At 46.2% G+C, this 287,375-nt stretch overlaps 8 protein-coding genes and 1 pseudogene across 10 annotated transcripts; 2 read left to right on the top strand and 7 right to left on the bottom strand.

Moving 5' to 3' along the window:
- Nucleotides 1–5,918: 5,918 nt before the first annotated feature.
- On the bottom strand, nucleotides 5,919–20,240 carry LOC309574612 (annotated as a pseudogene). The gene is made up of 4 exons: nucleotides 19,314–20,240; nucleotides 7,055–8,077; nucleotides 6,898–6,989; nucleotides 5,919–6,101 (listed from the first exon to the last, which is right to left on the bottom strand). The product of its transcript is annotated as an uncharacterized misc_RNA (transcript).
- Nucleotides 20,241–24,723: 4,483 nt separating this feature from the next.
- Nucleotides 24,724–25,662, bottom strand: LOC309574290 (olfactory receptor 5G3-like; the record flags this gene model as incomplete). Its single annotated transcript, XM_082283805.1, has 1 exon — nucleotides 24,724–25,662. One exon carries the CDS (start codon nucleotides 25,660–25,662, stop codon nucleotides 24,724–24,726), a length of 939 nt encoding a protein of 312 aa, XP_082139931.1.
- Nucleotides 25,663–45,136: 19,474 nt separating this feature from the next.
- Nucleotides 45,137–155,033, bottom strand: ABTB2 (ankyrin repeat and BTB domain containing 2; the record flags this gene model as incomplete). The annotated part of the gene is made up of 17 exons (XM_082283795.1): nucleotides 45,137–45,334; nucleotides 46,645–46,758; nucleotides 47,163–47,231; nucleotides 48,858–48,948; nucleotides 49,370–49,472; nucleotides 49,631–49,736; nucleotides 50,106–50,284; nucleotides 50,981–51,207; nucleotides 52,197–52,332; nucleotides 52,999–53,095; nucleotides 54,542–54,643; nucleotides 55,090–55,179; nucleotides 58,236–58,401; nucleotides 59,658–59,810; nucleotides 79,705–79,915; nucleotides 82,501–82,647; nucleotides 154,172–155,033. 17 exons carry the CDS (start codon nucleotides 155,031–155,033, stop codon nucleotides 45,137–45,139), a joined length of 3,051 nt encoding a protein of 1,016 aa, XP_082139921.1.
- Nucleotides 155,034–172,847: 17,814 nt separating this feature from the next.
- Nucleotides 172,848–186,766, top strand: CAT (catalase). The gene is made up of 13 exons (XM_082283797.1): nucleotides 172,848–173,121; nucleotides 176,743–176,914; nucleotides 177,798–177,908; nucleotides 179,265–179,395; nucleotides 180,016–180,120; nucleotides 180,455–180,580; nucleotides 181,003–181,194; nucleotides 181,916–182,068; nucleotides 182,185–182,323; nucleotides 183,462–183,592; nucleotides 183,894–184,001; nucleotides 184,557–184,643; nucleotides 185,066–186,766. Exons 1-13 carry the CDS (start codon nucleotides 173,056–173,058, stop codon nucleotides 185,129–185,131), a joined length of 1,587 nt encoding a protein of 528 aa, XP_082139923.1. The 5' UTR covers nucleotides 172,848–173,055; the 3' UTR covers nucleotides 185,132–186,766.
- Nucleotides 186,767–191,728: 4,962 nt separating this feature from the next.
- On the bottom strand, nucleotides 191,729–199,497 carry LOC309574287 (acyl-CoA (8-3)-desaturase-like; the record flags this gene model as incomplete). The annotated part of the gene is made up of 12 exons (XM_082283802.1): nucleotides 191,729–191,780; nucleotides 192,062–192,187; nucleotides 192,864–192,943; nucleotides 193,208–193,304; nucleotides 193,945–194,042; nucleotides 194,328–194,404; nucleotides 195,088–195,148; nucleotides 195,997–196,125; nucleotides 196,282–196,383; nucleotides 196,764–196,961; nucleotides 197,679–197,789; nucleotides 199,252–199,497. 12 exons carry the CDS (start codon nucleotides 199,495–199,497, stop codon nucleotides 191,729–191,731), a joined length of 1,377 nt encoding a protein of 458 aa, XP_082139928.1.
- Nucleotides 199,498–220,123: 20,626 nt separating this feature from the next.
- LOC309574288 (acyl-CoA (8-3)-desaturase-like) lies at nucleotides 220,124–228,938 on the bottom strand (the record flags this gene model as incomplete). The annotated part of the gene is made up of 12 exons (XM_082283803.1): nucleotides 220,124–220,175; nucleotides 220,505–220,630; nucleotides 220,740–220,819; nucleotides 221,492–221,588; nucleotides 221,886–221,983; nucleotides 222,416–222,492; nucleotides 222,843–222,900; nucleotides 224,050–224,178; nucleotides 224,342–224,443; nucleotides 225,396–225,593; nucleotides 226,006–226,116; nucleotides 228,720–228,938. The coding sequence occupies 12 exons, from the start codon at nucleotides 228,936–228,938 to the stop codon at nucleotides 220,124–220,126; spliced, it is 1,347 nt and encodes a 448-aa protein (XP_082139929.1).
- An 8,980-nt stretch (nucleotides 228,939–237,918) lies between these two features.
- Nucleotides 237,919–245,395, bottom strand: LOC309574285 (acyl-CoA (8-3)-desaturase-like; the record flags this gene model as incomplete). Its single annotated transcript, XM_082283799.1, has 12 exons — nucleotides 237,919–238,089; nucleotides 238,300–238,425; nucleotides 238,809–238,888; nucleotides 239,093–239,189; nucleotides 239,498–239,595; nucleotides 240,082–240,158; nucleotides 240,271–240,331; nucleotides 241,499–241,627; nucleotides 241,759–241,860; nucleotides 242,625–242,822; nucleotides 243,096–243,206; nucleotides 245,198–245,395. The coding sequence occupies 12 exons, from the start codon at nucleotides 245,393–245,395 to the stop codon at nucleotides 238,038–238,040; spliced, it is 1,329 nt and encodes a 442-aa protein (XP_082139925.1). The 3' UTR covers nucleotides 237,919–238,037.
- A 7,744-nt stretch (nucleotides 245,396–253,139) lies between these two features.
- LOC309574284 (acyl-CoA 6-desaturase-like) lies at nucleotides 253,140–264,681 on the top strand (the record flags this gene model as incomplete). The annotated part of the gene is made up of 12 exons (XM_082283798.1): nucleotides 253,140–253,346; nucleotides 256,872–256,982; nucleotides 257,948–258,145; nucleotides 258,259–258,360; nucleotides 258,855–258,980; nucleotides 260,176–260,236; nucleotides 260,568–260,644; nucleotides 260,810–260,907; nucleotides 261,487–261,583; nucleotides 262,493–262,572; nucleotides 263,616–263,741; nucleotides 264,599–264,681. The coding sequence occupies 12 exons, from the start codon at nucleotides 253,140–253,142 to the stop codon at nucleotides 264,648–264,650; spliced, it is 1,335 nt and encodes a 444-aa protein (XP_082139924.1). The 3' UTR covers nucleotides 264,651–264,681.
- A 10,235-nt stretch (nucleotides 264,682–274,916) lies between these two features.
- On the bottom strand, nucleotides 274,917–287,010 carry RAB3IL1 (RAB3A interacting protein like 1). Of its 2 annotated transcripts, XM_082283801.1 has the most exons (11): nucleotides 286,885–287,010; nucleotides 284,096–284,330; nucleotides 283,812–283,907; nucleotides 282,306–282,383; nucleotides 281,503–281,718; nucleotides 279,665–279,793; nucleotides 279,464–279,576; nucleotides 279,131–279,154; nucleotides 277,721–277,820; nucleotides 277,064–277,130; nucleotides 274,917–276,709 (listed from the first exon to the last, which is right to left on the bottom strand). In XM_082283801.1, the coding sequence occupies exons 1-11, from the start codon at nucleotides 286,893–286,895 to the stop codon at nucleotides 276,627–276,629; spliced, it is 1,152 nt and encodes a 383-aa protein (XP_082139927.1). In that variant the 5' UTR covers nucleotides 286,896–287,010; the 3' UTR covers nucleotides 274,917–276,626. The 2 variants fall into 2 exon arrangements, with proteins under 2 accessions (XP_082139927.1, XP_082139926.1); XM_082283800.1 differs by having other exon boundaries at nucleotides 274,917–277,130.
- Between the last annotated feature and the right edge of the window lie 365 nt (nucleotides 287,011–287,375).

Below are 287,375 nucleotides of genomic sequence, written 5' to 3'. Positions count from 1 at the left end.
CCCGCCGGGGGAGCCCGGCCCGGCCGCAGCCTCACCAAGCTCTGAGGGAGCAAATGGCGGCGGGGGCGATTTCGGGGGCTTAAATCACCTCGGCCCCGCCCTGCGCAGCCGCCCTGGGACCCCGCGCACCTGTGCGGACCCCGCCCCGCGCACCTGAGCCGGGCCCGGCCCCGCCCCTGAAGCCGCCCCCGGCCCCGCCCGGCCCCGCCCGGGACCGCCCCAGAGCCCCGGCCCCGCCCGGCCCCGGGGCCCGCCCTGCCCGGCACGGGGGCGGCTCCATCGCTCGGGGCCCCGCCCCTCTCTCCCGGGCCGGGCCCGCCCCGCGCACCGGGGCCGCACCGGGGCCGCTCCCGGGACCGGGGCTCCGGGTCGTGCCGGCGGCCGCTGCGGGTCCCGGGCGGTGCCGCCTCTCCCCCGGCGGGATCGGGGCTGGGATCGGCATCGGCAGGAGCCGCTCCGGGACGGGCGCTGGGGCCGAGCCCGGCGCTGCCGCTCCTGCTCCGGCCGGCTCTCCGCGGGGAGCCGGGGCTGTGCCGGCGCCCGGGCAGCCCCGGGATCCCGAGCCGGGCCCGACGCGCCGGGCCGGGCTCCGCTCTCAGCCCTGAGCCCCTCCCGGAGCCCGCCTTGGGCCCCACGACGCGGCCCCGGGCTCTGCCGCCAGCCCCGGATGCGGCGCTGAGTCGCTGCTCCCGAGCTCTGCGTGGGGCCGGCGAGCCCGGCTTCGGGCTGTGCCTGAGGCAGGACTCGGAGCCCAGAGACACACACTCGCCCTGGCCCGAAGAGCCCGCTTTGAGCACCAAAACACGGCACTTGGCCTTTAATTCAGGGCCAGCAAAACTCAGCACTCCAGTTTCTCTTTGTGAGCCCAAACACACAGGACTCGCTCTCTTCCTCAAGCCCTGAGAACAGGATTTAGTCACTGTTTCTGAGTCCCAGCTCTGGCCATACCAGCCTGCTCTCAGGACTCCACAGTGCAGGATTTAGTCTCTGCTTTTAAGCTCTGCGCCTGCTTTTGAGCCCCCAAAACGCAGCACTGGGTCTCTTTTTGTGAGCCCAAAACCGCTCCTGTCCCTCGGGTTCGGAGCCCCCAGAAGTGCCTGGGGCCACGGCTGGACCCCAGCTGGGCACCAGCAGCTGCTCCCTCACCCCCCGTGGGATGGGGAAGAGACCAGAGACAAAATTCCAGCTCAGAACAGTTTAATAATGGAAACCAAGACAAATGCAATCATTTGAGAGTAATGACAACACATAGTAACAGTGAGAGCAACAAGAACATTGATAACAACAATAATGAACAGGAGAGAAGCCCCTCCACACCCCACCTTTAACATTATGAATCCAAAATTTAACCCAGAGCACCACAACCTCCCAGTGCAGGGGATTTCCATAGTCCTGCTGTGATCCATCTGGGACCAATTCCCTTGTCACAGCCCATGTCCTGCAGAAAAATGGGAAAGATTGGGTATTAGGAGGGAATTCTTCCCTGTGGGGGTCATGAAGCCCTGGCACAGAGATTTTGTGGCTGCCCTATCCCTGGAAGTGTCCAAGGCCAGGTTGGATGGGGCCTGGAGCAGCCTGGTCTAGTGGAAGGTGTCCCTGCCCATAGCAGGGGGTGAAATGAGATGATCCAGAAAGTTCCTTCCCACATAAATCATTCCAGGATTCCATAATGATTCTACGATCTCTCCCTGCATTTATTTTGCATTGTTTCCTCCCAAATGTAGACAAATTTTTAAAGGAATCATTTAAAATTATTTCAGGAATAAAAAGAAGAGCATCAAACACACAAGAATCACTCCCACATCCATCAGATCATTAATAACTGGGAGCCTATTCCCTCATCTCTGTCCTTGTTTTGCTTTCCTGGAAATCCTCACCATCCCACAGTTTCTCAGAGAGGTATGGGCTTACTGGAAGGTTTGCTCTGTCAGAGAGCCAGGAGGGTTTACAGCACTTGTTTCTCTCCATCTTTAACCAGGTTATGCCCAGAATGGTGGTGTGGGAGAAGTCTGGAATTACTAGAAATGGATCAAGTTCATATTTTTTCCCCACCGTTTTCCAACTGTTTTGAAATTCCTGGAGTTACCCTCAAATGTGCCCTAGAAAACTACTATAAAAACATCAGAGGAATATCTTGAAAAGAGAAAACCACCTCCAGCAGGAGCCAGAATGATCCCATTTCTGTTCTTACCTGGTCCTGCCAGAGCTCCCAACAGCCATTCCCATTCCAAAACAAGAGCTATGGAAGGCATTCCTGCTGTCCGTGAGGGTGAGGCGGCAGTTCTGGATGTTCTTTGCTGTGGAATCAGACAACAAACAGAGTGTAAATGATCTTGGTGGTCCCTTCCAAGCCAAACCAGCCCTGATTCCATGCGTGGATCAGCACCTGTCCCAATTCCATTCCAGAAACCTCCTCCCACTAACCTTCCTCTTTTTGCTCCACATCAGGGATGTGCTGCCGAGTGCCACAGGCACAGGATGCCTCAGCATTCCCTGAGCTCTGAACTTGTGGCCTCAGAGCTCTGAAATGACCGCTCAGCCCCAATTCCAGTTGGGAATGTCTCAAATACCACCCCCTACCCCTCCTTGCTCCCCCTCACAGCCCACCACTGGCACAGCTCACATGGAACGTAACTGACTTACTGGGTCTGGAATTCCTGGCTCAAAAAGCAGGTGTTGGAATATCCTCTCCTGAGAATAGTCAGGACTGGAAGCCACAGGTCAAGGGCAGAGTCAGATGAAGGATCCTGAACTGGATTTCAGGGGATGCATCCACAGCCTGTGGCTGCAAAAACTCCAGAGCTGTTCCTTCCCCTTGGGACAGCCAGGGAAAACATCCCCAGCATGGATTTCTGACAGGAAAAACCTCCCAGCTCCAGGCTACTTGGCTCCTCCCAAATCCAGGCCAGCACTCCAACAGGCTCTAAGGAATAAAGAACAGGTAAGACCATCTCAGGCACTCACCACATTCCTCACTGGAACTGGGCTGTTGCCACATCTCTGTGATGGCTGGGAGCATCCCCATCTCCTCACTCTTCTGTTCTGGAGAAAGAGACAACACAGCCCTTAAACACCCAGTGTGCAATCCCAGCAATCCAGGGAAAACCACCTCACTTAGGGAAGAAACGTAATGCCCAGTTTTGGCCAAGACTGGATAAAACGATAAAGCAGGACTGGAAACATTTCCAGGCATGGAGCCTCCCAGCTCTCAGGCTTCTTCCCATGGAAACCCCAATCTTGCCTGGGACTGGGCTTAGGGAGAAAACCCCACCTGTTCCACCAGCCTGGCATGGAGGGTATTCCATGGACACCCCAGGAAGGTGTCCCTGACCGTGGCAGCAGTTTGGAACAGGATCTATACGGTTCCTTCCAATCCAGACTATTCCAAGAGTTGAAGGCTACTTAAACTCAATTTGAGCTACTTCTCAGTTCACAACTCCTTCCCAAGCCTCACCCTCTGGGCTGCCTTTCCCGCAGCTCGATGGGAAGGGAAGCAGTGGCTCCTCCCCCTGAACACACCCACTGCCAATTGCTGTGCCCTGCCCAAAACCACGGGATGGCACGAGGGGTTGATCCACGGTCCCGTCTGTTTTCCATAACCCAGCACTTCAGGGACTCCAGAGTCAGACAATCAGGATCAGTCCCAGGTTACAGGTACTGGCACAAACCAGCTGCAATTTCAGAGGCTTCCCTCCCAGTAGTTGGGAATTCAGTGCTGCCAAGAGCCCGGCAGTGATGATGGATTTATCTGCTCCTATGGATTAATCCCCAACACCCACTGCCAAGTGCTGCTGGAGCATCTCTCCAGGGAAAAAAGCTGTGCCCCGCCCAGAGGGTCTTTAGTGGGGTCCCTGCCAGTTTCCCATGATGGATGGGAAGCTGCTACAGGCTGGATCTCAAAAGAACTTAAGTAATTTACTGAAAGCTTCTAAAACAGAGACTTGTTTCCAAGTCTAAGGCAGCTCAAATCCAAGGGCTTGCCAGGATTCCTAATAAAGTGCTGCATAAATGTGTCTATGTACCAGAATCTTCCTTTAACCTGATTTCAGGGAACAGCTGCCTGGGATTTTAGTTTAAATTTACATCAGCCTGAGACAAATCAGACAGAAAAAAATATCCAGAAGCTCAAGGTTGACTAAACATGAAGTAAAACCAAAAAACAGCAGCTCAATTCCTGCATGGCCCAGACCTGACACTTCAGCTTCTGTGGGAAACAGACAGAAGTGCAGAACAAAGTTCAATCCTACCTTCAAGCAATTCCCAAGGAGCTGAGGACCCTCCAGTGAAATCCTGGTTTGGGACAAGGCTCTCCTGCTTGTGGCATTGGTGTGGGTGAGCACTGGTGCTCCAGCTGGGAGTGACAGTTCCTCGCAAGGCAACGTCTCCTACCTGGATCTGTGCCTTCCCCAGCCTTTGGTGGCCGCTGTCTCCATCCTCCCACACCTCCTCATCTTCCTCCTCAGCAGGCCTGGCTTCCTCATCCTGCAGAGCAAGCACAGGGACACTCAGCAGCCTGCTCATCCCAAACCTGGGCAGCAGGGATGGACTGCTGGGACCCCCTGGACAGTCACCCCTCTGCTGGGCACCATCCCTGCTCTGCAGCCCATTCCCGTTCCTGGCCTGGCATCTCCTTTGAACGGGATGTTAAACCACAACCACTTGCTCTGCTGGGTTTTGGGACATCAGAGACTCCCCCAAGGCAGTGGACAAAGCTCCTGTTCCCACACCCTCTGCCTCCCAAAGCCCTGCTAGGGCCAGGCAGAGCAAGGGAAACCCCTCAGTTCCTGCTGGAAATTTCCTCTTGTGCCCGTAAACCCAGGGAAATCGTGGCTGCCCCATCCCTGGACGTGTTCAAGGCCAGGCTGGTCACAGCTTGGAGCAGCCTGGACTAGTGGAAGGTGTCCCTGGACTGAACCCAGCAGTTCCTGGGTTTTCCTGTGGCTGCGCTTGTATTGCTCTGGCCTGAACATTTTGAACACCGGCGAGTTCCTGCCCAAATATCCAAAATCAGCATTTTCAGTCACATTCCATTTATTCCCCATTCCCATTGTTACTTCTGTGACATTCATCATTGCTGCATCAAGAGAAATGATCAGGAGTGGAAATTTAAGAAATAAAGGACAAAAAGGCTTTTGTGGCACATTTTTCTTGAGAAATCAATCCTATTTGGGGGGGGATATAAGTCACCAAAGAGGACTCCAATTTCAACGGGAGCAAGAGATAAAAAACACTTGGAGGGCCCATTGGATCTGACACAGCTGGGCAGGTCCAGAGAGAGACCTCGGCAGCTCCCGGCGTCTGGGGAATGAGGGTGGTGCAAGGACCAGCACAGGATCCGAGCCCACCACGGCTCATCCTGGGAGGCTCTACAGGAGCCAAATCCCAGGTAAGGGCATTTCCCAGGGCATCCTCCTTCAGGGACACGGGAGTGCCCTCCAGATCCCGACATCTCTGCACAGTTAAGGAAAACTCAGAACTCTCCAAAGCTGTGTTATCCCAAACTGTGTTCGCTTCTGAAAACCAGAACATAAGGAAAACACCTGGGAAGCAATGGGAAGGAAAGCTGCTGGAACAGCTCTGATTTCACACATGGTTTATATCATCCATTATACCCCGGCTGGGACTTCCCCTACCTCCACTGCTGACTGCCTCATTTTTACCTCAGAACACTCTTTCTCTGCCCTGCACATTAACCCAGATTTTACCCCAAAATGTTCATTTTGTCCCCTACAGAATCCGCCCCGGAGCGACGCCCCGGGCCTCGCACGGCCGAGGCAGCTCCGGTGCCCCGTGCCCGCAGCTCCCTCTCCGTCCCCGCCGCCCGCTCCGGGCTGTGCCCGCTCCCCGCTCCCCTCCGAGCCCGGAGCAGCCGCCCCGGGTACCCTCGGCCCGGCCGCGCCGCTCCCCGCGCTCCGCGCTCACCGCCACTGCCGCTCCCGGCACAGCGGCCGCCGTTCCTGCCGGGAGAGGCGCCGGGAGCAGCCCCGGCAGCCGGTCCCGCACGGCCCGTCCCGGTCGTGGTCCCGGTCCAGCTCCGTGTCCCGGTGCCGGTGCCGGCGAAGCCTGGGAAGCGCCGAGGGCGCTCGGAGCTGCAGTACCGGCTGTGCCCACAAGGCGGCAGCACGGAGCGCGTGGAGGCCAGCGCGCATGCGCAGCGTTTTGAGGGGTGCCAATAAACCCCGATTTCAATCCCAGATCCCAGATTTCGGGTGTTACAGCGACAGGAAAACTCCGAACACACAGGGCTGTTTCTATTTCCTTCACACAGATCATACTGTCTTACCTTTTCAAGCCCTTTGTTGTTTCATTTATATACACAAACGTTTTATTTGTATTTTCAAAACCTACAGATCCATATTCCATTTCTTGCAGCCTAAAATCCTGCCTATTACACAGCAGATAGGGGGGTTTATTTTTAAATCAATTTATATTTGAATTAATATTATTTCTCAACACATAGAAAATGATAATCTTTGCAGTTTTAAGTATTTTAGACACAAACCTCTCAAGAATTTTCAGGCATTTTTGGGCTATGATCTCCCTGGTTTTGGGGAACCCCACCTGACCCCCCTCATCTCTCACTCCCTCCACAGACATTGGGGTGCCCCAAATGACACCATCACCCCCTGGACTCCCCCATCTCCCTTTTTCCTCTCCCCCAGAGAAGGCACAAAATGAGTCCAAGTGCCCTGGCCAGCAGCTCGGTGCTTCCACAAAGCTCTTTCCACATGGACATCCCCCCAAAAAAGAGGGAAAAATCAAGGGAGGGCAGGGCAGCACCCCAAAGGGTTGGAGTCTCCCCAGCTCCTGTTCTACAGTACAGGGAGTGTCCCTGAGGATGATGCCTCATCTCCCACTTGGGCTCTGCTTTGCCACGTTCCCCCTCCATTCCTGCACTCCGGACAACGCCAGGAGATGTCTCATCCCTTCCCCGCGGTGCTGCTGCAGGGAGATCATGGTACCAATGGCTTGGAAGATGAGTCCAGACCCTGGAATCCCGAGGGTCTGACATCCAACCCCTCTTCTGGAGGGTCCAAAATCTAACACCCCTCACGGCAGCAGGGTCGTCCTCTCTTTTCAGCTAACCGGGAGCCATGGATGGACCAGGCAGTGAGGATCCTGCTTTTCGCTTTCCTCATGGCGTTCCTCAAGTCCGCGTTCCTGAGGCTGTAAACAAACGGGTTCAGCATGGGGACAGCGACGGAATACACCAGGGAGATGACCTTGTCCTGCTGCAAGGAGTGGCTGGAGACAGGGCGCAGGTACATGAGGATGGAGCTGCTGTAGTACAGAGTGACGGAGGCCAGGTGGGAGGCGCAGGTGGACAAGGCCTTGCGCCGCCCGGCCGCCGAGCGGATCCGCAGGACGGCAGCGAGGATGGATGAGTAGGACACAAGGATGAAGGCCACGGTGCTCAGCGTGTTGAACCCCACCACGACGGCCACCACGACCTCGCTGGCGTGGGTGTCAGAGCAGGACAGGGCCAGCAGCGGGGGCCCATCACAGAAGAAGTGGTCGATGGCCCAGGAGTGGCAGAATGGGGAGCGGAATATAGAAACCGTGTGGAGGGTGGAGCTGATCACTCCAGCCAGGTAGGCCCCAGCCAACATCCCAGTGCAAATCCTCTGGGACGTGAGCATGGAGTAGAGCAGGGGCCTGCAGATGGCCACGTAGCGGTCATAGGCCATGGCGGCCAGCACGTAGCACTCGGTGGTGGCCCAGGTGGCAAAGGAGAAGAGCTGGGTGACGCATCTTGCAAAGGAAATCACCTTCTTCTCTGCCAAAAAATCCCTCAGGCTCTGGGGGATGATGGTAGAGGAGTAGCAGATGTCCAGGAGGCACAAGTGGCTCAGGAAGAAGTACATGGGGGTGTGAAGGTGCAGATCCATACGGATCAATACAATGGCTCCCAGATTTCCTAGGAGAGTGACCACGTAGACGGCAAGGAACAGGACAAAAAACATCACCTGCAGGTCTGCCCGGGTGGTGAAGCCCAGGAGAATAAATTCAGATGCAAACGTCTCATTTTCTCCAACCATACCGAACATTTTATATATGCAGTTCAGCTGCCTTCTGCCTTTAGATTGAAAGGTTTCATGCAAATAAATCCATTGATAATGATAAGAATGTCAATTTTGGTCAAACAGTTACAAAGCCTTCAGTCAAGAAAAGGTAAATTCTCCTTGAAAGAGAAAAACCACAAGTTCCTGGCACCAGTATCCCTGTTCAGCCAACGTATTTGGAAGCAGGGGCACATTTAAGGCATTAAGAAGGGAAATATGATATCAAAATAATTCAGAAATAAGTTGCAAGGCTTCCTCCTAGTTTTCCTCAATCCACTTACATAGGGAATTCCATGGTTTTCCTGAAAATTGCTGGGAAAATAAAATTATTTCTCATCTTTTGACCATTCCCTACTCAGTCTGAGCACTTGAGGAATAAATACCCGCTCCCCATGTCCCAGGAAGAGATTTTCTAGGTGAAAGCATTGGAAAAAGGGACTTCCCTTAGTATATTTTTTCCTGGCTGTAGAAATAAGAGCTGGCATTTGCCTTACCTCACTTTGCTTTAGATGTGATGCTTAATTTGGAGGTAAAAGATAAATTCATCCTCCATCTTGCTGTTTACCAGGAAGAGATCAGCACCTTGTAAAATCCCACACTGTGACAGAATAAATAAACATGGTTTTTTCTCCTGGATATTCGTGGCTTGATGGAGTTACACCAGAGAGTAAACCAAGAGTAGGCACTGCTGGCTCCTGACAAAATGGATCTAAACCTGGAAATCCTCATTATTGCATGAGCCTTGGTTGAAGGGCTGAGTTTCACCCCCAGAACCCAACATCTCCATTCAGGTGTTCTGTGGTCTCCTGGAGTTATTAACGAGGACTTAGAGCTGCTTTTCATCACCCATGTGGAGATGCCCGACGCAGAGCCAGAGGTGTTAAAAATAAGGAAAACCAAACATTTTTGGGGCTGAATCTGCTGGCATCAGAGAATTTACCTCAATTTCATGCTTAACTAAAATCCAGCCTCGCTTTTCCTTACTCAACCAACCAACGTTACTTTGTGTGATGGATCGGAGACCTGGAATGGAAATAAATTCAATTAAAACCCATGGGTTATATTTTATTCCTGCTGAGAGGCAGGTGGTTGGTGTGGAATAACTAATGGAGTGCTCATCCTTGTCCTCCTGTGGTGAGGATCTCTGTTGTGGCACCCAATTTCCATAAAATCTTAGGGCACAGCAGTAGAAGAGCTTCCAACGAGCTGCCCTACGATTCACCGAGATCACCCCATCCAACCTGGCCTTAAACACTTCCAGGGATGGGGCAACCACAGCTTCTCTGGGAAACCACCTCACCACCCACCCAGGGAAGGATTTATTCCCAATATTCCATCTAAACCTACCTGAAGGTGGAGTTTTGCTCCTCTTTGCTCCCAGGTCCTGTTTAAGCAGTTTTTATACTTCCAGCTGCTCCCAGCTCCAGCTGGAGAGATACACCAGGGCTTCTCCCACGTAACACCTGTGTTTCCAGAGCTTTGCCCTGTGGAGGATTCACAGAGCCAAAACAAGTCAGGGAATAACATCTTACCCTCCAGGGAGCTGTCAGACCAAGCGAGGGGCAGCCAAGCCCTGAGGGGTCCTGGGATCCTCCGCTGCCAAGTCAAGATATGAAGATTTAAAAATTAGCGGCAGCAGAAGGTGTTATTTGAACAACAACAGTTCAAAAATATTGCCTTTAATTGTTTAATGCATCCTAAAAGTACCCCCAGGGGGAGTTTATGACAATATCTGTGCTGTGGAAGGGTTTGGGTCAGAAGGGACCTTATGGATCATCTCATTCCACCCCTGCCAGGGGCAGGGACACCTTCCGCCAGCCCAGGCTGCTCCAAGCCCTGTCCAGCCTGGCCTTGGACACTGCCAGGGATCCAGGGGCAGCCACAGCTTCTCTGGGAAATCCATTCCAGGGCCTCACCACCCCTTCAGGGAAGAATTTCTTCCTAATACCCCATCTAACCCCACCTGAAGGATTCAGACAACCTGAAGCATCAGCTGGAAATTATCCTAAGACAAAAATAAAGTGCAGTTTAAAGCATCATTTCCAAATGTTAGAACTTCAAACATCCAATGTTTTCAACAGGCTCGGGAGCTGATGCTTGGAAAACAAAATATCCAGGTGGGATCAGCCACATGATGCCATTGTTTTATTTATTGCCTATTTCTCAGTTTCCTGAGCAAGAACAAGGCACTTTGCTACCCAAGACTTATGGGAACATCAGGAAAAAAGGAGGGTTTATGTAAAATAAAAAGGAGATGATGTTCCCAGCAATGTCCAACAGATGGTGGTGACATACAGGAAAAGCTGATGGATATTTTTTAGCCTTTTTCCCCTTCCAGTTCTCCATTTCATACCTTAAAAGGAATTTTATGGCTCTTTAACATCCCTTGGGATTGACAATGGAGCACCATGGTGCACTGAAGGAGCAAAAATAAGTTGTTTGTGTGAAAACAGGAATTAATTTCATTCAGAAGCAGATGAAACACAACTTTTCACAAGGAAAGGGGTTTTTTTGACCAAAAAAAAAAAAAAAAAAAAAGCAGGTTGATTTGTCATCCTTGCCAGCACCAAGTTTTCACCCAGAATATGGAGAAATGAGGGAGATGCAATTTCTGTCAGGAGTTACTTCTTGACTAAAAAAGGGAACTTTAAAATAATAATCACTCTCAGTTTTTTTTATTTCAGGTTGTTCAGGTTTTTTTCTTGCCTTGTTTTGTTACTTTCCAGTCCCTTCTCCCCACTGCTGAAGTGCAAATCTCCAGATACAAACTCCCCTGATAATATTCCTGACTTTGTTTTTAACAAACCACCAGGGGCATAAAGTGGAAAACTAATTGTAGCTTTGTTGAAGGCTTTGAAAGGCAGAAATTGGGGGTGGAAAAAGGAAAGGACAAAGGTGACTGTTTCAATTGAGCCTGGAAATTTATCCTGCTTTCAAATAGGCAGTGATTTATTAATTAATTCACTGACTTGGCTTATGGGCAATATCTATCTTCAAACTGCATTAAAACTGAAAATTAATTCATTTAGATGTTGTCCTTCCATCTTTCCTAGGAAGGGCTTTTCATGGCTCCCTGATCCAGCCCAGAAATCATGGAAGTCTGGAATGTCTCATCATTCATCAACTTTATATGGGGGATCCTGAGACCTTTCATAGAATCCTGGAATGGTTTGGGATGGGAGGGACCTTAAGGATCATCCAGTTCCACCCTGCTGCCATGGGCAGGGACACCTTCCCCTAGACCAGGGTGCTCCAAGCCACATATCCATAAATATATATGGATATAAATGTATAACTTGCTATCCTAGGGCCAGAGATCTCCTAGATGTCTTTTCTGATCCAAAATTATAAATATATATTAAAATCCAATAGCAAATTTTATATATTTATATATAAAATGCAAAACATTCTTGGGTTAAATGTGTGCACCAACACCCACATGTTACTGGATTTTCTTCTCCCCCACAAACCTCCATGAATCCCACTTCATTCCCAGCTGAAAACAAGGTATGGGTGAGAGCCCTGGCATGAGGGAGGGGGAAAAAGAGACAGACAGAATTCCCTGACCCTGATAACACAACAAATCAGCATAAAAGGATTAAAGATAAAAATCCAATTCTTACCTCCCCAGAGGAGCATCGGGATCAGACAGTTCATTGAGGAACCCTTTCCATCAGCAAAACATCCTTTAATATAAATATTATTTAATGTATTTAAATTTATATTTATATTTATATATAACTTTACTTCAGGGTCAGTAGGTGGGTTTATTCCTGGTATCCATTGCAAACACCTTAGGGTGTCCTAAGTACCTGTGGATGGATCCCTGAAGCAACTGGCTGGGATTACAGGAGGTGAGGGCTGATCCAAGCCTCCAGGCAATGAATGAACCCAAAAGGCTTCCAGGCTACTCCTGGTTTAACACCAGGAGGTCTGTACAGGACCTACCCATCAGATCCAGAGTCCATTAAACTTTCTTATTCTGCTTCAGGTATTCCCAAGAATATCTCAGCCACCCACAAAGTACAGTTTGGATCCACAGATGGGATTTATCTATCAGCTATCAATAACATTAAGAACATCCTATGTTATCTGAGGCGGAATTAGAGGGATCAAGAGACTCCAGGTAGCCTAGAAGAGGCTGTGCCATGTCCAGAGGAGATCCATGCAGGGTCACATAGAATCCTGGAATGGTTTGGGTTGGAAGGGGCCTTAAAGATCATCCAAAAGCTGATGTTTTGGTTGGGTGTAGCTCTGCAAACAACAATATTTTAACATCAGTGTTGGAATTTGGTGAGTTTCTGCACCAAAATTTCGCCACCTATTCCCATTAGTCCCTGTTTTATTACCAATCTTCCAGGCACAACTTCAAACACCCCCTCTTTTCTCAAAATAATAAATAAAACCATGAAATCCGGTTATTTCCATGAGAAACTTCTGATACTTAAAAAAGAACAACCAAGAAGGTAAACCAACTTGTAAAAACAGTTAAATAATTATCAGGTAATTAAGTATAAACCTTTGAACAGTTTATCACTAAATCCTTCCTCTGCCTTTGTGCATGTTCCAAGAAAAATGGCAATTTTTGCTTTCATGGCCATTTCTGCTCCATTTCTTTGGCATTGCCCCAAATCAGACCTATTTTGTCTCTCTCCAGGACTGTATTACACCAAATCACCACTGACTTCCCCAAAAACCTGTTTTTCCACCTTCCATCCTGCTTTATAAATCAGAACCTAATTTATTCCAAGGCTCCTGATGTTCTCTGAGCCAAGACTCCAAACCACCAGGTGAGCTGGTCATGATGAGGCAGGTCCAAGGTTGACCTAAATGCTATGGGTTTTTATTCCTCAGTTATTTATTTTAATTATTAATCCAGTCTGTCAAACTGGTCTATTATGTATCATTCCTGCTGGATAAAATTCACATTGATAAACTTGTGCTTTACACCTTTATGAACTCCAGCAGGCTGAAGCATCCGAAAACGAAGTCAATCCCTGGTCAGGGTTGGATCTGTGATCAAGGCAAGGTGCATGTTAAAGGAATCCAGAGATGTGCACATGTTTGTGAAACTGGAAACCAGGACTTCTCCAGTATAACTCCAGAGGGGAACAACCTCTTTGGGCTGAGCTTAAATAGAGTTTGTAGGTCAAGGGTGTGGATGGAGCCCCCAGATGGGGTGATTAATGCAAATTAGTTCACTCTGAGACAACTAATCCCTGTCTGAAAGTGCTCAGAGCCACCTGAACATCCGGGCTGCAAGTACTTCAACGTGGATAATCCCATCCTTGAAGGAAAACTGGGCTGTCCCTCCACAGAGGGACATCAGCAGCTCCAGAGCCAGAGGTGCTTTGTGTGACACCTGGGGACCCTCTGACCAGCCGGTCATCGCTGGTGCTGTGTGTCCATGTGACGTGGTGGCTCATCCACAGGATGGATTTGAGATCCCTGAAGCACAATAAGTTTCAGGATTCCATTCTATCCTTTTTTTTTTTTTGCTCTTTTCTTTGTTTATTTGCTCTGCCATGAGGAGCCCTGAGGGTTTTATCCCAGGAGAGCAGAGGGAACATATTTACAGCCCTGTCACCCACAGGCTCAGCTGTCGGAGTCAGGGAAGGAGCCCATCCCTCTCCACATCAGCCTGGATGTTCTCTGATGCTTTTGGGATAAACCCTTGGCTCCCACCACTGCAGCGAGGGCACAGGAAGAGCTGTAAATCCAAGAGAAAGAAGTTGACTTCCTTCTTCATGTCCTCATATCCTCTTTTTTTGGGGGCTGTGTTGGAAAACAGCCTCCCAAAAGTAGGACTTTTTATAATAAATGGGAGTAATGGCTTGTGCAAATTGGTTTTTATTTTCCTTAGGCAGCTAAAGCAAGATAAATGGATTTATGGAAGTGTTAAGGATGAGTCTTATTTAGTTATAAAGAACTGTCAGCAGAATACAGTTGTTAACAAATCAGCCTTTGGAATTGGATTGTTTTAAAATCCATTCCCATTCCAAGTAAGTTTTATCTTAATTCCCATGGGTTTTGGATGTTTCAGCCTGCTGGAGCTCAGAAAGGTATAAAACATGATTTTATCCATGTGAACTTTATCCAGTGGGAATGATACAGTTTGATGGACTGGATTAATAATTAAAAGCCAAGGAAAAATGTTTTTAATGTGGTGTAATCTGGGATTTCACTGGCACTGGGACTTTCTCCCACTCCAGGTTTATGTTATCTCCAATGAGATTCCTCCGAGCTGTCGTTGGAAACAAATTTCTTTCAAACCGTAAGGGAATAACTATCTGATTCTTTTCTTCATTCTGAATTAATATGTGCCAGAGTAAATCCATCATTTTACACATCCAGGCATGGAAAAAGAAACTTGCCATTCGTGTTACTTCAAGCTCCGTGTACTTTCCCAAGCACCTCAGCTGATAAGTAAAAAACTATAGAATTTATGTTTGGAAAAGACATGGAAAATAGCAAAGTATAGCAATTTAAATGGTGATTGGTTGGAGTTAAACATGGCCCAAAAGCTAAACTCTGGGTTTTACCATTTTGATGTATTTCTTCCCTTTGCCTTAGCAGGTAGCACCCGGCCATGGGAGGAAACCACACGCAGCCCAAATTCATCCTCCTGGGAATTACAGACACTCCGTGGGCACAGGCCCCTCTTTTTGGGCTCTTTCTGTTGATTTACATCATCACTTTGGTGGGGAACGTGGGGTTGATGGTCTTGGTTTGGGTGGCTCCCAGCCTCCACACCCCCATGTACTTCTTCCTCGCCCATTTTTCCCTGGCCGACGTCTGCTATTCCACCATCATCTCCCCCAAAATGCTCACAGACCTGTTATTTGGGAATAAAACCATTTCCTGGGCCGGCTGCGTGACACAATTCCACCTCTTTGCTCTCTTTGCCACGGCCGAGTGTCACCTCCTGGCCACCATGGCCTACGACCGGCACGTGGCCATCTGCCACCCCCTGCTTTACGTCACAGTCGTGTCCCCTCGGGCCTGCTGGCAGCTGGTGGCCTGGTCCTACTTCGTGGCCTCCCTCAGTGCCCTCATCTACACCAGCTGCACATTTGGGGGCTCCTTCTGTGGGCCCCGCCAGGTCGACCACTTCTTCTGCGACGCCAGCCCTGTGCTGAGGCTGGTGTGCTCCGACACCCGCGGCAGCGAGGCCGCCATCTTCGCCCTGGCCACCGCCAACGGGCTGGGCACCAGCCTGGTCATCCTGTTCTGCTACGGCCGCATCTTCCACACCATCCTGGGCATGCGCTTGGCACCCAGCAGGGCCAGAGCCTTCCACACCTGCGCCTCCCACTTGGTGTCTGTGTCCGTGTTCTATGGGGCTCTGTTCTTCATGTACCTGCAGCCGGCGTCCCGGCACGGCAGCCGGGACAAGGTGGCCTCTGTCTTCTACACCGTGGTCAGCCCCATGCTCAACCCTTTCATCTACAGCCTGAGGAACAAGGAGGTGAAGGCAGCGCTGGGGAAGTGCAGGAGGAGGATGTTAAACCACTGCTGGCATCAGAGAGGTGCAACTCATGGCATCAGGGAGTCCTGGAATGCTTTGGGTTGGAAGGGACATTAAAGATCATCATCTGGTCCTACACACCATGGCCAGGGACACCTTCCACTAGACCAGGCTGCTCGAAACCCCATCCAACCTGGCCTGGAACTTTTCCAGGGATGGGGCAGCCACAGCTTCTCTGGGAAACCTGTGCCAGGGCCTCACCACCCTCACAGGGAAGAATTTCTTCCCAGAATCCCATCTAAACCTAGTCTCAGCTTAAAGCCATTTCATGTTGTCCTGCCACTCCATGCCCTTGTGGAAGCAAACCATTCCTCTAAAGTAAGAGATGATCCATAAAAATAATCAGATTTTTCCCTGATGCTAACAATTTTATATAGATTCTTCCACAATTCCTCACAAAACTCAATTACAATATTTATCCTAGAGAAATAGACCTCACAGTCACATATTCCTTGGGAGGAAACCAGGAGTGGGAGCTTCAAACTTGAATTCCCTTTGCAGCCACCAGCCTGTCGAAAGAAATCACTCAGAATTATTCCAGGCTGTTATTCCAATTAAACCTCTCTTTCTCTCAGGAAGAACAAATCACAGTTTTACTGGTTTATAACTTATTTTGCACTGAGCAATATGTATTTTTCTTGCAAGATTATTGTCCTTATCCCTAAACTCCAATAAAATTTCTCATTACTACCTGTGAGTTATTCATTAGAGTTGAGCTTCTGGGGTGGGAGGGAGCATTTGGGAAGAGGAAGATTCTTTTTTAATTTGATTGGTAAAAAAATAAGATAAAAGGCTTAAGAAGTGCATTTTTGCCAGACTTAGAAGGATAAAAAACTGATGCAAGTCAGGATCTCAAGATACACCTTGGAATATCAAGGGGAATGCAAGCGTCCAAGTGCCAAAACACACCATGAAAACCTAACAAGTGTGTTTCACTCAAAATTTAAGCATGTGTCTGGTTTTCATAGGAGAAAGAATCCTTAACACCTGATCTATGGATCAGATGGGAGCTGTCTGGGTTTGGAAAAGGCCATAAAAAAGCCAAAAACAACAGTTCTCCAAATCATGGCTCAATAAAGAAGGTACAGGAATGGCCACAACACTGGGGGGAGAGCAGCAATCCTTCATCTTTTCCTGGCATGCACTTTTAATGGAAAAACCTCCTAATTTCTGCTCATCCCAGCGAATTCCAGAGGATATTTGTCATTTCTGAGGGCAAACTGAGTTGCAATCCTGCACCTTCCTTTCACAATAGGGGTGGTCTGGATAAGGTCAGCAGACACTTCCCCCTCTTCCTCCTCTTCTCCACACACCTGATTTTGGTTGTCCCTCACCCATTGACACCTTTGAGGGGTGGAATGAGCTCTGACTCCACAGGGAGATAGGCCTTGGCTGTGGCAGGGAAAGGTGGAAGCAGGAAAATTTTCTCTTTGGCATTGTGTTGTGTAGATGTTGTGTTCTGAGGAGTTCTATGAGAATTAAGTTCCATTTGAAAAGTGAATGGATGGTGAACAGTGTCCTCTTTCTCTGGAAAAAACCAGCAGGAGAAGAGGTGTTTTAGGTCTGGGGGAAAGTGGCTTCCACCTGGGAAAGGTGGATCTGGAGCTGGATGAAGAAGTTGGAATCGATATAAAAAGATGATAAAGGGCTTGGCAAGACAGAGACTTCTGATATCAAAGTTGGGTGGGAAGGGACTGTAAAGCTCATCCCATTCCAACCCCCTGCCATGGCAGGGACACCTTCCACTGGACCAAGCCCTGTCCAACCTGGCCTTCAACACTTCTAAGGATGGGGCAGCCACAGCTTCTCTGGGAAACCTGTGCCAGGGCCACACCACCTTCATAGGGAAGGATTTCTTTCCTATACCCAGTGTAAACCCACTCTCCTTCAGTTCAAGATTTTTCAGGTTTTAACGAAGAATTAAGAAAACCCACCAGCAGGTCTGATGCTCCAGAGTCCCACCATACAGGTGGTCACAGCTATTTCCACCACAAGTGATGCTGCTCCCATTCCCAGGGCAAGAAGAGATCCTTGGGGACCAACCACCCTTCAAGGAATCATCAGCTTAACAAGATCTTCTGGGCTTTGCCAAGAAAGTTTCCTAATCATCATCATGGAGGTCCTCAGAGGGCTTTTCAACAACAATTTTTGTCATTCTTCTTAACAAGCCATGAGAGACTAATTAATAAAGAAAAACAAGGAAGAAACTTTCTTCCTTGTTAAAGACAAAGTGAACTTCTCCAGCTGCTTTGTTTGCCAGATCCAGGCCCTGGAGTCAAAAAGCTGGAGGGTCAATGTGTTGCCATGGGATTGTGTTAAGGGACATTAAAGCTCATCCAGTGCCATCCCCTGCCATGGGCAGGGACACCTTCCACTATCCCAGCCTGCTCCAAGCCCCATCCAGCCTGGCCTTGGACACTCCCAGGGATCCAGGGGCAGCCCCAGCTTCTCTGGGCACCCTGTGCCAGGGCCTCCCCACCTTCACAGGGAACAATTTCTTCCCAATATCCCATCTAAATGTTCTGCCAGTGTAAAGCCATTCCTCCTTGTCCAGCCACCCCAGGCCCTTGCCCAGAGTCCCTCTGCAGCTCTCCTGGAGCCTCTTTAGGCACTGGAAGGGGCTCTCAGGGGTCACCTCTACAGACTGAGCTCAGACACAGGTTAGTGCTGAGTTAACAGCTGGACTCCATGATCTTAGAAGGCTTTTCCAACATGGCATTCTGTAACTGTTTCTACCCCATATCTGCTCCTGGTCAGCATTCCTGCCTCTCCTTCTGTGCTCAGTTTCACTGTACTTCCCACAGTTTGTTCATCCTTCCTCTGTGTCTCATGATTTATTTTAGAGGGGAAATCACACAATTGCCCAAAACTAAGCAAAACCTCTTTAATAATAAAGCCAAAATATGATCAAAATGCCAGGATAGGGAGCAGCGGTGGGTAATTCCACCAGAATCCATAGGAGCTGCCAGATGATGGCTCTCTGCTCCTTGAGCAAGCTTGGGCCTTGAGTTTGGTCACTGCCCACCCTGGGGTGGCACACAGGAAATTTCCCTTAGAAATGAATGACTGTGGAAGCAGCTCCTTCAGGAGGAGACTTGCACTGGTAAACAAACACCATTAGTTTCAGGAAATTAAATGGAAGTTTGAGGGTTTATGTCCCGCTTCTTTATATATATATAAAATTATGTGTATAAAGATATTAATATATAAATTTCTTTATGTATATAATTGTTTCTAAAATATCCTTATATATTTTTTCTTAAAATATATATAAATTTATCTCTTGAAATATATAACTGGCTTCTTGACATCACAGGGAAATAAAAAGAACACCAGTTCTTACAGTAAGAAGTAGAGATTCAAGGACTGGGAGACAGCTCAGGATTTGGAGAAGTGCTGCAACTGCTAATTGGGAAGAAGGGAGAACACTTTAGAAACTCTCCTGCTGCATTTTATTTTTACATTATCAGGGATGTGTCTAAAAACCCAGAGAGTCAGATACAGAGGGAGTCACAATTAGGTGTGTGAGAGAAAAGAGAAAAGTTTCTCTTTTTTTACATCCTAAAAGAAGGAAATGGTCGCAGCAGCTGTAGTCAGAACAGATGAAGAGTCCCTGGTCCTCAAGCTCTACAAGTGATCAAGAAGGGCTTAAATTCCTGAAATTCAAATAGTATCAGGCAGCAAAGACAAATAAAAAAGGAAATACTATTTCTCAGCAGAACCTTTCCTCCCTATCAGTCTCCAGAGCCCAGCCTTCACCTCCTGGTTCCTCAGGCTGTAGATGAAGGGGTTCAGCATGGGGGTGACCATGGTGTAGAACACCGAGGCCACCTTGTCCTGCACCCGGGAGCTCCTGGAGCTGCGCTGGGAGTACATGGCCATGAAGGATCCGTAGGAGAGCACCACGACAGCCAGGTGGGACGCGCAGGTGGAGAAGGCTTTTTGCTTCCCCGCGGCCGAGCGTGTGCCCAGGATGGCGGTCAGGATGAAGGCGTAGGAGAGCAGATGGCCAGGATGGTGGCAGCCAGGTTGAAGCCTGCCATGACAAACATCCCCAGCTCGTTAGGCGCGGGGTCCGTGCAGGAGAGAGCGAAGAGCGGGGGCCCCTCGCAGTAGAAGTGGTCGATGACATTGGGGCCACAGAAGCTCAGCCCAAGGGCCAGGCCCGTGTGGAGGGTGGCATTTGTGACCCCTGCCAGGCATCAGCTGGCCACCAGAAGCACACAGAGCCCTCGGGACATGGAGAGGGACTAGAGCAGGGGGCTGCAGATGGCCACGTAGCGGTCGTAGGCCATGGCAGCCAGGAGGTAGCACTCAGCGGTGGCAAAGGCCACGTAGAAATAGAACTGCGTGAGGCATGCGGCATGAGAAATGACCTTCTCCTCATCCAGGAGATCCCAGAGCAGCCTGGGAGTGATGCAGGAGGAATAACAGAGGTCCAGGAAGGACAGGCTGCTCAGGAAGAAGTACATGGGGGTGTGGAGCTGGGCAACCAGCCGGATCAACACCAGCAGCCCCACATTCCCCAGCAGGGTGATCACATAGATCACCAGGAAGACCACAAAGAGAACAACCTGGACATTGCCCTGTTGGGAGAATCCCAAGAGGACAAAGTGAGCACTGGAGGTTCCATTTCCTTTGGCTGCCATCCTAATGCAGGTGCTGTAAGAAAATGGAGATGCAGGGTCAGCACATTCCTGTTTTCTGCACAAACACGTTAAAAATGCCTTTATTTTTATCAGCAAACATAACCTGGAGACGCAGGAACTGTGGGATTTACTGTTTGGTTCAAAATACATTTTAGAGCAGCCAAAGTTCACTACTGAGTTTGTTTCTAATGGTTTTAGTCTGGTTTAGCCACTGACTTGGTTTGATAAATCACTTTGCACATTGGAAGGTTTATTCCACCTCCTGAACACATTAAGGGGGTTGTTACTCATCAGATTCAAAGCATTAACTACAGTAATTTATCCTGACTTTAGAAATCATTACTAATTTGAAAACCAAACTGAAAACAGTAAAAACCACCCAAAAAACAACCCCAAGCCTCATTGGTTTAGAAGATCCAAAGGAGACAAAGCACCAGTGACAGGTCAGGACATCTTTAAAAATTTTTTTTGAAGAGTCAGAACATATGAAAATAAAATAAAATTCTTCCCTCCTTCCTGTGAAACTCTGAAATTCAGGTTCAAACTGGAACTCAAAAAACTCTTTAAATATGGTGATGTTTGTGTCAGAAAGTGTGAAGTGGAGAAAGAAAAGGGTTTTAAAACCCTGGAGGCCCCAAAAATGTTGTGGTGCCATGAGGAACTGGGGGGAGTAAGATGCTGATATACAGTTCAAATAAATAGAAAGAAATATATGTAAATTGGAAAATAATCCAGGTAGTGCTGCTATGAAATGATTGATCTTCAGGGCCAGGTTGGACAGGGCTTGGAACAACATGGGCTAGCACAAGGTCTCCCTGCCCGTGGAACATCACTGGAGGATCCATAAGGTCCCTTCCAACCCAAACCATGGATTCTGTGATAAATTCCTGGGTTTCACCTCAGAGACCCTGAGCTTGGATGATTATTTGTCATGAGAACAGGCTCCCACCTCAGGCCCTCTCCTTGCAACAGAGCAACTCCTTGCAGCCTTATTTTGGGTAAAGCTCACCTGTTTGCTCACATCTTGGGCCCTTTTTGCTTGATCAGATTTTATCTCCTAGACCAAAATTTCCAGGGAGAAATAAACCCAGATTTTTTCCAATATTAGTGTGGAAGACAGGAATAATTTGCCCTCACAAAGAGCATCAAAACTTGACCAAAAACCCTGCTGTTTGTAATCCTCATTCACAGGAACACCAAGGGGTTTGTCACTGCCCGCCCCTGGAAGAGGAAATTTCCCTTGGGAATGGATGACTTTGGAAGCAGCTCCTTGAGGAGAAGACCTGCACTGGTAAATAAACATAATTAGTTAAATAAACTCAAATAGTTTCAGGAAATTAAACGGCAGCTTGAGAATTTATTTACCACTATATATATATATATATATATAACCATTTTAATATATTAAAAAAGTTAATATAGAGGTTTATATATATTTTTTATATGCAGCTATAGATATAATTAATAAATATAAATATTTTCCTAATACATATAATTTTCTATATTATATGTAATTATATATATTTAAATTTATCTCTCAGAATATAGAATTAATTTCCTGGCATCACAAGGAATTAAAAAGAACTGGTGTAAGAAATTGAGATTCAGGGATTGAGAGACAGCCCAGGGTTTGGAGAAGTGTTTCAATTGCTAATTGGCATGAAAGGAAAACTCTGCAGGAACTCTCCTGCTGCAATTTATTTTTACATTTTCTGGTGATGAGGATGAGCTGAATTTAAGACTTTTAGGTTCAGACAGACCCTTCAGTCAATTTGCCCAGAGTGAGCCTCCCAATTCTGCTGATATGAGGAATATTCATCCAAAATTTGAGTTAGGAATTAAGGTTCAGATGTGCTGGAGTAAATGTTTTGCCATCAGGAAGGACCTTCGTGATTTCCTGGAGTTATTTGTTTATTATATTCCATAAAAACCTTCATGGACAAGTTCCTGCTTCCACAAACACTTGGGAAGGATAATTTTCCCCATCCAGCAAAAAATTGTCTCAAAACCACTTAAAATTTCAGCCTCTCTGGTTAATAAGATACTCACAGGTCCTTGAGCTGAAGTCCACACGCTCCATCAGTCTGGCCAAAACCAGGAACTTTTCTGTTTCCATCCTCTAACGTGGCCGGAATATTTAAGTTTAGCCCCATCCCCACGCAACCAATTACCACAGGGTCTCTGAGGCACCTGAACACAAAATGAGCCTTCCCCAGAGCCCCTGGGAGCCATCCCGAGGTTCCTCCCTGGAGTTTTAGGGACGGGATCCCCACAGGACATCAGAATTGATGGCTGCAGAGCCTGAGTGATGCCATTTGTGAACACAACGTTGTCGGGAGGAAACACCAAAACAAGGATTTTTGCTAAAGGCTTGAATTTGAAAGATTTTAAAATTCTTCTCTAATTCTATATTTCTCTTCTCCCCTCCCCACCCCAAAGAAGCTGTTCCTCCAGATCTCAGTCAGAGGTTCATTGCAGGAAGTCACTTGAGTGGCTGTCTGTGCTTTTCTCCAGCTGCTGGTGGATGTCCTTGCACTCAGGAAGTATCGATGGCTCATCTCCATCTTAGTGGCCACCACAATGTCCACAGCTGCTCTCCAGCCTGTCCCAGTGTCTGGGACAATTATTCCCCCATGGGCAACACTCAGCATTTTCCCTTTTCCAAGTTTTTTTGGTTTCCATCTGCCCATTTTTGACCAGGAACGCTCATTTTGAAAAGCCATTTTGCAATGTGTGCTTCAAAATGGCTGCAGGAGACTCACCTGCAGTCATCTGCATTGGCCAGAGAATCCTGGAACGGCTGGGGCTGGAAGGGACATTAAAGCTCATCTCGTTCCATCCCATGCCACGGGCAGAGACACAGGATGACACATAAAGGGGGTTTGTCTCTCAGGAGCAACTATCAGTGCTGGATGTTCCATTTCTTTCCTCAAACCCTGCTGATGGTCCCAGCTCCTCTCATGGTCAGATGCTGTTCTCACAGAAGTTGGACACAGTTCACCCCCATTTACCCAATCCCCACTTCCAAAATGAGCCAAAACCTTTCGGTTTTGAGAGCAGCACCTCCAGCACAAAGCCACAACATGCAGAGTGACAATGCCATGGCCACAGACTCAGGGTTTAATTCACTAAGGGCTCATGTTCCTGTTTAAAGGTCAGGTGATGGTCAAGGCAAGACCAGATGGTCAAAAGTCACTGAATGGTTTCTCAAACTATAATTCAAATATTGCATATTTTTCAAATATTATTAAAAATATTCAATATTTTATTGCCAAACAATGGTTTTAAGGCCCTGGAGCAAGAAGAGTTGTTCTGGGGCTTATGTTTTAAATGTCCCAATGTTTTATTAAATTAATAATTATGGGGGGTTTATGTTTTAAATAAAACATTAAAAGAAAGATTAAAGATTAAAAATAGTCTTTAGTCATATTTAAAGAAAAAATGTACTGTCTTCTCTGCATCTAAATTAAACAACACATCCTGAGGGTGGCAGGGAGGATCAGAAGGGTGGGAGAACAGCAGGAGTAGCACAAGGAGGTCCCAGTTCATGGTCCTGATCACAGAATCATGGAATTGGTTAGGCGGGAAAAGTCCTCTAGGATCATCAAGTCCACCCATACCCACCTTTATTCCCTTACTCCCGTCTAGTCTCTGTTTCTAGGAGGCCTCTTCAGGCATCACCACCACTGCCCTGGGCAGCCTGATCCAGGGCTGCACAATCATTTCCATGGAGAAATTTTCCCTATATCCAACCTAAACCTCCCCTGGTGCAACTTGAGGACATTGTCTCCATATCTGTGGACATGTGAGTTGAGGACCTCTGGGGTTTCTTCCATGGGGGGGTCAGCACAGCTGATAAGAGAGGAACAGGAGCATGAATAGTTCAGGGGGATTGATCCAGGCAGCTGGATTAAATAATAACCAGGGAATTATCAGGAAGCTTTGGAAACAAAGGATTCAGCTGATTGGCCCTGAGTGCCTGTGAGTTGTATGTCATCAATAAATCAGCAATTTCCTTGATCCTGCCTTAATTTAATCCAACCAAGCAGCTTCTCCTCCATCCCAAGTTATTCTGTGTCTCTAGGAGAGCTCCATCACTCTGGATTTCACCATGGACCTGGCACAGGATGAGATAAAACACAAATTGGAGGGTTTGGGGTTTTTTCCACATATGCAGTGCTTGTGCACCAAAACATTTAACACCAAATATGTCACAGAATTCTGGAATGGTTTGGGTTGGAAGGGATCTCAAAGCTCATTCAGTTCCAATGCCCTGCTGTGGGCAGGGACACCTTTCATTAGACCAGGTTGCTCCAAGCCTCATCCAAACACCAAAACTGGAGTGAAATTGTTATTCTCAGCTGATACTGAACCAGCCAGCATATAATCTAAATCAAAGTGCAGAAGGCCCTGAAAATGTCCTGACATATTTCACAAAAATCCCAGGCTATCACCCACACCTCCAGTGTATCTGGCCACAAGGTTAAAACATCCAAGCTGATTTTCTTTTCCTGAGTCTCCTCCAAGCCTCCTTTACCACCTGGTTCCTCAGGCCGTAGATCAAGGGGTTCAGCATAGGGGTCACCACAGTGTAGAGCACAGCAGCCCACTTCTCTCCTCCCCTAGAGGTTTCTGACCTGGGAATTAAGTACATGAAAATCAGTGACCCATAGAAGGTGCTGACGGTGGTGAGGTGGGAGGCACAGGTGGAGAGGGCTTGGCGCTTGCCTCCGGTGGAGCTGGTGCTCAGGACGGTGGAGATGATGACCACGTAGGACACCAGAACCACCAGGATGCTGGAAACACCGAGCAAAGATGATGTCCTCATGATGTTGAGGCTGAGGGTGGTGTTGGAGGTGGAGAGCGAGATCAGCAGGGAAATGTCACAGAAGAACAGATCAATGGCGCTGGAGCCGCAGAAGAACAAGCTGGACATGCTGATGGTTTGTCCCACGCCGTTGATCAGCCCCAGGAGGTAGGACCCGGTCACCAGCCGGGAGCAGCGCTCCGGGGACATTACAAGGGGGTAGAGCAGGGGGTGGCAAACAGCCACGTATCGGTCATAAGCCATCACAACCAGCAGGACGCACTCGACCATCTCAAACAGGTCAAAAGTGAACACCTGAGCCATGCACCCGGCATAGGTGATTCCTTTCTTCCCCAACAAAACCCCAGCCAACATCCTGGGGGTGATGATGGTGGAAGTGCAGAGGTTCACAAAAGCCAGGTTGCCCAGGAAATAATACATGGGGGAGTGGAGCAGGGGACTGACTCTGATCAAGGCAATCATCCCAAGGTTCCCCAGGATGGTGACAAGGTAGGTGAGCAGGAACAGCAGGAACTGGGCAACCTGAGCTGCTGGTGCCTCAGTGAACCCTGCCAAGATGAACTCGGTTGCTTGGGAGCAATTGCTTCCTGCCATTCCTTCCATGCGTGTTCACTGAGTGACCTCCTTGCCGGAGATTTCTTCCAAGTGGAAAACCCTCTTTCCAGTGGGATCTGCTTGGAGACAATCCTACAAGATCTAAAGCAAGAGTTCAGGCATTGGTTGATGAGAAAGAGCTGGGGAGAAGTCACAGTACAGGCAGGGAGAAGATCTAGGTTACACAGCTCAGTAGCTTTACCTTGGCGCCGCCTTTAATCCCATGCGTGTGTCAGGTTGCGCGCTAGCTCAAAGAGAGCCCGGAGGTCCAGCTGCACTCCGACTGATTTACGGCGGCACATGAAAAAAGCAGAAAGGGGGAGCTCCTCACCCGAGGGAGCTGCCTCTGAGCAGGGTGTGAAGGCACGCAGGTGGAGGCAAAGAAGCAGAGAGAAGGGACTCCTCATATAAATTCCACACAGAAGGTTTACTCATGTGAAACGGATGAAGAGCCAAGGATCCGAGGGTTTCGAGGGATTTTATAGTGGGGATAGGAAAGGTGGAGATAAGGGATACAGCCAATAGGATATGGGATAGGAGGCAGAGTTGAGAGCAAGGGAACCAATGAGATTAACACATAGGAGGGATTTAGGGAAGGAACCAATGGGGTGTCAAGTAATGTGGAGCTTTCTAAAACTAATACATATTAACTTAAGGGAAATTAATATTAACAAACTTATACATAAAACAGGGCGGGGAAAACACAAACCAATCATATAAAAATATGTAAACTGCAGAACTGGGGGCTTGTGGGTTCTTACCCTAACTAAGAGTGGATTGCTAAACTTCAGTGCCTGACCACCACAGCTTGGTGTTGGTTGTATCCTCAGGAGTCAGGGTGGCTGCAGCCACCTGCACTGCCACATGTGTGTTCAGTTTGGGACTTTGAGATCATCCAACATACCCAAGCAAAGAGAAACCTGATAAAAGCTGTAAAAGCACAGAATTAATTATTCATCCTTGGGTTGGCATCTGCCAGCTGCCTGCTTTGTCTGTCTTCTCCATAGACTCCTGGAAGGGTTTGGATTGGAAGGGATCTTGAAGACCATCCCATTCCACCCCATGGGCAGGGACACTTTCCACTAGACGAGATTGTGGCCTTGAATGCTTCCAGAGAAGGGGCATGCAAAACTTCCTAAATATGAAGTCTCCCCTCCCTCCTGGATGCACTGGTTTGGCTGTAAAAGATTTTCCCAGCTCTTTACCCTGTTCCTGGAGTCTTCAAATAAAAACATGCAACACCCAAAGCTGAGCAATCTCCTCCTGAAAATATTTCTTTTGGGGAAAAAAAAGTAACTTAAAAAATCACCTTTTGGACACGCCTTATATCAGCAACGGTAAGATCCTTAAGTGTTCCTTACAGGAGAACTTCCAGTCCTCATCCAGGAGACCTTTGTGGTCAGTGAGGAGAAGACTTCAGAGCAAGTGCTCCAACGGGGGTGTCCTCACCACACACCGCTACAGATCACCTAGATTTGGTGCTAAGCCCAGAGTGTGATGAGCCCAGGAGCCTCCAGGTATGAGCTGAGATGAAAATCAAAGCTTTGCAAGAGAAAATGACAGGAGATGGGTAGCTCAGCATGCGCTGTCCTTGCTCATGGTTCTGCAGGATAATCCTCCACTACATCTCTGCACTCTGCCTGCTTCCCTCATGATGCTCTTCAAGGTGGATATTAAGGTGCTCTGCAGGTGAGTTTAAAAATATACCACCATCAGCAAAGATGTTTTTATGTAATTTGGGGATCTGGGGACTCTTGCAGCCCCAGGAGAGTGGCAAAGCCCAAAGAAGGTTGTTATCGCTTCTCTGAGCTTCTGAGTTTGGAAGTGATTACCCACAGGAGATGATCTCACCTTGAGTGAGCCACAGGGCTTTGGGGACTCCTCAGAGCAACCACAGAGCAAACCCCTAACTGTTGTGTCAAAGTTTTGAGCATTTCGGAGATTTTCAGCTCTACAAGTGCCATGGCTGGCATTATCACACCAGGGAGCTGACAGGGACCTTGCTGGTGGGCCACAATCCCATGGGAGCTGGTATCCATCAGCAGTTCCAGTCATCAGAGATGATGAATCACCTCTCTATTCATTCTAAATTCCTTATACTCAAACCACAGCTCACTTGTCTCATCCCTGGAAGTGTTCAAAATGAGATTGGAGCAACCTGGTCTAGTGGCAGGTGCCCCTGCCTATGCTAGGGGTGTAGAACAAGATGAGCTTTAAGGTCTTTTCCAAACCAAACCATTCCAGGATTCTATTAAGATTGGCTACAAGAATCCAGGAGAATCAGAGAATATGCTGAGTTGGAAGGGATCCACAAGGATCAAGTCCAACTCTCAGCACTGCACAGGACCATCCCCGAGAGTCACACCACGTGGCCCAGAGCATTGTTCAAATACCTCTTGAACTGTGTCTGGCTGGTGCTGTGCCCACTGTCCTGGGGATCCAGTTCCAGTGCCCAACAACCCTCTGGGTGAAGAATTTTTTCCTCATTATCCAACCTAAATCTCCCCTGACACAACTTCAGGCCATTCCCTTAGGTCCTGTCACTGGTCACCACAGAGAGGAGATCAGGGTCTGCGCTCCCTCTTCCCCTCAAGAGGAAGTTGTAACTGCCATGAGGTCTCCCCTCAGTCTCCTCCAGGCTCAACAGACCAAGTACCCTCAGCTGCTCCCCATACAGCTTTCCCTCAAGGTCCTTCACCATCTTCGTTGTCCTCTTTTGGACACTCTCTAATAGTTTCACGTCTTTCTTATGTTGTGGTGCCCAGAACTGCCCCCAGGACTAAAGGTCAGGCTGCTCCCATGGGTTGCCTTGTCACAAAGGAAATCAGGTTTGATAAGCAGGACCTTCCCCTCATGAAGCTGTGCTGGCTGTGACTGATGACTGCACTGATCTCCAAGTATTTTTCAATACCTCCCAGAATCACCTTCTCCATAACTTTCCCAGGCCCTGAAGTGAGACTGACAGGCCTGTAGATTCCAGGGTCCTCCTTCCTGCCCTTCTTGAAAATCGGAACAACTTCCAGTCAGCCGGAACCTCGCTGGATTCCCAAGACTGCTCAAAAAATTGAGAGAGGTTTTTCAATGACATCAGCAGCTCTTTGAGGATTCTTGGATGAATCCCATCAAGCCCCATGGATTTGTAGGGATTTGGATTTCCCACACAATTTCAAGCCTGTCTTTTTACTAGATGCTCAACCCACTGCCCCTTCAGCACAAGACAAAGATCCCACTTCTGTGCTAGATCCAAACAAAAATGGGACCAGCTGCCTTTTACTGGTGTGGGAAAGAAAATGCCCAGTTTACAGAAACAGACGGTGCAGAAAAATCAAAAAAGACCATACCTTTGGAATTGGCATTCCCCTGAGCAGGAATAGGGGTTGCAATGCCCCAGGCTCCAAGTCTGCTTCCCAACAGAAGCAAAGGTCCAAGCTGAAAGATGTCTGTGGATTTCAGGTTTCCTTTGCCTGTGATGGGAACAGCCACTGGACTGGGAACAGTTCCACCTGACATGCAGCAGATCCCAAATGGAACAATAAACCAACATTGATGTTTTCAAACTCTGAGTGACACCAACTTCAAAGCTTCCATCTCCCAGCCTTTGGGGCTCCCTAAAAATCAAATACTTTAGATAAGAACATGGGCAGTTAAACATGTCCTCGAGCAGACACACAGGCTGGTCCCGCAGCCCTGTGGCTCCATCAGACACTGATCACACCTGAAGTTTCCCTCTAGGATAACCAGGTACACTGGGTACATTTACATTCCACCTTGCACACCTCACCAGTTTCCACAGCACAGTCAGAAGGCATTTACTCAGCTGAATGGAGGCAGACAGTATGAGAGGTTTCTGCAGCTGTGAGGTTCAGGGAGTCAGACCAACCCACAGGTGTCCAAACACAGCCTGATGGGCTCCCACCGCAGCCTAGGCTGGGAAACAGATGGGGGAATCCTTTAACCTCTGCAGGGAGCAAGGTACAATTTTTGTTTTAACATTTCCTGGTTGGGCTGCAGTTACATCTGTCCTTTAGAGTGAGAGAAATATAGATGGAAATATGAAGCTGTAAAGCCAGGCTGTATGGAAAAATCAAATCTAGTCTGGTTAAGGTACGGTCTGCAGCCTCCCACTGGGCTGGAAACATCCCAATGCATTCGGGAAAGGAAGGGATGCAGAATTAAATGCTCCTTTGACACCACGGCATGTCAAAGCCCTTATCAGAGGCTGGAAAGAATTTACAGAACTTTGCAAGAGATTCTCCTTTTGTTTTTTGTTATTCCAAGCAATGCCAAGCAGAGAGATGGCCATGGACCAGGGGTGAACTGTGGATACAATATTGCTGCTAGCAAGAATTTCTCTTGCTTCTTTCCAGTCCTGTGAGATATTTTCTCTCTCACGGAAGATATTAGCAGAGTTCTATAAACTATGAACACCTGCAACCTTGCAGAGCTTTGTTTATGGTACAGTAGGAAAATATTTTGACAATGGATGTTTTAGGATTTTAGCCAATCACCCCAAGGGGTGGCTGATCCTTTCACCAATTCGACTATGAAGAAAAAAGTCTATAAAAGAGTTTGTAAAATAATTAAATAAAGGACTCTTGCTGCACAATGCCTGCCTGCTGGATCTATCTCTCTTCTCCTCCCTACCACTGCGGGATACCGTGATAGTGAACACCCTCATTGCTCCCACCCTCCAAACACTGAGGGAAGCCCCCTACCCAAGCAAGTGACATTATTTCCAGTACTGATCTTTCAAAGATTCATGTTCCAGGTGACATTCTGTGCTTCCAGCCTGGGATATCCCAACAGCCAGTGACATTCTGAGAAGTCCAGCAAAAGCCTGGATTCTCCCTGTGCTGCTCCATCCCCATGCCAACAACCCAAGCAGACTCCCCCTCTTCTAAACATGCTTTTGTCATGAATATTCCAACAGATCCATTAAAAAAGCAGGAACCAGTCCCACTAGAAAAACAGACTCCTCTTCCCCAACACATCAGATGTATTGCTTCATGGAGTTATGGAAAAAATAACACAGGTTTTTCTTAGAGAAACAGGGCAAAAACACTGAAAAGGCTGAATCATTTTTTAGATCTCTTATCTGCAAAATCATCTAAAAAAGTTACTTCTGGCCAGCACAGAGATCCATGGATTCACTGGCTTTTGCCTTCAAAAAACCAACTTCATGACCTAGGTTTCCATCACAATCTGGGAATATTGTGTTAACATTCTTGTATGACACCAGTACTTGATTCCCAGGTGTGGGCAGTGCATTGAAATCGGTGTTCCCTGGGCTAGAAATTACCCTTGAAAATGACAGGCCTGTTAAGGAAGACTCAGCTTTGTAATCTCTACAAATGCACCTTTTTCTTAGGAAAATTTCATTTCAATTGAATTTTGCCCTTCAGCTCAGAGGGCAGACTCTGCTAGAAATCTTTCTGGCAGATACGCTATTATTTAAAACAATAAAATACATTATATTGATCAGCTCAAACTTACACAGACAAGAAAAACTTGATTAGAAGTGTCTGCTTTGCCACCTTTACACCCAGGGTGGCGATGCCCAGTCTCTGGGTGGCTGGAGGCTGGCACTGGCTGTATGGGGACCATCCATCCCTGTGGCTGCAACAAATTATCTTTGTCACATGTTCCACTTGGGATTTATCTGTAAAACGTGTCTTCCTATTCAGATTCATTTCTAAGCTGTTAAGAAGATACTTCCTTGCCTTTGAACACGATGCCCTAGAGCTCAAACAGCCATTTAGAGAAGAAAACACACACGAGGCGGAGAAAAGCACCAAATCTTGGACTCAGTACACAAAGCTGCAAGGGCAAAACCATCGAATCTCACAACAGAACTGAGATGGGGGAAAAAAAGCTCCTGTTGGCCAGGAAATTAAACCTCCTTTACCCAAGTTAAGAAAAAAACCCTACCAAGAACATCAAAAACAAACAAAGAAACCAGCCTCAGCCTGTACTGAGTTGTGTTTGATGCTCATGAGCTTCCCAGACAGGAGATGTCTGAGGTGAGGTTTCACACACCATTTTCAAACCCTCTATCCCTGCAAGTTCCCTCCCACGCTGGCACCATTGCTGTGCCCGGGTTTAATTCCTGCTGGAGGCAGAGAGGCGCCGGGACCGAGGGATTACTGAAGGTTGGTGTCAGCACCCACAGACGCCCCCACACCCCCTCCCCAGGACAGCATCCCCTGGGCCCTGCCCCCGTCACCCACCACCAGTGGAGTCAGGTCGGGCTGGGCTGGGCTGAGCTCGGGTTACGCTCCTGACATCTGTCCCGGGCAGCAGCAGCAGCACAGCCCCACTGCCTGCCCCAGCTCTCAGCAGCTGAAGCAGCAGCCACCTCCAAAGGGCATTTCCCACTGCTGCTTTTAACCCTCTCCTTGCCCTCGCACACAGCTACATCTCACGTGTGGTCACTGGGCTAAAAGCTCCCGGCAGACAAGTCCAGAAAAGCCCCAAAAAAGCCCTCAGAGGAGCTCAAAGCAAAAGCAGAGCCCAGGCAGCAGAGGGAAGCCGGGACAGCTCCTGTGTTCCACCATCCTCGCTTCTGGCAGCCGAGTCACCGCCCTGCGCATCCCCAAGGGAACTCATCATCGCCCCTTCTTTGATACAGTCAGGCTTCAGATGCAGGGATCTGGGAATCCCAGGCACAGAAACCACGAAGCCAACCAGGGCTCAGTGCCTGTGAGCTACAGAGAAGGAAAATGCAAACGCTATGATGTTTTGGAACTCTAGACATCGTGAGGGTATCATCACAAACATCCTTTCACCACCACTTCCCCGAGCAGGAAATTCTTACATTCCCCAACGCTGACTTCCACAGGAGCTTTAACAAGTTATTTTAAAAGGGAGCCCGGGCGGGTACGCTCTGAGGGCTCAGGGGACACGGCGGGGCGCGCGACCCTCTCCTGTTCCCGCTCCTGAGGCCAAACAGAGGGATCGGCGGTGGGGGAAAACGAATTCTGATGAGTCTCCTAACATCCCTGATCCAATGCTGTGCTGTCACCTCGTCCTGGTTTAACCAGACGGGCCCGGCGCTCCCGGCCGCGGCTCTCCCGGGGTCGCTCTCGGACACGGCCCGGGCCCCGCCTCACGCACGCCCTGCGGCAGCGCCCCCTGGCGGCGGTCGGGGGGGGCTGCAGCCCCACTTGACGCTCCCGGGCGGGGCCCGCTGTCCAATCAGCGCTGCCGGCACCTCAGCGCATCGGCCAATCGCGAGCCGGGCGAGGGTTTATAAGGGCGGGAGGCTGCAGTGAGCCGGTGTTCAATGCTTTGTGTTTGGTGTGTGCTGATGCGTGGCTCCCCTGAGCTGTTTTAGGGGGGTGCAAATACGTTTTAATTCATTTATTTAAACTACATTGCAATTAAAATGATGTTTAAGTATGTGGTATGCTGGAGAGCAAGTGTTAGGTGGCCCCAGTTGAAGCTGTGTTGGGGCTGAGGGGCTGTTACTCTCTGGGTCTCCCAGGGTATGCCTCAGAATTCCAAAGTCTTTCTCTGTGAAGAGTTAGGAGGCAATGGGTGCTCTAATTTGGCTGTTTTCCTGATCCTTTTTGGGCTGAAATAGTGTGTTTTGGATGTTCTGTGTCTGTTTTTACTCTTGGTTGGGGTTTCCCCTGGTTCTGGTTGAGTGCAGAGGGTTTTGCTCTCTGCTGGGACAAATAATTGCTTTGGGAAACTCCTTTATAGATAAGAATTATATCAAGTCTTGGAGTTTTTATCATTAAGGCTGTGATGTGTACTCCTAGCATGGAATTGGGGTACACTGGGCAGGGAATGGGAAGCACAGAGTTTTTCCTACCTTAATTTCTCCAACCTGTAACTTCTTGTTGTGTTTGTGGTTCTGGCCGCAGTCAGTGTTTGGGACAGGAGCTGGGAAGCTCTGCTCCCTTCCCAGATGGTGTTGCTGCATCCCTGCTTGGGGCAGGGGGCAAGGGGGTGTTTTTGTTCATGTGGCTGTGTTCCGCATACCTTGACTGGCAAATGCTGCAGCTGTGGTTGGAATATTCCCGTGGAGATCCTGGGGACAGGTAACACTCCTTCCACTTGCAGGTGGATCTGTGCTGCATTCAGGGGCTCTGGTTTGCCCTGCATTCCCAGAGAGCATTTCCCAGTCACTGGTTGCTGCCCAAGGCAGAGGCAGTCAAAGGAGAAAAGATCCCAGAGAAGCCATGAAGTCTCCACTTGCTCCTTTTTCATGCCAAGTACCCTGGAGTGAGTGCAGTGACCCCTGAGGATGAAGAGAGGCTTGGGATGAGGCAAAGAGACTTGGAGAAACCATTTTCCAGAATGACACTTTAATATTTTTCAAATCCTGCACTGCCTAATGCATGACTCTGAAGTTCCTTGTAGCTGTTCTCTTCTGCTCTCTCATGCTTGGTTAAACATGACAAAGCCTCTCCAGGCCTGCTCTCCAAGGACACCCAGACTGTCCTAGGCCCAAAAAGTATAAACCAAAAGCCTTTGGGAGAGGGGCAAGCTGAGGGGAATTACATCATAGAACTGAAGCTTTAATTGGAGAATTAACCCTGCTATGCAAATGAACCAAACCTATAAAGGTGTGAAGAACTCGTGACCTGCTGTCCATCTTGGGGTCCATCTTGGCAGTGGCCTCTGGCTCCCCAGGGGTACCTTTGAAGGCCTTTCAAATAAATACCCACCTTTATTCCCTTACTCCTGTCTAGCCTCTGTTTTCAGGTGGCTGCTTCAGGCATCAAGTTTGTCTAATATTGGTGCTCTTGTCCACCTTGGTTGTGTTCCCTATTTTCAATGGGTGATGGACTTCTGGGGCACTGCATTCAAAGGCAGGCAAATACCTTCCAATCTATGGGATCATTTCTCCTAATTTTTTTCCATTTCGTTTTGTGTGCCAAAATTGGTTGTTTTCATGCTTTGTAGTTAAGGATGCCCAGGAACTGCATTGACCCTTCCACACAAAGGAGTCCAAGTGCACACTATTTAATTGGATTAGTTGTTGACTGAAGAATAAAATTAAATTAAATCTGTTGGTGTTTCTACTGGTACACTGGGAAAATTTGGGGGGGTGTGTGTGTGTATGTGGGGCTTTGGCCACACCTGTAGAGATGTAAAGAAGCACTTGGACTGCTCTGGATATGTAATGGTCAAGTACTAAGGCCTGAACAACAGGCCTTGAGACAAAGCTGAGCTCTTGATGAACCTTTCAACAAAATGTTCTATTTATATCCACTTCTTCATGAAATACACAAGATCATTAGTGTTAGGATTTAGGTATCTGCTCGTTAACAGAACAGATTGACCTTTCTGTATTTAGAAACTGGACAAGGCCATTTTGGGAGGTCCATGGTCAAAGGGAACTGCCTGGGTTGCTCCCTGAGCCCTGGCCAGGCTTTGGGAGGAAGCCAGGAGGAGGCTGACCCCAGATGCTCCCGCACTGGAAGTTGTGTGACTGCGGGAACTCACGCCTTCTGAACAACCAATCAATATGACTATGTAGAAGCTTCTTATTCTTATTGTTTAAAATACACTCCACTCACACATCTCACAGCTTTTACCTAATACCTTACCTGTACACTTTACTTACTTACACAGTTCACTTACTTACACATTTTACCTACTTATAACTTCCACATATCACACTACCTGTACACCTTACTTACTTAATACCTTTCTTATACATAATACTCTACTTATACATTTTACTTGCTTATCTTATACATGTTACTCTACCTACACATTTCACCTACTTATCCATAATACAGTACATATACATTTTGCAACTGCTCACACATTGTTCAATTGGTCCCTCTATCTTGTCCATGAGCTCTGCACGTACTTTTCAGAAAATAAGATTGGTTTTAATCCAGTGGGGCACAGTACTTTTTTATCTATTCCTTGCTGTCTTGGTATTTAGTTTTTCAGCTTCTTCTTTCCCAATTCAGCACAGTTTACCTTTCAGTCCTTGAATTCCTGAGGGCTCCAGATCCAGGCAAGCAAAGTCGAGATGATGACGGCAACAAAACCCATCCAGTGATCAGCAGCCAAGTTAGTCCAGGAAATCCAAACAACAAGACAGCAAGGGACAGGGAGCAGATATAAACCTACCCCACCTCTCTCCTGGAACCTTCAGACTGGAGCTGAAAACCCCTCTTGGGGCTGATGTGCTGCAGCTGAAGGTGGAAAGGCCAGGTGAAGCCGGTGAGGGTAATTCCAGCCTGGTCCCACTCTGAGGGCTGTAGTAAAAATAACTAAAGATGGTTTGGCTGGGTCACATTATCAAGGTTCAAATACTTTACAACAGTTGACTGAAGAATAGAATTAAATTAAATCTGTTGGTGTTTCTACTGGTACACTGGGAAAATTTGGTGTGCGTGTGTATGTGGGGCTTTGGCCACACCTGTAAAGAAGCGCTTGGACTGCTCTGGATATGTAATGGTCAAGTACTAAGGCCTGAACAACAGGCCCTGAGACAAAGCTGAGCTCTTGATGAACCTTTCAACAAAATGTTCTATTTATAGCCACTTCTTCATGAAATACACAAGATCATTAGTGTTAGGATTTAGGTATCTGCTCGTTAACAGAACAGATTGACCTTTCTGTATTTAGAAACTGGACAAGGCCATTTTGGGAGGTCCATGGTCAAAGGGAACTGCCTGGGTTGCTCCCTGAGCCCTGGCCAGGCTTGGGGAGGAAGCCAGGAGGAGGCTGACCCCAGATGCTCCCGCACTGGAAGTTGTGTGACCTTTTTTACTGCCCAGTGTCCAAGCTGGGCCCTGTCCCAGCACAGTCGGAAGCCTCTTTGCCTGCGGGTGGACGCACCCGTTGGAATTCCCAGTTCTGGGAGGGGCTCTCCAGTGCTTGGCTGTGACAGGGGCTCCCCAGCTGCTGTGAGGCTCTGGAGGATGGTGAAGTCTTGGGGGCAGCTGGTGCTGGATCTCAATCCCTGTAGACAAACTTTGGTAGCAATGATGAGGTGCATTGCTGAGCTTCTCCTTATGCTCTTTTGAGAGGCAAAGCAGAGACTTCTTGCCAAAGCTCTGCAAAGCAAAATGTCAACTGAATTAATTGGAAGCCTCAAAAAGAATTGTTCCTGTAATTAATGACATAATGAAAGTATGCAAAGAAATGGAGTAGATTTGGTGTAACTTTCAAAAGTAGTTCAGGGAGTACAAACTGTGCAAAATTGTATCAGTGAGATGAAAGAAATGAATTTATTGCCTTCAAATCACATCTTTTGTTCACATGGTTCACATGAGAGTTTCTAAGATGTAGCTGAGATCTGCTGTGACAATTTGTGGCTAAAACCACTGTGAGACACTGGACTATTAATGATGAATGCCTCCAAACAATGGCCCATTTGTGGAGAGCAAGGTAACTCTGCATGGTCCAGGCTGGCATTCCTGGAGGGAGCAGGAGAGGTTTTGGGTGTGGTCTGGCCAGTGTGCATAAGACAGAGAGGGGTGAACTATCACTGCCTAGAGGCTACAATGGGCTTGGTGGGAATAAGGGACAAATCCTACAAGGTGAGATGGCACCTATTCAGTAGTAGACAAATGGAAAATATGGGGGATAAATCTTGAGAAAGGCTTCTTGGTGGAAAATAAATATATCGAAGGAAGAATGAGGGAATCAGTAGTGGGCAGGCAGGGGAATTTTAGGGGGTAAAACTTGAAATAATCTAAAGGTTGAGAATGAATATTTTGATGTACAAATGAAGTAATAAGTTGTGGACAGTTAAGGAAAATTTTGGGGGTAAATCTTGAGGTAATCTCTAGGGAGAATGTGAACAGTGACATCAACTGAAGCAGTCACTGGGGGTAGGCAAGGAAATTTGGGGTGTAAAGCTTGGGAAGATCTGTAGGGCAGAGAATGAACATATTGAGGAAGCAATGAGGTGATCGGGAGTGGACCATCTAGGGAGATGAGGGGAAACCCTGAGATAATGTGTATGGTTATGTGATTTTGAGAAAAACTCTGATGTGATGTGCAGCAGACAGAATGAACATTTTGGGGCTAAGACAGACAGAACCTGTGCTTCCCCCCCCCCCCCCCATCCCTCCCGGACTGGAGAAGGGGGTCCGGAGGAGAGGGTGGGGACAGCAGTGGAGAAGTCCTCCCCCGGAGGGGACCCATCCCAACCCCCCACCCCCCCAGGACTCCCTCCTGAGACGGGGACCCACCCTGACCCCCAGCCCCGATCCCCCCGGAGAGTCCCCAGTGTGATGTGTGGAAAGCCGGAGCCCCGGCGCTGTTTTTGTACCGCACGGGGGACCCGCCGAGCGGGCCCGGCCCGTGTGGGGCTCCAGCGAGGGCAGGGGCGCCGGGCTCCGGCCCTCTGGGCTTTATTCTCCGGCGCCCCGAGCCCCGCGGCTGCGGGGGAAAGAGGGAAAGGGGAGAGTCAGGGAGGGATGAGGGGGGTAGGGAGAGGAGTCGGGGTGGGTTGGGGAGAACGAGGGGGGAAAGGATGATGGACAGAGGAGAGGTAGAGGGGGAAGAGAGGGGAGTCGGGTTGGGGAGCGGGGTACGGAGAGGGGAGAAAGGAGGGGTCGGGGATGCGCAGGGGAGCAGGGAGAGAGGGTGAGGGAGGCTGAGGAGCGGGGAGAGGGCAGGAGGGGAGCGAGGGAGAAAGAAGTTGGAGGGATAGGAAAAAGGGAGATAAGGGCAGGAGAAAGAGGGGGAAGAAACAGGATAGAGGGGGCCTCACCCGGGCCACGCCGCGGGCACCCGGCCCAGCGGCAGACCCCACCAAGCTCTCAGGGAGCAAATAGCGGCGGAGGCCATTTCCCCACGCACCAGAGCAGGCCCGCGCAGCCGCACCTGAGCCGGGCCCGGCCCCGCCCCTGAAGCCGCCCCCGGCCCCGCTCGGCCCCGCCCCAGAGCCCCGGCCCCGCCCGGCCCCGGGGCCCGCCCTGCCCGGCACGGGGGCGGCTCCATCGCTCGGGGCCCCGCCCCTCTCTCCCGGGCCGGACCCGCCCCGCGCACCGGGGCCGCACCGGGGCCGCTCCCGGGACCGGGGCTCCGGCTCCTGCCGGCGGCCGCTGCGGGTCCCGGGCGGTGCCGCCTCTCCCCCGGCGGGATCGGGGCTGGGATCGGCACCGGCAGGAGCCGCTCCGGGACGGGCGCTGGGGCCGAGCCCGGCGCTGCCGCTCCTGCTCCGGCCGGCTCTCCGCGGGGAGCCGGGGCTGTGCCGGCGCCCGGGCAGCCCCGGGATCCCGAGCCGGGCCCGACGCGCCGGGCCGGGCTCCGCTCTCAGCCCTGAGCCCCTCCCGGAGCCCGCCTTGGGCCCCACGACGCGGCCCCGGGCTCTGCCGCCAGCCCCGGACGCGGCGCTGAGTCGCTGCTCCCGAGCTCTGCGTGGGGCCGGCGAGCCCGGCTTCGGGCTGTGCCTGAGGCAGGACTCGGAGCCCAGAGACACACACTCGCCCTGGCCCGAAGAGCCCGCTTTGAGCACCAAAACACGGCACTTGGCCTTTAATTCGAGCCCCCCCCCCCCCCCCAGAATGCAGCACTTAAATCTCTCTTGGTGAAGCTCGAGCACTGGCTGACAGACCCTGGTTTCAAGACCCCCTAAACACAGGACTTGGTCTCTGCCTCAAGCCTCTACAATGCAGAACTTGGTTCTCTCTGTGATCCCAAATGCTGTCTGAGGGACCCTGGTTTCAAGCCCCTCAAACACGACTTAGTGTCTGTGCCTGAACTTGGCCATATGAGCCCGGTTTTGAGCCCCCAAAATGCAGCCCTTGGTCTCCGTTGCTGAGCCCAAACACACAGGACTTGGTCTCCCCTCAAGCCCTGAAAACGTAGGATTTAGTCACTGTTTCTGAGCCCCAGAATTGTCCCTATGAGCCTCATCAGGGATTTGCTGCCGAGTGCCCCGGGCAGGGGATGCCTCAGCATTCCCTGGGCTGCCTCAGCATTCCCTGGGCTGCCTCAGCATCCCCTGCGCTGCTGTTCCACGCCCATCCCGTGTCCAGCGCCGTTCCGGGCTGCAGTGCCGGGCTCTCCCCACGAGGCGGCAGCACCGGGAGCGAGCAGCCCCGGCCGGTCCCGCTGTCTCGGGGCAGCTGCGCCTTTAACCCGCCCTGAGCCGGCGGGGCCGTGAACACAGCGGGCACAAACCCCACTGCAGATTAACCCAGATTTTACCCCAAAATGTTCATTTTGTCCCCTACAGAATCCGCCCCGGAGCGACGCCTTGGGCCCCGCACGGCCGAGGCAGCTCCGGTGCCCCGTTCCCGGCCCCGCTGCTCCCCGGGCTCCGCCACGGCGCTCCTGAGTCTGGTCCCAGAAAAGAACCTCGGGCTTTATTTCTGAGCCCAAAGTCGCAGGACCGGCCCGTCCTCCTCCGGGGATCCCCAGTGTGATGTGTGGAAAGCCGGAGCCCCGGCGCTGTTGTTGTACTGCGCGGGGGACCCGCCGAGCGGGCCCGGCCCGTGTGGGGCTCCAGCGAGGGCAGGGGCGCCGGGCTCCGGCCCTCTGGGCTTTATTCTCCGGCGCCCCGAGCCCCGCGGCTGAGGGGGAAAGAGGCGAGGGAATAAGGAGGCGAGGGAGAAGGGAGGTGGGGGGGCAGGAAAGAGGGAATAAGGGCAGGAGGAAGGAGGGGTAGAGGGAGGTACAGGATGGGACCCCGAGGCCCCCGCGCCTCACGTGGGCCCCGCTGGGGGAGCCCGGCCCGGCCGCTGCCACCCGCCCCGGGCGCTGAACGGGCAAAAGGGGCCGCGGCCGATTCCCGGGGCCGATTCCCGGGGCTTAAATCCCCTCGGGCCCGCCCCGCGCACCTGAGCCGGGCCCGCCCCGCCCCTTTTGGGGCCGCTCGTCCCGGAATGAGCCGCGACCATCGCTTTGTCCTGGCTCGGCGTCGCCTGTCCGTGCCTGCAGGGCGATGGGAACTGCAGCGGGAAGTCTCCCATCCCCATGGATGCCCCTCTCCATACAAGCCCTCGCACTGACCCAGCGTGTTTTCCACCTCCTTTGTCCCAGATAGGGAAACACTGCAGCTCCTCTGGGCAAAGGAAAGGCTCTTGTGCTATTCCCATAAAGAGAACACCTGGAATTACTGCCCTGGGAGCCCAGTCCGGTCCTTCCAGTGACTGGGGGGCACCCAGAGGGTCTTTACACGAAATGAAAATGACATCCTGGTCCAGTGCATTGACAGCAGGATTGGACACTCCTGGCCAAGGTGACCAGTCCGTGGGAGTCGCACCGGTGACCATCCAAAGGGGATTTTAACTTGGAGACTTGCAGATTTCAGCGTGCAGAAGCTCCAGTTCTTTTTGGCACCTCTTGTTTAAATGTCTCCCCACTGGAAGAGGTCAATTAGTCTTTTTAATGACTGCCAGAGGCAGGGAAAAACAATCAGCGTTCCCTGAACGCCTCCATCACCTCCACGTCCACCTGCAAGGAGTGGCCGATGGGCAGGAGCCTGCCCAGAACAGGCTCAGAGATGGGGCTTTCAACCCAAACCATTCCATCATTCCATGATCTCTCCATGTATTAATTTTGCACTGTGTCCTCTCAAATTTAGATGATTTGTTAAAGGAAAAAAATTAAATTTATTCCAGGAATAAAAACGGGAGTTGTAAAACATACAAGAACCATTCCTATGTCCATCAAATCATTAGTTGGAAACCTATTCCCTCATCTCTGCCCTTGTTTTTCTTTCCTGGAAGACCTTATGATCCTACAGTTTCTAGCTGTATTTCTCCCCCCCCCCCCCCCCCCCCCCCCCGCAAAAAAGGGCTGGAAACATCCTGATGCATTAGGGAAAGGATTTTTTTGTTATTCCAAGGCATGACAAGCAGAGAGATGGCCATGGACTGGGGATGAACACCCTCACCATTCCCTCTCTCCAAACCCTGCGCAGATGGGGCTGGGAATGCCGGAAGGAGCCGGGTGTGCCACTCACTAATTGCAGAGCGCGCCTTTAATCCCAGGCTAAACCAAGCTCAGCCCGGTGAGCCTGTCCCAGCACGGGGCCAGGACAGTGCCCAGGTGCATCAGTCCCTGGGCTGTTCCGCACCCTCCAGGTCGGTATCTGGCCATTCCAGATCGCTGGTCCCGTTGCAGCAGGATCTCTCCCACCTCTCCCGTGCCCAGCATTTGCCCGCAGTGACGGTGTCCTGTGGCTAATCGGAGGCAAATGTGGCAGCCACGTCTGGCTGAGCAGCTCCCTGCAGGTGGCGGGGAGATGTGACCTACTTGTCACTGGAATCATCCTGCCTGCTCGGAGAGCCCTGAGCTCTTCTGACAGCTGGAGCCAGCTGACCCCTGCCACGTCCGGGGAGGAAGCAGAACCAGGGAAGCTGAGGCTGCTGTGAGCTGGAAGAGGTCTCACATCCCAGAGCAGCGTGAGGGAGAAGGGAGCTGTCTGGGAAGTACCGGATAAAGTGGAAGGAGGATGGTGTGCCCTTTCCATTTGGCCCTCGTGATACTCCCTTGTGAGTTTTTAACTTCCAGAGCTGGATTTTTGTTCGCCTGTGAACCTGGGAATCACAGGCCTGTCTTGGTGAGGGCCCTGGTGATTTCTGAGCAAGGCTTCGTGTGGGTGTGAGGGCTGTGGACGGAGAGAGCTGGAAAGGGACACGGGAAACCTTCTCCTGCCTGACCTAAGCACAGAGAGAGGACCACCGGGTGAAATCCTGTGCCTGGAACAGTGGGAATAGGGACAGCACTGAGATGACTCCAGCCCTGGGCTGTGTTGCTCCTTTATCCCTGCTCGGCTGGGAGTTTTCATCACTATCACAAGACACCTTTTTTCTGCCCTTCTTTTCTTGAGCAAATAATGCCAAGTGCAACATTCTGTGGATTAAAGGATCCCTCAGGCTCCAACGCTGCCCTTTGGAGAAGCAGATCCAGCTCTGGAGCCCTCTCCTCTGCCACAGGCAGTGTGACAGCAGCCTGCTGCCCCATTCCTCAGGGGAGTCTTCTGCCTTCTCCCTGCCCGTCTCCCCGGCTGTGTCGCCATGGCAGGTGCAGGAAGCAGTGTCTGGCTGCCTGGGCAGCATTTGGCGAGGGCAAAGGGCCTGTGACTGGTGCTGCTGCATTAGCCAGGGCCTGCCTGCTGTGCAAAGCCTTATTAGAGAGCAAAAAAAGGCTTTCTTTTAGGCTGGAAGTCATCGAGCCTGTTCAGGCAGATGTTTATTTCCTCTGATCCCTGGAATGATGTCATTATGGCCAGCAAAGTTTTGTGCTTTCCCAAAGCTGGGCAAACTGCTTTGGTACTTTCTCAGGGGCAGCACTCTATAAAACACAGGCACTGTGCAACTGGTTTCACAAGGAATTTCTGTTTAACCTACTTATTAAAGTGCTCCAAAGGGAATCCAAGGTGTTTGTATTCCATGATTCTTGAGAACGACTCACTGTTTATGCTGGCAGGTTCCCAAATAGAGAAAAAAAAAAAAGGATACTTCTGGGTCAAATTCTTGCTCTTAAACTTTTATACTTCTTACCTCGTAGATGAGTCCTGTGCTCTGACATCAATCCTCCCACAGAGCACCAACCAGAGCCTTTTTGACCTTTGGGATCCTGAGGTCACATGGAAGGGAAGGACCACCTGCTTTTTTGGTTTTTTTAATACCTCTGGCGTAAGAGTTGCTTTAACCCTCCCTGTTACTCCTGCTGCAGACAAGAATCCTGGAATCAGGGGTTTTTTTGGACACTACCATCTGCTGCTTTCTGATGGAAAGCAGGTAATCTTACTCCAGCTAGGGAAAAATGCAAGTGGAACTTTTTAACTTCACAAAAATGTCTGAGCCTAGGAAGGGGAAATGAATGCTTCTGTATCCCTAAAATTAGGTATATTTACACCAAAACCAATTTAAGATGCTTCAACTGCAACAGCCTTTTCCACATAAGTGTCTTTAAATCTTTTTTTTTTTCCTTACTGTTAGAGGAGCAGAATAAATAACAGCAGCTCTGTATTTTAAAATTACGTTGTTAATAAAATCCTGGTACATTTACATAAATGACAACATTAATGTACAATTAAACAAAGCCTTGTAATATTACAGCAACAAAAGAGGACCTACATATTTGTACAGATAGCCGGAGCAGCTACTTGAAAATACTTTCCAAAATAAAGCCTTCTGTGGCGTTTCTCAGTGATAATTTTGCCCCCCCGTATGGCTTTCTGGTAATAAATAGGGTTATTGGAGCTGGTGATGTTCAGCAGATGTGTACCTAAAGCACAAAGGGAGTGTGCCCTGACCAACCTGTCTGTCAGCTGACTGAAAATCCCTATCCACGCATGCAATTTACCTCTGTAAATCCTTCAGGAGCAAGGCCATGTCAAATTTTGATGGATTTGCTGGGAGATGCTGGTGGCTCCTTCTCCTTCCCTTTACCTAAACTGTGTCTGTGTTGTGCTTTGGAGCCTGGGCCCAGCTGAGCCTACTCCTTCCAGTGTGTTTAGGTACAATAGGAATAAATGGTTGGATTTCTAATAATGAATGAATAGTTCTCCACTGAAAACTTGGCTTCCTCTTGTTCACTCACCTACAACAAATGAAGTGTCCTGGCAAACGATTTTTTGGTGGGTGCTTAGCAAAGCTCAGTGGGAATAGCTGGAGGTCTTTCCTTAATCCCAACCAGCTCCAGAGAGAGAACAAACCACTGAGCTGGATGCTCTTTGGAGGCCTGGGGAGGCTTTTATTGCTCTTTATGCAGTGTTTTAGCCTAGTGCCAGCTCCTGCAACTACACCTGAGCCTTCTACAAAGTGTCTCTTGTGGCATCAGGTCTCACAGGTAATGTTCAGAAACAGGTTTTTAAGGTGAAAGTGACTGAAACTATCAGACCTTGACAGCAAAAAGGTAGACAGTCTTTTTCTTTCTCCTCAAAACAGATCTAGATTAACAACTGGCACAGTGAAACCGTATTTAAAAACAGGCAAACCCCCAACTCTCCCCTCCCGGCCCCAGCTCAGCTCTTTGTATTAGGCTTAAAGAGTGAGTAATTTCCGTGTTAGTTTCTACTCAGCTTTGAACATACAAAACCTCTCTCTCAAGGTGCAAACAGTTTTGGGGGAAGTTTCTGTTGGTCTGTTGCGATGTACAGACACTGGTACTACTGAGGGGAAGTACTTTGTGTGCAGACAGATGGCTCATGGGATGGGCTTTAGGATCAGCAAACTCCTTCTAGGCAGCCTTTTTACACGGAAAACATCTGTGTGGATGAACTTAAGCCCACGTATTAGTGCTGGGCTTAGTTAAATTGCCTCTTTCTCCACAGCCCTGCGCTCGTGGAAAGGGCAGTGCCAATCTCTGCGGTTCGCGTTCTCCCCCTGCATGCTCAGCTCGTGTTTGGGCCGTGGCAGTGTTGTTGTGTGACAGTGTTGTTCCTGTGACAGCAGCAGCAGCACAGAGAAGCCAGCTCCCCCTCCCTCAGCACCTGGGGGTGCTGGTTCCAGGGCACTTTCAGGAAGATCCAAGAAGGCAAACAGCCCCAGCAGCGCCTCCACCGCGGTTTGCCAGCGCCGGTCCTGCCTCACACCCTGGACGTGACATACACGGAGTGCAGGCGGCCAGCCAGGGCTGCCTGCAGGTCCCTCAGTGGGTCCAGGCCCTGCACTTTGCTGTTCCTGCCATAGATGAGCTGCTTGAACGAGTCCTGCTCCAGCAGGGAGCTCATGTGCTTGAGGAAGAAGCCCTCGCAGAAAGAGGCCAGTTCTGGTGCGTTGTGAATCTGCGGAAGACAGCAGGATCGTTAACCCCTTCTGTATGTCCCAGATCTACCTGACATCCCTGGGCCTCTCCTTCCTAATGCTTCTCCCCTTTTAGTATTTTCTAAGGCAGAAAAAAGACAGGAGTAACAGTGGAAAGGCACTGAAGGCAGGACTCTGATGTCTGATCATTTCTCCCGGTGCTTTTCGCAGGCACAGGTGTGAGCAGGGAGACATCCAGGCTTTTTTAATTCCTTCCCCTGCTGGCCTGCTGTCGGCAGGGCTGTTGGCCTGCACTCCAGTCCCTTCCCTTCCTGCAGCAGAGCAGCTGGCTGATGAGGTGGCCAAGGTACCTGTTTGGCTGAGCCACAGCACACAACACCACTGTGCTGGCAGATGGTGAGCACGGCTCAGGGCAATCAGGACATGGGTCACAGGATGGGAACCTCATCCCTACAACGAGGCGCTGAACGCAGGAGAACAGGGATGCTGCACTCCTGAACCACCATGAGGTGGTTTCTGGCTGGGATCTGGCTCCTTTTGCTTCAGGATTAGTGGGGGAAGGTCAGGAACGAGAGCAACAAAACTCAAGTTCAATATTAAGAAGCTCTGTGCACACACAGCCTCTTCCTGGGAACTCTGTGCAAATAATAATTTAAGGAAAAGTACATAAAGGCCAGTAGGGAATGCTGTTTCCCCTTTTTACCACTGCACACTGTTAAATTTATGTCTGAAAGAAACCAGTCTGACATGACAGAAACTGAAGAGCATCGGTGGGACACTACACACACAGTAAGAAGAAAACATTACCAGCCCTCTGTGCAGTTTTCTCCTTGTCTTTAAGGGATCTGATCCTGCAAAATGCCAGGAAGGGCAGAGTATTTCTCTGTGATTTAGGCTATTTGCTACAGAGGTGCGTATCTGTCACACAACAGAGTTTATGCTCATTTTGGAGCTAAAGAGAGTATTTCCTAGCAGCAGGGGTGCTAGGAAAAGGTTTATTCCATAGCTGCTATGCTGTGATCAATTGCCCCTGCTGCTCCCAGGATTTGAATCCCTTGGGATTTGCTGATGTTGATGTATCAGCCTGCTAAGACAGCTCTCCCCTACTCTGCAGGGATCCCCCATCCATTTCATCCATGATTGCTTCAGACAAGAAAACACACCAGGGCTGTGCAGGACTTTCCTGCCTGGAGCTGGGAATCATCTCATTCCTGTTGTGGCTGGGGGAGAGAGTTACCTGCAGAGAGGGGGCCCACCTGGGGTTTTTAGTTACCACCAGGAGCACACAGGCTGCTCAGTGGGATTCTTAAACCAGGGGGGTTGGATCTACCTTTGCATATTTATAGATGTTGACAGAGTTGTCCATGCTGATGGTCTGGGCACAGAGGATTTCACAGTGTCTCTGGAGGCCGTCCAGCTGGAACAGGCTGGCAGCCGACAGCAGCTATGGAGACAAGAGAGAGGCTATTTGAGATCATGAGGCTTGAAAGGCCTGGGGAAGGCAAACAGGACGGATGATTTCCTCTCTGAAGAGTCTCTGACTCCCTGTTTTAATGGCCATGTCCTCATGAAACAGCAAAAAGGCTGCTCCATGCTGAAGTGACAGACTGACACATCTCCCCTCTTAGCAAAAGCTCCTCCCACAAGCGTATTTGCACTCCTTTCCATCACCAAGACACAGAAACACCAAGCAGTGATGTTTTGAAACTTTTAAGTTCATTAATTTCCAAGTGCTAAGTATGCTCCTGGACTGAATGGGAGCTTGCTGTTAGCTCCTGGATTTTGCCTTTCAACTCTGTTTTATGCCCCAGCGCACTTGGCAAGACTTGGAAGAAAAAGCTCTCTCACCTCTAAGATATCAGTGGTGGGAATTTCCATGGATTCTGTCCCTCCATAGTATAAATACTGCATCAGCATCTGGAATGGGAAGAAGGCCAGGCATGGAGTTATCACTGCAGTCACAAGGGGCTGATGATGGCTGTGCTCCCCTTCCTGAGCAGACGGGAATCGTGTCCTGTGCCGGCTCTCACCTCCACTGGTGGCTCTTTTTTCTTCCCTAGCATGGCAAATCTGCTGCCTTCTAACAGTCCTTTCTCTCTTGGGCCCTGAAAAGGGCCCTTCTGGGGACTTTGGGCTCAGGGTGACAGCGTGTCTCTGAGCAACACCGCTGTCCTTGTCTCGGATCCAGGTTTGTGGAGCCTGGCAGGCCGGTCACGCGCGGAGCTGCCAGCGAGCCCAGCGTGTGTGTCCCGGGGACCTCCCAGCCACTTGCCTCCCTGCTGGGCTTCTAATCAGCTTCCAGCCCCCCACCAGGCCCGGAGGAAAAGGCATTAATTGTTTGCAGGGAGAGTGAGAGGCAGCTCCTGCTCTTTGATCCCACGTGCCCACCCCCAGCCCAAGCAGTGCTGCTGAGTCAGGGGAGGGAACGGATCTGGTGCTGGAGCAGAAGTGTCCTGGGTGCTGTGTGGGGCTTGCAAGCCCTGCTTGCCATTTCTAACAGGGCTGGGAACAAAACTAAGCTGCTGCTTGTAAGACTGCCTTTATTTGTATAACAGAATTACATGAGAGCAAAGCTGTTCCCAGCAGAGCCCTGAGCAGGACACACATCTCTGGTGGCTCAGCATCCTCCACCCCACCTGAGACTGCCTCTCCTTAACCAATCTGACTGCATTTACCATCAAATTGTGAAGTGGTTCACTGTTTCAGTTCTTTCTGATTTGTCTCTCTCTCTCTCCCCTGAAGCACAAATTTGTCTTTAGAAACCTTCTGATGTACACATGCTGTTAAGGAGGCTTCTTTCGATACTCAGTAACATTTTCTTCTGTTGTGGCTTGAGCTGCACAATTTGGCTGTCACCTCTCCAACACAAAACTTGTACAGCCCCTTACAAGCAGAACAAAGATGTTCTCATGGTCAACTTACTTCCCTCTAGTGAGATAAGAGTACTGCTGACCAACAGATCAGGTTTGTTTGCTTATAAAAAAGGAAAAAAGGAAAAGCCTCAACCCTTCAGTGAAACAGCGACACGACCTATACTGCACTTCACACCTCCCTGTTCCTCCTCTAAATATGGAAATGTCATAAAAGCAAAGCACAGTTCTCAGTTCTGAGCCTTTCTTGACAGGGACACCATTGGTTTCTGATCATCTGATTTTAATGAATATGAAGCCTGGCAATGCACCTGCTGTAAATAAGTTACTTTTTGCTTAGCAAAGCATGAAAACAGTGCCATAAAAAGCATGAAAATGATGTGTGTTAAAAGTATAACACTACTTCTCAGTAGAAGACTAGCTTCTCCTGCTTTATGGGGGAGTCAGCTGCCTAGTAAGAAAATAAGAATATAGACTGGAGGACTCTGTTTTAAGGCTGGAACTTTGGAAAAAGGGTATTTCAGAATACTCCTGAAATTCAGGTGTGTTGAAAGGAACTCCATCTCTACCTGTAATATTATCCACTTATGCTGTTACTCCTTGGGTTTGTCTTACCTTCCAAGTAGCTGAGAAGATGGAAAGGAATAAAGAAAAAGTGGACTAAGTCCCATACCTTGAAAATGTTGTATTTCATATCGCTGATTTCAACAGTCTTGCTGCCGTGGCCATCGTGCTCTGTTTTATTGGTCATTAGTGTCTTGAACCTGGAAATGGTTTTAACAGATTTAATTTAACTGTATTAGTGTGTCACACACACATCACAAACAGCAAGGGGAGAACAAAGACCCTTCCTTGTTCTTTGCGAGTTGAAAATTGAAACATTTCTTCCAATTTATGACGACTAGTTCGGGGACAATTTCACCTGTAAATTGCTTGGATCTGATCTAATCCCACCCTGTGACAGCTGGAAAACCCTGCTACTAGGCCAAGAATAGAGAAAGAAACTGCTAACTGCAAGTGCACCAGGCCAGTGTGGGATTCAAGGAGTGAGTGCAGCTCTCCCTGCAGACTCTGGGAGAAGGAATGGGAAGGCAGGGAATGGCTGGATGTGTACACTCCGACTACCACACATGATTTCAGGGATAACCATGGTTGGATTAAATATGTCCCTGGTTAGTGACTCACCTGTTAGATGCAGTAACCAGCAGGACTTTGTGTGCATAAAAGAGCTTTCCTTCCACTAAGAAAGTTACATCAGACATTTCCTTATTGTTCAGGAAGTGAGGATCTGTTGGGTAAGGGGACAAAAAAAAAAGGTGACCTTTTAGCACCCAAAAACTGTGCATGCTTTTCAGAAAAGAAATCCAAACAAACAAATTTAAAAAAAAAAACCCAAACAACCCAGAAGCAATCAAAAGCAGCTCACTGCTCGGGTGAGCACCTTACCCAGCCGAGCGGGCAGAGTCTTCCGGATTTCGGGAATGCTGGGAATGGGGCTGCTGCCGTAGCAGTGGGTGAAGATGGATGCGAGCTGCTGGTTGATGGAATCGTTCTGTGAGGAGGATGGAACAGGGATCAGCAACTCCACATCGAGCAGGTTCCAAATGCGCCGCGAGGGCTCGCTTGGGGCCTACGGCAGCCGCACCCCACGGGAGTAACCGCCCCACAGAGGGACAAGCTTTAATTTAAAGGAATTACAGTATCTGGGGAGTTATAAAGAGCTGTACAGCTTCCTCCAGGTGTGTGTGCTTGAGGACTGTTTTGGGGCTGTATATGAATTTAGATAAATGCTCCCAGGGCCATTTCCACGCCATAACTCCTCAGAGACTTTTCCTGGCCATTGCCTTCCTCCTGCTGAGCGCAACAACAAAAAAACCCCAGAACACTCAGCTCTGGCACAGTTAACAAAACTCTGACTTACTTTGCTGGTTTTGAGGATGTCAAACATGAGCTGCAGCCCCTCACTGACCAGCTCTTCGTTGTAATCCTCCTCTTTGATGGTGACAAACTCCCGCAGCAGGGTCTGCACCACGGAGTAGCGGGACTGGTAGAAGGTTGTCCTTAGCGACTCGATCCACACGTGGAGCTTCCAGGGCACTCCTGCAGCCACAGGAAAAAGGGACAGTGAAAGATGATTTCCTGAAGTGCCTGTGAGGACATTATCCTGCTCCTATTACTAACACTTGGCAGCACTGAAGCAGCTCTATCTACATCCTAAGAGCAGACAGATTTTTACCTTGATATTAAAGGTGACTGAACTGGGTCACTGACAGATTAAGTGACAAAGGATTGGTACCAGGATCATGAATTGGAAATTTCTGCTGATTGTTAAGGACCAAAGATTTCCTGTTTTGTCCTGAGCTTCAAGGTTAGTCAGAACCACTAAATAAAATTGAACTGGAGTTGTAAGAATGCATAACCCCACACAAATGTGGTGTGAGGTCTTTGCTCCTGGTTACGCACAAGCTTCAAAGCTTCTCTCTCCTACCTTGAGATCAAATTTGTTCTTTTACCTTAAACCATTGAATAAACACTGAATTTTAGGTGTCAGCATCTGACAGGGAGAGATGCCTCTTGCTCATGATACGTGGGAACAGAGGATCCAGCCAAGAGTGAGTGACATCCCAGAGCAGCAGGAATTTGAAAAAAACCCAACCTTGCGAGGAGCCTTAAACACTTCTAAAATTTAAATGAGACACCTTTGCAGTTGGGGTTATTGCTCCTCTGAGCGAGAGGGGCAGAAAAGGAAGACTTTTATGCCTTAGATGTGCACAATGCTCAGCAGCAAGGGCTCACCCAGTGCCCTGAGCTCCATGGTGATGTCCACGTAGCCGTGCTCGGCGCTGTAGTACATGGCCTCCTGCAGAGCCTTCATCCGGGTCTTGCACAGCCGCACCTGCCCCTCGCTGGAGCTGCCCTGGCTGGAGGTGTCACTCTCCACCCCCTCGGCCAGAATCTCCTCCAGGGACAGCACATCCCCCTTCACCTGCTGCGGCTGGGTCAGGAGCTTGCGCAGGACGTTCCTGGGCAGGGACCAGAGGTTTCACTCATTAATAAATGAAATATCAACGACTCAGACAGGACTGTGGGGATTTGGGGTCAGGGAGCCAGCTCAGTAAACAGTAACTTCCTTCCCAAAGACAGCTGGCACTGTGGAGCAGCACTGAAACTGCCTGTCCTTTTCCTACCTCACATCCTAGAAACTGGTGCCCCGGCAACAAGGGCAAAAACACGGCCTGTACTCCTCATATGGTGGGTTTGTTTGGGATTTCACACGGCAGTTGCAAGCAAGAGACTTTCTTGTTTGTGTCCGGCCGCTCTGGGGAGTTTGCATCACTGGTGTCCCTCAGCCAGCTGGGGACAGCTGCTCCACACATTCCCCAGCCCAGCAGGGCCACCCAGCGCTCGGCTGTGCTGCTGCATTGCCACCAGCTGGTGCTCTCCTTGCACCCACACCACCCCCTGGGGCTAAATCCAGCTTATTTAAGGTTGTAGGAGCACCCCATCCTATCCAACGGCAGAACAAGCCTTGAATCTCGCTAACTTTTTTCTGGGAACACAGAGATTTCTGGAGGAGCTTGCAAGTAATGTCTTATTTCTGAGATGGGGTTGGAGAGCCCCAGGCTGGCTGGTTTAATGATTCACCTCTTGACTGGCCATCCAAAAACCAGAGATGCAGGGAACCAGGACACTTCAACCTGATTAGATTCCACCCCAGAACATGAACCAAGATCTCATAACCCTGATCTCATAACCTACCCTTAGGTGGGACTTGGTCTGCTGATGTAGGGCCTAGAACCAGCTGACTCTCAGTGCTGCACAGCCAGACCAGCAAGTGTGAGTAAGAAGTAGCGAACAGAGATCTTTGCTCTTATTTGGTTGTTGTCAGGAGAGTCTTAACCCCGTCTGCTGAACTGCACACGCAGGGATTTGGGTCACAAAGTCCCACAGAACACACAGCAACACCTAGAGTGCAAAACAACCCCTGTCCTGAGCAGGAACAGAGCATTACCTGTGCCCATGTGCTGCCGAGTGGCTGAAGCAGTTCATGTCCTCGTGGAGTGACGATGACATCCCGTTGACTTCCAGCATGCTCAGGAGTGGATCAGCGCCCCTGCTGAGCAGCAAGCTGACCAGCTCGTAATTCCCTGAGGAAAAAGGACAGGAACATCAGGATGGTCCCCTCTTTGGAAGCATCAAACACAGGACTGGCAGCAGGCAGGACTCCCTTGCTCTGTTCCCATTGCATGGAGTAGGGAGTGGTGCAGGAGACCCAGCACTGGGTCTCACTGGGAGGGTAGGAAGCCTTTTTTTTATCCCTTCCATAAAGCTTGGAGCAGAGCAAGCCAGACATTCATATTCATAAATGCACAAAAAGAGTGCAGAAAGAAATTAAGGAGAAAAACTAAAACCACTTTGAGGTGAAAAGTGTTGACAAACAAGCCCAGCACACACTCATTCACAGAATGCTCAACTCCTGACAGCCCGCCAGGAGAAATGGAGAATTCTAACCTGCATTTAATAAACTAATAAACCAAATTTCTTCATATAACAGTTATTTTTCCCCAGGCTGAATGGAAACTTGTTCATTTTTCGCATCTGGGTGTTGCTTAGGTCCACAGACCTGCCTGGACTAGACAGGGGCTGGTTTATGTTCCTTGACAGAGCTTGGTGAAAGGAGTTGGTGCTGTCAGCTCTGCTGTGGGGGCTGTGGGGAGGAGGCAAGTGTGGGACAAGTTGGAAAACAGATACTCAGGGCCCATCAGGCTGGTGGCAGGAAGAGATGGAGCGTGCTGAGGCCACAGGGAGCTCACCTGCAGCCGAGGCCAGCTGGAGGGGGGTCTCGGCGTAGTTGTCCTCACCAGTGTTCACAGCAGAGCCCTCCACATGGGCACCAGCATCCAGGAGCAGCTGCAAGGGGCACAGGAAAGACAGGGAGTTGGGAAAAGAGCAATTCAGAAGGACAAAACAGCCAGGGCTGCATGCTAGAAAGGAGAACCGGTGGGTTCAGAATGAGGAGGGCACGCACACCAAGGGCCCATCTGGAGAGCACCACCTCCTTTTTTAATCTCCTTTATGGTCATGGCTGTGCAACTGCAATCTCCCAGCTCCAAAGGGCTCTGCAATCAGAGCAGGAAGTCCATCTTAGCTCCATGCTGTGCACAGGAAGCAGGGTTCCCCCCAGGGAATCAGCCCTGGAGGATTCACACCTCACGGAGCCTGTGTAAGGAGCTCTGGCAGCTGCAGGGATTCGTCACGCAGAACCTGCTTTCACTGAGCTGCTGTGAGGGAAAGAACCCCCTCCCAGGTGAAGGGGAGAGGGCTACAGGGTGATGGGGATGTTTTATGGCCAGGTGGGGCTGGCAGAAGGCTCTGGAGCACCCAGAGCAGTGCTGGCAGGGGCAGCCAGGGAGGATCAGCCCTGTGCGGGTGCATCCACCACGATATTCCATGCTTCCATGACTGTGGGCGCTGCAGTACACAACAGGAGCTTTGCTACACTTGGCTTCATCTCCTGGGAGAATCAAACTCATATCTTACACATAAATTAAGGCTGTCCAACCTACCTCTGGAATACCAAAGGCTGCCTGGGCAGTTTGCCAGGTGGGATCTAATCTTTATAATTATGTACAAATGTACACAAACAAAAGATCAGAGTGTGCAGCCTCCATTTGCTTACATCTTGTTTTTTTTTTTTCTTCTCCTTCCCTTTGAGCAGAAGGTAAATTAAATTCAACAGCAATTGATTATCTGCTGTGATCAGTTTTTCATTCCCCTGGAAGTCTGGGTAGCATTTCTGGGGCTCCACCCCATCCTGCTGCCCCCTGTGATAACTCCACAGAAAAGGGAGCAGGGAGGATGACACAGGCTCAAATCTCAAGTCAGCTTAAGTCTTGTTCATGCAATTCTCAAGGATTATAAAAGAAGTTACAGATAATTTTCTGCCATTAGAGCAGAAATCAGCACACGCTGGATTTTTGCACATGTGAATTTACAAACCAATTAACATCTACTGTCACAAAGCTCCTGATCAAGCAGCCAACCTGTAACCACTCCACGTGAAGCACTAGTTTATCTAAAACCAAAGAAATTATTGTGCAGCATTGTTTTGGAAGCAGTGAGCCTTGAACCAATACTGAAACCAAAGAAAAATATGGAAACGCGCTGTGTTTTGTTATCAAGGCCTTGCTAGGAATTATGTCACCAATTTTCCTTCTCCTTGTCTTAAACAACACACAGTTTTTTTCACTGGTTTTTAGGAGGCTCAGGAGCTCAGGAAGGCTGAGAGCAAGGGCTCACAGTGCTGTATTTCAGTCCCCCTGTGCCTCCTGGAAGGATTCCCGGCCGGAATCTCACCTGAACCACCGAGATGTGCCCGTGCAACACCGCGAAGGTGAGGGCAGTCCAGTGCCGGCTGTCGGGATGGACCGAGGGGTAGCGTGGAGAGGTACTGGGCACCTGGGAGAAGGGAAGCAGGCAAATTACCCTCTGCAGCCTCTCTGCCTTCATCCCCAGCCTTGTGCAGAACCAGCTTCTTCCTCTGTGACTGACAACCCCAGGGAAGGGGGACTTGGGCCACTTAGAGAACACTGCCACCACCACTCACTCTGCCCCGTCCCCCCTGGGACTTTTTAATGGGCTCACTGGTTTCTCCCTGTGGCAGCTCCTTCCCTCCCCCTCCCCGTGCCTATTAGACTTGCCAGTGCCAATCCTAATTGGAGCCACTGAGTGCTCCAAGAGGTTTTGAAGGTTTTCTCCCCCCTCCCAAATCCCTGAAGCGACAGTTTCTGAGAGAACTGCCTCACTTGAACCTTCCAGAACTGAAGCCTTCAGTTGCTAGGAGAGAATTCAGAGCTCCTCCTGTTAGTTTACAGCTGGATAATTATGGGCAGAGGGTTACTCACCGGTATATCTAAATTTGCTCCAGCATCTATAAGCATTTGGACCATGGCTTCATCTCCAGCAGCACAGGCGTACATGAGGGGGGTCATACCCTTCAGAAAGGAGAAGAAAAATAAAACCAAAGTTATCTTTCTATCCCTATCAACAGTGACACTGTCACGGACACAGTTTAAGCTTGAATCTTAACATACAAAGTGTGTAGGGACAGCACACATATGTTTATAAAGCATTTTTGATTTCTATGCAGAGTGGCACAACTGATACTGGAAAATGGCCTGGGAAAACCATCACTGGACAAGGCTGAAAGAACACAAAAAGGATCACTGAAAATCCCAGCCCTGTATTGTCCACAATTCTCGAGCTTTCCCAAGGCTGCCAACAAAGAAACGCCATTTCTTGGCTCATTTGTAGCCAAATGAACTGAAGGCAGAAAGCAACACAAAAATACAGAAGATGAATTTATTTGGCAACTTCTCCCCATTGCCAAAATCCGATTTGCCACAATATTTCAGCATTTCAATCCCATAAATCTCTCTCCCTCTACTTAACCAGCAAACCATGACAGCTCAGAGATGAGTTATGAGAAAAACGAGCCTTACTTATGGAGTTCATTCTCAAAGTAGCCAAGGACAGAAAGGAAATGGCCTGGTAAAAGCCATTCCTGCTCACATCCCAGCTTTCCTGCCCCCTCCCCTTAATTACTGCAGGCATTTGAATTTTTTGCAGGCAGCATCTCTGCTGCTCAGTGTGCAATAACGGAGCTTCATCCTTAATGGGGCCTGTAGTGTAAAATGGAATTACAGCTCTCACCCAGGAGACTGCTCCTGACTCTGCAAAGGTGTCTTTTCAAAGCAGCCACAACTCCAAAGCTTCCTGCTTTGGGGCAGCTCCATTTGTGACGATATTTCTGGGTGAGATTTTCTGTGGGGGAGGTATTTTGGCTTTTGTGGAGCTTGGGAGGTTCCACACTCATTATAGACACACAAACTGAGAATTCAAAACTCAGGTCTGCAGGCACAAGCCCCAGTCAGGGTTCTAAAACTGTAGGCTTGTATAGACTTACATTGTCCTTTTAAAAATTTTTAATGTTGGTTTTGCACTCCCTGCTTGCCCCTTGCAAAGAGAAGGAGGGATTTCCTAAAGAAGAGTTTCCCTAAACATCAAATCCCCTGAAACCAGGGTGCTGGCTGGTCCCCACCAGAACTGAATACAGGGACCTGCCCCAAACTCAGGTTTCTGAGTTCTGAGTTCTTTCCCACAAATCTCTATGCACACAGATGGAGAAGTGGGTCTGAACATCCTGGACATGCTCACACCCTGGGAGTAGTCAAAATCCAAACCTGGATCTAAAGCCATCACATTAAATTAGTCCAGCAGCTCTCTCATGCCTAGGTCAGTTTTCCCCAGTTTGGGCATCTGGCTTTGCCTTATTCTTTACCAAGAGGGGCAAAACAAGCTGGTGGCAAAGTTCAGCTTCGGTTTCCTATTCCAGCTATGGCAGAGTTCATTCCCAGAACTTGGATTTAACTCTGCCTGCGGTTGGCAGTGCCATGCAGGCACTTGCCTGGACACAAAGCTGAGTTGCTCCAGAGTCAAGTGGGGAATTTCCAAGCAACAATGTCTCCAGAGAGGCCCTGTCCTGCCCTTTTAGTTGGTGCCAAAACACTCTCTGAGGGGCAAAGATGACAGAGCTGCCCCGCTCACAGCAGGGCTGGCATGAGGATCACACCCACAGCATGAGACATCAGTCAGTGACAGTAGAAACTCCTCAAACTTCCTCAAGGAGCTGCCCACATGCTGACAAAAACCAGACAGCTCCCAGGTTGCTGGCTGGATGAGAGGTAGGGAACATCCTGCAGTGAGAAGTGACAATCCTGGCACCCGTGTCTGTGGTGTTGGGGCACAGCAGCTCACAAGGCAAACCACAAAATAATCTCTGAGAGAACGACAAGCCTCTCTGGGCTACAGGAACTGCAAAAGCCTATTTTAAAAATGTAACAGAGCAAGTGAGAAACCTTCATAATATAAACCTGCCACCTCAGTCACTTTACTGAAGTGAGTATCTATGATGCGATACCTGCCCCAGTGACCACAGAGAGCTCCTGGTACTGGATTTGTAAAGAAGGCAACTGAAGGCCCAGGTATGTCCAGGAGCAGTTTCTGCTCTTTGTGTACACTTTCAGACTTCCCTTAAAACTGCAGGAAGGTGGGAAGTGCCATGCAAGATGTGCCAGGTTCAGAGCTGGGTCTGAAATGCTACTGCAGCAAAACTCTGGCTGTGAGAAAACCATTCTACCTGAATGTAAACCCTTCCCAGTGCTCAATATCCTCTTCTTCCAGAGATGTGACAGCTCATTCTCCTCGCTGTGACAGCTACAACGAGTGTTTATTTAGGAGAGGTGGCTTTTTTTCTCCCCCTTTTTAAATTAAAAGCTAATTCCATGCATTGAATGATGCCCCAGAGGACAGACTCTGCTGTTACTTGATGGGACTGACAGCACAAGCAGAAGCAGCCAGAGACTCCCAGGACTACCAAATCCCTATGGCTCAGTGTAGCTGAGCAGGGAACAGTTAAAAATGGATAAACAGACACATCAGCATGATGGACTTGGAGCAAATCTAACACTGACTGACACCACGCCACTGGGGCGGGGTTCTCAGTGCTGCTTCTTCTATTCCAAACGGCTGGAAGCCCAAGAGACACGAAACAGTAACACCTTGTGGTCACTCCTCCCTGACCCAGCCTGGATTTGGGCTGCTGAGCCAGAGGGAAGAGTCACTGGGAAAGAAACCACTTCGCTTTGACATCCTCTCAGCACCTATCAGACTTTCCATTCACTGCCCCTGTGTTAACCTGCCTGCCATCAGTGCCTGGAGACAGCCCGTCCAAGGAACAGGCATTCCAGCTGATAAACAATCCACTCCAGGCTGTAATGGGAGTTTTTGGAGGGGTGGCATGAGAGTGGGCTGGGGAAGTATTGTTTTGTGTTTTAAGGGATGCATTTTCAGCCTAAAACACGAGCTAGAGCTAGAAAATCCTTGGAGAGGCAACAAACACGACCTCGGATTGATTTGCCACGTGGAAAGGAAGGAGCGAGCTGCTGATGCAGGGAATTTTGGGGTTGTGAGCATTTGTTCTGGGACACACCTGATCATCCATGGTGTTCACCCCGTCGGGGCCCAGTGCATCGATGGCTTGGTTGATCAGATCCGTCCTCCCGCAGTTCAGCATCCGGAAGCCCAGATCCTGCTGGAATTTCTCAGTAGCAGCTTTAGCATCCAGTCTCCGGAAGGAGCTGAAGCAGCACTCAGGTCTGTGAAAGACAAAAGAACTCCTGGATGGTGCCCATACCATAAAAAAAGATAAGGATCTTTAGTCTCTTCTGGGCAAAAAATATCGAAATTGTTAAAAAGTATGACATAAAAATCAAATTTAGGCAGGGAAAAACCCTCAATGCTTTTCCAGCAACTCAATTAAAGGAAGTGCTTTAACGTTTCTACAAGCTATTAAATCCTTATCCTTCAGATGACTATCAAGACAACCTTTCTGTCATCTGGAAGGAGCCCAGGGATTACTGTAAATCCTCTGGCTGTCTGCTCAGCCTCTTCTGAATCCCAGACCTGGAAGTGTGTCTCCTTCACTGAAGGATCACTCCCCAAGTGGAGGTTTCCTATCTCAGCTGGGCACTGGCAGGCTCAGCCCTTTGATGTTATTTTAGGGTGAATGCCTTCCCCTGTACCCGTCTGGTTCCCAGCACAGGCTCTTGAGCAAACTCTCAGTGAGTGAGATATCAGCCTGCCAAGTTCCTCTGATAAATGAGGTGCTTTCAGCACAGCCATCCTCCTCTGGAGAGCCTGGACAGCCTGCCAGAGGAGCAAACCACTCATCACCTCACGCAGAAGATTCAGGATGAATCTCATATAAAATCCAACAGCCAGGCTATCACAACCTTGTTCCAACCAGTATCATAATCTACAATAATGCACAGAATATGATGCAAATCTTTATATAATAGTAAGAAGAAAAAGAACAACTCTGTAAAAAAAAAAAGTGAAATAAAATTACTCCACTTGAAATCCAGTGAACCACCGAAAAGCAAAGGTTTTTAAAGGGATGGCACTTGTCTTTGCACATTGTTCCTATCCCACAGCAAGCCAGAAATCAATCAATCAATCAATCAATCAATGTCAAGATCTCCTTTCCCTCTGAATGTGCTGGATACAAAATGACTGCTTTAAAGGATCAAATAATGTGCTGTGGAACCAAGGGGTTTTTTTCATTAGTTTAAATCTTTCATTCAAGCTATCTTAAAAAGCAAAGAATAATCTTGCAATTAAGGCTGAGGCATCAAAAAACCCCAAACCCAAATACTTGCATTTCATATTTAACTTTCAGAAAGACAAAAATCTTTCTGCAGAGTTTGGCCACAGCTCCTTCATCTCTCGAAGTACCAGAAGGTTAAACGTGTATCACAGCACAGTGAGATCTGGCTTCTGGGAAACGCAGCAAAAGAAACGCTTCGAGAAGCTCCAAGGGCTGGAGGAACTTTCCAAAGCTTAGCCCACGTACTTGAGCTGGCGAGGCTCGCAGTCCAGCCCCGGCAGGAGCAGCCGGGCCGTCTGCCGGATGTCATCGCTGTCCACGGTCAGGCTGCGCCGGTGCTCCGCGTAGGTGATGGCCACCCGCATCCACTCCATCAGCGGCGGCAGCAGCATGAAGGGGCTGGGAACGAGGGGACAAATCCATTAGTGAACGCTGGCTGAGGCAGGAGGACACTTCGTGGCTGCCTGGGCGTGCAAGGGAGAGCCTGGCACGGAAAAATCCCCCCCTGAGGAGGGAATGTGGGCTGGAAGGTCACGGCAGCAGGAAGGAGCTGCTCAGCCTCGGTCACCTGAGCAGCTTTTGTAGTAACTATGTCTGTTGTTCTAAATAACCCAGAGGTACAGGATTATTTATTATTATTTTTATGCTCCTCCGCTAGGAACACTAAAAATATCCTTGAGTGTTTGCAACTTCAACCAAACCTTGTTAATTCAGTCCTGCCTCCATTCATCTTTCCATTACCACTATCCCCATGGCTTTTTGCATTTTGCCTTTCTTATGCAGAGCTCGGTTTTGCCCACCTGCCCCTCAGTTCTTCCCCCTGAAGCCTCCAGACCACAGAACTGGTGCAGTAGAGAGGTTTTGCTCAATAAAAAGGGTTGCAAGGCAATAAAGGAATATAAATAAGGTAATAACAGCAGCACCAGCTCGTGATTTAGCCCCCCTTACTCCTGTTGTAAGAATGAGCACAGCACCGAGATTACACATTAATGTACAGGTACCATAATACTCTCACACACAACATATCTCATCCACCCTCTCAATATACAACCAGACTGATCTATTTTGCTTGATTTTTCCCCGAGGATACCTGCCACCCCAGTGGAAGGCTTGGAAGTGCCAGCTGTAATGAAAACACCTCTCCCATTCCCAGTAATGACTTCATTAGCGTTGTGGAAAAATAAAAAAAAGCCTTTTCCGTTTAATCATTCAAAAGAAAGCAACTGAGGGGAGAAAGGATCAATTCCTTTACAAAGTTCAGAGAGAAAGAGATACATATGAGGGAATATGGACTGATTTGGGCATTAATGAAAACAGCTGAAGCCATTTCAAAGCTGTGCCTGTGTGCACACGTGCGAGGGCAGGAAGAGTGAGCCTCGCCAACCCCGTTAGAAACCATTTATCCAGACTGGGATTTGCAAGCAGAACTCCCTTTGTCACGACCCTGAACACCCTTCAGGCTGGAATAACTGCACTCTGTAAAAACATGTGCTGCTCCCATTTTCCCAGCTGCACCCCCAAACGCTGCCATTATCACTCTACAAACACACCCACTATTTTCCCCTCTTCTCCTTTTCTTCCGAGTTGTGAAGCAGCATCTACAAAACCAGAGGTGTTTTAAACACCGATCCATCCCGGATTGCCAGGGCAAGGGTGTTTTTAACAGGACATTGACTCTGTCCCGTTATCAGTTTACTTTTATGTCACAGAATCAGAATCTCAGGGTTGCTACAATCACCACTTTGAAAACCACCCAGCAGCTCATCCTTCCAAAGACTTTCTGAAAGGGATGGGATGAATCATTCCAGCTCAGCCAATTCAGAGCTGATTGACTTCCCCCTAAGGGAAGAGCAGGAATTGTCAACAGGCATTTGGGAGATGCCTTTCAGCAAATTCTCTGCTCCAGAGAATTTCAACTCTTATCCGGCCTGGAAAAGAGTAATTCACGCTTTTTAAATGCAGGTACTTAAGGGAGAAGCCAAAATTAATTATTTATTCTTCCTATGTACCCTGCAGAGCTTCTAGCATGGGATTCAAAGCTCCACAGTGGTGGTGAGGGCACACAGGTAGGCCAAGGAGGCTAAAAGCACCAAAATTAAAACCAGAACTAAATTAAATTTAGATTGGGAATGCTCAGGAGCACTGGAAAAGCTCATCTTACAAGCGATTCCATCTGCCACCTTTTGTGGTAAATAAAGATTTAGGCCACATCCCAGCTTCCCTGACACTGCCATGGTGGGAACACTGCTGGGCAGGGAACCATGTCCCTGATCAAACCCTGGTGACTGACTCAAGGCTCTGGGCAGCCAGAGCCTGTGGTCAGCCAGCAGCAAATGCCACGGAGTCTGCACCAGAAATAACACCTATCCTGAAGGGATTTCCACTCTGCAAAAATATCCACATGTGCCAGGGTTATAAACGGCTTCCACACAAGCAGACCTTGGATGTGGAAAACTTGCTTTGGGAGGAATGGCAAGGAGAAAGATTTTTTTTTTTTTTTCCTTTTCCCCCCTTCTGTTTCTTTTTTTAATCTCAGCAGGTTTTTCCAAAGGCTTTGGAAGTGACAGCTCAGACTGGTTCCCCTGTGTCCAAAGGGGAGCAGTCTTTGGAATGCAAACAACAGTGTCAGGAAGGCTGTTCTCATCCTGCTGTCCTGATTTTCCAAACCCCACCACTAGCAAATCGGATAAATTATTCATTATTCTATCAAGGGTCACTGTAATGGCTTCAACTACTATTTTGCTGAAACAACTTTGTTTCTCTGCAAAATTTCTAGCTCGAGGATGGGCTTTTTACTCATCCCCCCCTGCTTTTATCCAACGATTTCCTTTCTCCCAACCTGGCCACGCTCTGGGAACAGCTTTATCTTCCTTTGCTCACTGACACCCCACCAGATAAGCAGCATTATCCCAGGACTGAAGCAGAAAGAAGAGGTGCAGTTCAACTGAAACACCAACACTGGGTCACGCTGCGCTAAGAAAATAAATGAAATTATTCATTTCCTAGAAAATAAAACGCCGTTCTCATCCCTGTGGCCCTTAACCTGGGCATCCATCTGCCTCCAAGGAATCACTGATCATTTCACAGTCTGAGAAACACTGCAGGAGGGGAAGGGGAGAAACCTTCATGGAAAATTAACTGGGAGACGCTGCGAGCTAAAGAATTAATTTCTGTCTCCGCGCTCCTGCCTGTGCCATGTTCTGCACGCTGCCGCTTTCCTCTGGTCTTCCTGACATTTAGAAGTGTTTGGCAGCTCATTAAATTCCACACATGAAGTGATCCAGCCTTGGGAAGCTGTCATATTCCAGCAGCAGCTCGCTGGGGACACAGACCCTCAGTTTTCTCAGAAGAGCAATGCCACCATGGCTTTGCCCAGTTTTTTGCCATGAAGTTGTCTTGGAGTGATGCCACACTTAAACTGGGAATGTGCACAGGACTGGGAAGCAAAATGGGAACTGCTCCTCTTCTGTACGCCTTGTGAAGAGTCACTCTGGTGTCTGATACTGTCACGTGCTGTCAGTATTCCATCCATAAGTTCCCCAAAATTCTCTCCATCTGGAATTTGACAGCCACTCCATTCCCGAGGGGATCACACTGGAGCTGGGTGAGAGTGCTCTGAGAAAGAACAGACTTTATCACGGGCTTCCCCCCTCCTTTGAGCTAAACCATGTTGCTTTATTTAGACATATCTGAGGAAGCCAAGCAGAATTTACAGCAAGTTTTAGGATAACTCTTTCCTGGAAAAGGTACTTTCATTAGAACAGCTTTGGGCATGACTGGCATGTGGAATGCATGTGCAGCATCTCCAGGAGAAGCTGTGGGATCACAGACTTTCAGGGATACCCATCACAAAGAAATCATTCCCCCCAGTGGGCTCTTCTGAGGATTTCTAAGAGCACTGGGATCAGGATATTTTTGGCAGAGGGAAGTTAACTGTATGCAAAAAGGAGAGCACTCCAGAAGAGTTAGAAAATCACGTCATCCTTCCTCTGCATGGGGCACCTGCTAACTCAGGGGAAGGCAGTGGGGTTTCCCACAAAAACCAGCCATTCTATCCCATTCCTCCCTCTGCCTATGTCCCCAAGAGGATCCAGTGAGAAGACTGCTGGAAAATCACAGAGTCCTACAAGGGTTTGGGGTGGAAAAAGCCCATCTTGTTCCAACCCCCCTGCCATGGGCAGGGACACCTTCCACTAGCCCAGGTTGCTCAGAGCCCCTTCCAACCTGGAGGGAAAAAGGGAAAAGGAGGAACAAAACGTTTTCCCTGCTGACCCACCTCTTCTCTGCTGTTTTTCATTGCCTTCTGTTCTGCTACAGCAAAACAAAGAGGGAGCCAACAGTGACAGCAACAGCAAGAAAGAAAAACCTTGTTCTTCTAAACATGGCTCTCCTTCTTCTAAAGCAGGAAAGAAAATCCTGTCCTAATGGAAGCAGGTGGGATTGGCAAAATTCACCTCCCTCCTGGCAGCCTGAGTCACACAGGCAGAGTTTGCCATCCTGGCTGTCCCCAGGCTTTTTAAGTGGTCTGACTGAACTAAAACATGTGGAAATATCACAATATTTATGGTCAGAGTGGGGCAGCCCACGGTAACCCCCCATGTTTGACTTGCAGGAACTATAAAGAGGCTCCCACAGAGAAGAATCCCAAATCTTTAAAGATCAGTGTGAGGTTTTGTAAGGGACTAAAAAAGAAAAAGGAAAAGTTTTCAGTGCAGTGAGCTGATGTTTGAATTTATTGCTGGAACCAAACCCATTGGCTCAAAGTCACTGAGACCAAAAAGGAATCGGAGTGAAGTCTCATTACTTGGAGAAGGGAAAAGACTCTGAGGCAAGACAGAGTATCCAAAACTCAAACCGTGCCATGCTGATGTGGAAAACAGTGGCATATTTACAATTTGGATTCTCAAACACTAAAAGCCCTCTTCAAGCAGCAGGGAGAAAAATATCTCAGAGTACATAATTATACGTGAATAAAATAAAAACAAAGATGCTGATTTAGAGGAAACACAAAATTTTTGTTCCAAAATACAACCAGCTTCAGACAGGAGCTATTCCTCACAGATTCAAAAGTATTTTACAGAATTTCAAGATCTTCCCACATTTACAGCAGGGAAAAATAGGAACTACCACGCTGGGCCCTATTCAAGGATCATCTCAACATGTGCAACATCTTTCAAGGCAGACAGTCCAGATCCTCACAGAAAAGGAAGAAGAAATTTAATCACATCCAACTGACCCCAAAAAGTGTTCTTCTGCATTCCCTTAAAACAATGACTGGCTCACATCTCAGCAGATAAGAGTTCTCGAATTTTAGTGGATCGTTATCAAGTTACTAAGGCCTTGGCTTGGCTATGCCCTGAGTTTAAAGAGTTATCCTGCAGTCAGACACTAATGGAATGAAAGCCATCTGGATAATATTATATTTATTGGGATCCTTCCTCCACCGAATCTGCCTTCAGAGTTTCCTCTGCTTAGAGAATATAAAATGGTACAAGAGTAATTTAAATCTAGAACTGGCAGCTCTGATCCTTCTTACCACAGACAGAAATAACACCCTTTTCCATCCTTTGCAAACCACGCTTAAAAATAAGGTGCAGCATCAGACAGGTTTTACTTCATGTTACTCCAAAGCACAGGAAAAACTAAATTGGAGCCCACAAAAAAAAATGACATGAAGTAATCACTGGGAACTCACTATGAAACTTAAAAAGAGCTCTTAAGCCTATGGTTTATTTATTGTAATCACATTTTACAAACTACTTTACCAACAGGAAAAAGGTTCCATTTTCAGGCTGGAAACAAGCACTGGTGCTGCTCTGGAATGTGCCATGTGTCTCATTAGAAACACATATTTGTAACATCTGCAAAGCTGGGGCAGGAGGAAGGTTTCTAGAAAGGCAGAAAATGATGAAAACCAACTTTAAAGTGTATACAGTTGTTGACAAGAGGCAGATAAATATACATGATAGTTTATCTGTGACAGTATGGTCACAGTTATGGGATCAAGGATGTGACTGATTTCCATCTGTCCCCCCAGCCCCACACGGAGCTGTTAGGTCCCTGATGGACACGGAGGAAACACTGCTCCTGCTGCTGCTCCCAACTCCTCAGTGACCTAAAACTCTCTGTAAGGTGAAAACTACCACAAACAATTTGGGAGATGAACTATTCTTCCATGAGTCTGGACCTAATTGCACTCCTGACCTCAGTTAATATGGAGCGAATCCAGGGGAGGCCATGGAAATGCTCCGAGGTCTGGAACACCTCGGCTCTGGAGCCAGGCTGGGAGAGCTGGGATTGCTCAGCCTGGAGAAGAGAAGGATCCACACAGACCTTAGAGCCCCTTGCAGGGCCTAAAGGGGCTCCAGGAGAGCTGGAGAGGGACTGGGGACAAGGGCCTGGAGCGACAGAACAAGGGGGAATGGCTTCACACTGACAGAGGGCAGCGTTAGATGGAATATTGGGAAGGAATTCTTCCCTGTGGGGGTAGTGAGGCATTCTTGGAACAGATTCCCAGAGAAGCTGTGGCTGCCCCTGGATCCCTGGAAGTGCCCCAAGACCAGGTTGGACAGGACTTGGAGCAGCCTGGGAGAGTGGGAGGTGTCCGTGCCCATGGCAGTGTCACGGAACGAGATCATCTTTAAGGCCCCTTCTAACCCAAACCATTCCATTATCCTGATTCCATGATTCCAACAGTGGCTCTGGCCAGGCCATCTACACCAGATCCAAGCTTTTCCCAGCTCTTAAAAAAAAGGTGACTGCCCTGGTTTGCAAGCACAGAACACTTTCCAGACAAGATCCAAGCAGTCCAACATGTGGAGTCCTGGTACCCAGGAGCCACCCTGAGGAGACCGACCCAGAAAACCTTGCCATGCCCGACAATTCCAGCAGCAAAGGAAAACACTGGCACTTTTTGGAGCAGGACATGAGCACAATTTACATGCATGAAAGGAATGAGCCTGTAACAGCACGTTAGGTGATAGTCAGAGATAGACATGGGCACAGAGCCAGAGTGGGGTGTCTGCTATTCTTGGACCAGCCTTGATCCTGTGGGCAGAAAAACCAAGAGGTAACTCCTACGGTGCATTCCAGCAGCTACACTGGCAAACGAACAAAATTAAAACAAAACAAACAAAATCCCATGCTACCTGCAAGCAGATTTACCAGGGGTCAGCGTGGTTCTTCGCTACCCAGGGCCGAGACTCCTGCTTCCCCAATTTTTTTTTTGCCCATTACACATAATTCCCTACAGCAGGAGCAGGATTGAGATAGCAGCCCTTTGAGCTATGACTTCAATGTGATTTGCCAACGTGCACATGTTAAAAGCATATGCTGGCTCTGGAGCCAAAACCAATCTGCCAGATTCAATCGCTGAACTCGTTCTCAGGGCCCAGTTGTAAAATCCTGACAGGGAGCGTTGCCACGCTCATGAAAACTGCCCGGAGCTCCCGAGCTAAAAGCTGTGTGAGCAAAGAGCCAGGAGAGAAATCTTTTTCTAGAATACTGAGAGCTGTTCGATTAATTATAGCTGGAGAAGTTTGTTCAGTTAAACAAAGACAATTCTTACCGAGGCAAAGGGGTTTTCACAATAAACAGGGAAACGTTTCCCATTTACATCCCAGCACAAGCCAAAACCTAATTAGTGTTTCAAATAAGACATTTTAAAACACAGAATATTGGTATCTAGAGGCAAAACATTTCAAGGTTAGAAAGATGATGCTAAGATGATTCTTTCAGGACTAAGGAAAAGTTGATGAAACTCCTGTTTTCTTGTGACTTGACTGATGTCACACTCCTGTGAGCAGGGATGCCCTGTGTCTGTCAGTCACCCCGCTGCTGATGTCAGTGCTTTCTTCATGAAAACCCAAGGAATCTTTTGGCTTTTCACATTCCTGGAATCTGAGATGTTCCAGGAATTAATTTAGCATGAAGGCACTAAGAACACACCAAAGCATTCGGATTTGGAGCCCTCTTAGGCACAATAATGCAATGTGTGCTCTAAAATCAGGTACCCACTCCACCCAATAATGTCATTTAAGAGTCCATTTGCTTAAATAAAGGGCATTCAAAGCCCACAGGGTGTAGCATTTATGAATGAATGGACAGCACTCTTCTCTCTAACAGTGCCAGGTAAGACACAAAATCTGCCATTAATCAAAGTTCAGAAGGAGGAGTAACATCACTGCTGGATCAAATAGACATCAGTGTGGCATTTTTAAAGTTTCTTTAAATTATTATTTTGCAGGAGGACATCGCTCTGTCCTAATGGCAAACTGCTCAATGAACACATTTCCCCTAAATCTTCAAGCAGCTTCTGCTCTGCTCCTCAGTTCTTGTCTTAAAACACTGAAGAGCTGCTGTGCAGAATGAAGAGGAAGTTCCAGTGGTGAATTAATTTGTTTCTGCTTTTTACTGGAAAGCAGGAGGAGTTCCATGTTTGCATTTTGCCTTAAAAAACTGAATAAACAGTGCCACATAAGGGTACAGATACGAGAAATGCAAGCGAAAGTGTCCTGAATTCAAAGAAAACAATGGTTACAATGAAGTCCTTCTATGCCAGACTAGAAATCATCTCATTCTTCCATTTTGTGTTTAGGACTGCGAAACCTCCCAATTTCAAACTCTTTCTATGGTTCTATCCCTGGGATTTTTATGGTCCTATCAATGGGCACCACTGAACCTAAACAGCACTGGGAATGGCAGACCCAACAGCTTAACTCTGGGATCCTGGTAGGTGGATTTAATTGGCCAAGCTCAAATTCCTCCAGTTTTCAAATACCCTAAATTTAGAGCACGCATGCACTACATTTCAACACTTGGAGCTTCTCAGCAGATGCCACAAATTCCAGCTATTAAGTCTGCTTTCAGTGCCAGCAGTGCTGCTGAGCAGCCTCTTGCTTTGCCTGCTACAGGGTAGGAACTTCTACTGAATTTCAAATGAGAGCAATTAAAATACCTCGATGTATGGATGCAGGAGATCTTTCAGCAGGTCACAGTGTGGCCTAACCAAGAGCAATGCTGACAGGACACATGGAAAAAAAGCTCTTACCCTGGCACCCTCAGGACGATGTGGCCAAATACCAGCACCAACAGGAGGCCAGAGGCATAACCAATACCTTCCTACAAAGCAGCTTGTCAAATTAGCAAAGCTTTCTATCTATTTCTCATGGACTGTGAACTACAGAGTTGCAGATTTTATGCCCAGGTGGCAAATGACTGAGTAAGAGCGCAGCAGTGTTTGTTTACACCCCGACACCTGCAGCACAGGTAGATGAAAAAACCCAATTGTCACTCAAGTCTCCGCATCAAGTTATCTGTTACCCCATCTCTCTCTCCCTAAAAAGCCACACTCTAATAGTCTCATATTAACAGATGAGATAAACATTCTAATAGGGATAAGAGAATGAAGATTTCTTATGCTCAGATAAAACCTGTTCTTGCAACAGGCCCAACCTGGTTTGTGCTGACCATGGCTGAGGGTGCAGCACTGCGGTTCCTACAGGAACACGGAGGAATCTCAAGCTCCAGCTGCCCACCCAGATAATGACCAGCATGAAAAAACACTGATTTTTGCTTCTAATGCCAAATTATAATGATATTTTTTTTTTCTTTTCAGCCCCATTAAAATGCTGCCGCCAAAAAAGCAGATCTAAAAGCCCAGGAGTTTCAATGATTGATAAGATAAAAATGACAAAGCTAAACATGAATCTATTCTAACACCATAGCACTCAATTCGCATTGCACAATTATTCTTTTTCAGGTTTTTGAGGAAAATATCAGTGTTCTAAAATCTTCACCTGCTCGACACTTCAGTACCTGTTGCTCGAATAAACTGTTCTCCCAGCACCCAGTGCTCTGCATTCCAAACACCAAAAAAAGTCATCAATAAAATGTATGAGAGACATAGGACACACCTTTCTTCCCATGGTTTCTACCTCAAAAAAATCCTGAAGAAACATTTTTTGAGAAACAAACTGGTTTTCACGATATTTTCTTTGCAGCAGGTACCTCTGAGCCCTGACTGTGAGTGAAGATGTACAGAGCCAAAACTTTCCCACTACACTGGGGCAAACTGTGCTCTCAGATTAAGCCAGTTTGGCCACTTGTCTTTAGGTATCTTGAGTGTCTCAGCACAGACAGTTCAGGAGAACAAAAGTGGCCCCAAAGTGCATTAATTGCACTATTGTAACTTCTTGTACAAGGAAGAATGGGATGTCCAGATGGAAAGTCACTTAAGGCACATATGTTTCTGTGATGTTCCACTGCACCAACTCTTCAGAGAGATCCTTCCTCAAGAATTTTGGCAGCCCCAACAGGGAACTGAGCACTGGCTACCTGGCACAGTGCATAGCTGACAGAGGGAACTCTTAATCACTCAGTCTGGCTGCTGGGAGCAGGGTAATTACAAGCAGCTAAATTCTGAGCAGGTTATATTAGCCCTGCTATAATTTCATGCTAACATGTTCCCATTCCTCTCAACTATTCCTCTTAGACCACCTTCTGGAACTGCATCCCAGACAACTCATCCTTTCCCACTGAAAAGGTCCCCAGTCCTGCAGCACCTGTCTCATAAGAGCCCCCTGTTTGTCTGGAAGGATCTTTTCCATTTCTGAACGACGCCAAAGGGGTCAGGAATCCTTAACCAAATTCCTTCCAGAAGCAGAGAGTTTTCCAGCAAGCCTAGGAATAAAACCTTCCAGCTTCTGCATCCCCCTTCTGCTCTCTAGCCATTATGACAGACTTTCCAATCTTTCCCAGGAAGAGAGAACTGCAGGTACAAACTCTCCAGTGGAACTTGTTTGATTCCAGGCTGAAGTGCCCCTTCCAGCAGCATCACCAGCAAAGCACAGCCTGGTCCCTCCTCTCTCAGCAAACACGTTAGACCAGCACCCATGGGACCAACACCAGGTGCTTCAGCCCCAGAAGAATCTAAAACCAGGGCTGAATCAGCTCAGACATGCAGCTCATTTGAATAGGATTTGTCTTGCAGAGCAGAGGTGCTTTTTAAAACTCACAGTTCAGCAGCTGCTGTAAAAACTGTGTGATTAAAATAGTGCAGTTGAGCTCTGTAAGTGACCACGAGGTCAGGGCAGCACAGGGATGGGACAGGGAAGTGCCAACTGCCTCGAAAAAGGAAACCAAGCAGAGACACATCAACCTAGGATTACCCCAGGGAAAGCTTAGGTCTAATCTCCACGAGGTCAGAGAGAGAGAATGATTGTTGCCATTATCATAAATTATACCCAGAATTATTTACTCTACAGTGCAGCTTTGCTCTCAGCAATGTGTTACAAAGATGTCAGGAACAATAACAGCAAAACCCTCAACAACCCGCGAGCCCCGGCTGCTGCACAGCAAAGGCTCAGCATTGTATTTATTTAGCGTGGCCTTTGTTAAAGCACCGGCTCACTCCTTCCTCAGGAAACAGGCAAGTTCTGCAAGGGAAGGGCTGCAATTTAGTCCAATAGGAAACAATATTAACTTCAATTGGAAACAGCAATTACTGACAAAGGAGAAACTTGTTGGCTTGTTACCATCACCGTTCTTTGCAAGGTGCCCAGAACTTTTCATCCCCAGAATTACTGATTTTTCGTTGTATCAGTCACAAGAGCACTCTGCTGGTATCAGGAGCCTGTCCTTAAGGATCTGTGTCTAGGAAAGACAGAGACAGGAAAGACAGCAAACCTGCAAGAGTCAAGCACAGAGATGCAGACTCTCAGTCAGTCCTCTACTATTCCCATAGGCACTGTCTAAAAGGTGGGAAAAGGTGGAAAAAGAAGCCAGAGGACTTTGCCTTACTCATTCCTGTGTTTCTATAAGGCTTTAACAGCTTTGGTTTAGGCCTCCCTGGATTATTTGCCTTTCCATTTTAATGCTGGTTTGCTGCTCATCGTGAAGAGCAAACAACAAACAACTCACGGCCCAGGCTGCCCACAGGCACTGGAGATTCCTGGCTGCACCAGCCCAGAGACTCCAGGCAGCCAAGTTGCCAGGCTCCCACCTCCTTGCACCTTCTTTTTTATCTGAGCAGATGGAAAAACTCAAGAGCAGAAGCCAAGAACTCAACGTGGGCATCTCTGCAGCAGTTACAGTAATTACTGGAGCTGTAATTGCAGGGTGGTAGCACACACAAACTCACACACACACACACACACGGTGCCTGTTGGCTCTTCACTGCTGAACGAGACAGCCAGAGAGCACCTCTCCACTTTTCAAACTCTTTTACAAACAGGGACCAGCAGTGGCTTTGGTCAGTGATGGCCTTTCTGGGGATTCCCACCCAGCACTGGGGTAAAAATCACTGTAAGAGCAGAAAATGGTGTTTTTCAAACAAATGTTTTGTAACTGACAGGACAAAGACAGTCAGACACCTCACACTTCTCCAGGGAACAAGGTATTGATTTCTGTCAAGTGGGAAATCACCAGGTGGAGAGATGTTAAACAACTCTGAGGGCAAATACTGAAATCAGAACCACAGCACAGCACAGGTGGGGCTGGAAGGCAGTTTTGGAGATCATTCAGTCCAAACCCCCTGCTCAAAACCAGGGTCAGCTGAGCACACGAAATGGGTGGTTTTTCAGGTGTCCTGTCCCAGCTGTACCAGTGACATCTGAGACATCTCAAACCATGAAAAATCCAGCAGCAAGGTCTCAAGACAGCCCAAAACCCTGACTTTTTGCCCCACAGCTTCACACACAGCTTTTATCATCAAATTTTTTTGCTCTTTTGCACCTGTAATATTCCCCGTCTCCTTGCTAGTAGTCTGCTCTGTGCTGCTCCATTTCATACGCACTGAGATTCTTCTCCTCCTCACAATTTTGCAGAGAATTTATATAATCTGTGTTTGTACCACACCCCTGCCCCAAACCAGAAAGATCAGAAGATGCAGGGGGGGCTCCTCTGGAAGCACTACAATAACACTACAAATTGCTAACAGCCAGCAACGTGGAAGAAAGGCTGGTCTGCCCCAGGTGTGAGATATGTAGAGTTGGGAAAAAAAAAGTAAAATTGAGCAGTGTTTGTTTATACAAACAACATAAAAGAGAAGGGGGAAAGTATCTAATTGAGAGTGGAGAGCACTGCCAGCTTCAGCAGTTACACTTGGATGGATTTGATCCTCAGGGTTTGCAATTAATTCCCTTCACCACTGCCAAGGTCATCACTCGCACTGTAGTTCTGCAGTCTTTGAGCTAGAAAGAAATGAACAATCAAAAAAACAGTGATGAGACGTAAAAATACCTCAAGAGGTGATGCCAGGCACAGGCAGGAGTATTCCAGGAATGGAAGCATAACGGGTGTCTGTCACCTACTGACTTTAGCCAGACTTGTTCTAATTCCCTTCCCCTTAATATTCCATGAACACCTCATCCTGGCTCTCTCTTCAGCCTTCTGCTTAAAATACCAGGAGCACCTATGCTGGAGTGCCACTTCCATGGGCTCTGACTCTGTCAAAATGTAATTTTTTTGTTGTTTTGATCTAGAAGTTACTGCTGAATATGTGCTGAGATGTCCCATTAACAGCAGGAAGGTGAAAGCTGCTCATCATAAATGTGCTAAAGCTAGTGGCTCCTCTTTTTAGATGTTCTCAGAGCTCAAGATTGTGGAATATATTCCATATATTGCAACTATTTAGTGTGGGTTCAGCAAACAAATGATCCAGCCTAAGGCCAGGAACAGCACTGCCACTGAACAGTTAATTTCAGTCAATAGGTACATGTGGGTTGCAGCTTACTGGCCTCTGAAATAGAGCTGTTCATGCCCTCTCCTTGTGAATGAACACCTCAAAATCACAATTAATGCTGACATTAACTGGTGAAAGTCAGAAAAATGCAGGGCAACAGCCTCTCCCCCTGTGTTGGTCAAGGAAGTTGATCTTACCTGTTTATAACCTTTTTATTCTCCTAATAAATCCACCAGACTAAGCTTTCATGGATAGCAAATAGCTTTTTTTTCCCTTTTAAAAGGGGGGCACGTTTTTATGGGCCCTGTCTGCACAAGCAATGCCCTAATGGCACAGTTCAATGTAAGGCTTCCTTCTCTTTCCCCCTATTTAATCACTATATTCCTTTCCAAACAGCTCTGGGGGAAAAAGTAAAATCGATGGGCTGTGGCATGGGGATGGGGCTGGAATATGTGGACACATCTTTCTGTTGACTTCAGGGATACTCTGAGTGGATTTAAGTGCTGTTAAATTCTGCATGATCACAGCATTTTGCTCTCTCAAGGCAAATGACTGGATCAGGGTCTACTTTTATTACTCCTGTATACCTATTTTTGCGTGGTGAGGCAGCTGCAGACGGGATGGAAAGATACTCAGACCTCTCGGACAAGAGACCCCAGAACTTGTTTTACTGCAGACCTTTTCAAAGGAACTAAGTGTATCAAGTTCTGCTCCTGATACTGCATGGAAACAATAGGGTATGGCTGTAAAATAAAAGAATTCAGACATAAATACATTAAATTGGAATTAGGAAAGACTAGGCCACAGATAAATCTAAAAGACAGGCAATGATGTAGCTATTGCACTTAATAAAATTCCATAAACCTGCAGTTAAAAGGAACAGAGGGGAAAAAAGCCTCATGACAGATCAGTGAGAGTCTGGAAAGATCCATCTGGAGAAGAGATTTGTCCTGAAAAGCCTCAACCAGCTCTGAAAGCAGGGATTTCTCTCAGGGATATTGAGGATGCAGCTCAAGCAAACACAGGTCTCAGCAGCAGGCTCTGCAGGTTATTCCTGATTTTCCTTCCTTTCCTGCCAGCTGGATGCCCATGCTATGCCAAGCAGGACTTTTTGGAGACAATTCCCATTAGTAACTGGGCTGTTAACATTCTCTTTATTTTGAACTGGTATCTTTCCATAAATGTGATCCATGTGACCAAAGCACTCCTGTCTCAAGCAATTCCAGAATTTAGTTGTGCCAGGCATTTTCTGAACACAGGGGAAGAACCCAGTGAACCATGAGGGAAGGAGCTGGAGGCTCTAATTATTTCTAATGATGCACCTAGAAATCACCAAGTAAAAAGGAACAAAGTAAGATCAAAGCCATGCTTCTTCAAAACATGAAATTTAGGACATAGGATGAGGAGACCACTGGATGGTCACTGGGGATTCAGAAACAGCCATGGCACAGGGGCTCTTTATGCACTGACTACTGCAAATCAATCAATCAATCCACCAATCAATCCTGCTTGGGCAGGATTTTGACACTGTATCAGGAAGAATTAACTTCAACCCAACTCTGCTTTCTGTTCCAGACAAAGTTAAGCTTAGATTACACACAGGACAAAAACTACCAAGTGTTGCAGCCACTGATGATTTAAATAAATAGCTCAGATGTTGGCAGAAGAGAGCATTTGAGCAAATGGTGCTGAAAAGCAGCATGGAAGGGCTACAATCTTTCCTTCTGTAGCACTGATACATCTTCCTTCAGAATCAGATGCATTTTTCACCCTTTCCCAATAAATAACTTCTCAGAGCAGGCATTGCTGGGAATACTCCACAGGGAAAACCCAAATGGGCAGTTCAGCTCCTTCCTCTTCTGCCCAGCTAGCGTGGCACAGAGGAGTCCTTTTTTCCTGCCTGACCCTCCTGAAAAACCTGGTTTGCATGTTTATCCTTTGGCTCTGGATCATGAGGGGTAACAGATGGAATGGGAAGACTCCTGTTGGAAGCAGAAAATGAATTCAGGTCGCTTTTGAGCCTGGTAGGTAAGAGCAGCCACGGAGCTGAAAGCAAGATGAGCAGCAGCCTTCCTGAAGGATTTTCTGTGACAAGGGAGAAACTGAGTGAGCCCAGGTTTATTTACAAGCAGCAAATCTGGAGCCTGCACATGGCAAACAGAACGAAGCTTTCTCTCTTTCTTACGAGGTGGCCCCCGTAGTTGGCTTCTTGCAGTTTTCCAGCTGAAGAGCTGCGAGTTCCCTTTAAATTGGCAAGCCCCAAAACTTCACTGCTGGCAGCTGACAAATCCTCCATCAGCTCTGGAATTTCCCCGGCGTTTTGCTGGATTTTCACTGACAGGCTCAAGACGGGTACAGGCTGTGGGCTTCTGCTGATGTAAATTGTTTTATACTCCCTGATGTTTGGAATAAAATAATGCACCAGCCAACTCAGACAACATGTAAAAGTTGGCACTGCTGCAACGTGGACAGCTTGGAAAGGCCTGACACGGCTGGAACCATAGGCCCTGATGGACAAGCCTAGAACTAGCTCCAGAATGTTCTACAGACCAACAGGACCAACAACAGAGAAAAATTTAGAGGTTTTTTAACAGGGCAGCTAGAAGGGGAGGAAGCCCAGCCTACCCAAACCCACAGCTACACAAGGAAGCAGGATCGAACTTTTTTGCCTGTTCTTAGGTATTAGATCACGCTGACTTTCCAACAATAAATGCTGAAGGCACATGATAACCAAAGGGAGACAGGATGAGGGCAGTCAGTGGTGTCTATTCCCAGCTTAAAGGCTGGACCACTATCCTGGCCAAGTAATTAACCCAGGGCAGAGCAGTCCATTCAGCAGTAAAATGAGCCTAAATATTGACCTCGATTTGGGCTCTGTGGGAGCTGACAAATACTCCCCAAGATATGCATCACTGCCAGAGCATTCCTGCCTTGACACACCACTAAAAATAAAACAAAGGCTTTATATCCCACTTGGGGAAAAGTGAAAAAGGAGAAAGGAACTTCGTTTCCACCTTTGAATGGCTCTTCTCAAGTCACAGTATCCCAAACAACCCCAGCAAACAGCTCTGGGACATGAGCTCACGCTGCAGGAGTGCTCCCAAGCTCAGCCAGCCTGATGGAAGCAACGGGAGAAATCCCAGAGCAGGAACAGAGTGAAGAAAGCAGGAGTGCCACATGTCTGGTCCAAAAACACATCATCTGACCCCCAACATGGACTAGGATCTCAGAGAAAATAAAAGTATCTTATTGCCCAGCAGAGCCCTTTTTTGCAGCAGCACAGACAGAGCTCTGCTGACATGGAAAACCTCCGAGCCTCTGGGCACTCAGGTGTATCCTCACTGAGCTCGTGCTCACCTCAGGGTCTAATTCCTTCGCCAAAATATTGCACAAGTGGCACTCTGTGTTTGCAAAACGCTTGCTCAGGTGTCCTGTTTGACCCCAAACAGCAGATGGTTTATTGTCTGTGCAGCAAACAAGGTCATTCTGGGGTTCCAAGTGGGCCATGGCTCGGTTGCACAGCGAGCAGCTGCATTCACTTTGGAAATGTTGCATGTTTTGCCTGAGATATCCGAGTGCTTTCTAATTCTGCCTCTTCTCCTCCTCCTGCTTCAACGCCTTCACCTGAAGGTGCCAGAAGCAAACATCACCAAGCCACAAACTCTGTAGAGTTTCAGCCTATGGGATATCCCACACCATCCACATACTCCAGAGAGCTCTAGAGATGACTCCATCCCCCCACTGCTGCAGCACTCTCCAGCTTCCTCCCCTCAGGTCTTTTGCCAAGGTGTTCAGCGTGGATGAAAACCCACTCGTGTGGGTTGAAACTGGCTCTGTTCACTAGGGTGCCTCAAACCTGCAAGTGTGCCTGTCTGCTTTCATACCTTCTGCAGTTTGCTGCAGGGTAAGCTCAGAAGCTCAGCCAGGCTCTTAAAAGCCCTTCACGGCACGTGACAGCCTCCATTAGGGCATGGCTCCAGAACTGAATCCTAGGCTTGCCTTCATGCTGAAGGGAAGACCTCCCAGACCCCACGGTGCTATGGTTTTCACAGCAGTCTGCAGCACAGTGTGACACATGGGGAGCCAGAACGAACAGCAGATTGCCAGGCCTGTGGATGAACAACCGCAGCTCCTTCCACTGACTCTGTGTGGCTCATGGACCTTCCCAAAAATCAGATTTTTCCAAGTCTGCAGCTCTAACAGCCACCCCCTCCTCTCTTTGCTCCATTTCAGATCAATAGATTTACAGATTTAGGCAGGAGGGTGGGGACTGTGGCACGAGCAAAGGCAGAACAGGTCAGCGTTATTGTCCTTGCCTGTGACCGGGATTTTCCCAGCAGAAAGCGAGCTGGGACTGCAGTGCACGGAACACATCTATTCCAGAAAGCGAGCACACACACACACAAAAGAGCAGTGCCCAGTTTGCAGCTGATTTAGCACAGCTCAGGGAGGAATAAAAGAACGGGGCTGCACAGCCTTGCCAAGTCACATTAGGTGAATCAGTGCCCTCGTCTCTCACGCCACGAGTCCGGCGTCTCGCACCAGCCGCGGCTGCCTCTCCTCCTCAGCCAGGAGGAGCACCTCAGCCAGCAAAGCACCTCCTCTGCCAAGTGCTGCCAGCAGCACTCATCCCACTGCCCCTGCAAGACACATGCCCAGAGCTCGGGACAGTGAGGCACAGACAAACACATCCTGGAGCAACCCAAAGGCAGGGCTGGATGGGCAGTATTAATTTCATTTCCAGCTTCCATAAATTTTTCAAAGCCAGTTCTTTAAGTGCTCACGTTGTTTTTTTCTTTTTTTTTTTTTCCCCTTAATGTCAGTTTTTGCTCCATTTTAATATATCCTCTTTAATTTCCTTTACAGCTAAGTACTGGTCAGAAAAAAATGGCAGAAATTTCCCTTACCCCAGCTATTGTAGGATCTAGTGCGGATTTCAAAACAGAATAGAGCGGCAGCCTGCATTCCAAAAAAACTCCGGTGAACCATGTGAAGAGCATTGTTTGGGAGCAATTGGAGAGATAACTGCTCTCCTGATTTAACTCATTTATTATCCCCAGTGTATAAAACACGTAGCTGCAGTAACATCATTACACTGAGAGCACTGAAAAGAACACAAAATAGAAAGCCTAATCTACATTTCTGGTATGAGCTGTTCAGCAGCCTCAGCTGTGCCGCTGTGGGAACCAGTGGCACGACTTTACACAACCTGGCCTCAGGAAAACTCTTTTTTTTGCACAGTGTGCAAAATAAACAGCCTTGCACTAGGGTAGGGGTAACCTTGATTAAGGTTAGTGAGCCCAAATGACTGAGCTACCAGCAGCCATGGTCCTTTCTATTCCTATTTTATTCAAGTTAACTCCTTTTGATTCTTCATATGTGTACATCAGTTCCCTCTCTTTGGAGAGTTCTGCTCTTTTTGGAAAGATTTCAGGGGAGGATCAAACAGAAAGACAACCTTTTTTAATTTTGTAATTAATTATTTTTGTTATTTTATTATTGTACTACCATTTCATACCGATTTCAGAAGCTGGGGCTGAGTACAGTAGAGCCAAAGGTGGGAAGAAGAAACCATGTTATTTAGAAAGCTGCAGAGATGTTCTCCTTTCCCTCACCTGTCCAGCAAGCACTTTGCTTTTTTGTTTTGTGAGTATGGCCTCAACACACCAATGCACTGGGAAACCCCCCTACCAAGGGCTGCTTTTGGGAAAGGCCAGGATAGAGCCTTCCCTCACCCTGATGTCCAGCAGGCTAAAAAGACATCCAAAAAGCAAGCTAAAATGGATAACCAGAAACCAGAACTTCCCATTTAAGATTTCTGAAATAAACAGAAACTTGGATGTGCACTTGGAAAGTGGGGAAACAAGTCTGGAGTGGCCTGGATCTCCCTGCAGAAGGCAACTGGGGAGCAGCAGCTGCCTGACCTGTCCAGGAACTCAGCTCTGAGGGTTCCTCAGCTCTCCTGTGCCACCAGCCTGTCAGGCAGCCTGCCAAGGAGCTGGGCAGGAAGGAAACCAGGGAGGCTTCCAAGAGAAAAAACATCCCACTGGAAAATTTCTGACCGCTGTAATAATGGCCCTACTTTGAGAGTTGGTTATGGAGCTGGCAGAAGGCAGGAGACCCACTGCCTTCCCTGGTTACTTCCTGGCTTCCTACAGAAATCTCCTTCTACTCCAGACACACAGCATCAACTGAAGCAATCCTTAAGCAGGATGTCCATAAATCCCCTGAACCCTCCCCACAACGAACAGTGCTGCTCTTCCCCAGAACTCTGACAATTGTTAACTGGCGCCGTTCAGGAGGTAACATTTTCTTTGGGAAGGCCTTTCCTGCTTTAGGCAACCACACGTACTTTTGGCAAGGTCTCCAGACAAGCCCTGTTGGCAGCACGCAGCCTTATGCCTCGCTCGGAAAGATTGCACGAAAAAAACAGCTCACTTTCCAGCTCCAATTCCAAGGCTTCACAAACTTGGCAGGGCTGACAACCTAATCTGGCCTGGCTGCAGGAATAACTGATGCCTCATAGGTAGCATCCCACAAAACTGCCCTGGAAACCCAACCAAAGGAGCCCTTTCAGCCTGCTCCGGCCCCGCTCCCAGCTCACCGACCTACCGCTCATTGCTCAGCGTCATCCTCGGAGGGTCCAGGTTGGGATTCTCCATGGATTCCATCTGGGGACAGCGTAGGAAGTAGTAGAGGGTGTGGAGGGCGTCAGGGGACCAGGAGATGGGCTGCTGCTGCCGGGTCTGCCGGACAGGGCTCATGCCGGGCCGGATGGTGTTCAGGCACTGCATGTGGTGCATGGCTCGCGAGACCAAATCACCTGCACACACACACACACACACACACAGAGAGAGAGAAAATACAAAATCATCTCTTTACAGTGTTTTTAATCACACTTTTTGAACAAGTCAAAGCTCTCACAGCCCAGAGAAATGTTTGCTGTGTGCACAGAACCTCCTCCACGAAGGCAGAAGGGTGTCCTGTCCCTCAGGCTGCCACTCCACAGCACTTGCTTTCAAAGAGCAAGTTACCAGTTAGAAAATGCGAAATTAAACACTTCCCAGTTACCATGCGTTCTTTGCAGTGAGTTTGCTGGGTTACTGCTGGTTTTCTCCTCTTTCCACCCACAAACACCAAGTTTTTTTGCCAGCCTGCAAAAACTACTGATGTCTTTGTAAAATGTCCTCTGCCCAGCCTGGGAGCGACAGTTTCACAGGGCAAAGTCAGTAGCACCAACACTTCACTCTTATTTTTGTTAGGACGTTGCCCCCATTTCTTCCAACTGGGTCATGCTGTTCTACCCTGCTGCCCAGGAACCTGAGACAAATTAGGGACATTACATTCAAGACAGAAACCCCTTCTTTTAGGGGTCTGCTGCTCCCATTCTCACTCTAGCTGCAGGTTTCTCCAGAACGGCAAGACCCGACTCTTTTATTAAATAAAAAGCCAATCTTTATCATGCTGGCTGTCTCAAGCTGTGCCAGAAATTTGTCCTTTAGCACTGTAAGAAGCTCAGTCCAGGAGGTCTCTGGGCTTCTCAGTCCTCTTGGTCTTTGAACTCGAGCCAAGCTGCCTCTATGTCGGAGCAGGGTGGACCTGAGAAGGCCTGGAAGGAGGTGACCTGGATTACACGGTTGCACTCAGACTGTTAGGACTGCAGATTTTTAAAAAGTTCTCAGGGCAAGGACCCCAAAGCTGGTCTTTTTGCAATAAGCTTGCCTTAGGCACAACCCTGTTTATTCTCCTTGTGTTGTGGTGCATTACAAACTCCAAAAAAGCTTTAAAAGCTTCATCTCTGAGTAGTGTGACTACCAAGCAGTGAGCTGAATTATTACTATACTTAGCTAGGATCTGTTTTTTCCTTGGGAGAATCTCTGCTGCTTTATGCTTTACATTCCCCTCAAACCCTCACAGGAAACATTGCTCTATTGTGTCCAAAAGTTACAATACTGGGAAAGGATGGAACCGAAATAGTCGCCCCATCACAAAGCTGGCTCCTGGGAAAGCGCCCTGAGCTTAGCAGTGCCACGTATCTTTTAGCAACACCTCCCTCTGAAATTCTTGGGAAGTTATTATTTGTTCATTTATATCTAAAAGCAACACTGAATTTTCCAGCCAGAACCCCTGGGGTTCTACTGTTACACAGGAGAAAGCCCCATGAAGCTACTGTATGTCTAAGCATGACATTTTTTAGTGGTTCAGACCAACAGGGTATTAAAAATCTCAGTTTGCAGTCTAAAGCCGTGCCACTCCTTTGTTGTACAGCACATTCAGCTTTAAGGACCCACTTCAGAATAATAAAAAAATCCTTCTAACAACTCTGCCTTTCCACTTCAGTAGCTCCAGGATCCGCACGTTTTACGAGAGCATCACGGATCCTCCAGCGCTGGCTGGTGCTAACACAGAAGTCTGCACGGTTTACAGCAGAAATGCATCTGGAATTCAAATTTTCAGCTCAGAATAACGATCCTTCTCCTTTGCACACTCACTCTATTCTTCTGGCAACGGGCAGCAACGTCTTAAAAAAAAGCAGGCAACTGTATCAGGAGACCCATTCACTGGATGGACTGACCAAGCTGGCCAGGCAGGGACGGGGGAAGAGGGAGAGAGGAAGCTGTATTCAATCTCAGGCCCTCGCTACAAATGTTCTCTTGTGTTCCAGGATAAATAGAGGTGTGTTAAAGGAATTTGAAAACCTCAAATTAAGGCAGGTTGCAAAATAAATGGTGAAACCCACAAACTCCTTACTGGCCCTGGCATTCATTAGCATTCAGATGGTGCAGGCTGAGAAAGTGATGCCAGCAGAAACGGTGCAAAGGAAAAAGTAGACCAGGAAAACACAAATCATTTTTGTTTACTTTAAAGGGGCTTTGTGAGTACTCTAGGAATGGAACATTTCATTTGGTCAGCTTTTAAAAAAAAAAAAAGGGGGGGGGGGGGCAGTTTGAACAAATTTTTGTTACCAGAGTACTCTTAGATTTTTTTTCCTCTGCTTTTTAAGTAACCAAAAAGCTTTTCCTTGAATATCCTGGACATTTCCACTGCAGAAACACTAACAAAGAGACCCCTCTTTGCCATCTGAGGGAGGTCTGCTGTGCTCCACAAATGCACAGGAGAGCCTCCAGAGGCATCTTGTAAAGAGCATCCAACTTTAGTTGGCAGTAGCATCCCTACAAAACAAAAAAAGGCACATCTTACGCCTTTCCAGGTGAATTAGACACAAAGCAGACTAATGAGACCAGCTGATTTCCATAAACAGCACCACCAGAAAGTTAAATCTCACCCAACCTTAAACGCTGCTCACGCTGCCAACAGCGGCAGCACTCCTGCTGCCCTCAGCTGTGGAGGGATGGGCTCTCCTGCTCTGCTGGAAGAATCCTGGGGTTGATTACATCCCAAACTTACTCAGTTCCGAGATGCTCCCGACGCACGTGGCCAGCAGGGACTGCTCCAGGGTCCGGAGTTCCAGCTGGGCGTAGGCGTCGGCCCGTCCATCGCTGCACACCGAGCCGTCGTTGTAGGGGCTGAAGTAGGCAGGGAGGGACAGCACACCTGGGGCAGAGCACACAGCAGACCTCTTACAAATCAGCCCACACGTGTGGAAAAGCAAATCCCTCCAGGAGGGATGCAGAACTCGCGCCTTTCTCCGGGAATTTCGGAACAGTTCAAAGGGAATCAAACGGCGCTGTGAACACTGCTGGAATGGCTGAAACAGGCTCCAGGGAGTAAGGCTGGATGTTCCTACAGCGTTTAGGAGCTGGAAACAAATTGCAGTCGAGATAAAACTACATGAAAAGCTGTGGTGAAGCCTCTGCTCGTGTTTATACAACAACTGGCTCGCTGCTGAACAGCTGTATGCAGATGCCCAGATAGAAGGGCCTGATCTGGAGAGATGTGGAATATAGCCTGGAGTCCACCCCATCCCTGCAACCCTGCAAACAAAACCACGGGCTGTGCCAGCCCTTTGAACCTGCCAGGCAGTTTCAGGTGCTCAGGCTGTGGTCTCTGCATGCACACACCTCTGGATGCGCCAAGCGACGCCCAGGAGTTCTGAGGTTGCCTGTGTTTGCATCTCTGTAAATGACCCCTGTGTGTGATGGAGAGATTAGACAGGTAATTACACTGCACAGCTTTACCACACACATCTCCTCACCTTGCACGCAGCAGTGTGGATGCACAGCAACCGATTGCTCCGTGTGGCACAGAGAAAAGAGGGAATGTGGCCTCTGGAGCGGGTGTGAGGCAGGGAGCAGGGTGCACGTGACAGAGGCTGGGGTGGGACAGTGACCTGCCCTGTCCAGTGACACCCTAGGGTAGATCTGGTACCACTGCACCCACAGGGCAGGTGGACTCCAAAAAGCCACCTGCAGTCACTCAGCCAATGTTCCTGCCCCATTTTTAATTATAGATCCATCCCGCAATTCCAGCAGCACCTCCTGGCCCAAACTTTCCACGATTCCAGACAATGGCCACTCAGAGCAGCCACGACTGCCTGGGCTCTTAGCCTGCTGCATATCCTGTATTTCTGATTTTTAACTTTGATCCACAGCAATACAGTTCAGCTCGAACCCACGTTTCCTTCCACCCTCACCTCCCGACCCCGGGTCAGCCTGGGATGTGGAGATCCTTTACTCCTGTGGCAGTGACCTCCTGTCACAGAGGTGCTGTGCATTGTTGCCCAACAAAACCCTGCAGCTCATTGTGCAAGACCCTTTGTTTCTTTGTCTTGATGTTTTCTTTTGAGATTTTATGCCGGATTGATCTCTCCTACCCTTTTCACATCCTCTTTGCATCCTGCTTGGTGGTAAAGCCAAGGGCTGCATCAAAAACTTCCTGGACATGATGAGAATAAGAGAATGATTTATCCTGTTGTGCTTCTTCACTGTACATCACTGTTAGTTAATGGAGAACACTCTGCCAGTGCCCTCTTAACCTGAATAATTAGGAAGTTGAGGCTTTAAGAGCTACCAGAAGCCATGCATGCAAACGAGGAGAGCTTTGCTTTAAATACACTATACAGAGCCCAAGCCACTTCCTTTTCCATGCCAAAGCTATGAAAGGATGTTTTAGAGACATATGGATTGAATTTATGGCAGAGGGAGAATGAAAACAGCCTGATTTGTCAAAACTTTCAAATAGAGGCACATAATTCTACAGAGGCGAAAACAGAAACTGGCAGCTCCACTGCTGAGCCCGGCAGAGGGAAAGAAATGGGGCACATTTTCTCTGCCAGCCACTTTCAGTTGGTTCTGTTTTCTAACAAGGAATTAAAAATAAAAGGTTTGCAGAACGCTTTGGCTCGCAAAAGGCAACAACATTTTCTCAATTTTCCAGTTCACAGTTTGCCAGGTGGTGCAAGGAAAACAGGGAGGATTTATTTACCTTTGGAAAAATGACTCATCCAAGATTGCTGTGGGACAAGATTTATGCTGTCACCTGCCTTGGGTACAGCTGAGGAGCATCCTCTACGTACCAGAGAGGAATAAGGAATTTACCAAGACTTCGGCCACGTACCAAAGCCCAGTGATGCCACTGGGGATTTTCCCTGGGGTCGGAGATGGGGATGAATCAGGCTCTAATGAGGCAAGGATTCAAAGTCTGGAAGGTCTCCATAGGTACGAGCAAGGCTGGGAATGAGGACACACCTCCCAGCACTGATTCTGAGGCAGCAGGAAGCACAGTAGAAATGTACCCCACAACTATTCTATCTTGCAGCACCCTCATCAGGATTTCCTCTCTGATCCGCTTCCAGTAACTCCGTAGAGTTGGAAAAGCATCCTCTTTGCTCCTCAGATGAGAAAATCAGGCACAAGGACATCTGCAGTCCAGCTTTGCCCAGTGATAATTAGGAACAGGACCTAATCTTTAACAATAATTTTAAAATCCGTTTTTTTGGTAACAGACAACTGCCTTGTGCTGATTATTTATATCCCAAACTATGGGTCTTGCTCTCCTGCCTCCCAAATAATGGAATTTTCAGTCAAAAGCTGTTACAGTGGTATAAATCATGGGGAAGTTTCTGCCTGGCATTCACTTTCCTGCATTTTTGTATTAGTGGCAACGCTGCTTTTAATCATGACTAGCAAGATAAGCAAAACTGCAATAGAAATAAACTAACCCATGTCAAAACACCCTCTGTTTGATACTCACCCTTATTTCCTGGCTTTCCCAAAGTGTGTTTTCCCCACAAAACAACAATGTGAAACACCACATAATTACTGTGCAGGAATGAACCACTTGGGCAGGTTTTTTTAAATTAAGATTTTAAGAACAGGATCGAAGCCCAGGTGGAGTTAAGGAGGGACTATGAATTTGAGTGTGGCTTAGGACCTCAGGAGCAGGAGGAGCTCAGAAGTCATCTCTGGAATGGCCTGATTCTCGATTAAGGCACGGCTGGGTAACAATTTGTTCCTGATCTTTCCATAGCCTTTGAAACAGCAGCTGGAAATAAAGCCATGTTTATTCTACCCCAGTTAAATACGAAACCTGTTCACGAGCACTTGCTGCCAACGCTCTTAAAAGGCAGTCACGACTGGGTGAGTTCCAGTTAAGCAGTTCCTTAAACTCAAATTATTCTGCTTGCCTAAAGAGTTTGAAATTGTTGTCCGTAATCTGATGCTTTTTAATAGCAACTGAAAATGTTTCCAGTCTGAGCAAGATCCAGGGAAAAGTCTGTTCACACTCCTGGACATCTTTCTGCTTTAAGAGGTGCAGCAGTTCTGAGGAGAGCTTTGGCTGTAACGTGATGGCTCCCACGAGCGGGGCTGGGCAAAGCTCTTGTGTGGTTTCCAGCACATGCTGGAACACCCCTGCTCTGGAGACAGGCTGGGAGAGCTGGGAACGTTCAACCTGGAGAAGGGAAGGGTCCAGGGAGAACCTAGGGGCTCCAAGAGAGCTGGAGAGGGGCTTTGGACAAGGGTGTGGAATGACAGGACAAAGGGGAATGGCCTTAAACTGATGGAGGGTGGGTTTAGATGGGATACTGGGAAGGAATTCTTCCCTATGAGGGTGGTGAGACCTGGGCACAGTTTCCCAGAGAAGCTGTGGCTGCCTCATCCCTGGGAGTGTTCAAGGCCAGGTTGGACAGGTCTTGGAGCAACCTGGGATAGGGGAAGGTGCCCCTGCCCATGGCAGAGAGGTTGGAACTAAATGATCTTTAAGTCCCTTCCAAGCCAAACCATTCCATGATTCTGTGATTCCCCAAGCTGGATCCAGTTCCTCAAGCAGGACAATTCCTGCGAGGAATCCCAGGTCCATCTCTGAATGTCCTCATAATTCAGAGGCTGGCATCAAATTCTGCACTTTTGATCTCAAGATACAGGCGAATGCAGACCTTTCCCTGAATTTTGTCCTGAGACTTGAACATTTGATTTTCCAGCTACCCACGGCACCTTCACAGTCCACACCATTTGCATGCCACGTTCATGCAAAGGGACTTGCCATCGTTTTTACCTTGATGTAATGGTTTTCTCTGGGCTTTCTCCAGTCTGGACCCTTGATGTTGGCAGACAACTTCGTAGAGATTAACTCATCAGCCGTTTGATGGCTTTCAAACACTTATATGACGACTTAAGAGGTTAAGATGGGGCCACTCACAAGTGGCAAAGGGCCAAGGAGACTTGGCTGGAAAGCACTCAAATTCTGCTGTCTGGGATTCCTCATGGAAATTGCCCAGGGTACTGACTCCCTTATTCCAGAAATGCACTGGCTCTGTTCACAACAGATTAGGCAAAGAATCAGGAATAAAATTAGGACAGGGATATACATCATAAACTACTTTTTAAAAAAATATAAACCCCACTAAGTGTATGGGACAATATAATGTGTCATTTATACCTGAACACTTCTATAAAACAAATCAGAACAATAGGAAAAAAAGCACCTATTTGGCCAAACCAACCAGAAAGCCCTCGGAAAATTCGAAATCATCTCTGTACATTATAAATTATTCCTAAAAGCCCCATGTGTGAAACCAGGAGTGCTGTGAGTACGCTTGAAAAACGCATTAGGAAACCAAGCAGGCATCCCTGCACCAGTGTACTTTTGCAGTGTTTGGCTTGGGATAAATTCCACAAGAAACATTCCAGGGGGTGGGAACAACGGCTGATCCCTGTGAACTGACACGGTGGAAGGCCAAAGTTTTGAAGGCGGGCAGTGATGACCTGACTGGGCTGGAGTAGCCAAATCCCATCGATTCCAATGGAGCCGGGGGAAGCCTCGGCCAAGTGCAAGTGCAGGTCCCGCACTGGAACGCGGCCATGACATGGGGACGGCTGTCACCTTGCACAAAGTCCTGCAATTCTTCATGGCCAGGAGCGTTCAAGGCTCTCCTTGTTTTCTGTTCCCCGCTCTCCCACACCACACAATGCCCTGCAGCTCCCTCTTGCCAATCAGTTCCGAGTGTGGAGCGCCAGCAGGAATTAACGTGCCAGCTCCTGGAGCTCCTTTTCTCCTCGCTGACCTAGCGCTGCTAGGAAAGCTCGACCCTCCTTTATTTTATGAAATGAGATGGGATCATTTGGACAGAACATAAACAAACCCCTCCAAAAAACAGCAGCCAAAGTGTTCCTGATGGAACTCCCGCAAAATCTAAACACATCAGGCTCTGTAATCAACTGCAGCCATGCTATAGATGGGTGAGAGAGGCTTGTGATCAGGGAACAATGCACCTAATTGCTCACATATAGGAAAAGAGTGTGGCTTCTGCTAGAAAGCAGGCAGCCATCCCTCCTAGTTTGTCTCTGTCAGCAGTAAGAAAAATCAAACGCAGTTTCTTATATCTGCATCCACATTAAACATTAATTCTGTAATTGGAAACAGGAGCAGAAGCAGAGGAGGGAGGAGCTTCAAGTGGGGGAGATTTTTTAATTTTCTGCAAGTGCTACACTGGATCTCTCCATCGAAGAGCTGATGTCCCCTAAGGGGACACTTCTGGACACCTCAGAGTCACATAGCCCTCAAGCTTCATTTCTTCTTGCTTCATTTCTCATTCACTGATCTTACTGCTCCAAGAGACAATATCCTCTCCAAATTAACAAAATACAGTCTTCCTGGACTTCAGGAATGTTATAAGAGATGCGTTGCCTTCAAGTCTGGTCCTTCCTGTAGCTCAGTGTCAACAGGCAGCGCTTAACTGAAGTACCAAAATACCCCAGAAGAGAGTTATAAAGCACTCTCAAAAACCACTGCCCCTTTTTCCTGGGGTGCAGGTCACTGCAGCAACTGGAAGTCTAAAAAGCAGGGAAAAGCAGTGGAGCTTACAGCAACAGTGCCACTCCTTCTGCATGCACTGCCAGGGAAAGGGCAGGAGCTGATGGACAGTCACCACAAATGCCTCCTTACTCCGAGGAAATTCCCTGTGCCTGTCCTCATCCCACACATTTTGCCTCAATTCTCCTATGAAAATGGTGGAACTGGGCTGGAAGTTGGAGGGGAGCAGGTAGGAAGTATGTGTATTCCATCTGAATCCAGCCGTGATGTACGGGCTTGCAAAAGACTATAAATGCAGGAGAAGGGCCTCGGTTTAACACCAAGTCAGTATTTACTGAGTCATTAATCCCACTTCCATATCCCTGTGGTCTTCTGGACAACCACTAACCTGGCCTGGCCCCAAACACTTAATTGAACATGAGCACAAGGGAACATATCCTGGGCTTGCATTGTCATGACTGCCAAAAAACACAGCACAACGACTGTCCTCATTCCCATTTCCTAGATGGAGAAATGTGGCCAAAAGGAGGAGAAGCAACCACGAAACTCGTGCACCAGAACCAGCACTTTGCAAAACCCAAACCTCCCAGCTCAAATTCCCTGGGTGGAAGTGGCCAGCACAGAGCCATTGCTCCCAGTTCAGATTCCCTGTACGGAAGTGGCCAGCATGGAACCATTGCTCCCTGTTCCAAACTCCCAGTTCAGCGTTCCCAGGTCAAATTCCCTGTGTGGAAGGGGCCAGCACTGAGCCATTGCTCCCTGTTCCAAATTCCCAGTTCAAATTCCCTGTGTGGAAGGGGCCAGCATGGAGCCACTGCTCCCTGTTCCAAATTCCCAGTTCAACATTCCCAGTTCAAATTCCCTGTATGGAAGTGGCCAGCACAGAGCCATTGCCCCCACAACCCGGATCCAGGGATTGGAAATGAAGGGAATAACCACGTGGCTTTAAGTCTAGGTTTGCAGAACTATGCTTCCTCTTTTTATATATCCTAATAAAAGGCCTTTGGGGATATAATCTGTAAATACAAACTGTAAATGCTTCCTACTGTTATTACTTCCTACAAGTACTTCTGAAGAGGAGAGTGTGTGCTCATGTCAACAAGCACATCCCTAAAACTAGGCTAATCCTTTTGGAATTTTGCACATGTGGTTTTCCAGGTATTGGCTCTTCTGTGCAGGGTCCAAGGGCAGGCAAAGACCTGTAATATCAGTATTAAAAAATCCACCAACTATCAATAAATCCATGCTTCCAGGACTCTTGTTTTCAGGATCCAGTAAGGCACACTAAAGAGAAATCCCCATACTGGGTTATAAATATTAATTAAAAACCAAAGTTTTATGAGGAGTGGTATAAATAGATTATGAACACTGTGAAAGAAGTACAAAACCAGAATCCTGTGCCAAAAAATGACTGTGGTCCAAGAGGCTGAAGGCTTAGAATTCCCTGGTTGTGCAAACCCCGAGCAGTTGGATTGATCTCAGTGTCTCAGTCTGCTTATCTGGAAAAGGAGGATACTGCTTCATTCCTGGTAAGGGTGGTGTGACAGCAGCAGTGTTCTCGCTTAATTTCTCATCCTCAACTCACTCCTTCACGCTGCTCAGCATTTAGCAGTGTCCCCATTTCCCATACATGTCAATAGCACATTTTTTTGCCCCTTACCAACAGCCCTTTTTACATTTACAAAGCCCTTTTTACCTTCAACAAAGCTCCCCAAGACACAGCTACTTCTGAGATGAAAGGATAGCTATTGTGACAATATTTAATTGCACCTCACTGGAGCTGATGACATCAGAAGAGAAGCTTTACCCAACTGTGAGAGGGTTAAGGAAAACAAAATTATTTTAGCCCCATAGAGATTTGGATGTGGATACAAAGTTGGACAGTTATTCTGACAAACAGAGCAGAAATACCATAAGAAATTATAAAGAAACTATATATATATACACACACACATAGGGAAGCTAAAAAAATAAGCTTTGTTTTTTAAAGAGGGAGAGAGATATGACAGGTAAGCAGTGGTAACTCCAGAAACACAGAGTCCTTTAGTGGCACTGCTATAGGGGATCAGAAAGTTTAGGAAGAAGAGGGTTCTGTCTCCATTCCCTTGGAATTCTTCTTTGGAAGTTTCCAATTTAGGTGCTTTCACATTAAAACCAGCTTCATTTGGTGTAAGCAGTGGGACTGCAGCAACTGCAGGCACCAGCTCGAGCCCTCATACCCTCCACAATACCCTCTTCTAATCCACTCCTTATTGTTCACTGTCCTTCCTGTAATCTGGCCTTTGAATCATGCCCAGTTCCCCAGATGTGCTCTGAGTAAGCTCTTTGTACATCCCATAATGACCTCTCTTTACTTGCCTTCAATTCTTCTATTTATACATCCCATGATCTGTATGCTTGCCAAACAAAGAGGATAGTAAATTTATATCCTCTGTCACTCCCAGTTCCTTTTCTTAGGGAACGTCAAGATGGAGAATCTGACCGGGGCACTACTCCAGAATAATCCAGTGCAATCCCTTCTAAAATAATCCAGAGCAATTTTTTGGAAGAGATTATCCCTGCCCAGCACCTTCTTTATACAGGTGAGCCCTTGGCCTGATAAAATCTACCCTCCTTAGCCTCCCGTTTCTGTTCCAAACACGCCATTAAAACCAGATTTTAGAAACCATGGTCACTTAATAATAAACATCAAGACTACAATTACATCAGTTAGTGACCTAAAGTATCAGTGTCATGAGAGCTGATTATTCTCAGTTTATTTTTAAAAAGCCACGAGGCAATAGGAACTCAGCAGCAACCAACCTACCGCTCTCAAAGGAATTTTTTAGGCTGCTGTCAGCAACACCAGCGTGGGTTTTGTCAGGGTGAAATATGCATCTGCCACTCAATAGAAAATTGAAATTTTATCTAAGAGAAACACGGCACAGTGCTGAGACCGCGGAGCCTGGCCTCAGGAGGGCAAGGCTTGGAGGCTCACCAGGATGAGCACATTCCTGCGCTGCCTGCAGACGAAAATGAGTCAGGTTTTGTCACCGGCCAGCCAACACAAAACTCGGGGCGGGTGCATCCTGAGCGGCTCACGAGAAAGAGAGACAGCACTGCTGAAGATTTGATACCTGCAGCTTAATCTTCAGTATTATTTCAGCGCAGTGAATTGCTCCCAGCAGCATTTACGTGCGTGAGTAGCTCGTGAATCACGAGCTGTGTCATTCTTACCCAGCTCTGCCGCAGCCCAGCATTAGTGCGAGCTTTTGGGACAAGACAAACACTGAGCTCCCCCACCCCGATAACAATGTTTGCGTTTGACAAGCACCATCAGGCACGGCTTGCTCTCGAGGAGTATTTCGATAGCACTAAAGACCAGCAGCAATTCCAGCCCAGGACAGAAGCTCTGCCTCTCTTAATTTTCATTTCCTCAAACAAGCCCTTGGAAGCATGTGGCAGTTTGCCCCCTCAATACAGCAGACGAGTCTCTTACTAATGACAGTATTTTGCAACTTTCTGCTTCCTCACATCAAAGCATCCTGGAGATCTTGTCAACAATGACCAATTGTTTAGACACTCACAAGTGGAGCTGAGGAATTCCACTTACTCACCAACTGCTCAGCTTCACCCTCGGTCTTTCCAACACTTTAGCCCATTTCTCACATCGTGTGTGGTACTCAAGGACCATCTCATACCATCTGCATTCGTGCCTGGCTTCCTTCCACGACGTCTTGCTCAGGCTTCAGCACCTATTTCACTCCCTGGCTTCTGCATCTCAATTCCTCTTTCTTGTCCCCCATCACCTCTTCATTGTCACCACACTTGCACTCAGGGTTCAGCCTTTTTCGGTCACCAGCTCCAAACGAGAGCAGATCCAACATCTATTTTTGGATGTGCCCTTTAGGGGTGGCAACACTGTAAGAATTTGGCGATATTTGTAAAGCTGGCAGAGGAGAAAAAAACCAACAAAACAACCAACTGTACACGGCTCTGGCCTGTCTCTCTCACTGCGTAAGTGCCAAGTGCATTTCAAAGTCTAAGTCTCTTGGTTGTAGCCATTTATAGTTTGTATAAAAAGCCTAACTTGTACACTTCCATTAGAGCCCTAAATATAACTGCCCTGAGCAAGTATTCGCTGCTCAAACAGGACCTCTTTGAATTTTGTTTCCAAAAGAATGCTGCTGCCACTATATTATTTCTAGATATTTACATTAAGATCTGAATACTTGGTCAGGAAACCACTCCGATTAATGGATCCCTCAGCATTGTTTTTTACCTCTGAAGAAAACCTGTATTTTTATTTTAAAACAGCCGACTTTTTGCATAAGCATAAAAAGCAGCAGTTCTGAAGAACTGGCTCTGGTTCTTTGAAGAATTTGGAAACACTACCACATGTTCTGGGTTTTTAACACAGCATCTATGCAGGAATGAAAATTATAATCCCAATCTTGTATTTTTTTTTAAAAACACACTTTGATATCTCCATCAAACCCAGGCACCAGATCCATAATGGATTCAAGCATTCAGCCCAACTGATTTTGGCAGCATGCTGATGTCTCAGGGCTTTCCTGCAAGGGACTTTCCAGTTGCCCCATTTCATAGCACACAATTATTTTCCTGACACTTGGAACATCGTTATTTGTAGAGGTGAAATGGAGAGGGAAAAAAAAAATCATTTTTCATCATTTCAGGCAAAATGATGAAAAACCAGGGAAAATTGCCTCATGGCAGAAGCAAAATGAAAGAATTTTTTAGAGCAAGATCCTGTAATTGACAAAAAATTACACAGCTGGAAAAAACTTTCATTTTAATGAACAATCACAGCGTTACCTTTGTCTATGAAACTTCTGTAGTCATTAGGGTGCAAAATAAAATGCCTATTTTCTATTTTGTTGGTTCTGTGCTGCTTTACATCGTGATTTTCTCTCTGAGGGCAACGTGCAGCATCTCCACTGCTGGGAGGCAGAGATGCACAGCATGGAAGGACTTGAAAAGCAAAGGTCCCATCCCACACACATAATCCCATCCCGTAGAAGTAATCACTTTTTGGATCCAGCTGTTTGTCTGCAACTGCTACATCCCAGCAATATTAACAGCTTTGATTATTGTCAAGGGAAAAAAAAAAAAGGTCTTAGAAGGCTTTTAAAATTTGTCATGGAATGAAGCAAAAAGCAGAACCATGGCAGAGGCAGATTTGGGGAGGCTCATGTGTCTTAAGAATGCTTTTTTCTGTTCTTTTTACCAAATTATTGCAGTGACAGCTCAAATAAGAGACTGCTCTGTTAAAAAAGGACAAGCTGGTAAAGGCTAAAACTGGGCTGCCCTGCAGCTCCACCGAAGGGCGGGAACAGATTGGAATAGGAGATAGGGCACATCGCTAGGATCTCAAACAGAAACTTACTTGGAGTTCAAATTATACTTTAGAACTACCTTTTCCCCCCAAAAGTAATACAACAACTAACAGGGAAGGGAAAGGAGCACACAGAAGACTCAGAGAGGCTGGGAATATATACATGGAAGAAGGACGGTGGAAAAGGAACAGGAAAAAAACCAAACCTGAACATTCCCTGATGGAAGAAATCAGTGAAAGAATGGGAGAGCACACAGTCCAATAAATAAAAGCCAGTTCTACACCTTTACCTTGGAAATATTTTATTTTTCCTAAAAAATCTTGAGGAATGTGTAACACTCTCTATCCTTTAACCCCCAGTATCATTTGTCTCCCTTCCCCTCATCCCATTCCCTGAGAAGTGGCACAGCAAACAAAGGGGGATTGAGCAGAGCTTGGATGTGCCTTGGCTCAGCGCTGATGGAACTCGATACCCACTGTAGCTGTGTGGGCAAAGTCGCTCAGCTTCCAGTGCCCCTTCCCGGGCTAATTGCAAGATCACCATAACAAGATAAAAAGATAAATGATTCAATTTTTTAATACTGAGCTTTGAAACCTGAAGTTACATGTGTTTGATTTTTTTTTTTTTTGCTGTTTTATAGTTCTTCAGGGCAGAAGAATCAAACATTAAAATGTAGCAGTCTCCTCACTACCTATTTTCAAGATGATCTTCACCTTCCTGCCCTGTTCTTCCTAATAAATCACCGATTTACTGTTCGGGCCCTGCAGCCCCGACCATTGCTTCTTCATCTCAGTGGGAGCCAAATGATGATTGAGGTGCCAATATATTAGGCTGGCCTGATTCAAAGCAGAGTAAGGAACAAAGCATTTGTGCAGAGCAAAGATAAATGAATATAAATCAAGTGCTAAGCCATTTTCTGTGATGGATTAGCACCTTTCTTTGACCCAATAATGTCAAGGGGTCTCCAAGCTGACAGGAACTAATGTGGAAATCTGTGCTGTGTGAAGGCAGGAGGAATCCTGATCTCCAGCTGCACTGCTCCTCTGTCTGCAATTTGCTCTTGCTCAGGTGTGAGCAACCCATCTCCTCCATCTCCCCTTGGGAAATGTCACTACAGTGCCCACCAAAACTATCTCTAGAGTATAAAAGATTTCTTCCACTCTGAGTTTCTGCCTGTAACCCCATTTTTACCAGAAAACCAGTGGGTCGTAGACAGTGCCTAGCCAAGGACGGGATGGAAAAGCTTTCTCAGTAACTTACAGAGCAGTCTGAGCTGGAAAGGATCATCTCAAGGAATCATCTCATTCCAAACCCCTGCCACGGACACCTTCCACCAGCCCAGGTTGCTCCAAGCCCCATCCAACCTGGCCTGGAAAAATTCCAGGGATGGGGCAGCCACAGCTTCTCTGGGCACCCTGTGCCAGGGCCTGCCCACCCTTCCAGGGAACAATTCCTTCCCAATATCCCATCCAGCCCTGCCCTCTGGCAGTGGGAAGCCATTCCCTGTGTCCTGTCACTCCAAGCCCTTGTCCAAAGTCTCTCTCCATCCTTCTTGTAGCTCCCTTCAGGTACTCGAAAGCTGCATTAGGTCACCCCAAGCCTCCTCGCTGGTATCTGCTGATATTGCCAAAGTACAAAACTCCACAAAGGCAGCAGCAAAAAGCAGATGTTTGGCTCAAATCTGGCAACTGCAATTTCGCCAAAAACAGATGTGAGGGAAAAAAAAAATTAGTGCACACAGAGAAAACTTGAGTGGGAGTCGAGGCCAAACCTCTCAGTCCTGGCCGTGTGCAGTAGCTGGAGCTGTATTATATTCTATTAAATAGTGGTTAAAATGCACTGCGTCACCAACTGGTGGCAAAGCTGCAGGGTTTGAGAGCAGGAAACACATCCAAGTCCTGCAGCTACTGCAGCCTCCACCATTGGCCTTTTCCAGATGCAAAAGTTGAGTATGACTCGTCCAAAAGAAGAAAAGAGGATGTTTGTCCTGTGTTTGTACCATGAGCCTGGACACTCGGCTCTGTAAAAACAAGGGCTCTGTGCCTGGGCTGCTCTCCCAGCTCTCTCTGGATCTGGGTGCAGCCAGCCTGGGATGCTCAAATCCCACAGGTGAGTGGCACTCGTTTAACCTGCTGGAGACTGAGTCACCTCTCACCCTCTCCCCTGGAAAGATCATCGATATGATGTGCTCCAGGCTGGACTCCACCCTCCCGTCTCCACATCACACTGATAAGAGGCAGTACCTCAAAGAGATCCATGGCATTAAAAATGAGCTGAAGGTGCTCTCACTGCCACCTACATTGTTTGACATTTCCACTGAACTACATCTGAAGTGAGAGCAGCCCTGCTCCTCTTTGTCCCAAGTTTTGTGTTCCCAGCCTCTGCTCTTGTCAAAGCTGGAATATCCTCCCTCAGCAGGCTCAGCTTTGGTTACATCAATTCCCTGCCTCAGCATAAGCACTGTATAAACACATAAATGCAAGTGCAGGCATAAAAGGGGCAGTGGGGACGTGTTTGGGGGCAAAAAAGGATGGGTGAGACTGCAGCACCCCCGATTTAGTACAGCTTAAACCGCCACAAAATCACACCCTGCCAGTGCCACCACGTCTTGTAGAAATAACAGAAACTGCTGAAATGCTGAAAAAATCATAAATGAAGTAAAACCCCTTAAATTTAATATCTTCTGCTTTCAGAGAAAATAGCAAAAGACTTACTTTTAGAAGTCAATAGAAAACTTATCCACAGTTCTGGCATTCTGAAGCAAACGGAATTTGCCAAGTGCAAGAAGTTGTTTATAAGAAAAGAAACAGAGAACTGGAAGTGGTTCCAGAAAATTTATTATGACCCACCTGACTGTAGCCAAGAATATTACATCAGCCCAGATAGCCTGAGAACTGGAACAATATTGCTCTCAAATTAGCAAGTTGCTGGTACCACAGGCAGGGAGAAATGGTTTTGCAGGAGGTCTGGGTTCTCTCCCCAGCTCTGATGGGCAAGGCTGCTTCCAAACTCACTCCCTGTGACCAGAAACAAAGGATTTCTTCTCTTTATTCCTAAGGTTGGTCGGTTGGCTTTGCTGAGGGTGGGGAAGTGGTGTTTTTTTTTAAAACACCTTAAGATTCTTAGGGCAGGTGAGCATCTCTTAGTAACACTTTCAGAATTTGCTGTACTCAACATGAGCTTTCTTGGTTCCTGCTTAAAGAGGGATGACTACAAGGTAACTCCAACCCTAAAGCCACAGAGCCCCTGCTGCTGCTGCTGAGTTAGAATTAAGTACAGTGCCAGCAAGGCGAAGAATTCTTTGGTGCCACATTCAAAAAAGGAAAGCACAGCGCACGCAAAGAGGTCAGCTGACACTGAAGTAATAATTCAAAGATCATAATTAGAGAACACCTCTGCAATATTTAGACAATTTCACTCCAAAATAGAACACAGCACAGAGTAGCTACAACATGACAGCTCATCCAACAACCTTCTCTTCCTCTCCCACTGCAATCAAAGCCTGAGTGCTCCCCACTGCAGCTGCAGGGGGATTTCTCTCATTTAGCAGCACTGATAAATTGCCTATTTTATGAGAGTCTAAGAAGCCAAGACTCATAAACTCTCTGATGGAGCTGCCATGACATCATTAATTCTGAAGCACCATTATGGATGCCTTTTATCTTGAAGCATCTAAAAGAACTTTCTTACACATAAAACAAGGTAGTTCATCAGCAGTGCTTCCTGGAAAGGGCCTTTCTCTCCCTTCTCTTTCCCTCCCCTCACAGCAGAGCATTCTGAGGAAAAAGGGTCTGAAATGAGGTTCTGCTTCTGAACATTCAGTTCTTACAATGGTGAATCCTCTTAAACAGCTCCAGTAATCTCCTAGTAATCTCTCACCAGAGTTAACACTCTGGGGCAAAAATATAATCATCTTTAATTCTTTCGGGCTGGGGGAAGTTCCAGGACACAACCCTGAACCAAAAGCATTTAGTGCCTGAGCTAAAGTTTTCAGTACATCATCCCAGGATGGAAGAGGCTCCCTCCAAGTTATCAGCATATCCCAATCCCATACCTCCATGAATACCAAGAGAATCCCCAGGTGGAAAAATACCATTCAAGCACTGACTCGAGTAAGAACCACATTGCATCCAACCACAGAGAGCTCAGTTCTTAGAAGCATGGTCACATCAACCATAAGGCCCATGTCAGGTCTAAATCATACCACAGTTCATATTTTATATGTTTTTTTTAATCTATAAAACACATAAACCACATAAGCAAATAGCTAATGAAAAGCAGAGCGCAGGAAATTTTACAGGGCAAACAGAGGTCATCTGTTTTCAAAGAGGTTATGTTGTCATTTGTGTTTCTGCTGCCAAATGTCTTCTCCACGAATAAAAGAGCATTTGTTGCATCAGGTTTCATTCCCAATTTCACTTTCTGTATTTTGTATTGAAAGGAAATGCATTTTAGATACATCAGCATTTCCCTCCTTACCAAGCACTGAGGAGGACAATCAGGGGGAGTTGCGGGTTTTTTGTTTGTTTAGGGTTTTGTTTGTTTGTTTCTATCCACACCTGCCTGAAACCTGAGGTGTTGATTTCAAACTATCATGAAAGCTGTGAAGGAGCATTTGGGCCCACTACACAGACACACTATTTGTCAGAATTTGGTTCAGATTTAGGCTTCACTGAAGACATCATCACCACCACTCTCGCTCCAAACATGGTCAAAGAGCTGAGCTTTGGGTCTAACTGGAGCCTTTAGGAACTACGTTCATCTCTGCATTTCTTAGGTAGGAAGGAAAAGGGCTCTGAATTTCTTTTCATGTATCAGACTGAAAAAACAAACAGACAATTCCTCTTTTCTTCTGGGATGCAATGAATAGACCCAAACCACTCTGCAGAAACGCCGATTTATGGATTTCAATTGCCTTGGCCCTTCCTCCTTTTAAAGCAGTTTGAAGTTTCAAACAATACCTGGTACAAAGCAAAGATCCATATCACTGTCTTTGTTTTCCAGCAGGAGAAACAGAGGCACGGCCATCAAAGCCCTCAGTTCCCCAGGAAACACAGTACCCTGGAAGTCAGGAAAAAGGGTGGAAGAACAGAAGGGGTTATCAATAACTCTTTTCCTGTTGGCACATCTTTGGTGACCACGGGCCAGCTGGTGCCATGTCCAGGTGAAATCCATCTCCCCTTAGCAGATTTTTGCAATATCCTCCATGGTACCTGCCTGACAGCCTAAAAGCTCAAGGCATTTCCATATGGATATGGTTTACTCAGTGTCTTCAGCTGGAAGGGACAACAAAAATCCAAATCATTTCAATGCTAGAGTCTACTTCAGTACTGTTTTGGTTACCTTCTGGGCTTGTTTTGTTTATGTGCCCTTTTTCTCCTGAGGGATGGTGCCAACAAGACATGCATCTCTACAAAAAAACACCAATGGAAGAGTCCAGAAGGAACGGACACATTCATCCTGCCGCTCTCCTGCTCTCTCCCTTTGTTAAACAAGCATCCCTGTTTTGCTTCACTGCTCCTGTGCACCAGGCTAACGGCTTCCAAGATTTTTCCACAACACTATCCAAAGCCCCGTTCCAGCACAGCGTTCTGGACGGCTTTTTCCAGTGCACACACATATTCCCCCAGCTGACTTCTTTCATTTCCAAGTTATTGTACCATTAGAATGACAAGATGAGATTTATTGCATCGCAGACGTATCTTAAATAACCCAGAGAGGCGCTGACATTCCCAGCTCTGGATGGGGCCTGTGCAAACCCCTCTCTCCTGCTGGAAGGACAAGCTGAGATCAGATTGATGTGGAGGTTTTCAGCAGGGAATGATTAAAAACAAAAAGAAAACTGGGGGAGGGGAGATATTTTGAAAGAAAAACTTCTCTATTCTCAGAAGAGAAGGAAAACTGTTTTGAGGCAGCATAAAAAACCCTAAGCCTGTGCTGAAACAGAGCATGGAGTGGGAAAAGCCTTCGGAGGCTGGAAAGGCAACATCAGGTTTAGTACACAGCTCCCGGGACCCAGCAGCAGAAATACTGAATTTATTCCAGTCTGCCACTAAATCACATGACTGAGGCATTTCCCTCGGTTTTCTCATCTGTAAAACAGTTAACAACCCTGCTTCCCACAGCCCATGCCTCCGAGATGCTTGGAAAACGCTCCGAGATGCGGAGGAAGGAAGCGGCAGGGCAAGACAAAAGCTCTCAGTCTGCACAGGGGAAAAGCTCTAAGCTGAACACTAAATTCGTGGTCCACTGAGACGAAAGGCTGAGCTTTAGTCTGCTGCTTTATATAAAACATAATACTGGATAGCAGCCTCAAAAGCAAGGCAACTTCAGAATTCTGGGTTTCCTCCAAAGAACTCTTGGGGGGAAAAAAAAAACCTGACCAACACAGAGCAAGACAACTCTCAGTGAACACAGCCATGACCAAGTCAGCAGCTGCTTCAAGACAAGTATTAACCTGAAAAACAAGCACTTTCTTGTCTACAGCAAGGCAGGTGTTGCTGCAATTACAGATTTCTGGTATTTGCAACTAAATCATTAATTCTCCACCAGGGCAGAGCCGGGGAAGAGCCCAGAAGTTCTGTCCATATCCACCACAGGGGCTGTTTGTTGCCTCTGCATTTGTAGCAACATCTGTGTCCTGATAAAAATACAATTTTTTCACACTTCCAAACCAAATGAGGCAGCAAAGAAGCTGTTTTACAACAAATTATGAGATAAGGCTGAATCTATCTGTGCTCTCCCCTGCCTCTAAAAGCCTGAAGGGAGATGAAAGGCAAGCCGGGGCACGCCAGTGGGAGCAGGCAAATGACTTCGAGATCACCAGTCACACACACACACAAAATTCCCTTTATTGGCACTGTCTGACTAGAGAGGGAAGAAAAACCAAACCAATTAAAAAAAATAATTAAAAAGAAGTTCAATCTGTTGTGGTGAGACTAAAAGACACCCAGCTTCACCAGCCATCTTCACTCTGAGCTTCACACAAAGCTTCACTTTGTCTGAAACTTGGAGCCTTGCAGCAAGAGATGAGCACGAGGCTTGCTCTGTCACAAGGTAGAGCACAGAAGGGTGTTGTTCTCCTGGGATTATATCCCCCAGTTAGGACATTCTACTCCATGCCTGGGAACCGAGGAGTAACATGGGAATTTTTATTCAATATTCACAGTTTTGATCCTTGATGGGCAAGGCTCATTTCTGCAGCACAGCTTCTCTCTGAGCAAAGGCTTTCTCTGTTTCCCATTGACACGGAGGCCGCAGAGAGGACAGCTTGCCATAATTCTGCAGTGAGTAATGAACCCACACGGCTTCCATCCACAGCATGTGATCCATGGAACTTCCCAGAGGAGGAGAAGGCCTTTCCCTGCAGCCCAGCCTGGCTGGACTGGAGCAGCAGCTATTCCTAACCCACGTGCTCCAGCATCACCCTCCTGCACGGAACCAATCCATGCTGAAATGGCACTTACCGTCCTCAACTTTTACTCCTGGCTTCAGCTGTCATCTTTAAAAGGAAGTTATTTCTTTCCTTGCAGTTTTCCACATTCCCTGCCTGCTTCCGAGCAACTCCAGCTGGCATTAATAGCATTGCCCCATTGCCTGGGAGGACCTGCTGTTCCATCCCTTGCAGACAAGTTTGTGACAGGCAGAGCCAAAAAAAAAAGGGCTTATTTCATCATGTAAGAGACTGATTTTTACTTTAACGCCAGACCAATCCCTTCCAAAAATAAAAGGCAAGTAAATGGTCAGTTCAGCTTCTCTGCTGCCTTTCCCAAGGTCACGACCAAGGGCTGGCAGGCTCACAGCCAGGCTGTGAAAGGGATGAATTTCCCCTTCCTGATCTCTCAAAATGTGTAACATCTTGGCTCACCCTCGTGCCCCTTTAATCTCTTTGCTGCATTCATACATTCTCCTCACCAACTAGAATGCAATTGCTGCTCCACAGTCTATTGTTTTTTAATAAACATTCCTTCTTCATTTTATTATTTAATATCATCTGATCCTGCAACTCTGGAAGCCGAGTGATTTTGGAGTGCCCAGAAATCACATCCCAAACAAGACTGAAATAACTTTTTTATTATCATTACTCATTTGTTTTACAGCCTGTTATTGCAAGCAGCTTATCCTGCCACGTATGAAGTCTGGATAGATTAACAAATAAACCCAAAAAGCTTAGAAGAAAACAACAGAAGATCCAGGTGCTACCTGTAGCTCGTACTACTAGAAGTAAGGGTTGAGGAGGTTGCAATGAGGCAGCTCTTGCTGTCCTTTCTACACTTTCACCTTCACTGGAGTATTTTCTGCTTTGTGCTGGCCAAGGAAATCCAAATCATCTTCTCACACAGTATTTCACCAACTAAAGTGTGCGGGTTTGAAAGGTTCAGAACTGCCAAGGCAGAAACCAGAAGTTAAAAAGGTTGTTTGGCGATCTCTCTACATTTTCTGAAAAATAAACTGTATTAAGACAGTGGTTCCCTTCCAGTTTAAGGCAACAAAAGCCTAACTGGGAGTCTGCAATACCAAATTAAAGGGCTAAAATAAGGTATTATGGATAACAAAGAATTGGGGGAAAAACTTTCCCACCAAAAAAGCACTTGGTATCTTCGCCTCATGAGATCACGAACTGAAGCCTCATGGAAAGGGAAGGAAAAGGCTTATTCACACTCAGTTCTCTTTGGTTTTGTGTTTTACCAGTGACATTTCTCGGCACTTGTGCTCAGGGACAGAGCCTTGCAAACAATGCAGTGGTTTAAATGACTATACAGGGTTTCACTGGAAACAATAAACCCTAAAATTCCCATAAAAATGGGAATCCACACTGGGCCACCAGAGTTATCTGTGCTTCAGCACTATCCTGAAGCCTCTTATAAGATACCTGGATCCCCTCACAGGTCTCCAGTGGGACAGGGCACAGCACAACCAGCAATCAGCCATGGAAGTCGCTGTCCCCTTGGACAAGGAACACTGTCCACGTCCAGAGCACCTCCAGGAAGAGCATCCAGTCCAATCCCACCCTCAGGGCCACGGCTTCATTTGAAACGTGCCCTGATGAATCCCAGGTGGCTGACTGAAGATAAGGAGCAGGATCCCATCCTGACAGGGATACACAGGAGCTCAAACCCCAAGATAAGAGGCCTTCATGTTTCATTCCAGTGAGAAACCAGTGCACAGGAATGACTGAGGATAAAACTGTTCAAGCTTGGAGATGAGAAGAGCAGGGGCTGTGCAAATGAGCAGCCAGACATAAGTCACATCAGCACCAGCCTGGTGGCTTTTGAAGCTGGCACACATGGGTTGTGAAGAGAAGGATACAAGAAGGTACGGAACCTGCAGGAGGCTTGTATTAATAGCTAGCTTTGGGTTAGTAGTTGAGGGAGAGAGGGAACAGCACAGGGATAGAGTGTAATTGGATCCTGGCTTGGGGAAGAAAGACAAGGCTGTGCTCTGTATGTAAACACACATGGAGGAAAAGAGAAAGGAAAGCCAAAAAAACCTTGTCAGAGCTGACCACACTTGCTTTTTCCACAGCTGAGGTTTCCAGCCACCCTTTTTGACTACAAAAGAAACAAAATAAATACAAGCAGAGCAGAGGATTTCTGTGAGTGCTGTGGGTGTGGGAGCAGGACACCTATGACATAAGCTGGTGGCACAGCAGGGCTGTGAATCACAGGGTAATCAAAGGAGAAGTTCCTGCCCAAACAATGCACACAGTGTTGGGCTACAGGTTGTGTAGGCAGCAGCCCTGAGCTCAGGGATTGAGAGCTGGAAAAGGCCCCCCAAAAGACACTGAAAGGCAAAAAAAGTGAGAGAACCTGGGCTCTGGAACAGTCACACTTTATCTGCCTCCCAGGACAGAAGAACCTCAAATCTACAGAGAAAACTCTGGCTCTTACTTCACCCCACCATCCCTCTCTGTTGAAGACTTGCCTCAGAACTTTGTAATAACGAATTAAATAAAAAAGATTTACTCAGATGCTTTTAAACACCACCGATCTTATTTACTACATTAAACTGCTGAACACCCTGACTTAAAATTACCTGTTTTCCAGCTTTTTCACTAAGATAAAAAAGGCAGCAAGAACTCCTGAGTCGAGCAGGAGGTGCTGAGCCAGCCTGGAATCTGTCTCTGACCAGGATCTGAAAAGCTGGTACTCAGGAGAAAGACAAAGGCCTGAATGTCACCTAAAAATAACCCCACAATTCAGGGAACAGAAAAGTAGTAACACGACAAAATGCAAAGAATATGCAAGCTTACCCAGCAAATGCCAGAGCAGGAGACCAAAATAAATCACAGCTGAAGCAAATCTAGTGAAAACCACAGGCATAATAAAAAACAGACAGTAAAACACAGCATAGATGGATCACTAGCTCCGAGTTTTCTCTGGTAATGTTTCCAGTAAGGCCCAGAAAATAAATCTCATGGTGGAAATGATAAGAACTTCTGAGTTACAGAGCCCTTCTGAGTTACAAGACTGTACAGATGTACAGATGCATGAGACTGAGAAGGAAACAGCATCGTCCACGATTTCTACAAATCTGTGTGGTTGTAGTTTTCTCTGAAATAACATCTGTGCTCACCGAGGGAAGGTAGGAAGGAAATACGCTCCTTAAAAACACGCTCCACTTCTTTTTCCAAGCAAAACCAGGTACACACACTCCAGCTCTGTTAGCCCCCACTATAAGCCCAGTGTGATCACAGCCCCCCAGGGCCCTGGGCTCTCTTATTTAACATTCAACAGTCATGGGAGACCTACAGGAAAAGGCAGGTCCAGAAGGCTACAAAAGCAAACATATCCCAAATTATGCTCTTCACAGCAGCCCTGCCTTTCCCTACGAGAGGCTGTGGGACAAACTGGAGTTGGATCCATGGCACTGACCACACTTTGTCAGGACAAACACTGCCCAAGCTGAGGGACACACATCTGCCAGGGCTGTCAGGGAATGGGCAGGACCAATTTCTATTGAGAGCAGTCAGTCCTGCTGAACTGAAAAGCCGTAATTCCATAATTCTCTTTACGTGCAGCTCCCTTCTCTCCTTAGGCCATCTCCATCTACCTTTTTTTACTTTCTTCTTCTCCCATGGTTATCACAGCTGTTTAGCAGAGTTCATCTGGGACAGAAAGCTCTTTCAGACAGAAAATTCATTGTCTTGCATTGTGAGTCTTAATATATAGAAACAGTGCCCAGAGGTGAGCTTTGGATTTGGGAGAAGGCTTATGATGGGCTGGTTCTGCTTTGAGTGCGTAATAGCTCGTCATATAAACAGAATCACAGAATCATTAGGGTTGCAAAAGACCTCCACGATCATCAAACCAAATACCCCTGTGGCCACTAAACCATTTCATGAAGTGCCACCATCTACTCCTCCATTTCCCTTCTCCACTCTAACAGTGGAGCACACTGGACTATTAAACTCTGCTTAAACTGCAGAATTCAGGCAGAATAAATAAAATTTGTTCTGCCTAAACTATCCCAAATGGAACCATGGACATATTTAAGCAGCCCTAATAGTTGCCAGAGAGCCAAGGCTGAGGAGACTCCCACGTGCAACGAAGGTAGCAGAGATTTCTCCTTTGGATGCTGTGACACCAGGGACTCCCACAACTCATGTGCCAACAATCAGTGTGAGCAGGAGGAGACTCAGACACTGTTCTGGCAGATGAAAGGCTTTGCAAAAAAGCCCAGGCAAGAGCTGAGCTAGGCAGGCCACGCCAGTATCTGCAGACATGGTTATTAAAGCTCCAGCAGCCTCCAGATCTCTTACCTTAAAGAAACAACAGTGAGAGTGTGCCGGGCAATGTGGGAATTGTCACTGGCCAGACAAAACCTGGGTGAGTTAAGGTTGAAAGTGCAACCTTTCCTCTCAACACTGGGAGAGTCCCCCACCTCCCAGTTCAGCAACAGGATCCTTCATCCACTGGGCATTCAGCCAGCGCTACACTCCGAGGGCAGGTATTGCCAGGATAATACATCAGACTTGCTTTTGGTGGCCTGTGTTCATTGCTGCCCCACTTACACATCAAAACTTGGGAAAACCTTGGTGAAACCAAGTGAAGTTCCCAGTAAACCATCTGCTCATCCTGCAGAGACTGAGAGTCTGGGCTGGATTCGTGGGAGGAAACGGTGAGAGGCTTGCAAAGCCAGCCTTGCATAACCTCACTGACATCAAAGGCCTGCCAGGGGTTTAGATCAGATCAAAATTTGACTGTGCAGCATTTGCACTAGGACCAACCAAAACTCAGATATCCTCAGAGGCAATTCCTGATTCATGCTTACATTTTAACCAAGAACTTTTCTCTGCAATTCCAGTCTCTTTATTTTTTCTAAAGCAGACCAGTTTAAGATAAGATTACTCATATTTAGTAAATCACTTTATAGGTCTTCTAAAGCAACTGTTTAAAATACCTGAGCCCATGCAGGGAACACCAGAATATTGAACATCTGACATGTTCAATGAAGCGCTTCTATAGAGAATTAAGAATAGATAAGAAGGGTAAGAGGAAAGAGGATAAAGTGTAATCAGCAAGAGGGAGGAAAACCCAACCTACTGCTTGCTGGGTTTTTTGAGAGTCAAAAAACTGACCTGAATAAAACCACAAATACCTGTTCACTGTGTTACATTTTGCATCCTGAATAATACATACACCTCTCCTGTGTATTGAAAATAAAACTCACTGGAGCTGTCCTGGTTACTGTGCAGCTGGAGAGTGTCAGGATTAAATGACATCCTTAGGTTACAGCTGGGAAACATGCAGAGGTGTAACTTGTAAGGGAAATAGTTTTGTATTTTGGCTGTGGTCCCAATTCAAGAAGAGCATGGAGTGCATCTAGAGGATGTTTCACTGTCTGCAGAGGGAGAGAGAACCTAGCAGAGAGAGAGTCAACCTAACCCAAATATCCCAACAGCTCCCAACCTCTGGATTCTCAGGAGAGGCTGCATAAGGCAAGCACTGAAAAGAAATTTCCAGCATGTATGTAAAGCTAAAGACATATTATTGCAAAATAGAAATATATGTATTTTAGAGGAGCTGAGGTGACTGATACCCACAGGATTAAAAGTATAGTTTACTTGGGGTCACTTTTTGCACTGACAGGAGTTCAAAAATGCCTTTGTTCTTAGTCACCTAGCCAAGACAAATCTATTCAGATGGTACAGATACAAACAGCAACAAGGATTAATTACAACATAATTAATTAATGGTAACGTCTGGATGAAATGATAAACCAGTGGAAAGATTAAAAAAACCCTCTAAACTGTGATACAGATCCTTGGTAACCAGACCCATTTATTACCATTAGCACCCAGAGCCAGCATTACTGTTTCTCTCTCTGCCATATAAAGTTATAATTAATAATGCAGCACAGCCGTCGACACCTGAGATCGATTCCCAGTTCTGCTCTTCCAGGACCAGACTGTGTGACAGGAGAGAACTTTGGAGATACCTGATACTGCCTCAGCATCTGCTACCTTGGTGCAGTGTATGCTGGAACACAGCAATCCCCTCCCCAGGCACAGTACAGATGCAGGGAAAAAAAGTTGGGGAAAGAGTGTATTTCATTTAAAAAATGTAGCACTTCAGAGTTTATCACGTGTATTTTATGGGTAAAACCAGCAAGGCACAAGGAGCTCACAGGCTCCTGGCAAAGCCTTTGACTGTGTCCTGCTTTTAGCATGAGCCTCCTTTTTGGATTGCAAAGCTCCTGGAGTTTGTCAGACAAACGTGAGCAGGTCCTGCTGCACAGCACCGACAAGAGCCACTTTCTGCAGTGGGAGATCCAACTTTCACCTCAGACAGTCCCCAAAAGGAACAGTAATAAATGGGCTGCAAGATTAAACCAGCCCAAACTGATAATGCACTCCAGGTTTGTTTTGAACTGAGCTCACTCCTAAACGGTGTCCCCTCAACTAAGTGACTCAGGGGATTGGTTTGGAATCAGGGATGGTTTGAATTGCTACGTTCTGGATTTCATTATTCCCCTCTGGGCAAGTGGATGCATTTGAGAGCCTGAAACTTCATTTGGAGAAATCCTGCTATAGCTGGAAAAGCAGGAATCAAACCAACCAGGATGGGATACATACTCTGAGTCAGCATTCAAATTCCCTGCAGTAAATGTTCCTCTGCAGCATTTACTGAGCCTGGAAAGAACGAGAGGAAATAAAAAAGAGACAAGAGGCTCTCCTTACACTGCCAGCAGCACACAACCATGTGTGTGCTACAGGAAACAGTCTTGGGCTCTGCTTTTCAGAAAGTTTTTTGTCTGTGTGAAGCAGCTCACTGTATAATATCACAATTCTATTCCTGTTCCTGGTTTATTCTGTGCCTCACCTTCCTACCAGCTGGTGGCTGCAACTGCTGCTATCTCATCAGGTAGGGAGAGGAGAGTGTTTTGCCTTTTGACAGGAGACTTGTTGCTGCAAGTCTGATATATTTAACATTCTTTCTGCCTGGTTCATTTACTAACACACAATAATTAGCTTCCAGAAACAATTGGCGGGGCTCAAAGGACTCCTCCACCAGGATTTGTAACCAGAGTTTTGAGTCTGAGCAAACACAAAGGGAAGGAAAAAAAGAAAAAGAAAAAAGGCAGAGCACGCGTTCAAGACGAGACATGAAGTAAAGCCTCAGCCCAGCGCTGAACCCCAGGTGATAACAGTGAAGGAATGCACAGAAGCAGAAAGTCAAATCTGCAGCACCAGCAGACTCAAATGTGATTGCAATTATGGGGAAGATGTGCTTCTGCTCCTCACAGCTCTCCTTTCACTTGGCTCAGTCCCAGCAAGAGTCATAGAGGTTTTATGGGCAACTCATATTTGAGAGCAAAAATTAATGAAGATACTGACCACACACATTGCATACATTAAGTAATTTGATTTAAAGGGCAACCGGTAGTGCTTTTCTTTCTCCAGCTACCTGCCTAACCCAGAAATACTGAGGAGACAGCAATTAAATCACAACTTGTTGATCCTTAATGACTAAAAGGAAATAGATCTCTGTCATAGAATCACAGAATTCTAGAACAGTTTGGCTTGGAAGGAATCTTAAGTATCACCATAGTTCCATCCCCTGCCTTGGGCAGGGATACCCTCCACTACCCCAGGTTACTCAGAGACCAATCCAGCCTGCTCCTGAACCCTTCCAGGTATAGGGATGCCTGTCATTTAAAACACAGTGGGGAAAGCATCTGTTTTGGGAGGGGTGGACACAGAAAGAACATTCTCAAGCGCTCCAAGGCAGACGTGGGAAAATGAGGTGGTGAGACAACCCCCAGGTCATGATTTGTACAGTAAAAGGCCAAACTAAAACAAGCACTCTGATGGCTCACAGGCATCACCACTGGGGCAGGTCCAAAGGAGAGACTTTGAAAAGTTCAGGTAAGGACAGATGGTGCTCAGGTAGAGCTGTTAGTGCTGCTGGTGGAGTTTGACTTGAAAGACAAAAGTTACGATGATCCCGAGGTTCAAAGAACAGATTAAGAAGCAAGAGATCTTGGCCTTCCCCCCACCTCAGACATGGTTTCATCTTCCACTCCATCACTACTTGCTGAATTGTCAAAACTCCTTCCATACAGCACCTCACACTGAAAGCAGTAAATGGCTCTTGAGAAGCAAGAAATTCAGGATCTGGCTTTGTCTCTGGCACTTCATGTTTTCATTTGTGAAGTAGACGCAATAAACATCTCTGTTACTTCAAAGCGCTGAAGTGCTTTGAGCTCCTCCTCGCAGAGAAAACTGTAGGTACAGTTATGATCTGCTGTGTGATCACTTCGGGAACAGCACAAGCTCTGCTCTCCCAGATTTACAGCTCCTTTACAGACCATTCATTTCATTTTTCGTACTACAACCGAAGGAGCTGATGACTAACTTGCTGAATATAGAAATGCTACTGTACTCCTCGGAGTACTCCTTCCTGCATCACTTTCCCCACCCCCAGACATATGTTAGTAGTTAGAATCAGCTTGCTGAAGCTCCAAGTTTGACAGAGGAGGGGGGAAATGGGAATAAGAAGTTATTTCTGTTCAGAACAAAACAGGATACCTAGAAAGACTGCCCTTGTCTCTCTAGCTACTAACACACACACACTTCTTTCCTCTGTAGGAGATTTTTAGTTAAGACAAATGAACTTCTAAACACCTGAAGCAATAAATAGTTGAAGCGGCCCTCACTAGGTGTACCTGTCCCTGAATAAAAATAATGATTAAACAATGAAAGAACTCAGATTCTGGCAATGCACACACACTGTGCATTCATATGGATCAGAGGGAGTTATCCCTTAGAATATCCCAAACTGGAAGGGACCCACAGGGATCACTGAAGTCCAACTCCTGATGACAACATCAGCACAGTAACTATTGTAGTTTATCCTGCCTTCACTTGCTGCAGCAGGATCCTCACAGGAAGGCTGAGCCCCGTATCTGAAGCAGAGCAGCATTTCCTAGCGGAATTTCTGAGGAGGAATGGGGAGCAACACACAGAAATTAAATGGAAAGGGAGAATGCCAACAGCGTTTGCCAGTGTCCGAAAGACAACAAAATAAAGTTTTCTGCCTTCTGATTTCTCTCGTGCCAGACAGATGAAGAGGGCAGAAGGTAAGGGAGGAAGCAGAGGAAAGAGCCACTGACCACCCCAAGCCAAGGCCAGGGATGCAGAGAACCGAGGAGGCAAAGCAGAAGAAAGCGTGGTTGGCAGCCAACACAGAACCCAGGCAGGGAATTCCACCTGCGAGCTGCTCTTTCCAGTTGTCACCTCTGTGACAGAGTTAAAACCCCAGCGCTCCCAAGCAGCACAGAGCCCTGTACGTTTGCACACATCCCTCGGGAGCCATGAGCCGGTGGGCAGCGATGCCACAGCGGTGCCCACGGTGAGAGGGGCTCAAATCTCATGCCCTGCCTCAGCAGCACGTCTGGAGCACGAACCCGCGGCAGAGCTGGCACCCCGCCCAGGGAGCACTGACTCGGCCAATTCCATTAATGTTATCACCAAGGCACAACACACAACCAAGGGCACGGCCGAGGCACTCTCCATTATCCCGGCATTTCTCTTCGGAGCAGCGTCAGTGACAGGGTGCAGAGGCTGATGCACAGGCAGCAGGGAGCGGATAAGGGAAGCTGGAACAGCCTGGATAAGCCAGGCACTCCACTCCTGCTTCCAGAATTGGGCCTGGGAATAGAATTGTCACCTTAGCTTTAATTTGCACACCAGACTTTCTCTGAGGAAGCAGCAAGGCTGAAGTGAAGACCTGAACGAACCCAAAAATACTACAGGCTTTTCAAATTTTCAGTTTTATTATAACCAGAATTACATCAGTACTCTGGAAGCTTTGTCATGGCACGTGCACTTCTATTCTGAAAGAATAGAGCAAATGCACTTGGCTCCAGCTCACGTCTTTTCCCACATTCAGTGAAGTGCTTGGCAGCACTTAAAATGATAAAAATGCTGCTCTCCATGTTCCTGTGTTGGAGTTACCCAGCACAGGAACAGCAGGGAATTCTTGGAGTTTCAGCAACACTAAATCTCGCTGCTTTCATTCCACCGGGACTGCTTCCTAAAAACCCAGTCGTCTCCAAGTTAATGCCCCAAAACAGAAGTATCCTAGGAAAATAACTTGAAAAGGTTGAAATTCCACACCCACGTCTCCCTGGATTTTAGACCCTCCATCTGAGATGCCCCGAAGTTTCATGATGTAAATACAATGTCCTGCTAACCACAAATCATGACCACGATGTTAAGAGCTGCTCTGCCACGGCTGAGGCTAGGTCTGGCAGAAAGCTGTAGATAAGCCATGAAATGCTGACAGGGAAAGGGAATGGAACTGAAATTCCATTCCTGGCCTATTACAGGTTGGGAATAAAACCCTGGAAGGTTCATCAGCACAGGGAACAGAGCTTGGCAGATCTCATGTGCTTATCACAGATGGAAAAATAATTTTGTGTTGACCCTTGGGACTTCTTTTTCCCCAGAAATTTAACTGCTCTTAGTTAAACAGCTCGCTTCAGTATTTCCCATGCGATACGATTACAGCTTCAGAGCTGTCATTTCTCACATGTGGTTTCCAATGTACTGTTTTGTTTACAAAGGACAATTTGATCCAGCTCTCTGATCAAACCCAGTGTGTGGCAAGTTAAAAGCCGTGAGTGCTTAGGTTGACTTCTTCCTTACTCCACAGAACAGAGCTCAGGATTTGCCTGGTCTAAATAAAGTGCCCAGCGTGGTCTGATTTTAGGACTGCAGCTTATTTAGCTGGCAGAAATACTGATTTTATGCTGATGCTGTTTTCTAGAAAAAAGGCTTAGCTGACTGCTGAGCACTGCAGAGATGCTTGTGATAAGTCTAAACAAGTTAATCACTGGGAGTGCAGTAATTGCAATAGCACAGCACTAAATATGGGTTAATATACCCTGCTAGGACTCCAGGATAAATCTGCCTGCAAGGAACTCCAGGGCACCCCAGCTGTCCTTCCTCAAATATTCAGGTCAACTCTGCTGCGCGCTGCAGCACAGGAACACCTGGAATCCACGAGAAACAAAAATATTTAAGAAGGGGGAAAGATGTTTGGAATTAACTGGGGAGTTAACTGGAGGAGAAAACCTCCAGGAAAATTAGTTTTTCTCTGTAGTTTCTGAAGCTTCTCATAGCTTTTCTTACAATTCCAGATCAGAAGGACCACAGAAGCCTGGGACAGCATTTTTGGGTTTGTGAACTGCAGAGTCCATGCATGGAGAATGACTTAATGAGCTGTATTCCACCCTTGGGTACTCTGAGGCAGATAGGAACAGAAAAGGGAAGAATATCCAGGGTTGTGGCCCTTCAGGACTGACTTCTGAGTCAGTCTGGATCCCCATTACTCTACAGAATTTATGACAGATAGAAAAGCTCGTTTGTGAGCTCCTACAGCACCTCTCTGATTTGAGCTCCGGGGCACTACTGCTGTATCAATCGTCTCTCAAATTACAGTAATTGGAACAGACAAAACTCACTGGGTTTTATCTTTATCTCAGCTCAGGACTCTCTTGTGTTGAGGAGACTTTCATGCTTCCAACAGTGGGGCTTTCGGCGCTTTCCTGCAAGGCTGCTTGACAGAGCAACACATCCACTGTCAGGAAATCCTTTGGTATTCGACTTGAAGTTCCCTTTTGCATCCTCCTTCCTCTGCCAATTACCACTCCAGAGCGCACTAAGCAAATCCTTCACCATTTACATCTTCCAAATAGTATGGCATAATTAACTCCAGGGGAACAGCTTTCACCAAACTACCTGTATTTATCTCTTTTAATCTTGTGCTATTAATTTAACCCCTCCAGCCAGTCCCCGAGTTGTTTGGGTTGCTCTCCTGTGAGCTCCTGCCAATTTGTGAGCTTTTTTTCTGGTGACTCAAATGCATAAAGCTCACAGCAATGTGGTAGGTGTGGTCTGTGCTGAGCCACAGGCAGAGATCTCCACGGGTAAAGTCCATTCTGAACCATGAAGGAAGATGGCACATTAAAACACTTTGGAAGTGGAAGCTAATTCCCACATGTCTCTCTGAGAGGGGAAGTGTCTGACCTGTTCTACACATTAGAAACACCAAAACATTTTACCTCTGGCCACAAAGGGAGAGTCAGCGTGAAAACAGTGCTGAAATTCAGCATTTCACCATTAGTCTTTAGCTTTAGATCATTTCCATTGGTCCATAAAAGAAACTGAAGGAGCACCAGAGAAAAAGATTTCAGAAAGACATGACCTTAGTCCCAGTTGTCCTGTAATTCTGCTTCTGGAACTCTGGTCGTGCATTATTGTATTGGCTCTGCTACCCGAGTACCACTGTGCTCCCCAGAGTTCTGTTTTGATACTTGACTTGCCTCCCTCATTCTCATCCATCTGAAACTGGAGTCTGAACCTCCACCCCTCCGGAGCCCAATCCACTTCAGCTTTGAAGCCAAATGTCAAAATACAGAACATCAAAGAAGCACAAGCCCGAGAACACGCCACACCTCCTAAAAGCCACAAATGCCTCTCCAGAACTACAAGTCAGAGGTGCACATTTGTAAAGGGGACTGAACATAAAGCAGTTCAGTGCAGGATCCTTCTGTCTGGGGGTGAAAAAAGCTCTGTAACATTATGAAGTGTTGGCACCACTCAACTCGTGCTTCACACGTCTCAGCAGCGCTGTGTTGTCGTTGGTCCTGACAGACCGAGCCATGCCAAGTCCTCAGGGAGCGCTGCAAGGAAACTGCTGCATGCCTGGCTGGAGAAGGAGCAGCTGTAGACTGAGACCAGAGACTAAAGAGAACATGTTTCAGCTTGATTTTTGTTTTTTAAAGCCATTTCTACACCTTCTACAAGCAGCTTGTTTCCTTTGCGCTCTCACTCGCGCTCCGAGAACAGCTCTTTCTTGTGCCTGAGGTTTTTTTGTGCCACGACTACTTTTGTAATCTGTCTTTTTTCCAAAAAGTTTGGCAGAACTTTCTAAAAACAATACAAGTATCACTGTCTCACCATGTTAGCGGCAGCTGCAGATGATCCTGCATATATATATATATATCCTGCAAATATACCTTTGATCTACTAAATAGACAACCATATCTACATGCTTGATAAGTAATTTTATTCAAATTGAGGATTTGAATAACCTGAAGCAGTCCATAAGGCATGTGTGCACTTCACATCCCCTGCCTGTACAAATACGGGAGCTCACACAAGATTTAAGGCCTCCAAAGCCAGCACTTCTCCATTGATACTCCTTTCCAAAACTCTTCTGCAGGTGGAGAGACACCAAAATGTGGGACTCACACAGTGCTGACTCTGTTCTCTGAACAGTTTTGCACTGACTGTAGAAAAAGTCTGGACCCTTCTCCAGCACTACGCATAAAAAGCTGTAAGAAAATTTAAAAAAAAAGAAGAAAAAAAGGGAGGAGGTGCTTGAGAGATCCCACAAGAAAAGATCTCCCAGAAAGGCAGAATCTCCTGATGACACAGCATTTCCAACCCAGGCAAAACCGAGACACTTGTACAGACATGTAAATTAGAGCAGAAGAGATAAATATTTTCAATCCTGTTTCTTCCCAGGTAATCACCAGGCCTGTACCCGAACACGGAAGAACTTCTGAGGGGAGATTTCATTTCTCCTGGAACCTAACCTTTCCCTGGGGACTCTGCTCCACCAACTCGAATACAATACCTCTATTCATGAACCTCTCTAACGTGCTTTCCTTGAGGGGTCCATTCCCTGCTCAGCCCTTTCCTCCCATTCCCCCTCCTCTTCCCTCTACTGTCGCTCCGTGAGCCATGCTCCTTCCATCCTGCGATCCCTGCAGTACAGATTTGATGTGCTTGGCGTAGAGAGCCGATGTCTGTTTAGATTAAAACCATGTTGTAATTTCCAGGGAAAACATACAAAGCCACGGCCGAGCGCGACGGGAGAAAGCTATTCCCAGTTTTGGAAGCTGCAGGATGTCCCTCCTGGGAACAGCCCAGCCTCGTGTTTATTACTTTAACCAAAAAGAGGGGAAATGGCTGAGGTTTTGCTCGGCTTCCCGCTCCACACTTACAGAGGCCAGGGCTCACCCCCCCCAGCTACGCCAGGGTGAGCATTTAACACACGCTCTTCTTCCTCCTTAATGGTTCTTCCATCCTTTCAAATAACCCTCTCCACTCTGGCAAGCATGTGATTTATGGGAGCCCAGCAGAAAGGAATGGATTACAGAGCAAATGAATGAATCTAAACGAACCCAAGAGGGGAGATCGTATGATCAGCTGCATGGGACTCACTGTTTGGAATGGCACTTCTACTGCTTAGGTCTTTGTGCATGGTTACACTGAGGTTTCAAAGAGCCAGGATCCACACAGATACTGAATTGTTTAAAAAAACATGCCAAAACCATGGAATTTTTCAATGTGGATCTGTCCCCCCTGCCATCTTTCAGCAGTGTTGTCTCCATCTGAATTAGCTGCCATTGATGCAAAAACTTCTCTGTGGCAGCCTGTGGGAAACTTGGGGCAGAACAACTTTGGGAGCATTTCCCTCTCAAATACCCCTATGGCACCAGGCAATCCTAACAGGACACCTCTCTTGGAAAATATCCAGGCTTGTGAAGTTCTATTTGCTCAAATTTTGCCCTTTTAGTCATAATATCAGCTTGAACCCCCTGAGCTGGTTTGTACCCTAAGCATGGCCTGCAGAGGTTGGGATACCTGGAGACTCCAGCAGGAGCAGCAGGCCTTGCCCCAAATTTGCATTCCAGCACTAACTTTGATGAATGCCTTGCCTCTCCATCAGCCCAAAGAAGCTCTTTCAATATCATGGCCTATTAGGTTAGTGTCTCAGCAGTAAGAAAAATTCCAACACATGCATGTTCTCATCCTACTCTATTTTTCCCCCCCTGTAAACCTTTGAGGATTTTCCCTACAGCTTATGATGAAGCAAATCATCATTTACACACACACACACACAAAGCAAGTGGTTGGGTTGGATTTGCAAAATCTTATCCTGCATGTTCTGCTTTTATGTGATCGAAATCATAGATGGACTTGATTCAGGTCTAACTTTATTTACAAATTAAAGGTGGTTTTGCCAGAGAGTGGAATTGGGGGTGGTGGTTTAAATATAGTTTAATTTATGAACTATTTTTGAACACTGAATGCATATGGGAGAGAATGGAAATAAGTCTAACTATCAATTTACTTATTAAGCTAGGTATACAACTTCAAGCTTACTATCAAACTGTTTTTACAACATGAAAAACTGGTTGGTTTTGATTGAAAGTTTCTTCAGCTTTCATATTAAATGCAGGCAAATTTAAAATTTTAATTCATATTGACATCAAAATCTTTCTCTTTTAAATCCAAAAGAGAAAATGTTTTAAACTTTCCAAATTTTAATCCTCCTTATTAGGCCAATGCTCTGAATTTGATGCATACCCATTTTGAGCTAAAAATTAAATTGCACTTTTGGGGAATTAAATATTTGATTAATACTGCCTAGTGTTCCCTCAGTATTTATTTCTTCCCCTCTGCCAAAGAGGGAGCACCAGAGGGAATGAAGAGATTTAGCTAGAATTAGAATTAGTTTAAGGTTATTATTCTACATCTTTCAGCCTCTTTCTACATACAGGAGAACAAATATTGTGGAAACAGAAGTTGTTTTGTGTGTATAATTTGAGAACATATTTTGCAGAACGAGTGAGTGGGATATTATTCCATTTGGATAATGCCTAGAGACCCAAATTCATTAAATTGGTGGCTTTTTTATTAGTACTGCTAAGAGAAATGCTCTCTTTGAGCAATGCCTTATGTTCATCATCCCTAAATACTTCCCAAGACTCACCTTTTCACTCTAAAGTTCTTTTTACTTTAACCAGTCTTGTGAGATTCAGCATTTTGCTATCCATCAGATTTACTGTTCCAGCACTAAGATGACAAAACCTGCTTCTATTCTTGACTAAAATGATTGATTGAACCCTGCTCTGCACTTTATGCCATGTGGAAAAATAAGTGGCAAAGAGTATTTTTCCCCTTTCTCTCCCCACAAAGCCTGACATTTCATTTCATCCGAGCCTTTTATTGGTTCTCACATCTGGATTATATAAATTTAAAGCACAGTTTTCAATATCTGAGATGCTTAAGGTTACCATATTTGACAAATCCTATTCGCCAGGCTGTCAAATTAAATTAACATGGGCAATGGAGGGGGAACAAAGGAATAAAGAGGCTGAGTTTGATTCCCTTGTATTCGCAAAGTGAGACAAAATTAACCCCTCTGAAGGGGAGGCACCAGCCCTGATGGGCAAACCTGCCACAGTGGTAACAGGCAACGTGACAGAAAGCCAGGAATTATGTTGGCTAGCATCCCAGGGATCAAGAGGCCTTTTGTTGTGCCATCAACTGAAGTTTTCCAGCAAACACACCAGGTAGGATCCACCTCCAGTTCAGTTATAAACTCACCAGTTGGCCACAAAGACTAACTGATGCCAGGATTTTTACCATCCCAAGGGATGCTGTTCATATCACTCCTTTAAAGACTCTTCCTCTGCAGCTGCACACACAGAGTCTTTTTAATTTTGTGCTCTCCAGGGTGGGTTTTGGGGGGACACCACACTTCAGCCCCTGAATGCTGGGGGGGGGGGGGGGGCACTTACCAAGAGCCAAGAAAAAGGCACAAAAAGCTCAGAAAATCAGTAAGGATAGAAAGAAAAGTCAGGGCGCTGCTCTGCTTAATTCCTAACAGATGCTTAAATCCAGTATAGTGCTCCTCAGACTTACAGGTGACACTAACTCATAACAGCAATCCTGCCTGCTGGGACTTTTATCTGCTTTTATCCACTAGGAAAAAATCTTGGATCACAGGCTGCACCAAGATGACTCTTGAAGGTCTCTGCAGGAGGCAAGAGGGAGACTTCTCTCCTCAGAATTACCTGGGGACTCTGCAATTGCCGCTGCATTTCTGAGATAATCTCGAGTAGCCACATCCCAGAGCTGAAACCTGGAGGTCTCATCTTCACTCCGCTCTTCCCATTTTTGCCCCCCACTGGTTTCCTGCATCTCTCTCAGGTATGGATGCAGAGTCCACACACTCTTCACTCACTGCTATTACGGCATTTCTTCCTACTCTCTGCAAGTAATTTTGGGGCAAGCAACTGTTTCACTAATTTTTGAGCTCTATTCACCTAATTACCTTAAGTAACAACTTTGTATCTTACATATCTTTGTGTTCACTCTACATACATTCCCCATATCGAGCAGCCCCCTTACACTGAGCAGGGCTCACATTTTAGGAAATGAAGAAAGCCACATGGCTGTGTTATCATTGTTTTTGCCAGTGCCACGCTGCAGGGCAACGATGATTGCTCCTTCCAGCTTCCAATCTGGAATATGCTTTAGCTTATCTCAACTATCTGCTGACAGCAACCACGAATGTGATCATCTAAATGTACACATTGGTGCATTTAAATTTTTTTTTTTTTTTAAACCACCACTTTATGGCAAAACTGACAGGCAGTAAAAAAGCAGAGAAAACATACCAGCAGTGATGCTGTTCTGAGGCACAGTAAAGCAAGATGCATCTGTCATGAGATAAGGGATCACAAATGTAAATGTTTTTTGCATGTACACACATGCACAGATACATTTGACAGTGATCATGGCTGTCTGGAAGTCCTGAGAAGAACTGGCAGCTCTTCCCGTGATCAAAACCACCTCTCAGCAGAGCTCAGCTAACACTAGAGCCACTACTTGGGCATTTCTTGAGGTTTGTAATAGTGACACAAACGGATGAATCACACTTTCTGTCCTCTCAACTCATCAAGTTTCTGCTTTTACAAATTATCTCTCACACTCCCACTGCCCCCAGACTTGTGTACTACTCCCAGTCACCTGAAGCCTCCAAACCAATAAATCATTGAATCAGTTTAGACACCCATTTTCTCCCTAAGAAGATGACAAGGTTCAGGCAGCACATGACTGGGCCAGTGGTCCAAAACTGAGCAGGGCCAGCCAGGGGTGAAATCAGAGGCACAACCTGATCACGGGGACATGGCAGCTCCCAAGAGTTGTTCCATAACAAACATTTACCAAGGGCTTTTTATGAGCAAAAGGCCACACCCAAGGAAGAGACAAACACCAAAATAAGGCTGCAATAATCAACTTCTCTGTATTTGCAGGTATGTGGAAAGGAGCTGTGGAAAGGTAGAAAGAAATCAGTGAAGGAAGAGGCTTGAAGGAAGGAGAAGAGAACCTGAGCAAGTCTCAAGAACACAAAAGAGGATTTAGGGCAGGCCACTGAGGCCAGTTCAGTGGAAGAGCACTCAGTCTACACAAAGTAAATGTGTTGGGAGTTGTACTGGGGGAATCCACTGATGAAGGATCCCAGCTATGGAAAAGTGAGGTTGAAATGGAGGAGGAAGAGAAGAGGGGTACAGCTGTTTGGAGGAGGAGGACCTCAGAAACACAACAGGCACAACTGGAAAGCACTGGGAGCGAGCTCCTGTGTCAAAAAGAGGCTTTTGGACCGTGTTTCATTTGTGCTTCCTTAAATCCCAAACTCGAATTAGCAAAGGCAACATCTTGAGTCCAAGGAATCAGATCAGATATTCCTTTCCCCAATGGGAATCTGAAGTTACAGACTGACTTCAAAAAGAAGCAAGACCCTGCTTATTTCCTTATCGGCAGTTTCTGGAGTAGTTTCTTATCTCTGTAGGAGGGAGCGGCACTCTGAGCTCAGCAGCCCCTGCTCTCCCTGATACCACACTTCAGATGCCACAGCTGAAGGACCTGGCTGTCGAGTTCTGCTTTGCACCTGCCCAAACACCCTGCTTTGAACCTTTTCTAATCAGCTTTTGTGTCGAGAAACACTGCTCCAAACCTCACAGAGCCTGAGAGACCCCGGCCTACAGAGCTAAAGATGCAATAAAGCAGCAGGGAAGTCGTTCAGCATTTATTTCTCTAAAGGATTGATTCTATCCAAGAATCTGAGCCATGAACAGAAACCCTTCAAGCACCCACAGCTGATCGATGGATATCTGGGATTGTTGAGGCTGTAAAACTCCAGTGAATGAGGCAGATCACTCAGGCCAGATAGGATCAGAAGTTACTCCTACGCTCTGCTAGGATGGATAATGTTACACAAGGCTTCTTGGGAACATTAAACCCCAATATAATGCTCATTTATCTGCCCAGATCTGCAGTTCTTTGGGGGGGGGGGCATTACATTCACTTGGCAAAAGAGAATCTCCATCTCCACTACACCCAGAGGAACATAAAATAAGAATAGCAGCACGTGGCAACATTCGTCCTTGTTTAGAAGGAAAGATTTAAAGGATGAAATGGTCTAACAGACTCTTTATTCTAGAACAATTATTTTTTCATTAAAATCAGTTTTATCATAGAGCCCTCACAGAGGAAATCAAAAGCATTTAAAAGAGCAAAAGCACAGAAAGCAATATGAATATTCAACAAGGGACTGACCGACACAACAGAATTGTAAGTTTTGGAACTTTAGAATGCCAGCAACCTCAGCTGCTGGTCCTGGAAATTATTACATTTAAATTTGGGAAATGGTGGGGGGGGGGGGGTGGGGGTGGGAACCCCCACAACATCCAAAACCAAGAGCAACCTGCAGTCCTACCCCTGAGCATCAGTACAAAGCAGGATCACGTGCCACCACAGCTACTCCTGCACCTTCTCTTCCACACAGTTCTTGGTTCTACTGTCCCAGGATCAAAGGGAGAAGGCAAGATTCCTTCTTGGGTGGCTCCCAATCCCAAATGCTGCACATATGGCAAAGTACAGCAAATAAAAACCTGATCCCATCACCCTCGCTTTGGAATCAAAAGGTTTCTTTCCCAAATCTGCTTTTTGTGGTTTGCTCCAGTCTGAAGGAAAAACCAGGAAAATGCACATTCTGCAGGGGGGAAAAAAAAAAAAAAAAAAAAAAAGATTAAACCCTATTTGATAGGGATTGAACCAGGAGAAGGAAGGTCAAAAATGCAGGGGAACAATAGAAAATATTCCTGCTTTTGAAATGATCCACATACCAGCTCTTTATCCTACAATGCCCAGATGTCATGGAAGCTAAGTGCAACACCATCAGGCATTCCACATTTCTCCTGGACATTTATTATTTAGACATCCTTTCCCTTTTATGGCTTCCCAGGAAGGTCAAGACAAATTTTCTCTCATCACCTCCAAGGCCCAGGTTGGTAATGAAACACCTACCCAACAAAATAATTGCTGCATTATAGGCTGTAATGCTCCATTGGAATAGGGGAGCATGAAATAGCTCTATCCTTCAGGGAGCAGGGCTTCCACTCACTACACCAAGAGCTTTCACATTTCTCTCATTTTTTTCCTTCCTCTTCTGGAATATCATGAATTTCTGGCCAGAGGTTATGCTGAAAGAGATCAAAACAACTTTTCCACTTTCCATCCCTTTCATCGATCAGGCCTGCAAACTGCAAATTAAGAAATCTAGTAACTGTAAGGGAAAAGACACCTCAAGGAGAATGAACTGCATACAATAATCATATTTTCTGATTGTAAAACTCGGTACTAGTAAGCAATACCTCCAACAAAGGGCCAATCAGAATTACCCATCTGAATTTCCTGCTCTCTTCCCAGTGTCAAAGCACAGCCTCTGCTCTTGCTTCCAGTGTTGTGACACTAATTTCGATTTTCATTAAAAAGCCTGGAGTTCGGCCTTCAGATTTGCATTTGTTCCTTGCACATTAACAATGAACTATATTAACATGAAAAAGCAGCTTCAGAAAATGCACTTGTGAGCCACGAGAGGCTGTTTATTATTGTTATCCCTAATTCTGTACCTGAGCAAAAGCAGGTAAAGCACAAGGATTTGTACCACGGCCATAAGATATTTCTGCGTGCCTTATGCACCAAACTGGGATTGTACATTTTGATTTCCGGTGGTTGGCTCACATTTGATAGCACAATTTTGACTTTTTTTACCGATTTTTACCACAATATATGTGCTCAGGCCAGTTAAAATAAGTGCCTGGTAGGGGAAACTGTGAAGAGCTGGGAGGAGATGATTTACTGGGAAAGTTGTTCCATGCAAACTCCTGTTTGTGGGACACCTCACCACAGGCACAGCTGCAGGACTGGATTGTCCTTGCAATAAACAGGAAAATAAATGTTTAACACAGATGCAAGAACCAGCTACAAAGCAGAGTAACCTGATAAAGCTCTTCTTAGCAGCTACTGTAATAAAGAACCTTGATCTGCAGTGCACAAAGCAAAGTGAATTCCTGTAACAGTCCCCCTAAAAAATGTGCAAACACAGGCCCAGTGTGGCCTCACTCCTCTCAGTGATAAGAGCTTCCAAGGGCAGCTGCACCAGGGTGGGTTTGCTCACAGGTCTGGGATAGAACTTGTAGGGTTATTGCTCTCTTAAAAGCAGAAACTTAATTTATTTCTTCCACTTCCCCCTGCTGAGGGGTGGGAGAGTGACACAGAAGAGTTTTATGACAGCCCTATGTTAGTTACTATATAGTTCTTATAGTATTTATTCCCACCATAAACCTGGTCCAAGAAATCACAATTTCCACTGATTTAAGGTTTGGTTCTGCAGCACACATCCCACCAGGTTACCTGTAGGGACTAGTCCCAGGAATAAAGGATAATACCCTGCTTTATAAACACCTTGACTTCAAACAGAGTTACTCCTGACGGGTATCAGAGTGAACGGGAAGGGGATCAGAATGAGATGGGATCTTGCATAAAGCTTCTAAGAGAAAAGAAAGAAGTGTGTCCATCCACTCCCACGTGCAGCACTGATCAGGAAGATGAGATTAGCCCACAGGAGATGAAGGGATCAAGCATTTGTTTTCATGCTGGAAATTGCAGTTTCCTGCTGGTTAAGTCTGTCACCAACTCAAGAGCGAAGCACTCACCCAGAACTCTGACCTGGGCTGCAGCTTCCTCCTGCTTCTGACTCAAAGAAAGGTGTTCCAAGACTGGTTCCACACCCTCTGATAAGGCTGCAGGGAAGTTTCATGTTTATCTCATCCTTCTCTAGGAAATACCCACGATGTAACAGCTGCTCAGGACTGCAGGTGATACGTTGGCCCGGGGTGAGTCAGTGGTACCAAGGATGGGATATTTGCCTGTCAAATTCCACCCATTCCAGTGTTTCGACTTGCAGAGCTGTCACCACGCAGGGCAGCTCACATCCAACAGCACAGAAACCAGAGTCTCACCTGGAGCTGCCAAATGACGTTTTAAAAGATCCAAATTATTCCATAAACTACAGCTGGGTGGAATCACAATTTCATCACTGAGGTCCCATTATGCTTGCTGCTGTCAAAAAATGAAATCCTATTTTCTTTTTCCCTTAAGGAGCAGATTCTCAGCCTTGCAGAGTTTTGTGTCTCAGAATCCAATCCAATAGAAAAATTGCTCTCACAGTTTGGAAAGCCAGTTTTCCATTAAGTCAGCAAACTGCTCAGCTTGCCCCCACAGCCAGAGCTGCCAGAGCAAACACCAACAGAGGGAGCACATGGCTGGCCCAGGAAAACGGGATCTCATTTCACTGGCAGCCCAAACTTGGGCTGAACTCGGCGTAACACAGACCTGCACCCTGAAGTGTCTCTGACTGACTCACAGGATGCTGAAGGATCTCTGGACAACTACAAAAGTTGCTGTGCATGAGGCCTGTTCCTCTTCTCTGCCATTCGAGAAAATTAAAGGGATGTTAAGGATTTTGCTAGAACCATTTTCCTGTATAAGTGGTGACAGAGGCTGGCACAAAGCTCTGGATAAACAGAGGAACAAGAGACCCAGAGAGCAATTGTGAGACTTTCCTGATGAAACCTTGTCCACGTGCTATGGACTCAGTAAAAACAAGATTTACCAAATTACTAATTATTATTATTAGGGCTATGCAAGCTCTTAGCAGTTTTCAGTGCAAAGCCAAGGCTCCACAACAGTCAGGAGTTGCCACTCTATTATTGCAAACCTGGGGCTTTGTCCAATTCTCAAGCACAAGTGTTAAATGAGCAGAAAAATGTTCTTTAGAAGAAGAACAACAACAAAAAAGGCAAACAAACCATCCATCTTTCTATTCTTCACGGGTAAGGACAACAATTTAAACACTGCAGGCTAAAAATAGCAGAAAACAAACCTAACCAAAACTAAGGGGTTTTGTTTTGCTCTGTATTAAAAAAAAAAAAAAAAAAAATCAGGCTCCTAACTTTTGAATAGCCAGGCTAGGATTTTGGAATACTGAAGGTGCTGAAAGAATCAAGCCTTGATCCTGCAAGTAAGAACTCTTTGGCATTCCAGGACTATCACAGATACCAAACCAATATATATTGTATTTTCTGCCAGAAGAGTCCTCCTGAGTTAGTTGAAAGGCTTCAGTCATTTATATTAAGTTCCTTATTTAAATGCTCTTTTCTTCTGTCTCAATATCTTGAATATTAAAAGAATGCCAATTATAAGCATTAAAACTTTTGTACCATCATCTATTAATGTCTTATTTTTATTATTAATTTTGGTATTTGAATTTATGCCAGTTCTGAGGAGAAAATTTGGAATTCAGGAATTCCCATTGTAATTATCTCATTCCTGCCATGCAGGCCTTTACTTAACACTGTCCAGGAAACTCATCTGGTCAAAAAGAACCTGCCCAGCCTGAGTTAGGGGGTACTTTAAATTCAGGTTGGCCTCTTCAAAACTGAGCAAAAAGGTAAATCTGCTCAAGATGAACTCCCCAAGCAACACCAACAGCAGCAGAGTCTGAACCAGGGCACTTTCCAAGGGAAGAAGGAATCCCCAATGGCAGCAGATGCTCATTGTTCAGATGTATAATTCTGCTGCAGAATATTAAAGATCTTTTTCAAACTCAGTTTCTAAAGATAAAAAGATCTGGTAAGATTAGAAACAACCCAGTCAATCTGACAAGAGAGTCAGATTTGGGGTCTAATTCTAGAGGACAACATCCTTTAGCACACAGGCACGTTTTACACAGGCTTTTTAAATGGCTTTCACATTTATTTTGCCTCTCCATCACTGACAACACAATACAGAACTGCCTGAACTTAAAATATGCATTTCATTTCCACTACAATGGATTTATCTTTCCAGCAGATGTTGTGTGGAATATCCAGTGACTGCAAGATGTCTTGATCTAAAGTGAGGACTAAAATGTGCACCAATAAGCCCCTTTCTTCAGTGAGATTGGTTTTTTGCAAATCTAGCTCCCATCATTTGTGGGACAGCCTTAGAACTCCAGGCACCAAAAGGAAGTGTCCACATCACTGTATTCTAAAGAAATACTGATTAAAGAATGTTGTTTCTGATCTCTAGGCCAAGACTCCTCAGCAGATCAGGTTTCCTTATTTTGAGGAATGGCTTATTTGGAAATCTGGAGCAGTATTCCTCCTGGAAAATAATGCAGGCAGTTGTTTGAAAAGCAGAAGCTGACCTGGATTATCAATGTCAGGGCAAGAACTTCAGCTGCTTGATGGAATTTTTAGTAAGGAGGCCAGGGAAAGCGCAGAGCGTTTGTGACAATAATTGCACAAGAACTCCTCTGAACTGTTGTCTCCTTGGCTTTGCCTCAGAAGCGGAACATTTGGAAGGGGCATGGAGGTATTTGTGTAAGCAAAGCCCACAGTAATATGATCTCTTATTAACAGAATGTCTTACACTGACTTTTCCAAGGGTTTCGGTCAATCCTATATCCAAGGATTGTTATTTCACTCTCCATAATTTTTCTTCCGAACCCTCCAACCCATTTTCTTAACCAAGTGATGGTTATTTGACTTTTGTAACTCTTATTCTGATCTTCACTATGAAATAACATCCTGAAAATGTAGTGCCTGTTCCTCATGTATGTATATATATATGGAAATGAAAAACAACCTAAAGACTTCAGCAGTTTTCCTCCTCTTGCTAATTTTGTGATTTTCTGAGGGCTTTAATTGCTTTTGCTGGCAGTGACTTGATGCTTCTGTGATAACTTCTCTTTGTCCAATTGTTTGTTTGTTTAACAAGCCTCCTTCAACAGACTGCAAATGTCAAGAAATAAATCTTAAAAAAATGGTGAACTCTTGTTTTGCAAGTTCAAACCTACTTAAAGAAAAAAATGAGACTGAAATCAGCTACAACCATAGAGACCAGAATTAAATTAACTTCCATCAAAAATTTAACAACTGGATTTCAATTAAGCTCAGAGTTAATTGTTAACTGTCTTAACTCCTGACCCATCAAAGAGTTAAAAAAATAAAAAGGGAGGGAAAAAAATAAAAAAGGAGAGATCAGGCTTTGATGCCAGTCTAGAAGTTGCTGAGCTATTAATCAGTGGTTATCAGTTTGCCTTAGATGACTAAAACTCATTAATATAAACGAGAAGCCTGAAAGGATCGCATTAGTGTGTTATCAGTTTCATCATTTACAACCCTGGAACAGCTAGAAGAGTTAAGCTATCACACACTGCACTGAAGGATAATTTGGCATCATTAATTTTGTTCTGCCATTTGCCAAACCTAATTGGGAATGATAGGGGCTTGGAAATCTGAATTCATAGCTTTCACCTCCATCCCTTTATTTTTTCTCCCCAGAGTCCTGGCATTTAATGAATGAAAAAGCACCAAAACCATTCAAAGGTTTTAATAACTTGAATTTTGGTGAATAAATTTCACATTGCTTTTGATTTCAGAGATACATCCATCACAAAAGCACAGTGCTGTAGCAATTATTTCCAAATTTGTTCGTTCTTAAAGGGGCTTTTACACTTTTGGCACACAAGGAATGTGATGAAATGGAAGCACAGTTTCCTCCTTGTTAGTTAAAAAGTAAAGAAAATAATTTTTTGTGTATATGGCCACTGGTGAGCAAAATGCATTCCCCTCCTCAGCCTCACTCCCACTGCCTTTGAGCAAAAGCTTAGTATTTAGATAGTTTATGAATAAAATAATAAAAAGCAATGCATAAACATTAAATATGACTCATCAGATCCAACCTACCTCTGATTTCAGACTTGCAAACACTCGGGTCAGGGAGAGCAATTCTTAAGTAAACTCATGTGTGGAAAGTGCCTGCTCCTGGTCACTTTAATTCACCTAAAGGTGTAAGGGAAAGCTAAAAGAAGGAAGGTGTTCCCATGCCAGAAGTGGGTAAACGTGCTGGATCAGGATTATGGTTATTTACTTACACCTCAGATCTACATTCCACCTAAGCTGAATTAGCTCCACTGTAGCTGCATCCCTCGGATCCGAGAGGCTCTGCTCATTTCAAGGAATCGCTCCCAATGAGACAAGAACAAACCATACCTGTGCTTTCTAAAGAGATGTCACTCACTGCACAGAAGGAAAGCATTCATCTTTCACATTTTGGCACCTCCCAGATAATCCCTTTAGCCTTTGGGTTGATGCACTTTATAGAAATTCAAAATAACCATCCACCAGACTTATTTCATAGCGCAGCCTTTTATGAAGCTCTTCAAAGAGCATTCTTATTCCAAAGAGATAAGGGAGTTCTTTTGTCACATTGACAGAGAGACTTTATTATCCTTTAATGGAAACCTCATCATCTGTGGCAGTTTTGAACCTTAAGGAGGGTTGTGCTATTAAGACACAACAGACGTGCTACTTTTAACCATTAAAAGTTGTCATTCCAACAGTGGTTTCCACTTTTCTTGATATATTGTGATGTTATACAAGACATTTGCTCTTTTCTTGTATCACAAGAATGCCCAAATTACAGTTATCATCCCAAAACTCCTGGGGGTTTCTTTCCCTTTTTTTTTTTTTTAATAAATTGTTTTGAAAACAATTTTTAAAGACAAAGGATAAACAAGGGCTTCCCACAATTCTGGGTCCCTGAAACTCTGTACCATTAGCTCGCTTCACAAACTGAGAAATAACCTTCTGCAAGCCAATAAAGGATTAAGTTCATAAAAATATTTTTCAGAATATCTAAACTAAACCTCTTCTGGTACAATCTGAGGCCCTTTCCCCTTGTCCTGTCCCTTGTGTTCCCTGGGAGCAGAGCCCAACCTCGCTGCACCTTCCTGTCAGGGAGTTGTGGACAGCCAGAAGGTCCCCCCTGAGCCTCCTCTGCTCCAGGCTGAGCCCCCCCAGCCGCTCCAGACCCTTTCCCAGCTCCATTCCCTTCTCCGGACTCACTTCCAGCACCTCAATGTCCTTCTTGAATGGAGGGGCCCAGAACTGAGCACAGTATGGTTCCTTGTACACTGGCGTGGATTACTCCTCAGGTAAAGAAAGTTCCCGTTTTCTCAGTACTCACACAGAATGCAAGATGTTCAGGAGGAACAAATTCTTTCCCAGGAATTCACCAACACTGAAGCTTTGTTAACCACAACTCCTTGGATTTACATAATCCCAGAGTTTGAAAAACGTGAAAAAGCATCCACTGCCAGGCTGGTGTTTGTGAAAGCATCTCAGGGGAATCATTTTGCAACCTGCTGACGCTGTGTAAACACACGAGTCGTGGGGGAACCTTTTCAATAACTTGTGGCGCTTTTTTCACTCTGGCCAAGTAACGCAGCTCACACCAAACCACCCAGAGGGGTTAACAAACACCCCTTATTGTTCTGTTTGATACAAGCCCACGTTCAGTAAACAGCAGGTACAGGATGTTCCTTGGAGCATCAGGAACTACAGCAGTAGGAAAGAATAAAACCAGTAACACTCCCACAGCAGCAGTAAATTCATTTTGCTCATTCGGTTTAGAAGCAAGGACAAATTTCATGAAACTGAGATTCTGGAAGACTCACAAAGTATTTTATTTACATTAATATAGGTGGCTGAAGGGGAGCTGTTGCCAGACCTTCAGAGCACTTGCTGTTTGACAAGGAAAAGTTCAGCTTCATCTCCCACTGAGCTCCTGGGATGCCTCTGCTCAAAACCTGCATCTTTGCATGCAGCACATATTAGGGATGCCTTTCCAAGGATGAAATCACACCTCACCAAACCTGCTCTGAACCCAGTCATGCTTTACGACCACACATGCACTTCAAACCACAGTGCTACCACCGGGGGTTAATGAAGAGGCTGAGAGAAGAGTGCTAATTACCAGGCTCAGAACGGTATCCCCACCCATTATCATTTTACACAGCATAGCAATTCCTCATTTCTATCTCTTCCAACACTGGACACCACCTAGTTTCTTCAAGAATGAAAAAAATCAAGCTGGTCTAGTGGAAGGTGTCCCTGCTCACGGCAGGGGGTTGGGAACAAGATGGTCTTTAAGGCCTCTTCCAACCCAAACCATCACATGAATCTATGATGATTTTTTTTTTTTTTAATATTTTTCTTACCCCCCCCCCAACTTGCACAGTAGATTTAACAGAATCCAGACTTCTTGGCCCATGCTGCTTACAATTACTTCAGAGGGTCCAAGTCTTGCAGAAATGGAACAGGGAACATGAAATGTAGGATTAAACCCTGGCCATGCCATAGAAGCAAACAGGTTTTGACATTCAGGGGGCAAGTAGGGAGCATGCAGCAGAAAAATGCATCAATGTGGGAAACTGCAAAGCAAGAGCTTCCAAGAGAAGCAGACTCTGTTCCCAACACAGCCAAGCAAGTGGAGTAGTTTAGTACAGGCAAAGCCACCTAGGTTTGGGCTAGAACTCAAATTCAATCCAGAGATTAGATTTAAAACCCAAATTTCACTAGTGCATTCCTGAGGGGTGTCAGTGACTCCCACAGCTCCAGCAGCCTTGCCAAATCTATCAGCTCAGCATGGATTCAAAGTCAAGAGATGGCATTTCAGAATTGCTCACGTGGCGTCTCCAATTCTACTCTGATACCGTAAATATAAGTCTGTTTGGAGTATAAATCCATTCTGGAAATGTACCTGATGATAAAAGATGACAGCACCTATTTTAAATGCAATTATTATTTGAAAGGTGCTCGTTATTGCTAAATGATTCCTCTTTGATAGAGCTCAGTACCTGCAACACACACTGGTATTCCACTGGAATTCCACGCTCCCAGGAGTGAGCAGTTCCCTAAACTGCTAATTAATGTGATAACACGAGGGCTCCACTCAGATACACTGTAATTAAACTTAGAGTAGAGAAAGAACAAGCTCTGCCATCTGTATCTGTGCAGAGGGAAGCACTTGATTTGGACAGGGACGGGGATTTTTTCTGGTCTCTCTTTAGCCAAAGGGGAACCCTCTCACAGGGGATTGCTTGCTGAGAACTTGAACTCCATGTGTTTGTGCTGATGGTGGGTCAGTCCCTGGTGTGCTTCGTGGGAAGTCCATCAAGCTTTGTTTGCAAATTTTCTACATGTTTGTTAAAAGCATTTGTGCCACTGTTCCCCCCCTCTCCTCCGAGCAGTTCTGAATAATTGATGCGTTTTTACAAATTTTGTAATTAAAAGACCTCCCGGAGTTACTATAGTAACGGGGGCCTTTAGAAATCAATTCAATAAAACAAAAAAAAAAATGGGGCTGATTGGTTGGCTTTGATCTTCTCTCTTTGTTCATTGGCATTAAGAATATTCTGAAAGATCATCTTTTTTTTCCCCCCTCAACTGCAGAGTGGTTATATTCCAGGGCTTACAGTGTGTAAGCTTTACTATTCATCATCAAATCATGGCATGAATGGGGACAACTTTCTGGGTGCTGTTTTCTTTCTGGGACCAACCCTGACAAATGCGGAGTAACTCCATTTAGTCAGTTTTAAGGCAGCCTTACCAAATTTTTTACCACTGCTTATTTTGCACGGAAATCCACACGTGGAAGAACTCTCCACCACGATGTGCGTTTTAGTGGATATTCCTCCAAAAATACAACGCAGTTCAAGTTACAAGAACAGAACCCAGAGCTCATGAATTTCAAAGCGAGATCCAACTGAATGGTGCAGTTAACTCGCTTTAGTGCAAGTGTTCCGCTCAGTTTTACTTCCACCAGCACCTGACTCTTCAGGTTTCTGTTTCAGGAGTGTTTCCACTTTGAAAAATGACTTTAAAGCAATGATGAGCTCTTCTTTAACAGCTCTGCTCCTTCAGAGCCAGATCATTGTTCTTAGGGGCACAGATCAGGCCTTTTGCACTTTTCTCTTCTTACACTTCAACTTCTATCCAATGAAAAAAAAAATCCCACCAGAAATTTTCACTAGGGAAAACATCCAACTGGGAGACACCAATAAAAAGGCCACAACAGTCTGGATTCAGGGGCGTGAGGAGGATGAGATCCCATGTACCAAGCGCTCTCCTGCTGCACCTAAACACTGCTGCTGCTGCTTGCTTTGGGATCCCAACCCATCGACAGCACAAACACAGCGCGATGCAGCTGCCACCCACGTTGGAAGGGCAGGATTTGTACTCCAGAGCCTTTCCTGGGAAAGGACGAGCTCAGCTCTCAGAGCCAAGTCTGGCCTCTGTTGCAAGCAGCCACCTCCAACACGGTTCCAATTTGCAGTGATGAAAACGAAACTTCCCCCCCATAAGGGACAATTAGCGTTCATTAAGATATTTGTATTATTTACTGGGATCTGCTTGGAAAATACTTTCGTGAAACTACAAATCCAAATGTCAAAATCCTCTCCACACATCTGGAACGCTCTGCCAGGCTCTGGTGTCACCACTGTCCTGTGCTGGCATGGCCCCAACTCGGTCCTCACCCATCAGTCGTGGCCAAGCTCCGAACCAACACCATTCCAGGGAATCCCCACAGTCCCATTTTCCCAACTCTGCTGCTGTAACTCTACTGGAAACTCCCGTTTTCCTTGGAAGAACACTTGGGTGCCCAGGTAACCAGGCAGACTGGGGAGGAGGTGGAGAGATCCACACTCAAGTCCTGTCCTGCCTTGTGGCAGGAACACCAGAAGGTGTTAGACCAGCTCTGCAAGGCACACCAGAATGAATCCACCCCACAGCTTACGCAGAACCATCGAGACCAACACTTGAAAATTATTTTTCTCCAGAGGAAGAGACATTTTAGGACAAATTTAGCAACAAGGAAATTCAGCCGCTCATAAATCAGTAACATTTCCAGAGGTTTAACATGACTTATATAAAAGCTGTTCTTCAGAATGTCTCATTGAGGACTCAACCAGATAAATTTATGGTTACACATATTTATGGAATGAGCCTAAACTTCCATGCAGAACTTGATTTTTACCTTAAATAACCAAGTTTACTGAGTAACTAATTTCTACTGGTCTGAAGGGCAATTGTTTAAAACAGGTTTCTTTGTAGATAAGAGATAGGAGCCCAGATGCTCATTTCAGATACACAACTGGAGCTCAGATGAACACCAGATCCATTTGGTAAAGTCAGAGCCTGATCTGAAAGCAATAAATCACAACTTTTTGTTTTATATTTAAGTTATGCTAGTGAACTTACTCAGGCCTTTGGAATTTTTGTATTTGTAATTAAAAAAAGAAATAATATTCTTGGCTGATTAATGACAGAAGCTGCTTTTATCTGTGCTAAACCAGTTCTTATTTAATGTAACACTGAATTGTGCTGCAGTTCTAAGAGGAGCCATAAAAACAATGAGGATTGATTTTTTTTTTTGGTGAAGTTTTATAAAAGACAGTAATGAACTCTCTATACAGCTGCCATAAAGAAAAATGCAGTAGCAGATGCATCCCCCTTCACCTCCAGCATCTACCAGAGGGCTGTAAAAGAAATAAAAACTCTCTCCTCCTGGGAAGGACCAAATGGAAACAGACTGAGATTTCACTTTCAACATGGAAAGGAGTTCTGTAACCAAATCATGTGTGATGCACTGAGAGTTGGCTCAACCCAAGAAGGCAGCTCCCATTCTCAGCTTGGCTGCAGGAGCATCTCTCTCCAGCAAAATTCCCTGCAAAACCTCTAACCAGAATAATTCCTTGAAATGAACAGTCAACACTCCATGGCCTAAGCATGGCACAGAGTCTCAAGCAGACCACCCTTGGACAGCTTTTCAATATCCAAAGGAATTTCAGGAAGACAGAATCCCAAATCCTGGTCTGAGGATGGAATGGGATGCTGAAAATGCTTCGCTGTGTCGTGCCCCCGCTCCACTGTTTGTGGGCTGTAAATTCATGTGGTCCTGGGATGGCTCTGAGAACTCCTGAATTCTGCTGCAGCCTCACAGCACCTCCAGAACACCTCTGTTTCAATCCTTGATGAACTGGCAGAAGTCCTGAACTAACAGCACATCTGGCCATTAGGTAGCACCACAATGTCAACTCAGACCCAAGGATTCTTTCCAGTTTTGCCACTTTTTGGTGTCACTTTACACTAACCACTTCTGCATACATTTCATACTTTCTTTTTTGTTTTACACTTGCAGTAAGTATTTTCTGCCTTAATAAGCACAACAAAGCTTATTTAGTATTTGCAAAACGCCAGCAAGTACTTCATAAAAATTCCAAGTTATTTATTATAATAAATAAGTTTTTTAGGCTTATTTGTGTAAGGCTGGAGCCCTCACAGAGTTCTGTAAGCAGGGTGTGAGGTAGAAGCAGCACACAAATTCTCGTGCGTCACCTTCTCCACCTCTACGCTGCCTGCAGCACTTGGGGATCTGCACAAACACCCAGAGAACCCACACAGCTTTTGCATACAGCTGAAAGGGAAAAGAGGGGCTTTCCCCATGTGCCTGGAATGCCCTAATTCTGCTCAGCTGGAGAATACTTTAAAAAAGAATGATGACAGCCTCTGACGCAGCCAGCAAAGTCATCACCAATGCCATGCAAACCGAATCCAAAAATAAATGGCTGAGCTTCAGAGAGAGAGAAAGAGAAAGAGACCTTCCCATCATTTCCAACAAGGAAACCACCTTGGCTTATCAGAAAGCAGAAGCTGCTGGGCTGAGCCAGCGTTTGTCACCAGGCGGGTACATGGAGGTTGCTGCTGGGGAGCTGCACCAACACGTTCTGTAAGGAGCCTTCACAGTGCTCTGCTCTCCTACAATGTGGAAACACTACCCAAACGTGGCTGGCTGTAGAGAGGGCATTCCTTAGAGCCTTCCCTCGTGATACGCTGAATTTCCATCTGACACAGTGCCACAGCTGGGCCGAATGGAAATCCCCAGAGTTAACTGGCTACTTGTGTTTTCACTGCTCTTCTTCACGACTGTCCCAGCCAGGCAGGCTGGAGAGAAAACATCACATGAGCAAGCAGTTCAAAGCAGCTGTGCAATTTACTGCAAACATCAGTGATTTTTACTGCAGTAAGGTGTTGCTCTTAGTTTCACTGAAGGCTTGATGCTCATGGTATAAAGTCACTGCTAAAGACTCCCATCATCAACTGGTGCTGTGCCAAGTGCAACTTGTCCTCTGGAATCTTAAGCTCTACACTTTCACACAAGGGGAGCACAAAAACTCAAAACTTAAACCACCCAGGACACCTAGAATTCAATCCCAGCTTTAATACTGACTTGAAAGGTGGTCTTGGACAGTTAATTGAATTTTCAGTGTCACATCAATATACTGGGTATGGTGCTGTACTAACTGGCAGCAATATTCAACTTAAATAAAGTCAGGCCACCCTGAAAAAGAAAAAAGATACTCAAAGTACAAGAAAAATCTATCCCATACGTGCCTTTATTTTCATAAAGGGATCTGCTTTCCTTTTTCTCCCCAAAGGGATTAGTTTTCCTTTTCCCACAGAACAACCCCAGCGGTGAACGCAGATCCCATTTTTCAAACCTTGTCACGTTTATTCACCCACAATCTTCCATCCACTGCTACATTCCCTAGAAATAAAGTGGAACAACCTGGAGAGGTCTGCAAATATTTTGATTGCATCCAAATATTAACAACAGGCCAATCAGACAACGTAACAGCAGGAATAGTATTTGATCCCTCAGGAAAGCAGGGGACTCCCCAACCCCCCCCACTCACCTACATGCTCCTTATAAGATGCTACTACAGAACTAAGGACAGTGTGCTACTATTACAGTAAATGCCCTCAGTTGCTGGGTTCCCTACTGCTTGCTCAGAATAATTCTCATTCTTGGTCATCCTTCCCTTTTTTTGGGGGGTGAGGAGAATGAAGGAAGAATTCTGAGCAATTTGTTTTGCAATCTCCACCTCCTGCTTGGTTTCCAAACCACAGTAGTCACGCACGGCTCTTCCACAACCATATTTTTAAAAACTTACGCATCCATGTCTTCTTCACAACAGAAAATGACGTTTGCTTTAAGTGCATGAGGTGTTTTGTGGGCAGTAAGCATAAGTTTAAAAGCTGCTGTTAACAGACTGTTACTGGTACCAGCGAAACAGGTTTCTCACAATGCACTGCGATAGGCTTTCCTGTTGAAGCTGTTTAAAGCACACTACCCAGTTTCTTAGTTTTGTTATTTATGATAAAAATGTAAAGATGAAGCCCCTCAAAGTCAGAGCTAAACTACAGATTCATGAGCTGTTGTGATTAAGAGCAGCTGAGCTGCAAAGAAAAAAATGACAACAGAATGAAAGAGAGGAGTGCCAAACCAGATCAAAGAAGTGAGTGAAGAAGCCTGGAAAGACCTATTTAGCTCAGAATCTGAACAGCTTTTCAGACAAATAACAAGAGATCCCACTGCCTTCAGAACAGGCAGACCTTCATCCTAACACTGCATTTCTGCTCTGAGGGTATTTCACAGTTATCAGTATTCCCAAGAATGGGAGCAGGGGGATATTGGTGACACAGGACCTTTGAAACCAGCTGGGTGTACATCCACATTTGGGGAGCAATGCTCCTGTACCAGTTGTTCCCAGCTCTGACCCCAAATCTCTCCAGCTACTGACTTGTATTTGCAACTCAAATGCTTTAAACTCTTACTAATTTATTCTCAGATTAATTTATCCTGAGATAAAAGCTATAAGAGTACTTTTTTCTCCCCCTTTTGCAATACCAAACTCCAGTTCCACTGTCTCAGTGTCATCCCTTCATGACCTTCAATGGCCATGTTTTGGGGAAGGCTTTTTGATATTTCTGCTTGTAGGAAAGACACTGGACGCAACTACAGCAGGATCAGAAATGTGTAAGTACACGGTGTGCTGGATAAAACTTTACAAATTCCCTCCTAGGGGAAGGAAATGAACTAGCAGCAAGGCTCAGCTCTGCAATGAGAAATGTTTAATTAATAGGTTTCAGCACAATGCAGAGGTGGTTTCTCTGTAACCCTGGGACTGGGAGAAGCTCACTCCTGGTCTGGATTTACAAGCAGAGTACCTGTACAAAGCAGCAGCCCAAACATCCCACCAGCCAAACCCCAGGACACGAATGCCGAGTCACACAGGGAACTTGCATGGGGTTGTATTGCTTTATAAAAAGGGTTTTACTAGCACACGTTTCAGATGACTTGAGAGCTCAGTAGTGGCTTCCTGAATCATGTGGCTGGCTCAAACTCACACCAATAAAACTTTTACACCGGACCAAACTGCCACCTAGTATTTTAACATCACACATTATGCAGGGAAGCTGTTTTAGAGAGCTTTAAATGCTCTGTATTTGCTCGACTTCCTCGTGTCTCCAGTGATTCCGTAGCTGCCAGGAGCAAATGGCACCCAGCTGCGCACTTAGAGGCACAAACACAACATTTCTCAGGTCCCTTGAAGGGAGCTGGTTATTAAAACAAAGATGAGAAGCACTGACAGGCTCTGCCTGGTCAGAAAAAGCCCATTGCTCGACCTGTGTTTAATACAGGGCTTGCCTGTGACAGATGCACTGCCTGAACCTGATTTCAGGGATGCTCTCCTGAATTAGCAGAGCTGCATCAATCGGCAACACAGGCAAACCTGGCTCTGAGCCACCTCCAGCTTCTGAATCCTCGTGTGCTCGAGGAATCAAAGGGCTGGTCACATCCCCCGAGTGGAATGAATTAGTTCCTGACAAAAGATAACATTTTCCTGGAGAAGGCTGCTCCCTGAATAAGAGAGTGCTGAAAGGGGCTGCATTTCTGTAACCTGAGTGTGTGTTTAAGGGTCCCCTCTGGATAATCTGCATGTAAATGAGGCAACATTAGTTGCAAGTATCTCTGGAAACTTAAACTGGCTGCACATTCTGAAAGTTAAGTAAAAACAGAACCATGGGAGAGAACCCCTAATTACCACATAGCGAGGGGACTGATTAAAACCATCAGGGCAGGGATCCTGTGTTTCATTAAATAAATATACCAAGTTGAGCTTTATTGTTATTTTAGCTGATGAAGGAAAAATAAAGTCTACCTCTGCATGCATGAAATTACCTAAATTCAAAGTCACACTGGCAACAAGAGTAGGGCAGGATTTTTTTTTCCTCCCTAATGTCTGTATTTAAGTAGCTCACTACAGTTACTCAGATTAATCTGAAATGCTGAAGCACAGTTAACCTCTGCCATTTTTAGCATCTACACAGAGCCATTTCTTTGGATTTCACATGGCAGGGTGTAACTAATAAATGCAACATTAAAATACCATTTTAACTATGGGTTTTTTTCAACTAAAAGCAGGGAGGAATTACAGAGCATTTTGGGGTAGGGGACAACACCACCACCTCACTCATTCTCCAGCACACGGAGGGGTTTTTTGCTGCTTTCTGGCTACTGCATTAAGTATTCAAAACTGATTGCCAAGAGCTTGAGCAAACAGCCTCGGTGAGGTCATTTCTGGGTAGCAATTTCACAGGGGGGTTACTTCAATTAGAGCAAGACAGGCACAAATTTGTGCGTAGGGAGCAAGTTCCCTCTCGCTACTACCAAACCCAATTTAGTCCCACTGCTCCAGACAGGAGAACACCATTTCCTGGGATATACCAATATTTGCAGTCTATACCTCATTGGTCAGCTTTATCTCTGCTGACATTTCCAGAGTTTTTCATTATGTCAAAAAGAAGTCTCTACTCTTTTTCCATCCCTCTGAGGGAACCCTGCATCCAGGAATGGCACTGCTAATGGGATCCAGCCTCTTCAAAGAAAGGTTCAGTACAAGCTCAACATTTCCACGGGAGAGAAAGTTACAACTCTTATCAGTTATTTTTATTAATTACTTCAAAAGCTCAAGATTTAAGAGCTTTGTTCAAGAGCTGAACAAGTGAAGACAGAATAACTTTCAGTATCACAGTCTCCATTCCCCTCTCTCTCCCCCGAAGTTTATAAGCCTAGAAGCAAAATAAATGAAGTTGGAAGGAAAGCAGTGTGGCTACACTGAAACTTGCACAGTCACCAGCATTGCTATTTTAATTGGTATAAAATCCTCTTCAGCTGCTTTTATATTATTAGCCTGTAATTTTTGGTGGTGACGTTATGTTTTTCAAGGGTTATGTAAGACTAAAACATAATCCCGTACCTGTTTTCCTGGGCAGGCAGTGTTTAGAGCCACGATTTTCCAAAGAAATGCTGAACGAGCCTTTGGTTTGTGAAAGCTCCACAATGCAGTGGGAAAAGAAACCCAAACGTTTGCTTCTCACTTCTCCACTTGCATGGAGTGATTCAATTCTCCAGGTACATGGAGGCAGCCTTCATGTCAGTGACTGTGAATTTTAAAAGGGCAGCCAGTGATAAAGAACTGTAAGAGAGTCTGCTGTAACCTTCTTTCCCATCCTCTAAGCTTACAGTCATCAGGCAGGTTGTGCCTTCAGCTCTGGTCGGGGGACAGGAAAGGAAAGAAGAAAGAAAACAAGCACTGAAACCTGAGACCAGATCTCAGGCAGAAGCAGACTCACAGCCAAGGCTTCAAACCCTTGGTTTTGAAGGTGTCTGGACGGGAAAACAGCAATATTCTCACACACTGCAGTAGCTCTAACTCAGGTGAGTTTGTAAAAATCCACTGTATTCAACAGCCCCACAGAAAACTTTAAAGGGTTTTGTTGGTTTGATTTTGCTGGGTTTTGCTGGGGAGCTTTTTGGTGGCTTTTGGGTGCAGTGACTTTTTCATTTTTGTTTTGCTTTGGTTTTTTTAAACTTCAAGACTATTTTGGCCATACCAATGGGTACAAAGAAACTCAAGAAGCCCTGCTCATGGCAGCAAGCAGCTCAATCATGAAATGAAGTAATTTCCCTCTGGAAACTCCAAAAGGCTCTCTCAGCTTCGTGCTCCAGCAGAATGAAAATTCTACATTTGAAACTTCTCTTTTCCCCATACTTTTTCCTCACTGCTCATAAAGTCACAGCCTCAACCACATAATTCAGCAGCACTTTCCAGCCTGAAGGGCCTTTCTGCACTCAAGGTGAGGCAGAGATGAGAGCAGACCGCACAATACACAGAAATGATAAAGAGCAGAGAACAGGAGCTGATCCTGAGGTCCACATTGCTCAATCCCTTCATGAGCAGCCTCAGCAGGTTTGTGGGGAACACTCTGTTAGGCTCCCCACTTCAAGAGGAATGTGGATAAACTGCAGAGAGACCAGCAGATGGTCTCTGCCCGGAAATGGTGAGGGTGGGGGAGCTGGGCTTGTAGAGCCTGGCTTTGTGGACACTGAATACCAATTTAGAAAGCACCTACAACTCCCTGAAGGGGAGCTACAAAATGTATGGAGTCAGACTCTTCTCAGGAGCAGCACACGATGGGCACTGGCACAAACAGTGGCTTCGGAGCCTCATGCTGGACATCAGGAGAAACGTCTTCACTAAAAAAAGTGAGCAGGTTGCTCAGAGGCTGTGGGATCTACCACAGGGGTGCTTTCAAGATTTAGAGATGCAAAGCCATTGCTCAGCTGATCTAGTTCTGGCAGGAGCCCAACCAATAGTGGAACTGGACTAAACAACCTCCAGGAGCAAATCCTAACCAGCATTTCAGTGATTCTAAAGTGCAGTGCAGCTGAGATTTCCAGCTCCCTAAGTATTAATTTATATTCCTCCTCCCACCCTTTCCTGGGTCTAATTCATCAGCTCACAGTACTTTCACAATGAATCAATCAAAAATACTTGAAAAATCCCCCCAAAACCACAAATAAACTCCAAAACACATTGAACTGCTAAGTCCATGCAACTTCCCTCATGTTGAATATAACAGAGCATATCCATGACATTACTGGGGGGAAAAAAACCCTACAAGATATTTCTATTTGAAACACTTCACTCCTTTATTAAATGCTGCTTTTGTCTTAGCTTGTCAGAAGCTGAGGAAAAGAGAGGGGCAAAGGAAGCACATCATCCCCCACCCATAAAAATAAACCTAATATTCATTCAACCTTTTGAGCAGACCCAAACACCTCAGCAATACTTAAAGCCTTCAACACCACTGCCTCAATGCTGTTACCAAAGAGTGGCTGATGACTTGCATTAGGAAGTTGAGGCTGAAGAATAACGTGTCCCAAAGCAGCCAATTGGGGGGGGAATCAGTGAACAGCTGTGTGATTGCTGCACAACAGTTGTGGGAAAAGCAGTGCAGCAAGGTCAGGTTCTGATCCATTACATCACTGGGAATCAAGACAGGCTCTAATGCAGAAGGAAGCCATTAGGGATGTGAAAATAAGCTCAGAGTCCAGTCCACAATCTGCAGGACGGGCAGCAGAACACAGCTCATTAGCATAGGCACATGAATGCCATTATTCAAACAAAATTAATACTACGTTGCTCTTGGCCCCAGCTACTCACTGTGCCAAGCCATGCGTATTTTAAGAGGAGGCACAACTCAGACCCCAAGAGATCTCATTCTGGTTCACCTCATGCTTTACTAACCCTTATATCCAATTAAGGCTGCCGGTTTTATGAACTCCTATATATTAACGACCACACAAACCTGACTGTACCCTCCCAATAAAATGGAAATGCTGCTTGAGTACCCTCCTTAAAGGCTGAATGGAAGCTTGGTCCTGTGGTTATGATTCCATCTGGGCTTGCAGGAACAGACAATTGTATTATTACACAACTACAGAGCAGGTTTCTGACCAAATCTACTGATCCCTTCCTCTGTCTCAAAACTAGGCTTTAATGCTTGATCCATTTACTCCCAGTCCCCAAAACAACCCAACTCTGTAACAAGTTAACATGATTAGAGCGTAGTAAGCTCTTCTCATACCATTAGGACTACACAGGGGATATATAGGAAAGACATCCCCAAGGAACTCGGGGCTTTAACTACAGAATAAGTCCTGCTGCAAAATAAGCACTGGGATTTTTGAGGGGAGAGGAGATGCAGAAGCTGGTTAATGTATCTTCTCCCCCCTCCTCCCCCAAAGACTTTTAGGAGAATGAAAGCTTTTATGGTGGCAAAACTGAACAAAGGGAAGAAGCCACTATCCCAGGACAAAAATTTACACAAGATGAGAGTTCAGAGCAGTTCTTTGTGCAGGTATTTATACAGCCACCTGCTACTCCTAAAAATGACTAAAAGAAGAGCCAGTACTTCAACAGGAATCTGTTCTGGTTTTACTCCCCATTTTTACTATATTTGATGCTTTTAACCTGTAGATCTGAATATACAACATATGTCTTAGGATCCCTGGCATTTCAAAATGTACAAGAGATGCAATAAGGTTTTTTTAATAATAAATGAAGGTCAAGCTAACTGATTAATGGGTTCTTTAATGTGTTATGCTGATTTTGTTCCAAAATAAGCAGCTGCTTTATATGACCTGCCTCATTTCAACAGCAAATCACAAAAAAAGTAGAAGAAATCACTCCCACACGAGTCTCCTAAAGCTCGTGCTGTTCATCACAGAACAAGCCCAGAAAATAACCTGCTGTCCCTGAACAACAGAAAAGCGTCCTCAGATGAACCAGTCCCTCACAACAAATACTACACATTTTTCCAGCTACTCCCTGAGCAAACTCCCCAGTAACAGCTGAGAACAAAAAGCAAGGTTAGGAGAGCAGTGGATTATTAATGCAGATCCATATTCAGACCCAGAAGTCAAATTAGAATGTGTCTATCAAGCCCTAATTAAGATGAATCAAATACAACTTCTCTGTCGTCTTCTAGAAATCACTCTGGGTGACAAAGTCAGCTGAAGCCAGCCCATGCAAGCTCCATGAATATTTTAAAGCAAGAAATATTGTCTCTCCCCCCCCCCAACAACTAGCTCAAGGGACCTGACAACAAAAGATCTCGTACCTCTAAGCAAAATACAGATTGAAAATACAAGTGACAGTAGCTTCTCACCATTGTGGAGTATCAGAAAGAGCTGTAGCCCACAACAGATTGTTCCAATCAGCCTTACTCAACCACTCGAGCACTCCTTTGTTATGCACTCTCATCAGAGAAATACTTGGCAGCGTTCACATGTAAATCACCAGCAGCTTTTTGGATCACTTCTTTTAATGTAGAATCAGCTCAAACTTTTCAGAATTGGGATGTTTCACTAGAATGCTCTTTCAGGAATACAATGCGCCGCTGAGGGCTCAGGCAGATGGCTTGGCTGAGACAGTCTGCCATTTGAACGCTGTCTCCCATCAGATTTAAATAAAATCAAAAAGGAAAAGCAGCAAATCTTTCTTTTGACATTATATTGCACATAAAAAGGCAGCAGTTACTGGAAGATACAGGGTCATGAAATAAACTGCCCAGTCACCGATCCCAGGCCCAAGGTTAAACCCACCCCAAGTTATTTAATTTCTAAATGAGATTAATTGGTAGCTCCGGTCTCATTCTTGACAGATACATCACCAGCGCACCCAGCAATACTTGGCAGTGTAACACATAGACCTCACCTAACTCCTGTTCACAGTTCCATTCTTCCAAGCAGCTGGAGAGGGACCACATACACAAGCCAAACTGGAACAAACCACCCTCTTACATGACTCCCTTCAGTCAGAATTAAAAACCACAGATGGGCCTGGGAGAGCAAGTTTTAAAGCAGGTTTTTACCATGAGAGGTTTGCTGAGCTCCTGTTCTGTCTGTCCAGAATGCCGCCCAACCATGATGCTCAGTGTGGATTTGCTGTAAATTTTAGTTAAAGAGCATCTCCTTTGCAAAAATTAAATTAGGAACTGCTGGAGAAATTATCCTCTGCCCCCATCTGTCAAGGGAGCATAAGCTGACCAGTCCTATACTACTCCTCAGACACACTGGAAGCTTTGCAGACTGTGCAGTTCATTACACACAGATTATTGTGCTTATCTCTCACAGGCAGATAAGAAAACTCTTTTCTCTCCAAAGCAAATCACTCCAGTATTCCCTATTTTAACCTACAGCTCAAAGAAGATGCATTAATAACTCTGACCCTGTGATCTAGCCAGGGCTAGAAAGCAACCCAGCTCCACTAACCAACCACCACCTGCATCCCTGTCACTTCATGGGCCACAGCCACACTCTGTAGTGCACAGAACCCAGGCCTTGATCCCTGAAAATAGGACTAAACCCCCAAAATGAGTCTGTGGGGAGGGGAGGCAGGAGCTGCTCTTCTGCCTGATGTGCCCCAAGCTCCGTGTGGTTACTCCTTTCTCCTCTGTTTCACTCCCCTCTCAGCCCAGCATGACCAATTAAGCGAGGGCTGAATCAGGCCCCTCCTATATAAATGGATCATTTGAAATTATGCACGTTACTTTACGTGGAAAAAATTCGAGCTTTTAAAAAAATGAGGGTATAAAATATAAAAAGACATTTAAAGCGCGCGGGCGCGCGCACACAAGGCAGCTTTGCTTCGCCCTGCCTGGTGAGCAGAACAGATAGCCTGTTCTCTGAAAGTCCCTTTTAACTGCAAACCTTATACTGGCTGTGTGTATTTTGGACCCTTTCCCATCCTACCATGATTTCCTGTCTGAGTCTGCAGCCCATGGCAACAGCAGAAAATTGGAGTGTGGGCTTTGCAGATGGTGCAAGGCCAAATGCCCCGTGCCAGCTCGGTATCTTCTGCCACAACTTATGCATTATCTAAGTCTTGGCTGTGTGGCAAGAGTTACCTGCATGCTAATATATTACATTCATTTTCATTTATAAATTGTGCCTGCCTTAGGGGAGCTCTGGCCTGCTGCAGTGAACGTGAAAAACCACAATCACACAGCCCTGCATATACATCATCACAGCGTAACAGGAAAAATGCTCAGTGTTCCCAACTGCTGTGGAGGTACAAGAAAACTCACAGAGTTTTATCACTCCATTCCTGCAGGTCACAGGTCACCCCAACTGTCTGGAAAAAAAGCAAGACACCCCCTCCCCACATCTATGGATGTGCAGCACAGAGATCATACCAAAAAATAACCTACAGTGAAAGCTGCATTTCCACGTGTCTGCAGCAAAAACATGAGCCATGGAATTACACACACAGGGAAAAGGTGACAGAAACAATTCCAGGGTTGCTTTCTATGGAGAAATGTTGAGCATGACTCTTCCCTGAGTGGCTTCAGTAAGAGGCTCTGCATCCAGCACTGCCCTGAGAGACCGGAGCTGGAGGATGGACACACTTTTCCAAAGGAATAATGTTAACAAAATCACACCAGTCACCCACACTGCACTCACCAGCACAGCTACAGAACTACCTCAGGGCACAGATGCTTTAAATCCCCCCACCCAGGTTTTCCACAGAAAGAATGGTCACCAAAGTCAAAGCTTCTCCCACCTCCAGGTGTAAATCCCTTAAGTTTATTACAAAGTACTAAAACAAAACCACCTCCGACAAACACGTGGCCTCAATCCAAGCAATTCTGAACCCAGGCAACTGCTTCGGAAAGGATCCAGTCCTTTCTGAGAAGCAAAAATTGATCCATTATCTATTAAATCAAATGTAAATTATTCCTTTGGCTGCAGCAAGGTTAAATCGAGGTAAGCAGCACTTCCCACATAGACTCTGAGCTTCTTTCAGTAGCAGGTCATTGACAACAACTCTGACAAATCTCCTGATCTTACTTCAGATTCAAACAAAACTGATACTCATTCAAGCCACAATTTCAACACAGGCTGACAAAGCATAGCAGAAATTTTCATAACACTTCCTGGGGGGAAAAAATAAACTTTAAAAGCCTTTTTATATTGACAGTAGAATGAGATGGTTTATTAAAAACAACTATAAAAGATTATTGGTTGCTACCATTATAGTTTTTCACCTTCTTCCCTCCCTTCTAAGTTCAACTGTTCCTTCAGTGCAAATATCCAAAGACACGTTATAAAATTGATATAATAGCTTAAAAGTACCAGAAACCACGCTAAGATCATAATAAAACTGTATCAATTCAACTCTGGAGCAAATTTTAGGATCTCTAGACTAAACAAAGCCACCAGTGCAAGCTGAGCACAAAACCGGGTGGGGGGCTGGAATGAAGATAACATTCAAGCAAAGAGCAGAAATTCAATGTGTAATTAAACAGAACTTACATCCACCCCCACAGAGGAAATACATTTCATTCTATGTTATCTTTTACATTATTACAACAAGCATCCATCCCGAAGGTTTCGCTTAGGCCTGTGGTGTTATCTCAGGAAATTGCACAAAAACTAGAAAAAAGCAATAAAAAGGAACCTCACAACTATTTGTAAGAGGAATCAAAGATAAAGATGAGTGAACTGCTTAAAAGCAGCCCATAACCCCCGGTTTTTGCTTTCACCTGACCTGAGTCAGTGGTGCCTGGAGTACTGAGTAGTCAAATAAACAAACAAGAAACTGACTTCCATTAAATTCTAGTAAAACATCAAAAACCCAAACAGTTTGAAGAGAGAATATGAGGCAAAACTGGCCTAATTCCCTACTTTAGCTGTTTGGCAACATGCAACTCTTGTCCTTCAGCTCAAATAGTAGTGTGCTTTATTCACAAACAATAAAATGTAAATATTAGAAGAAAATCTATTCACTGTCATCTTGGAATTAAATCAGGAAAAAACCCAGAGCTACATAGGATCAAAAAACCACTAGATAATAATGCCTCTGCATGCTTGTCTTTTTAATGTATAAGTCCAGCATAAACACAGTTATATTTTCTGCTTTATTCTCCAGGTCCCGGGCAACAGACTCCAGATTGGGATAGAAATTAAAAGCAACAAGTATCCAGCATGGACTGTGATGTTATAAACACTGAAGAAGGGGACAAGCAGATTATGCCTTCTGTAGCGTTCCTTTCCTCTCATCCCCAAAATACCATAAACAACTTTTACTTTGATCTTGCATAGCCCCTCAGCAAATTTATCAGTTGTTATAAACCTACAGCCACAAACTGAAAAGTTGCTCTGAAATGTTTATTTGGCTTCAGTTCTTTGTCTCTATCCCAGGACTCTACCACAAACACTCTTCATCATCTCAAGCATTTTGGTGTCACTACACAAAAACTACAGGAGTTTGTTAAGCACATTTTCCTCTTTTTTTTTTTTGCTTATGTCAAGGCTTTTTAATTTTTGGACAGGGAGAGCCAAATGCAGCCTCGTGACAGATTGCTCTGGAATTCTGCTCAATTCAGACATGAAACAAGTCAAATACAACATGATGTGAACATCAGACAGGTTTTAAGAAAGACATGGTCCAGGTGTAATAATTAAACAACCAGAACAAGACCGACAAGTGCTCAGGTGTACAAGTGACCTCTGAGTGTCTGGGTCAAAGTCACACCAAGAGCACCAAGCAATCCCTGAGACCCGATTTAATGATGCTCCCAGGCTGCAGCCCAGCACCTCGGCTCTGCTGAGCAGCGATTTCAGAGAAATGCTTCACGTCAGATCACAGCAAAGACCAGCCCAAACCACCTCCCCACGGAGGGGCTCCTCAAACAGCATCAGCTGGACTAGGAATCACATCATTAAGGAGCAGGTTTTGAGCAGATGAGGAGGAGGAAGTTTACAATTCTAAGGGACTTTCATCTACAAGCACCACATAATGAGTAGGTTTTAACAGACGGGGATTTTATAGCTCAGAATTCCATTTAACTTTAATCCTTAGTGTCCCCTCCTGAAGAGAGCAGCAGTCACACCATCCCCTCTCCCCAGAAGTTACTTCCATGCCGTAAATTCTATCCCACACATCCCAAGCTCACAGAAGTGCAGTCACCACCCTGGCAAGGCTGCAGGCAGACACCTGGATTAGGGGTTGACAAAACCACCTCAGCCGTGCCCTGCCCACCGCTGGCCTCTCCTCGCTGCCTTGCCAAGCTCAACCAGGTCACCTGCTGTGTCCAAACCCTTCCCAAGGACCAGGCTGAGCTCCCAGATCCTGCCTGGCTCGCAACCCAAGGCCAAAGGCAAGTCTGGATGTGTTGGGGTGAAAGGAACAAACCTTTCCTCTTTCTATTGTTGCTTTCTTGGGGCAAGTCCTGCGATGCAAACAAGACAACTCCACTTCAAAGGCTCTCCTCACTCGTGGTTGAAAGGTGATCCTTCAGGTCCCTTCCAACCTGATATTCCATTAAAAAAAAAATCCACAACTTGGAACCCTTAAATTGATTCATGCTCTCAACAACATCCACCAGTTTTTTATATATATATAAAAAATTTTTTTCTAAATGTAACTGCCCTTCCATATGGAAGAGAATCAAGAGTTCTGTTGAAGTCTTTTGGCCCCAATTTGTAAATTAAAAAAGCATGAAGCCACCACTGTCCCAGATTTACTGTTGCCTCAGGCTTGTTTGGATTTAACCAAACGTCATGTTAGGCACTTAGGTTCAAAATACCACGTAAATCAAACCCCATTAAAACAAGAAGAGCACCAGAAATTATTGGTTTTATCCTTTTGTTCATCAGCCTGAATTCTCATAGCTCAGCATGAGCAAATGGACATTTCCTCCTGCTGTCTACTGGTGGAGCAAAACTTCATCAGGGAGAGAGGTTTCCCTTAATGTCCAGCTTGCAAAATCCTGAGCCTGAAACAATGGGAGATGTTTAGAAATAAGGACCACATACACTGACTTGAAAAGCTCAGCCCTGACCAAATGCAAAGTGAGAGCTCAGATGGAAATGGAGAATTATTTTCCTCTCTTTTCCAAACATTCAGGAGAATTGAGACAGCTGAATGATTTACTGGGCACTGTAGAGTATCCAGTGGGTTTATTGTGTTTACAAGCCTCTGTTTCTCTTCTGTTGAATTCTGCTGGCACAACGGACAAATTGCTCAAGAAGAAGTTAAATGTGAAATGCATTAGCCTTTAAGAAAGGACAACATGTTAATTTAGTGAAGATCACAGGATTAATACTATTTTTGGCCTTATTCCATCTTCTTGCATTGCTGTAAAATGAGTTTTTTAACAACTTACTTCTACTTCAACACCAAGATTTTGGGTTTAAGCTCCCAAGTGCAAGCAGGCACTTCTGAGCTTTGGCTCTCTGTGAAGCTAATGAATGTTTGAGTCCTCACCCATCCTCCTCTGCAACATGGTAATTGTTAATTAAGTGAATTTTATGGTCTATTGTAAGTAAGTGTTTCCAGTACTTTACGTATGTTTCCTGCAGCAGAGGACTTCATAAACGGAAGCATTTCCTTTGAGTTGTTGCAGACCCATCCATTACAAAACCAAGCTGGGGAAAGGGACAGAAAAATCAAACAGATGAAGAAAGCTCTAAATGGACCATTAACAGGAGTAATTGAATCCCGTGATGTACATCAGCAGAAATAAACTGTTACAACATGAAAACATTGCAAGAACATTACTACCCAAACAAGATTTTTCAGCATAAGAAAATGTTTCATCTCAACCCCATTATCACAGCAAAATTGATTCAAAATTCACCACTACCCTTTGTTACCACTGCAGTTAGTTTTGGAATGACCCCAAATTAGGGAGGATTAAGATGTCAAAACAGCCAAAATCTATATATATGACATCCATGCACTGGATGAGTGCTGATCTCAAGGAAGAGGAGGATATCCATAATCCTATAGATCAGGTGTGGAAGCTGATTGACAACCAGCAACTCTCCCTCAATCAGGTGAGTTCAAGTTTCAAGTCACATTAGAAATTAGATGAGGTACATGAGAAAAAAACCCACACCTTGGTGGCTCAGCTCAGCAAAATCAGCTGCAAGATCTCCAATTTAATTCCAGTTATTCCAATATCAGAAGACATGTACATCAAACACCCTATTTTATTACTAAAATATGAACACTCAGAGCTCATGCCTCATTTTCTGCTGACATGTACACACAAAACAACCTGTAAGAGCACCCCAAAATACTGCACTGGTGCTCGCTGCTAATCTTTGAGCTAAACCAGCCTCATTTTACACCTGGAAATCAATGAACCAAATGCCAAAGCCCTGTTGTAACTTAGGGATAAAATTTAGTCCTGGCCCCAACAGTATTTGCTCAGTTCAGACTTTTGCAGTACAAGAGATTTCAGCCTTGACACAACAGATCACAGAGTTTTCTCTCCAAGAGGTCCCTCCCCCACAGCCCAACTCCCCTGTTTCACAGAATTAAGTTGCCACCAACACAGATTCCACTAAAAATCCAAATATCACCAGCATTTGCTGCTGGTAGTTACAGACAGAGGGATTCCAGCACTTTCTCTTCAATCAATTTTACTGAAAGGACACAAATTTTGTTGCCCTGGGGCAATATCAGCAACGTGAAGGATTAAGACAGCATCATTACTTTTTACATTGATTATATTTCCTTTACTATAACTAAAAACTTTATACAGACACACAGAAAACTGACTGTAAATGGAAAAAAATAGGCATTTTAGCCTCACTTGCTCTACACTTTACCATAAGATGCACAATTAAGAACACATACATCTGCAGAGATGCACCTGGTGGTTTGTTTTCCATAGGAGAGGTGAGCATGTGTGTACAAGCATTTATATTCAAGCTTAAAGAATTTGTCCCTGTGGCTTTGTGGATAGAAATCCAAGCTCTTGGCTGTGTAGGAGTAGAAACACACAAGGTGGGCTGGGGGTCCAGAGGTGAATGAAGCCATCGCTGGAAGAGGATCATAGCTACAACCAGCTCATCCAACATGGAAATGTGTACACAAGTTACCAAATTCCCGCCCAGGAATCCCCAAAATTACCCCCAACTCCTGCTTCAGACAAGGTAACACAGAAGACAGAGTTATTTGATTTTTTTTTTCCCCCTGAAACAATTTGCAGGTCACCTGCTGTACCACCATAAGAGTCTTGTATTTCCCCTCAGTTTCATTTATTGATTGCCTTTGCAGCTCTTCCCCCCCCCCCCCAAAAAAGCCCCCCTTCCACCATGCAGTGCTTTCCTGAAGACTTGTGGAGCTGATAGCTTATTAAAATTGATGAGGCTCTTGATGAGCACACCCGTTTGTTCAGCTCAGATAACAAAAGGACACTCAGCTTATTGAAATGTCATTATTTTCTTCCCCCCCATGCTGCATTTCAATACAGTACTGTGACTGTGCAGAAATAAAAGTTATTTCAGAACATGTGATAGGTATAAAAAGGAATTTTCATCATGGCATAGCTCTAAAAAATCCTGTATGTTAAAACTGGCTGTAGTTCTCAACCTGTGTTAGTGCAGTGGAAAACACAGAAGAACACAGGGTTGGTGACAGTAAATGCTAAGCCCATGTTTGATAAGGTTTGTCAGTGTTTAGTGTCAGACAGAAGAAAATTCATGCCTTGTTTAATTTTTTAGAGTCCAAACCGCTCCCTCACACTGCGAGGAAAGGTTATACAGCTCAACCCTCTTCTAAAAAAAAATGCCTCAAAACACAAGTAGAATTATTTCAGATCCTATTTCTCCTCCTCCTCAGCTCAGCAAGCCACAAGACTCATTTGTGGGTTAGTTCATCCAGGGAGAACTTCAAGTGTTTGGGCTAAGAGGTACATGAAGAAACAGCATTATCAAGTTAAATTCCAACCCCTCCCCCTCTCCCTTATTTTTTTTTTTCCTTTGGCAAAACATCTGTCAACACTTCTATCTCCAGAGCACCAGGATGTGCTGATGCATTAAACAGCACAGCAGGTGGACTGGCAGACACAGGAGTGCCTGACCATAACCAGAGAGTTCAGTACAACCCAAGTGCTGTAATTAACAGGGCAATAATATCAAAATGTATTTGCAGTGCTGACAGCTCGGAGTCTTAAGAACCACACATCAAATAGAAGCAGATCAAGTAAAAGAATCACATTCCCAAGGTAAGTTTGGATTTCAACTCGTCTCTCCACAAATATTTTAAATTAATAGACTCTAATAATCCCAAATTAGCATGTCTCAAGACCCCTGTGAAACTACTGGGTGCACTCTCTACCACTGGACATCATACACCTCCATGTAATTAAAAACAGACAATAAAAACACGTATTCCAGTTTCCACTTGTTTTACCTTTCACTAGCTACACTGTTCAGCAGCTGCTCATCTTTTTTGCTGCCTGTACTTCATTTTCTGTCCAGCATTCCTCTATTTTAGCAACATCCTCCCTTAGATTCTGCCTAGAAAGACCTTATCCTTGGAGGCATTAACACACCCAGAGCCTGGCAGGACTCCTCAGGGCCATAGGCTCAGGTCATTCCTCCTCCTTCCAAGGCAGAGCCACCAAGTCCCAAGCACAAAGTCAGAACTCACACAGAGAGTGAGCAGAGAGTGGCTCACAGAAGCAGCAAAAAGGCTGATTAAAGAACAGCTTCACAGAAAGGATAAATAAACAAGCAAGCCACAGATTATCGTTTATTTAAAACTAATATTAGAATTCTCCCTTCAGCATTTACAGAGTTTCAAACTTCACCCTTCACACAGCAGGTGTTGATTAAAACACGTTTGTTGCTAATACACAACATTGCTCCTTCAGCCTCCAAAGCTTCAAGACCAGTGACTGGACCGTGCTCTTTGATGGGAGATTAGTCACTGAAGAAATACAGGTCTAAACCTCCGTCTCATGAGAATTTCGGAAGATTTATGTATTTACTTACTGTTTCTTTGACTCCAAAGCAGCAGGCTGTCCTGATCTAATAATGAAAATGGTATTCAATAGATCATAATGCCACAAATGTCCATTATGATAATCCCGTGCAATCTTCTGCATAGGACAGCGCCATGGATTTCATCCAGGGATTACAATGCTTGACTGGAGTTAGGACTGAACCTTTAAGTGCTTTTTATCTCTGACATGAAACTCAGGGCTATAAAACGAAACCCAACACACCACACACCCCCCCGCCCAAGTGTGCAATTTACGAGTGCTCCACTAAACGCTCCTACTAGAAGAGAAACAAAACTGACAGTAAAGCAACTTTCCCTGTTCCTTAAAACAGGAACAAATCCAGTTATTTTACTGCCAGATCTACTTCAGATTTAAATTAATGTAAAAGACAAGATCATTTGAAAGCACTGTGCGGAATGATGTGAATACTACTCATTTACAATTCCTACAGGGAGAAGAACAGAGAAGTTATTTCAAGCTTTTTTGCATCCATATAAAAACCATTTGTGGCCTTACAACTGCAAGAAAAGCCATTTAGAGGATTCACTGACTTGTGTCAGGTAAAACACTAGTGACAGACTGTCACAGGAAATCCCGGGATGCCTTCATGTGCGGTTTTATTCAATTTCCAGACTTAAAAAATGCATTCAATTATTGACAGAATTGATCTGAAAGGCAGGAACAACAAAAGAGGCAACAGAAGCCAATCCTTCTGTGGCCACTGACTGCTTGGCCTTCCACTGTGCAGGAGCGTTATCATAACTGACCATTTGGTGCTCTGAATATTTATAAGCATTTCCCTGCACACTCCCCCTTCTTCCCATTCAACACCAGCACCCATTCATTCACCGCAGTTTTTCCAAGGAGATTTCTCTCAAATAGATTAAAAAAAAAAAAAAACGAAAAACAACCAAACCTCAGTGAGGGTCCAACTCTTCACTTTACACACAGAACCTGTGTGGCAGAAGCACTGAGCAGAGAAGAGCTGAAATGTACATTTCGGTTCACGGAACTAAAGTATTTCACTCCAGGTGCCCTAAACAAGGAACAAGAGAGGGGAAACAAGTCCCCTTCTCGGAGCCAGCATAAAGAATGGCAAGTGTTTTGGCAGACACGGCATCCTCATACCTCCCTATTCACCCAAGAGCTTGTAGTTAGAAATGGACGTGTCTGTGTCTGACTTTTAAAGTTACAGCTATGCCCTGAACCAGTGCCAAGAGAACAGCCACAGGGCTCTTCACATTTATCTCACGAATGTTTAGTAATGCTGACCCGAAGGGGACACTCGCTGCAGTCACCTACTCGTGATCTGAATCACGGAATTGCTTGGGTACAGGGAAACTGCAGGAAATCAATGCACCCAGGGAGAAGGTGAGTCAGTGCATCTCTGACGAAGTGTTTCAAAGGGGTTTTCCCTCAAATGAAAACAGCTCCCTTACTTCTCTCGCTGTAAGATTCCCCTTTGAAAAGACCAAGCTCCTTGGTTTTACAGAGTTAAATCACAAACGTGTTAAGCATGGAATAGTCAAGCGTAACGGGGGCCAGCAAAAGCCATGAAATCGTGGGTGGCACACAACATACTTTTCTAAACTGGACGTTTCCCCGCATTCTCCATGGAAAAACACGGTATTCCTCAGTGTGTCAATGCAAAATAAACAGCACAGCTCCTTAACACAACTGTCACGGCTTAAGCTTTCCAAACTGCAGCAAGATGCCAACATTCCTCTATCCGCTCAAGTGTTCGGAAACTTTGCTTTCCAAACAAATGACAGCGGTAAGTACCTTAGCACTGTGTTATTCTCATCACCGAGGCACCGTCCTACACTCACACACAAGCTCTTGTTTATGGCAGGAAAGGACACCACAGGTTTCTGCTGAACTACAAGGGAGTCCGAGTAACATGAAGTTTAAACTTTTTGCTCATAAAGTGAATTTTACTGGGGCAAAAGGGGGGAAAAAAATGATGTTGTTTTCCCTCTCCAGGCTGTATGCGGTTACAGCATCTTTAAGATGAAACTGCAAGATATTCGCTGTAAGATAAATTCTGATTAAAAGAGATATAGTGGTACTTTCTGGACAGCAGCTTGTAAAGCACATTTCATCTTAGGGTTACAGAGAACATATCTGCACGCCAGTAAGAGGGAAAATGCTCAAAACAGCAGCTGGTGGAAAATCAGATGTTTGTAAGGACAACAAGGCTTGGTTTCCCACAGCCTTTTATAAGCCGGTACATCCTAGGAACGGAGCAGGATCATTCTTGCCTGGCAAGACCGTCGTGCCCGCTTTACGCACACACAAACCACGACCAAGATGCAATCCAGATGCAAAGAAAACCCAGCAAAACCCCAAGTCCACAGAGAGCGAGGATTTTACCGTAAAGCTTGCTGGGATGAAGGCAACAGACTGTAAAAGCTGGATCTTACCATTAGCGTTTTTCCCACAGATGAGGTGCTCGTAAGGTTGCAACACTCCCCAAAGTTCCGCATCGTTGTTGATAACCATCTCCAGGATTTCAGCCGAGATCTCCCCGCCACCATCGGGGCTCTGACTCGCCAAAACCCTAGCCTTAATCTCTTCCACCAGGTTCTCCATGCACGCCGTCAAGGAGATGGCCGCGTACTCGTGGATCCTCACCGAAATCCTCGTGTCCACCATCCACCTGAAAAACCTCCCCACCGAGAAGGTGAGGCCGCAGCGGGCCGATTTGCCTTTCCTCAGCCCATCCCCGGCGCTCATGCTGTACAGCGAGAGCGCCTTGACAGTGGCCAGGACGCAGCTCTCGGCCAGGGCCCAGCTCTGGATGAGTTTGATGGCGCTCTGCACCTCGAAGCGGGTGCACTTGGAGTGCATCACGCTGAGGCGCTGAGCCTCCCTGGACACCCTGATCAGGGCGCGCCGCAGCAGCTGCGAGAGCCGCCTGACAGCTTCCTGCGAAAAGCTCCTGCCGTGGCCGTCTGCCTTCCCTTTGCGCAGGATTCTGCCGATGTCTTCATCAGTCCAAGGGTATTCCTCGAGATCCGGCAGCTTAGGGCACTTGGAGAAGATATCTGCGACCTCGGGGTCTTCCGGCAGCACGGTGTTCACGGTGTCCCAGCTGTTATTCCTACTGTTCATGGAGCCCGAGTAGTACCACCAGTTGCCTCTGTGCTGAGAAGAGGTGAAGGCTTGCGAGTTGGACTTGGAAGAAGAGAGACTAAGGGACCTGCAGGAATCCCCTGCCCCATAACCAGAGTCCAAAGTTAAATCCTCCAGGGTCTTCAGAGTCGAGCTGTATATCCCAGCCATAGGAAAGACGGGTTAAGCCAAGCGGCAGGACAAGCGCGAAAGGTGAGGCTGGGGCAGATCCCTAGCGAGCCCCGAGCGGCGCGGGAGGATCGGCAGCGCAGCGGGCAGGAGCCCTCCCCGAGGGCCCGGCTACCTCCATCCCGGCGGGGAGCTGCGCTCAGCCATGTCCCGCTCGGGCCGGGCGGCGGCAGCGGAGGGCGCGGAGGCTCCGGCGGGGCGGGACGGGCGCTCGGCGGCGGCTCCGGCGCAACTTCCCCGCCGCGGCTCCGCCGCGCGCTCCGCACCGCCGCATGCAAATGAGGCGCGCGGCCAGCACCAATCGGCGACGGCGGCGGGGACGGCCCGGCCAATCACACGCGAGAGGGGCGGGGCGGGAGGCGGGGCGAGGGGGGCGCGGGGAGCGCACGGCCCGGGGCGCGGAGCCCGTGCGGAGCGGCGGGCGGGGGTCGGTGCTCGGAGCGGGGATGGTGCGGGCGGCCCCGGGGCCCGGAGCCCCTGACGGGAGCCTCTGTGGCACGGCGGGTGCCCCCCGAGCTCGGGCCGGGAGCCGCGCGCGGAGCGGGGGAGCCGGCGCGTCCCGCCGGGGTGCGCGGGCCGAGGGCGCCCCCGCGCGGCCGCAGCGGGGAGCGGCGGCGCAGAGCCGGGAGTATCGCTGCGTTTCGGGCTTCGGGTCCTCAAATCCTTATAATTTAACTTAGACCGGGCTTTGCACATCTTCCTACAAGACGCAGCCCTCGCAAAGATCCCAAACCAGCTGCTATTTACGGCCACCCGACCCAGGCACACACGGTAAAGCAGGAGAGAATGCGTGTCCTTGATAACGCTGCCACTGCGACAAAGTGCGTAAAAACCCTCGTGCTCAAAGGATCACATTTTTATCTGTTAGTTCACACGGATTCTGAATTCTGCTCTCTATTCCTGCCATATTCTCGCTGTTTGTAGGATACATGTGAAAGGGTACGAGTAGAAGCCTAAAGAGAGTAAATTCAAAACTTCTCACAAAGGCTATTTTCACATCGAAAGGTACTGTCAAGACAGATCTTACACGGTCCTTAACTACAGATTAAAAATCCAATATACATCTTTTCCACAGTAACGTTCCTCACAAGATACAGCTTCCAACTATTATCAGCTTCAATACCTGGATTTCCAGAGCTAAAGTCTAAAAGACAAACTATCTTTGCACCATGAGGACAAACCTTTCAGCAGGGCCTGTTGCAAAAGGACAAGGGGGAATGATTTTTAACTGACAGAGGGATGATTGAGATGATACAGGAAAGAGATTTCCTACTTCAAAACTACAATGCCTTACAGGACACCCTTTTGTCTTTTTGTACTGCAGTGTATACATTATTTAATGTTAATAAAAAAATGTGTCATAACTATTAGGTATGAATGAAATACTTGAAAAAAATAATCTATTTTACTTATGCACTTCTGCTCACATGATCAAGCAGCTTCTGTTTGTACTAAAAGACAAAATACTTAACAGGGTGTCCTAACTTCCCCTAGCTGAACCCCAAAACTGATTTTTTTTTTTTAACATAAGATCATCTTTTATCTTTCTTATATTGAAGCCCAACTATAATGCAGCTCTCAGCTTTTTCATAGCTTCTCCCCATGAAATAATGAACACAAAGCAAAAGTTGTCTAATAAAACCAGACCCAATTCTCTCAAAGTAATCCCAATTTATCTGGAAATCTTAACACCTCAGCACCTCATTTGTGCTCCACTGTCAGCTCAGAAACTGGTATTTTTACTACACAACTGATGCCTCACTCAGGTGTTATTTTACAGATCAAAGCTAACTCTGCTATTTTGGTGTGGTTTTTAGGCTACATTTTTAAGAGCTGACAATACAAAATTGACAGCAAGCATGGTAAATAGGTCCCTAAACGTGAGGCAAGGCATGACTGATTCAAAACACCCAGTTTTAAGTCTCATGTATTCAATCAATACACTTCTATATAAAAAAAATTATCATCTTCTTTCTTACATCTGTATTTAAACCCAAATCTTAGGGTGTCATGGACTACCGCAGGCCTCTTAAACAAGACTTCTAGTGGATGTCCATGTGGTGCCCATCCCTCAGTCCCCACATCTCTCCACTGCCTCCTCAAAACCAGGATATTCCTGTTAGATCCTCTAAGAACATGCACAGAAGACTTGTGTCTTCACAAGGATCACTGCAAGAATGGGAATGGGGCAGAAAAAGGCAACAGAGTTTGGCCTCTCTCACCAAAAAGCCTTCGTGCTTTGTTTGTGATGCCTCTTTGCAAAAGCTTTCTCTAAAACTCATCCTGTTCTATCTCCTAGGGCTCATTTCAATCACAAAAGCAAGGCTAAACTGACACTGAGAATTGCTACATAGTTGGCAAATAGGAACTTGACATTATTTGGGAAGAATGCAGCTGTGCAAGCACTCAAAACTGCTACAAACCGTTTCTGTTCCATCCCTTTATCACACTTCTCCCATGCTCCCACGCAGTTTGTTGTTCCTGCCATTCCATGTAATTTAACAACACCAATTCTCTGGTTTAACAAGCAGAGTCTGCTTTCCCACTTCCCTCAGACAGCGTTTTCCCACTTGCACTTGTAGTATTTCCTTGTACAAAAAAAACCTTCACCAGATAAATCCTTCTCTCCCTCTGCTGCAAAGGTATTACCAGGCTCTTCCACAGGGAAAAAAACAAAACAAAAGAACAAAAGCCACCTCCCCCCCCCCCCCAAGCACAGAAAGGATTTTCCTTACTCAAGATTTAAACCTCAAACCCCAAGACACTGGAAAAAAAAAATAAACAGTAACAACTTAACTTTCCTTGATTCATAAGGCACAGTAAGTATTTAGCCTTTTTTGTTTGCACATGTTTCAACTTGAGCCATCAGGAATCCCAAGTTATTGTCACACAATAAAAATCAACTTTCCACAGACAGATTTTTCTCATAATCACTTCTCCCTAAAAGTAGTGTTAACAAAGTAGAAAGCATCAGAAGACTTTTCAGGAACGTAAACAAAACAGATAAAACATGTAACAGTGGAAGTTCCACAATAAACAAAAACATGGCACTCTAGAAGCTCCATTTTCCTTCACGTAATGGGTTCAGATATGAGTTTTTCCAGCTCTGACAAACTCCAGAGTTTTAAAATTTGAAGTACACCAGAATCAATTAGAAATAAAAAGCCTTAGCATTCTCTGACACACAAATAGCAACTGGATAAATAGCAAACTATTTTAAAAAATAAACATTTGTCTTAAGGAACTACAGCAGTCAAATCAGATTTAAAATCTCCATAAACTTCCTCTGTACCAAAGACTCCCAACCAACACTTAAAAAATTGATCTGTTACTGTTCAAGCCACAAAGCTCAGTGAAATTCTAGAAAATACTATTCACACATGTGCTGTTGAGCAGTGTAAACATCCCCTACCTCTAGGTCCCATGTAAGCTTATTTAACTTACTTGAAGTAAAGAAGACTCAAGAATTTCCACCACGAAAACAAACAAAAAAAAATTAATAACATAACAAACCTTAGGAGAACCCTCAAAGAAGCTGCTTGATTGGTACAGCCAACCCCTCAAAGCAGTACCAAAAAGAGAGGAGTCCTTTCCAAACCGTACTTAAAGCAGTTGTGGGAGGGAGTGTTAATGAGCCCAAAGGCTCAACAGCTGGCTGGGCTGCCATGGATGCTGCTGGAAATTTCCTTCTCAAGTTGCTGTGAACAAGTGCTAATGGCATTTTCCTTATGTTTCATTACACTGCATTTTATCTGCAAGATTCAGAACTATTTTTGTTAATAAACAAAGATAGCTGCTGCCTGACACCTGCAAATCAGTGTGAGCCCAGACAGCAGGAGATGGGGGGGGGAGCAGGGATGAAGTGTGACTAGAGCAGGTGAATCACGTATCAAGTCTAAATTAAATGGGGGGGGGGGGAGGGGGAAGTGTTAAGAGAACTCATTTTGCTTATTTTCAAAGCATCACTGATGAAGGGATAATGTTCATCTGGTGTGTTTTCTGCCATCCAGCAAAATCCCCATCCAGCCCTCAATTTATTGTCTAACTGGAGCTGCTGGTCCAGTATTTGGAGTGACCAAATACTCCCCCGCTGACCTCACCACTGCCAGGTTCCTGTATCTTCCCAGCTGGAACGAAACTTTATTCAATGTGTAATAATTCAAATTCTTCCCCCATTCATTTTGTGCAAAATGGCCTTTGCCAAGGTTACAATACTTACCTTTCAGACTGTCTTGACTGGTAATTTAGGTAAATTTACTTGATGGCGCTAATTAAAATTTTAAAAGAGAACATAGAATCTCATGAATGCAGAATTGCAGGAATAATGCTGTCCCTTGTGTAAACTTTTCAGATGGTTACAAGTCCCTGAAATCAGAGAGCATGCTGAACAAATCTTCAGGCTGTTAATAATAAATGGACATCTCACCTTCTCCCCGCCTTGATTTTATCTGTGATTTAGCATAGCCTAAAACTACATTTTGCTATTAACAATTCCTATCAAGAGAAACATTCCTGCTTAACAAATCTTGCCTCATTTTTTTCTACTCTACTATTTAGTCTAATAAAAGACATTTCTTGTCCTTACACAACTTGCCTCACTCGTATCCTTAGGCTGTCAATTAAAACATAATTTCTATTTAAATAAGATCAGGAACTTAAATTTGCTTAGCATAAGAAATCAGCCCAGATCAGCTTTACTGTTATTTATAATGACAGATGAGGCAGAGCTCCTCAAAATTAATACTGTCAAGAAAGAAGGGGTCATGTCTATCATGACTAATAGTGACTGTTAAGCAAGACCATTTTAAAAACTCTAATTGCTGAAGATTTTATATTACAGCCTGCTTCTGACACACATTTTCAGGTATGAAAAGCATAAGAACCACTGAGAATCTATTAACAATATCTTTTCTACTTTCAAGAGCTGCCTTTTGTAGTAGATATAATTGGAGTGATAAGGAACTTGGAGTGAAATCTCTGCAGGTGTACGTCAGTTGCCCAAGATGAACAAATAAGTGGTTTTCTGCTGCTGCTGCTGTACAGACAACTTCTTCAGAGATCCTTCAGAGCAAACTGGTCAGGTACCAGTCAGGTACAAACTGGTCAGCATCACCTTTATCCTTGGGAAAGGGGTGGAACAAATAACCCCAGAAAGCATTAGGGACAAAAAGGTGATTTGGAATCACCGAGTTTGGATTGGAAGGGACCTTCCACTTACTTCCACCCCCTGCCACGGGCAGGGACACCTCCCACTAGACCAGGTTGCTCCAAGCCACATCCAACCTGGCCTTGAACTTTTCCAGGGATGGGGATTCCACATCATCTCTGGGCAACCTGTGCCTGTGTGTCAGCACCCTCACAGGGAAGAATTAACTCCCAATACTTGATGCAGCCCAGGATACCATTGTTTTTCTGGGCTGCAAGTGCACATCGTGGGGTCTTGTTGAGCTTCTCATCAACTAACATCCCCAAGTCTTTTCCAGGCTGCTCTCAATCCATTCTCCATTGATTTATGAAAGGGAAGTGATGCCTGACTAATGTCAGCCTTCCATGATGATATCAGGGGTATGAGGGAAGAGCAGGTGATATTATCTTCATTGCAGCAAGGCTTTTGACACTCGCTCCTGCGACATCCTCACTGACGAGCTGATCAATTTTTGTCTGGATAAGTGGCTCTTTTCAATCTAAGTGGAAAACAACTTTGGATAAAAAGCCCTGTCGGAAAACAAGTTGGACAGGAGCTGGGAATACATCCTTGTGGCAATGAAAGCCAGCAGCATCCCAGGAAAAGCATTGCCAGCAGATGGAGGAGGTGATCCTTCCCTCTGCTCAGCACTGATGAGACTCGGTTGGAGTCAGAGTCCAGCTCTGGGCCTTCCAGTGCAAGAGAGGTGTGGACAAACTAGAGTTAGTCCATCAAAGGGACACAAAGATGATTAAGGGACTGGAGTTTCTGTCATTTGAGAGGCTGAGAGGTCTGGGACTGTTCGTTCTGGAGAAGGTGGAACAGTATCTTTGTGTATAAATACCTGCTGAATGAAAAAGGAAAAAGACAGGTGGGCTCTGCTCAGTGGTGTCCAGGGAAAGAACAAGAAGCAGTAGGCCCAAACTGAAATACAAAATATTCAATTTAAACTTCAATGGCCCCACCTTTTACTGTGAGGGTGGTAAAACACTGGAACAGGTGAAACAGGTGAAAACCTGGAACAGGCTTCCCAGGGAGGCTGTGGAATCGCCATACTCAGAGATATTCAAAACCCAATCGGACACAATCCTGGACAAGCTGCTTTAGCTGACCCCGCTTTGGGGGTTGGATTAGATGATCTCCAGAGGTGCTTTCCAACCACCACAAGGATTCCATAAACCCTGCTCTTTCCACTGCAGAGGATACATAGAGGCACCATTTCCAACACAACTCCCCCTTTCCAAAGTCTGCCTACGTTTGGAATTCCTCCCCTCACTAACTTTCAGCATGGCTGCTGAATCCTCTGATCTTTAATTTAGTTTTCAATCTCTCTCAATTCAGCACACTCTGTACAGGTTAAGACATCTTTAAATCAAACACTTTCTAAGAATGAAAGTAGTACTGAAGATGCTTCCTACACTTTTTAGAGGCAGGAAATAGGCTCCCTCTCCAGCAGCTATAATGCATTTATTCCATGTTTGTTTTGAAAACATTCTGAAGTAGAAAAGCTAAACTAATCTTGGAAATAATCAATGATATTTTATCTAATTTAAAATATAGTGCTCAACAAGCATTGAACATTTATATCCTGAAAATCGGAGTGTATGGAGACAAGGGGTGACATAAAAATGTTTTTTTTTATTTTTAAGTGCACCAGACAACTGAGCAAGTGTTATAGTAGGCCTTATTTGGAAAAGTTATGGAACTACAAAGATTATGGAACTAGGTTGGATTATTTGCCCAATAAAATGATTGTGATGACAAAGGGTAGAGAAAACTGTCAGAATAAGAAAGATTGAATTAGATTAGATTAGATTAGATTAGACTAGAATGCCTTAAATTCCTGGGTAAAAACCTGGTACAATATCAGACCATCTCAAGCACTATCAGAAATCTTATCAGTGAGGGTTGGTGGGGGGAATCATATTTTACCTGGAATCGGATCAAATGAAGGGAATAAAAGAGTATTTACTTCATCACACAACAATATTCAAGACAAAAGGTTTACAGAAACTTACTGAGGCCTGTTCTCTCACTCCTCCTCTTCTCATTTCACTCCTGCTATTAATTACAATTTTACAGTGCCTGCATTTTCTTCCTTATGCAGGAATCAAACAACCAGAACATTCCAAGAGCCATCAGGTGTTACCAAATAGCTGCAGATAATGATGCTGTTCTTCAGCATTTAGCAGCTTCTAATTTGTAACATCCAGCTATAAAGTTACGGCAGGATATACTTCCCCAGTCACCCAGATCCTCAGCTCTGATCTAACACCCAGCCTGCCAAGTCTCTGTATGATTAACTACCAGTGTAAAATAACTCTCTGGAGGCACTTGAAATCTCAGATATCTGGTCACAGGATCCTCTGCTAGATCATGTCTGTGTGGAAACCTGCTGCAGTCCTGTGTGCCAAAACACACATGTTTGGAAGAAGTTCATGTCAAAATAGCACTTATTACTACTTATTACATTCACTGGCTGTAATATCAACCTGTCTCATGAGGCACTTGATAGAGCAAATTACGTGTATCGATTGCAACGGATATGTGTCATGTTTCCTGAAATAATGTTCATATCCTCAGCTCTCCCCTATTAGCCAGAGACACAGTATTGACAAGAACATTATCAAGAGTCAATCGGTGTGATTACAAAGCCAATGGAAAGAATAGCCCCAGAGAAAGAATTACAGCTAAATACTGTATTTTTCATAATCCTGAACAGTCAGGAAGTTGCCAAGAAACCAAATGAAGTATTACCCTCTAAGGGTGCTGTAAAGTGGATGTCCCAAAGCTTATCAGGCCGTGCTGAGATCAGTGCTTATTTACAATGGCAAACAGTGCTGAAAAGAATTGAAGACAAATTACAGAGGACATTCAAGGTCAAAACCCACGTCTGCTTTGCCTGGGATCATTCAGAACCTTAGGACAACAGCTGCAGTGTTTGTTGTGTACTGAAATACACCAGTGTAGCAACAGCTTCCTAGCTACTACTCCATCATAATCTACACCGGCTGTGCCTAAATTCTGCTTCCCTCTGGTCGTGCTTGAACCTTTATTTTCCCACGGAATCCCGAACTTGACAGGATCAGCAGCTTTGCCGTGTCACATAGCCCGCTGCCTCCCTCTTGAGGCCGCACTGCCGCAACAGCGCCGCATTCCAACTGCTCCAGGTTGTCCGTCAAACGTGTGGGAGCTCCAAAATTACCAAAATGAGGGATGCTCGGCGGGAAGATGAGGGAAGAGCCGTGTGAACAAGGGCTGTCTGGCGCTCCTCGTGGGATGGGGATGTGTGTGAGCTCTGAGGAGGCGCTGCCGACGTGGCCCAGGTGATCGTGTCCCCACGGTGTGACACCGTCACAAGCTCCTCGCCTCACCGAGGGACCAGCATGTGCAGCACCTCACTCACCTAACTGCTTGGAAGAGCTGCAGGATGCCCAGAGTAACATCCCGACCTTTCTATTTCTAAAACTCACAACAGAAATCTGCTTTCTTTCCTCATCCTTAGCCTGAAGCCTCTGGAAGGGGGAGCACGCCTTTCTCTTCACTGCCAAGACAGACTCAGCGCCGCTGCAGAGATTTTTCCACAAAGGGAAGCACAGTGTGGTAGTGAAACTTTGCCACTTTCTACCCTGCCCCAAGTGAGGAGCGAATAAAAATCCTTGAGGCTTCAGGTGCCTCACCTTGAATTGGAATATATTCTGTAAAGTTCAAATGTTTGTGGGAAAAAACTACAATGAATCAGTATTTCCAGCAACAAAATAATTACTAAAAAAAGCCAAACGTGTGAGAATAAGGGGGAAACCCATAACAAAACATCTTTAATTGCAGAATTCTCTTTTCACTAAGAACTTCTCACCTTTTACTTCATGACCCCTAATCTTCTTTTCTCTGATTTCTCTGGTAAACTCAAGAGTTTCTTCACCCTTTCTACTATACACCAGAAAACTTTGCTTACCTGCATGTAACCTACAAGAGAATGCTATAAAATTTTCAGTTTGAGGTATATTTCACATTGTTTAAATACCTCAGAACCAAGAGCATATAATTCTAATTTAGTTGCCTAAAATTAGGCTGAATTTTTTATAGAGTTATATCTAAAATTTGTAAGTCCTATGTGAAAATGTGATATAGCTCACCCAGCATGGTCATTAATATTTGCTTTTTTTAGAAAGAAAAACAAGCCAGAAACCCCAGTTTTGTACCACTAGTAGGCCACTAAAACATGAAAGTTTCAGATAGAGGAAAAATCTTTTTCTCTCAAAGAATCTGTAAAAAAGTTTCAAAGGAATCTTTTTATTCTATGTAATATTGTAACAGTATTCTAGTATTCAGTACTAAATTATATTACCCTTACTAAAAATTTTAGAAACCTTTTTCAGTGAGAAGATTTAATCTCCATATGTTGGGAGCAGGAATTTGTAGCTGGACATTTATTGCCAAATGAGTGTAGTAATTAAGGGAAACTTTCTGAGTGAACATGTTGGTCAGAAGGTACCTTCGATAATGCACTGGTCACACTTTTCCAGCATGCTCCTTCCCAGTTTTTATGTGAGTGAACAATCTTTTGCCATCTCACCCATCTTGTGAAGATGCAGAATGTGTATCCCGCCATGGTTTTCCTGTAGCAGAAGAGCAGGCAGACTTCCAACCTCAAAAAGTAAAATCCTGGGAAAAAAAACATTAGGGAAACTATCCCATCCTATGGTTTCAAATCTAATTTGAGCTCAGTACAGGCACACATTGTTAATTAGCACTGTTGGCTCAGGAACCACCTCGTCAACGTGCAGCCTGGATAAACATAACGCCATCCACCTCCTTGGATCCCTAATTCCAGTTATGACACAGGGCTGCTTGTTATCACATATCCCAGGAATATTTTTCCAACAAGGAGGCGGCTGACACAGGCCAATTTGTTATTGCCACTCAGGATGAAACACATGCTGGAAGCAATGGGGAGATAATGACCCACTCCCTTTCTGTCCCCCCCGCCTGTGTCATTGGGAAGGCATTCCCGGGACACCTCACCTATGGTGGAAGTGTCACAGTGCTCTGTAGTGTTCTGTGCATTGCACAGCCAGTAACCGATCCCCAAAATATATAGGAACAGTCTGGATGATTCAGAAAAAGGGGGCTGGTGCCAGGAGCCATCAGCACTCAATAAAACAGTGAGTCAGAAATGTATCAGAAGGTGGCAAAAGGATTAAATGAAACGAAGAATGGAGGGCGGATATTGTAGGATAAGTCACTACGGATCACAGCAAAACCTCCCCGTTCAAATATAGCAAAACAGAGGGGGATAGACCCAGGTCTGCCTCCAGGCCACAGGGGAATACTTAAAGTTAATTCTCAAGTACAGTGGGATAGGAAATATTGGTTGCAATCCCTGTGAGTGGTGGGGAGGAAAAGGAGGAAACCATCATTGTGGAAGAAGACAGTGAAAAGCCTCAGGAATCTGTCATGCAGGCAGAAAATCAAGATATCTCAGCCTTCCATATCTTGAAAACTATTTTCAGTTTCAGGAATGTGTATGGATAAAAACACCAAAAGGAAGAGGGATTAGCACATTGTGAAAACAAGTAAAGAACTTCCTTACCATACTAACAGCAAAAAAAAAAAAAGAACTTTCTCCAATAATATGATAACCAGAGGACTACTGAAAAGGAGTTGTTTTCACTCTGGGGAAATCAAAAGTAGTTGGTGGTCAAAACTAGGCCTAATTTCCATGCCTAATATGATGTAGCACTCTTTCTTGTGGCTGTAAAAATTTATCCAACATTTTTAGACTAGAAGTATTGAAAAAATGAAGCGCAAAAATGTGTATTCCTCTTCAAATTGTTTGGAAATCCCCCCTATAGGTCAAGACCCAATTGTACTGTTCAACCACTGCCCTCAATCCAAGGAAAATAGGAAATGCACATAACCAAAGCTGGGTAGGAATGCTGATAGATCCCCGTAGATCTGTGCAGGAGGGTTTAGTGTGTTTATAAGTTTGGTGGTTTGGAAGTTATGATCTGTATTTCATTTTTATCCCTACATCATAGGCTTCTTGGCAGTGCAAAGGGCTTGCAAACCTCTCGTAAATATCTTATAAATGTGCAGCCAGGGTGCAGGCAGCAATTAGGAGCTGGAAAGAAACATGTCAATTAACCTGGTAGCTTAGTGTCGATCTCCAGGGGGAAAAAAACCAAAACACACTAATAATTTGTTACATTTTCCATGATAGGTCAAAAGAATTATTTTAGCAACTTCTGTAAAGAAGATTAACATTTTAGAAACACAGCTCTTAAAACACATAAAAAGCTGGCAATCTTTAGGATGTCTAAAACTGAAGTCAATGTCTAACTAAATGCCGTAAAGACTTTGTAGTTATGGAATTATTCTGCCTTTTTTAAAGTGTATTTCAAGCTTGCATAATTCCAACTTACCTATTTGAGGCAATGAATCTTCTGTGAACAGAAAAATGAGGTCAAATGTACAGAAGAGAACTTTGGCTTAAAGAGCAGAAAAAAATTCTGCTGTTTGTTTTCCACACACCTACCTGTGGTCACAACAGCCAAGGGCTTGTCCAGGACTTTAATTGAGAAGCAGGTCCCTGGCAAGTGTGTACATGTTAAACAAAACAATGGCCATCTTTGCAACCCATAATGATATAGAACCAGGCAGTGTGAAAAATTGCTTTTAGGCAACAACAACTCACAAGCTGACAGCTGGGGCAAAGGGCACCAGCAAACTGCTGGCCAGATGGCAGGCACTGGGCTGGATCAATTAGTCCAGGCTGGAAGAGTTATTTTATATTTATGTAATATGCTACTAACCCCAGGGTTTTTTGTAGCCTTTCATGTTGTCAGAATGAAGATGGTTAAGCAGGTGGTTTGCTTTTTGCCACTCTCCCATCCTTAGATGTCTCCCATTATGATGGAAAATAGACTGAGAATGGCGGCTACTTCGAGTGAAAAAAAAAAGGCTAAAATATTCACATCAAAATACAAACAGATTTCAAAGGTACTGAAACTCCTATCAATTCCAGCAATAGTAATTAGTGTGCTGGTGTCCTAGGATTAATTATTCCCTGGGTTCTATTTGCCACCATCTCAAGGGACAAACCTCAATGGCTGTTACTGCTCTTAAACAGGGCTCCTCAAGAGACAGCTACATCCATCTTCTGCAATAAAGCAGATTTAAAAAACTCCTTTATTTCACAATCATTATCTTTAAAAAAATCAGTTATGTTTAGCATCTATTAATCAGCTAGAGACACTGGAAATGAATCAATTTAAATATTTTAAAGTGTGTGTGTATTTTGAGGACAAAAAAAAGTGAAAGAGAAAACATATTAAACTACATTTGGATTATGAACACCTAGAAAATGCTATTTTAATGGGATTTTGCAGGCTGTCCTTACACTGGGAATTTGCAGCAATTCCCTGGGAACCATTCCCTGGGAACCTGAGCCATCCAGTCAGCAGAGTGGATTATTACACATGTGGTGGAGTGCTTGCTGATGCTCTGGCACACAAACACCATGTGTGCCTGCCACCGTTGTGGCGTGCACGGTGAGGGCCGTGGATGCCCCTCTGCTTGCAGGGCGTCCCATCTTTCCCAACTCACTGAAACAGAGAGGGATCCACGCAGCCTTTCTCAGGACACCCAAACACCATCGGCTGCCTGACTCAAATCTCTCAGTTGTGCCTTGGGGAGTGGATCAAGTGTGGAGAATTTCTACCTCCTTGCCTATTGGTTTCAAAGACAGTGACATTTCCTCTCTTAGCACCTCACAAATCTGTTCGTTTGCCTCTCCTTGTTTCCCAGCATCCATATTTGCTGTGGTTACCACAAATCCATCTGGTTTGTTGCCATTCCACTGGCTGCTGTGTTTGTTGTTTTTTCCCTGTAAGCTGCCTATGATGATATTTTATTTTCCAGTCAGCACCATATTCACAAGGAAATTCAGAAATGACCGCTGTAAAGAGCAAATTTTAACATTGTTTCCGTACCAAAACTAACTGAAATTTGAGGTATGAGCCATGCTGAAATCCATCATCACCAGTGTTAATGAATTTTATCAATAATCTCCATGTGTCAGCCTAGAGCCCAACTGATGCATTTAGATACACACGTATCTCCAAAATTTTCAAAGGCATGTATCTGACTTTTCCTGGCAATAAGAGCCCGATTCTCCAGTCCTGCTGGGCAAACAACATTTTTAATTGCCTTTAATTTCCTGCAAATTCAAGCTCAGTTTGTTTAGGATTCCCTTCTTTCTGTGGAATTGGAACCCATGAAATGACACCTATTGTATCAAGGCATCTCTTGGATCAAACATCTATATGTATACATGCAAACATCCAGCATGCTAATTAAGCATTTGACTAACTTAAAGAACATGTGACTAAGTCATACTGGTGGTTGACCCATTTAAAAGCTTAAGAGCTTCTGATTGTAACAACAGAATAAAATATGGCTGTGTTGAGCTTTAAATCTTTTCTTAAGCAGAATGAAGCTTTAATGGGCAAAACCAGGTTCCTAAATGGAGGTTTTATTAACTGCCACTGGGTAGATGCTTCAGAGATGCTGCTAATAACACAGAGAACAAATGGAGAAAAACACTCATGCGGGTGCTCAAACTTGAAAGGAAATCAAATCTGCATTAACCAAAGAAAACTGTGTGTCTCTGATGTGGAATCATCTTAATGATGATGTCTGGGGAGTAAAAACACAGAACTGAGGTATCCAGGATGCTAAAGATGTTTGAATACCCCACTCCCTGAAAAGTGCTGCATTTCTTACTCTATTTTTGTTCCTTCACTGATCTCAAGGAGTAGATTGCAGCTGTTTTTCCAGCACTAAGTATGCAACACAACTTCTTCATAATGATGATCATGAGTACTGTTTATGAAAAGCAATATATTATTAGAAACAATTAATATAGATTAATTAAATTCTCGTTTTGGTAAAAAAGGACTAGGTCTAGGACCACTGGCATTTACTAACCCCATGCAAACCACAAAGGCTGAAGACAACTGCTCCAAAATCACTGAAGTCATTCTCATCTATGGAGAATGAGAGAGGCAAAGAAAAACATGTTTGAAACATACAAATTATTAATATTATAACACACTCTTCTATATTTGAGGCTGATTTTTTTTTTCTAGTAGTTTAAATTGAGACCTTGCCCTAATTACTACAGCAGAAGATGGTGGAAAATTATGAATACAAGGTAAGGTTTCCCTTCTGCGTTTTCTTGATTTTTTTCTACATGTTTTTTTCAAATTTTCTATGCATCTCAGTATCTCACTGTGTCCAATGACAGTCCAATGTGCTATTTCCCACAAAATCCAGATTTTATTCCCTCCCCTAGGGAGGAATTACCTTTATTATTACCTTTTCCACTAGTGTCCCCTCAGTGATCCCTTTAAGCCTACCTCTTCTGAAGATGCTGAAGATGTATTTCAGTGTTTTCCAAGCTTTCCATTAGATCCAGTGACTGAAAACACAACATTAAAAAGGCTACATACAGTGTAAGTAGAGGTTGGCTGACCTTTCACAACATGAACTTCGTGTCTGTGTAATTGCCAGGCTGAGATATAAAATTGCCCTGGGTGTGTGGTGGGAATCAGCACAGGCAGATTGTTGTTTATCGCATTAAAATGGACATTTATCTGTTGTTTCTATTCAAAAATCTCTGCTTTCTTTCTAAAATATAATAGCAACCTACTTCTTCTGCCTGTAGTTGCCATACCTACCCCTCAATCCTCTGTCATGTTACTGTTCTTTGTTGCTCTTTCCATGCTTTTTCTGTGCCCTGATGTTTACAGCAGGCATGACAGCAGAAGGATGAGTGGAAGAGGCTCCTGAGCTACTCCAAATATACAAATATTGGATATTTATAAAGGCCAATTACTATTTCAGGTCTTGAGAATAGATTCATTATATTACTTCATAACTGGTCCACATGCAGTAGCTGAATTTGCTTTGTGACTGAAAATATACTCAGTAATATCAATTATATTTTTAGTATGTGAGCCTAAACCAGAGTTTTTATGTTTTTCTGACCTTATTCCTTGCGGCCCAGGGTAGGAAATGTATCCAAGTCTCATCTCTAGGTACATAATCTGGATCCTCTGGAAGACACAACACCTTTAGTAGAAGGGTCAGTAAGTCTCCCAGTGTTCTGCCAAGTGTTCTCATTGATAATCAGTTTAATCAAGAAGTGAGCATGCTCTCTCTTGTGCTTCTCTTTTCTGATCTTTTATTTTTAAAGGTCACTTTGTCCCCCATGCTCTGTGCTGGAGTTAAATGCTTTGGCTCTGTAGCAGAGGCACTCAGAGTGCACAGGTGTTGTAGGGAGCATGGGAACATTTGTAACTCTGATTTTATCACAGGTAGGAAGTAGGGACAGAGGCAGCCAGAGAGGGCTGAGAGATGTAGGATGAAAGCTTGGGGTGCCTGTGGAACTTAATTAGTGAAAAAACAGGCACTGCTGACCTGCTACTCAACCAATTCTTGATCTTCCCTTGGGTGTAGATCACTGAGCTATGTGTAAACTTTATTTACAGCACAATCATGTGTGTGACACTGACCTTGTAGTTTGTGTTTAAACTCACTTTAAATACAACAAAACACAAATAGCAAAGCACTCTGTCTTTTAATCTCCCCAAATCTTAATTAAGGGCAAAGTGTGGTTTGGATCATGCCTCAGAAAGTCATGTGGCAGCGGAGAACCAGTCTTGCCAGGTAAATAAAGATGATTAATTTGGAATTGCTTGAAGTTTGTTTACCTAATGCAGATACATAACAGGAGGCTCACACAGGCAAATAAGGTGCCGCAGGAAACAAATATCAAGATAGGAGAGAGGGAAAAAGGAAACAAATGAAGACACCCACAGCCAGATACCTGTGGAATTCAAACCAGCATCCACTGCTCTTTTCCCTGAAAAGACATAAAAATTAGAGCAAGATGAGAAACAAAAGTATTGGTGTCACACTGAGCTTTGTGTGTTACCTTTCTTACGAAATGCAGTCACTTGGTTTTAGTTAAGCTAAAGTGCAAACACTGCTTGCGATATGTGCCACTGGTGTTGCCACCTGCTCTCCCCTGGGTTTTATTTTGGGTTTTGCGTATTTTCTTGGCCAATATTTAATCTCTTCTTGTTTGTTTGTTTGTTTTATGCAGGCATACATGTAGGTATATGCACATATATCCTTTCTTTTAGCATATAATAAGGGTTGATAGGAAAGAGAAGAAGTTTTTGCAAGTTACTTTTACTTTGAAACAGATTGGTGACCAGCGAGTTTATTTAAACACGTTGGCCTGCTTAACATTTAAAGTGTTAAACTTTAAAGGAAAAGCAAATATTAACTGTTCATGAAAATGTCCACATTTCCCCCAATTTGCTGGTTAAGCAAACTGAAACAGCAATTACTGATTAAAAAAAAACCTGTGTGTGGGCAATCCTAATATTAAATCTAGGCGTGGTAGGTGTAGTCTGATGATGTGTATTTTGTGTAAAAATATGAGAAACATAGGTGATCTTCCTTGCTCTTCTTCATGATGTTGGTTATCATGTTGAAGAAGAAAAGATTATGAGGCTTCAAGACATGAAAGAATGTCCCAATAAAGGGTGAAGCAGAAAAAAAAGTTTGCTGTTCTTAGTTCTGAGGAAAAGGAATAGAATTAGGGATATTCCCTGTACAGTACAGACCTGAATTTGAGAGCTGTAACCCTCTAATCCATAATAACACATACTAGATAAAGCAATTGTCTACTTGAAATAATGAGTTAGACTATTCTTTGTATCTATTCAGAGAAAGAATGTAGGTATAATCTTGCAGTTGAGGAGTTTAAGACGGATTATTCGTGTTGTTCAAAGGTTTTACCTCAGAAATAAGAAAAATAACCAGCTTTTTACCACTTTTATCATCCACAGCACATGTATTAGGCACCAAGCCAGGGACCTCCTGCAGTATTATCAAAACTACAGATGTCATGTTTACTCATAATTTGTAAGTATAACCACATAATTCAGAAGTGGATGGGTTTTTAAGGTTAAAAATTCCCGTCTCCAAAGAAATGCTAGTTACTATTGAGCGCATATGAATTATGACCGAAGTTAACTAATCACCTGTACCCCATTTCAGGCACCAATACAAGAATGAGCCTGTATATAGTTACACGCTAATATAATTTATATAGTTACACACTGGTCACTTTGATTTTGCGATTTAAAAACATCTTTTTCCCCGCTGAAACAAACCCTGCCTCAGAAGCTCCGTAAGTACGTGCAGTTTTCACAGTGCCGAGCCTGTAACTTCGTCTGTCACTGAACAACGCCTCCACCATCAGCAGCTTTAGAAAGCTCCGGCATCTCAGCAGCTTTAGAAAGCTCCGGCATCCCAACAATGGAATTACAGCCAAAAATCCCTTTCGCAGCGCCATACGGGTTAATTTCCTTGGAACGCGACAGCGCGGCCGGCCCCCGTCCCCACAGCGTGAGAAGTGGGCGGGGCCTCACCACGCCTGATTGACGTGCCCTTAGACCAATCGGAACTCGCGATGGCCCCTGGCCACGGCCCTATTGGCCGAGGAGGTAGCGGGGCGGGCGGGCGCAGGCGGGAGCCGGGGCTGTAGTGGCGGTGCCTCCCGCTACCCGTGCGTGCTGCGGGCGGGACGCGGTCGCAGTGCGGGGTCCCTCGGGGTGACAGCGTGACCGGGCCACGGCCTGACCTCCCCGCCGCTGCCTCCTCACCGGGAGCGAACACAGCCCCTCCGCTTCCCCGCGCGCCGCCCTTCCTGCCTCGGGGGTCGCCGGAGATTGCAAAATGGCTGACGGGCGGGACGACGCCGCGGACCAGCTGAAGCAGTGGAAGAACCAGCGGGGCTCCCAGGTACCCGCCGGGCATCCCCGGTACCCCCGCGCCTCGCACCGCGAAGGGAGCGGGGAGCCTCGGCGCCGGAGAGCGCAGAGCCCCGCAGGGTTCCGCGGGATGCGGCGCTCCGAGAGCCCGGGCGTCCCCGGACCGGCGGCGGAGGGCGAGGCGCCCTGGCCCCGTCCCGGCCTCGCCCCCACGGCTTGGAGCTGTGCCCGGGAGCACCGAGGCACGGAGGGATGGAGGCTGCCAGCTGGCCCGGAGCGACAAGGGCGGTCAGCGCTGCCTGGCCCTGGCTGCTCCTGCTCCTTCTCCTTTTAGGCAGCAGTGGGGCTGCGCTGCGCCCAAGCCGCGGGTCCGCGGGCAGGGATGGACGGTGGTGATTTGTTTTCGTCTTAAATCAGAAGTGTGCGGTCCGGTTTGCTGCCACGGCGGTAGAGCCCTGTGAAAATGTAGCGAGGGAGTAAAAGAAAGGATAAAGTACGTTCAGCAGGGTGTGCAGGGCCAGGAGTTGGACTCGATGGTCCTTGTGGCTCCCTTCCAACTCAGCATATTCTGCATGGACTTGCTGACCAAAATGAAGTGAATTTTTTAGGAAGAAATTCTTCCCTGTGAGAGTGGTGAGACCCTGGCAGAGTTTTCCCAGAGAAGCCGTGGCTGCCCCGTCCCTGGAAATGTCCACGGCCAGGCTGGATGGGGCTTGGAGCTACCTGGAATAGTAGAAGGTGTCCCTGCCCATGGCAAGGGGGATGGAATTCAATGACCTTGAAGGTGCCTTCCAACCCAAACCATTCCATGAGTCCGTGAAGTGGGTTGGGACAAGTAGTTGACTGAAATCGTAAGGGCATGTAATCAACAGCATGGCACTCCGTCATCTGAAGATGTAGAATAGACCCCAAAATATTCGAGTTAATGTATAAATGTTGCAAGAGTTGACTTCCCTTCTCCTTCATCAAATCACTGTGACAGTTTGCACATGTAGCTTCTGACAGAAACGTGTATTTGCCACTGAATACGCTTTCTGCTGGTTTTAAGTGGCAATCTTACAAGAGGCAAGTGGATGCCTCAGTTCCCCCGTCTGTAGCTGTTAAGTCATCTTAATTTTATTTCTTTTCTTTATGTTCTCAAAGGTACAGTGTGAAAACTACCTGATGACTTGGGACTCCATCACATCCTAGCATGTGTCATAATAGTTCCTTTTTTATCCATGAGTAATTCTTTTTGTAGGGATGTCGGCTTTTCTGTAGGAAAGCAGTATTTGAAAAGAGGCCAAGGTTAATTTGGAGATTGGGAGGCAGCCCAAAGTCTGTGTTGCATAAGGAGTCATGAGACTTTAAGGTAGAAAGTAGGGAGGACTTATTAGAATTTTAAAGTGAGCTGTATAAGGTACAAAGTATCAGTAATGCCTGGAAGTGTGTACTTTGATGTGTGCTGTTTACCACAGCAGTGACTAAAATTCTCCTGGCTTTGCTTCCCTTCGTTCTGTCATGCCAGGTTGGTGCTGTAATGAAATACAGATTCAAAAGTTCTTATCTGTCAAGGTTTGGACTGTGTGCAGCTCCCAACCATGTGAAAACACAGTCATCAAACTCAGGTCCAAAAGTAGTATGAGAATTCTTCTTTAAACTACGCTGTTGTTTTTTTTTTTACTTCTCTGGAACTTCCTTTGTGTGCCCCACATAACATTATCCTGAAACTGAAGTGAGTATCTCCTACCATTAAATAAATGAATATTCTTTACTTCTAATGTGAACACTAGAAAGTCTGTGTACACAAGAGAGACTGAACAGCCACAAAGCTGTTAATTTTTTTATAGTCTTAAGGTCAACAGGTTGTGGTTTTAGCAACTGCTTCTGGTGGCCTTAAATGTTGGCATTATAGAATAGTCTTGCCTGTAATAAATAAGCAGTGGAAAATATACTGAGAACAATTTCTATTCTTGCATATTTCCTATGACAGACTATAGATAACCTTTTGATTTCAGCAGACATTTTTTTGACTTAAAATACCAATTTAGCTTTATTTACAGTAACTTTCCTGTAAGTTTCTGAACACCGTGTTCATGTTTGTAACCAGTTACACATTGTCTTTTAAAATGTTTGTACAGATTGCAGTGTAGGTGAGGATTCCAGGCATCCCAAAGGACTTGGGTTTATGCTTAAAGCTTTATGCTAATGAAGTGGTGAAGGAAGAATAAAGAACTTGGCTATTTTGGGAATTCAAGCCAGCTGGAGTAGTGTGTGTTGCACATTACTAGGAGCACAGTGGAAATGCACTTAATCCTGTTAAATGTCTTTTATGTGGTTATTCATGGACCTGAGTGAAACGAAGGTGTCAGGAACTCCCTGTGTTCTCTGCCTCATCCAGAGCTCTGGGCATGGATGTGAATAATTGTTCTTTCCCTGCTTTGTGGGTTGCCTCTTGGGGGGGAAAAATGTCTTCTATCAGGTGGGAATTTTATCTGTTTGCAGTAATTAACCCCTTAAAGCAGAACTTAGTGTAAGAATTGCAACCCCATGAAGTCGCTGTTAGAGTAGTAAAGGCTTTTCTCATTAAGAATTGCTTCTTCCTTCTCTCCATCACCCCTTTTCATTTCTAGAACTTTAAAAGGAGGAGAACTAATCAGGAGGAGCTGAGGGAGTTTGTGCTAGCGTGGCTCAGGTGTGTGGAGGCTTCAGGTAGGATGGTATGGATAGAGAGCCCACATGGAATTATGTCAGTTTAGTGCAACATGTGGTGGATTTATTGTTAGCTGCTTGTAATCTGTGACTGCTATTTGAGCTTGCCCTGGTGCAAATTTTTTCTTTATTTACTTCATTTTTTTTCCCCTTTGTCCTTACTTGTTTTCTGTTCTTCTAAGTCCTTCACAAACAACTGGCCCCTAACAATAAGTGTACGCCAGGAAAAACTGATGTACCTTTCTCAGTACATTTTCTCCAGCACCCAGTAAAATAGGAATATTGCCTTAGAGGAGCATAGAACCCCACATGTGATGCAGATAAAGTCTTTTCTACTGGAATCTTTTTAAGAGAAAGTAGGAGTACACTCAATTATAGTGCAGGTGTTTCTTGAAGTTGCAGGACATTTCCTGGCAGTAGAGCTTCTTAGGGTTTGTGTTCATCTTAGTCCTTCCGTGGTCCAGGAGTCTAAAATGATGATTCCTCAGGTGTTCCTATTTCTCTTATTTTCCACAGCTCTTCCAGACCAACAGTTATCATGGAAACCCGCTTTTGGTCTGGCTGGAGCTCTTTCCTTATGCCTTTGCCCCTGTGCTGACATTACTTCTTCCTCTCCTTTCTCCTTTATTTTCTAGCAGCTGCTCCTTTTTTGTTTTTTTTTCTATCCCATATTTTTCTTGAAGCAAGATCAGTAGTCTGAAGAAGTATTTTTGAACCATGGAAAACATTCCTGGATTTTCATGAGTTGAACTCCCCTTGTTAAATTGCACTAAACCTAGCTCTGTGATTTAGGTAAACGACTGTATTTGCTGTAGCTTCCTCCAGAATCTGAAGTCATTTTGCCACTTCTTGCTGATCTGTTCCGTGACGTGTAATGGGTGAACAGTCATGCACATTGTGTGCCTCAGATCCAGAGGGTTTTTAAGATCTGGTGTTGCTAGTGTCTTTCTCTTGATTTCAGAAACCAGATGTCCTGACCACCGGTGCTGGGAACCCCATTGGGGATAAGCTGAATATCCTGACAGTGGGGCCACGTGGACCTCTTCTTGTCCAAGATGTTGTTTTCACTGATGAAATGGCTCACTTTGACAGAGAGAGGATTCCTGAGAGAGTTGTGCATGCAAAAGGGGCAGGTATGTTTAAAATGACATATTTTCTCTCTGTGGAATTAGACTTCGAGAGCTTTTGAGTTAACATGTAGATTGTGGCACGTAAATTACATTGTTATCTATAATTTAGTGTTACCAGCTATAATAAATCTATATAAACAACAGTGGTAAGGCCTGGTTTAAAAGAACTCAGTGCCAAAACTTAAAGCACTGAAAAATTGTTTACAAAAATGAGAGAAAATGTGGTTATAGCCCTTCACTTATTACTGTATTTGCTGTAGTCTCTGCTTCCTCTGTCTGTTCCTCCCCATTTATATTTAATGTTGTTTGCATGTTATTTAATAGAGAACTTGGCTTCGTCTTCTAATTTATGTCTGCAAAGCAAGCTGATGATCTAATATTTAAATTAAAAAAACCTAAACCTTTAAAAAACTATTATTGGCCTACTAAGGTGGAATTAGTACCTTGATTTTTGTTACGCATTGCCCTAGAAGGAGCAAACGTGGGGCTGTATTTAAAATGTGAATGTACATGGGAAAAGTTCCTCTGTGGGGGTGGGAAGGGTTCTGTTGCTTCACCCAGCTTACAGGTGCACCAAAAATTCTGCAACACATAGCAGCATTAAAGAAATACCTGCCTTGCTCCCAGATAAATGCACAGATCTTGGCAGAAGAGCATCTTCTGTGCTGCTGCTGGGAGCTGCTGACAGTCAGTTCAGGAGGAGAGAGTGAGCAAAGAGTTTGTGTTAAATCAGTTCCTTTTTGGGAAAGTAAGTGGAGTGTTTAGAGCATTGTTTAAACGGATGTATTTCCATGTGTCCCTGTGACTTGAAGTTGTATGTTAACAGACAGGCTCTGAGTGGAAGGAAGGTGCCTAGGTCTCACACTTTGAACTTGCTGTTCTTCAGGAGCCTTTGGCTATTTTGAAGTCACTCATGATATCACCCAGTACTGCAAGGCAAAAGTGTTTGAGCACATTGGGAAAAGGACTCCGCTTGCCATCCGCTTCTCCACTGTTGGTAAGGCTCTGAATTCACTTCATGTCTCTTACATGTGTGCCCTGACAGCAGTGTTTGCATTGTGGGGCACTTAAGGGTGTTTGAAATGCTTTCTTTCAGTCAGTTCCTCTTCTCTGAAATTCACTTACATGGAAGACCTTAGGCAGCTTTTGCCCTGTTCTGTCAGAGCTCTCTGGAGACACTTTCCTGTCTAAAATGTGAGAGGGAGGGCAGCCTGAGCTGTTTTTTTCTGACAGAAATCTTGCTTTTTTTCTGGTTGGGTCACAATCAACACTTGCAAGTGAAATACCTATAATCTCTTATGCTGCAGGAATGTTTTGGGGATGAATGATGTAACCTAAATACTCGGCAAAGGAAAATAAACAATCTTCCATAAATAAACTCTGGTTTCTTAAAGACTGGAATGCACAAACCAGCAAAATCTTAAATGCTGTTAGTTGAAGCTAATTGTGATCAATAGCTTGTCTGATAGAAAAATTACAATTAATGATGTGTATGTATTTAAAAGAAAAGAAATCCTAATGAGGATTCAGTTCTGGAAGTATTGGAGAGAAAAAAGTGGTCCAGCAAGGCTTCAGGGAGCTGCTGGTTTTGGCCTATTGTCTGTTTCCAGTGTTAAATCCCTTAGGATTAGGGGGTCCTGAGTGTTGTACGGGGTAAGGCCGTGGAGTTGAGTTTGAAATATGGACTGCTGCTGGAGCAGGTTGTTGCATCCTTCCCTTCCCTTTCCCTGCCCTGTTTGGACACGTTTCCTCCCTGCTGTTCTGGAATACACAAGGTTTTTTAACGAGAGAATGAGCGTCCTACTGATTTCATCACAATTCAGCATTAGCTGTTCTGAGCACTTCTGGAACACTTCTGCTCAGGTGTTGTGCTAGGTGCTTGTGCTCTGGTTTAAATTCCCATTGAAAATCCCATCCTGGGTGAAGCAGGAGGAATTAAAAGGATTACAACTCTTCCATAGTTTTTTTATTAGGCACGCTGGTTAGGTTGCTATCTTCCAAATGAGAGCTTTCCCACTGGGATTTGGTGCACAGAAACAAATGTGGGTTTAGATGATTCAGCCTTATGATCTGATGATGTCTCTCTCAGTGATAATGCAAATTCCACTCTTAATTGGTTCAAGTGGATATACTTGTTTTTTCCTTCTTTTAACTGTGGCCTGAATGCTTGGCTGGGTTCACACTTTAAAAACTCACAGTGCCTGAAATACTGCTGAAAATATTCCTAAATTTCCTTGGTGTAGAAGAGACTGCAGTAAACCCTGCCCTTTTAGGTTTTTATGGCCTATTTTCAGGTTATATTTATGTATGTTTCCTATCCTAATATTTCTCTATGTTTCTGTATTTCTCCAAGCTGGAGAATCTGGCTCAGCTGACACGGTTCGTGACCCCCGAGGCTTTGCCATGAAATTCTACACGGAAGATGGGAATTGGGATCTTGTGGGAAACAACACTCCCATCTTCTTTATTCGGGATGCAATGTTGGTGAGTAAGCACTAGAGGTGAGGGTGCTTTGTCAAAGAGTCCAAAAATTCCTTCACATCTTGTTCTGGCTTCTCTCAAAAGCAAAAGCTGCTGTTCTGACACACTAAAAATTTTGTTCTTTGTCAGATGTAACGTTTGTTCTTAAACAAAAGCAAATTAAAGAACTAAAGCTTGATAACTTATGTGGTTTCATATTTTTCACTTGAACTTTTCACTTTAAAGGCTTCTTGCCAATTCTTTTTATTAAATCTGTGTTTTTTTTTGTTTTTGGCATAAGTTTAACAGCACTTGGTAGAGGGGCTTTCCTTGAGTGCAGGAGTTCTGCACAGGTATTTTATAGTATCTCTGTATTCATTTATGAGTCACATAAATACAGATAAACAAATCTGAACAGTTTTATCTCTCACCTTATCAACCACAAAATGAAAGCATTCTTTACCTCTGTTTATTCTAATTGTGAATGTTTGACATTACCCTAATTTCACTGGTCTGTGAATTAATTTGTTTGCGGAAAGGAAATGGCAGTAGAAGATTTGGGTTTTTTCCAGTGATCTTACAGCTTTGTCTTTAATTTCTTTTTTTTCCCCCTCTTTTTCCTCTTCCACTTCTGGACACATTAGTTTCCATCCTTCATCCATAGCCAAAAGAGGAACCCTCAGACTCATCTGAAGGATCCAGACATGGTGTGGGACTTCTGGAGTCTTCGCCCTGAGTCTTTGCATCAAGTAGGCTTCTCCTGTGACTTTATTTTGTATGATTAAGAAAATCATGTTATGACAGCAGGTTTTTAACTCCCTCTTTTCCATGTTTGATCTAGAAGCCTACATAGTCTTACTTTTATTTAAATATAATTTTAAATGATCCATGCTTACCTATGCTTACAGGGGAAATCAGTTTTATTTCATTAACACTTGAAGTAGAAATTCCTCAAGGAATTCCTGGCAACATTAACATAGCTCCCAGTGATGCAGATTAATGAAATAAACAAACTTAGTGTGCAATGAAGACTTTCTCCTTGATCTGCTGAACCTGTTAATAGTGTTTGATCCTTCTCTTCAGGTGTCTTTCCTGTTCAGTGATCGTGGCATTCCCGATGGCTATCGCCACATGAATGGATATGGATCACACACTTTCAAACTGGTTAATGCTGAGGGAAGAGCAGTTTACTGCAAATTCCATGCCAAGGTATTGGTCTTTTTATTATTATTATTATTATTGGAGCTATACATCATATTGGATGAAAACCAATGTATGACTTTTCAGGTTTAATTTAGGCTTAAAGATGTGTGGAGTCCTTGTTTAGTATCAGTTTCATACCTTTAACCAATAGGAGAGGCATCATTCTTCTTGCTAACACCTGTAATCATTTACAGACTGTAAAAAACTCTTCTTGGGGCATCTGTCTCTTGTTAATGGAGCACTGTCAGTGAACTGATTTTTATCTGCAAGGCAGCTGTTGAATGTACTATAAATCTAAACTCAAGTTATTGGAAGTTAGAACTTGCACAATCTCATTCTTAGATTATAAATCTTGTTAAAATTCATTCTGATTAATGATTTCTGTAGTACTTCCTGCATGCTATAACTGGTGTTTTTGTTGCTTTTAGACTGACCAGGGCATCAAAAACCTTTCTGTGGAAGAAGCAGGAAGATTGGCTTCTACTGATCCTGATTATGCCATACGGGACCTTTACAATGCCATTGCCAAGGGGAACTATCCTTCATGGTCCTTCTACATTCAGGTTATGACCTTTGAAGAAGCAGAGAAATTCCCATTTAATCCTTTTGATGTGACTAAGGTATGTCTGATACTACTGGGAATATTCAGTTTCAGGTCGTGTTGAAGTGTATTCTTTATTGTAGAGCCACGATGAGCCAGGAATTCTGGAGGTGAAACTGTAGTCGTGTTATATCTGATGTTACTCTTCCTCAGGGAAATATGGATAGAGCTTGATTCCAGGCCTGTAGATCCTGTGGCACTTGAGAAGTGTGATCTCAGATCAGAGTCACACCCTGAGCCTTGCTGGTCTCATTTTGTCCCACTCCCAATAGCTGTTCCTCGGAATGCCTCGTTGAAAGATGCCGACATAAACCTGTAGTGCTCTTTTTAACCTCTGAAGCTGCACTCCCCAAGTGGCTAAAGACCTTTGAGCTTAAAAGTGCAGCTCAGATGGCAAAGAAAAGGCCAGTGAAGCATTTTGGAGTAGCTGAAAACATTTGTGCCACCAGTTCCACCCACGCCCTGCTTCCCTAGGCAGCTTTTCAAGGGCCTGCGGGTATTTCATTCAAGTACTCAAGTGCTGAGATTATGCTGGCATGATGAAATAAGTTACTTAAATACCCCGTATTAATTGCAAAAGGCTTCTTAAAATAAGCCATTTCTCAATGTTTGTTAGGAGAAAAAGAAACTCAGTAATGTATTTTCTCAGTTGAGACTTAAATTGTGAGTTGTGCCTGGCAGTTAAGCTGTATAATACTGTCATAATGTTGATTTTGCTGGATGTGTGTTGTGCCTTACAGGTTTGGCCTCATGGTGACTACCCTCTCATCCCTGTGGGAAAGCTGGTCTTGAACAGGAATCCTGTCAACTACTTTGCAGAGGTGGAACAGATGGCATATGACCCTAGCAACATGCCCCCTGGAATTGAGCCCAGCCCTGACAAAATGCTGCAGGTAACCCTGAGGTTTGGCCTGAGGAGCACTGGTTACTTTGCTGCTTACGAAAGCTTTGAATTGCCACGCCCCAGTCTTGTACAAGTGGTGGCTAATGTTTGTGATCAATGTTTTAGGGACGCCTCTTCTCCTATCCTGACACCCACAGACACCGCCTGGGCCCCAACTACCTCCAGATCCCTGTGAATTGTCCCTTCAGAGCCAGGGTGGCCAACTACCAGAGGGACGGGCCAATGACTGTTTCTGACAACCAAGGTAGTCAGGAAAACAGCTTTCAATATAATTATTCATATGCATCTTATGTCTTTGCTGACTTTTTCTCTCAACTCTTAACTCCCTTAGCTTCAGAATTTCCAGACATGAGCCTTTAACAGAAAGGGGTTTTGCAGGAGAATGCCTGCAGTGAAATGAATTGAGTAATGTCCCTACTTTATGTTCCTTTAAAAACTTCTAGAAACATGCTTGTTAAAGGGCACTTAATTGAAGAAGTTCCAAATTATTATTGATTTGAAACTAAATGTCAGAGAAGTATTTTTACATGAATTAATTACTACCTCTTTGTTTCTACATGCAGGAAAAATCTAATGTAAAAATTACAGAGATGGCCTAATTGTCTTTGAGAAATCTACATTTGCGTTTTTGAAATTTAAAGACTGACTTCCATATGCTCAGTTCATGTCGCTAAACTGCTTTGCTTTCAGATTTCTGAGACTGTGAAAGACAAAAGAGAAAATGCCAAGAGTAGAGCTGTAACTTCCCCTCTGTTGAGCAGCTTCTGTTCTGTCAGGATTTGCCCAATAGTGGCTCTTTCCCACCTGAGAGTAAACAAGGATGTACTTAAGCTGTGGCTCATGCCAAAATATGTGTTCCTCTGGGCTATGAATTCAGACACTTGCTGAGGGAGGAGAGGGAAATATTTGAAAAACAGGAACTTGAGAGCAGCTGCTCTTGTCCCAGAACAAATAATAAGTTTATTTTTATGCAGTTCCCTAAGTTCATTATGTGTTTAAAATACACCCCCTACACAGGGAAGCATTGTAGTACCTCAGCTATGCAAATGACAGTGTGTTTTTATACTGCCTTAGACTTCAACCACGACTTTGTCTATTATAGTTGAGCAATATTGTTGTGAAAGTGGCCAGATTTTCTTATTTCTGAATCAAATCAATATTCTCTGAGAAAGGCTATGGAAATTCTCTTTGTAGCAAGTGCTGTTAAGTACTGGCTTGAAGGTGCTGACAGAAAAATGCTGTCAACTGTTTTCTTAAAAACTAATCCTAACTGAGTAATTGATTTAAATTCCTCCAAGCAAAGAACATCCTCTGTCTCCTGACTTTTTTGAGAGTGGTGCCATCTGATTGATTTGATTTTGGGATTTTTTTTTTTTCCCCAGGTGGTGCCCCAAATTATTACCCAAACAGCTTCACTGGTCCTGAGGATCAGCCCCAGCTCAAGGAGAGCCGCATGTCTGTCTCGGGAGATGTGCAGCGCTTCAACAGTGCCAATGAGGACAATGTGACCCAGGTGGGGGTGTGGAAAGGCTTTGTGCTGCTTGGCACACGTGAGGAGTGTGTAGGGTGTGTATTAGTGTGAGTTCTCACAGAATCTGAAATCCAGATTTTGGGCATTGTTTTGTAGAGGCTCTGACTTCTTGCCATCAGTGTCTGGAGAAGGAGTTGTTGGCAGGCTTGCCAAAGAAAAACCCTCACAGATTGGCTGCCTTTTAAACATTCTGAGTATTTTAAGTGTTGCTTGACTAGGAAGTGAAAGCTATTCTTAGTGACTTTTGGGGATTTCAGAATAAACTCTTTTTTCCAATGGCCAGGTGCGAGAATTCTACCTCAAAGTGCTGAACGAGGAAGAGCGCCAGAGGCTGTGTAGAAACATCGCAGATCATCTGAAGGATGCCCAACTCTTCATTCAGAAACGAGCTGTAGGTGCCCTCTTTGGGGTTTATTCCAGGTTTTCTACCAGTCTAATAACTCTGTCCTAATGGCTTCTGCAAAGGAAGATCAGGAATTCTCTGAAAAGGCTGGATTTTTTCTCATGCAGGAATTCACATACTTAAATACATGCCTATTTACACAATATAACATCAGTAGATAACATGTTAAAGTAACTTTTACTTCCTAGGGGGGAGGAATGGGATAGATGTTGAACATGTGTTTAGCTTGGTGTTTCAAAAATCAGATGACTGCCAGAGTAAGGTTTTGCTCTAAACAAGGAGAAGGCAGTGAGGGCCAAGGAGGGATTGGATCCTTCTCCTTCCCAGGGCAACTTTGTTTTAATTGGGAATGAGCTCTGTGTTAGGTAACAGAAATAGTGTTTGAAGATGTTCATAGCTTGTTTATGACTGATCAGAATTAAACTTTTCTTCCTTATGATACCTGCTGCTTGTAGCCCAGGAACTGTAAAGGATAGTTAAAGGATCCTTTTGGAATAGAGGAGAAAATTCTTGTTGCAATTTCTGTTTTGTCTCCCTGTTCAGGTGAAAAACTTCACTGATGTTCATCCTAAATATGGAGCCTGTATCCAGGCTTTGCTGGACAAATACAATGCTGAGAGTGGGAAAAAGGTATGGTAATGATTTTTGTGGCTGCATTTTGACTGGCTGTGAATTATTTTGGCTTCTCTTGTAAATCCAATGAAGTGAGAAATTGGTCTTGATTGCTGTTTGATTTAAAGGCCAGAAGTCAGTGCTTGTAAAATTACAAAATAAGGAAGCATCACTCTAATAATTAAATGTTGGTTAGCTGCTGAGGTACAAAGACTTTATTTCAGCTGGGGTTGGTAGGGTTTCTGGAAGATAACCATGATATAAAATGTGGTCAGGTTGATTACCCACTCTTTGTGATGGTAATGAAACATTGCCACAAGCCTTTCCTGGGCTCAGTGCTTGCTCCAAAGAACAACTGTTGATTCAAGTTCTCCTTTTTTCCTGAAGTTCTTTACTTTAAATGGAACTTGCTCTGAGTATTTCTGTTGCTTTATTTTCAGGATGTAATTAGGACGTACACACAGTCCACAACCCATATGTCTGTCAAGGAAAGGTCCAACCTGTAAATCTGCCGAGATCTGCTCTGAATTTTGCATCTTTCCACCTGCACAAGAACCTGTCCAACACTTTAATGAATGTAGCAGACTTGGGCCCAAGCACAGGGCTGGTTTACAGGTGTGATTTAATGAGCTCTCAAGTGCTGTCTGTACTGGAAACCAGGTAACACAAGCTCCAATCCTAGTGCCTTTCCACACTAGTGCTTTACTGCTTGATAACAACTTACGGGATTTTTAAACAACTCATGATAAGAAATTGCCTTCATTTCTAGGAGCAAACAGAAATTTAATTAAAACACTGCTTCATTTTTTTGTTGTTGTCAAACTTTCCTGGCTAAATCACACAGAATTTTTATCAGGACACTGTGATTGCCCTCATGGAGCAACTTGTTAAAAAGCTGATGCTGTTCAGTATTTCTAATAAAATAATTATCTGTATGTATTTGTAAACACATCCCTTGAATTTCATTTTTGGCCCTCCAGAAATAAAATGATTATGTAGTAGTTTGAGACATACCAACATTTTACTCATTCCTTATGACAGAGATAAAGCTAGCTACAAAGTTTAATCTAAATTTAGTTCAATTTTATTCCCAGTATATATTTTAAGATAATCTTTGCTTACTAATGCTGTGTTGGGATATAACTGACATAAGGGAGGTAGCAAAGGGTATTTTCTTACTTCATGCACTGTACAACTAAATTGGTTACACCTTACAGCCCTTTCAGGGTAGGAGAGTAAATTGTTCTTTCTAATCTGTAAGAATTTAAATAGAAAAATATTAACATGCCCAGTGTCTGAGAAATGAACCTTCAGATGCATGAATATTGAAATTCAAGCTCAAGAACTTCCAAAACTATTCCCAGTGGTTGCTGAAATTGTTATTTTACTGCAATAATCTACTGTTGCTATTTCTTGATCAAGCCAGGGCTAATTTTCACAGTTGTCCTTTAATTAAAGCAGCATGTTTGTGTGAATGCAGATATCTAGAAAACAAGTCTAAAACCTGGTTTGAGGCATGTTGTAATGTTACCCAGCATCTGCAGTTTTGTTAATCCGTGCAAAAAAATTTGCAACGCTTTTATGGGATAATTATTGTCCAAGCTAAATGCAAAGCATTTCAGAGCCCAGCTACCGCTCTTAACTCAGGCAAATGTAAAAAATCCCAATCGTAGCAGTTTGGGGATGATTTGTCAGTAATCACCACGTTTTTGGGGCTGTCTTGAATTGTATTTTGACTGGGATTACTTCCTGATTGAAGTATGAATTCCCAGGAATTACGGCAGGTAAAGAAAAGTAGATACTAAATGCTGTTCCGTTAAATTTTGGAGAATGCTACTTGCTCTGCAATTAATTTGTTTATCAACCTATTGTGAAAAATTAGCTGGGGTAGAGGTGCAGTAAAATAATATGAACTGATAACCTACTGTATTCTGGGATTCCACTGGCTTTTTACCTGATCAGGCATGTGGGGTTACATGACTGAGTGGCAATATTTTGTGCTCGAACAGAAGATCCTAAAGAGTTTTTGAAAAGAGTAAACAAGGCCTGATCTTCTAATTTTGGTTGTGTCTGTTCAGTGATTTATATTGTTGTCTTCTTTCATTTCTGAAATAAATGGAATTGACAAAATCTCTTGGCAACATGTTTTCTGTGCAAATGTCTTCAAATAGTTTGTGTTAATCTAGGAAGTTTGTACATTCCTTCATCTGTTTTTCTGGAGATGGTGCAGAAGCTGTAGGTTGGATGTACTTTTTGCAGCTGCCTTTGTTTTCAAAACTCACATTTCAACCCACAGTTGTGCTTAAATGACTTAAAGTGACCTGTATTCTCTGCTAAACTGGCCATGACAAGTGTTGTACAGAAAACTTGGCTTTTCCCAAAGCTGTGGAGAGCACTAGGCAACACTGGAACAATGATAACGCTATTTCTTCAAATAAGACAATCCATTTACAGCTCCTTACCATGAGAATAAAAAGACTGTTGACATGACACAACCTCAGTTTTGTTTTGGTGTTCTGTTCAATTAAAATCAACCATTCCTTTGACAGGTTGTTGCAGTATGATTCCAGTCATCTGTAAAGCAGAATTGCTCAACATTTTCTCATTACTTTTATTTTAGATGCACATCTCTAGCAGTGGAATCAGGAGTGAACTTGAAACTAATGTTTGGGAAATTACAGCTTCTCCAGGAGTACCTCTCCTTTTCATGGGCCTTCATTCCTAGGTTATTTTCCCTTTCCCAAAATATTTGAACTTGAATATCCAGAAACCATGAGCAGATCCCAGAATCACTTTAGTCGAAGTGAGCTGTGCCAAGAGCTGAGGAAGTTCATGGGCTTGCTGAATGTTATGTGGGGAGAAAAAGGGTGAGGGAGGTTTGGATCAGACTTTCAGTGCTTCAAAGATGTTGGAAAAAGCCCTGATTTCTGAGTGCAGCTCATTGATGGGAATTGCCTCCTAAGCAGTGTGTGGGTATCCATCATTTCAGCTTCCGGTAAACCAATCACATTGCTTTGCCAAATATTCCATACCTGTTGCTCACCTTGCAGAAAAAGGCTGTTTGTTCCCTGTTTGGAGATCTGATCCATGAATTCTCACAGGCACGTGAGTCACCGTTTCCTCACAAAGTGTTTTATGAGGGTGATGAAGCCCTGGCTCAGGTTTCCAAGGGAGGTGGTGGGTGCCACATCCCTGGAATTGTTCAAATCGAGGTTGGACAGGGCTCTGAGCAACATGGGATACTGGAAAATGTCCCTGTTCACTGCAGGGGTGAGCCCTCTCTGCCTCTCTCTGCACTCTGAGTTCAGTTTGCTGTGGGGTTTGGGGCTCAGCCCAGCCCTGCAGAGGTGAATCGATCACTGATGTGCTCTGTGTTCTTATCTCTTGCTGATAGCAAATTACATGAAGGTCTGCAGTGCATGGTAAAGCCTGACCTTTGCCCCCCAGGTAATGCTGCAGAGCTCAGTCTGAACTGATGTTTGGGATCAAAGTTGTGTGCCCATGACACAGGTTGTGGCATGCACTGGTGGACTTGAGCATAACCTTGACTCTGACATCGAGGATCAAACCTCAGCAGTTGCCTAAGGCCATTTTGGACAGAACTGGGAAAAGAAGTAAGGCTCTATTTTGATTATTGTAAATGAATTTGAGGCAGTTTTGCCAGGTTTGTGACATTCAGGATGATGCCAGCTGGGATGGATCAGTAGGATGAAGAAGATTCCCAAAAAAAGCCCGATGTTTGCAAAAGGCTGTGAAGTGGTGCCTTGTTCCACAGCCTGGGAAAGCAAATCAAGGCTGAACGATGAGGCAGTGGTGTAAAAATAACAAGTGAAGTATTTGATAGCTCACTGTTAACGATGACACTTTTCCAGCCTGGATTGCTGAGCAGAGCCTGTGTGGTTTAATTGGCTGATGAAAGCTTAGCCTTGGTCACACTGGAATTGCACCTGACGTCAAACTCCAACCCCAGAGCAGCTGGAAATCTCCCTGCACTGCAGGCCCTCAGGAGCTGGGCTGAAATTTGTTCTCAGACCACACAAGGAAGCTTGATAAACTGATAGTTGTACTTTTTTAATGAAAAAGATGTATTTTTACATCCTGCTACCCAAAGTAGGTGGATAGAGGTGGTCAGGGAAGACAACGTCTTCATAATTTCTTATAAACCTCAGAACTGCCCACCTTGATCTTAATCCATTTCATTCAAATCAGTTCAAGATTCTGAAAGGCTTTTTGCATAGTTGTAATCAAAGCTGGATCCAGTGATTCTGTGATTCAAATACCGTGAATCTCCAATGGACTGAGTCAGAAGGAAATCTTCATTTCCTGTTTCATAGCACGTGATAAACCACAGAAATCCTTTATATAGATCTGCTGTGTCTTAATTTCAGTGTTTATCCTTTGCTTGGTTCTCTCAAGTTCCCCATTTTTAAACTTTGACCAGGATTGGGAACTTTGTTATTTTTTTATTGGTTGGTTGGGTTGTTTTTTTTCCAGTGCAATAAATCCTTGTCCCTGTAATCATTGATTACACAGAAGTGGATTCACCTTCCTACAAACAAATAGGTGGGAACCCAAACTATTGTGTGATTCTCTTTCCACACTCAGGAATCTTTGACCTTGTGCTTGTTTGTTATAAGGTTTATTGAGGAAGGAGGGGGAGGACAGGTACTGGTTGCAGACAAAGTTGCAGTTGCAGCACTCCCGAAGCAGATGAAAACACAGGATTCCTACGTAATCACTGCTCTGGTGTTTTCTACATGGTCTCAACAACACTCTCGACTTTGTGGAGGGAAGCTGGAAAACCAGCAATGAAGAAATCTCATTCTCCCTGCTTCACTTGTTGTGTATGTGCAGAGTCCAAGGTGGCTTTAGCCACTTAGGAAAAGTACTAAAGGATTTTACTGGAAAAATACTTCCCTTTGAGTTTAAACTTTCAGTAGTATTTCCAGTGGGAACTGTCTTCCCTGAACCTCTGATTCCAAGACACTACTGTAAGAAAAGAAGGGAATTTTGCCCTTCAGAGCCACAGGAATCAAGGCTGTATTTCAGAGTAAGCCTGTTAATATTTTGTATTGTTTTCATCATTGTTCACATTTAAGGAAGATACTCTACTGCTGATGCTAATTTTCCTTTCACTCTGTTTTCATGAACCATAACTTTTTTGCAGGAGTGGTTTTCTGGGGTTTTTGGAGTTTTTAAAAATTTGTTCATGCTTACCTGTTGGGTTATATGACTAATTTGTATGTGTTTCCTTCTTTGGGCCTCTCAGTGATATCTTCTTTGTAAAATCTCATCCAGCTATTCAGTATTTTCCTGAGGGAGTACTGGCAGCCTTTCATCTGAGGCTGAAACTGATAAGATTGGTCAAAGATACCCAAGGAAAACTTGGCAACTGCTCCTGTTTGCTCTGCCATTGATCCATATATTGCTTAGGCTTTATTCCATATTTATCCACAATCTCAGTCTTGCTCAATCCTGTTGCACACCTTTCCTTGCTGGAGCACTGTTGGGTCCACAAACAACTGAAACATTCACAGCTCTCTTTTTAAATTGCATTTTGACTTGCAGGGGTCCTGAACTAGGAGCCCAGTGATGTCTAAGGTCCAAAAATCAAATTATGATCTTCAAAATCAGGCCTTTCATCTACCTAATAAATCACTTTCAAAGACTGCTTAAGGTAATTTTTAAAAGGCTTTTTTAAAGTAGTAGAAATGTGCCTGTGAATAACTGATACTGTTGTGACTCCTGCTTTATTTCTTCATTCTCCCACAGAATTTTTGGGAATTGCTTCTTTTACTCCCATGGGCCAGGAATTGTACTTTGTGGTGTTAACCTCTAAACATAATTGCACCTTTTCCAAGGCAGGAAAAATGGTGTAATAGCAAATCTCTGCCTTGTTCTGGCTGACTGTGCAGGGTTAGAGGTTTTTAAGTAATTCAGCCAATCGTTGCATAAGTAGTACAAAGTCCCTTTGTTACATCATCAGAGGTTTTTTTGTATCTTTTTACCTTTTGAGATTTCTATTTATTAACCTTGAATTATTGTAAAAAGTGGTGGTAACTACTGCTATTCAGATGAATGTTGTTGTTCCCACAGTCCCCTTTCCAAAAGCTGGTCTTTTATTTCAGGGTCTGAGTATGTACTCACCATAGTACTCACTTGAGAAAAAGAACAGGCTTTCTTACTAATTAATGGAAAGATATTGTCTCCTCTTAAAGGTGATTCAAAGTACCTGGACCAGCCTCTTTCTCTGACTCACCTTCTGCCCAGCACAGCCAAAATCTGATCTAATCCTGGCTTAGCTGCAAAAGCAACTTTCGGATTTGACCAAATGTCTGTAGGTGATTTATTTTACTTTTGGTTTACCTTTCTGTAGTATAATCTTAGTCCTGTGTAGGTGGGGAATGCACATGGAGTGTACACATGTCTCAGTCCAACACAAAGTACAAAAAAACCCCAAAAACCAGATAAATTTTGAAGAGAGCAGTGGGCTTGAGCTGGTTTCAACCCATGTATTTCTTGGCCTTGTGATGATAAGGATGCTCTAGAGAACAGTAATGAAAACACATTTATGTTTTTATTCACTGCATGTTGCATTTGCTACAGTCTAAGTGTGGTTTGTAGTTTATCCTGATTTATTGTGGTTTAAGCACATTGCTGGAACACCATGTTAATCCAAAATCCTTTGCAGTTTCAAGTTCAAGTAAGCAAACACTGTATCAAGCATTAAACTCTCCACATGAGGAAAACCAAAAAAAACCATAGTCAGAGGACTCTGACATGAGGTTAAGTGTGTGCAGCTGCACCAGTCCATGATCTGACTTGAACCCATGCCCAGACTCAGAAATGCTCAGACTCAGTCAGCAAAGGGCTCCTCCCTCTTCTAACAATTTCACCTTCTGCTTGCCCTGCCTACTCTACATACCTGAACCAGAACCCCAGGAAAAACAAGAAAAATTCAGGCAGCTTCATGCCTGCTGGAATTGTATCCCTCAGTCCTTACTCACTTTCTCCTGCCAGAGAGTCCCTTGTGGTCCCTGCCCCTCAGCTTGCTGGGAATGCAGTCGTGCCAGGCTGTGAATGGTAGCACCGAGCCTTGTCCTTTATTTGTGCAGGTAGGCATCGAGCCAGAGCTCTCCCCAGTTCTTCAGGGAGCTGGGAGAGAGAAGAAGGAGAGGACACATCACAGGGCTGCTCAGGGGAGTGTTGCTGGGGACAAGGGAATGGGGTTTTCTCCATGCTCATTTCCCAGAATCCCAAAATAAGCTGAGCTGGGAGAGACCCACAAGGATCGAGTCCAGCTCAGCCCTGCACAGCACCATCCCCAAGAGTCACCATGTGTCCAAGAGGGTAAAAGGAGAGCAAGACATCTCTTGCTCTTGAGATTCCAGTTTCTCCTGCATTTTTAGGGGGCCAGGGGGGGTATTTTGACTTACTGCACGATGTCTGCGAAGGCCGTGAGCAGAGGCTTGCACTGGTACTCAAGGCCGTGCTTGGCACACAGGGACTTCACCAGAGGGGCCACCTTCCAGTAGTTGTGCCGTGGCATTGTAGGGAAAAGGCTGTGAACAGGAGACAGGCAAGCTTTGTAAGAAATCCTTGTCATTAGTACTTCCCAGGAATCACCCAGCTCACAATGAGAAGGGTCTTGAGCTGTTCCCAGCTCTTCTTTCCCCCTGCGGTGCTTTTAGCACAAGGAACTCGTAGGAATTCCCTGCTTTCCCCCTCTGTTCTTTTCCACAGTTTGTCTCCAAATTAAATGATGCTTATGGAAGAAACTACTTTCTCCTCCCTCCCTTTTTTTCCCAGAAGTAGCCATCTCCATGGCACAGAGAAAGAGATGAGCTCATCCTTGCATATCTCACTCCACACAGTAACAGCATAAATAATCAGCAGAGGTGGCTTTAAACTCCTGTGGCAGACTAAAACCAGGTGCTTCAACCAGGACATTTCCACTGATCCTTGAAACCTCCCATTTGGGATTGATCCTCTTGCTGTCCTTGCATGGATCCCTACCCATGTTCCATTTTCTCTCGTCATCCTGCGGATCCAGTGAAAGTTTTGAATTACATGATTCTCTTTAAGGGTTTCAGTTTTTAAAGACAAACTCATTTGTGCCCCACAACTATTTGTAGAATTCAGAGCAAAAAAAGAATAGGGAAGGAAAAAAAAAAAGAGAGAAGGAAGAATATTTTAAGAGGAGGGGAAACAAAATTCACTCTTGAGGTGAGTACTCACTGATGCTCAATCTGGAAGTTGAGGTGCCCAGTGAACCAGTCATTGAACAGCGACTGCTCCACATTGCAGGTTGCCTGAAGCTAGAGGAGGGGAGAGGAAAGCACAGTCAGAGACAGATCCAAGCATATTTAGGAACCAGAGCTGGACCTGGATTTGATTTTGGATTGCCCATGAGTGTGTCACTGCTGTCCTCCTTTACCTTTTCCATGACTGAATCCATCACCCTGTTAACCTTCACTTCCCAGCCACCAACAGATTTCACCCTAAATGCAACACGAGACTTCCTTATAGTTAAAATTTGTACCTGTATGGCCACAATTCCTAAGAGTGGAAAAATGTTTTACCTGAGTAGACATCCAGTCCAAATTCTTGTCATAGTCGATATCCATTGGGATATGGTTCATCTGTGAGACCCAGACAAACCAGCTGCTCTCCAGCATCCTGTGCAATGAGATGAGACAATTCAGTACTGGGTGAGCAGGTCAGGAAAGAGCCATTGAAGTAACAGCAGAGCCAGACTTAGAGACATGGCTGAACACTAGCCTTGCTAAGCCAGCACCTGGAAGGACTTCCAAAGCCTGGAAGTTTCACACTTCCTTATGAAACTCACGATTATTTCATGTGTTTTGTTGTAACACTGACTGGTGCTCAGCTTGTTGTATCTGTAGCCAAGGCCCAAACTGGTAAGAATCAGTGAAGTGATCCAAATGGAGAGTGTGCTGTCCATTCAAGCCATAGATGCTGGATAATGCCTGGCCATTTGCAAGCCTAGGCTAAGCTGTTTTGGTTAAATGTTCTCTTTAAGTAGCAGCAGATCCAGCACCCAAAGCACTGAATGTTATATAAGGTAGATACTTTGCAATTTGGTCAGCACTCAGTGAAATCTCTTTGCTGCCACAGCCAATGGGGCAACATAAAACTTGTACTGGCAATTGAACAAAAGAATTTATGAATTAAAAAGCAGGCAAAAAATGAGGTGGTAAAGGAGAATTTGGAAATAAAAACGTAGAGAAAGGCAGGCAGGTACAGAGGGAAAGAATGCAGGGAGGAAAGGCTGGACAACCTTCTAAAGAGACATTACCTGAATATAAAATAATATGCCAGGAGACTCTTTGTTTCTAATAATGATCCATAAGTATAAAAGAATCGGATGTAGAAGGTCAGCATCCAGGCCAGGTCCTACCAAAACCAGAGATAACAAGAAAAGCAGGTCATTATAAACTACATTTGCTTAAGTTGCTTTTTAAGTTTCATAGTATAGGTATAAGAGAACAATCTACATTCAGCTTTGACAGTTTCTTTCCTGAATAGAATCATCTAGAGCAATCCAACACAAGCCAATGATACTTTCTCACAGCTTGCTGTGAGAGGTGAATCTGAGCATTGCTGCCCAGCAAGGAGGTGGCTCCATGCTCAGAAGGAAGGTTGAAGGTCCCTTTTGGTCACACAAACAGCAGAACTTACCACCCAGTACTTCTTTGTGTAGGCAATGTAGAACGTGTGGCAGTGGAAGTAGGTGGGGAACAGGAGCGGAGGAAGAGCTGGAAAGAAAAATTCATCATCACTGGTGACATCATGGACTGAGTGACAACATCAGCCTGGAAGGGAAGGGTCCTGAACTGCTGCTCAGTGTGGAGAATATTCCAGGTTAGGATGTTGTATTAGTGCCTTTAAACCTTTCTAGGGCTGTCCATTAATCTGAGAGTTCTTACAAACCTCAGATTTCATTTTAGGTTCTTGACTGAGGAACAGCCTCAAATGATTATTTTGAGAAGTGGCTTCCACAGCCCAAAGCCTATCTGGCTCCTTATTCCTCTGTTCAAAGCAGGACAACAACAGGAATGAGTATGAAATCCCTTTTCTATCAGCGATTTGGGGTTGAAGAACTCAAACTCAACCCTCCAAAAGGACATCTCTCTTGCACTTTAAACAACCCCAAGAAACCAAATCAAACCAAGAAAACCCCAAACCCTCAGACTTTGATACCACTGAAAGATGTGGTATGACATCATAACCAGAGCCATTGTGGAGGATGTGGGAGATCTGGAATAGGATGGGTCAGGTCTTCAACTCTTCCAAAAAATCTGGTTGTTATTATTATGGCTTTTTATTGTGTTCTTTGACTCAGGCACCTTTGTTTTTCTCAAGTTCTACGAGTCAAAAGCAGAATCTCCAAGCCCCTTTAGCACCTCTGAGGGAAAGGCAGGAAAATGGAGATACTCACTGATGAAGAAGTATTTGTGTTGGTGGTTGTAGGGCATGTATTTTTTCTTTTTGATCCCAAGCTGTGAAAAAAAAACCAGAAAAAAGAAAAAAAGAGTGGAGACTAAGCAATTTGCACAGGTAACTTGCTCTTTTCCATTTATTTTCCTGAGGGACTCTTATTGCACGCTTCCCACAACCCTCATTCCTTGTGTCATGATTCATTTTGTGAAGAATTAGATATATCAAGGCTAAGTTATATTAGTGGTCAGAAATACGTATTTTCTCTCTTTTTTTTCTTCTTATTTCTTCTCTGATTCTCTCAACTTGAACGGCAGTTCCACGATGGCATGGAGAAAAATATTTTACTGCTGTAGCTGTTGTGATGGGTCTCAAGAACTGATGGGATCTACAGCAAAAGGAGTTCAGCACTCTTATGTTGTCACTCCTGGAAGGGTCCAAGCAGGACAAACTGGGAATATCCTACATACTCCAACAAATTCTGCCCAACTGGAGCTCCAGGAACAGCCCTGGGTTATTCAGTCCTGCTGTTCCTGTCACAGCAAACTCTCCCAGAAGACATGGACACACCAAAGCCACCCCTCTGACTGAGCCTCAGACATAAATAATAAAACAATAATCCCAGGCCGAGTGCAGCCATGCCTTACACTGACGTTTACAAGTTATCTAATGATCATTAATTACTGAGTTGTTGTTCTAGGTCATTAGGTTTCTCCAGCCATTAATGTGCTGGTGGATTTTCCACTCTATATACAATGCCCTTACATCATGTCTAATCTATTTACATCAACGTGTCAGCTGTTCAATATTCAATTCTTAAAGGGACTTAATTGAACTGTGGAGAAATAAATCTCTTCACAGAAAATGCCATCACACCTTAGTTTTACACTTCCCACACCCAAACACTGACCTCCACAGAGAATTTCTTCCCCAAAGTGAAGAGGAAAGGGTGCATATCAATGTCAGGGTCCTTGTGGAAGCAGTTGGGTTTGGCGTGGTGCTGGGAGTGCAGGAGAGTCCACCACTTGGCCGAAGCCCCCTGTTCAAGGGAAGAACAAAGCACAAAAAGCACTTTCAGAGCTAGAATCCTCTCAGTTCCTGACTCTAATCCTTCCCACAGTGCTACACATGCTCCAGAGAGTCTTCAGAACACACATTTTTACAGGAAAACCCTCCAAAGTTTTCAGGGACTCACAATCAAATGGCACATCACAAACTTGTGCAGCAAGTGGTTCCACTTGGTCTTCCTGAATACTGAGAGGTGTCCTAAATCATGTTGTAACCAGGAAGCCTGGACCTGGAAGAGGAGAAAGAAAACTTTGGGAGGGGAGAAAAACCAGGAGTTGAGGCCAGGATGGTGCCACATTCATCCTTTGCTTTGAAATATCAAGATTTGATTCTCAGACACTGCTCCAAAGTCACCAGAAGAAAGGGACTGTGAAATCCTGACACTCTCAAGGCTTCCCCCAGAATATATCTTGCTGAAAACAATCCCAAACTAAGTGTAGTGTGAGCTCCCCACGTGCAGAATTTCTTCTTGGTATCCAGATAACGGCTGTGTTTTTATGGCAAAGTGAAACTGTGCCAAGTGAGGAAACAAAGGACAAGGAACTGCTTGTGTGTGTCTGTGTGTGTGTGTGTAGGATGCAAGTCCATGGCATGGAATTCATTGCTCACCTGGGAAATGGTCAGCACCAGCAGGGAGAAAACAAAGGGCAGTAAGGATGTCCCAAAGTAGAAGAGGATGAGCCAAGCAGCTGTATCCAAGAGCAGGATGTGAGCCAGGAGCAGGAAGAAGAAGAGTTGGTTTGGCTCCAGGAGTCCCATTCTCTCCACTGTGGCATGCAATTCCCGGAAGTCTTTCACCAGCATTTCCTGGGGGAAGCACCAGGGTTACAATTCTCTGGTTTCAGAGGGCACCACTGCAGCCTCATAACCCAAAAACCATTTTAATGGCAGGGAGAAAGAGCAAAGGATCTGGCTAAAAGGGCAAGAGCTGGGTCTAATAAACATCATCATTGCTCTGCTACAGCTTTTTGCTGAGGAGCCAGAAGCAGCCATCACAATGTCTGCATCCCAATCCCTAAAATAAATCCTCGGTGCTTCTTCCATCAAACCCTTGGCAGGCAGCAGAGGGCTCAGCTGGAAGTTGTGTCTAGTGGAAGTTGTACTTTGTGTGCGTGAACTTCCCATGCCACCTTGTGGTAGGTCTTTGGATGAAATGATTCCTTATATTTGTCTTCACTTTTCCCTTCCCAGGATTAACAGGGGAGGGTTAAATGCACCTACAACTGAAGGAGAGTATTTATTCTCCAAGACTATTCCTTTTCCTTTTGGTTAGCCCTTCCTCAAAGCAAGAGAAAGAAGCAGTGATAACTCTGCTAATAAAAATTCGTCTTCAGGAATCATTCTCAACCACATAACGTGGATTTAGGCTCATATTCATGCATTGTTTCTAAGCAGGAGCACAAAAAAATGTGAGGAAGCTGGATCCCCTTGCTCCAAAAGCTGTGCTGACAGAGAAGAACAAGGTGTAATCTCAGAATATTTCCCTTTAATCTCCTTTGATCTGATTTGTGAGGACAGACTTACATTTTTAGTGGGCTCAACGCTGGGTTGGTCTGGTGCCAGCTCCCCGATCTGCAGTGGCTTCAAGTACGTGCTCACCAGCACCTTGTTGACATGGAATGCCACAAAGGCATCCTGCAAAGGCACAGGAGTAAAGGAAAACATATCCAAATCTTGTTTAAAACATTTTTTTTTTGAAAAAAATTTAAAATTACCCTTTAAATCACTCCATTCCTGGAAGTGTCCAAGGCCAGGCTGAAGCAACCTGGTCTAGTGGAAGGTGTCCCTGCTTTTTTATCCTTTGTGAGAGAACACCACAACATAAAGCAGCACCAAAAGGACTCCCATAGTTTCATGCAGTGTCACCCTTACTAAAATGGTGGCATTAATCATACTTGTTTTTTTCATTCTTCAGGTTTCTTTGCTCACTGAGAGCCTTCTGTGCTTCTCATCCTCTCCTGAGTTGCTACCTTTCATGGGTCTATGCTTTTGGTTAAAAACCTTCCAGTTCAATTAAGACAATTTCTTAATTTTTCGTAATATACATCCAAAAGACTAAGCAATGGACCTAATGCAAGATGGACAGACACAAAAGTGGCTCAAGGCCTACAGGGCTTAATGATCTGGACATGGAACCAACCTACAGGGAGCGGCTCAGATCCCAGAAACAAAATACCTGGTTCATCCATTGTCTGGGATTTTCCAGCCTGCTAAAATGAAAGAAATCTGGCAGTAGTAACTCGAGAAATGAGTGATGGAAATTACAGAATGCCAAGTTCAATTAATATACAATTTGAAATTTAAACTTGATAGACTGAAAATTATTTTGATTTCCACGATCCTCAAATATCCCTTACATATGGAAAAACTTACTGCAGCTCACAGTAACTGCACAAGCAAGACCAGGAGATAAGAGGAATCCTGCAGACTTAAGAATCACAGAATGGTTTGGGTTGGAAGGAACTTTTAAAGCTGATTTTGTCTAACCCCCCTGAAACCAGCAGAGACATCTTCAACTACATCAGGTTGCTCCATCCAACCTGGCCTTGAGTGTGTCCAGGGATGGGGCATCTCTGGGTGACCTGTGCCAGCGTTTCACCACCCTCATCATCTAAACTTTCTTCTTTATATCCAATTCAAATCGACCTGAGTTTAAAGCTATTCTTTATCCCTTTATCCTGTCTCTCCAGGCCCTTGTCCAAAGTCCCTCTCCAGCTCTCCTGGGGACCTTTAGGTACTGGAAGGAGGTCTGGGGTCCTCCTGGAGGCTTCTCTCCCCTGGGCTGAACACTCCCAGCTAGCAGAGGTGCTCCAGCCCTCTGAGCATCTCCATGTGCTCCTCTGGCCCGGCTCCAGCTGTTGCTCTGATTTAGCTGGAGCAACAGTTCCGATCCCATTCCCGCCGGCAGCATCTCCTCATTTGCCCTTTTCCATGGCATGGGGATGGCGAGGCTCGCACGGAGCGGTGACACTTCGCTCCCTCGACCCTGTCCCATACCCCGATTCCCACTGAGGTCGCTCCCAAGCCCTCTCCGCACGACTTTTCGCGGTTCCCCTCCTCCGGCGCATCCCGGCTCCCGCATTCCCGCTCCGCTCACCGTGGCGTCCTGCCCGGCGTGGCTGACGAGGAGCCGGGCCCCCCCCGGGTGTCTCCGGCAGAAGTGGCTGATGTCGTACACCTTCCTGTCGATCACCAGCCAGCGCTCCTGCGGCGCCGGCCCCCGCCCGCTCCGCTGCCCGATCTCCTCCCAGGTGAAGCGCCGCATCCCCGCCGCAGGGGCCCTGTCCTTGTCCCCATCCCTGTCCCCATCCCGCACCTCCCCGCCACCCCCCGGCGGTGCCATCCTGCCCTCCTCCCTCCCGTTGCTCCAGCCCCGCATCCCGCTCCGCCGCGGCATTTAAGGGAAGGCCCGCCCCGGCTCCGGTCCCCGCCTCCTCCACCAGCTCCAGCTCCTCGGGGTTGGGTTTTCCCCCCCAAAAATTGCCCCTTTCCTGCCCCGGTTCTGCATCCCCAGGACCCAAAGCCCCGCAGTACCCGCAGGTGCGGGGTTCCTGACTGCTTAGCGGGGTTCTCAGCAAGTTCATCCCGTTCCCAGGACAGGCTCAGACAGGGAAAACTGCCCTTAAAACACTCCTCTGATTAACCAGAAAAAAATAGTATCACTCTGCACCTTCGCTTTTGATGTTGAAGTCCACGAACCCCCTGGATGAAACATGAATTAAGCACATTCTTATGCCCTGCTGAAAACAACCTGACAACTGAAGCACACCAATCTCCAGAAAACTCTGTATTGTATCTAGCACCTGATGAAACCCCGTATTTCTTTATGTCCAGTTTTCCAGCACTCACAACGAGCAGGGAGCTCCCACAGAGCCCGTGGCAGGAATTATCCTCAAAGCTCTGCCCTGGGTGCTTCTGTTACCACCTGGGATAAACCTGGGATGGCACACATGGAATGTTGTCCCATGTTCTAATGGCAGGTTGTGAAACTGCTCTTTCTTTCCCTCCCACTGCCCCCTTCGTGTCTGTAAGATTATTTATTAGACTTGAGGGTTCCAGGAAATGAGCATTAATTGCAGAACAACACTTGGTGCCACTTTTCCTTTCCCTCTGAACAGTCACAGCATCCACACAAATTTCTCTTGTCAAAACAGACCCAATCTTGAAAATTTAAAACCGGAATTGACTGAATGATTTCTTAATCCTGTAGAAAACCACCTGTTAAAATCTACATCCACAACAACCCAGATGGAGGAGGCCACAATTAGGACAGGGTTTTCAAAGTACATGAATTAATTTATCTGAGTTACTGTCTTTTGATGATTAATTTGAATTAATTGCTTTACACTTATAACCTTTCTCACACATCTACTTGCCTTTTTTTTCTCAGTGCTTGTTTGCTCTTGAGCCTGCTTGTGCTGATAAATCTCACACTTGATAATGATTCTGCAGTCTAAATTTCCAAAAGGAATGCTGATGAAAAGAAGAAATCTCATCTAGTTATCTCAAGTTGTTTACACAATACTTCTGGCTCTTCTCCTTTATAGGAAGGTGTGAAAATCCTAAAGCTGATTTCTCAGCCAAGCTCCCAGAGACAGCCAGTGCAATAAGGTGCCTTAAAAGGAAGTTTAATAATTGTTATGATCAATCAGTTTCTTTGCTTCTCCCCTGTCACAGTAGGCACCTTTTCCTCCTGAATCCTGGGCTTTGCCACCCCTTTAGGCTCACATTTGGTGCTTTTTGCAGAATGTGTTTTTGTAACGTTTGAGATAAGCCACCTCCACGACACTGGCACACACCTTCAGGAGTGCAGCACAACTCCTTCCTTTTAGCTTTCCCTCCTACCCTGAACACTCAATATTGAATATTCAGCAGAGAAGGAGGAAGAATCCAGTCGCTCCTTGTCCTGTGCTCATGGCTCCTTAGCTGCTTTATGGAATTAAGGTGGGAAAAGACCTCCAAGATCATCGAGCCCAGCCTTTCTCTGACCCTAAAATCCTGCACAAGGTTAAATACTTACTCCCACTGGCTCAGTAAGGCAAACAGGGGAAACTTGCTCCCCAGAGGGTTTTTAGTGTATGGGGCACACAAAATAACCCCAAATACCACAACTTCCTGTGTACAATTCCCATACCTAAAGGGACTCCAAGAGAGCTGGAGGTGGACTTTGGACAAGGGCCTGGAGTGCCAGAACACGGGGGAATGGTTTCAAACTGAGAGAAGGCAGGGTTAGATGGGATATTGGAAAGAAATTCTCCCCTGTGACCATGAGGAGGCCCTGGCACAGGCTGCCCAGAGAAGCTGTGGCTGCCCCATCCCTGGAGGCATTCCAGGCCAGGCAGGTCAAGGCTTGAACCTGGGGATTTTAGGAGACAAACAAGAGCTTAGCTGGAGCTTCAGATTTTTTGAAAACTGCCCTCGAGCACCCAAAATGGTAGCGAGGTTTTAAGACCTTATATGGATTTATGTCAAGCCCTTGGATAACTGAAGCTTTAATAACCTCAGGATGAGCCATGTAACCTGCAGGGAGAAGGAGCTGCCTGTCACATGCAGGACACTCATGACATTATCACTGTAGACACTGCTGTGATAGAAATGCTGATAACAGCACCCCCTTCCATTGTAGCAGCAGGGCCTTACAATGGGACAATCCATTTGGGAACAAACCCTTCATTAATCTGCACCACATCATCAAGGTTGCAGCTCCTCAATTTTTTTACCCACATTAAGCAGCACTGATTGGTTTTGCAACCTGTCTTTTCACAATCAAGATGTCAGTTGCCAAAAAGATAAGCATCAAATTATGACTTGATAGCTACCTGATAACCATTGTTCCTTCACACATCCCACGTTTTTATGCTCCTGTTATCCAGTCTTCCACTCCTTGCAGTGTACCAAAGCTGCATCATGGTCCTTTCTGGAACTTTTGTCTTAAAACATATGTCATCAAGCCTAAAAAAAAAAAAAAAAAAAAAAAAAAATTGGGGCAAAGCTAAATGGATTTTTTGTGCAGATTAAAATCTGATTTTTTTCCAACTGGAGCTGTTGCATTTCCTAAGTGATTAATATATTTGCTGGCTACCAAAGGAACTCCATTAGTTCCCTTTCTACATGTCATGAACGTGGCAGATTCTGGAGAGAAACATTAATTAGGTGATTGACACCAAAGACATGAGGAGGCCAAGCACCTTCATAAAAGTACAAGCAGGAATTTCCTCTCTCCTAGAGGCAGGAGAGAATAGAACAGAATGGAATACAATACAACATCTGAGTTGTTTGCAAGGGACTCTCATTTAGTCACTTAGATCATTTAGATCATTACAAATATCATGCCTGACCACTTCAGGGCTTACCAAAAATTAAAGCTTCTATCATTGTTCAAATGCTTCTTAAACACTACCAGGGCTTGGAGCATCATCCACCTCTTGAGGAAAAAGGAAAAAAATAAAAGGAGCACTAATTAAGCTGAGTAACCCAGAGCAAAACATAAATAAAAATATGAGCAAACAAACCAAGTCATTCATAACAAATAAACAAAAGAAATTATCCATAAAAATGTAATTTATAGAAGAATGAAAGTCGTACCCACAAGTTATTATTTGCAGCCTGTAACCCCTGTTCCTTCTTTTTCTTTTCTTATTCTTTTGTGTGGTACAACTCCTTAGAGGAATGTTCTCTATTCATTCCTCATTCCTAGCTGGATCTGTGCTAGTCCTTGGAGTTTGCAGCATCAAACTGGAACCAATGCCATGGCAGGGACTTTTGAGGGTCCTGATGTCCTACTGAGGACTTCAGATGTGTTCAGCCAAACTGGTGCTGTCGGTAAGACATTGTGCTTTCCATGGAAATTCCTCACTGCCTTTTGTTCGTGGTCCTGAAGGCTGGTGTAGAAAAGGTGCAGGCAGGTAAGGATTTGTTAAATTGTGTTTTACTGGAGCAGCTGGTAACAGCCCAGAGCTGCTGCTAACCCTACTTTTTGGGTATGGCAACCCATTCTCTGGGTGTGCTCCCCGGGTTTGAAGAAGCAGAACTGAATCCTCGCAGATTTCATGTAATGTAATGTGATCTTTCACAACAGCAGGTCTTATCTGCTGCCCCGCAAGAAGCTCCAGGCTGCAACTCAGGGTTTGCAGCACAGACTTGCTGAATGCAAAGTGACAGAAACTCTCTCCTGTCACACACCACGTCACACCCTGGTAGAGAAGATTACGCCCTTTGGTGATAACTGCACCCACAGGGCCCTTTAGCCCCTTGAAGAAATTATAAAAACGTGTGGAAGCAATCTCCCACCAGCTCTCCCTCACTTTTAACTGCTTAAACTCTGAGGAAAATCCTGCATTATTGCTCTTTTCTTCATCCCAACTTGCTTTTCCAAGCACCAGGTGACCATACTTCTACCCAAATCAAACCAGAAGTTTCCAGTCCCAAATTCAGGGCTGAGGAGGCACCAAATAGGTGACTCTGCATGTCTGAACAAGGCAGGCCAGGATGTCAACACAGAGCAAAAGCTGCTATGGGAACTCAAAACATATTTGAGAGTATGAGCCAAGCTATGGCAAAAAAAACAGGGAAGAGAAGAACCTGAACAAAAATTACAAAGAGTGTGGCTGGGGAATGTTAACATGGGATAACTTCTAGGGCTGTTAGTGGGATAAATGGGAAATAAGCTGAGGAAAATACTGGGTAATGGAGTTATGGAGGTGGCACATGCCAAAGTTGCGGCATAATAGAAGGGATTTTGTAACCTCTGTGGGGAAGTGATTTCTCTCATCAGCCTTGTTTCTCACACCCCAGACTTCACCATGACAGCAATTACCTACAAGAGAGGCCAGAAAGGGGAGACAGAATAAAGAATGACAGACCAGCTCTACATAAAAATTACACATATAATCAAGTGTATGATCACTCCCTCCCACAGGAGGCATTGCTCCCTTGTTAGAGCAAGGGACAATAAATACAGCAACTGAAAGATTTATCAGTCCACATGACTTTACCCTCGCCTTATCTTAATTTAGAAAGCAGCTGTCCTACCAACAGCAGAAATCAGGGAAAGTATTTCACCTGCACTCTTTCAAACAGAATATTTCAGACTTGGTCCTGCGAAGTGAAAGCAGTGTCGAGGTTATGGCCAGTTCTATCCATTATTTCAATGATGTCCAAATCTACCAGTCCCCCTCCTCCTGCAAACACAGACACTTTATTTTAGAGTAAGGGTCAGAGGGAGCCAGAAATCCCTTGGAAATCCTTGGCTCTTCCAAATAATCTTCTATCACAGCACTGCTAAACTGACCTCTCATCATCCAGTACCTGGAATAGCTGATTTCCACTTGACATTGCCAATCTGTGGGGGAGAGAGGGATTAATGTTGCATAATTCCTAATTGCTTAGTCCTGTATATGAGACCCATAATTACTTCCTTTCCTAATCTGCAGAGGGTGACGTCCTGATGAAGAGAGTGTTTGGAAAAGGCCAAAGGGACAGCCCAGCAACTCTAAATACGTTGCAATTACAAAGGAAAAAGAAACAAAATCAATCTAAAATTATAAAGGATTAGGAAAGGAAAGGAAAGGAACAAACCCCATCTACAATTAGCTGGTATAGAAGGTGAGACATGGTTCTCAGTCATGGTGGGAAGTCAGCAGAGAGATTTCATAAGGGTGGTGATTATGTTGGCATCACACTACTGGCAAGGATGGGGAAATGCAGGAAAAAAAGCTGGAATCATTTTGGTTGGAAAAGACCTTTACAGCCATGTTCCTAAAGCAAACCTGCAGAGAAACTTATGATAGTGTCCACAGAAAATATTTTCTCCTGGAAAGGAAGGCAGAGAGGGGCACTCCTGATGTTTGTGCTACTGCATTCCCTCCTTTTCTTATAAAGGAGAGGAATTGTGAATTTCAAGAGCTGAAGAAGCACAAGGAGATGAAGAAGAGCAAGGAGCCAGCAAGGATTTGCTGTACATTACAAGCTGTGCTCACACTCTACACAGACTCACAGATCCCATCTATAGGAAGATTTGTCTGCTTTAGTGTTTTGGGGAAAACTCCAAACTCATTCCAACTCCTCAGTAAAGATCCACCCAGCCTTCCCACCTGAGGTGTGTCAGCAGGTACAGGCAGGTCCCATCAGCCATCAGGGTGAAAACACATTGCACAAGCCTCCAAATTACCTTGCTGAGAAGCCTCTTCTGTAACATTTGGGCACCATGTGTGTGTCTTTCACTGCTCCTCCTGACAAGCACTTCCTTTGCAGTTCTTTGCACTAACAGGCTCATACAAAAAACAGCTGGAGATCACGTTATTCTGCAAAATTAAAACAAACAAATATAAATTGCAGTGACTTCTATACTGCAAACATCACCTGGAAATTTGGTTGGTCTTTTCACACTTGTTTCTTTCTTTTCCCCCTCTTTGCTGTTTGCAGGAAGTGTTCCAGGCCACACTGGAGCAACCTGCTCTAAATAGAAGGTACTCTGTCCATGGAACTGGATGAGCTTTAAGGTCCCTTCCAACCCAAACCATTCCATGATTCCATGAAGCAGATGATGTCCTTTAACAATCTCACCCCCTTTTATCAACTACACGTTTAAGGATTATGCTGTGTGGTGATACAGATACAGAAAGTGCTTCATTGCCTCTCTCTGTCTCCAAACAGGATAATGTGAGCATCAAAACATTTCAAATACAGTAAATTAATTTAATCACTTAACTTTAGCTGTCTTAAAATGCATAACATAAATGATTTATGTGTTCTTGCTCTAGAGTCATGTAAGGAAATGGACAGCATAAATTACATCCAGAGATAATTATCTTGCTCCATTGACAAGAAAACCCAGGCTGCAGCTTGGACAAGATGCTTGACTCCATAAAGATGGACAAGATGCATCTGATTTAATAAGTCCTTCAGTGCTAGTGTTGACAAGGTTCTTTTTCGAAAAAGTTTCGAAAAACTGGAGGCAGCACAAGTTTTAGATTTAAAGAAAAATGGAGTACTTGAGATCTAATCAGCTTTTCTTTGTATTCCTTCCCTTTGCCGTGGACAGTGACCAGCTTAGCTCATCTTCCCTTTCATAAGTGAAATAATGGAGCTCTTTAAGGAACCGTGCTTTCAGAAAAACTATGCAGAAGCAGTTGAAATAGAAAAATCAAAGAATTAAAAGAACCCTTTGCAGAATTCCACTCTCACAATTAGCATTTACAACTTCCTCACCTTTAAGAACAAGTCTAAATTATTCTCCTTTATTCTCCCCAGGGGAGACAGAACATTAAAACCCCAGTCAAGTTATTCAGCCAGTCTCAAGCGAGAACTGGTGTTTTCCACACTTAGAAAAACTTACCAAATCCCAGACACCCACTCACTCCATGAGAAAAATTTCCTCACTTTTACTGGAGGGAAACGAGGGGGAGCGGAGCCGAGGGATATAATTCATCCTGTCACTCAGGAGCCACTATCAAGATCAAAAGGGAGGAACTGTATTTTGTAGCTGGACCAGTTCCTTGCTCAACATCTGCCTAGCACCAGCTGGGTTACCTAATTGCCTTGTTTCACCTGGGGCGGCTGGATCCACATTTCAGCACAACCCACCCTTTCTTTTGGGGTCTTCTTCCTCCTGCATCCCCGTGAAGGGCAAAGAAGCAGAAATGGGAAGTTAATGCTACCTAAACCACACAATTCTTGCTTGTCAAACAGAATTTATCCAAAACAATCTATAAACCGTCTGATTTATCTATATTTTGGCTTGCAGTTGCATTTGGAAACGTACATTTGCATAAGGGGCTGTAGCGGGTTCAATTTGTAAACCAGGTGGAAACACCAATTAAATGTAGTGGTTTGGTTCAAAATATCCATTACTTACTTATTTTCCTTCTGTGAGATACGAATTAGGAGAAAGCAAAGCAGGCACAGACCTTAAACAGTTGCAGTACAAAGAAAAAGTTTTATTACTAATAGAATTAAAAGAGAAATAACAAGAAATTAAAGCAACACCCTTCCCAGCCACTTTCCTCTTTTTACCTAACTCACACAAAGGGTAACAGAACACGGGATTTTAGTCAGTGTTGCAGTTCTTGAAAAGTCTCTTTCTTATGCTTAAGGAAAAAAAAAAGGGTTTTCTTCAGCTGCACATGGCTCCCAAAGTGCCACCAACAGCAGACCCGCCCAGAAAGAAACAATCTGCTGTGGTATAAAGCATCTCTTCCATGAAAAATCTCACAGTTCCTTCACACTGCAAAACATGGGCCATCACATGGGGTTATTCATCTTTTTAAGGATGAGTTATTTTGGCCTGAACACAAAGGCTTTCTTCGCCACAAGTCTCTAAAAAGCCTCTCGCTGCTTCTATATAGCCTGGCATAGGCACTCTTCACAATTTTCACGGGCCACACGTGAATTTTTCATCCCCCCCATGTACTTCAAGTGGATTAAAGAGACAAACACTTTGTGATATTACAGTTTCTTACCACGGCCTGCAGGAAGTATTTTTAAGCTACGCGCCAGAATCGCAGCAGCGCCCTCTTTTCTCCCGTCGCCATTTCCAGCTCCGTCCTACAGGACCCGCTTTCTCATCTCTCTGACTCCGAAGCCGCCACGTTGAAGAGTGTTCTTGTTCAGGCTTTACGGTGGGGAAAGCCTCGCTCCCTTTGTGCTGCTGGCTGCGTGGTGTCCTCTTCAGTTCAGCGTGAAGTGTGCTGGCTGCACACAGGAGGCTCCGCCGGCTCCCGCTGGCTCTGCGTGTGGCGAGGAGAGGAACCCGCCGGTCCCAGGGAGCCGCGCCGGATGGGTTTAGCTGTGTGGCAGTCCATGGCTGGTTTTAGCCGTGTGGCAGTCCATGGCTGGGTTTAGCTGTGTGGCAGTCCATGGCTGGGTTTAGCCGTGTGGCAGTCCATGGCTGGGTTTAGCTCTGTGGCAGTCCATGCCTGGTTTTAGCTGTGTGGCAGTCCATGCCTGGTTTTAGCTCTGTGGCAGTCCATGGCTGGGTTTAGCCGTGTGGCAGTCCGTGGCTGGGTTTAGCCGTGTGGCAGTCCGTGGCTGGGTTTAGCTGTGTGGCAGTCCATGGCTGGGTTTAGCCGTGTGGCAGTCCATGGCTGGGTTTAGCTGTGTGGCAGTCCATGCCTGGTTTTAGCTGTGTGGCAGTCCATGCCTGGTTTTAGCTCTGTGGCAGTCCATGGCTGGGTTTAGCCGTGTGGCAGTCCGTGGCTGGGTTTAGCCGTGTGGCAGTCCGTGGCTGGGTTTAGCTGTGTGGCAGTCCATGGCTGGGTTTAGCCGTGTGGCAGTCCATGGCTGGTTTTAGCCGTGTGGCAGTCCATGGCTGGGTTTAGCCGTGTGGCAGTCCGTGGCTGGGTTTAGCCGTGTGGCAGTCCATGGCTGGGTTTAGCTCTGTGGCAGTCCTTGCCTGGTTTTAGCCGTGTGGCAGTCCATGGCTGGTTTTAGCCGTGTGGCAGTCCATGGCTGGGTTTAGCCGTGTGGCAGTCCATGGCTGGGTTTAGCTGTGTGGCAGTCCATGCCTGGGTTTAGCCGTGTGGCAGTCCATGCCTGGGTTTAGCCGTGTGGCAGTCCATGGCTGGTTTTAGCCGTGTGGCAGTCCATGGCTGGTTTTAGCCGTGTGGCAGTCCATGGCTGGGTTTAGCTCTGTGGCAGTCCATGGCTGGTTTTAGCCGTGTGGCAGTCCATGGCTGGTTTTAGCCGTGTGGCAGTCCATGGCTGGTTTAGCTGTGTGGCAGTCCATGGCTGGGTTTAGCCGTGTGACAGTCCATGGCTGGGTTTAGCCGTGTGGCAGTCCATGGCTGGGTTTAGCTGTGTGGCAGTCCATGCCTGGTTTTAGCCGTGTGACAGTCCATGGCTGGGTTTAGCCGTGTGGCAGTCCATGGCTGGGTTTAGCCGTGTGGCAGTCCATGGCTGGGTTTAGCCGTGTGGCAGTCCATGGCTGGGTTTAGCTCTGTGGCAGTCCATGGCTGGGTTTAGCTGTGTGGCAGTCCATGGCTGGGTTTAGCTGTGTGGCAGTCCATGGCTGGGTTTAGCCGTGTGGCAGTCCATGGCTGGTTTTAGCCGTGTGGCAGTCCATGCCTGGGTTTAGCCGTGTGGCAGTCCATGCCTGGGTTTAGCCGTGTGGCAGTCCATGCCTGGGTTTAGCCGTGTGGCAGTCCATGGCTGGGTTTAGCCGTGTGGCAGTCCATGGCTGGTTTTAGCCGTGTGGCAGTCCATGCCTGGGTTTAGCCGTGTGGCAGTCCATGCCTGGGTTTAGCCGTGTGGCAGTCCATGCCTGGGTTTAGCCGTGTGGCAGTCCATGGCTGGGTTTAGCTGTGAGCAGTCCATGGCTGGGTTTAGCCGTGTGGCAGTCCATGGCTGGGTTTAGCTGTGTGGCAGTCCATGCCTGGTTTTAGCCGTGTGGCAGTCCATGGCTGGGTTTAGCTGTGTGACAGTCCATGCCTGGGTTTAGCCGTGTGGCAGTCCATGCCTGGGTTTAGCTGCCTGCGGCTCTGGGACAGTTCCCCCCCCCCCCCCAGCAGTGACCCAGGGTCCGTGCCATGGTGTTGGGAAAAGGGGAAGGGGGCAGGGGCCCCGGCCCGGCGGACCCCGGAGGCTCGGAGCCCCTCAGCTTTCCGCTCGGACGGAAGGCAATTCCCGCCTTTCCGTGTGGTTTAAATATGTAAATCGCGAGAAGCGTCATTAAAAGACTGTCCATCAACTCGGGGTCAGTCCACTACAGGGACATAGGCACAGGACACACCAACATCACAGCCCCGGGTGTACAAGGGCAGCTCGCTCGGGAAACCACAGGGCTTCTGAACCGCAGCTTCAGTGTTGTAAAATAAAGGCTGCGACTCAGACAGTCAAAACCTGTGCCATTGCATGTGTGTAATAACAATACCTGTTGGACACCTCTTACACATCGATTCGGAACCCTAAAAATATGGTATCTTTCTTTCATAGTAGTGTCCAATGTACAAAGAGCTATATCATTAATATCATTTAATCAATCAATATCTGTGTTAAGCACAGATAAATGAAAGTTGCACTGCAGCGCCTCCTTTAAGAGGGTTTTATATCATAAATATCTTCATATAGGGCAGGAGATGCTCATACGTCATTGCTCCTGCTCAGGGACAAAACCAGCAGTTAAGCTCAAAGTTTTCTGTATCCTATAATCAAAATGTCTCATTTTTCGGGCAGAACCTTTAATTATCTTCTCAAAAAAACATTTAAAGGATCTATAAGGTTAAAATTGTTGAGGAACACACGATGGAGAGATTTGACGGGTTTCAAACAGTCATTAGAATAAAAACATCCATAAATTATAACAAATATTTAAATATTTCCTTGCACAGTCCCTGCGGAGCTTCCATGGATCAGCAATAGTTTATCATTATCCTTTTCCAGTGCCATTAGATAAGTTATCTCAAGAATCTAATTACTTGCTGTAGATAATCAATTGCTCAAAGTCTTAAGAACCTGCCATCACTAATTATTATTAATGCTGACCAGATTGTTTAATGTCCCCTTGTGTTTTTTAGAATATTATTTTATGCTCTTCAATCAAAACTAGCCTGTATTATTGAAAGAAATATTGGTAAAAGTACAGTTAACCATTCCCAGCTGTTTTTTACCTAAGCTTTTTCTAATCATGAGTCAGCAAGCAAAGAGTAAATGTTCATAGGAGTTTATCAGAGTATGCACCATTTAAAACTACCTAAGCAAAACAGAAGGTTAAAAGTTTTCGGGGGAAAAAAGGTTTCCTTAAAATAAAAAGAAATGTTAGAATGGAGGTAGATAAAGCAGCTTCTGAAGGAAGCAAAGACTGAAAAAGTAGCTGGGGAAGTTATAATGCCTGGTGAGAATACAAAACAGGCAAATGGTGTAGATTTAAGGTGAACTTTCATGTGCAGTCCGTCTCCTCTCAGCTCTACATCCTTGAGCTGAGGGATCCTAACTGAGACAAGTCCATTAAAGGACAGATCCTAGATCTTTGTTTGGATTCATTCCATAGGTTAACTGGTTGGAATGCTTTGTTCTTCTAGTGTGGTATCTTCTTTAGGTGCTCCATGAGCCAGCTTGAGGGTTATCCTTGGAGGGAAATTGCATTATAAATCCTTTTGCTCCAGCCCAGTGTGATGGATATTAGTGGATATTGTGCCAGTACTGCATTTGACTTCTCTGAATCACTCCTAATCCTTGATGAGACAAACACAGGCTTTGGGCTGTGCCTGTGGGATACTTCTGAGGTACTAATTGGATAATAGTCCTGAGCAGCTACTCCTTGTTTATGTCCTGATTGCTCACAGATTGCAAACCTGAGGAGGTGCCAGGCACCAAAACACACCACACACTCCAAGTGCTGTCCTTTGGGCATGGAACAGAAAGCTTGACAGCAGCTGGGATTATCCCAGGGGGACGTGGATCTGGAAATAATTCCCTCACCACAGTGGGATCTCCCAGTGTCCTGGAATGACAGGCCCAGTAATTAATTTGCAGCTTTAGGGATTATACCAGGGACACAATGCAATTAAATTTCCTGTTGGAAGAGGCATAACAGGACTTTGGGAGCTGCAGAGGGAAGCAAAGGAATGAGTTTAACCATCCAAGGCTGAGTCAGGCCCAGCCACTGCTGGTCTCTCACAGGATATTACACGGAGCAAGCAATGGAAATACCACATCCCCTTCCATTTTTTATAAGATGGATTGAAAGAAAAGGCTACTGATACGAGGGGCCATGGAGCTATTTCTGTGCACCATTCCTTGGAGAAGAGGTTTTGGAGGAGAAGGGAACTCAAGGACTCTGACCTGTCATCCAAACTGCAAGTCTTTCCCCTCAGAAAATGAGGCGCCAAAAACTGGTAGCAAACACCTTCTGTGGTAGAAAATCACCTCAAAGGGGACATTTGCCCTCCTGGATGCTGGCAAACCCCTCCCAGCATCCAAAGCTGTGCCCAAAAGGCAGGTGATGAGGAACAGGCCTGTTGTTTGCTCCTTTCTCCCCATGGCATGGAAAGGCAGCACTAAACGTGAGGCGAGAGGCCGGACCTCCTTGTTGTGGCTTGCAGGCTGACAAGGCCTCTATTTTGTGAATAAACCCTCACGATTTGGTGGCAAAACAGGTGAGCCAAATTCTCACACTGTGAAATTCCACGTGGACAATGATCCTTCTTGTTCAGGAGATGGAATGTCTTCTCTAAAATATACAGGTTTGGGATGAAATTTGTGAACTTTAAGTCCTGTGTGGTCCTGGCTTCCAAATCCACCATTATTTCAAATGAAGCCACAAAAAAGTTAGAGTTTTCATGCCATTTTTTTCTCTCTTTTATGAGCTACTTGCAAGTTGGATTTTTTGTCTGGAGATAATTTGGGTTCTTTTACCCCCAGGGAAGAGCTTTGGTTGAATAGCTCCAACTTCAAAGCTGCTATAAAGTAATTGTTACAACTACACCACTTTTTCATTTTCAAATACACCTAATACAAATGTAACCCAGAAGAAAGATAATTAAGGGTTTTTTTTCTATTGTTATTTAGTTATATTGTTATTTTTTTATATTGTTATATTGTCATTTGTTACTGTGATTTGGATAACATTTCTGTCTTACTCACAGCAGCTGTTCCAGGGAGGAATTTCTCCAAGGAAAAGGGGAAAACCTGGCCCATTTCCAGGTGCAACAGCGAGACGCTGCCACAGGGAGGCAGACTTGGATAATTTTCCTCATCTTTTCCCGGTTTTCTCCTTGAGAACCCCTCTAGCTGATCCTTCCTCTCTTTAGCTGTCCCAATGTCAGTCAACTACAAACTCAGCTATTTCTTCCTAGGGAGTGAAGAAAACACAGTGGTTGTCTCCAGATCCACATTCAGTCAAACACTCCTTTGAAATCACCTGAGAAATAAAATTTTAAGAAGTTTTTATTTGATTTCAAATCTTAAGGGGAAGTTCTGACTCCCCTTATGAACTGAGGTGAAATACCCCCAGTAGCTGAGAATTATGACAATTACTCCAAAATCAGGTGATTTCACATTTTGGGTTTAGAAAATGTAAAGTATAATCCTGGCATGTATTCCAAGGTCACCTGGATGCATTTACCAATGGGGGGAGCACATGGCCACGGCCAAAATTCTGCTTTAGTAAGCACTGGAGCACCTGGAACAGGCAAGGTTTACTCCCAGTTCCAGGTGGGAATGATGCTGAAAGTATCAAGCAGTGAACCAGAGGCCAAGCTGAGCTCGAAGATGAGCTCTGGGCTTGCCAGGTCCCAGCTCTCCCAGTGGGAAACCTGTTAAGAGGGTTTCTTTGCAGAGACAAGAGGGATTATCTTGCTGTCAGCAGATTCAGACAAGAAGACACCAGGCACACCCTGGTTCATGCAACTGAAGGGTGACAACAGGCAATAAAACACTGCATGAACGAGGCAGTGATGCTTCAAACTCACTTTTAATATCTGAGGTCATATTTAAGAGCTTGTTAGTCAAGAGAGAATTCCTTTTCCAGGAATCTTCTGTTCCACAGGGATTGCAGCGCTGAAGCAGCAGCAGCAGCAAAGGAAATTATATTCCACAGATGTTTTCTGAAGTCATGTTTTCATTAAGAGAAAAATTGAAGGTTTTTATTTCCTGGGACACTGGGGAGTGGCTTTAAACTGCCAGAGGGTGGGCTTGGATTGGATAATGGGAAGAAATTCTTCCCTGTGAGCGTGGTGAGGCCCTGGCAACATAAGAGGACTGCAGTTGGTGCTGATGAAGGCCCAAAAGGCACCATAATACAAGGAATACAAGGATAGGGAACTGGGATCTTGTGCAGCTCCCTGGAAAAGCCAGCTGCTTGGATTTGTTGGCATTACATCTGTTATCTTGGCATACTGTCAACAAATTTGCAGGACATTAGCTGGGATCTCGCCTCCTCTGCTCTCTTAAGACACTGGGTGTACTTGTGGTAGGAAATACCAGCAGATTTTATTTAGCCCAGCTGCCTAAATCCAGGCATTACTCTGGATATCCCCCCAATATTTACTTCAAACCAGCTTGGGGGGGGAATAAAGAGTGGCAGAATCCCAGGAGTAACAAAACCGGAGAGAGTAGCCCAAAGGCAGATCCCTTCCCAAGGTGTTATTAGGGAGAGATGGAGGTGGCAAGATAATTCACATAGGCAGTGAAGTTATCCAGAGATATTCAGATTTTGGACTGGGGAGTGTAGCAAGGATACAAATTAAGAGTTTATACTGAAAAAAAGGGGATGTTGGTTAAAGATATAACACAGGGCCTTTCATCATCAATTATTTTTAAATACAAGGAGTCAAAATTAAGAGCTCAGGGCCCTGATGCATGGAGTTAAATTTTAAAGGGACAAAAAGGAGTTGAGATTTTTCATTGGAGGGGAGACATTTCAGAGAGATGTTCAAACTGTAAATGGTAGTTCCAAACCCACCTTACTTGAGTCAGGGAAAAGTTCCCTCAGTGCTTTTTCTACCACTGTTTTGGGCACTGCTGGATTTTGGCTCATTCCAGAGACCACAGAATTCAGAACTGTCAGGTGGATGGTCACATTGGCTGTTTTCCCTCACTTCACTGGCTGTCAGCATGTATCACCTTCTTACTCAAGGGATATTTTCATTTAAGAGTTGGTAGGAGCAATAAAAAGGAGAAGTGAGTTAATAAAAGGGCATTTAAAACTACCCTGAGAGCATCTCTTTCATTTTCACACACCCACAGCCTGCAACTTCAATCTTAGGGTTAAGTATCTTACATCACCACCACTTGCATTGAGCAAATTTTGTGTGCTGCAATATCAAGCTTTTAGCTCACATCCCACAGCTGATATTTAAATAACTATAATGAGCATTTTGCTGGGTAGGCCCTGCCTGCTTTGCTTTGCTCATTGCTGTGCACAGCTGATAGATTTCTGATTCAGCAAATTGGAGCTTCACAATGGGGTGTTGAAACAGGCATCAGAAATCCCAGCTGGAATTTGTATCCCATCTACTTCCCTGAGGAAAAGCTCAGGCAGAACATTCCAAAACTGATTGGCTCCTCTCTCCCTGACATAACAGGAATCTTAGTTTGAAGTAATTTTTTTTATGGCATAGATGTTTTAATATGTATTTTTTATGTGGGTTTTGGGTTTGGTTTAGAGGCTTTTGTTTGGGTTTTTGTTGTTGTTGTTGTTGTTGTTGTGGTGGTGAGTGTAGATCTAACACCTACTTCAACAAGAAAATAAAGGCAAAAATAAAAAATAAAGACAAATCCTCTTTCAACTTCATGAGGAGGCACAGCCTGGTAAATCCACTATTGCAACAGGTCAAAGAGTTTTAGGCTATTTCATCATTCCAGAGGAACAGAAGAAGGTTAGATGAATATTTGGGACCTCTGGCATGAGGATGCAATTCCAAAGGTCCTAACAAATCACTGGGAGTGAAATGAGTAATTCCTCAGAAGAGCCACCCTTTAAATCACTGTGGTCAGAGCTGCCTCTTCCCACCTGGGGTAAGTCCCTGTGGATTCAGTGCATGTAGGATAACAAAATAAACCCTGTTGAAGCTGGGTTTATTTCCTTCTTCAGGCATCCACTTTTGGGCACTGCAATAAGGCTCTGATCTGATGTGGTCTCTCTTTTGCCCTCTCCTGCCTGTTTGTTGCTCTGGAAACCCCACAGACCATGAATGGAAGCTGACACTGATCCAACAGGTTGTAAACGAGTCGAAAAGCCCACGTAAGCAAACCCCAGCCCTTCATAGACTGGGATCCAAGCAGTGTGCACAGTTCTGCTCCCTAAAATGGAATTATGAGTCAGAGTGAAAATGAAGGGCATGCAGATCGCTGTGTGCAGCAGTTCTTGCAGGGAACATGGGCTTCATTTGCATAATTAGCTTGTTCTTGCTCAATGGTCTCCTCACAGGGCTGGATTCTGGATGTTCCTGCTGGATTTTTTCAGGTGTCACATGCTATTAAAACCCCCAAAACGCAAGGGATTTTTAAAAATTGCCTTTGTTTTTATTTCTTGAGTACATTTAAACTGAATCATAGATTGGAATAACAGCTCCAGTGGGTACCTTTGTGTCAACACCTTCAATCAATAAACTAGATTAATTGGCACAAAAAGATAGCATGGGTGGCTGAGCTTGGGTTGGTTTGTTTTTTTTTAGAATGGAAAAAAAACCCCACAAAATCAAAATCTCAAATATAAACATATTTACTCTTCTAAGCACAACCACCCTGCAGATAAAAGACACAGATAGGGTAAATATGACTCGAGTGGTGAATGTCAGTAAGGACAGAACAGTCAATAGGGAGAGTTCTAGACCATTTCCAGAACCGAAACCATCCCTAAAATATATATTTTTACATCTCTTTATATGTGTTTTCAGGTGTTACTTCCAAGAGGGAATGTAGATCCTTCAGGGAAAAATGATTTTTCTCAGTCTAGATTGAGTTTAGTGATCAGACAAATCAGTAAAGATTATTTCACTTTATTTCTGATTATTTCACTTGATTTTTCCTCATCTATCACCAACAATAAGAGGACATGTGAAAGATGCATTTATATTTTTCTGAGAAAATAGAAAAATACCCTTGAGAGGCCAAGAGTTTAATTGAGGGACATCCTCACCACTCAACAGTTAAGAAGACTTGAAGCACAATTAAAGAATTAATATTTTGATGCCAACCTGCCACAATCCATGGAGGAGATGAGCAATTTCCTGAGGGACAGGTTGAACTGAAGGGCTGTGGCCTCACCTAAAACCTTAGGTACCACATCACTCTTACAAGTTTAATTACAAAGGATGCAGGATTGCCTCTCCCAGCTCCATTTTTGAGAGAAATCAGCCATAAATATCCTCTGGGAAGCACAGTCCTGCCTGTAAGAGTGTGATCCAAGCATGCCCATGGGATGAGGCCCCTCAGGGGGACAGCAGCCAGGAAAACCAAGCACGCCCCACCCTTGGGTGGGTGATAAGAAGAAAACTGCTCAGACAGAGGCAGCTCCGTACTTGCAGGGGAGCACAGCTCAGCACTTCAAGGGCTTTGGAGTAATAGCAGAACACACCTGTGGGCAACATCTGAGGAAAAGGCATTTTAGGTGGCAGGCTGGAATTAAATCACCTGTTTTCTCGGAGTTCAGTGTAAATACAACCTCTGTTTCTGGCTGGCTCTCTCTTTATAGATATAGAAACAGCAATTTCCTTCAAGTCAGGCAACAAGTTGCTTTCCAACCAATCACTGAAGCGTTTTTAGGCAATAAAATGGAAGGATTTTTTTTTGCAGGGGTGGCTGGTAAGAGGAATCAGTGCATGAGTGAGTCATTTTACACTCAGGAAAGAGGTGCTAGGCTGAGGTGCTGCCACACAGAGCAGGACAACGGCAGAAAAGGGAGTTGTTCCATCCATTTCTAAATCCTATTCATCAGATTCCACCCAAAGCATCTTATCCAATTGCATCCCTAAATCTGGGACCTAAGGGAAGAACAAAAAGATACAAAAGAGCTTTTGCTCTGCCTGGATAAGGGAACCACTTCCAGCAATATCTCAGCACAAACTCTTGCAGCCAGAAGGATTCTGCAAAGTATCTGCCCAATTTCCTTGTCTCTTCCAGGTATTCCAGATGGCAAATATTGTCTTTCAGGGAACATTACAGTCCTCACCTGACCCCCTAGAGTTTGTAAACCATGTTAGAGTTTAACCAAGGTAAACCAGCTCCACTCTGAATAACCTTTATTAAAAAGATAAAGAAATTATTATCTACATAGAGCAGCTTGTTGAGACAAATAAGAGACAGAAATGTTTTAATTAAAACCAGGTTGAAAAAAGACTCAATAAATAATGACATTCAAATAAGCAGAATTCTAATTAAACACTACAAATGGTCAGTTTGATTTATGAGACTGACACCACAAAGAACCCTTTTGATTCAGCCTTGTATTGATTTTGGTGGGACTCAGGATCAGCACAGCTTTCAAGTCTCACTGATAAAAAAAAAGGAGGAATCCTTAATATTTGTACTACCTTCAGCAGGACATCAATTTTAAAATGTCTTCATGTAGTACCACGAAATTCCTGCATTCACCTCAACACACTATTATCCCTTCAATACATATAAAATGTTGCTACTTTTGCAAATAATTATGGATACCACCATTATAACCAGCCCTGGATTTGGGAATGCATAATTGCTGTAGGGACCAGTTAGCAGGGATTTCCAAACTACATTTTAAACACTTTTTAGTAACTACTTTTCTGAACAGGACCCTTTTCAAAGACATCTGTCAGCCATTATTACGAAATAACCAGAACAGTGTTATTGGTACCTGCACCTGCACACAAAAATATGAACAAAAAGCAGAAATGGAGATGTTCTCAATGAAAACAAAGGCAAAAATAAAAACTCCAAACTCCTTCTGCTTTGTTTGTTGGGCTTGGTCTTGTTACCCAGAAGAGAGGTGTTGGTATCTGTAAACTGCAGCACAAGTGAGCTGCTTTTTAATCTCCCACATCTTCCTCCTGTGGGTGATTTATCCACTGGAGGTTCTGGGTGTGAATGGCAGAGGAGAAGAACCACATGGCCTTTGCTTTTATGGGCAAATTGTCTCTTTATTTGCCATCACAGGTTCTTGCCACGAAAACCTTTGTGGGTTTGGGTCAGTGAGATGGGTATGGCACCACACGGGTTCTGCCAGTCCCATAATGGAATATGTTTGCTCTATGGGGCATTAGGAAATGTCATCGAATCATAATTTCTTTTCAAAATCAGCAAGATTAATCAGAGCTCCTTCTAAAACAGGCTTTGACTTCAATCTAAAAATCATGAAGAAGAAAACTTTATTCATCATTCTCTTGTGAATCTAATTGTCCTAACTACCAAGAGGTAAACTTTTAGATAAAATGTAATATATATATATATTTAAAAGCAAGAGTACTGTAAATATCCTTGAAATCTGGACCTGCTCCTCAGTGCCTTGTCTTCTCAGCCTGATTCAATGCTGGTCTACACCAGAAATCCAATCTGACAGCACAGTCAGCACTCAGTTAAAACCCAGACATGTATTTATGCCTATAAACACTGCCTGCCATAAAACTGTGCTCACACTGGCTGCTGCAGGTGTAACCAGCCCCCAGCTGATCTGCCTGCCCAAGCAAGCCACGAGCAGAACCTGTTACAACCCTTAGTGCTCAGAGCAAGGGCTCCACACGTGACCAGAAGCGATGGGGACATGCCCCAGGCTACCTTGTTCTTCGCACATTTATTTGATCTATTCTAGAATATCCCTTAAAAATTCCCCCTGGCCTAATGTCTCCTGACTTCCTGCACTTTCCCTGCTTTTTTTCACTGGTCCACTGAGCCAAAAACACTAAGGAGACCTTAATACTGCAAGAGGCTTGTGAAGAAGATGGAGAGTGTTTATGAGGACTTGTAGGGACAGGATGAGGGACGAGAGTTTTGAACTGACAGAGGGTGGGTGTAGATTGGCTATTAGGAAGCAACTCTTTATTGTGAGGCACTGGAACAGGATTCCCAGGGAAGCTGTGGCTGCTCCATCCCTGGAAGTGTCCAAGGCCAGGCTGGACAGGGCTTGGAGCAACCTGATCTGGTGGAAGGTGTCCCTGCCCACGGCAGGGGGTGGAACAAGACAATCTTTAAGGTGCCTTCCAACCCAAACCGTTCCAGGACTCTATGACTCGGAAAATTTCCTTTCAAACCTCTTCCATAAGCAAGGAGCTGGCACTTCCAATAAAGTTAAACTGATCAAGCTGATTCAAGAGCTACTTCTCCCCAAGTTTAAAAGCCCATCTCTAAATTCTGAGATTGAGAGCAGGAAAAAACAGAGGTTCATGGTTGGGAACAAAGGAAAAATGTATCTTGAAGCCACTTTCCCACTTGATTCTTACTGAAATTGACTTTGCCCAGCTCCTGAGTTCCTATGCCTGAGGACACACAGAGGGATGGTGTGTCCTGGCTCTTGGCAGCAGTTGTCTGGTGAAGGGATTCCCTTGGGGAGTGGCCAGTTTCTATCCATGCAGATATGCTTCCAGCCAGTGCTCCCCAGAATCCTTCAGGGAACTGCAGGAACAGAAGGGAAAAAATCACTTAGGAGGAGACAGAGCTCAACTTTGTGGGAAGCAAACAGTAGTTCAAGGAATAAATGGAAAAAATGGATTTTAAAATGAGTGGACACCTCATAGCAAAGTCCGACAGCTGGGAATGAGTTGAGAGGATTTAAGGAAGAGAAAAAAAAAACCAACTTTGAAACTTTACAAGTTAATGTGCCTTTAGAAAAATCTAAATAAACTCAAGGTTTGATCTCTCCGTGGACATTGTTTTGAAGTGGCTGCCTGGGTGTCTCTTATATGCCATTGCAGAGCAAAATCACCTTGTTAATTGATACTTACTGCAAAATATCTGCAAAGGCTTCCAGCAAAGTCTTGCTTTTGTACTCAATGCCGTGCTTGCCACAGAGGCTTTTCACCAGGGGAGCCACTTTCCAGTAGTTGTGCCGAGGCATTGTGGGGAACAGACTGCAGAATGGGATGAGGGAGAGTTACTGCAAGACTTGGCTTCCTCCCTGTTCAAAATATCCTCCTACCCCAGATTATTCCCATTTTTTTCCCCCAGGATGATACTCACTGGTGCTCGATTTGGAAGTTCAGGTGCCCAGTGAACCAGTCATTGAACACAGACTGGTTCACGTTGCAGGTTGCGTGGAGCTGGGAGGGGAAAAAAAAAACCAAAACCCCACAGGATTTAGATTTTATTTTCCTGCAAATCCAACAGTTGAACCCCCAGCAATCACTGCCCACCCTTACCTAGAATAAAAATCAAGGCAATGTCAGGTATTACAGCTATCATTGCCCTGAGGAATTCAGCACAGTCTAGACTAGCCAGGCTAAATTTTTATCCTTGATAAAACAGGAAACTGCTTCAAACCCACTATGTGGGGTTATACTGCTGGAGGCAGGATAGATGTGAGCAAAGTTCCACTTACATACTCATTTTTATCAGGCAATTTTGTCAGATTTATCTGATCTGTAGTAAACCTGCAGCCTGCGGGGTAAAAATAAAGGAATCCCACTTTGCTTCCCTTTAGCTGGCCTACAAAGGAGATTGGCTGTTACACCACCAGAACTTTTCTATAATAGGGAGGGGAAAGGGTTGTGAAAAGCACATCAAGGCCTTTCAGTGAAAGAACAGGATTTTTAAAATCTAGATGTCCTGTTTTCCAACTGAAATTTTAAATGGTTTGAATATCACAGAAATGATTATTTAATGAATGGAAGGACAAACCTCATCAACACCAAACCTAAGACAATAACAACATTGTCTTTGTCCTATAATTCAGACCAGCAGACCCAGTATTCCAGAAGAAAGGAATTTCTCACCTGAGTAGACACCCAGTCTTCGTTCTTGTCGTAATCAATGTCCATTGGGATGTGATTCATCTGGGACACCCAAATAAACCAGGTACTCTCAAGGTATCTGGGCAGATAAACACAGGAACTCTCGTCAGATCTCTAATCCCATCCAAATTTAACATTGGAACACTTTGCTAAGTCTCTTCTCAAGTAAAAAAGCACTTTTAGAGTGTAAGAACTACTCAAGTTGCAGATGCTGCAGATGTCCCCTGAGCTGCCACCACCCCCCTGAAGTTAAACTGTTTCTTCTTAACTGTTTATTTTGGAGAAAATTGTAGTGCTAGTTTTCATTTCTTCCCTCTGAAGCTCAATATTGGTTACAAATTTTAATTATGGGGGCTCTGGGGGGGCTCTGAGTTACCTGGATACCCAGTAGTACACCATGAAGGCTTTAAATCCCATTAAAGGAATGTACATGAGGCAGACTCGGATGTTGAAAGCCACAACCAATATCAGGTCCTGTTAAAAAAAAAAAAAACAACAAAACAAATCAGGATGAAAATCAGCCTTTGTTGAGGAAATGCCTCCACTCCATCCTCTCCCTTCTACTTGAACTGCAGCTTAAAAAATGATCTTATATGCAAATTTCTGATTTATCTGGAGTAAGTTCCATTCTGCATCAAGGTGGGTGCGTCCCTGAAATATTCCCACCTAACCATCCATAACTGCAGACAACAGCCCTGCCATAACACTCTGGGCCTGGGAATTCCCTGATAACTTTTATTTATCTGCTAAAAAAGCCTCTTCTAAACAATTTTCTCTTGCTGCAGCAAGCCTAGAATCAGCCTTTTCTATCCTTCTTCTCTCTTACCCCTCAGTCCCGACCAACGGGAGGTGAAGGTGAATACAGTGACATTTTTGGAGTTTTCCAGACACGGAAGCAGTGCTTACCAGCCACTTTTTCCTCTTGATTGCAAAGTAGAATATTGACAGCTGGAAGAAGGGTACGAGGGCGAGTGGGGCCAGCACTGAAGGACAGAACAGAGAGAGAGACATTTGGAATTTCACTGCCATCATAAAAATGATTCTTTTTTTTCCAGTGGAAGAAAAATTGCTGTCTGCCATGCATCCACATACTCTCTTCCTCTTTTTTTCTCATCACTTCTCCATTTCTTTCCCCATCCCTTTCTTCCCTCTGTTTGATACACCCCCATCTACATCTCATAACCCAAACAGAGTCTTAAGGGGCAATTCCTTCTCCTGTGGATCTTCTTTAACATGAAGGAAGCTTCCTGGAGCTGTCACTTCAATGGGAATATTTTTAAAACCTTTATTTTGTGGGGGAGAGGATGCACTCATGATTTTAGGGGATACTCACAGAAGAAATACTTATGCTGGTAATTGTAAGGCATGAACTTCTTCTTCTGCTTTCCAAGCTGTAAAATTAAAAGATATTGAAATATTTATAAAAAGCACAATTAAGTTTATTTCTTCACCCTGCATTTTTTCACCATTTACACAAGAGGTTTCTTAACATCACTCCAAATTTTTGTGAATGTAATACTTCAAAAGACAAGACAACAAGGAGCTAAAGCAAACTACTTCCAGAGCTGCACTGGATCAAAACTGAAACAACAAATGAACCAGATTAAAAAAACCAAAATCCTGAAATCCACTTTGCCCATCCATGGTGTGCCTGACTCTGATCCTGTTAAAAAGCAGGAAGACATGAGAATTGATTTCCTATACTTTCACTCTGTCAGACCCAGTGGAGCACAGCCAGCCTGCTCTGGATGCTCATGCTCCTACATGAGAGATCTTTCCCAAAATCCCTGACAAAATCCTTCCCAGCTGAAAGCCAACAGTTTTCCACCACTAAGCCTTTTGTCACCCTCATTGCAGGAGCCTTTCTGAGACAGCAGAGCTGCAATTTTCCGTGTGCCTTGGAGAGTTTCTTCAGCAGGTAAAAGAGAGAAAGGCATTATTTTAAGAGGCTGGTTTATCTTGCAACGAGGCCATTTCATCACCCGTGAGTAAAAGGAATTACAAGGAAAAGAAAAGGCAAATGAGCCCTTGCCTATCCTGATGCTATCAGAAGTCAGTAATGGAAGCAGGGAGGATCTATTCATAGTCTCTCTTTTTATGAAAGCCATAAAATTCAGGATTAGGAAATCATTCCCTGCGTTTGTGTTCAGTGCATGGCAGCTCCGCCAGCCCTGAAGGATTTGGGTGCCCAACAGCTCCAGCAGCCAGGAGGATCCAGAGGGAACATCTGACTCACTAATACCATCTATGCAAGTGGACTGACTCACCCCTGGAGCTGCCTTCAAGGTGCTTGCCCTTACTTAAGAACTGATTTCAAGCCTTTGCTTCTCAGGAGCTGGTGCCTCAGCACTGCAATAACACGAGACTCTCAGACCTTGGAGCACTTTGGGGATTATCAAAGAATCCCAGAATGGTTTGGCTTGGAAGGGACCTTAACGACCACCTCATTTCAAGGCACAATCTGGGCTGTTATCATTATATATTATATATATATCTATCTCACATTCTAGCTTTCTGTCATTAAATCTGCTTTTCCAGACCTGCACGGAGAGGGTCTTTCCCAGGCTGAAGAGGAGAGGGTGCATGTTGAGGTCGGGGTCCTTGCGGAAGCAGTTGGGCTTGGCATGGTGCTGGTTGTGCAGGTGGTTCCACCAGCTGGCAGGCAACCCCTGTGTGGGGAAAAGGGCAACACCAGGGATTCAAAGTGGAGCAATATCATGGATCACATCTCTATTTGTTGCAATGCCGTCACAGGTGACCCTGACTGGATTTAGGGACACTCCCATCCATTGCTCAGTCCCGATTAGCCCCAGAGAACATTCCCACCAGTACCTTCAGCATGTTTATCACCACAGTCTGCAGGAGATGATTCCACCTGGGCCTCCTGAAGACAGAGCAGTGCCCCAGATCGTGCTGGAACCAGCCCATCTGGATCTGTGAGACAGAAGGATTACTGAGGAAACGTAACAGGTTGCAATAATTTGCCCCATGAGTCTGTAACTTCAGAGTGTGAGTTTCATTCTCCTTCCAATGAGGGGAAGAGACACTCACAGGGCTGGGAACCTCCATCCAGGCCACTGTCCACTAGAGCTGCTCAACTGCAGATATTGGTTTCATCTGGAATATAGGGAAAGCAGCAAAGCATCACTGCAATTAACTTCACTGTCACAGCACGGAATTCTGTTGTGGAACGGTTTCCAAGTCTGTGGCTTCACTGCATTCCATATTCCCATGGAAATACAAGACTGCTCTTTGAGGGACATCTGCCTTAGCAGATATTAGGCAAATAAAACAGATTAATTAAATAAATTACCTCATTTGCATCTGCTCCAGGGAGACCTGAGCGGACTTAAGTGTTCAGTGCTAATAAGAAAATCTTGTTTTCCTCCCTCTGCCACGCCCTTCAATTTCTCCCATCCGAGGGCCACAAATCCCTATTCCCTCCTTCCCTACAGCCACCTTGAAATGGATCCTTCCCTTCTGTGGCAGAATTTACTAATCCAGCAGAAAACTATTCAGGGCTAGTGGGGACTCATAAAGGACCCCAGAAAGACCAGAGCCATCTGACAGAAGGAACAGAGAGCCAAAAGTGCAGGTGAGAATGAAATATGCCCTCTTTTTGCTGGGGTAAGTGATTAGATCAGCTCATCCCATCTTGTGAAAGAGCCAGTTCCACAACAACCCCACCATCCCAAGGGAGCAGCCTGTCAGCAAAAGGAGATTTGCTGCAGGCAACAAAAAGTGTGACGTAGAACGTGCTTGTCATCTTCAGCCAGATGATGGGATCTAAGGAGAGGCAATGTCTGGGACGTGAACATCCCATTAATCCTCTCCACCTGGAAGAGTCGAGGGCGTCTGCAGCATTGAGCACCTGTCAGCAGTTTACCTGGGCAGTGGTGAAGAACACCATGCCAGCCAGGAAAGGCACCAGGGATGTGCCAAAGTACCAGACCACGAGCCAGGCTGCAGCATCCAGCACCAGGAGGTGAAGGAAAATCAGGAAGAAGAAGTAGTAATTGGGCCTCAGAAGTCCCATCTTCTCAACAGTGGAGCGCAGCTCACGAAAATCCTCCAAGAGGGATTTCTGTGGGTAAAGAAAAGGGATTTCTGTGGGTGAAGTGAGTATTAACGCACTGTTTACTTTGAAAATGCCATAGAGCAGAGCCAGGAGCCCCAAAGCAGCCACAGAAGTCAGAGGAGATGTTCTGTCAGTAGGGGCTCTGTGCCAAAACATGCATGAGGTCAACAGATCTTGCTTTTGCTTTGGTGCCGAGACATCCCAGTGAGGAGAACTGAGCAGGATTTGGGGCTCTGGAGCTCATTCCTTGCTCCCAGGAGTGGATTTAGCGATGCTGGGACAGTCATGTTTCCATGCCTGCCCACCACCACCACCTCCTGCCCACCCACAGCATCAGGCGTGCTCCCTCAGGGGTGATTCCTTCTCCTCCCATGCTGAACCCCAAGCCATTCCCACCACTGGAATCTAGGGCACTTACCTTTTTATTAGACTCAAAGCTGGGTTGATCTGGTGCCAGCTCCCCAATCAGCAGAGATTTCAGGTACTTTTGCACCAGGGACTTGTCGTTGTGAAATGCCACAAAGGCATCCTGAGGAACACAAAGGGAAGGAGTGAGAGAGGGCACGTGACTGAACACCAGAGCTGAGCCTCTCATTCCCCAGGTCTGGATTACAACACAAAATCCTGCTCCCCTTGTCCATTTTTGTCTCTCCTGTCACTCTTTGCCATCAACTGGAGCTTGGCCCAAGGAAGCTGGAGAGATTTCAAGAGCCCAGATTTCATAAAAGCCCCTGGGCGAGGCTGGTAATAAACATGAAAGGGTTTGATGAAAAACCCTTTGCAGAGGGAAACGTGTTGTTTCATCTGCTTGTTTCAGCACAGTCTGTCCCTAGAAGGCTCCAGCCAGCAGCCCTGCCCTATGGATGGAACCCAGGAGCAGGGAATGAGGTGTGTCTTTGCCATGCTTGGGCTGAGGCTTTGCAATCCTGCCTGTGTAACACTAAGGCCATAAAAAGTAGATGCTGAAGCCTCATATTCAGCAGCCCAGACTGGGTGTCTCTCACAGTTCCCTCCAAGTTTCCAGACTGGTTGATGTTCTGGGGAAGTGGGTGACGGTAGTGACACAAATGGGCCTGTTCAAGTGCCGTTTGAAATCCCAGTTCAAAATCAAATAGAAACAATGGAATAAAGGATGAGATTCCAGATGAATCAAAACTCTTCTTTATCTCATGTCCTCAGTGGATTTTCCAGAAGAAAATTAAAGAGGCTGGCCATACTCTTTTTTTCCTTCCAGAAAGAGTGGACAGAACAAAATCCTGGTTTTGAACAGTCTGATTTTGCTGACTGTGGCTCTGAAAATCAGCATGGATGAGCATGACCCAAATATCCTGCACAGGTCTAGTGAGGATCAAATTCCTGGAAGAGGACAGAGGACTTCCTTGGAGCCTCTTGGCTGGAGACAGTCGCTCCCTGAGTATAGAAAAAGTCAGTATAGAAAAAGTCAGAACAAGGTGACTTTTTGGATATTTGGGCTTTTCTACAGACATCTTGTGACCCTTTGTCACAGTGACAAATGAACAACTCTGTCCAGACCCAGAGGACTGGGGAAATTTTTCCATCGTGATTTTGTGCCCCTCATCTTCCAGGTCCTTGTGTATTTTTATATCCCTCCCTCTTGCCAGGTGTTCTGATTTAATCCATAAGTATCTATACTGCAGCTTGAAAACAGGAACCAGAATCCTTTCAAGCAGAAACTCCTATCCATGAGATCAGTATCACAGATTCTTATCCCTGAAAGCCTCTCAGTCCTGCCTGTCTTTTCTCCTCCCTGCTCTTAGGCCCTGATTAGCATCTTACTAAGATTAATTTTAGAAATTAACTTTAGGAACTATCACCTACAACGCACATAACTCACAACATTTGCAATCAATTCAATGTTCTGCAATGGTGTTGCCTTGTATCTTCAAAATAATCCCCACAGAGGAAGAAAATTCTCACTTTGTATACACAATTATGAGCTCTGGAGTAGTCTTGGAAAAAGAAATCCTGGATCCTGATTTAAGTAAAGCCCCTGCATCAGTAATTTTTTGAGACACCTTCTTGTCTTGCTTTTCTATGTGGATTTCTTAGAATATATGAACAAGCAGCATTTTAAAAGCAAAAAGAATGATTAAGATTAGCAAGGGCAAGACAGAAATTGTTAGGATGCAACACAAACCCACATTGAACCCACGATTTTGGCTACTGGTTGTGGTCCTGTCTTCAAAGAGATATAGTACAGCTAGGAGTTCGAAAACATCTTTAAGAGCAAATAAAATCAGATTGTAATTACTGCAACAATAAAAGCAAGTAAGATCAAAGGTCATTTTTAAAACACATTCACTGTGGTTAAAGCCCCTGGCTGTCTATAAATACAATGATGTAAAGGCAGGTCCTTGCAGGAGCTGGGAGGACATAGCTTGGGGACAAATCATTCCATGCATTCTGCATTCCTTGACTCCTTCTGTAAAAGTCCAGTGGCAGAAAGTGCAGGAGATGGCACCAGGATCTCTGGGCTGGCCTATGCTCTGAAGGTCAGTGAACCTGGGAGAAACCAAACAAGATTCAAACCTCTTCTTTTTCTTCCTCTGGGATCACCAGGTATTTTTTTTTGCCCCAGTTTCAAGCAGGGTGCAAGGGATTAAATATGAAAAATAACTGATCTGGTTCATTTTGGGCTGGGAGTTAGGAAGTGCTATCCCATTCTGCATGCTGAAACCCGAGGGATTAGACAGGCTAAGCAACTTTGTTCAAGTCAGAGAGTCTTGTCATGACAAGAATTAAATCTCCCACATCACAAGCTTATGCCCATGTTTCCAGTGCTCAGATTTCTGCCTATTCAGAAATTCAGTGTCTCCTTTCAGCATAGTCTGGGAGATCTGCTTAGAATTTATTATTCCTGCCAACAAGCACCAAATGATTTCAGAGGAATCCTCTAGATCAAAGATTTTTTGCAGGAATCCCTGGAAGATCTGGGTTCAAATGTGTTTGTAGGACTTTTCCTTACGTCCTGCAGCCCAAGATCATCGTGCTGCTTTCTCACTCTGCTCTCCAACCAAGCACAGTGATGACCACCACCAGAGAGGATTCCCACCACATCCTCCTTCCCTGCCACTGGAACCACCTTCCTCCAACAGCTTTCCCAGCTCTTACCGTGGCATCCTGCCCAGCATAGTGGCTGATAACCCGGCTGCCCCCGGGATGTCTCTTGGAAAACTTGCTGATATCATAAACCTTCCTGTCAATCACCAGCCACTGCTCCTGGCCTTGCCTGCCGCCGTTGCGGATCCCGACCTCTTCCCAAGTGAAAAGCTGCGGAAAGGCTGGAATGGGTCTTGTCCCCTTCTCGCTGGGACCAGTCTGTGGAGCCATCCGTGCTGGAATTCTCCAGTGCCAGCGCTGCAGCTCCGTGTCCAGGCTGAGGGTGGCCCATCCTGGCCTGCCCGTTATACAGCCCCACTCCAAGCCACTCCCTGCGCTTCCAAGGGCTGGTTGGCTCTCCTCGCCCAAACACACCCTTCCCAAGTTCCCTCCTCTTCCAGACGCTTGGACACACCCGTGAGGAAAAGTCCTGCTCCTTCTTGTCCTTTCTGAGCTGCCTTTGCAAGGTCTGACTGCTCCACTGAACACAAACAGGAATAAAGAGAGAAATTTGGGAAGATCCCCTGTTATCTCTGAATGGCCTCATCACCACCCACGACCTTCAGGTTGTCCCTGGTCTTTGAAACTTTCTGTGCTGATGCTGGCATTCTAAATTAATGTGTCTTTCTTAATTAAATAATTGATTAAAATATCACCAGATCAGAGTGAAGAAAGGACACATTAAGAAAGCATTCTTTATTTCCAGCTAATTTGGCTTCTATGTTGATACTACTTTGCATACAGTTGTTTTCAGAGTTTCCTGTATGTTCTTGAGCCATGAACTAATTGTTCAAGTAATTAATTCATGAGTCTATAACATTAAAACATTTTGTAGTAATAGGAGTAGTAGTAATAATAGTGAAAACAATAACAACAATAATAATAACAACAATGATGATTGCAATAACTGTTAACACCAAGTTTGGCTGTAGATTCATAAAACCATGCTTAAAGGCAATGCTGACATAATTAACTTTACTTAAACACTACTCTTGCAGAGACCAAGTCTAAGCATCCCTGATACTGTGAAGATCTGCTGTGCAATAAAGAGGTAAAGAGTTCTCAGCTAAGGCAATGCCAAGTTTTCTATGAACTCACATCAACTTTGCAGACAAATCTAAGCAATATATATGAAACATTGCCCTACTTGAGATTTAGCAGTGTCTTAATCCTGGTTGGGTTTTTTTAACCCAAAATTCCAAGCTGTGGGTGCTTTTGAGGAAGGTAAAAGCAGCAGGCAGACGTGGGGTGGTACAGATGGGGTATTTCCATCATACCCCTCTGTAATGCAATACTGAGCTAAATCCTGAGTTTTCCCCCTCATCCCGAACTTTCTATTTATGTTTCTGAATTTCTTAGGTCTATAACCCCAAATGTGGCCTGCAGTGATGCCCAGTCCCTGCCTGAAGCCTGGCCAGCTGCCGGTGTAAACCATATCTTGTGACAGTGCGTTTCCCAGACAATTCACACACTGGGATTCCAAGAAAACAGGTTGTTGTGTGAGCTCCCGGTTCTGAGAAGGACTGAAAACAGCTGAAGCTGCAGACTTCAGGCAGGACAGAAAGATAAAGAAAGATAAAGACAGATAAAAAAGCCAAACTACTTTCTCGACCAAGGCACCTCAGCAGAGTGAGGCATTTTCCCTGTCTGCCTGCACAGAATGGGCAGTTTTCTGGCTGACACAGAACTCCAAATGATGCAATTCTAATTCTTCAAATCATGTAACATCTTGCAAATTAATCAGTCAAGCCCCAAGCCGCCATTTAAAAGTTCCTGACATGTGGCAATTGGTGAACCACCCAAAGTAAAAGAGAAATGTGACTGCTGGTATTCATCAGAAGACAGTGATAAAAGAATGGGAGGAATAATTTCTACCCTGCTGTCACACTGTATTTTGTAACTCTTTATCTTGCTCTAAATAAGAGCTGAGAGTGTCCGTGTTCATGTTCTGTGTATATGTGCAGAGTCTTACCTAAATCAATGTTCAGTACTTGAGGTGGTGGCAATGAAATATGCAACAGTTTGCGCAATTTCCCCCAGATGTGGGGTTTTGTGCACACGTGAAAATATCAAGTTACTCCATAGCTGGCTGAAAGTACAAAAAAATAAACCCCTTCTCTATATTCACACTTGGAAATGTAGCAGCTGCTTGAAAAGGAGGAGATAAAAATGTGGGGTTTGGTTTTGGTCTACGAGGAGCTGCAGGATAACAAGCCAGGAATGTCTTGGAGTGAACAAACGTGGGGTGTCTCTGCCTGCACCCAAAGTCAGCAGTTGTGACTTCCACTGCTAACACTGTGGGTGCCAGCATCCCCCAAATTGGTGGAATTAAGTTTGGGAACTCTAAGATGATTGTCCTCTGTATTGACAGCATGTACAAATATTTATTGTCTGAATTTATTTAGCATCAGATCCCATCCAGAGGGGCCCGTAACGCCCACTGATATTCAATTAAATGAAAATCCCTTTCCAAAGTGAAAGCAGAAGCTGCCTCTGCCTGTATTATCCAGGTCACCAAACAGATTCCAGAGGCACACGGAAAAGCTCAGACAGTGAAAGGCACAGTCCTGCTTACCCAGAGAAACAACTGAGAAACCTGTTAAAGTACATTTACACCACACTTGGTGTTCTGCAACCACTGCCCACACACCTGCCTAAACGCCTGTCCTGCGTTCCCGGGAGCTGGTACACGTGCACAGAGCTACTCCACAGCCCTGCTCCTGCCACTCAGAGGCTCCTTGCACAGGCACTTGACACAATTTCCCAGATTTCCACAAGGACACTACGTGACTGCTCAGCTGGCAGTTGCTGCCTCAACGCTTTTATCCCCCATCACATAAATGTTTGCAGCTCACGCTTAAGCCACTGGAGATAAATGGTCCAGAAATAAATCTGGTACTGAGATAGCCCAGAGCATCTTGGAAGTAGTTGATGACCTTAGAGGTTTTCCAGCATCAGTGATCCTACGATATTGTTTCTAAGAAAATCTTCTTCTCCAGAGAGGATCTTTAAGTTCTGAGTAAATTTGTCTTACAGGATTTTTTTTTACAGGGTTTTCATGGAGCCTCCCATGTGGGAACACCTCCCAGGTGAGGCTCCTGGGAAAAACTGGCTGGTGAATCGCTACTTTACAAAGTTTAGAGTCTCACCAGAGTTGCTAGATAGAAGACAGACAGTTGTGGGTTGAACAGGGCTCTAGAATTAGGTGTCAACAGTGGAGAAAGCTGGAAAAGTGTGACCTTGGATCAGCATCTACAAGTACATCTGCACTTCCCTCTGGAAGCAGAGCTGAATCTCTCTGCCCCATCCTGGCTGCTCTGGAACCATGGAACAGCATCTTTGATCAAAGCAGAGATGATCTGAAATGTCTCTGCATCAGGAGGAAGGTAGCACCTAGTTTATAGAAAATAACTTCAAAGTTATCCCTCAAGGGATGCTGGAATGGAGCTCACATCATGCTGAGCCCTTTGTGGAGGGCTCAGGGATGCTCTGCTCTACAGTGGCTCCAGGGAAATTACCTGCATCCATCCACAGTCAACACACAGGTTTCTGTGCATAGAGCCTGTTTTTCTTCCTGGATTTCATGGACTCCTTTTCAAGACTGCCTCTTCTGTGACTATGATGTGCCTCTTCCCAAACACAGCCAGGAAATAGAAATAATTAAAATTATTTTATTTCCAGCACAAAACTTAATGAGGAATCCATAATTCAGGAAAAGGCTGCATTCAGAAAGATCTTCTCAATCTTTTCAACAGACAAAAACTTTTGCACTTGGCAAAATTTTGTTTTGGAAAGGAAGAAAAAATCCAGTAACTGATTGCTTGATAAAAGCATTAAAAGGCACCAGGAAGAGAAAAGGACCAGGTTTTCCCTTTTTTAGTATATTCTGGCTTAATGAGACACCACCCTGCATCTCAGATGGAGCTATTTATCAGGAATATCATCTGCCATGAAATGGGAAGAGAAACCTAAAGCAAAACCAAGGGTTTTTTTCATGGACGGAGTCAAGTTTGCAATGAAGACCCTGCCTTGAGAGGTTTCATTTGCTCAGATATATAAAATCGTCATTAATCTTGTTTCATGCCTTAATCCAGATATCAATAGTAAATTCACTTTTTTTTTCTCTGTGAAAGCAATCTTCACATCCTTTGCAAAAGAGAAAAAAAAAAAACCACTTGTGAAAAGTCATGCTCTCCCTCCCAGCTTTGGGTTACATTTTATGAGAAAACAGTAAAGACCCAAAATGAAGGGCCTGTTAATTATAATGAGGGCCAAAATTAGGCTCTGTCATAAGCCCTGTGAACCTTCTCATCTAAAACTCCCCACAGAAAAATAAATTGCATTAAAACATATACATTTTTTTGCAATTCCTAAGAAATAAACCCTTTGCACCCATCAGCTTCATGGAAGTCAGAATCCCAGGGGCTCTTTTGTGGCTTTAAGATCTAAATTAAGCTGATCTAAAGTTATAAATTCTGTAATTCTCCTCTCCCAAGTACTCTGTATTGTTACAAAGACACAACATGATCCAAGAGAGAATTGTTAAATGCCTGTAACAAACCCATTTTGTTTTCTCCCTGTTGCATATTTGGGGTTGTTTTTTTCAGACCAGGCAGCATTTTTGTTGCATTTTCTGTGCCCAGTGCAGAGCACCCACTGCTGACAAATTCCTAAATGCTCTGCCTGCCTGAAATTTGGCATCCACAGAAGAAAAAATCCACAAAAGGTGCCCATGCTTGAAAGTTTGATTTAATATGTGGCTTGTGCGACCCTAATTTGGAACAAAGTGGCCTGAGGCAGGATTCAAACACCCACTGTGGTTCCACAGCCTCCACACAGAGCACCTTCCTCCGTCCGGCCTTCCCGTGGGCCCTGGGCCACCTTCAACCTCCGCAATAAATGTGGCACAGCCTGCAGCAAGATTTGGCCACAATTCCTTCCCTGGCCTTCACCATCTGCCTCTGTCCTTCCTCAGCCACCTGTTTTGGGGTATATTCTTAGGGCAACGTAAACATTTTGCCTCAGAGATGTCCCTCATCCGTAAACTTCTACATCCTACCCTGCCCACAAGGGCACCACTCGTAGTTTTCGCCTTTTGCTACTTGTTTTCTTTTCCAAAATTTAATTTTTCTTTAACACTTTAGCAACTCTTAACTCGTCGTTCCATGCCCTTTTCACTCTTCTTTACATTCCCAATCTGCCTCACAGGTTGTCCCTCATCCCTCCAAAATGGTCTCATGAGTTTGTTTCTCCCTTCTTTGCTAGGGATTTAAGTCCCGTAAGTTCATACTTATTCCTTTATTTGGTAACTTTGGAATATTTGCTGAAGACAGAAATATCTGTGGCTTTCTAGCCTCACATGTTTCTGATCTTCCTCTTGGATGAGGGGAGAAGAGGGAATAAAACAAAAAAAAAGTCAAAACCTGAGCTCATTGCAGTCATTTTACTTGGGCAGCATCCAGCATTTCTTACCTCACCTTGTTTCTTTTTCCTAACTGACTGGGGGAGGATCCTGGAAAGGAATTCAGGCTCACTTGTTAGAACACTGGCATCCCTTCTTGCCAGAAGAAGTTATCATTCTATCTTGGTCTGCAGCTAAATGATGGTTCAGTGTTCATCCCAAAAGGTCCATTACGCAGGAGGTGACCTAATTAGGATAATACTGCCCACAGGGCTGCCTTCATCTCTTCCTGAGTCAAAGCAAACATTATACAAGGAGTTATCATCTAGAAAATTGAGTTATTCTTGAATTTTTGTATTTCCCTTCGAGGACAATCTACCACCACTCCTGCTAATTGCACTAATTAACCTTGGTGCTAAGAATTTGCACTTACCCTGTATCTTGAACTGGTATTGATCCACACTTCAGCTGCTGAATATTTCTTTATTACTGACAGATTGAAGTATTCTCTGCTCAAAAACTTCTTGTTTTATGATCAAGTCACTGCTTCTTCTTTTATTGGGCTCAGGGAGCTCTGACAATTTTATCTTCTCACAAAAAAGAATCACCAAACTGACAAGAGCCTAAATGATGAGCTGCAAAAATCAAAAGGCCAGGGTGGTTCTTGTGAGCAAAGCCAAGGGAGATTACTATGGATCAGTCAGACCTTTGGAAATTTTGCCTAAGGGGCACCATCACAACCAGCATGTCATATAACCTGTCATGGGTGTATAATTTCTTGCTGCTGTTTCAAAACTTTTCCTGGTGGAAATTCCTCCCCATTTTCTCGACACTTAATACCAGTCCCTGCAGAAGATGCAAATCACAGAGAAACCTCTTCCAGTGTGATCGTCTTTCCTTCCCACCCATGAGCAGTGTTGCACCACTGCACTTGTCCTCTACACCTGACCTGTTAGGAAATCTCTTTTATATTCCTTATAAGAGAATCTTGGGAAGCAGCAAATCCTCCCGTTTATGAGTGACTCGGCTGCATTCACCATCTATCCTGTGTGGATCTACAACCAGCTTGACTCCTGCTTTTCTAAAGGTGGGGAGAATTCCATAAAGAACGCCAATCCCCTCTTCAGGAATTTGGGTAGTGGATGCAAACACATCCACAAGTTGGGCAAGGACTACAAATCCACACCATTAACGAGTCCAAGTGAGTGGGTGTTGGGAAGTTGAAAACTACAGCATTTTCCTCTTTCAGCTGCCCCATCACCCTTAACTGTCTGAACATCCCCCTGACATTTTGATAATTCCAGCTGCTCCATTGCTGAAGATGTTCCTTCCTGATCTGGAAAAAGTGATTTATTCCAGGTTGGAGCCACCTCTTTGTCCGATGATGTTCCACTTAACTGGATCATCTTCAAAGCCTTGTGAACCTCTGACATCTTCAGGAACTATATCCTCTTCCACCTGCCATGGCCAGGGACACCTTCCACTAGCCCAGGTTGCTCCAAGCCCCATCCAGCCTGGCCTTGGACACTTCCAGGGATGGGGCAGCCACAGCTTCTCTGGGCACCCTGCGCCAGGGCCTGCCCACCCTCACAGGGAAGAATTTCTTCCCAATATCCCATCTAAACCTCCCCTTCTTTCAGTTTGAAGCCATTTCCCCTTGTCCTGTCACTCCATGCCCTTGCCAACTCTCTCATGACCGGATCCTTCCCTTCTGATCTTCTGGGATGTCCTCCTCCCCTTCTGATGTCTGACTGCCACCCTGTGGCTATTCCACAACGCTCAGGTTCCTCTTTTAAGGCTAAAGGGTTTCCACTAGATGGCGAAGTTGGGGCTGGTGTTCTTCCAAGAAGGTGTATTTCACTGTATATCTTGAGCCTGGAAAAAACTCTCTGGAGAACTCTTCTCGAGGCTGGAAAACTTCCAGCAAACTCAGCACATTCGTATCTGGTTATGCTGAGTCAGGTCCCCTTTCAGTCTTACCCTTCAGGATTGTGAATCTGCCCATCTGTGTTGTTTTTCCTGGTTATCCAGGAATTTGGTTTATTGCATTGTGGATGTTTCCTCTTTATTGTGGCAGAGAAAACACAGGAGAAGCACATTCTGGTGAAAGAGGTTTATGATGGTTCTCTCTCTGCAGCTGTGGACAGGCAAAATTTGTTCCACCTTTCACAGTGTGAAGTCTCTTGCACAGATGTATTTTACTCTGATGACAGCAAAAATTGGTAAGATAAGGAATTTTATTAATAGACTTTCCTCCATCCACAGTTGTAATAAAGAGGGAAAGAAATGGAGCAGGAAAAAACAAGGTAAAACAATAACTAAGGCCCACTTTCTTTATGGTCTTAATCAACAGGTATTTAACGATTGTTTTATTATTCCCATTACACTTTTATCCTGTGCTTAACACTCTTGGCCTGGGAAGATGCATTCCTTCCATTCTCTCAACACCTCATGCTCATTTTGGATGTTGGATGGAAAAAATTCCTCAAAATCAACCCATCCTTTCTGGATACTAATCCACCTGTCCCTGGGGGACCAGGGTGATGGAGCATCTTCTTTCGTGATGTGGCAGATGCTCCATCCTGGTTTGGCATCTGTAATGCTGGGGCAGTAAATTAAAAGACTCCCACGAAAGGCAGCAAGGCTATTCCAAAAAATCCCACAGGACTGGGGTGTGTTTGGAAGGCACATCATCCAAGAGAGGGAGACCAGCAATGTTTTGGCTGAGGTGTGCCTGTGGATATGCAGCTGAATGAAAAGTTAAACACTTTTAAACAGCACTCTGGCCCCCAACAGCTTTCTAACTTCCTTAGATTTGTGTGCAGCTCAGGCAGGAATGCCTCACTCTCCATGGGCCAGGAGTCAGGAATTCTCTCCTTGCAACAAATCACCCAGAGGTTCAAAAAAACCCAAAGCTTCAGGCAATCACAGTGTGATTATGTTCACCCTTCACACAGAACCACTGTAGAACAGTTTGGGTTGGAAGGGACCTTAAAGCTCAGCTCATCCACCCCCTGCCCTGGTTTACTGTATTCCACTACACCAGGTTGCTCCAAGCCCCATCCAACCTGGCCTGAAATGCTTTTGCTTCCTTAGTCACCCTTGTAGGGATCCTGAGAATGGATGTGACAGGTTCCTCTCTCTTCTGACTCTCAGTAATGGCTTCATAACACTTCAAAGTCTGGCACTGTGGAAACCACTTGCAGATCCCCCACGGAATGTCACCAGTGGACAAATAACCCAGAGGCTTCCAGAGGAGATGTGCAGGGCAGCATTCCCACAGAATACAGCATGTGGAAAAACTTCCACTTTCCTGTTTCCCTACCTCAGGTAGGGCTCTAACTAGATCCTGCTCCTAGAGAACTGCTGCCTGCACCTCCCCACCTCACCCATGTAATGTACAAATTGGTCTGGGAGCTCCCTATCACAAACAGGGAGTTGAAAATACTGAACCTACCCCATTCCCTAGAGTTTCCACATTTCCCTAATTCCCACATTCCTTGATTTCATGCTGTCCCTACTTTCTTACTACACTCACAACAAGAGCCACCACCAAAAAGCCTATGTTAGATAAGAAGCTTTCCTCCTATATACTCAGCAAATGAAGGATCAGCAGATGGAAAGGAATCTGTTCCCAGTCCCAAAGCTCACCCCAGCTCGGTGGGACACAACCTCCTCCATCCAGCTTTTCCCCAGAACTCAGCACCAGAGAAGAGGAATGAAAGAAGCACAAGAAAAAATTAAGAGCACATCTTAAAAAAAACAACAAAAAAAAAGAAAATTCATATTAATTACATTCATCCATGGAATTAAGCGGCACCACCTCCCCACCTCTGGCTTAGCCAGCTCTCCTCAGTGCAGGATCTTCAGGGTGACCACCACAGGAGGCAGCGAGGCTGGGGAATTCCTCTGCAGGGATACACTGCTGCTTATTTATGTAGATAGGCATCGAGCCAGAGCTCCCCCGAATCTTTCAAAGAGCTGCCAAGAGAGAAACAAGGGAATGAACCCCATGTTCCATCCAGAGCCTCGTGGAGAGAATTCCCATCTACAGATGAAGCAAAGGAGATCATGGAGTGGTCTGGGTCAGAAGGGACCTTTAGAGGCTTCCCCTCCCCTTCCACGTCCCTCTCATTTCTTCCACAGCACTGGAAAACCCTGGGCTTGGGAACGCAGTGGGTCAGTACTCACTGCACGATGTCTGCGAAGGCCGTGAGCAGAGGCTTGCACTGGTACTCAATGCCATGCTTGGCACACAGGGACTTCACCAGAGGGGCCACCTTCCAGTAGTTGTGCCGTGGCATTGTAGGGAAAAGGCTGTGGGAAAAGGAGATGGTGATTCAATGGCATCCATCAGCACCACACGGAATTCCGGCCCCTCTGCTGTGCCTAATTCTGGGAGTGCCCCAAGCTCCCCTTGTGCCACAGCCACGGCAGCTCTGTGATGGTCCCTCTCGTGTCCCTTCAGTGTCTGTGCTGGGAATTCCCACCCCTGTGCCAAGCAACTCAGATCTGAAGTGCTGCTGGTGCTCCAGGAATTTTCTTTTCCGAGTTCCCGTTCCATCCCCACACAAAGAGCACAAAATGAACCCACGTTATCTTTTGTTCTTGTCTCAGCTGACAGAGGGACCTTGCAGGCTCTTCAGCCCTGGTGTAACTAGTACTCCTTGGAACTATTCCCAACCCCTGTTTCCACTCACTGGTGCTCGATCTGGAAGTTCAGGTGGCCACTGAACCAGTCATTGAAGAAGGACTGATGAACGTTGCAGGTTGCCTGGAGCTGAGAGATAAAATAAAGAAGTCCTGTTTTAAGTGTTATTTTAGCAATGCCCCTTCTCAAACACAGGTTTCTCATCCCCACAGGAATTCTGGCTGGACACAACAGCTCCAGCAGTTATTTCAAGCCAGCACAGGGTGGCCAGGCTAAGACAGATGGACTTTGCATGCCCAGAACTGTCACAGAGCTCCATCAGTAAGGTCTCACCTGGGTAGAGAACCAGTCCACGTTCTTATCGTAATCGATGTGCATGGGGATGTGATTCATTTGTGTGACCCAGACAAACCAGTTGCTCTCTATAAACCTGTGCAAACACAAAAACCCATCACAGACCACACACCCACGATGCGACAAGCCACTACACAACACTTGTGCACACAACAACCAGCTGGTTGTTGCCTGACACCAGGAGCCCCAAACATCTGATCAGATCAGACCTACATACAACTTCCACCTTCCTGACAGGAAACCACCCCTGCCCTACTGAAAGTATCGGGAGAGAAAACAACAGGGAGTGATGAGAAAAATAACCAGGAGGCTGGAGAAAAGCTGACACAAAGGATTGATATAAAGTGGGCAGAGAAAATGTTGGAATTACAAGCTGGATGATACCTGACTAACAGGTGGAGCCCCAGGGTACCCTTAACCCCCAGGAAGGGCAAGTAGGTGAGGAAGAATCGGATGTAGAAGGACATCATCCAGGCCAGATCCTGTAGCAAAAGGGACAGGGAAAACTTCATTAAGAAGAAGAAGAATTTCTGGGTTCTGAATTTACCATTACTTCCTTTAAAACCTCCCTCAGAAACTTCTACTGATTGATTTTTCCTCCCCAGCCTGATCACAAAGCAACCTGGCACCAGCCATTCCTGTGCTCAGGAATTATCCTGGTTCCATGAGCCCAGCAGAGGGCAAACAGCAGACACGGCATGCTCTAAAGCACCATGTTAACCTCTGGATCTAAAGAGGAACCAAGCAGTGAGAAAACCAAAGCCCAGAACACCAGAGAACATTTTTGTTACCTCGTGGATCTTCCACAGAAAAAGGCCCTTTAGCAAGCACCACTTCCCAAATCTACACCCACATCCTTTGCTGCAGAGAGACACACACAACCCCAGAGTTCCTCCCAGTAAATCTGGCACTGGAATTCATCCCCAAACCCAGGAGAAGCCCCCCCTGGCCCTGTGGAGCTGACTCACCACCCACTGCTTCCGCTGCACAGCGAAGTAGAAGATGTACCACTGGAAGTAAAGGGGCACCAGTGCCGGGGGACCGACTGGAGGGACAAACAGAGCCATGAATTATCCCAACAGGATGGGATGGGATGGGGTGGAAAAAGGGGCAGAGTGACGGCTGCCCATGGAACTGCGGAGGGGGAGGTTACTCACTGATGAAGAAGTACTTGTGCTGGTGGTTGTACGGCATGAATTTCTTCTTCTGCACACCAAGCTGTTAAAATACACAAATTACTCAGGCCCTGAAGACACCTGTGCACACACTCCTAAACTTCCAGGAGATGTCCTGTCCAACCAAGCCAGCATCCACCGTCCCCTGGAACCTCAGCCTGGATGAGTTTTCACCCTGCCCTGGGTGCAGGAGGGGCTGGGCAGTGCCTTGCACACACACACACACACACACACGCAGTGACCTGCACAGGAAGCTCTGCCCCTACAGAGGGCACAAGCTGCCTAAAAATGCTGAAATTGAAACCCACACAAACAGTTTGCTGACAAAGCAGAGCTTCAGAATCAAAAAAAACCCCCAAGCTATGGTACTGTTATGATACTGTTAGTAAAGATGATGGTGTGTGTAACTCCCACCTCCTTGCAATTAGTCTGGGAAACAAAGAAATAAGCATCTAGACATGAAACTGTGTCCACAGGAATGGAGGTGAGCAGATCATCTTTCCTCTGAGGCTGCTCATTTTTCAGTGTTTGCTGTATAAACATAACAGATCAAGCCACTGGCTTCCTTGAGGAATGCCATTATATCCCTGTACGTGTTCAAACTAATTCCCAACAGTCCATCCCTTAATTTCAATGCAAATCAGAGCGTTTAAAGTGACACTACGAATGTACGTAACTTTTTTTTAAAGGACAGCAAATGCTAAAGCCACTCAATTAACTTTCAGAGCTGTACCAGAAATAGAGCTGGACTCTAGATGGGAGCCACTCTGACACCCACTGCCAGGCTGAGACCACCAAAATAGCTTCTTTGATCAGGAATTGTAAGAGTTCCAGGCAGCCCTGGCTTGTCACCTGCTGCTTCCATCCTCAGATCACTACAGTTAGTCACACTGATCTTGGTAAAAGAGAACAGCTTGTAATTCTGATCTTCCTAAAACTGCAAGTGTCTCATCAAGGGGAATAGGAACTTGTAATCATGGCAAATATTTCATTCTTATCTCCCAACACTGCAAAAATAACTTTGAGTGAGATTTTAAGAACCTAAAGATCTCAGAATTACTGGAATGTTACTGAGGAATATTAGGGACTAGTGGAAGGCAAAGCAGCACTATATAAAAAAAAACTAATTGGTGTCCAGTCTCCAAGCACTCTGCAGCTTCCCAAATTTGAGCCCTCCTGCTGCTGCCTCCCAGCTTTCCTCAGGTCTCACCTCCACAGAGAGGGTTTTCCCCAAAGCAAAGAACAAGGGGTGCATGTTGACATCAGGATCCTTCCGGAAGCAGTTGGGTTTGGCGTGGTGCTGGAAGTGGAGGTGATTCCACCAACTGGCTGGGGCTCCCTGTGGGAAGGGAGGAGAAGAAAATGCCCTGAAGAAGGTGGATCTTCTGCCCTTAGTTCTCTCCTTATCCTGGGATTGGTTCTGGCTGCAGAGCAGGGCTCTGGCAGCCCCTCCCCACACCCAGTGTCCACCTTGAGATGGCCGATGACGAACTTGTGCACCCAGTGGTTCCACCTGGACTTGCTGAAGACTGACAGGTGTCCAAAATCATGCTGGAGCCAGCCAGCCTGAGCCTGGAATTAAGAAAACAACAGTGCTGCTGGGAAAAAGAACTGCCTGGAGGATCTGTGACTGAAAAAGGCTTTCTTCTCCCACTCCCACGCTCCTCACAATCTATCCCTGGATAGCAAGAGCACTTCCACTGCCAGGTCCCAATCCAAACTCTCCTTTTTCACTACACACCACTGCACTCCAGACTCTGCCTAATGACTTTTAGTCCTGGACCGTTGTTTCCATGAGGAAGGAAAGAAAACATAATGGGAAAAAAACGGCCATGGAGCTGAGAACCAGCATTTATTCCCTCACAAAACTGCTCTGAAATCGGCAACAAAGTCTCCTTTAAGGAGCAGCTTGCTGCTGCCTCCTCTGAGTACTTGTAATTCCAAGGGGATCAGCTGGCCACGGGAGGAATAGCTGGGGCTTTGAGAGCTGCTCTGCCCTCTCCTCTAACTCCCTGCAAGTTCCCATGGGAACACGGTGGCTTGGCCCCTGCACACAGCCTTGGAGTTCTGGCACCGCGGAGCTCAGGAGCGGGGCATGGCTTTCATGGCGTGGGGAAGGCTGGAATAAGGAAGGCTTTGATGGAACATGGGGAGGGAAAAGCGAGGCAAAGCCTGCTCTACCACAGCAGCATGTGTAGTTTTGCCCTTTTGGGGGAATCCAGAGAGAAGCAGGATTTGGGGAAGTCCACGATGATAAGATTTCTCCCCTGCTTACGGCAACGAGCACCTAAGCCCCAAGTTTGGCTTTTCGAGGCTTATTATGTGTAGTTGCTCACCTGGACAGTGCCCAGAAGCACTGCAGAGAAGAGGAAAGGCACCAAGGATGCTCCAAAATACCAGATGATGAGCCAGGCTGCAACATCCAGCACCAAGATGTGGCAGAGATAGAGGAAGAAAAAGGCGTGATTGGGCTGGAGAAGCCCCATCTTCTCCACGGTCGCACGGAGCTCACGGAAATCTTCCACCAGCTTTTTCTGTGGGGACACCCAAAAGCATCCACTGGTTGGAAAACACCTCAGAACACAAAGAGGAGCATAGTTTTCCCTCTCAGGGATGAAAAGGGGGAAAGCTGAGGGTCACCTGGAGACAAATCTTTGCTAAAACTACAAATGATGACACGAAATGGAGCTTCAGCCGAGAGTGATTCCAGGAGATTCTACGATGTTAGGTACAGGGAATTTTGTCTGCCAGTAGGAGAAGTTAAACAGTGCAATTTCACCCCAAATACCAAGTTTTTAAGCACTTACATTCTTGCTGGGCTCAAAGCTGGGCTGATCTGGTGCCAGTTCCCCAATCAGGAGAGGGCTCATGTACTTCCTTACCAGTGCCTTGTCAAGATGAAAAGCAATGAAAGGATCCTGAAACACAGACAGAGGAACAGGATGGAGGAAAACCAGGTGGCAGCAAAAGAAATCTATTCCATGACATGCTGGACCACTCAAAAGATCCCTGTTAGGGAAATCAGTTACTTTTATTATTTAAATGTAATGTCAATCTCCATGGCAACCAGGTGAAAAAACCCACGAGTGGCTGTTATCACCACAGATTCTGTCCCTGTATTTAAATTACAAATTCCCTGGGCACTTTGGCATCTAATTCCTGATCTCCCACTTACCTCCTTTTCCACATTTCTCTCCTGATGCCCAAATTAGCATATTTTGACAATCTCCCTCAGCCTAAGGATGTGGGGCGTTTTTAATTTTCTGGGACAGTATTTGCTTGCTGGGCATCACTTTGGAAGATTCCTGCACCATGCATTGCTTATCACTATAATTACTAGGCCATCATTGTGTGCTTTTAAAATAAAATGTGCTTTTAAAAGATCTCTGATCAGGAAAGGGGTTAAAAAACTGGCTGATGTCGCCAGCTCTGGGTCAGCTGTAGCATCCTCCCTGCTCAGGGTCACTGAATAAAGGAAGGAAGGAGAGAGGGGACCCAGCACTTGCATTTTCTCATTGGAAAAGGGGGGAAAAAACGGGGAGGAGTATGTGGGCAGAGCAGGGGAGGATGGTACCACACACTTAAACCAATCCTTTCCATGGAGGTTGTACAACCTGGGAGTGCAATCCCAGCTTGCAGGGGGTCAGGGGATGGCTGACTGCACCTTCTAGAAATCACACAGCAAACCAGGGGAGTTCTTCCTTTACTTCCCATTTTCCCCCGTTTTGAGGAGTCTCATTCTTTTGATCCCCGGGGACAAAACCACTGGAAAAATAAAACTTGGCAGGGGTTTCTGAGCAGTCAGCAGTTCAACTGCAGCCGGCAGTGGCACTGATATCATCACCTAAAGAATGCAGCTGGCTGCAATCCCACCATCCAGCCCTGCTCACACCATGGGCTAACCCTTTTCTGGTCACAGGAACACAGAATGTTTGGGTGGGAAAGGCCCTTCAAAGCTCATCTCTTTCCCCCCTGCCACGGACACCTTCCACTAGCCCAGGTTGCTCCAAGCTCCATCCAACCTGGCCTGGAACATTCCCAGGGATGGGGCTCCACCACTTTTCCGGGCAACCTGTGCCAGTGATGGGGCTTTGAAAATGCACGTGTGCACCCTGCCCTCACAAAATGTTGCAAATTCACTTATTATTTTTGTCTTTAAATGATATTCATACGATTGGATCTGCACGTGGAGATCTCAAATTCCATCCTGACCAAAACACAGTCCATCAACACCATCCTAGAAGTAGATTCACACCCCATACCCACTCTTGGGTCCAAACACCCGCATTTGGAGAAATTCATGGAAAAGGCACAAGCAGACAAAGGAAGGAAACACCACTGGCAAAACCACCCCACACCCAACCCGAACAGCATTTACTCCACTCTGCAACAGCCACTGGCACTGAGACGGGAATGATTAATTTCTTTTGCGTGACTGAAATACGACTTTCAGTCATTTTTTGCTCGAGTGCCATCTCTTGGGTTCGGGAAGTTCGAGGAGGGCGAAGGCGACCAAGCACTTGCAAACAACAGCTCTGCCACCGCGACACCCGCGTGTGCCGCACGGGAGGCAGCTCCCGATATTCCTACGTGTGCAGAAATCACCGACCGGTTTGGGTTGGTTTTGGCTTTTTTTTCTTCCCCAGTAGCGGTTTTTAGCCATTCCATCAGCAACGCTTCCTCGTAACAAACAATCCCGAACAATCCCCGGCGGAGCGTGCGCTCCGTGTATTCCCTCGAGCACGGCTCCCAGCGTACGCGCGGGTGTCACAGCCGAGCATCCAAACGTGCCACACGCGGGCTCCCTGCCGCGTCCCTATCCCGAGGGATCCTCCTCCGCGCTCAGCTCTCATCCATCCATCCATCCATCCATCCCTCCCTGCCTGCCCGGGCTGCCGGGGCCGCTCACCGTGGCGTCCTGCCCGGCGTAGTGGCTGATGACCCGCGAGCCCCCCGGGTGTCTCCGGCAGAAGTGGCTGATGTCGTACACCTTCCTGTCGATCACCAGCCAGCGCTCCTGCGGCGCCGGCCCCCGCCCGCTCCGCTGCCCGATCTCCTCCCAGGTGAAGCGCCGCATCCCCCCCTGGCAGGGCTCGGAGCCCTCCATGGCCGGGATCGCCTCTCCCGGGCTCGGCTCGGCCCGGCCCGGCTCCGCCTCCCCGGGGCCTCCCCGCCCACCCCGGTCCTCCCCGCCCACTGGGCTGCGCTCGCCGTGCGCCCGCCCTCGGGGCCGGGAAGGGTGGCCGGGAGACGGGCGTGTTCGGGGATGGACAGCACGGGACAGGAGGAAACTCGGGCTGTCCGGACTGGGATGCTTCCCGGAATCATTTCGTTTGGAAAAGCCCGCTGAGAGCAGCGAGTCCCCCAGCACTGCCAAGCCCGTCCGTCACAGAATCACGGGATCGTTCGGGTTGGAAGGGAGTTCTGGAGATCATCCAGCCCAACCCCCTGGCAAGGCAGGGTCACCTGGAGCAGGTGACACAGGAGTGCATGCAGGTGGGTTTGGAGACTCCAAAGAGGGAGACGCCGAGACGCCACACCCTGCCGGAGGTCCCTGAGCAGCCTGTCCCGGTGCCCTGCCGTCCTCAATGTGCAGGTTCCTCACGTTCAGGTGAAACTTGTGGAGTTTTAATTTATGGCCTTTGCTGCTCGTCCTGTTGCTGGGCACGACGAAAACGTGTCCCCAAGTGCCACATGCACACGGCTTTTAAATCCCCCCAGCTGATTCCACCACTGCCCCGGACAGTCTGGTCCAGGGCTTGCCAACCCTTGACAACAATTTTCCCTCATACCCAACTTAAAACCTCCCCTGGCACAACTTGAGGCTGTTTCCTCTTGTCCTGTCACTTGTTACCTGGGGGAACAGAACGACCCCCACCTGGCTCCACTGTCCTTCCAGGGAGTTTCCCTTCCCCACGCTCAAGTTCCTTCTTTTGAACCACTTTTACAACCTGTTTCTCCTTATTTCTGGGCTGATTGTGACTTATCTTCCCCGCCCTTTGTTCTGCTTCCCCTTTCCAGCAGATCTCTCCTTCTCTTCCATCTGTTCTGCCTCTCCCTTCCAGCTGCCTCAGCCTCTCCTGTTCCTAGGGCTCCTTTTGGCTGCTCATGCCTGGATATGCAGCCAGAGGGAGGGAAGGTGTTGCCACAAGGTAAATCACATCAAAACCCTGCAGACGATTCTTCAGACAGCAGAATAGCGCCGGAAGAGTGAATGACGCTAAAACAGACCAATCCATCTGTGTGGGACTTCATCTACATGAGTTACAAATTAAAATTCCTCTCCCCACACTCATCTCCCTTTCCACGGCAGCACCCTGAACTCTTCGTTATTGATCCCACATTTCTTTGTTTCCATTCACACCTTCCAACCTGACCTAGTTACAGCAATTCCAGTTGAAGGTAACCATAGAAACAAAGAGCCGCCAGGCTGCATCCCCTCGAGTTCTGAGCATCACCTGATGGCTCCATCACATCTTGGAATTCTCTGCCTGCAGAACACTGGATCGGAGGTTTTTATTTCCTTCCCTTCAGCAATTCATAGTAATAAACATTAATAGATGTTTAGCATCTTTTTAAAATGCAACAGTTAGAACAGTGCAGCAATTATTTCAAATTCCATTTTTTCCCCATTATCAATTGCACAACAGGATATTTATCCTAATTTATCCTAAATTTATCCTAAATTTAGTTGATATTTATGACATTTTATCATGAATCTGGAGGACACACAGAGATCAGTTTTCTTTTTCCTATGCACTACCTTAAAAGCAAATAAATTCAATCTTCCTACACGAGTTAAACCTTTGGAAACTTGCTTTGAGGGATCTTTGAGGAAATTTGAGGAAAATTGCTTTTGAGGGCAAAAAGCACCACTAAACTTGATTAAATCCACTGTTGTTCCGTTCATGTGTCTCCTCTGGTTTCAGCAGCTATAAGGGATGTTAACACCTTATAAACACATTTTCCCAGACAAATTATACAACAGCCCTTGGAATTCCCTTCCAAGCTCCTTCTGACATGAAACCCCTGGCTGTGGTTGTTTTCCCTCTAGCAGATGATTCAAGACAAGCCATGGAGGCTCCTGGAATCACCCAGCCCCAAGCAGTGAAGGTTTCTGTGTCCTGCCAGTTGCCAGCAGTGCTTGTTTCCCTTGCCCTTGCTGCACTTGGGATCTCAATGGGTGTCTCAGAGAGAAGAGAGGGACTTTTGTCATAAAAACTGCCAGGGAAAAAAAACCAGCTGCTGTTAGAGACTCACCAGCATCCCACATCCAGCTGGGACTCCTGGCATCCATCCCTGGATGGATCACAATTAACCAGGTAAAACATGTCCTTCAGTGCCCTGACTCCCTGTTTCCCCTTCACTGTTTCCATCTCCGTATCGGCTGTCACCATCTCGATGTGAGCCAGTGCCCCAGGCTACCAGGAACCACCAAAAATCCGAGGGGAGGGAAGAGATGCTCTTTGGTTCACTCTTCTGATCTGCCTGCAGATCTGGTGACTGGGGATCACCAGAATTTGGAGAAAATATATTAAAACTCCTTATTTTGCTACCATGATTTGGCTGGAACATGTTTTAAAATATCCAAGTGACCTTGGTGGTGAGGGATTACTAAATATTTGGGCATCTGCTGACTAAACCAGTAATCAGGGAAAGAGGGAGATGGGCTGAAAGGATTGCAGCCTTTCTTTTCTCCTTTTAGAGAAAATGAGTTACAATGATGGATGGTGAGGTCTGAAACCACAGGGGAAAAAACATTAAAGGAAAACTAACAAATGCTGAAAACCAGTTTAAAAGGGCAGAGTCTAAAAGAAGACTCAGTTCTTGGCTTTGGCTCAGCCTAAGAAAAGCTGAAGATTCCGGGCACAGCCGAATTGTGGTGGTGTGATTTACCAGGCTCTGTCATCAGCACAATTAAAACAGCCACACTGATGAAGCAAATGCAGCAGGAAAACATTAATTTAGTCATTGTGTTACTACCAGGGAAGAGCTTGAAGCTCCTGATAGCTCCCTGTAACACCATTCCTGCACCAGGCTTAGGATCCACTGCAAGGATCTGGGTAACACCAGAGGAAGGGGGAGAAATTGGAAATATTCCCTTTATTCTGTATTGTTGGGAATGAGCTGGAATACTGGAATTACTTGGCCTAAATGAGTTTGTGTTGTTCCTAGAACTCTCTGTTCGGGTTGCTAACACTTTATACCCACAGTAAATTCTTGATTTTCCACACAAACAGTGTCACTTCATGAAGCATTTGCTCAGTGCTCTGACCTAACAAAATTTAGATACAAAAAAAGACTGAGATTTGGGAAGAGTTTGTGTCTTGCCAGAAAAAGCACCCAGGAATTACTCTGTGTAAGGGAGGAGATAAAAAAAAGCTAATCTTTTGTCCTTCAGAAGACATAAATTCAGATTAGCAACTGAGGGAGCGAGGCAGTGATTGTTCAGAGTTTTACACTTTTGAAAGCAAAACCTGGGCAAAGAAAAAAAGGAAAGGAGCTGATGATAACAGGGGAACACTGGGAGGATTTTCACTAGAAATCATGACGAAGAAGCATCAGAACAGAGCATTTCTCTCCTTATTCCTGCCCTGCTGCAGTGTGTGCTGCTTTCTGAGCGTGACTCCCTCCTCTGCTCCCCCAGCAGCCGGAGAAGTTTGTGCCCTGACCCTGATGATCCCACGGGCAGCCCGAGATCCACTGCAGAATGTGGAACCCCTGCCAGCCATGGCTGCACAATGGGGGATTTCTGTTCCTCTGCTGGTTGTTTCCCTCGGAAAGTTCCTCAGCTCTCAGCCACTCTCCCAGGACCAGGGAAAAAGTGGGATATGTCAGAGTAAAAAATATCCAGAGTAAAATATATCACAGAAACCTTTGGTAGCGTTTCGTTTTAAAACCCACCTAATCACTGGGTTCCCTCACCTCAGGCTCCAGCCCCCTGTTCCCAGCCCAGCTGTTTCCCATTATGTTTGAAATTATTATTCAATTTATTGTTTATTTTTAAGTTCAGAGCTCCTCAGCCTTTCCCTCTTGTGGAAGACAGAGAAAACCTGGGGTCCTCTCTCTCCTTCCATGTATTTTTCCTTGGCAGAAAGGAAAAAGGTATCAAAAAGTCTATTAAAAGTATCAAAAAGTTTAAAGGTGCAGCTAAACCTGATTTTCACTCCATTTTTCTCCCCAAATCCTCAGCTCCTGCCTCTTTCCCCTTCACAAACCTGCTGCATGTCTTTCCCTTGTTCACTGCTCTTTCCTGCTGCCTCCTCCTCCCACCACATGCTTTGGAGCCACCCAGCCTTACCAAGTGATGGATCTCATACTATAAACTGGGGGAAAAGGAGCATTTTCCCTGCATCTATGAGGATTGCAGCACAGCTACAGGGCATTTCCACGTGTTGGTGCCAGTCTGGGTGCTGCTGTCAAAGTCTAGTCCTTTCTAAAAACCAAGTTAAAAGAAACTTCTCAGACCTTGCCAGCTCCTATGTAAAACTCAACAAAGGGATGAGACAACAAACACAGAAAATGTCTTTTTTTTTTTTTTTACCACATTTTTAAAGCTCTTCCCTCAGGATTTCCACTTCTTTTACACTAAACCAATGCATGAGAGTGTAAAGATACCTGAGCTACCAATTTTCCCTGCTTTTTTACCATTCTGGTCTATCCCAGTAAGATATCCTTCACTGATTCATTAGCTGAAGAGCAGACATGCCACTTCTACGTGGGCTCCCTGCAAGAGCTCTTCCACTTCCACATCCCCCTTCTCATCCTTCGTTCCCTCTCATGTTCCTCACCTTTTTTGCCCACATCTCGTGACTCTTTGGTTAAACTCAGGCCTTTTATGTCTCTCACACAAGCTCTTTGTGCTGCTAAAGCTACACCGGCCAGCAACCGCAGCCTTTCACCCACTTGGCCATAGAGCAGAGCCTGTTCTCCTCTCTTTGCTGGGGCTGGTTTGTGCCCCAGGAGCCAAAGAAAACTCGGAACAAGCACTGCCTGAAGCCTGACAGCCGGGCTGGCTGTGCTGCTGGAGGCAGAGAGCAGCAGGGATTATTTTAGAGGCATCTTTCAATGGCTTGTCATTAAGTTACAGTGCAATTTTCCATGGGAAATATCCATGTGGGGAGTTCTGGGCGCTGATTTTGCTTCTTTGTCCATCTACAGGTAAATTCCAAAATGTACCCAATCTCCTTACCAGCTCATTTTGTGGAATCAACACAGAATCCAGGAATGGTTTGGGTTGGAAAGGACCCTAAAGCTCATCCCATTCCAAGCCCCTGCCATGGACAGGGACACCTTCCACTACCCAGGTTTCTCCAAGCCCTGTTCAAGCTGGCCTTGGACACTTCCAAGGATGGGGCAGCCACAGTTTCTCTGGGAAACTGTGCCAGGGCCTCCCCACCTCAGAGGGAAGAATTTCTTCCTGAATTGTACATATCCAGGATTAAAATTCCCAAATTCAAAGAACTCAGCAAACTTTTCCCTCATCACAGGCAACAAGTTTCAGGTCCACCTTAATGTGGTGTCTGGCTGCAATTTCGTCCGATCCTTGTCACAGGGCTATTTTGAACCAAACTAAATAAAACGAGCAAGTCTTAGCAAAACATTCCTATCATTTCTGACTTTCCTCACCCCACACCACAGGCAAGGACTGTTTAATAGGCTGAAGCCATCCTGCAGCATTAACACCAGGCAGAAACAGAGGAAAGCTCTAGCATGGCTTGACACAAAGCTAAAGAGGAGAGATTTAGATTGGATATTAAGGAAGAAATCCTTCCCTGAGGGAGGTGAGGCCCTGGCACAGGTTGTCCAGGGAAGCTGTGGCTGCTCCAGCCCTGGAAGTGTCCAAGGGCAGGTTGGATGGGGCTTAGAGCAACCTGGAATAGTGGAATATGTCCCTGTCCATAGCAAGGGATTGAAACTGGATGGTCTTTAAGGTCCCTTCCCACCCAAACCCTTCTGTGATTCTGTGGTTAACCCTGTGCATTCCTTCCCCTGCTTAGGCCCAGCCTGTGCCACTACAGAAAGGATTAATAACCCTGCCACTTATTCATGCAAAATCATCACAAGAAGAGATTCCAATCACCTGGAAAGCTGGGAATCACACCTGACTGGCCCTGGAAAGTGGCCAAGGGCCCTGTCAGAGGTGAGCAAAGCCGCAGGGAAAGTGCCTCGTGCTGGTTTTGTCTGTCCTTGCAACACCACACCTTGCATAACCTCACAACGGGAACCGTGTACAATGAAGCGCCCCACGGCAAGGAAAAGATGGCAAAGATGACTTTATCCCACCTGTTAACAAAAGCATGGCCTCGGGCAGGAGAGCTTTGGCTGGGGTCAACCAGCTCTGCTTGTGACACAGGAAAGCTGTGAAGTCTGGCAGCCAGCAGCGGCAGCCTGGCAAAAATAGAGCAAAACAATGCAGATTTCGGGCAGCTCCTTTCTGAGCTCAGTGGTGAGAAGTGGGGTGAGAAGTCTGGGGGGGAGGAAAAAAGGCAGAAAAAGGGGAAAAAGTAGGGAAAAAAATATGAAAAAGAGAGGACAAAGAAAAGAGGTAAAAAGGGAGTAAAAATTGTATGAAAGGTAAAAAAGAGTAAAAATGGTAAAAAAGAGTAAAAGGAGAGTGGAAGGAAGGAGAAAGGGTTGGAAAGAGGAAAGCAGGAGGAGGGGTGAAGGGAAAAAAGATGGGAAAAGGAGTGGAAGGGGAAGAGGTGGGAAGGAGAGAAGAAGGGAAGAGGAGAAGAGATGAAAAACGGGCAAAGGGGAAAGAGAGGACAAAAGGGGGCAAGGGGGAAGAAGGGGAGATGGGGAAGAAGAGGAGATGGGGAAGGGGGGGAAGAGGAAGGGGGAAAGGCAGGAAAAGTGGAAAAGAGGAGAAGGAGGAAAAGGCGGGAAAGGGGGTAAAGGTGGGGAAAAGAGGGGAAAGGGAGGGAAGGTGAGAAAGGTGGGGGAGGAGGAAAGGGGAGAAAAGGAAACGAAGGGGAAAAAAAGAAGAAAGAAAACAGGGGAAAGGAAGGGAAAAAAAGAAGGGGAAGGCGAAGAAAAATTACGCGGGGGAAAAAAAAAAAAAAAAGACGGGAGCAGCCCTTTACAGCAGGAGCCAAAAAATCTCGAGGACACGAAGCTCGGAGCGGGAGGAGGAGGAGGAGGAGGAGGGAAAGGAGGCGAGGGGCTCCCACCCTCCCGTCCCCCGGCCCCGCGCGGTCCCGGCCCGCAGCCGCTTCGAAAGATCGGACGGGCCAATGGCCGGGAGTGGGAGGGCGGCGGGACAGCCGGGATTGGCGCCGGGGCTCGGCTGATCCCGCTGGGAGAGCCCCGGGCACCGAGCGGAGGGGGGTGCCGGGGAAAGGGGGGCGGGATGCCGGGCAGGGGGAGATGCCCGCGGGAGGAGGATGCTGAGTTTGGGGCGGGGGGGAGAGGGGGGGTGCCGGGAGGGAGGAGAATGCACGGGAGAAAGGATGATGCTGGGAGAGGGAGGGGATGCCGAGGGGGGAGAATGCCTGGGGGGGGGGGGGGGGAATGGATGCCCGAGAGGAGGGTGCGAGGGGGGTGTGGGTAGAAGGGGCCGAGCTTCCCTCAAAACACAGGGCTATGTGCGAGGATAAAGTGCATCAGTGCGGGGACAGCCAGCCTAGGGGGCACTTCCGAGCAGGCGGAGAGCTTCCAAGGGCTGGGAAGCCAGAAACAAAGAGAAGGGAGGACATGAGCGAAGGCGAAGGGAGGGAGCAGGGGATCAGCTGAGTTCAATCCCGGCAGGAAAGCTCTTCCCCTCCGGCACATCCCTAAGAGGCGCCGGGACAAGTTTCCCCCCACTCCTCTCCCCCTTTGGGCAAGAAGACAAAGAATCCAGTGGCCCCATGGGGAAAGGGGGCGAGCAAGGGGGGGATTCGGGGGAGCCGGCGGCGCAGATCCGCTTCTACACCTGGGAGGAGATCCAGAAGCACAACCTGAGGACGGACAAGTGGCTGGTGATAGAGCGAAAGGTTTATAATGTCACCAAGTGGGCAAACAGGCACCCGGGGGGCCAGCGAGTGATCAGCCACTGCGCCGGCGAAGATGCCACGGTAAGGACCGACCCCCGCGGCTCTCCCGGCTCCAGCAGCATCCTCTGACAGCTCCTTCCCTCCCTGAAGGGAGCCAGCTGCCTGCTGTCCCCTGTCCCCATCTCCCCAACACCTGCTGGACACCTGGCTCAGCCCTTCCGCTGCTCCCAGCTCGGTCCAAGTGGATGCAGGTCCCCCCCACCCCACCCCCCCCCCCCGGAGCCGTGGTGTCTGGAAGATGGGTTGGTAGGGATTGCTGTGCTTAAATCCTGCTAGTTTGCCTTTGTCTCCTGCTTGTGCCGTGCCTCGAGCCCTGAATTCAGGAGCAAGGCGTCCCAAATCTCCCCTTTTCCAGTGTGGAGTTTGTGACATGCAGAGTCACACAGCCAAGCACAGGGAGGGTTAAACAGAGGCCAGGCTGTGTCTCAAAGTTGCTTCTGTGAGGAGGCTTTAAAACAAGGAGCTTTTTAGCTCTTTTTTTTTTTTTTTTTTTCCCCGGGAGAAAATTCTCTGGAGAATTTGGTTACAGGTTGCTACAGAAAAGAGAGAGAGAAAAAGAAAAGCAGCAAACCATTTGCTGCTGCTCCAGCTGTTCCTGCGCTGGGTTCAGCCACCTCTCAGGTTTCAGCACCGTAAAAGATAAGAAACCAACCAACAACAACAACAACAACAACAAAAACCCCCCTGCCTTGAAAAAGGAACAAATTAGAAATAAATTGTTTGCTGTCTGGAGTTCCCCTCAAAACCACCTTCCTCAGAAGTGCATCCAGAGAGCATGTTCTCCCCTCAGGGCGTGTTCGTGAAATGCAAGCTGCCTCAGAGCTCTTCCCAAAACGTGCAGAGACCAAGCAGGAACAGGAACTGTTGGTCTCTCACAGCTCCTGACACCTCAAGCAAGGAGGAAGCTCCATGTGCGACAAAATTATTTGGCAGAACCTTCCCTTTCCTTCAACCCCCATTTCCCTGCGTCCCGTGGTTATTTTCCATTCTTTTCCTTTAAGCACTGAGCTGCATTTTGGCCCTTCTGTGCCTTTTCAGTAAATCCTCTGAATGAGTAGCTTTCTCCCTCAAAAAGATGGGCCAGCTTTGTGCTTTTAACTGCCTAAACACAGAGCTGCTCAAACAGGAGGAGTTTGACTCCTATCCCCAAGAATTTAACTCCCCTATCTCCATTAGCAACCAAAAAGCATCTGCTACTGCAGTTGTCTGGAATCCTTGAGAGGGAGGCTGAAACACAGGTTGGTGCTTCCAGGATTGCTGGTCCTCCTCCCACCTCCCCACCCTACATTGCATCCCACACTCCATGAAGGCATGGCCTTCAAAATGCTCTGAAATTGTTATATCACCCCTCCGAGCACCAAATCAGGATTGGCATCAGTTTTGCAGCTTCCCTGCGGTGAACAACCATTTACAGCCAAAAAAACCTTCTTGTTCAAGGGGAGAAAGACTTGGCCTTGACCCTGTGAGGCTTTAGATTGGATTTTAGGAGGAAAATCTTCCCTGTGAGGGTGGGGAGGCCCTGGCACAGGGTGCCCAGAGAAGCTGTGGCTGCCCCTGGATCCCTGGCAGTGTCCCAGCCAGGCTGGATGAGGTCTGGAGTAACCTGGTCGATGGAAGGTGTCCTTGCCCATGGCAGGGGAGTGGAATGAGATGATTTTTACAGCCCCTTCCAACCCGAACCATTCCATGGTTCTATGATTTTTTTTTAAACACAACATCCGAGTCTGGGCCAGCCTGTTCTGGTGCCACCTCACGCACAGAACACGAAGGCAGGGACACTTTCCAGTGTCTGTCCCAGAGGTGCTCAGGGATGTAAAAGAAAATCCTTGTGCTGACGGCTCTAAGCACTTCCAGTGCTCAGGTACAGCTCATATCTCCATTATACAAAGCTTTTTTTTTTTTTTTTTTTTTTTTCCACCAGAAGCAGCTGGAATAATTCCCACATCCCATAAAACACTTCGGCTTATTTGGTCAGTAGATCACAAAGTTGGGAGGTCAAGTGCCAACATCACACAGCATTTCTCAGAGATTATCTTCTTCCTTAAGCTTTTTATCACCTGCAGTACAGAACTGAGGACAATTCCAAAATCCAGGTGCTATCTTATATTTGGGACCTATTAGTATAGGAGCTTCATGAGATACACACAATAAAAATCCAATTCTTCCGTCTCTTGCAGAATCTCCAGGCAGTGAGCACCCAATCAGGCCTCCAAAGACTTTTTTATTCCCAGCAGTTAAAATAGTATTGAATGGACATTTTTTAACGCTTCTTATGTGTCACCCTCTCCCGCTTTCCCTTTCTTCCCCTTTTTTTTCACCCAAAACTGCAGAGCCTTGCAGTAGGCACAGTCAGCTATTCACTTCCCCCCTCATTCTGCTTTTCCTTCCTCTTTCACATCTTCTGCAAATCATTCCAGAGAAGGAAAACAGGAACCAGAGTCAACATTTCAGTGACACATTTATGGGTTCAAGTTTCTATTGATTTTGGTGGGCCTTGGGCCTGAGGTCGTTGCCTGGCTCCTTTGAACCCCAGACTTTTGATGGAGGGCAGCTCCCAGAAGGGTCAGCTGGACAGAGGGAGCACTTTTCAATCCACCCTTTCTCTTTAGAGTCAGGAGGGAGAATTTAGGTTGTCCCTACAGTTCTTAGGCAACGGGACAAGGGTGGAAAGGCCAGAGCACGGTGCTCCTGACTCCTGTTTTTAACTATATTTTTTTTTTCCCATACTCTCTCAGCACTTCATGGAACCAATATTTCCAGTTCTCCCAGGTGAATTCCAAGAGCTGACTCCAGTTCTGTGCAGTGAGGAAAGGGCAAGGACAGAGTGAGGGTTTCTGATCTGGGTCAGCTTTCTGGCCCTGCTGCTGCCCTTGGGGTTAAAATTCCAACTGTGCCATGTGAAAGGATCTGGCCAAGATCTCACGAGCATCAGGCACCTGTGGGATACAGGTAGACAAAAATATGTGGAAGGGGAAGGAATAGAGAAAAAGAAGAGTCAGATAAGCTCATGAACGCCAGGATCAACGTGACTCCACAAACAAGGCATTATTCTGAAGAGTCACCACTTTTTCCTCCGCTGTTTTACCGCTGGGATCTCCAGGCCTGGCCAAACCACCCAGGAATATTTTTTGTGTTTGCAGTCACATCCAGCTTCAGTCACCACAGTCACCCCCTGTCTTGACTTGCCTCCACGAGCAGACTTTCCAAGGGTATTTTTATCCTAAGGAAGGATTTGCACAAATTCCCCTCTGCCTACCTTCTAAGGGAATTAACAGGATTTAAGTATTTAGTTGCTTAGAAAGAATTTCTTGAGGTGCCTTTCACCATATGGCTGGATGCCATCCCAGGTCTCACCCTTCCCAGGACAGCAAATTCATCAGGCTTTAGTGGAATTAATGTCCCAAACAGTGATCACAGAGCTGGAGGTCACCTGGCCCCCCTCTTCCACAAGTTCCACAACTGCTGGAGGTGGGTGGGAATGTCACAGTGAATAGGAAGCACATCTGACTTCTGCATCTCACACGGTTCCTCCTGTTTCCACTCCAGGATGCATTCCAGGCCTTCCACATCAATCCCACCTTGGTGCAGAAGTTTCTCAAGCCCTTGCTTATCGGAGAACTCGCTCCAGGGGAGCCCAGCCAGGACCGAGACAAAAATGTGAGTTTTTGCTCCTCAGCTGGGGTTCAGGGTGGCTATTCCCACTAGTTTTTCCCTCTTGGGATGTTCTCCAGAGAGGGAGAGTTCTCAGTGACTGAACATCTCCGTGTAGCAGTATTTGCATCCTATCATATGTGTGTGGAAAGGGGGTGACACGTTTGGCCGTACAAACCTTGCCTTTCCCACAGAGCCACCAACAGCCAATTTCTGGCAGCCTGTTCCAGGCACCCAGGCTGGACTGATCCCATCCTGACGGGAAATGGGAACTGAGACATGTGGAATGGGAAATGTGCCCCAGCTCCAGGGTCCCTTCTGCTGCTCCTTTGCTGGTGACCAAGCTCCAAAACACAAGTCTCGCTTCGGTGGCCGTGCTAAGGAGCAGCAGCCACTGCCCATCCCCAGGGCAGCTCTGGATCCCTGCTCATCCATTATTCAGGCCCAGAGCGTGGCACAACTGGCCAGGAAACTCAATCCTGCCCCGTTGTTTGTGGCTGGCCATGATTGTGAGATATCTGTGTCACTCACAATAGAGGGGACAACGCTGGCCCCCAGTGACCCAGCAATGCTCCTCATGGATGGCTGCACAGGAGCTGGCCCACGGATTGAATGGATGACGGGTGATAGTGGGTGCTCATTATCAGAGCTCTGGAATTAGACACAGTAGCACTGAATTCCCTCTTGCTCCAGCTTCTCTTGGTGCTTGGGAAGCTCATTCAGACAAGAGCCATCAGGTGATGGGACACTCAACAGAGCTTGGATTACTCTCCTGGCTCCAGGTCCAAAAGGTCAGGATGTGGGCTCAGACCAGCCAGGATGCTTATTCCTAGGAATACAGGGCAAAAAGCTGGAATATGAAGCCAGGGTCCTTAGCACGGAGCTCATCCTTCCTCCATCCATCCATCCATCCCGCAACTCATCCAGGCTCACTCCCAAGCCTCACCCTGCTCTTGCCTGTCCCGTTGCAGTCCCAGCTGGTGGAGGATTTCCGGACCCTGCGGAAGACAGCGGAGGACATGAACCTGTTCCGAGCCAGCCCTTTGTTCTTCTCCCTTTACCTGGGCCACATCATTGCCATGGAAGTTTTGGCTTGGCTCATGGTTTCCTACTTTGGGACCGGCTGGATCACAACCCTCATCCTTGCCTGCATCCTTACAACTTGCCAGGTGACAAAGAGGGCTCTTCCTCACACTCCCAACATGCCCTCCATCTCCATTTCTTTCCTGCTTAGCTCTGATTCCCAATAGCTTCCTAACTATCTGATTTCCCCTCATCCCAGGCCCAGGCAGGCTGGCTGCAGCATGATTTTGGACACCTCTCTGTCTTCAAGAAGTCTTCCTGGAACCACATCTTCCACAAGTTTGTCATTGGACACCTGAAGGTAAAGGAAATTATGGAGCCAGAGAATTCTGGGAATCCATCCCTTTGGCTGTGGCCCAGTAGGAAAGGGAAGCTCTCAGCCTTCCCAAAGTGAGCAGAGGCACAAAAAAAGTTGGTGACCATTGTCCATGGAGCAGCCTGGGCTAGTGGAAGGTGTCCCTGCCCATGGCAGGGGGCTGCGATTGGATGAGCTTTAAAGTCCCTTCCAACCCAAACCATTCCAGCATTTTCTGGGAAGACACAGTGACCTGTAACTCACTCAGAGTGTATTTATTCCATGTTCTTTCAATGTGGATGATCCTTGGGGATCCCTCTGGAACCAGCAGTCTCATAGCAACCAACAACTCCAGCACTCCCTGCCTGCTGCTCTTTCCAAAGCAAATCCCACTTTGGCCACAACCTGAGTCTCACCACTTTAGTTCTCATAAATGATGGGGTAATCCCACCTTGGGAGCAGCTCCCCATGGATGAAAACTCCTTGTTCTCCTTGCCCAGGGTGCCTCTGCAAACTGGTGGAACCACCGCCACTTCCAGCACCACGCCAAGCCCAACATCTTCAAGAAGGACCCAGATGTGAACATGCTGCACATTTTTGTCCTTGGGGACACACAGCCCGTCGAGGTAAGGAAAAGTGGGGAAAACGTGGAAACCTACTGTCTGAGAGGGCCCTCAGAGAGTGGTTGTGCAAATCCAGGAGTTGGCTCCCATTGTTAGACATGACTTACACAGGCAGGACTTCCAGGAATGCTAGAAAGGAAATGCTTAATCCAGGGATTTCGTCTGGCTACGTTGTCTGACAGGAGTTTGGAGCCAACCCTTGGGCTGAGGAGCAGCACTGACTATTAATTCCCAATCCATTTCCTGTGCTGACCACAGGAGACAGTGTCCTGGGCTAACTCGGGAAAAATAATGCAGATGGGCTTGGAGAGAAAGCAGAAAGCCACTCAAGGCCGCTTCGTCCTGCTGGCTTGAAGTGCCAGCATGAGGGGGAAATATGGTGTTCCTCAGTATTCCAGCAGGAGCATTTCAAAACTAACCTTCCATTTCCATAGCAAATGTCTTCCAGCATCAAGTGATTTTAATTTTAATTCAATCTGCCCCTCCAGAGCCAAAATATTTACTGCCTGTTTATAAAAACCTACGCAAAGCACTTAAATTGTGGTGTTTTTCACAATGGAACAAGGGTTTCTAGTTTTAAAAGCAAAACCCCAAGAAAATGGACAAGCAGCAAAGACAACACAGGGGAATACAACATTAAAAATGGTTTCTCAGCCAGATTTTGTATTATTGAGAAAGCAGACTTAAAGGAAAACCTAAACATTTGTGGTAACAAGGAAAACTGGATTTCCTCCTCAAAATATCTAATATTAGGCCTGGATCAGTCTATCCTAATATTCTCACACTGGTATAGAATCCTTTTCCAGATGATGCCAAGTGCACAGTCTTGCAGAGCTCAGCCCAGAGGGAATAATGTGCCTGATTTGTCGGTGCTACAAGCCTTCCCTTCCAAAAAATCAGACTTCATCCCTGTCACATTGATGTTAGTAAAGATGGAGGTGCTGGCAGTTCTTATCACAGACACAGGGATGGCAGCAGGCGAAGTGCATCAAAATTCCATCAAATAAATAGAGATTATCTGTAAAAATTGAGTTTACACCTAACACAAGGACAAAGTCAGGATATTTAATCACACCAAATCACTGGTGGGAATTCAGTCAAAACTCCCTGGTCAATAAATTAGGAATTATTGCAGAGAATCTGCTTTTACCTGGGAACATCCCGATCCCAGGCTGAGCTGTGTCCTTGTGTCCTGCAGTACGGCAAGAAGAAGCTGAAGTACCTGCCTTACAACCACCAGCACGAGTACTTCTTCCTCAGTGAGTATCCACCCTCCTCTCTTCCCTTTTCCTGGAATGCCACTTGTCCTTTCCAGCCCTCACTGTGTGAGCAGAGCAACTCCTCAAATCCCAGCTCATCCCACCCTTCCTCAGGACCCTGTGCAGCTCCCAAAATCAGCTCAGGGATGTCCAAACACCTGGAACATTGCCCTGTAGAGCAAGGGAATTTAAAAGAGCTGAGGCTGGGAATGACCTCCATGTGAGAGGCTCCATGGAAAAACTGCATGTTCCCAGTTCCATGGAAGCAGTCCCTCATGCCACACACCTTCCCACCCCTCTGATGGCCAAACCATTTCCCTTTGCCTTCCAGTCTTCCCGCCTCTGCTCATCCCTGTGTATTTCCAAATCCAAATCATCTCGACCATGATCAGGCGCAGGTTCTGGGCGGTGAGTGAAACATTCCCTCCATCCTTATGGGGTCTGGCAGGAAACTGGAGCAGAGAGGGAGGCCAGGGGGCCAGCAGGAATTACCCACTGTTCCCAACATCCCCAGCAAGGACACGTTACCCAAGATGGGCAAAGTGATGCCTGCTGTTTTCTCTCTCCCCCCAGGACCTGGCCTGGGCCATCAGCTACTACCTGCGCTACTTCCTCACCTACATCCCGTTCTATGGCATCCTGGGATCCCTGGGTCTCCTCACGTTTGTCAGGTAGGGGCTCAAGGGCATCCCTGCTGCTCTGCCATCCCTCCAGTGCTGTTTGAGCCTGGCCTCAGCTCTGCTGTGTCCCACTGCTTCACTTCCCTCTCAGGAATTCTGGCTTCCCTCCCAATTCTAGCTCCTCTGGCACTCGACATCTTCTCCTACCTGCATCTCCCCCTGCCCCACCATGGTCCAGCCAGGATTCTCCTCCCTTTCCTCATTCCCTGTTCCCACACACTGCTGATCCCACTTTGGTCATGGCTGGACCCTCCCAGAGTGTCTCATCCCACCCTCTTCCCAGCTGACTGTGGAGGTAATCCTGTGCAAGCTCCAAGTCTGAAATCAAGCTGGAAAACTTAGCACAACCGGCCCATTATTCCCAAAATTTTTGATGAAACTGAAAGTGCAAGAAAAAAAAGCAAAATTGCAAAATCAGATCATCTGCTCTTTCGGAAAACAAGCCTGGAATGAGGATGATTCCAGGCAATTCCTTGTCAACATCCATCCAAGTCTCTGCTGCTCCCTGCAAACCCCACCTGATGTCCCCACATCTGGCAGAAATTGTCACAATTTTTCCTGGCTTTGCAGGTTTCTGGAGAGCCACTGGTTCGTGTGGGTCACCCAGATGAATCACATTCCAATGGAAATTGATTCTGAGAAGCACAGAGACTGGCTGAGCTCCCAGGTAACTGGGAGGGGAGAAAAAAACATCCCTGACTCACCCCAAAATGGGATTTACTCAGAGAGTGTGAGGGTTACCACCACCCCTTATTAGGATAGAGTGTCTTGTCCATGACTTCTATAAAGATGTTCTTCCCAGAGCCAGCAATGCTGGGCAAAGACATGGAGTTCCAAAGTTCTGCAATTACTTTGACAATTAAAAGGTTACCTGCTCCTGGAGGCAAGTTGAGAGAGGGAATGACTGTGGTGACTGATGCTGGATGTGACTGCAAATCCAGAAAAATATTCGTGGGTGTTTTGGCCAGGCCTGTAGATTCCACAGGAAGACAGCTGAGGAAAATGTGGTGACTCTTCATTTTGGAAGCTGCCTTTGTCCTTTTGTTCTGGAAGATGAGTGACTGTGTGCTCCCTTTCCTTTTCTTTATTCTAGAACCATATTCTTGATATTTTGGCAGTTCTGTCTCCCTGCAAATCCAAATAAGATGTCTGAGGGAGGAACCCAATAAAAAATTCGGTTGCATTTAAAGAATTTTAAGAAAAAACATCTAATTTTATGAACTAGCAAGAATACCTAAGAAATATTGTCAGAATATCACACTTAAGGCAAACTGGGTAATAACTACATGGGGATGGGGAAGCTTTGTGTCCATGCGTTTTCCTCCCATTTTCCACCTTGGTACTGCTGCCAACCCTCTGATCTCCAATGGGAGAGGCTGAGATTTAGGAATCCGGGCTTGGGCTACATCACTTCACCACCAGTGCGAGTTTGACTACCTGAGGCCCTGAGGGAGGATTAAAGCTCCCCTTGCTGCACCCAGGCAGGCTCTGCACTCCCAGAGCTCAGGAAGAACAATTTCACCCTGATTTTGGGACGAGCCATCCCTAATCCTCACAGTTTTCTCTCTCCTGGCAGATGGCAGCGACCTGCAACATTGAGCAGTCCTTTTTCAATGACTGGTTCACCGGGCACCTGAACTTCCAGATCGAGCACCAGTGAGTACGGAGCCGGCATCGTGAGGGCACTGCCAGCTTGTCACAGCCCCAGGGACGGAATTAGGAGGTGGGGCAGGATCATATGCCAAGGAAAAAGAGTTCCAGACTACACAGCAGTGAAAGTTGTGGCTGCCCCATCCCTGGAAGTGCTCCAGGCCATGTTGGATGGGGCTTGGAGCAACCTGGGATAGTGGAAGGTGTTCCTGCCCGTGGTGGGGCGGGAACTGAATGAGCTTTAAGATCCCTTCTCACCCAAACCATTCCATGGTAGTCTGCTTCTATTACAGCCACGACATTTTTCTCTCTTGCTGCAAAGCTTTCACTCTCACAGCCTTAATTTAGGGTTTAATTAGGAGTCGTCATTATGCATCTACCATTACAAAGGCTGTGGGCTCATATGCCAAGCATCCACCTCAGAAAACTCCCCTCCCCTAAAGCATTCCAGTGTTTTATAGAGTGTGGCACTGTGTAGGATGCTAGGTACCAGATTCCAGAAAAAATATGGAAACCAGGGCCATATGGACAGTCTGTTGCCAATGGCAACAGCAAACATAGAAGAAAGGGTTTTTAGGGTGAGGCTGCATGGTTTGGGAGCCAGCTTAGGAAATCTCCATGAAAAACATAGGGAAAGGTCCCCCAAGATCCTTCTTTACCTGCTTCCAGAGGTGGAAAAGCAGGTCACTGGGAATTCAGTTCAGCAAGAAACAATTATTCCCAGAAGAAATGGGCGGCCATCTCTGAGGCTGTTCCCTCACTCCTGCTGCCCTCTCATTGCACACTCATGTCCCTTCTTGCACGAACTGGCTTTCAGTGTGTCCTGAGCATGGCTTTGCTTTGAGGCATGGCAGGAAAATCAGTTTTCACCTCCTCCTTGAGACAGAGGATCATAAACCAGGGATGTCTCTGTGCCTCTCTTCCTTTGTCTGTACAGCTTGAGGAGGAGGCACCAACACTAAGCCCCTGAGGATGCAAACAGAGATGCCCATCCCTTGGTGCTTGTCTCGTGAGCTTTCTCAGCTTTGTTTTCTCTCTCTCCTCTCCAGCCTGTTTCCAACAATGCCACGGCATAACTTCTGGAAGGTGAAGCCTTTGGTGAAGTCATTATGTGCCAAGTACGGAGTCCCGTATGAGGAGAAGCCCCTTGGGAAAGCATTTGTAGACATCGTTGGGTAAGGCCCTCCTGATCCCCCCTCCAGGGACACCCAATATTTTCTAGCACAGAGGATTCAGGACTCAACAGACCCTTCAGAAATTTGTGCTGTTGCTTGCTGTCAAAGTACCAAACACTTAACCTTCATATGGGTACAAACCTGATCACGGCATCTGGGGACATGGTGGCTCAGCAGTGCTGGGGTGGATCTTAGGGCTTTTCCAACCTTAATGATTCTGATTTTTATACCGCCCTGTTCTGACAGCTGGTGGCTCCTGCTGCAAAGTGAGATGAATCAAAGGGAAACAGGTCAGGTTACAGCCTCTGCTGTGTCCCCTGAGAGCCCTGCCAGCAGCAACAGGCAATTCCCTGCAGGCAGAGCTGGAGATGAGTCTAACGGCCCTTGTCAGCAGCCTCGGTGTTAATGTTGCTGTCTCAGTTACTGCGAGGGGAATAATTCATGGCAGGGAACATGAGAAAGCTCTGCAGTCCAGGCACCTCCTGCACAAACCACTCAGAGCACAGGCAGATTGAAGAGGGGTGGCCACAAAGGGTGGGAGAGCTGAAAACTGGTTCCAAACCTGCTTTTGTCCTCAAATCCAGTTAGGACAGGGCCATGCAGCACCAAGGCACAGTGGGGTGAAGCCTGGAGGCTCCCAAGAGGACTTGCAGCCCCTTCCAGTGCCTAAAAGGGCTCCAAAGGAACTTTGGACAAGGGCCTGGAGTGACTGGACAAAGGGGAATGGCTTCACGCTGCCAGAGGGTGGGTTCTGTGAGTGTGAGCCTATGATTGATACGAAAATTCAGCAATAGGCTCCATTGCAGGAAAAACACGACAGCAGCAAGATTCCCAAAGTTCTCCTTTTCTTCCCATAGGTCCCTAAAGAAATCTGGAGATCTCTGGCTGGATGCTTATCTCCATAAGTGATCATGAATCTTTCTGGGGAGGTGTGAGTGACCGGGAGGGATGGGGGGGCATGGGGGGGGGAGAGGGATCACACTTGTGTCTTTTACTCTCAGATCTCAATCTAAATCCACGGTTGGAGGGGAGTTTCCTCTCTTGTCAGCTGCTTCTGGCACAGGCCCAGGCAACCTGTTTAATCCAGGCAGATTTAAAATGTGCTCCAGAGGGTGGAAAGCGAGGCCACATCGCAGGGAACGGAAGGTTGGGAGAGGATGATGAGGAATGTTTAAAAAAGGGGCATTAATATCTGACCTTGACCTTCTTTTCACAAGATTCGTCCTCGTTCTGCCTAAACCACACAAACCCCAATTCGCACCTAAGGGTTTTTTGAGGCCTCAGTGAGTGTTTGCAATCCAAGGACACCACAGCCAACTCTTTCCCATGTTTGTGTGAAAGAGGAATCACATCCCACGGGACTGGCAGCTGCTGGGCTGTGCTTCCAGCCCTGTCCAGAACCCAGCTCCCTCCTTTCCCTGCCTCCTTCCCTTCTCTAACCACAGCACCCCTTTAGTCCAAGCTGTGACTCTGGCCCTGCACAGCTAACCCCTAACCACAGCAGGGCTAACATAGCCGTGTTTGTAGGATCAGCCCCTATTCCCAGGGGTCTGTAGAAGATTTCTGGGCTTAAACAGCAAAATGTCTCCTTTAGGAGAGGGTCTGTTTTCTTTTTAATGAGCAGCAGGTCTGGCACGGGCGAATTGTCAGCAAACCACACAAAAGACCAAAACAATCACACAAGCAAAACGTGCTAATTGCTCCTCAGTGCTGCGGGGGAACCACAAATGGCCTTTTCACCACCCTGCCCGGCAGAAGCCCAGGGTTCTGCCTGTCTGCACACGCCTGGCAGGCACCGAGCCTCTCCCCGCCTGCCCGAGGCCAGGAGCCATGGCACCGTTCACCCTTCCCTTGGGAACAATCGCAGGAGGAAAGGAGTTCTCCCTGCAAAAGGAGGAGCTGCCCAAACAGTCTGGAATCGGGACTGCCCAGGCTCTGCTGCTGATGTGAGACCTTTGGAGAACCCTCGTACAAGTTGTTTAAAACTCAATTTTCTGCCCAGCACCTAATTACCAAAACCCACTAATGGCTTATCGGGAGATATGGCTGAACAGCTTCCAGGTGCTTCTGAACAGGCAACCTGACCCCAAATAAATCCAGGGGTCCAGGTTCAGCTGCAACACAGCAGAAGAGATGTTTGATTTAGGACAAAGGGCCGTGGTTCCAAAAGCAGCCTCCAGCTCCAGCATCCACCTCGGTGCTCCCTGGAAACACCAGGAGGGAGATGCTGGTTACTTCACACGCCTCATTACTTCCCTCACCTCTGAAACTGGATCTTCTCTGTCAAATCCCTGAATCCTAACAGCATCCCATAGAATCAGCAAGGTGCTTCATCATGAACAGAGGTGACTCCGGGACTGTGGCCAGCATTAAAAAAAATAAATGTATTCCCTCCCCGGCTTCTTTGGAGAATAAAATGAGATTTTATCTTTGCTTACAGATGGGGAATTCAGCATCTTGCAACTTCAGCAAGCCAGTGATACTGAGGGTTTGTAAAGGGCTTGTGCTGGGGGTCTTGCCCACCCAAGTACCACCAGGAATGTTTAGGGTGAAAAGCTACACAAATAACATCTTTCTGGATGCTGTGATTTCCCTGGCAGGTAGTAAGGAGCTAGCCTGGGATTTGGCTAACCTCATCAGGACTGCCTTAATTTGTGCATCCCTTTCTGACTCCTTGAATGTACCTCACTGAGCTCCAGCAAGGATGACCACGAGCACAGTGGCATCAGCACTGCAAGCTTTTAAATCTCCAGCTTATTCTTCTGACAGCCCTTGGTTTTTTTGTCTTCTTTCCAGAGCAAATATGTTCCTCCTTAGCCCTGTCCTCCTGTTCTCACTTTTCTTCTTAGGAAACTGTTTGGGTTCATCTTGGGAAAGATCAGCTCTTAGGTAAATGGGCATTTTTTTCCCCACCAAAACTCATTATTTTTTCAGGCAAACCCTCTCTGGCTCATACATTTTCTTCCTCTCCCTCCAAAAAATCCCAGCTTTCTGTCTTGGAATTTGAGCTGTTTCCTACGTGCCTTGATTCCTTGTTGACACCCTATCCCTGGAGGTGTTCCAGGCCAGGCTGGATGAGGTTTCGAGCAACCTGATCTAGGGAAGGTGTCCCTGTCCATGGCAGGAGGGTGGAATTGGATGATCTTTATTGTCCCTTCCAACCCAAACCATCCCAGGATTCTTTAGCTCTCCACCCTTTAACGGGAGCAGGTCAAACAGATCCCTGACAAAGAGCCCTGGAAGTCTGGATCAACCTGCTTTGTTATCATTGTTCTCCAAGTAGAATTAGGTTTATCTGGAGATATTCCAGAAGTTTCAGTAAAGCAGGAAATGTGGACAGATATAAACTTTCCATGAGCTTCCTTGGCTTTGTCTCCAACAAGGCAGCAATGAGTGAGGCACTAGCAGGTTAAAGTTTGCCATCAAAATGACTGAAACACAGAATTTTCAGCACAGCTTTGCCCAGCTTTCTGAGAACTCTTAACTAACCAGCTTCTCTGAAAATAATGAGGTGAAATCTTGTCCACTTTCTCTCTCGATAAAGGTCACTCATTTGCATTGTAATGAGACACAAACATGAAAAAAAAGAAAAAACATAACCAGTAAGAGATGCTGGGAGCCTGCCAGGGTTTATTGAACCCAGCTACACCACATGGCGATGGGGAGCTGGAAACAGAGCTGGTTTCAGGGCAGATAATCAAACAACAGCCAGGGAAGGACTGGATTTGTTCTCCTCACTCACTGTGTGGGAGTGGAGTAGGAGCTGGAGGACCAGGATGTTCAAGGATGGCAGAGAAAAGCACAAACTGCAGCAAAGAGAAGCCTCTGGGGGTGTTTTGGGAGGAGAAGGAGAAATGGGAGAAGTTTGGGAAGGCTGGGGAGGGATGCATGAGAGGGGGAGAAAAAATACTGAGGGGTGAAGGAGAAGAAATTTGGAATCGTGATCTCCCAGCATGGCTGGAATCTGCCTGGAGGATTGTGCTGGAGACACAGGGCAGGACAGGGCACAGCTGGGGCTCAGAGGGGGTGGCAGGGACTGGTGACATCCACAGGCGCCTCGGAATGAGCTGGATCTCACACTGAGCCCCTGCTCCTGCAGCTCTGGGAGCAGGGACTCACTGCCCCCAGTTTCCAGGGAGAAGCACAGTGGGAATCACGGGACTTTCCTTGGAGATTTCCCTCCAAGCATGGATCTGAGAAGCCCAAATCCCAACTGCTCACTGAGAAAGGGCTTGGGAGGCTTATCAGGACCAATCTCCAGGCACCATCATTCCCTGCTGCAGGGGCTGAGCTCCCTGGCTGGATTTGAAGTCTTTATTAGGGCAAAGACATCATTTTCCTTTGTAGATGCTTTCCTAAGAAAGCCTTCCTAACAAAGCCCTAACATTCCCGATGTTAAAGCAGCAAACCCACATTCCTTATAGGACAGCTCCTGCTTTGTTTCATTCTTTAAAAAAGGAAATGAATATTCCAGTAACTCAAAAAGAACCCTTTTTTTTTTCTTGTGTATTCTAGCACTCAATAAAATCATAACTATTTGTTGACCATATAAATGCTTTATGTGGGGTTTTTTTCCAGAGCCACTGGTGCTCAGGAACTTTGTTCCCTCTTGGAGTGCCTTCTGCCACACAAACCCACGAGCAGGTGGCACGGAGATGCCAACTAAGCAAGTTGGGACATTTCTAGGGCGGGAATTTCACCATCCGGGTTTTGCTCCGAGATCAAAAACATGTTCAAATGCAGAATTGTAAAGGGTCAGGGTAGGATTTGATATAAAGGGCGAGTCAAGCTCCAATTTCACATTTAGCCTCCTAACTGCTGTTTTTAGCAGTTCAACATCAGATCCCAAGCCAAGAACACTGTGGAGGGAGACTAAAAAAGGATCCGGGATCAGACTTGCTGATTATGGCTTCCCTTGGTTTTCCCGGGGTTTTTTATGGAGGAGCTGTTAGCCAGTAAGTGTGGAAAGTCCTTTTTCCACTTCATGTGGTGAAATTAGTGGAATTACTTTGATACCAGTGACTTTAGTAGCACAAATGGGTTTCTTTATCAGCCTTCACAAGCTCAGGATGATCAATGGAGCTGCTTCCCCTTATCCTGGGAACAAGCACCAAAGGAAAGGAGATTTTCCTGCCAAAGATTTGCCTGGCTGCTCAAACTCAGCCTCCAGACTGTCTGGGGAGGCAGCTGAGAACAAAATTGTTGTGAAAACTTCATAGAAGCATTTTACAATTTTCCAGATGCCCATTTTGTGCCCATTCGTGGCTCATCCCAGGGTGTGCTGAGCACCTTGCAGCAGCTTTCCCAACCCACCGCTCCATCCGATGCTTTGGTGGGTTTGCAGTTGACATCAGCAGTGGGGTTTAGGTCAAAACTGTCTCGAGGTCAGCCCAGAAGCTTTAACAGAGCTGGTTCTGCCAAATGAACCCATTGAAACCCGTCTCATCAGGTGGAGGGGCAGACAAAGGAAGCTCACAGGCTGTCCCAGGTCAGGAGACGAAGCGATGGCCAGATTACCCTTATCTGTCCCCTAAAACCAACACTGCAGCTTGCCAGAGTCCACAGGAATTGCTCCATAGGCAAACTCATCCTGCCCAGACAGCAGGTGCCACGAGGTGTCACAGAACCCAAAGCAGAGAATGACCCCGTTTTTAGGGCTTTCATTTCATCCCAGAATAAACAGGTTCCCCCTAACACAAACACAGGGGGCTCTTACACAAAAATTAACCACTACAAATCACTATCTTCATCCATGAACAGCATTGCTTTAAGAAAAATCATCATGGTTTACTTACTCTGCAGGGGCCCAGTTCTAGAGGTCTCAGGAAACTGCCTCACAACATAATTTGTGTTTGGCATCAGTGTGGGGAAAAACAGGTTCGTGGTGTTCAGATGTGCAGTTTTTACCCCCTCCAAGCTGGCCTCGAACACTTTACAGGGATGGGGCAGCCACATTTGTGAGCTCCCTTCTTGCAACAGGTTTTTAAAACTCTGTTAAAAAAGTAAAAAGTCAACATCAAGTTCAGCCTCTGGAAAAAACCTCAGTTTTTATCCACTATTTGTGCTGGGTTATATCATGTTATCATATATATTTTATTGAAAAATTAGTCTGAATTCCTCAAATAGCACATAGAAACACTTCCATACTGAGCCCTCCCTACACCATCCCTCTTCCCTGGGGAATCTACAGAACAGGGCATTGTTGGAGCTGCTGTAAGGTGAATATTCCATTCACATTTCCAGCCACACACTCAACATCCATTTGGAAACAGTGTTGTAAAGAGTATGAAGGGAATAATCCAGAATTCCAGAGTGAGCCAGGAGGTGAATCATTCCCCCGCAGCAGAACATAAAACAGAATAAAATAAATACAAATTACATAAATGAATAATAATATAAAATTAAAATAAAGGTGTTGTCTATCCCCCAGAGAGGCTGGAGGGTACAAATGTAAGTTCCAGTGGGGTGAATGATGATGTTTTCTAAAACATCCTGTGTCAGAGCTTTTCCACCTTCTGCCAGCCACTGAGGTTTGAAGGCCAAGTCCAGGCTGCTCAGGTCAAGGGAGGCTCAGTGGGAATTTGAGAAAGGAGTGGGAAAAGGCCAAGGAGAAGGATCCTCACCTGGAAGCACCACCTTCGCCCGCAGCATCCTCCTGAGCACAGTTCGGTAACTCCCCAGCTTCTTGGCCAGGTGCTGGCTGTGAGGATGACAGTGAGAATATTAATCACACTAATTGCCTGTGATTGCACCCATCCTCCTTGGAATGGGTGTGGCTGGTTCACTTGCCTGATTAATTTAATTGGCCTCAATTAGCCTGGCCTTCATAAAAAAAACAGCTGCTGCTTAATAAGATACAGGAGCCACACTGCACTTTCCCTGTGTGGTTTGTTCCCTTTTTGCTTACAGATGCCTGACAAAACCTGGAAATTTGGGTTCTGAGCTGAAGATGCTGTTGGTTGCTCAGCTGGAGCCAGTTCCTGGCCCAGCATCTCCAGGTAAATCACTCAGAGTTGAAATTATCACCCTTTGCAAGTCCACACACCTTCAGGCCACGCTCACAACCCCAAACGGAGCGGAGCAGCACAGCCCGTGCTCCACCATCGCCCTGGGGAGGGGGAAATAAAGCATGAGTGGAAATCAAAGTGCTGCTGCCAATTCCAGCTCCGTGCCTTGCTCATTCTTGTCTCCCCATCGTGCCGGAGCTCACCAAGTGCTCAAATTAAACACCTGATTTGGTGAAGGTATGCGAGTGAAATGGAATCCAACAGCACTAAAGGGCAAGGAATGGTGAAGCTGCAGCATTCCAGCACCATGACTCCTTCCACGTCCCTGCAGAAAATCAACAGCTCCACAGTAACAGAATGTCTGGACTTGAATGGTACAGCAGGAGCTCCTGGGCAAGTCAGGATGATCTTTAGAGATCCCTTCCAACCCAAACCATTCCCTGGGAACATTTCTGTCTGCATAAAATAAAAAAGAACGAAAAGCAAAGAGATGTCGAGCCTGCTCTGCCCCGTGATGCACAAAAGAATCACACACAAAACAGAGGACAGAGATTAAAAAGCCATTTCCTTTCTTCAGTGTCTTGGTAACCTCCTTTAAACAGAGAGGGACAGTTCTTAAGGTCTCTACCGAGATATTTAGTAAAGAGACTCTCCTGGGTGTGGTGGTGTTGGGACAGGGATGAGTGCCACGTGCTGCAGTAGGAGAGAGGGTTTAAGTCATTTGCGTATTTTGAATGTGTAAAGCCAGACTTTTAAAAACAGCACCAAGACGAAAAAGTAGTGACACCCTTGCTGACAACAGCAAAGTGGGGTTTTTGGGTTTTCCAAACCCGGATGGATCAGGCACCACTCAAACACAGCCCACAAGGGCTTCTCCACACACACATAATTCCAGTGTGAAATGAGTAAGATTTGGAACCCAGGTTCCCTATCCTGTTAAGGACTAATGTCTGCCAGAGCTATCAAGATTTTGGGGTGGTTGCAAAACTTCCCTTACCCAAAAGCACCTTGGGACCATCAGGCAGTGCTCCAGCTCCTCTGAGACATCAAGACATTATTTATCACTGCCTTCAGTTTGATGGGAAGTTGGATTAGCGCTTCCCTCCTTCCTCCTGGTTTTGCCAGCTGGCACTGGTGCCCTGACAAAGGGAAAGGTCACCAACGGCAAGGGACGAGTCACCTCTGTCCAGGTCCTGATGCAGAAAGAGCAAAGGTGTCACTGAGCTGTGACTCACATGTGTGTCCATTGGTGTGAAGCACCTTAACTTGACTCTAAGGTGATTAACAGAGCAGAATTAGCACAGTGAGCCAGAGGAATTAAGGGCAGGGAGCTGCCCTTGAGCCAATCCCATCTGCCAGAGGGAAGCCTGCAGCTCCAGAACCAAAGAGGGAGCAGAAACTGGAAGCATCAGCAGAGTTAAAAGCTCAGGATGTTTTGTGTGCCTGCACGGATGGCCCTGGAAGCTCTGTGAGCAGCACAGGACTGACTGCTGGGATTTGCACTGCAAAGCTGCCTGGGGAACACCTCCAGCTTCAGCTTCCTTCTCCCAGCTCCCCTCTCTGGGACAGTCCCATGGGGAGCTGTTTTGGGACTTCTACTCCTGCACCAAATGGCTTTTGCTTCACTGGAGTCACTTGTAAGTAACCAGATCTGTACCAGTGACTCAGCTTTTCCCGTGCAGCTGATGTCTTCTTCTCCTACCAGGGGAATCATTTCAAGACTAAGCCAAACAAAAGCTAAGGAGTACCTTTTCCTTCCCAAACTTTCCCTGCTGTCCCTCTGCTCCATCATTCCAGCCAGTCCTATCTCCTCTCCTGAGCCAGGACACCACTGGAAGCTCAGATTTGTCACAGAATCCCACAATGGTTTGGGTTGGAAGGGACCTTAAAGCTCATCCCATTCCAACCCCCTGCCACGGGCAGGGACACCTTCCACTGTCCCAGGTTGCTCCAAGCCCCATCCAGGCTGGCCTTGGACACTTGCAGGGATCCACAGCTTCTCTGGGCACCCTGTGCCAGCGCCTCACCACCCCCACAGGGAAGGATTTCTTCCCAGTATCTCATCCAAATCTACCTCCCTTCATCTTAAGGCCATTCCAGAGCCATTTTCCCATCTTCCCCTCACATCCAGCCCACAACTTGGCCGAGTCTCACTTTCTCTATCTTCCCTATCCCTCCTAATCCACCCCCAAAGGAGGTGAAACATTCTCTGGAAGTTACACCAGCACAAAGTCCAGCTGCCTTCTCAGCCTGGCTAAAGTCAACCTTCCAGCTCAGCCCAGTGAGCCTCACACAAACATGGGAATATTGACATGATAAACAGCAAATCCGACCTCTTGGCTCCCAGCACCAGTGGCACCACAGGGATTTGCTCCTATCAGGAACGTGTTGCCTTGGCAGAGCTGGCCAGCCCCAGCCCTGGGTGCCACGTGCACACTGAGAGCAGTGCCAGGACATCTGACTTTTTCCTGGCACGGCCACGCTTCCCTCAGTGTCCGAAATGACTGGAATTTCCCCATGGCTGACCCAGTGCTCCCTGTTCTGCACTGCTCCTCACTGCTTTGGACGGATTCATCCTACGGGAAGGTTGGGAAAGCTTGGAAACTCCCAACTTTTCTGAGGCCAGCTGCTGCTCTTCTCTCTTTTCCTTCACTGCACCTGAAGTAAATAATAAAATTAAAAAAAAAAAAAAAAAAAAAAATCTTTCATTTGTTGGTTCCTGGGAACAGGAACCATCCATCTCTGTGGGCATGTGGGGACAGCCTGACCGGTGGTGCAAAGACAGCCTGATTTACAGCCCTGACTTAGCCCAAACTTGGACTAATTCCACAGGCAGGGAAAGGACACGGCCAGCAGACACAGGGAACTTCCAGGAGCAACCAAATCTCTCTGGTCTAAATCCCAGTTTCTCAAATATTAATATCCAAATGCTTAAAAGCACCTTGTTGTGCACAACACTAACCTCCACCATCATCCAAATATCCCTTTCCTCTCCCAGACTCACACTTTACAGCAGGGGAAAAGGACTTAGAGGGCTGAAAACAAAATCAAGCAAGTCAAACACATCTATAAAAGCAGATTTTTGAACTCCTATCCCTTTGAAGCTCTTTATTTTAGCCCAGGACAGGTTGGCAGGCCTTTGGTGGGGGCAAATAGGTGCGAGGAAGATTGCAGGAGGTACAAGAGGACCCAGAGACTCTGCTCAAACTCTGGTTTATTTCTGAGGGGAAAAACAGCAGGAAAGCTCTGGTGGAAAAGGCTGGGAATAGGGGACATGATGTCTTCTCACACCTTAGAAGTTTAGGGAGCCAGTGTCACAGGGAAGTTTCTGGCAGCAATCCCTGCTGCCATTATACACCAGCAGACCCAGACACAGCAAAACAGTCTCTCACCCGACCATCGCTTACAGAAATCCAAATCCTTTCTTTCCTTTCCACTCTCATGCCCAATTCCCACTGCCAGCAACGCGGGGAAGCTGCAGGAATGTTGCCCTGGCAAGAGGCTGCAGGAGAGGGTCAGGAGCAGGTGGGACCTGGAGATGCTCCATTCTCCCAGGGAAGCAGGGAGGGAAGGCAGGGAGGGAGGACAGTCCCTGCCTGGGCTGCCTGTGCCCTCTCGTGGCTGCCTGACAGTGCTGCACAACCAGATTCTTGTGTGGCTTTTTAATTGAAAATGAAATTAAATCCCTTTCTGGAGACAGCTCTGCCCACTGCCATCTCCAAGACAGAAGGAGGAGATCTTCCACATTAATGTCCAGAGGTGAGCAGGAAGAACAAGTGGTTTTAGTGAAACCAAGCGACCCAAAACCTCTGCCTGCTAAGAGAAGGGGGAGACTGCTCAGGAAAGAGGAAGGAAGATCCTTGAATTACCCAGCACTCGAGCAGTGCTTCCAGCCAGCAAATCAAAGGAGACACAACGGGAGAAGCCTCAGCTTCCCTCAGGAAGAACAGGTACCTGCTCTGATGAATAAAAGCATCCCAAACTCCACCCTGCAAGATTTTCTCTTGCACCCCAACCCTCCAACTCCAACCAGGCTTGTAGAGGTTAACAGCAAATGTTTATTTTCCTTTATGAAAGAGCAGGGTGCAACCATCCTGCCAGTAACAGAGTGACTTCATTTTCCTTCACAAATTGTTCTCTCTGCTTCGCTTGAAATGCAAGACAACCTCAGACAAGGCATTGCTCCAGTTCCTTCCATCTCAAAGTGCTTTTCAATGTAACACCAAGGGGGGAAAAAACATCCCACAAACCAAAACATCTCCTGCCCAGAGAGATCATCTCATTCCCAGTGCTGCAGTGTTTGTGCAGTGCAGCAGCTCATGGCACAGGAAGACATGGAGAGATTGAAAGGACAGGGGGAAGAGATGAAGGGAATGCAGGGAGAAATTCCAGGGGTGGAATTCACCTGAGCTGAAATCCGCAGCTGGAGAAACCAAAGGTTTTACTTTCCCTGTGTTATTTCTCTCTCCCTTAGACAAAACCAAGGCAGCTCACCGGAAGAAAATAGAGTTCCTCCTGTAACATCCTTCAGGAGAGGATGGAATTCCAGAGCTGAAGATGGGCATCAGCTTGCTGAGGGTGGCAGAGGGACAGGGTGACAACCCAGTCAGAAGTGAAAAGCCCAGAGTGGGTGATGGCTGAGCTGACTCCAGAGTCACTGAAAAAAGGCTAAATTGGCTACAAAATACTGTCATGGCTTTAATAAAGCTGGGCCCGAGTTCAGGATGTGTCGGGCCTGTGCACTCCCACAGCTCCAGTGACACCCCTCCCTACCAGCACATTTTGGGGCATGCAGGAACCTCAGCCACATCCCTCATGTGCACACAAAGAGGTCTCAGATCCCCTCACCAGGGAATGGCAGCCCAGGAAAAGCTGGGATTCCTAGTGGACAGGCATCTCCAGGTCTGATTAACACTGGGAAGGAATCTCTGGGCTTTGGGACTGCTCAGCCTGGGCATGCTCCTTCTGGAGATACAAAGAACCCGACCTAGGAACACGGATTCTGCCTGAAGGGTGGGAACAGGACTGCCCAAAGCTCCCCCAGGGCAGGAACAGCTCCAAGGGATGTCTGTAGGTGAGGTTTGTGTTTAGGAGCATCACGGGGGAACTTTCCACCAGGGACTGTCACTGATCCCGCATCTGCCTCTGGCAACTGCAGCACATTCCCTAGTCCAGGAGGAAACATCCTGCAGCCAGCTGGGAGTTATGGAATTTCCCTGCTCCCTTCTTCTGCTGGAGGCCCCAGGTGCACAGTTCCAGCCATTCCCCAGCCTGCATGACGCAGTGCCAAACATCCAGCTAAAAACAGGAACAAATCCCTCTTTGTGACTCCGCTGGCAAGAAGCTTCTCTCGCAGGCTCCTTTAAAAGGAACAAGGAAGTACTTGGAAACAAACTGTTCAAGATTATTGTGCTCTGCTGGCATTTTCAGGGCTGCTGTGGTCAGCAGGACCTCGGGGACAGCACCCTCCGTCCCAAAAAAATGAGTGGAACAGACAGCCAGCATCTGTCCTGACAGACTGGCTCACAAGGAAGGTCCAGAATTCCCACCCTGCACGGGCCTGGCCTCGGGTTATGCCGAAGCAGGCTGCGTATAAAAACAAAAGGTTTAAAAAAGAATGGATATACACTGCATATAGGAGACTCCAGAGTCCATGGATGGCCATCCCAGAGCAGCCAGGGCCAGCCCAGCTCCGGGGGCAGCATGGCAGCTGCATTCCAGTCACACTTGAAGGAGTGGGACAGCTGAAGGTGGAACTTGTGCCTCTTGCTCCTTGCTCCAGGCAGAGGGAAGGTGGGAGGGAGCAGGACAGGCACTGCACTCCAAGCCCTCCATCCCTCCCTCCAGGAGGGGTTTCCTTGCACGCTCAGGGCTCTGCTTACATCTCGCTGGGATAAAATCCAAGTTTGGCCAGAGACATCTCCCTCCGGAGCCGCATGACCTCCCAGTACATCAGCTCCACTGCAAAGCACAACGGGGGGAGAGAGAAGGGGAAAAAAAAGCACCCAAAAAATCAGTAACGAGGGCACAGCTGGCCACCAGCTCCTGCTCTGCTGTGCTGCCAGCATTCCCACAGGAAGGGAAGCAGGATAGGCCCATCAGGTCTACCCTTACCAGCTCCACCCCAGGGCAAAGCTCCCAGAAGGTGATGAGCAAGGAAGAGATGCTCCACTCCTCCCCTCGTGCCTTTCTTTTGTCATTTATCTGCTTCTCCAAGACAGCCCCAGCTGGCCCCACTCCTGTCACTCCAACCAGCTCCTCCCAATTCCTCCCAGTTGCTCCCACAGAAAGCATCCCAGTGGAGCACGCTCTTACCATCCTGCCTCACCAGGCCTTGCTGGATATAGCGGATGTAGGTGAAGAAGTTGCACACTGCTGTGATCTGAGAGACAGAGGGAAAGGGGGGGGGGGGAAAGAGGAACAAAGGTTTGAGACATTCCTTTGGTGCAAGTGACAAAAATGAGTCAAATCTGTCCACAAAAAACCAACTTTTTGTGGGATCAGCTCTTCTAAAATGCAGCTCAGGAAAGAATTAACTTCTAAAATCCTTCACTGAACAAGAGCCCCAACAGCAACATTAACAAATGATCCACCTTCTCCCTCCCCTCCACAGAAGGAACAGTTTGTTCCCACAGCCAGGCATGGATCTGACTGGAACAGCAACAGCCTCTAAAGAGCAGAAAATTACTGTGTTTTACAAAGGGGAATTAAATCACAGCAATAAAGCCAAACAATCAAAGCCCTGTACTGAATGAAATCGTGGCAAGTGAACGCACTGCAGGTTATCTGAAAGCAGAAGGAAGAGCTGGATCCGCCCCCAAATCATCAACCAAGAGCCACCTCGACCTCAGGAACGACCTTAAATCCCACAGCTTTTCCTCAGTCCCAGGGCTGACCATCAGGAGCTTGTCCACTGCAGGGCCTGGAATAATTCTGGAGGGTCGAGGCACCCCGGGGAGGTGAAGGACTCACCCTGGCCCTGCAGGAAGGGGAAATGTAGTAGTAATTCCCAGAATCCCCCAGCATGATCCGGTGCTTGCAGGTCCTGGGGAGGCCGCTCAGAGCACACTTCCTGCAGGAAAGGGGAAAAGCACTTCAGCAATCCAGTGGCACAGCACAGATCCAGCAATTCAGCCACCTGGAGAGATGGAAGTGATGGCCCAGAAGCCACCCCATGGTCAGGCAGCATGAAGAAGGAAAAAAAAAAAACAAATAAACCCTTGGCTGATATTCTTTTGCTCCTGGAAATATTCCATAAATGGCAAGTTCAGGAGACTTTAGGTGAAAGCACCTTTTTTTTCCCCCTGGCACACAGCCCCTGAGGAAACCCCAGGAAATATTAAAGAGGTGAGGCTGGAGCAGAGCACAGCCAGTGTCCCCTGGTCTCTGTACATGTCCCCCACATTCCAGGGCAGGCTCAGGTGTGTCAGCATTCCCAGTGGGATGCAAACATGCTGGCTGAGCACCAAACCTGGCCTCAAAACAGGTAAATCCAGCATTTGAGCAGGATTTGCACATACCACAAACTCAAAACAGGCCAACCCTTCCTTGGGCACACAGGGAAGGAGCTTGGCTTCCCCATTTTGAGATTTCAGAGGGTGCAAACAGCCTTTTCCAAACAATCAGCAGCAAGGGGCAAAGCATTCCTTTATTTTCTTCCATTTTCTCCTGCTATTTGCAAGGCAGATGATTCCCATCACCACTCTGAGCAACAAAGCAGGATTTTCTACTGCAACAGTTATCACCACGTTCCACAGGGACTCAGTGGGAAGAGGAACATCACTCCCAAACTGCAAAACAAATCTCCTCTGAGGAGCCACAGGAGGTGACAGCAGAGGGGAGCTGATGTTTCAGAGAGCTCCCCAGCTTGTCCCTGGGCTTGTTTTCCACTGCTCTCGAGGCAAACATTAGCCAAGAGTGGAAGCACGGGTTCCAAGTGTCCAGTTGCAAGGAGAAGTAATCATTGACCAAATATTAACACAACTTAAGGAGATTAAATTCCCAGGAGGTGCAGGATGACCAAAACCTTTGTAAACAAGATACCTGTAAGGAGCCACGTATTTGAGCATTGCAACATCCTGGAAAAGAGTGACTCTTGCTTGATTGGTACCACCTGGTGTAAAACCACAGCTATCAACCAAACTAACCAAAACTGCCATAAAAATCAGTGTTTTGCACCTGGGAAAAAGGGGAACAAATTCCTTTGGGGTCTTTTATTGCCAATGGGTTCCTTCCCATCCTGCCTGGGTGGAATTTAAACAGGGTTAAAGAGTTAGGTCAGCTCAGCAAAAGCCTCCAAGCTGCCACATGGGGCTGAGTTAGTGACTTGTTAATGCTCCAGAGATCTTTGATCACTGGCTGAACAATAAATATCTCACTTACGTTACGATTTGTGACCGGAAGCCACTGCAAAGACAAAAATAAAATTTAAAAAAATCAAAAGGAAACCAAAAAGGATAAACACAGGATAGGTCATTTGGGGAATAATTTGCAGGAGAGTGGCAGGAAACCTGCATGTCCCTGGCTGTCACCTTGGAAGGTAAGAAAGAACTTAAATTTAATATCTGAATTAAATCCCTCCTCTCCATTTGGAATATCACATCACTCCTGCTAGTGTGAGGTGACCCTGAGGTGGCCCCAAGCTGTCACAGCACTCCACGAGAGGGGACAAGCCAGCAGCAAGGAGGGGACAAGGCGAGGAGACATGGCCCTTACTTGGGGCCACCACACTCTTCTGCTGCCACCTTCCCCATGGGGACAGTCTGGGAAGCCACTGGCTCGATGGTGAGGGTGTTCTGCTCCACAGCCACTCGCACCAGCTCCGACAGCTGCAGCAAGAGAAGGGAAAACAGGGATGAATTCCAGGAAAAGTGACGCCCCCGAGCTGCCAGCTGCTCCTGCTTCTCCAGCCCTCACCTCCTGCTTGGTGAAGTCCAGACAAGGTCCTACATCTTCTCGGTAAATTCTGTCCAGGAAGGAGCAGGATTTGTCCAAAGTTGGAGATTCCTTCCAGGCCTGGAACTCGGCAAATAAAATGGAGTCGACCTGCAGCGAGTGTCCAAGAGGAGAGGGAAGAGGGAGGGATATTGTGTCAGAAGGTACCTGTTACTATGCAGGAAACCTTTGAAACATCTGCTCTGGCATCTGGAGAGGCTCAGATGTCAGGAAGTGTCTGAGGGAAGCTGCCTGGCTCCAAGGATCTCTCGTTTCCCACCCAGCAGCAGTTCCGTGCCAGAGTGACACAGCCACCCTGGGCTGCATCTGCCAGAGGCCTGCAGGCACCTCTCTATCCCATTTTCCTCCAGGTGGCTTTTCCTCCCTCCTGTGGCTGCAGGAAAGCCACCACACAACTGCTGAACACACCGCTCAGCCCGTGGCAGGAATGATGGGAGCAGCTGAGGGGCAATAGGAGACTCTGGGACCTGGCATTTAAATCCCAGATGGATCATTGGGCAAAGCACCAACCTGACTGACAGGGCAGCTCCTACAAGCCCAACAAAAGCTGCTGAAAGGAAAAAATAAAACTAAGCTGAGCAACACAAAGAACATGAGTGAAAACAGCTGGCAAAGTCTAGATTCCAGCACACCCCCTCTGTGCCATGGAGACTGCTCACCTGGGACCAGCAACAGCTTCAGAGCCACAAGATGGAAAAACAAATGGAGAAAAACAAAATGAAAGGAAAAAAAAAATGGAGATTAGCATAAAAGGAAGCTGGAACTGAAAGGCTGCAAGCGTGAGAGGCAGGTGGGTCCCCACCCGTTCCCAGAGGTTGGTTACCTGCCGTGAGGAGGAGGAAGAGGAGGAGGAAGCATCTGCTCCCAAGGCCTGCCAGCCTGGCTCATAGGTGATGTGGATAGCCTTCCCAGGGAGGATGCAAAGGAGCAGGGAGAGGAGAGCAGGGAAACCAGACTTGGAGGGCAGAGGGAGAGACAGACAGTGAAGGAAGAGGTTTAGAGAGACAGGCAAGGAGGGAGGTAAAAAACGTGAGATACAGAGAAAGGCTCAGGTCCTCCCCTCCAGGAACTGAGCATGGTCCTCAAGGCACTACAGGGCCACAAGCCACTTCTTTAGACTTCAGCTTGAGGTGCAAAAAAGGAACAAAAATTACCATTTTTAGGCTCAATTTAAGATCTTTCCCATAGAGCACCAGCTCTCCAAATGCCAGGTTCACTTTTATCACCTCTCACACCGGCCAGTAAGGATTCCGACGGACAAAAAGCCATCCCATCCTTGGTACATAACATTATTGGGCACTCTGGAAGCTGAGATTTGAAATCCCAGGAGATCTGCACCCCATGGAAGTTGCCTCCATGAAGAAATGACAGATCCAAATCTTTAACAAGCCTTTGTGTTCCCTCAACAATTCTCCATGGCATAGGCCGCAGCTCCCAAAAAAAACATTAGTGAGATATATTCCCCCACCACATTCTTCTTCATTTTCATTTTTCCTGACCAAGTGCCTCCTACTTGCTTCCCAGGACAGCTGTGTCCACATCTGGCTAGTGGAACTGGCTTCTGCTCAGCACTCTTGATATCTGCTCACAACACTGGCACCCCCTGGATCTGCCCCTCAGTGATCCCTTAGCTGCTTCCTGTCCCAACAAAGAGGAAATCCCCACAAAAGGAAACCCTCCAGCGCCTGCCTCAGCACAAATTTAGGGAACAAGGCACAAACAGCTGCTCAGTGAGACCACAGAGCTCTGTGGGAAGCCCAAGCCCAGAGCTCCCGGATGCAGAGATGTCCCTCACCCACCTCTTTGCATTCCCGGCTGACGGGCTCTGGAGCCACGTTCTGGCTGGCAGCTGACACCATGGCACTGCTGGTGCTTTTGTTGCGCCCGTGGCCCTTCCTGAAGCCAGCTTTGGAAGGGCTCTGCAGCTGAGGGTGCAGCTCCCTGTTCGGGGAGGACGGCGTGGATGTGATCACCAGTGTCTTCAGGGCTGTCACCTCTGCCTGCAGCATGTCAATCTGGGGACACAAGCAAGAGGCACCCTCAGCACCTGCCAGGCTCCAGTTTGCTGCACCCCATCAAATATTGAAGCCACAGGGAATCAGCTACAAGCCCAGCCACAAAGCCTCTCCCCATCCTCCCAGTGCCACCATCACCCAGAATTTTAAACAGCAGCTGTTTTGGAATCTACCCCTTCAATCAGCACATTTTGTCCCAGGCTCTTTTCAGAACCAGTTAACTCCAAAGAAATTTCTCTCTCCTCAAGATGGAGCCATTTGAGCAGCCTTGTGGTGCAGCCGTGTCAGGAAATTGCAACTCCCCGGGTCCCTGCTCTATCCATCCATCCCAGAACTGTGACAATTAAACAACCCATTATTTCTCTATGGATCCATTTCCCAAACGGGAGCTGGATCAGCAGGAGATTGCAAGGATGTCTGCAAGGCCTTTTCCCCCTCACTCAAGTGTCTGCTGGAAAACGACCACAGCATCTCGGAGAGATCAAGCTGCACTTCCCTCTCCTCAGCCAACAAGCAGCCCTCTGGCCAGGCTGGGCAGGGAGGCCACCACACCACCCCCAAAAATGAAGTCACAGAGAGTCACTCACCTTGCCCCGGGCCTCCCTGAGCTGTTTCTCTGCTGCAGCCTGTTTGGTGTTGGCTTCTCTCACCATCTTGTGGGCTTCCTGCACCAGAGAGAGTTTTAGCTCACCTGCTGCACCCCAGCTCACACAGCCAATAAGGCAGGTCACAGATCTGCCACATCACGTGCTCCAGCCAAGGGGACAGACATCCCTGCCACATCCGAGGGGTTTGCTCTGCCAGCTGTGCAGAGCCTTCCCTCAGAATTTCCTGGAGAAGGCTCCCAGTGCCAGAGCCTGGAGTGCATCCCCTTTCCAGGAGCGTAGCTGCCTAAGTTAAGTTTAGCTGGCCAAGGTCATCTCTCACTGATAGGGGCTGCTGAGAAGAATGCCAGAAGCAAGGACCTGCCCTTCCTTGCCCTTGGGAATTGCTTTAACATTAGAACCCACCCGTGCCACCCACAGCTGTGCCTGTCCCTATTCCAACACCTCTGCAACTCCAGCCTCACCTCAGCCTGGCTTCCTGCAGTCACTGCAGCCTTGCTGGGGGATCCCTGCACTGATTCCTGACCCTGACTGCTGCCTGTGGCTCTGATCCTGATCCAGACTCGCTGCTCCATGTCTTGCTGAGGGCACTGCTCCTGCCTGCCTTGTTACTGCACTTTGCTCCCTCTTCCCTTTTGGAGCAGCTGGTCCCCACTGCCCCAGGCACAGCTGTGACAGAGCAGGAGCTGGAGCTCAGGTGGGGGCCAAATGGTGGAAACTGGCTTAAAAGCTTCTCCCACAGGAAGAGGGCAGCGGGATGAATCCTAGCTGGGGCTTCCCTGCAGTCTGGAAGCAGCATCTGGCCAAGGGCACCAAAGGCAGGGGACAGCCCTTGGCTACATCATTTCCAAGGTCAGCCTGGGCTCAGGCAGCCAAAATTTCAGGAGAGGGGTGCTCCCCTGGCTCTCACAGCCCTGTATTTCAAAGGCACAGATGGGCTCTGGCTTTCCTCACTATCCAGAGAGATCCAGACATTAGAGCTGCTGGTGAATGGGATTTTGCCGGGATACAGCTTGGCAAGAATCACGTTACAAAAAAAAAAAAAACAAAAACCCACCAAACCAAAACAAAGCCAAGAACCAACAGGACACTCATTGGAGCAGAGTGGATGAGGACATCCAGCATGTTCCCACCCCAAGAAGGGTTGGGATGAGCCAGGGAATCATCTCTATTACACAGCAGCTGCCCAGACTACAGAGCAGGCATGGAGAGGAACAGGGATCTGTCCCTGGCTCCAGCTCCAGGCATTCCCACATTTTGCAACCATTACTGTGCTCTTTATGCCACCCCACAGCTGCTAGAATGGGAAAGAAATCCAGGTAAAGGCTCCACCTGCAGCACTGGCCAGCTCTGCTTCTCCAAGTGGGAAAGCACAACAGGGGAGAGGAGGAAATTGTGGGAGGAGATGGCTGGAAGTCCAGGGAAAGCCTGTCTTAAAGGAGCTGGATGTAAGCTTAAGAAATGATGGGAAAAGGAAGAAGGTGGTACCTCAAACAGGCTGGCTGTTAACTCCTCCAGTTCCTGCTCCAGTTGTTCCCTGACTTTTGACAACCTCTCACATTCTTTGTCCTTGAGCTTCAGCTCCTGTCGAGGAAATGGAGAGGGACAGGAGTGCTGATGCCCTGCCCCAGCCTGTCAAGCACAGCCCTTCCTCCCCACCATGGCACCTGATGATCCCTGACCCAATATTCCTGTCACCACCTCTAGGAAAGCCCCCCCTGCTCCAACCCATGCTGCCATCCCCAGGAGTTCCCACAAACCCTGGGCCTTACCTTCTGTGCTTTGTGCAGCTCATCTCTCAGGAACTCAGAGCCCTTTTCCCGGATCTCCACCGAGGAGCTGCGCAGCCGGGACACGTTGAGCTGCTCCGTGGACTGGGGCTCATCCACACCTCCAGCATCCTGGCATCCACCCTCTGGCTCCTCCTTGTCACCTTTGGATGGCATCAGGGGCTTCCAGTGTCCCACAGCGGGCAGATTCTGGCTCTCTTCCTCAAAACTGACCTGGCTGGGGGGTAGCAGCAGAGGGAAAATGAGCGTGGGGGTGATCCAGAGCCTTCCTCCAACACTCACAACACATCCAACCCCAGGCACAGGCACTGGGAATGGCGCAGGGAGGGTGATGGGGAAGAATCTGGGCAGCAACAGCTGCACCAGCTCCTCTGCCCTGCACCCGTATGGAAGTGCTTCACCCTTTTGGCATGGTGTCCTTAGTAACTCAGGATAAGGCAGGAGAACTAAAGACAGCTACTCCAGGGATCACCTGCTCTCCAAGAGAAACATCCTGCAGATGGCTTTTTAGGATTCCAGGACACACCCAGCAGACCTAAGGTCAGACTTCTCTACTGAAGCAGCAAAAAGAAGGAATACAGCTTTCCCATTCCTAATATACAGACCCCAATCCCCTCTGCTGCCAACCCAGCCTTTCTCTACCCCCTGCACCTGCTTCAGAGGGAAACGATCTATTTTTAACCTACTTTCCCACCTATTTCCCACTGAAATCCTCCACAGAGCTGTCTAAGCCAGTGTATTTTCCCCAAGCTGGGTGGAAGCCCTATTTTTTAATTTCAGCAAGCAGAGATATCCTAGAAAGAAGAAACCACAAGAGTCACCCAGGACACTGCACCCCAGTGCTGAGTAGGGCTCTGCCAACTCCCAAATTAACACTGGAGAGGCTTTAGGGGAGGAAAACATCATTTGAGCGCTGTCACTGTGGTGTTTGCATTTCTCCTCTTCCTCACTGAACTCTCTCCACGAAATCTCTCTCCATCTGAAGACAGGGCGAGCATGTCCAAGCCTTCCCCACGTGGAAGTTTTCTATCCTGCCCAGACACAGGCAGTGCCCTGCAGATTAACCTGCTGCTGCTTATCTCTGGCTCACGAGCCCTGGCTGAGCTCTGGTGCCCTTCTCTTCGTGCACCTCCTCCCACACTCCTGGACACTGCTCCTTGCCCACCACCTCCTCCTGCAGAGCAGCCATCACCTCTTTTCTCAGGTTTGTTTTTTCCTCTTCCCTTTGCCCCATCTCTGTGTTTTCCTCCCCTGCATTCCAGCCAGGCCACACTCTTCCCCCTTGCTCTGACTCCACACAGGCTGGGCTTATCCCCTCAGTCCCAGAGTGTCCTATCACCTTTTCCATTCTAATTTCCCCCTCTCTCTGCCCCCCGAGCTGTCCAAGACCAACATCTGTCCACAGCCACCTTCCACAGGGGGAAGGAAGCAGCAGCTCCCAACTAAATCAGCTCAGGTACCACAGGAAAACACATGGAAAATCACACATGGAGAACTCTCTGAACCCTCGGAAGAAATCACACCAGAAAGGAGCAGGGAAACCAGAGCACAGAGGATAAAAATAATAAATAAAAGCAGCAGCAAGGAAAAGGGACATTTCAGCAATCTACTGATACAAATACACTTAATCTAACCCACAGGAAGAAAAAATGATGTTGTTTCTTCATGACTCTCTAATTCTCAGCTGAAAGTTGCCTCAGGAGACATATTTCAGTGTATTTCCACACATTACAGAAGAAAACTGGAGGATATGAAGGAATTAAACACTCCCACCCACACTCTGTAATGCCAAAAACATATCCTGGAAAATCATCTGTGATGGAATAGCTCACTCTTTCTCCACGCCATGCAAACAGAATCCCTATGGAAGCCTTGGCTGTGCTGGATTCTTCTCAGCGTCCAGGTGGGGCTCTGAAATCCAACCCCAGAGACCAAAGGACCACCACAAACACTCCCTCTCTCTTGCTGACTGGTAGCTGTCTTTCCAGGAAAAGTGGATCATATCCCTAAGAGTCACGTGCTGACACAAGAAACGCAAACCCACACGCAAAAAAAAAAAAAATCCCCAACAACCCACAACCTTCTAAAGTCGGTTTTCTGTAGAAAAAGCAAAAAAATGTGCAGGATCTGCACTTTTTCCAGCGGGCCCCACATGTTTCCTGCAGCGCTGATCCGACGGGGTTGTTTCCCGTGCGAGCAGCCTCTGGCTCTCTCTAGGTTAAACTCTTACCCGCAGGTTTGGGAGCAGGGCCGGACTTTTCCATCCCCACCGGGACGGACCCCTGACCTGCACCACCACGGACCAGCATCCGTCCAGAGCGGCTCATCCTCCCATGGCTGCTCAGCATCATCCCTCAAATGTTTGGCAAAGCATCTGGCAGTAGTTTATTATATTTTTATGTTATTATATTATAGCAGAACACACACTGGTGTTTCTTACGTTTGTCTCAGCAGTGAAACACCAAGTCCTGTGTCTGGGGATGCTGCTACCTCCTTATTCCATCTCCTTACTTGGCTTCCATGTGGCTTCTTCCCTGTGAGGCTGATGGAATGGATTTCCCAGAGAAGCTGGGGCTGCCCCATCTCTGGAAGTGTCCACGCCAAGTTGGACGGGACTTGGAACAACTCGGTCTAGTGGAAGGTGTCCCTGCCCTTGGCAGGACAAGATGAACTTCAAGACCCCTTCCAACACAAACCATTCCAGGATTCTGTGGATTCCCAGAGCCCCGGCACACGGACCCCACTCCTTCCCCGTCCAGACCCGCACCTACCCCCGCAACATCGCTGGGTCCCGCTGCTGCTGATGCTGCTCACGGCGGAGGCGCGCCCGCCGCCGCCCCCATGCCCGGGGCAGCCGCACCGGGAGCGGGAGCCGTGCCCGGGGGAGAAGCCGGAGCGAGAAGCAGAGACGCGCCCGGAGAAGCCGCAGCCGGAGCAGGAGCGGTGGCCGGAGGGACCCGAAGCGGAGCCGCCGCCGGATCCGAGCCCGGAGGAGCCGCAGTCGTGCCCGGAGGGATCAGAACCGGAGCCGCCGCCGGCGCCGTGCCCGGGGGACCCAGAAGCGGAGCCGCAGCCGAAGCCGTGCCCGGAGGAACCAGAACCGGATCCGTTCCCGGAGGATCTGGAGCCGATCCCGAGCAGCCCCGGCCCCGCCGCCCACGTGATGCCGGCGCGGCTGCGCCCTGAGCGCCGCCGGGGGGCCGGAGGGGTCACTCTGCACCCCGGCACGGGCACTACAGGCTGGAGCAGCCGGGAATTAGCG

Source organism: Coloeus monedula (genome assembly GCF_965178545.1).
Source record: "Coloeus monedula genome assembly, chromosome: 6".
In the NCBI taxonomy this organism is placed as follows: domain Eukaryota; kingdom Metazoa; phylum Chordata; class Aves; order Passeriformes; family Corvidae; genus Coloeus; species Coloeus monedula.
This window is presented reverse-complemented; position numbering and strand designations above follow the sequence as displayed.

Coding starts and splice junctions, on each gene's coding strand:
- CAT (XM_082283797.1), top strand. CDS start 173,056: ATGGCTGACGGGCGGGACGACGCCGCGGACCAGCTGAAGCAGTGGAAG. Junction 184,002..184,556: donor TCTTCATTCAGAAACGAGCT/GTAGGTGCCCTC, acceptor CTCCCTGTTCAG/GTGAAAAACTTCACTGATGT. Junction 184,644..185,065: donor ATGCTGAGAGTGGGAAAAAG/GTATGGTAATGA, acceptor CTTTATTTTCAG/GATGTAATTAGGACGTACAC.
- RAB3IL1 (XM_082283800.1), bottom strand. Junction 283,908..284,095: donor AGCTGCACAAAGCACAGAAG/GTAAGGCCCAGG, acceptor TTTCCTCGACAG/GAGCTGAAGCTCAAGGACAA. Junction 281,719..282,305: donor TCAGGGAGGCCCGGGGCAAG/GTGAGTGACTCT, acceptor TTGTGTCCCCAG/ATTGACATGCTGCAGGCAGA.